Genomic DNA, 284,070 nt, shown 5'->3' on the forward strand with positions numbered 1-284,070 from the left:
AAGGTGGCCGCGACCGGATCGCGAAACCGAGAAAAAGTCGAGAAGCGTGTCGGCGCGACTCGAGCCGATCGAATCACGGCAGCTGCCTAAACGTTCGGCAAAGCTGCCGCGGGCAATTTAAAAGCCGCGCGAATTACAGGGTCCGACGGCGTTATTCGCAAAAAGAAGACCGAGAGGGAGGTCGAGGGAGCGAGAAGCGGATCGTTCTTCCAAAGTAATTGCAGATTTTGCCGGGCGATCGCGACACGGATCGTCATAAACCGAACGAAAGAATTCTAGCCGCACGGCGTTACGGAGAGCCAACGACCGACTTTCCGAAAATCAGAAACGAATCGCGTCGTATCGCTTTCCACGGGGCCGTTACCGCGATCGACGCGATAGTTAGAAAGCGGCGCGAGCTGCTCCGCGTTGAATAGTTAACGACGAGATGCTGTGCGCATTGACGGGGTGCGCGTTGGCGACGGAAAGAAGCAACGAGAAGGAAAAGGTCGACCGTTGACGGTCACGTGGCGAGATGCGGTGTTACCATAGCGACAAAAGCCCGTTGCCGGATAGGTTGGAGGGGCGCGAAGGGTGACCGAGGGATAAAAGCTTACGGATGAGAGATAAATGTAATGTAACGTAATGTAATGTAATGTAATGTAACGAGGGAGGAGGCGTAGCTGGGATCTTGGCAAGTGGCGTTCCATTGTGCCGCGCGCGCGACTAACCGACTCGGCCCAAACAATTTGTCGGCGCGTGCGAGACGAGAGAGACCCCCCGTGTCATCCCGCCTAGGCGAACGATCTCTTTCACGGGGTTGTTTGCGGACCCTGTGGGCGTGTACGTGTCATCGTACATGCGCGTCTCGCTCTTTTATCTCTCCTCGTTCGCTGCGCCGCGTACGAAGGGGAGTCGTTGCCTCCGGCGACGATCCACCGATCGCCCGACTCACCGCTCTTTAACCCCTTCGCCGCTTTCAGGCAATCTCCTCTTCCACCTTTGTCCCCTTTCGCCGAGATTCGCACGCGTTCGCTCGATCTACTCGACGATTTAGCCGATCCGATTCGACCCGAGTCGTTTCTCGTCGACCGATCGCGCGTTGCCACAGATACAGAGATTAGCGCCGACACTCGCGCGACGAATCCACTCGCGTTCGCCTCTCGATCGACGAACCTATCCGACGAAGGAAGAGCGGTGGATGCGGTGTCGCTTGAGACACGTTAAACGAGCAGAGTTCTGCTTCCCGTTTAGGCGGCGCGTAAATACAAAAAATGCGTTTGTACGTAAACAGAAAGTTTAGTGTCGGTCCCCACGGACAGACGTAACATTCGACGCGTTGAAATTTCGCCTGAGAGCGCGCAGGCTCGCGCGTTAATCGACGGATAACGGATGAAAACCGTAGACGATTGGACGCCAGACTCGTCGATGTTCGAGATTCGGCTGTTTAAAAAGCAAAAAAGGGAAGGCAGGGAGAGGGTGAGTGCGAGAGAAAGAGAAAACGCGACGCGAATAAAAACGGGAAGAAAAGCAGGAAGAAAGAAAAAAGAAAAGCACGAGAGAAGTGGGGGGAACGAGTCGCGAAACAAAACGATTGCAACGCAATTAGCTTGATTGGAGGCAGCGAGAGACTTCGACACGGCACCATATCGAAACGTTAATTAGTACGTAACGATCTTGCGTGTGGACAGTGACGCAAGGTGTTCCCCGATTCAGCAGGATTACAGGGGGTGCTGCGGCCTGTGGATGACTATGCAACACGGTCGTTATATGGCAATCCGCTGCCGCGCGACCATGACTCCGCTGTTTGCCCGGCCCGAGGCTCTCCGTTTCGCTCCGCGCGCCGTTCTCGTCGCTTCGCTCTCCGCCAAACAGTTCCGTGCGTGTAATACGAGATGTTTATGCGTCGTGAATGATTCCAGGCGATACTCAATGGGAGGACGTTGAGCGTTGTACCGCGCGCAGCCAGCAGCCCGTTCCAGACTATACTTAGCCGTTCGCGCTGCGTCGTGTCGCGGAAAATCGGACCGGTTCGCGATGGAATTGTGCGGTCGGTAAGGGAACGTGGAAAGCGGAAGCCGTGGGAAGGCAAGAGGGACGTGACGAGATCGGGCGGAAGGCGGGAGAGGGCGAATGGAAGTAACACGCCTGTGACGACGGTTCGATGCCGGGTCCCTGGAAAATGAGAAAAAGTATATGTTACGCGTGTTCGTATAGAAGCGTATACGAGTAGGTAGGCGTAGACGGAGGAGGACGAAGAGCGATATAGAGAAACGGCGATGAACCGACAGATGGCTCCCACGCCGAACGAACCGGCACCTTGATTTGTGGTTGAGCATTTTTCAAGCCATTTGGCTCGACCGCCTATAATTTCCGTCGGTGGCTGCGCGCCCGGCCCTCGCGTGTTTTCCTGCCTTCTGTTTATTTTCTTAACGGCCGAAATAATAAGCCCGGCCGAGCCTTACTCGGCCGGCAAGTAACGACCTCCCTCTTTGCGTATTACGCGTACGTTTTTACGCCAGACTGTTGGACGGCCATGGAAATCGACCGCCAACGCGATCCGCGAAATCGACGCTCCAAAACACTGCCTTCGTCCGTTACCGTTCCTCCGCCCCTTCCTTTTTCTTCTTCTCACCCCCTTCCTCCTCCTCTACTTCTTTCGCCCTTTTCGTACGCGAATCGCTCGGCCGAGCTCCGAGTCGCGCACGACATACGCGTTCTCGTTTTCGTTGGCGTTTGCCTTTTGACAGGAAATCGTCGATCTCGAAGAGCTTGGCAAAAGAGGGATCGCGCGGACAGCTGTGCCGTACGAGCTTCTCCTTTTCCTCTGGCCTTTGTCCGCTCGTGACCAAACCATCTCCACTCTACGAAATTGCTGCGAGCCCGAGGGTCGCGGCGAACAGAACTGCGATTCTTTCTTTCGGTCGCGTGCCATTCTGCAATCCGCGCGTATTCCTGATCTCATGCCGCATCCAGAGCCGACAAAGATGACGCGTTTAGGATTCTCTTACGAAAGAGAGAAAGAGAGAAAGAGAGAGAGCGTGTGTATTGTGTGTACGCGCGAGAGACAGAGAAAGGAGGGTTGGTTAATCGGCTCGATCTAGGTATTTTTCGAAGGGTGGCAATTTCAGGCGAGTAGAGTCAAGTGTCGGGTGTTCGTCGACACCCTCCATTCGCCGTCCTCGTGTCGACTTTGGCCCGACACGTGTCACGAGGTCGGATTAGAAACGCATCCAGTGGAAATCAGCGGCAGGTCGACGAATTTCGATCGATCGCCGTACAGCTCTTGTTGCGAATTAAACGCGGATGGACGTTGCGTCGAAGATAACACCTGCTCGGAAGAAGGAAAAGAAAGACGCGCGCCTATTCTCCCCGGCAAATCAATCTCCGATCTGCTCGCGTAAAAAGAACGCGTAGCGCTGCGATTCACGATGAAGGTTTTGCAACGGACGCGTCCATCCGTGTTGCCGTCGTTTCGGTCGGATTGCGTTGCTAAATAATGCATCGCGATCAGCGGTGAGCAGCGAGCTTTTTGCGGAGGTCGTGCAAAGGGATGGGATACCGGTCTCCAGATCGTAAACATCGATACATAGTAGCCCGCCGGTGATTCAATTTGCGGAAGGGACACGAAACCGCAGAGTCACGTACTTCGTATCGGATTAAGGTCCGAGGTAGCTGCCCAGCGCGGCGTCGCTCGGCTACCGTGTGCACGGGCACCGTTTTCCCGATAGCCGGTCTCGAAATCGCGGGGTCGTCGATCTACCGAGAGATTCGTCGAGAGATTCGTCGAGAGATTCGTCGAAAGGGAGAGTCGGATAAAGAAGGGCGACTCGGAGGAAAACCTTGCGGTTGGGACTGGTGGCGAGACTCGATCGCGGACCGACGACGTCGCTGCCAATAAAAACGGTGTCATCTGGAATGAGACGCGACGCACGTGCCGGTGACGGCCGTGCGGCTCGTGTACCCGAGTCACCAGAAATACTCGAAACACCCGCAACGCGATCGGACGTCCGTCCCGATGTTTATTAGCCCCGTTTGGATCGAACAGGGATGGCGCTGCCGCAACAGTGACACCAGCGAGCCCCGCGAACAGCAAAGCGCAGATTGGACGAAATCGGTAACGAGAGTGCCAGGCCGATTCGAGAAACGAGGTTCCTCCCTCGTCGTTGCGGTCGCCTTCGATCACGATTGCGAGAACGATATATCTTGATTTCACGACCCTTCGCATGGGTATCGAGTTGCACGAAAATCGGGAAAGTCGGTCGGATTGGAAGAGCATGCGGCGTGGTAATCCAAATCCATGGGAACCCGGGCGGAACACCGCGCCCTTTGCGCATTGGTCGTACGCGCCCTCTCGCCCACCCCGTCGAACCTCGCTAATCATTCGAAATTGCCACGCATCTGTAACGCGTTTCGCTCGTTAACGCGACGTAGCACAGCCAGACCTTTCCTACTAGATTGGAAAATCCGCTTTCGTGGGAACGTTTTTCACGACCACGGACGAAAAGCAAAGTATACGCAACGTGTCGCTGGTCGGAGAGTAAGACGAGTCACAGCGGTTCCCCTTGTACTCGTTTCCGTCGTTCTCGAGGAGGCGATTCAGCACGGTCTTGGTGCGATTCGAGCCTCGTTTCACGGTTCGAACAGGAAACGCGGGTGCATGGCACGAGGAAGTTCGCGCTCCGACTAGCCGACGTTTCTACTGTCTCGAGTTGGTTTTGGTGGTGGACCGAGAAAAGGGACAACCCCGAACCGGTCATCGCTTTATCCAAAAAGGCAGAGGCCACACACAGCCACGAACACGCCTCGACGCAACGGGGAAGGAGAGTCAGAGAAGCGGAGGGAGAGAAAGGAAGCTATTTAACAGCCCTTAGCGGTGATTTACTGGCAACGCCGGAACGCGGGACGAAGGCTGTGTAGCGAGTAGCAAGGCCCGTCGAATTTCTGCGACACGAAACGCGCAAGGAAAGAGATCCCCGCATATTTAAGTTCGTAGCGACACGAGATACCGAGGAGCCCACCCGTGTCCTCCGGACCACCCCCGGTTACGCGAATCTCTCTCGTTGGTTTTCCATCGCCCGTATCTTCCCAGTAGTTTCGTTAAAACGACCGTGTCGCGAAGCTACGGACGGGGTGCTCGCGAGCGCGTTGAATTCGTGTGGTGTATGAGGCTCGAAGGTGGCGATACCCGGACTACGATGGGGTTCTGCGACTACCTCGACTCTTGCCTCGTCTCGAGCCGCCGTCCGGGCGGGTCTCGGCTATCGCGTCGGAAGAGGATCTTGCCGACAAAGCCGAAGATTTCCCGGCTAATTACTAGGAGACTAATTGAATGCCGTTCCTCGCGCGCTCTCTCCACCAGCTCCTTTTCTCCTTCTTCTCGGTCCGGTTGGGTCTCGCCTCGCCTCGCCGCGCCCCTTTAGTTACTCCCTGGCCGTCCGTTCGGCTACTCTCTTCGTTCCTCCCGTTCTCCACCTTCTCGCCACTGTTTCCATCTCGTTCATCCAAGAGCGGTAAGTACTACAGTCGCGCGTTTCTCCTTTCGTTTCTGTTGTGCGAACGCGTTCTCCGCCGGCGGAGAGGCCCGATCGCGACGTCTCTTTCTCTGGTTCGCACCGCTCGGTTTCGTGTTGCTTCTCTTTCGCCTGGTCCCCTTCTTTCTTCGCTCTCCTGCTCTCATTCATATTCATGCGTCGGTAATAGTCTGCCGCTTGGCCGCTGGCGGACATTACTACACTTCTTGCGCGCGTTCTCGCCACCGCGAGCCGCGGCCACCGCCACCGCCAACCACCTCCTTCTCTTCTCGCTTTCTCTCCTTGTCCCACGCTCGGACCCTACACACCTTTGCGTTTTCCGCTTTCGCGTTTTCAGAGGTTGCTATTCGAAAATTCATTTATTCATATACGAGAGAAGAACGTCCCATTACAGATCAGAGTTACGATACTTTAGAAATTTTGTTCGACCTACAGCAGCGCGGTCGAGTATAGTACGATACAAACATGGAATTTGCAAAAATTATATAAAGGCAGCGAAATCAGCTTAACGGTTATAGTCAACGACGCGTGGAATGGAAGTTTTCAAGGATTTGATAGGTCCGGAAATGAGACCACGGAGTTTACGTATTTCAGTGCCGCGTATGCGCCACGTTCCGTCGAACAGATCGGGGTAAAGCAAGTTAGTTCCGAAGTAACTTCGAGAAAAGGTGGAGAGGAGCGGAAAGACGTAGAAGAAACGTCGAGTCGTAGTATCGATTTGATATATACGAGCGGTTAATTTTTCTGCAAATAAGTTCAAACAAAAGAATAAGATCGACGATGCGTCTTCGTCCTAGAAAACATAGACGAAGAGAGTTTCGAACAAGCTCGTAGCTACCATCGTTTTTTAATGTAGGACTTGCCATGTCAAACGATACGAATCTAAAAATGTCGTTATGTTGCACCGTCTCAGCAAAATACTGACCACGCAGCTCTACTAGTCAGGCACACTAACCCAGAAACAGTAGTCAAATTACCACAAGAACATATCACAAAAATAGAAAAGTGGCTGCAATATAAACAAATAAAAGTAAACTCCAATAAATGCAATCATATTACATTCACACTGCGAAAACAGATACCGCCAAACATCCTACTGAACGACATATAACACAAACAAGGCGAGTCAAATACCTAGGACTCCACTTAGATACACAACTCACATGGGAACGGCATACTAAATCAATAATAGACAAAATACAGACAACAAGGAGACAAATGCATTGGCTAACAAATCGAAAATCCAAACTGAGCATAGAAAATAAATTAAAAATATACAAAACGATCATAAAACCAATCTGGACGTACGGAATACTACTATGGGGGACAGCAGCAATGAGCCATATAAGTAAAACGGAGACAATACAAGCTAGAATTCTTAGAACGATAGTAGAGGCCCCATGGTACGTTAGAAACGAGGACACACGGAGGCACCTGGGAATATCAACGGTCATGGAAGAAATTAAAAGATATGCAGAAAAATACAAAGTAAGAATGGCAACACACCCAAACCGGCTGGCTGCGGAAACGATCAACACCTTAAACATGGAAAGAAGACTGAAAAGGAAACACTCAGCAGACCTCACAAAGGATATAACCTAGCAAACGCGAGGATGGTACCCCGCTGAGGGTAGTCACCCACATGATAGTCAAACAGTTAAAAAATTCTTCCAAATGTCCAAATTGGACAAATTGAGAATGCAAGGAATTAAATAAAAAAGAAAAAAAAATTTTGCACCGTCTCAAATTATTCTACGTATTTAAAATTCATGGATAATTCAACGAATCCGTTGTTGTGGTCAACGCGCGACAAATATTTGGGTGCAACTGGAAAACAACGAAAGATGGCGGTCTCCAATTCGATGTGCGAATCTCGCAGATCGACGGGGAACACGCCCTGGACGAACGTTTTCACAGCTCGAAAGATGGACATTGTCCTTGGCAGAAAAGAGGCAGAGTCCCGTCGATGCCGTTAACGTGGCGTGAAGTTATCCATGAAAAGACTATTTTCGGGATGTAAACTCTTAAATAGAGATCCTCCTTACCGGGCGACAACAACGAGACGCGCCCCGTGACAGGGTTGTCCCGACCATTTACGTCGAGTTAACGGTTCGTTACTGAATAGAAGACCTATGCTTTATCCAACGTTGAAAAGATGTTTGGCCTCGGCTCGGAGAAATCATGGGTACCCGCAGGGACGTGCCCGTTTCATCGAAATTTAGGCACCGTCACGTTTCACCGAGTTCAGAACGCTGATGCGTCGTGTCTCCGAAGCGCTCGTCTCCAGCTACGAATCTCTTTTCACGTTCCCGTGATCGATAGCACCGTTCCGAAGGGTCGAGCTTTCGTTCGACGAAGAATCCTACGAAATCGTAGGATGCGGTGGGACGCGAATTACACGAGCGAACGCACTCGAGAACGCTAATCGGACGATTTAGGTTAAAGTTGATGGAGTTCGGGGGGACGAAACGAGTCGAACGAACTTGGGATCGTCGCGAGGAACACCCAGGGGGTCGATGGGGCGCCCAGGATGCGTGTCGAATCGAGGGGCGGTTTTTGTCACGTTGACCGCAGTCAAGAGTCAACATTCGGCACAGCAGGCGCGTTGTCCCAACAATCCCCCAACGATCCCCGAGGATCTCGACAATGCGCAGCTTCCTTCGTCCGACTCCGCGTCGCCTCTCGCGCTACGGGACACGAGTACACGTAAACGAACAGCTTGGCAGAAACGATCCGGCGTCGATCGTCCTTTTAGCTTGACTTTTAGCTCGACTTTTAGCGGAACGACGAGGTCGTTGAAAGAGGAGCGGCTAGCAATTTCCGTGGCACGATATCTTCCGACGTGTTTCTCAGCGCGCGACGGAAGAGCAGTCACGCGAGGTGCGCGGGAGATCGCTCGATGGAAAGATATCGATCGGCGTCCATCGATCTAAATTGTCCATCTAAATCACGGGTGGCGATCTCACAGATCCGACGAAAGACGCACAGCGTCGTGGTAAAACGCCTACGATACGACCGAGATTATTCTCGAAACCCCAGCGAAAGAAGATCGTCTTACCGGGTTGGACTTCCGCAAGGATTACCGGCGTAGGTGGCCTCCCTTTTCCATGTGAGTTTCCTTATCGATTCGATTCCGAGAGGCTAATATCGCCGAGCAAACGAACCAACGAACGGGGCTCGTGCGTTGTATCCCGTGAATCGTCGGATTAACTTCCCATTTCATTTCGACGAATCGGACAAAAATTGTAGCGGCGAAACCCGTTGCTCAGACTTGGCCTTCACGAGTCGCGAATCGTGCAATTTCGACTCTTCCCAAAGAAACGAAGAAAATAGAGGAAAAGAGATGGAAAGATGGGGAAAAGGGAAAGGTGAATACGAGAAAGGTTAATAAGGAGGAGTCGGTGACGAAGCATCGTCGAGGTCGTAGGTCGTAACAGGTAGAAAAGATATCCGTGGCTCGATTCATCTTGGTGGGGATGGATTAGGTCAGAGCGACTGTAAATAAGGGCCGAAGCGGATAAAAAGGAGAATTTATGGTGAAAATGTTTGTAGGCATTCCCATGCTAGGTAAACCATCTCTCGTAGGCGAGGGTGGGCCATTGACGGTTTCGTTGAAAGTTTCTTCCATAAATCCCGCTCGTATTGTCGGACTTTCAAGAGGAAACCCGCAATGCCATTGTGACACGCCTTACGGACTGCTGTAAATAATAACCGCCCCCTCGCCCTGCTTCTCGATCTCGAGATCGTGTTCCCCGCGACGTCTTCCCTCCCAAAACCAGCTCCGGCTCGCTTCTTTTTTCCTTCGTCTACCCCGTGACGACTCGTGCTGCCTCCGCTCTCGCCTCTCCTTCCTTCTCTCTTTTTACGCTTTTGCGCGAGTCCACCGAATCGCGAGTGTTTTTCTTCCAGTTGACCGATCGCGCGTGTTTCCTTTCGGATCGAATTTCGGGCGAAATAGGACTCGCTGAAAAACAACTTGTAGAGCGATAAGTAGAAAGAAGCCGGTACACGTTTTTTTTTTCAAAGTCGTGATCGCGAGTCGTGTTAATCGGTCGTGCGAACAACTGACTTCCCTTTGTTCTTCGCGACTCGCAGATGCTTAACCAGTTGGAGAAAAAAAAAAAAGAGAAAAAAGGTGAAAAGATCGCGTGTACTCGTGTACGGCTATGGGCGTCGAAACTCGAGCGGCGATTCACGAAAACGGTGATACACGTCTCGCGGTAAATTTACTGGGCGAAGTCGAAGCAAATTCGATCGACGATGATCGTTGCACGGCATCGGACAACCGTGAATTTGTAATCGATCGCGAATCGTGATCGCTTTTATAGCGCAACGCGACGCGCGTCGTATCCATCCCGATGATTCCGAGTAGAACGAACTCGGTGGTATCGTAGCTCGTAAACTTTACGGTAATATGGAAGCAATAAAATCTTATCGAAACATGGTGAAATCTCTTAACGCCCACGCTGTAATCGAACGTTTCCACCATTCTATCGATAGTCGCGACTGCTTACAATTTTTCCCCCCGTCGCCTCGTCATCGGCCAACGTCTCGATCGAAGATTTGTCGAGGAAGAGGAAACGCGTTACGACGTGCTCTCTCTTTTGTCTGTTCGATGAATGACCGTTGAAATGGGATCGAGAACGAGATCGAGAACGAGATCGAGTACGGAAACGCCGAAACGAGGGGACGATCGTAACTCGCGAGGAAGCAATAGGAGGCGCGTGAGAGAGGCAACGCGATAGGTTTGCGTCGACGAAGGAAGGCGCGTACGCTGGCGAAACCAAGAAAAAAGTAAGGAATCGGTAGCCACCCACGGAGACTCGCCGGTTTTCCCTTTCCTCTTCCTCCCGTGGTGTTTGCTACCGTCCCGTTGGCGTAGCCGTTTGCTCGGTCTCGTAATTTTCTCGATCGAGTCGTGGGTCGATTCGGAGAAAGCTCGGTTCGACCATCGCGCGTACCGTCGTAGTTTTCAGAAATCGTCGAGATATTAATGGGCGCGAGAAGAGGGACAGAGGCAGGGGGACAGTATGCTCATACGCGAGCTCGTTGGAAAGAGCGTCGGACTCGATCCGGACGGTCCCGCGCGTCGCTACTTACTGATATTTATTGCGGCCAGAAATGTGTACGGGCTGCCATAAATCTCCGCATTCACACGGAGTTCCTAATTTACATATTCTCCAGCGAGTCCCTCTCTTTCTCTCTCTCTTACCCTCTTTCTCCGTTTTCTCTCGTTCCCTGCTACGTTACCGCGCGCAACGGCCGCCCCTTTCTTTTTCTTCCGCTCCTTCTTTTGCGACGCGTCGTTTCGCGTCTACTCGTCGTGCCTCGGAATTTTCTTCTCTTGCTCGCTGGCGTAGGACGAGTAAAGCGGTGCACCGAGGTTGCGTGGTGAAAACGCGAAGCTGTAGACGAGATGGCCCCTTTCGTCGCGTTAATCGTCGATCGTTGATGGACGAAGGAAGAAGGCCAGTGCTCCCTAATGGTACGTTAACCTTTACCATCGCTCGTTCGATCTCGATCTGACTCGCGCGACCAACTCGCTTATCTCGCATTCCGAACGCTTCCACGCGAGTAATCGACTCTCCGTCTCTGTGCATCGCGTTTTCGTGGACGCGCGCGCGAGCGCAGTTCGCTGGCGTAAATTAAAGATTCGAACGGATCCGAGGCAGAATTACGAATGACGGACATCTGTCACTGAATTTCATTAAAATCCTTTCCACGTCCCGTGACATCCTCGGGGCTAGTCCTCGGCCCGGTTGAATGGTTGGATGGCTGCTTGCCTGCTGCCTGGATTCGTGCACCCGTGACTCATTCATTATTCATTCGCCCAATTCATCACGGCGACATCGTGGTACGGGCCATGGCGCGCCAGCAACGGGCCAATTTCGGTTTACGCTCGAGAGTAGAAGAGCATCGAGACGCGGCCTCGTGAAAATGGAACAACGCCGGGCCGAGAATTTTGCGACGTTCGATGTCCGAGGCGGAACGAGGCGTGGGAAATCGATTCTATTCGGCGAGATCGAATCCTGTACGCGTCATAACGCGCATCGATGCGTTCGAAGGATACGAAAGGAGAAAGCCAAACTCGGTTCACGAGAGACCGCGATAGTGGGGGTGGTTATGAGGACGGCGGCGGCAATAGCGGTGGCAGCATACTCGGAGGTGGTATTGGTGGTGGTGGTGGTGGTGGTGATGGTGGTGGTGGTGGTGGTGGTGATGGTGGTGGTGGTGATGGCAGTGGCGGGTGGAGCGTCTTCCCCGAGAGCCTCGTAAAATGGAAATCAATTACATCTACGCTTAACTACTTAAACTGGTTTCGCCACGGTCCTAAAGGCCGTTTATTCGTTGCGTGGGGATGAGCAACGCGTATGGTCGGTACACGCAGAGAACCGTCTGGAGTTCGTGTGGTTGAAGAAGCAAGGTCCGCGAAACAGGGTTCCTTCGTTTAGGAGCGACGAGGATCGGGATAAACGGCCACGTAGAGAGCAGCCGGTGAACACCGCTAGAGGCTTCATCTCCCCGCCCCCATCTCATCCTTCTCTTCCTTCTTTTCCTCCACCTCCCGTTCCACTCGTGCTCCGCCACCCCGTGCTCTCCATCTTCTGCCGCGCTTCTTCTTTTCGCTCTTCTCTTCTCTCCTTCGCCCCTTCCTCCCTTCTTCCCTTCTTCTCTTCGTCGGTTTGCGGCCAGCCGCAGATCATTCGTATCAACATAATTACAAGCTTGGGAGCCGCCTCTCTGTTTCTCTCACCTCGCTCCACCCATCACGACGCAACACACGATCGCTTTCGCGCCCCGGTGAAACCTTTCTTTTCTTCTTTCGCTCCTTATCTTCCTGCTCGAACGCGTTGATTCCAGCGCCGCTCCGATACACGATACACTTCGTGTCCTCCGATGATTTCGCGCGATACGCCGCTGCACACTCACCGGATGTTCCTTCGATTACGCGGAACAGCGAGATCTGCTTTCCCACGAGCCACGCTCCTTTCAGCAGTCCGCTCCGTTCTTTCCCTCCGTACGCGTTTCCTCGCGATCTCGCGTTTAATCACCGATGATACTTAAAGATGCTTGAGACACGGCCGGTAGTCGAGTCGAGTAACAAGCGTAGCCGAATCTCGACACCGTTCGCTTTGCAGGATCACTGCGAATGAAAAACAAGGACGATAACCGTGTTTTTCGACGAATCGTCCACAGCGAAAAAATTTGGCTGTACCTACTACTCCACTAAACTACCGGCCGCTACTCTCAGCCAGCCTTCACGTTTCGAAAGGAAACGTACCTTGAGGCGATATATGTATAGAGTGCGCGTAAATTATAGCGATGATACACAGCGACGGCGACGCATCGGAAGGTTATTTGCGATCCGGTGAGTGGCGATTCTCGTGTCGGTGGTAGGACGCGGCAGGCAAGGGATACGCGATACGCGAGACGAGACGTGCTTCTGGGTTCGGGCGAGGGGTCGTGGGCCGTGAGTCGTGAGTCGCGAGGTGTTAGTCATGGAACGAATCGGCCTTAAAGTGGCTGCATCTAAAAATAATTGCTCGTTGACAGGCCGTGAAATGAATTTATTTAATTTCAGATAGGTATAACGGAATTACACGGCAGTTGGAGGTGCGATGAAGCCTGGCTGGCGTGACGAGCCACTCGATGAGCAGGCCACGACGTGCCTCGGGAAACGGTCGGCCTGCGCGCCGCGCCGTCCAGCATTCGCTTCGTGACGAATTTCCTCCGACCTGTTCGACACCGACGATCCGTTTTTACCAACGAAAATCCGTTCGTTCTTTCGGTCTCGCGGTGTATCGGCGGTCGCGTCGTTCCGAAGGAAACAGACGAGACGTGGCTCGTCTCTGGTAACGGAAAAATGAAAGAAACTGTGTTAATGAAAATTCGTTTATTTCTATCCGTGCTACATCGTGAATACGTCGTTTTACGCTACTCGCTACCACAAAAGATTTTATGTACAAAGATCACCGTCTCGAGGAAACACGCGTTAATACTATCGTGGTATATATTACAACTATAGCCGAGTCTTTGTCCATTCTCCATTCTCGCTTTTCTTCCTTTCGCGTATATTTCGACTCGGCTTATTTTATGTACAAATCGATCGAAATTGAGGAAGGAAGGAAGGGGGAATTTTTCTGGCGCACAGTCAACGCGAACCCTCCAGCTTCCCGAATTTAAAGACGGACAGTCTACCGGTTATATTACGCGTACACAGAGAGCAAACAAGTACAGGTCGTTTCTCTAAAGCTAACTTAAATAACACTGGACGAAGCGATGACGATCTCGGGATGCTTCCTCCTCGCACGTCGAGAGAACGAGAAACCGAACTGCGTGACGCCTGGCGTTCTGTACAAATCGACGAAACCCGCACATGCGATCATCCGCGCGAGAACGTCTACGCGAACGCTTCTGGGCGTCGCAACAGAGCAGCGGTTTCCTCGATCAACGCGCAAAACCTTGGCTCGAGGATTTCTTCTTTGGCTGCACCGCGTTTACCACACCTTCCATCGGCTGTCCAAATCGTTTTGACGCGACCAACAGAACGAGTAGGCTGGCAGAACGCGTCGATATCGTTAAGGAAAAGCGTCCGAGGTGGATCGCTAATTGGGGGTGGATGGACGGGTCCTTAATGGCGGTGGGGTGCTTGCGGGTGGAGGATACGGGGTGTACCTGAGGGAGGCGGCGGTCGCGCTGGGAGGAGAAGATCTTCGCGATATCATGGCGACGGGAGGTGGTGGTTGCCAGGGCCAGGGCAGGGCCGCGGGGTAGGGAAAAGACGCGGTAGTCGCCGCGGTCGGATACGGAGACGTCGTTCCGGTCGCCGGCCTAGTTCCAGGGTGCGTTTGGCCGACGGTTCCGTAGAGGAGCGCCGTCGACGGAGCGATCCACGGGGGCAAAGCGTGAGCCGAGCTCTCATGCTGCGACTGCTGTTGCTGTTGTTGTTGTTGATGCTGCTGCTGCTGCTGCTGCGACTGTTGATGGTGTTGTTGCTGATGTTGCTGAGCACCGAGGGCGGCGGCTGCCGCTGCCGCAGCTGCGGCTGCTGCCGCCGCGGCCGGAGACGACATCGCGAGGTGCTCGTACAATCTGACCGGCGCCACACCGCACCTCACCAGCTGTTGCTCCATCAGCTCCATCGGATCTCTGAAAACAGCCGAAAACCAACACGTGGAAGGGATTAGCCGAGAAAAATAAATTTTTCCAAAGACGAACAAATTCGTATTTAAGTCGAAATCGATCCTGTCTCGAGCTATTCGCGATCGTAAAATTACTCCGATGCTGGGAGATCTGAACAGATTTTCATCGCGACGAGTCGATAATAAGATGTATCTTAATGCGATCAAGCGTCGTGCAATGCATATCTGTCGTGAAAAAACCATACTTTCGTTTCCTTGCTTGCCAGAGGATTGGCCCATGTCGTCGATCGATAGCGCGCGTGACTCGCAGGTTACCTTACACAGAAACATATTACATGCGGCGTTAATAACGCCAACAAAACGCTTGCTTTCGTTCTCAGTCGTCTTCCGTAGGGGCTTTGGAAATTCTTTTATACGGGTGTCGTACGGATCCCGTTTCGATCTAAGTACCTATAATATGGTGATTGAGCGAACGCGATATACGTTCCATCGATTTGTAGTCACCTTGTCTACTTTCGTGTCCTACGCATATGCTAGATCACAATCACGATCTTGTTCTTCGTAGCTCGAGAATGTTAACGCTGAGAAATAGGAGAAAAATCATTGTATTTCTTTTCCTTTCAATGTTTTGAATAACGCTATTGATGATCCTCCTCCAACTACAGAGGTTAACCCTAACGCGTGACCTCGTTTCCTACGTAATCCTTTGACTTCTCGTGTTGACTTCTTCAGAAGCGATCCGAGCTTTTCCGACCCGATTGCCATGCAACGTGATGTCGCCGATAACGTTCACTTTTCTTCCGCTCTTGTCGACATTTCCAAGAAATTTGTTTTGGCCGTTGGTTTATGACACGCGCCTCTCTCTCTCTCTCTCTCTTTCTCGTTGTCGCGTTATCCTTAGCTTCGGCTCCGATTCAAGCATCGTTAAAAGTCATTTTCGAGGTATAACGAACGAATATTGGCTCAACTATATGGCAGTCTATCCTTCTAAATAAATGCCGTGCCTTGCCGCTGAGAAGACAAAAGTCTCGCGATCGCGGCAAGGAGACGCGAAGAGCGTGCGACTGGAAAACGAGGACGAGAAAGAACGAGACGGAGCGAGACGCGCTCACGTGATTAACCGATCGACGTTATCGGCATTAAGTGGCATTTAGAGGGGAATGAATCGATGAGATTTCACGCGGATAAAGAGAGAAACGACGAACGAGATAAGCGGATGGAAGAGGAAGGTCGGCGTCCGTGGATAATTAAGACGACGCGACAGTTTCTCATTGACGTTCGCGGAGTTGGAGCCACGGCGGGGTAACGTGATGGATGATTTCGTGCATTAGACGCCAGCTTAATTAGGGTTAATTACGGCCGATTGTACGTTGGAAACGATCGGTCGCCGGTATTGGCAGGACGCTAACGAGCGAATTATTGGCTGGCCGCGGATCAAAATGTCTGGCATCTTCTTCGTGACGTTCGCGTGATATTCGCGATAATTAATGGTCAGTATCATTGCGAAGTCGTGCGCGCACGTTGCATAGTCATTTCCTACTTTCGTGATTACACGCGGGAGTGGTACGTAAACATCGTGCGATTATCGTTGGGACTATCTCGACGTGATTAAGACCTCATTGTGACCGCCGTGGACGACAACGACGCGCTTGGCTCCGATCGGCCGATAGCCGGCTTTTTCGTTTCACGTTCCCTCCGAGTAGAAAGAGATTTCCCATGCTGAAAATCCAAAGGCCAACTTTTCGAAATAGAAGGCTCTCTGTTGCTCGGCGGCCACCCGACGCGTCCGACCCACCCGCGTTGATCTGAAAGAAAACGATCTCGCTGGCGATGGACTGGGCCACGCGGGTTCGGTAGGCTCGGGCAACCGTCGAGTGGCCAAAAGAAAACCCGACACCGGGGCGGCAGTTCGTCGGATAATTTCACCGCGGCCTCCTCGACGATGATACCTCCTATCGATCATCCGGTGGTTCCTCGAAAGCCCGACAAACCTCGGACCGTCTGGAGATTGTCTTTCACGCTCTCTCGTCCGGCGCCCCGTCATTCGCTCTGAATCGCCTGCGAGCCACACGATTCTTTCCCTCCCCTCTATCCGATCGAGTGTCGTTAATCCCGCGCAAGCTGCCTCGATCTCTCGTTGACGAGTCCAATCTGCTCCGTCGTTCATCCAGCGACTCTCGTAGACCGCTTTAAATCGCCGGTTGGACCGTCACGCGACAGCTCCATCACGACCGGCGATCGAACCGAGTCGAGAGACAACGCGAGTCCAAACGAGAGAGACCGGAAGAGAGAGAGAGAGGAGAAAAAGAACGCGTCGTGCGTGTGTGTGTATAAATTGTAAGAAAGGGCGGGGAAAAGGGCGAAACGAAATAACGAAGCGAAGGAGATGCGAAGGGTGAAAGAGGGACGACGACTCCGGCGAGCGGTTGGTTCGCGAGTCTCGGTTACCAGCCGACTGTAGCCTTCTTAACGCGTAACGCGACACCGAAGGACGCGGCGTTCGTAGGATCAGCTGGAAACTGTGGTCCGTAGCGAATTGTCGACCACCGCGGCGAAACGCCATCGGACGAACGATGCCAACGAAATGGGATTTTCGAACGGGAGAAATCTCGAGCATTTAGCCGCCACCGCGCCACGCAAGCGTAAACGCGCGTTCTACCGAGACGCACGGTGCGGAGACGAACGAAGAGAGGGAAGCACGCAGGAAGGAAGAAAGAAGGAAGAGCGAAGGGATGGACGAAACGAGTCCCGGCTGAAAAAGGCGAAGGATTAGGGAGAAGGGGGCCCGGGGCTAATCGCCGTCCGCTCGAACGTGCGGGACCACACACCGCCGCGCCGCGTCCACGGCCATTCCTCTTCTCGTTCCTTTGAAATATCGCTGTCAAACGGCCGAACTCTATTAGTCGTCACGTACGATCGAATCCGAAGCTCGCCGATTCCACTCGCACGCGGTATACGAGGAACGCGACTAGCGAGCGTTCGCCGGGGCGAAGTCTGCGCCGCGAAGGCGAGCGGCACGCCGGAGCAGAACGTCGCGTTGCAGCGACAGACGTAGACACGGGCGCGCGCGCGTGCGCACTACCAGCGTTGCACCTGTGTACGCAAAGCGGAAATGACGCAGCAGAGAATCTCTATACGCATTAACCCTGGTTGCAATTCACGACGCGCTGTAGCCTCCCGGCCTTGAATTATATCCTTAATGTTTTCATAAAGCTTCCTTATGTACAGACAATAAAAGCCCTAATTACGGTTGTTGGCCAGGACGGGAGAGCGGCCCGAGGCGGTCGCCTATTACTATTCGTGCTATGCCGGCCCTCCTGTAATTGTTACACCGAGCAATAAATATTCCTCGTCGATCTGACGAGTCTGCGTTTTCCCCGTAATGGCGCGGTTACGCTCGAAACGTTCTAATTAGAGGCCACCGCTGTTACCCATTAAAGTGTCCACGACTACCGCGGCTACGCCCTTCGAACATGGCCGATCTATAAACAACGATCCGATACCCGGATCGGTTTTACCCAACGGATCGAGAACGTCGCTCGAAACGTAGCCGAGCGTGGTCGATCGTTTCCCGTGCATCGAGCTTTCCTCGGTGATTTCCTTCGCTCTCCGCTATCCGTCGACCGAGCGAATCGTCGCGACGCGACCAAAGGCCTACGAAGCTCGTATGCGTACGCAGAGTAAGAGAAAGTACGTGATCGTTTCTCGCGCGATTCCAAGGGCAACCTCTCTCGCGAGGATAAGGTCGAAACGACGCTCGGCCGATCGAAGCGTTTCCGGTTGACGCGAGCGTGCTTTCGATACCGCGTGAAACGCTTCGGCGTTTTAACGGAGCTCGCGATATTAGCGGAGCGCGCGCGGAGGGGATTCCATCGAACGGGGAGCCTGTTATTCTCCGCCTACCCCGAGGCTGACACAGGGCATTAGGTAAGTGGTAGATAATAATAGGTTACACCCCACTGATGGTCGAAGATAGTTCATCGAGCAACGCGGCTTCGTTCTCTCTCACTCTCACTCTCCCTCTCTCTCTCTCTCTCTCTCTCTCTCTCTCTCTCTCTCACTGTTTTTCTCTACTCGCCTCGGTTACTATCGCACGCATCCCATGAACGAAAATGACGTGGATGAGAGAAGCTCAGTGCTCGATCTCTCGGATCTCGGTCCTTCTCGATTCTCGCGAAACGTCGGGACGCGAAATCCGTGGTGGATCGATCGCGGCACGCACGAGAATACGCAGGATATAAACGGGAAGAAAGACGGCGAATGGAATGCGTGAAAGGACGAAGCGTGCGCGGAGAGTGGTCGGAAAAGCGAGAGAAAAAGCAGAGGAACGGGAAGAGGAGGGAAGCCAGAGACGAACGGAGATGGGGAGAAAAAGAAGAAGGGTAAATGAGAAACGAGCGTGCGATCGCACTGAAATACGGGTAAGAAGATTCGAAAAGAAGTCGGGGCGAAACGGGTAGAGCGCGCGAGGAAGAGAAGAAAGAAAGGGAGAAATAGGCAGAGAAAGAGCGAGTGTAACAGTGAAGAAATTAATAGCCATAAAATATGAATAGAAATTAGCAGGTTCGGGGTGGCGTGACGCGTTTGCTCGCTCATTTCCTTTCGGCGCGTTGAAAAACAACAAAACAACGCAAAATACGGTCGAGCCTGTAATTTACCCGGCTGCCGCCGAGCGGTCCGACGCGCGATCGAGCCGGTTCTGTGTGAGTCACAGGTACGAGCCTTAACGGCGATCGTGTGCGTGCCCGACGATCGTACGTGGAAGCCGCGTACGGCGAGTAGCTCGCCAGTGTGAGTGATCTCTCGGCCGCTTTCGAGCGAGCGAAGATCGCGCGTACCGCTGCGAGGCCGACACTCTTTCGACTCCTCTCTCGGAGCTCGCAAGCCGGCCGCCCATCATCGTCGTCGCACGGTAGGTATGGAAGGTAATGATCCGGTAATGACCCTGACGCGTTGGATAGCCAGCCGATATACGCGTCGGCTCAGCTAGTACGTACCGCTCCACTCCACGTTTCTTCGTCTTTCTCGATCACCGATCTCTCCTCTCCTGTTCTCATTTCCATTTCTCACACCGCCTCTTGCTCCCGTTACACCCACACCGCTGCCACCATCGGCATCATCGAAACCTCCCCCCCAAAAATCCCGACGATGCACGCCAAGACCTTTGTTTTCGCGTTTTAAACGGCGGTTATTAGCTCCGCGGCGTTCTTCGGCCACCGAACGAAGCTTCCCCGGTCCTTTCTTGTTCCGTCTGCGTCGCTCTCGCGCCGTACGTTCGTCTTTCCGTCTTCGTCCGTCCCCATCTGGCAGTTTGGTAATGCGGCCGGCTAATGGGCCAGAGCGATGGAGGACTTTGGGTATCGGTTAGAGCTGTCCAAGTTGCCGAGGGTTGATGCTGCTAGTTCTGCCGGTGGACGCGAAACGGAGGAACGAGGCAGGGTGATGTTCCTCTCGCTCGAGGACGTCCGGGAGGCAGAGAGAGAAAAAGAGAGAAAGAGAGGGACGAGCGCGCGCGAAACAGAGAAAAGGAGAGTGGAGAGTTTGCCAGAGGAAAAAGAGGAAGAAGAAGGCCAGAGCGGCAGCGGTAATGACAGGCCGTCCGCTCTCGAAGCTAATATAGATGAATGCCCTGCCCTCCTTGCCCTCCGGAACCAGCAGAGTGAAGAACGTGGAATCGCTCTCTTTCCCTTCTCTCCTCCTTCGTTGGCATCCTCGCCGACATCGTCCACCGACCCTCCTCCTCCTCCTCCTCCTCCTCCTCCTCCTCCTTTTCGCTTCTTTTCGACTTTCGGCTTTCGGCTTTCCGCTTTCGGCAAACGACGAGGAATCAACGGTTCGCCGATTTCGCCCCTTTCGTCGAGGATCCGGCGCCGAAAGCCGAGGCAACGCGAGGAAACGAACAAAGGACCGTTCTTTCGCCGAGATTCGTTTCTTCCGTGCATCGAGCGAATCTCGCTCGTTCCTCGTTTCGCTTTTCCACGCGACGTTTCCCCGAATCTCGTCGAGACGTACGGGTTGCCGCGGTACGGCGCGTTCCCCCGGTCAGCGAATCGGTGTCTCGCGTTTATCCGTTCGAACGTTTTTCACGAACGTCTCGATGCCCCGACGTTCGAGCAATTTCGAGTTTCACGCGGCAGCTGGCCGTAAATTTGGACCTGCGAGGCAAGGTCAGTCGGAGCGAGACGAGACGAGACGAGAAGAGACGAAAGGCGGCAGCGCGGTGAAGCCGAGGACAAGGCGAGACTCGGCACGGCACAGCCACGTTTTTATAAATGGTTCTTAAATTTTCACAGTTACCGTAATATCTTTATAAGAACGATTTCGGAGGTTTTTGCGGCCACGTATGCGAACGCGGCCACGATGATGGTGGTGGTGGCGGCGGCGGCGGTGGCGGCGGCAGCGACGACGGAGAAAGAGGATCGGGGTTTTGCGGCAGGAGGGAAGCAGGAAAGAGGAAGAACGAATTGGAAAAGGGAGAAGAGCGAGGGATGAGAGCGAGGGTGAGAGAAAGAGACGAAGGAGAGAGTACGAAGGTGAGAGCGAGGGTGAGGACGAGGCCGAGGGTGTGAGAAGGAGAGAGGGGCGAAAGGGCCGAAGGGGCATCTATCTATCAGCGGCGGCGTGAAGTGGGCGGGAGCATGCGCCGTATTGCCCCGTACGGCCGCTCTCTCATTAACTCTGGACGCCGCCAGAGCCGCATCCGTGCAGCCGAACACGACTGCCGCGAACCGCCGAGCCACGCCGCGCCGAGACCAGCGTTTTTCTCTTTCGTATCGCACGAATTCTTTCTTGTCGAGCGCTCGTGCGCGATTCCAAATCACGCGAATGTCGTCAACCGTTTGCCGATTTTATCGCGCTTGCTCGGTCGCCGCCGTTGGCGACGTCGACGGCGACGGTGATGACATTTCTCGCGACGTTCGCGACGGAAGGACGTTTTCTCGGAAAATTGGCAATTTCGATCGCGTCCGAGATGCTATCGCGATTGCGTTAGGAAAGGTAAAGTCTAAACGGTGGTGAGCCGAACGATGGAATGACGGGGCAAGATTTTTCGTGATCTCGGTTAGGCAGGTGCTGATTTGAGGAGGGTCGCGTTAGAGCAGACTGTGATTTTCAAACGATCGTCCTCTCCAAACTGCCGTGTCATTAAAGCGTGGTCGATCGACGAGTCCGTCGCTCTTTCTCCCACGGAGAATTCGTTCGTGGCATTGGCGATAAGTCGGCGAGTTTCGAGAAAGACACCACGGGACACGGTCGTCCAACAGGTTCGACGTTTCGCTGATCCCGTCTCTTCGGTTTGACGTTTACGAAAAATTTCCAAACGCTCGAAACACGCCCTTCCATTCTCGGAAGCGCATCGAAGATCGCGTCGAACGCATTAGCGGAGAGAAGGACTTTCCGGTTGAGCCTCGACACGCCTCCGATTTGCACGTGATTACCGGCGAGCTGCGCCGCGCCCGACCGTACGCTGGTCCCGAGAGAACGAGAATTCCTGTCAGGCATACGGCTCTCTCGTGACTCGTCGCTCCAAACTCCCTGCTTTGTCCGCGTTTTCGATTCTCGTCCGCGGCCCGTCCACCTCATCTTGCCACCTCGTCCTCGAGATCCGAAAGGTCGCGACGCTGACGATTCGATCGCGTCCCTCTGCAAATCTGCACGGCGATAATAACGGTAACGACTCTTCTAATTAGATCGGCGCGTTCTCCCCGACCCTAAAATCTTTTAATCGTTGCTCCATTACGAGCGAACAAATTATTTAATCGCATCGTTTGCACGAACCTCGAAGCAGGTGTTTGGCAGACGGTGGCCGCGACGCGTTGCCGATGCGATCTCTCGCGATACGATGCGATGCGAACCAAGGCGAGGAAAAAATGAATATGTAAGTACGGCTAAGTGAGTGCGTTCAGGGCTCGATATCGTTTTTGCGAGGCGAAAGCACGAGCGTTGGGAAGGAGCGTGCTGCCGGAGACAAGACGACTTTATTGAGTAGTCGTTATCGATTCTCCGGTACACACTGACGCGCGTCTGCACCTAACACGTTTGCTCGCACACGCCAGTGCGTCGTACACACGGTATACACACGGTAGGCCATTTGCATAAAACCTTCGCGAGTGCGATCGGGATATCGGTAGAGCCGGAGTTTAACGATTCGGTGGGCGTAGTTTCAGGCAAGTAGTCGCGTCGTTCGTACTCGTTAATCGAACGTAAACGATCCGAATAATCGTTTTAATCGCGGAGAGAAGTTTTCCAGTCGCGTAACGGCGCGACGCGTCCATTCCCAAGTCGGAAAGTTCTCCTGGAATATCCTGGAATTTCGGAGCTGTGGGGGGAATCGTCGAAAGGGATATCGAGAGTGTGCGTGTACACGAAGAAAGAGAGGAAACACCGGAGCGGGGATGGCGGGGCGAAGGAAGGGAGCGACAGAACAGCGAGGAAATTGCAATTAATCGAGATCGTTTGTTTGCCAACGAACGTAATGTCCGATAACGACGTAGCGTCCATCTGTCAAGATTAATGGTAACGCCGGTTATTGGAACGTTACTTTGTCGCTGTTAACGATAATCCTTTGACGCGGCGCATGGCCGGTGAAAAAGTTCTTTTCTGTCACGCATGTATCCGCCCCGGCCGTAAACGCGGAGAGGAGAGAAGGCGAGCGAGTGCGAGTGCGAGTGCGAGTGCGAGTGCGAGTGCAGGTGCGTCGTCGTTCATGTAGATAGATGATCACGGATAACTGGAAATCGAGCGTCCGTGAGCACGCTTATTCTGGATCAAACGCGCCTCTCCTTCGACATTTAGCGTTGTATAAATTTCCACTTTTAACGAGATCTAAAAGATCGCGCGATAATTCGGCCGGCACGATGATTAAGGTGCCGACGTTATAATGGCGCGTAATGATCGCTTCGCTCGCACGGCACGGCACCGTACCGCACGGCCGCGGCTCGAAATATGCGCGAAACGAATCGATCCACCATGCTGGATTGGCAAACGTAAGTACGACACGTTCGGTGCGTGTGTTCTACCTACCGATCGAAATCCGTCAGTCTCGACGAGTCTCGGAAACCTTTGGCGAACGGATTGCTGTCGATCTTCAGCTTGGTTATCTGCAACATTATCGGTTCACGCTGGGTAATTACCGACTCTCATTTGGAATCGCGCGTTCGTAACCGCGAAGAAACTGGACTAATTTCGTGATAAAAAGGTAGGCCGCGTTCGCCGTGGCGCTTTACGGCTGTCGGAGAGCAGCGACGCGTGTTACGAAATTAGTCGAGTTTCTGATCGAATCGTGGAACGTCTCGCGTATAAGCTCGTATACGTAACTAGTATCCACGTATACTCACCAACTGATTCTGGTAGGCAGTCACCGCGGTGAAAATCGCTTCGGGGAATATGAACGTTTTGTGCTCCTCCTTCTGAAGATCGGTTATACGAAGATTATTGTCGTCCGTTTGTCGACAGCGTACCAAATGTATCCTCGGTTGATATCTGTGCATCGAATTCAAAACGATCTGAAAATAGAAGAGGAAAAGAGCTGAGAGCAGCGAGGATACGCGCGATGATTTATAAAGTCTTAATTAACGTCTCGGAAATAACTGGAAGCGTCGTATAAATCCTGTTTGCGTTTCGAACGTTAATAGGCGACGACGGCCGGTAAGTTTTATAAACGGCCACGCGTTTGCCCGTCATCTTTCTCGCCACTTTATCACTTATCACTTATCTAATAACCGATAGCAGGGCGGAAATTATATCGCGAGAATCCCGCGCTACGTCCACAGAACGCCGTTTCATTTTCTAATCGACCTCGCGATACCTACGACTTTCGCAACAGGTACCGATTCGAGGTAATTCCAACGAATCTAAATCAACCGAGACCGCGATTAGATCGCTAGGAGTCGCGTTCGCGCGCTCGTCCCTTCCAACCAGAGCCCCGCCACCAAATTTCCATCGTGCGTCGAAGCAAGCGTTAACGTTAACGGTACACCGGTCGATCCGCCGCGCACCTTGTAATTTCAACTTTTAGCGACGCGTCTATCATTTCCGTGCGAGCAACTTTAACATTAACCCGGCAACACCGAGTTACAGCCGATGGAACCGGAGAACTTGCGTATCGATTTCCTGTCTCGAACAATGTGCCACGATGAAACAAGTTCCTCGCGTAGATATCGCGCAAACCCGCGCCTGCGGAATGCTCTACTCCAGATACATCAACGTTGCTCGACATAATCGCGACGTTCGCGCAAAACGCTCGCTCGAATTTTCCACGTACGTCTACGACTTCTTTCGACCTACGTGGACGCTTACGCGCATTCCGCTTTCCCTCGATCTCGTCTAATCGATAGTCTCGTGGCCGGTGGACTCGAATCGCGCGGTTCGTTTCACGCTCGCGCTCTTCGCCCCCTTTGCTTTTCTCCTATGTCCCCGTTTCGCTTCGAGCTGCCCCGGCAAAAGCACGCGCTTAAATCGTGTCCCTGTTTCTCGTTAACAATAAGAGCGTGGAACGTTATGGTATCGTAGAACGCACGGGGATGCGATATTAAACAGGATTTTTATTAGCGACCAGATTATCGTTGAAAATATATCTGGGATATCTGCGGCTGGCATCGCGCGTTGACGCGCCACCAGACACTCCCCGACCCGACGCGGCGCGGCACGACGCGAAGCGCAGCGGCTACGCCAGACACCGGCAGCGCGAAAAACCAAATTCCTCGTTTAGGCGACAGGCTGTCCTCGAAGCGCGTTGTCGCGTCGTTCGGTGCGACGATCGAGCGAACGTCTTAATTTTTGGTAGACAGTGGAGGGTTGCGTTTGCACGGAACGCGACGAGAAAATCCTTTTTACGCTCCGACGATACGTTAACGTCGCGTTAACTCTTCCGCTTTACGATTACGAGTATTTCCTGGCCGACGGAATAGCAAGTTTAGTCGCGCGATATCGTCGTTACCAGAGATTCTTAAGGATGCGCGACGTACCCTTACGTTCACGTTACTCCGATAAATGGAAATTGTCGCGGTAAATAGCAGTCGGTACACACCGATTATACGCTAATCGCGTATACTCGAGAAACCGAATCCAATCCACTCTCATCGTCGGACGCACGCAATTTGCATCTAGCGATTTATCAAACAACGCGGCATCCATGTAATGTACGTTGATAGCGGTATTACATGTGCGATTTATAGTCGTTTTTCTCCTTGCGCGGGCTCGCTCGACCACGATACCCGTCGACGACCGATAGCTGTCGGTTGAGAAGGAACGATCGACGCTCGCTGGCTCGCGGCCGCGGTCGGTTCCGATGGAAATGTCCTCGGAACATTTCGTTACTTAATCCGGCAGCCGGGACGGCTCGTTTCTCGCTCGTAATTTATTTTTATAACGCAACGGTATACCATGAAATTAATATCCCCGTGTTGGCCACGAACCGTTTCCTTCTCTTTCGCAACGCTGCTTTACCTGACTATTTATTTTCAGCCACGTTGCATCGATATGTTTCCGCTTTACCGAATTATCGGCGCTCGTATTGTCAAATTGCAACGCGTTTACAAAACATTCTGCCTAAGGCGAACGTCTGTTCGCTCGAATTTCAACGTGAATCCGGCCTGTTGCGACATCGATAAAGGAAACAATACGAACGCGATTCGTGTAAGCGTGTATATATTTGCAAAGGCAGAGAGAGGTCGTTGTTAATATCCCGGCGCGGCGTTGTGATTTACGATTATGCAATAGCTTATAAATTTTTCATTCGTCGCGTCGTCGCACGATGGTGCAAGGACGAATGTTAAACGAGCAACGTTATATTCTCGATATCGCACCGCGCGACGTCCTCCCGTCTCCTTCGGGTGCAAGATTGTGTTCTCTCGATGAAGCAGAGAAAAAGGAAAAGGTCTCGAATTTAATTCGAGTCCGGATAACGAGTACGGCGGCGCGGCGCGGCCCCGTGGACCGAACCGTAGGTTTCCAAGCGGGCAACTTTATGCCCGTACGATTATAGGTGTCTGGGATCCCGGGGTGCCCCTATCCGTTTTCTCTGCACCGTTGGATAGTGGGACACCCCACTGCAACCTGTCAGAACTCCAATTTGCTCTACTCTGTTCGCTCGACTGTTCGTGTGGATGCCACCGAACGTACACCGATTTCTTCGTAACAGTGTGTGCTCGCGCGACCGACGCACCGCGTCTATTTTATGCCGATTTCTAATTCCCTGGTTTTCGACGATCCTTTCGAAACGCGTCGTTCCTCTCCTTCCCTTCCGTTTCCCTTCTTCTCCTCCGATTTTTCTTCGCGCGATTTTCTTCTCTCTGAAAGAGTTTCCGACCGGACGAATTACGCGTACGCACGCGTACGGCAACGAGACGCGAATAAAATAATTCGACGTATCGACCCTTTCTGTCTTTCCTTCGTCAGCCCTCTCAGCTTGCTGGATTTCTACTTAGAGGCACGAAATTTAATACCTGACGTCAGCCTAAAGGACATTGCGCGCATGATCGTGAGAATGGTCGGTTTGCAAGGACCGTGTACGGCACGTCTTGCAACGTACTTTGCCTATTTTTATCCGAGCCCGATAACGCGACTTGCCGATCCAGACATCGGAAGATTAGTCTAATTTTATTAGAGAGATGAAAACGATTTACTCGGTTACAAAGTAGCAACGTCGATGATAATGAGCTTTACGGTTTCATCGAATATACTCGTATTAGTCGCGCCTTGCTATTATATCTGCCGTTTAGTCAATTACATCATAAATTCCAATTGGATATTCGCTATCTCCTCATTCGATGTATCATAAATCATTTTTAATCTCAACATTACGGCTGACTAAAGCTTCCTGGTATCCGCGGCGCTAAAAGCGCGCCGTGTTAAGAAATTATTAATATCTTTTGATGCCGATGCTCGTCCCGTTCTCGTGATCGTTGTAGCGACGCGAAATATTTCTCCCGATGGTATTAACGTCGATCACACGGTAGAAACGGAACGGAACCGTGTCGCTTTCGGTTCGTTACGTATTTAGAAGGGAAATGTCAAAAGCGCGCATGACGACGATGACAAGACGCAAGAATTCGACGGTCAGATTTTTGCTGCCGTTTTTTGTCCCAGTCACGGATCCCCGATCGGAGAAAAAAGAAACAAGAGAAAAAATAAAAACCGAGAAAAAGAGAAGGAGAGAAGCAAAGTCGAAACTCGATCTCTTTGCGCGTTCTGTTCGACTTTGCCATGCCGGTCGTCCCAAAAATCGTCGCAGTTGCCGAGCGTAGGAGCGCACGGTGTACCGTTTCCACGGTAATTTAGATTTAAACTGGAGAAAAATATCGGTGGTTCGGTAGACCGGAGAGCCAGGCATCGGGGAATAGTAGCGGGAGAGGCGCGCGGCAACGTATCTCCCTACAGGTATCGTACAAGACGACTCGTCGTCGCAGGTGGATGCTTGCTTTTGGACCACCGTGTAGTAGCCAACACGCAGGCGGGGGTCTTATAATATCGCGTCATACGAAACGATGAAATAGTGGCCGTAGCGAAGGAATGTTCCCTACCACTTGAGTCGTCGAGTTGAGAGTTGACTGGCGTTGCGTGGCTCTCCCAGCTCTCCCGGCTCTCCTGGCTCGACTCCGCTCACCACGACTGCTTTTAACCGGTGTGTCTGTTCCTCGACACTCGCCTGCCTAGCCTTTTTTCCTTCTCTTTCTTTCTTTCTTTCTTTCTTTCTTTCTTTCCTCCTTCCTTTCCTTCCTTCTTTTAGCCCGCTTCTTTCCTTCGCACTTGCTCTCCACCATGCTTTACATGTATATTCACCTACGTACGCCTATCCTTTATGCGCCAAGGTTTCTCGCGTACACGCGCGTCTCCGCTGAAAAATGCATTTCTGGAGATGCACGTGTCGCTACAATGCGGCACAGCGGTAGTACGACGCTGCATGTACGAGTACGTAACGCAGCGCGTAACGCGTGTTCGAAGAACGACGACACCCCGTCGAATTCGTGCTTGCAATCTCTCTCTCTCTCTTTCTCTCTGAAAGAATTCGCGGTGCAGAACGTGTAATGGATGAAACGACCGCCAGGTAAATACGCAGGTATAGCGAGAACGTCGCAAAACGGAATCGTTCATTGCCGTAAAACGTCGGTGTTAACGAACGTCTAATTAGTGTAGATGGATGCAGACGTGTGTTCGTCCGGTGCGCAACCACACTGATCGTTCCAGGCTGTCGAGAAGGAAACGTAGTCGTGCTGCTTTCAGGGATACTGACTGTACGCCAACTTGGAAATGTCGATGCGCGATATCGCGGACAGATAAGGATCGGAACGGAACATTTCGGTACGAACCGGAACGTAACACGGATCAGCGAAGGTATACGCGCGCACGAAAGCGAAAGAAAGTGTCGGGAAGCGAGCGCGCGAGGTTGTCGAGGTGGAGGAGGCGCGCGCGAGAGACGGGAACAGGCTGGCGGAGAGAGATTCAAAAGGTGCTCAACAGGCCAGGCGTGGGCTACTCGTGATCATCATGACAAAAGCTCCGGGCAAACATCCATTCAATTTATTAGCTTATAGGCATGCCGTCGTGCCTACTATACACACCACCTACGACAGACACTACCACCAACCGCCTATAATGCTCGTAACATTATGGCCAGTCCGCGAGTGGACGGTTCGCGCGACCCTCGTTTGCCTCTCGCCTCTCCCCGGATCTACGCTCTTTTCCCGCGTTACTCTCTTTTCGCCATACAGTTATACTTTTTACGATGTTAACCTCCTATGCTTACGATATTTCTGCGAGTCCGAAAGAAACGCACTCGGCTCTGCTACCACCTAGCCGCCGACGCCTGTCCGAATCGCTGTTTTTATCGACTCGCGAAATTTCCAGCGTCTCGTCTCTTCCACCCGTTTGCAATTGGCGCCCGGTACACGTTGGATTCCCGGTACACAGCGAAAAGGAAACAGATTTGTGGAGCACGGCGATCGATCTACGCGAGTATGACAAGAACGACGAAGACGACGACGACGACGACGACGACGACGACGGAATATTACGTTTCACGTGCTGGCAGCTTCGACGCCCACGATTAACGAGCAGTGTTGACGATAACGCCACGCCTACGTGCCCGGTAACGTCGCGTATCCGTTTTACGAGGCCATTTTCGGTGCGCGCGAACGTCCGAAATCTCGTCAACGACGTTTTCGATGCCTCGAAGCAGAGCGAAACTGCGCGATTCTACCGGTGAAAAATGACACTGTAATCCGTGAGCATTGTCGACGTCGTTGGCACTGGTCGTTCGTTAAATCTTCCGTCTTATTCTCGAGCAACGTACGCACACGTCCCGTGATCCGATCACCGGTTCACCACGTTCGAAGAAACCCGCGAATGTGTGAATTTAGCGATAAATAACGCGAATGTCTGGCTAGTTTGGATCGCCGCTCGATCTCGCTGAATCTGGTCGACCGAAGCAAACGTCGTGGCCGCCCCGTTCCCGGTCCGGTCCGACTCGCGAACCCGACGAACTTCGTTCGAATTTCACAGTCGTAAAAATGCGAAGCGCGCTCGTCAAAACACAGAGGTAGATTGTTCTCCCGAGATCGATATTTGAGCCACGTGCATACCAGCTTTACGAGGGTGCACGAACCAGCGATCACGCGGTTGCTCGCGAACTTTCTTACCTGGCCGTGCTTGTCCATGTCGTTGTTCGTCAGCTTGACCTTTTCGAACGAGACCACCTGCTTTCGTAGCTGATCCCCGGTAAACGGTGAGTCCGGGTGAACGTAGAGCCGCGCCGGCGCCGGTGGATCCGCTTTCCCCGCGACCAACCAACAGCTACGATGGTACGCGTATCGGTATCGTTTGTTGTCCACTGGTACGATGTCCATCAACACCGCGTACCTGCCTTCCGATTTTAATCCGCTGAACGATACGCGACAGGTCGGGAACATTCGTCTGAAAAATAAAAGAAAAACGAACGAACGTTTTTTTTTTTTGCTTATCTCGATGATCGACGTTCGAAAAGAGAACCGTGCGCACGCCTAATCGCAACCATGTACATAGTTACAGGCACTGCGCTGAAGTTGCCGATCGTTCTCTTGTTCTTGCGATCTCGTTCGATAGAAAATTCGACGTTTAACCTCGACTAAATGGAAAACCACTGCTGAACCGCGGATAATAACTCACCGTTCGCGAAAAGGATACCAAAAAGAAAAAAAAAAGCAAGAAAAAAATGTATATGATCGACGAACCGTATCGAAGCGTTTGCGCAACGAGAACCGCGCGTTCGTGAAGTTGTGAAAACACGCAGAGGAAAGAGCGACGACGCGTCCGGAGGTTCCTGGCACGACCGATTCTCGTTGGAAGCGTGTGGTGAGTTCTCGAGTTAGAAAGCAACGTAGAGGCGCGTCTAACTAGTCGGTTTGATTGAAAGGAGCGCCCGCAGGCCTTTCAAGCTTCGTTACGAGCGAGTCACCCTTGAACCTCGTTATATGCAGTCAACTTTTCAACACCTCCAGCGTCGAGGCGCACGCGTCGGACAGATGCGCGTGTTCGTTGACGTAGCTTCGATCGGCGGCCAAGTGCACCGACGTTTCTAAACCGTTCGTTACGCTTCTCGAGGAACAACCGCGCGGTCGCATTTGGATTTTTACCGGATTCGTGGTCCTCGCACGAGCAAAGGATGAATTCGTCCCGACGTGCCGATCAATTCACCGAGTGTCCGGGACCGTGCAATCCACAGAACAGAGTATGTCGAAGAACCTGCGTTGAAAACGTCATGTCGATTTTAGAGGAACTTCCGCCGTGCATTCGATCCAGGCTCCGCCAAGAAGATTTGTTTTCGATCTTCGCCAACGATCAAGAGTTGGAAGCAGCGCCGGTCGCTGACGATCAGCTGATGAAATCGATACAGAACGTTTGCTCGAAAACGGCGCGAAAATGGAAAGAGGATTCGTCACCGACGATCGCCGCTCGTGGTAGATCGGACGATGGAAGAACGATGCTAGACCAGAGCACAGACGATACGTCGTGCCTTCCGCGAACCAAGCAAGAGGAAACGACACAGACGCAGGAGGAGAAGCAGATCCAAACTACGGAAGAAATTATCTGCGAAGTAACGTCGAGATACAGGTCGATCTCTGCGGGAACCGACAGCCTTCGGCAACGCATCCAAGACGCGTCGATTCTAGTTCGAGGTATCGCCAGGCGTGGAATACGCGTATTTCCATCGGCGAGTTCGTGCTCCTGCCGTTTGATCAACACTACGATCTACGTCGTGTTGCTGCTTTCGTTGGCGATATTCGCGAGACACAGCACGACTTATCAAATCTTTTTGTCCAGTCAAATTTGCGGAATCCTCGCTATTCTAAGCTGGAGATTCTCCGGAACCGTCCCGTTGTAATATCCTTTCCCGTTTTTTGCTCGTCGACCGAAGCGTCCTCCTTTCACACGGAACCGCTGAAAGACGCAACAGCAACAACGAACAGCGTTTTCAAAGTCGATCGGCGATTTAACAAGGACCGCGTCGAAAGCCACGAGAATGCGACAAATCGTACGCGTTCGTTGAAAGACGGTGGATCGGACGGAGCCTGGAGACCGCAAACGCCGCAATTGCCTCAAAGTCGCCAACCGCAAAGATCGATTCACCGATGAACGAGCTTTCTCGATGCCTCTTCCACTACGATGTATTCTTCGCAACGATCACGATAACGATGCGGGACGGTCGCGCGAGATCCTACTCTTTCGTCCGGTTCATCTCAAAAGTGGATCTCGTTAGACATCTCTTCAACGGTTACCGGTGGACTTTCAGGCTCGGAGATTCGGAGCACGCGACTCGCTACCGAAGAATCGACCACTTGACCAGGAAAACGAACGACGACGCGATCACCGTTTTGCCGCCTTCGATCGTTCGCAGCCACCCCCTTCCCGTACAAATTTCTCGTTTCAAAGCAGCGATCCCGATGTAATATATCACGGAGAAAAAAGTAACCACCCTGGAGGGTAGTTTGTGCCGCACTCGGTGGTGGAATAGAAATACATGGAAACGGCTATTAAGTATCGATAGTAAGTCAATGCAGCGTTCCCCTGATCCTTCGTCGCGTCCCTATTTCTCGTTTCTCGTCTAAGCCCTGTATATCTGGCGCGTGAACACGATTGCCCTTATCTTTATAGAGAATCACGAGGCACGGGTCGTTGATTTGTTACGTTCCGAAACGGTCGCCTCGCGTGCGGATTTCCTAAATTACGAACAGTCGGCCGTTCGTAAAGTAGCGCGTCGTTGATGTTTTTATTTAATTTTACGCGCCATTCTTCGTCGAATAGGTTTAGCGAGCGAATTAAAGGAAAATTATAGAGAAACGAAGCGCGACGCGATTAAACGAAACGATTCGTACGATCAGAAGGAAAAAAGATGGTTTGTCTGTTTCTCTTGCTCTCTACCCTCTGGCCACTATACCCTCTTGGAAATAGCTGTCTCTCATTGCATCGCGTATTTCCCTGTCAAATTAGGCAGAAACAAACAAGCCCTCCATGGGCCGTGGCTAACGAGGCCATAATCGCAGGAACACCTCGACCCCAAAGCACCCCAACAGCCTCGAAATACGCGTTACGCGTGTATACGTGCAGACGTACGCATACGTACATCTGGCTGGTTGGTTGGTTGGTTGGTCTGCCCTAGTCCGTAGCGGGAGTAGCGTCGTATACGCGTTTCAGGGGTGGAGAGAGTGGTCGGAGAAGCCATCAGCCCCGAGGACAGAACCACCGGCTGAAGGGCTGCTACAAATGGATTACGGAAGCACTGGATATTATAGCGATCCGAAAGGCCATCCGAGTTACTTAAATGTTTGCCGAGCTAACGACTTTGCAACACCGCCAGGTGTTGTCCCTGTTATAATTATGTCCCGGCTCTTTCCGCGTCGCACCTAGCTGCTCGACGATCCCGAGCAGCGAGTCGATCGTTCGATAATTAGCTCGTTCTTGACCTTTTTCCCATACCGTGTGCCTTATGTACGTTATATTCCTACAGGCTGCGATTTACATATATCTATATATATCTATATATATGGATAGATATATAGATAGATAGATAGATAGATAGGAAATAGATAGACAGATATATCGAGGCGTGGAATTGGACGTTTCTTGCCGCTTCTCTTCGCAGCCACGTATCGGCTGGAATTTTGGTTGCAACCGAGGGAACAAGAGAGAGCAACAGGGATAAATAGACGCGTTTACCAGCTCCTTTCCGTTCCCATTGCCTCTCTCTTTCTCACACTCTGCCCCATCCTTGTCCTCTTTCTCGCGTTTTCTCTATCGTCTTTTCATTCCTTCGGTTGTTCCGTGTGTCGTGTTTCGCGATCCGTGCACGTTCTCGCGTAACGTGCACGTTTACCCTACCGGTCGAGGCACGTGTGAGTGTATAATGTAGGTTGCTGGCACCTTGATGAAGGGTTCGCGTGACGAGTACCCTCTATCCGCCGGTATCCTGTCTCGCTCTCCGCTGACCTGCTCGTCCACACCTCCTATTCTGCGCGTTGCTTCGCAGTCCACGCTTACCTACTTAAACTTTGAAAAATATACACCCGTCGCGACTGTGAACAACCGTTCGATTTTCGCTACCTCTGCCGTGACTTTACGAACCGTTGCGAAAAGAGGCAGCTCGCGTACGCAAAACTCACCGAACCCGTTTCCCTACCGAACGCGGGCTCCGATCGTTTTATTTTCGACGATTGACATCGTCGGTAAAGAGGCGACGGTGTGTGTGCACGGTTCGTAGCAAAATAAAGAGAGCGAGATAAGGGTCTGTTATCGGGTCAGGTGAAACGAGGATCGGCGAAAACTCGTTGATTATAGGGTACGAGAGAAAAAGATCGGCCGCTGTGGAAGGTGCGAGGCCTTCGTTCGCCGGACTCGACTCGAGCCGAGCCGAGCCGAGCCGTGCGAGCGCCCTGCGATATTTCTGCTTTCTTCTTCTGGTTCGGCGGCCGGTAACGACTTTGCACGCACGAAATTGGCTTTGTTCGCGATATTGAAATCGAGGCCGTCGCGTTGTCTAGAGAAGAACGACGACAAGGCGAAGAAAAAGAATCGAAGGGAAAGGCGAAAGAAAAGGAGGGAGAGAAAGAGGAGAAGAGGGAGAAGGAGAGAAGGAAGGAGAAAGGAAACGCTGGCGGGTGCCAACGTGGGAAAAAAGAGACCCCGTGAGCCGTGCTAGTCCTCGAGGAAGAATCAGAGGAGTATATGGTGCTGGCACCCCGTAGAGCCAGACAATTCCACCTGATTGGTCCGAATTCGTATTGTCACTCGAGAGACTGACGTTTTCGTTCAGCTGGGATTTCGTGCCAAGTTTCTCGTGCTAACGACGCTATTCGTGCATCGCCGTGTTCTTGATATATCGATCGTGCCTAGAAAGAAAGTCAACGAGCCAACGACACGCCCTGCGATAATTTCCAAGCATTTCGAATTACCGATTGTTTCGACAAAAGTACGTCTCGAACGATTCCGCTCCTCAAAATCCAACAACTTTCCTATCGAGGATAGTAAACGGCCGGATCTGACGCGTTTCGTGGCGCAGCACGCGAATCGGACGCTCCGCCTGTCACGACTCTCATCGGGTAATAATTTATAATTACGTACAGCGGCGTACGTCCCGTTCCGGAAGCCGTTTGCGTCTCGTTCGATTTTCTTCTTCGCGCTAACCGACAAACCGGTCGCGTGTTTCCAACTGTATCGTCGACGATAACGCACGTACCGTATTTACTTGGTTTCGTTTCTCATCGACGAAACATTTCGAGATCGATGAGCACGACGCGACGGAGAGCGACACGCGCGCGTTAATTAGCGCTGTACGCGTAATTAACGCGACGCAGATTTGAAAAAATCGAACGCGTTTGAACGGTTTCGAGTTTTTACGGTGGCGCGGACGATGACGTGGAAAACGAGGCTGTGGCGCAGGGTGGTTTACAAGGGACAACGAGTTAGAGACGGGTCTCCCATGCGCGCAAACATCTCGTAATTTCGACGTGGTCACGCATCCTTAGAGCGCGCAGCTGCGGCCTCGACTTTATTAGCATACCTATAAAAATGAAAGCGAGCGAGCGAGCACCGCGTATGCACAGAGAAGCAGGAGAGAGGCACAAATTGCCACGATAAATTACACCGAAAACTCCCTTAAATATCTCGTAAAACGTCGGTCAATGAAATCCATTAGTTCGAGTACGTTCGTTCGGACGTTTTGTTTGGGCTGTCGCAATTTGCCGGTATCCGTCGGACAACAACGTCAGGAACGGTATACTACGGGGCTACGAACTAGAGAGACTGGCTTTTGTTCGAAACGCGCTACCAGTGTTTCTACCGCGATAATTAACGACCGTCGACCGGAGCCGTAACGGCGCGGCGTGACGTTGCCTAATTGCGGCCGAAAAAAATTTTATTTTCCCGTTATTAGCCGAACGCGTGCTTGGTTCGGCAATGGCTTCGAATTTGTTCGCACGTAGTAAATCGAAGCCGTAACGCGCGGTTAAGTGGAACGCGATTCCTTCGAATTTCCAAGATACGTAACGAAGATTGCCTAATGTTTTCTTCCTGGCGCCTCCTCTCTCTCTCTCTCTCTCTCTCTCTCATTCTCTCTTTTTCGCTGTCTCTCTCGCTGCCGCGAGTCGGCGACTCTCACGAAATGGAAGTTAATTTTCGAAGCGAGACGAATATCTGCCGATTCGTTGGCTATTCCCGATTCCCAACTATCTTCCGTTGCACCTGCACGCGTCACGCGACCTTCCTGCTCTCGGTCGCGCGAGCTAAACGATCGATACGTTTTGCTTACCTGCCCGTTTTCGTAATGATCATTTCCGTGCCGAGGTCGTTAAATTTGTCCCACAGTTCCTTCGTTTCGAGATGACACTCGACGTCCCGGAGCTCGTCGGAGTTGCAACTGGTTCGGAGTCGGTGTTTCCGTTCGTGCTCGTTGTAACCGTCCTGGCAATTTCTCGTCGAGGCTGTCGTCGTGCTCAAATCATCCGGCACGCCGTGAACCGGCCCGTCGTCGATGCTGCTGCACTCCTCCACGTCCACGTCCACCTCTTCATCCTCTTCTTGAGTCGATTTCTCCGTCCCTTCGCTCTCGCCTTCGCAGTTGTCTACCTCGTCGTCGGCGAGCAACGCTTCGTCCGTCACAACGGTCGCGGTTGCCACGATGTTCACCGGTGACGTTCTCGTCCCTGAAACATTCGTACTCGCGTTGGCTTCGGCTCAATTTTGCTTCGGTCGCGGCTTCCTAACGGCGAGACAAGGGGAAAGCGCAACGGCAAACCGGTAAAGTTGGACTTTGCCAACGTTAAATTAAATACGACGAGGCCGTGGAAATACGTGGGAACGGGCGAAACAGAAACATGGTTTCGGAGGCGCGACTCGTTAGCGCGATACGAAAACTCGCCATCTCGCGTACGTCGTCTCCCTCGAAACTGACAAATACAACAAGTCGAAAGTAAAAGGAAATAGTCGCGAAACGCTGTTTCTCGTCGCCATGCGATTATCATTGAGCGTGTCGATTTAAAACGAGCGAGATGAACCGAAACGATACGGGAAGCCGAGTATAGAGGTAATTAATCGAAGCGAGCGCGCATCTGCCGCGAAGGTGGCGCCTAATTAAACCGTCAGATTTCAAGAAAGCCAATCCACCGCGCCCAGTGTACACAATGTTAATTGCAGCCGTCACGATACCGATCTGTTAATTTGTACTATTCCGCGCGAACAATGCGTCTTCCGGCGTCGTATCTCAAATTGGATCCGCGAGTGATACCCGTGCGTTTACGCACACTTTGGCGCACACGTGTCGCGAGCGGGAAAAAATTGCTTCTCTCGAGAAAGTATTACCGAACACGCTTCGCAGGAGAAACCCTCCTCATCCTTCTCCTGCCTCTCCCCTCCGTCCCTTTCACTCCTTCTCTTTCTCTTTCTTTTCGCCAAAGAACCGACATCGAGCGAAATTCGACTCACGGAGAGAAACCGTTCGATTCCTGATCTTTCCAATCGAAACGCTGCGTCTCGAGAGCGAGAAAAGCGAAGAGAGGAATAAAAAAGGAACGCGTACTTCCGGGCAAGTAGCAAAGAAGCTACCATTAAAAAGCGGAAACGAGTGTCGGCAACGAAGTTCCCTTAACCGATCTCTGGCGAGCGATTCGACTTTCGAACGTCGCTTAACGTCACGACATCGTGCAACACACGCAACGCGGATACGCAACACGCGGTATTGTTCGACGCATCGATATTCGCAGCACGGAGAGACGTAAGAAGAGGCAGAGCAGCTGCTGCGAAATAGCGAAACGAAAGCGAAACTATTCGAGTTATGGCGGCAGGTAAAGCCAAAATGTAGCGGACGAGAGGATGTCGCGGAACTCGTACGTAACGTACGTACGTGTATAGCGGTGGATTAGCGAGGAGAAACGGTTCTGGCCCGTTAAGAACATCGGTCGAGAGTCGTCGATACGGAGTGGAAAAGTCTGCGATTTAAAAACTTAGTTACCGTTCTAGAAGCGTTTGGCATCGTCGTTGGAATCGTTTCCGATACTCCGGCCAAGCTGTACGGGCGAAGGTTTTCTCAAGCGCGCGTGCCCAAACCGGTTTTTCGTCAAATTTTCGACGACGTATTTGACAGATATAGCGCCAGGCCAATTACTTTCACCGTTTCTTTCCAACGTTCCGCTGTAAACGTTTTCGCGGCGATTCGACGATCGTTAGCGACGACGGAAGACGAATCGTAGACGCATCGGCGCGTATTGGAGATAAAACGCGACGAGACGCGAGAGGTACTCGTTACGAGGCATCGTACGATCAGAGAAGGCGAGGAAACAGCGCGGAAGCGGCAAAAAGGCGAATGGGCGTCGATCGGCGGAAATTTAACGACGCAAAGATAGAAAGGGGCATTTCGGAGAAACGGATAAACGCGTGGATGAGAGAAAGAAGAGGGCCACGAAGCGCGTTAAAAAGGAAGGTAAGTTAACAGCGCATCGCGTGCGTTTCTCGCTGGTTGCGTGCATCATCATCGCATCTGCGTGCATGTACGCACTCACGCAGGCCGTGGCACTTGTCGCGCACGCATATCCCCTGCTCCCCCTGCATTCTACCTTAACCCTATCCGTGGCAGAGTCGGCCGACCAACAATAACGCGATTCTAAAGGCTGGGCCGTGCGCGTGTTGCGATCGACTGGACGAGTGAAAAGAATACTCCGCGGGCCGAGGTCGTACAAACGATTCGCGCGTAACAGACGACAAAATTCCACGATTTCCTTATTGAGCCATCGAGCGGGACTGGTTTCGTGAAACGCGTGCGTCGCTTCGAAACAGCCAGTCGGCTCGACAACGGCGACCATCGGGGAAAGCCGGGTGTTAAAATTAACACCTCAACCGTGCGTGTTGCGTGCGCTCCGACCTCGACGTTCTTTCACGACATCACGCATTCGCGGTTTTCATCTCGAATTCCTGTTCTCTGCCTCTCGCCCTCTTTATCGCGCGTGCACACACACACGCGTTATCCCGCTTCTGTTTTCGACACGACAAAAGAACAGATTGCGGTGAATCGTCGATATCATTAACGCACCACCACCACCACCACCACCACCACCACCACCAACACCACCGCCACCACACCACCAACACCAGCATCGTTCGAGCAAGGAGAATTCTCGAAAGGTCCAGCAACGTGGTCGCGAGGAGCGCGGACCGCCACTCTAATGGCGAGGTACGCGATAAAACGGAGGCAATAACAACCTGCTATGTTCTGACCGTGTCGTGTGTGCATTAATTACGTTGTATAACCACACGCGACGCGTTACGACCATACGTCTTCGACGTTGATTTCCAGCGTGTACTCCTCTCGTCCGAACGAATCGGATATAAGATACTCGCGAGACGCGTTTGTTCGCCGCCCTGGCAATTTCAAGCGGCACACAGAGGCGGAGTGGACGCATCGTCGCGACCAGAAAACAACCGGAAGCAGAGGAAAGGGAAAAATAGAGCGCGACCAGAGGGGAGAGAGAAGAAAGCACGAGGAAGAAAAGGGACATCGGGGGCAAAGCAACAAAGAAAAGAAGAGAATCTCGGTTTTGAGTAGATGCCCGATGGGGATCGAAAAGAAGATCCGTGAGGGTGCAAGCCTTACCGGAAGCTTTCCGGACAACGGAAGGAGTTAAAACTCTGGCCGTAGCGTGCCAAGAGGTGGTCCCACGTTCCATGATCTTAAGGCAAGAAGAAATATGACCGAGCTACTGACGTCAGCTTCCTTTTGCCACGACCGACAGTCGACCACCCAGAATCCTGTCACCACCCAGCCGTTCGAAGGATGTTGTTCAAAAGGATCGACGGAACGAGCCGAATAACGATCGCGTTACACGAGTTGACGCGCTTCCTTCTAGATTCCTGGCTGGTACCTAAACCGACGAATACGGGAAAGAGAGAAAGAGAGAGAGAAGGAATGAGAGAGCGAGAGAGGAGGAGGCAGAGAGAAAGAGGGAGAGAGAGAAAGAGATGACACGGACAAGATAACTGGAACGTCGAATCGAACACGAACTTGGACAGAGATTCGAGCACCATTACCCGGCATTAACGTTTATCGTTGGGCGAATTTCATTATTAAGTCGTTGAAATATCCTTTGGATAGCGAACACGCTACATGGCCGCGAGCCTGAATCGATTTCACGTAGCCGTTTTACTACAGCACGCTTTTACATCGGCGTATTATTAATGCAAATTTTTTTTCTCCATTATCCGGTAGCATTGCAAGACGTAGAACGTATTCGCGAAACAATGATTACGGACGGCGGCGATAGAGGTCCTATGAATCTAATTGCAGTTCGTATTTAATGTTTTCCACCTCGCCCACTCTATGTGGCAAAACTTGTTCTTGGGAACGATTAAGAATCTCTAGATTGCTACGGGAGCTGTAATGGCGTCGTTAACGGTGCTAATGTGATTACCGGCTGAAAGCACCGGACGAGTTCACGGAGACAAAAACAGGAGCAATTTACGTTCCCTCGTAGAAAAATCGTTCGTCCGCGATGCTACTTTTTCGTTTGAAAATTAACGCGGATTCTTCGTCCAACCCGATAATTTTCTTTCCTCTTGGTCCACGCTGGCAAGCACCTCGCTTATCGCTTCCGAGTAAATATGTAATTGGTATCGCCTTTTTCTTAACGACGCGAAATTCGAAGAAAACGTAGGCGAATCGTACGCGCGAGGCTTTAACCAACCGGGGCAAAGATAGTCACGATCGTTAATTTACGTGCGAACAGGTAAAATTTACGCGGCGCGGCTCGTTGGCAACAATTAGTCGCTTATTTTCTGCTCGCCAGTGCTCTCATTTCGGACGCTAATTATCATCTGACCCGCCAAATGCGTTTTTCGATCCGACGCTCGACATTCTATTTTCACGCCTCTGATAGATCACGAAATCGTAATTGAACCGACCGAAGGTAGTCAACGCCTTGGCTAATGGACGTGGAGCGACGCTTAGCCAAACTAAACACGGCCAGTGACCAACAACGACAGTTTTATCGTTGGAACCAAGTGGACGCGACCGACTCAATTATCGTCGAGTTATCGTCGCCTGGCGTAAGTCGTAAGGTGTGAAACGTCGAGATTCCCGTCGAACGTTGTTCGTCTTTGCCCGATATCTCGTCGGTTCGCGGACTATACACGCGCGACCACGTTCTGGCAACGACCAGTCGAGGTTCGTCGGAACTCGACTCGCGCACCACCGTCGGATAGGAAACTGCTCGCTGCGGATCTCTGCCTGTAAGAGTCAGCTCGTTCGGATCTCGAGTTCCACGATTTCCAAGAATATCGGTCTGTGCAGAAGTCGCGACGACGACGGCCGACCGACAGGTTTTTCGAAATGTTTAACCATCCGCTGGTGCGCGTTTATAGAACTCGCGCTGATTCTTATCGAATACCATTACGCGCAAACTCGAAGAAAACACGTCCATTCGCGTGCTAACGAACGCGTAACGTTTGCTCGTCGCGCAACGATCGTAATCCTGCGGTTTTGCGGGCGGAAGCGAAAACGGAGCAGAAGGTTGTTGGAGGTGCGCAGAGGCGCGAGCCGCGCGTAGGGCGTTTCGGATAGAAGAGAGAAAATCGTGGAAAACTCACGGTGATCGAGGGCAGAACTGGCGACGAATGCTTTGCCAGTTGGACATTCCAAGCTGGTATTAGCGGTAGCGGCGGCGTTGCCAATGCCCTGCAGGTGGTAATGCCCGAAGGACGGACCCCTGGGCGCCATGATGGCCGCGATGCTGAAGTCCGTCGCTTTTCCCCTTTCCCCCTTTGTAGGCATCCCTTCTCGGTCGACGACACTTTGATTCCGATTTTTCCCTCGGCCTCTTCCTTCTCGCGTCCGGTGTTGCCTTTGTTTCTCGTTCAACGTCTCTCTTCCTCTCTCTCTCTCTCTCTCTCTCTCTCTCTCTCTCTCTCTCTCTTTCTCTCTTTCCGTCTCTCTTCTTCGCTCTTTCTCTCCGTCCACCCGAACGCAAACACTTTGCTCCGTTGCCGACAGGAAGCGCACGATACGCAGGACGATAATCACCAAGCCTCACTCGCGGATATAAACGTTGAAACTACTCGGACCCGTTATCGGTTTGCCGGTTGCCGTTGTACCAGCTGGACCCCGGTTACCATCGAATAACGCGACAACGACGATCAACGATAAGCCGAACACCGGCACGCGCTTCCCATCGACTTTCTCGACGCGAGAATCGGCGAGGATCGCGAGGAAAACGCGCAACGAGAGTGGAACGAATCGCGAGGACGCGGAACGTAGTCCGCGCGATCGGTCGGTCGGTGGCGTTGGCGAGAGGATGCTGCTGCTGCTGCTGCTCGAAAGGTAAACTTACGACGAAGATCGAGACAACGCAAAACGAACGCGTCTGCGCTGCTCGACTTCCCGGACTTCACTGGGCCACCGCTCCTCCTCCCACGCGCACCGCTCGCCCCACCAACTTCGCTCGCACGGCAACGACGCTCGAGCCTGGCCGCTCGCGAAGCCCCGATAACGACACCGAAGCCGACCCGGTGCGCCCGAGAGAGACAAGGAAAGAGAAGCCGCGCGTCCTACGGCTCCCCTATTGGGCGTTGCTTTTCGGGGCTTCCTCGAGCCGTCGAGGCGGTCGCCCGAACTCGAGGGATCGAGCGCCCGGTCACGTGACGCTGCCGAGTCGTGGAAACACGGGAAACTACGATACGTAGGAACGCGGGACAAGGGCGGTGCGCACCGGAGGCGCCTCGTTCCAGGCCACGCCTCCGTTAACCACCGACACGACCACCGCCGATACCTTCGACCATCGCCGTATCGTTACCACCTCCACCGCCCCACGCGCCGTCACCGTCGCACAGCCGCCGCCGCCGCCGCCGCCGTCGTCGACGACGACACCACCACCACCACCACCACCACCACCACCACCACCACCACCACCACCACCATCGCCATCACCTCCACCTCTCCACCATCGTTCTACCACCGATCGCGGAGGTATCTCGAAGCGGCGGCGTGGCAGCGGCACGGTGGTCGCGCAACGACGAAAGAGAGATCGATCGACCCCTCGTGCACCGGATGGCCGGCGTTTGTACGTATCTACGTATGTACCACTGCTGTACATACATTGGCGTAGCACCATTTCACGTCCAGCTTTCCCTCTATCTGTCTCGTTTCGCTGATCGTCCAAACGATTTACATACTGCCGTGTCGCGACTTACAAACAGCCGCAGTTTTCTCCACATCGGCAACGTTTTGCTCTTTTCGCTAGATTCCGAACGAGACGACAGCTTGGACCGTGCAATTAATCGGACGGAAGTACCAGACGAAAGTGGAGAGATGAAACGACGTCGCTTTGCCCTCGACCATCTGTACCGTGCGTATCGCGTTTTATGTTTTCGTCGCGACGCGCAACGCGCTACGCAACGAAAATTTGGAAAATCATCGAATCGCGTGGCGTTTACGCCATTGACGTTGGCCCAGGCGTCGCGATATACGCGTATCTACAGCGGCTGCTAATAGAGGCGTATTCCGCTGTTGGATCGACTTGCCAGGTACACAGTTGCGTCGAGATCGCTCGCAGTGAGAATTTGCTTAGTCGTTTAGCAGCTTCGAAGAAAGTTTCAGCCTCTCTACCTACCTGCATCTTTCGTCGCATCGCGATGTTCCGCCATCCTTGCACGTACAACGACCCATTGTACGTATCGCGTTCGACTCCAACGTGGTAGACTCTTCGAACGTTCGCGAATATCGTCGATCCAAGTGATTCCCAAAGTTCCGATCGTTCCATGGCCTTCGCGTTTCTCACGAACTGCGCCCCGAATCGAATCTCTCGCAAAAGACAAAAGAGCAAAGGGGAACAAAGGCACCGTTGAGTGGAAACGATGAAAAAGATGAAAACGAGCTGCGGGGAGGAGATAGGAGGAAGCGCGTGCAACGCTACTGCTAACAAAGGGACAGAAGCATCGTGGCGATAAAGACCGTTAGATGAATTCGGTAGACGTATCTCGATCGATCAAACGTCAGAGGATCCGGGCTGTCGGTGTCCGAGAAGCAGCAGCGTGAAGCGCACGATCGCGAAGACCGTGTTTTACCGCATTGGTTGGATCTTCGAGAGCACCGAGGGGAGATTTACGGCGTGTGTTTAGGCACTTAGCCGGTCTACCTAGTCCCCCCTTTATTATACTAATTTCTCGGGCATGTCAAAATACCTATCGTGTACCGGCCTCCTGAATTCTATTCGACACGCTGGGTGCCCCCGTAGTCGACCGCATAAAGGATCCCATCCCGTATAAAATATGAAGACCCGTCTCTCTCTCTCTTTCTCCTCCTCTCCTCTTCTCCTCGTCTCCTTCGTCCCGTCTCTTCTTCAGGTAGCTGAAAAGACACGGCATGCTCGAGGAGTCTTGGAACGAACCGCAGGAACGAGCTGTCCTGGACCCCCCGTTTGCTTTGGCATTCGAATGTTTTTAAGGCGGTTGCGGATGCTCCGAGGTGTCACCGTTTCCTTTCAAATTCGTCACCCGTGGTGAAACTCGCCGTTTAACAGGCTACGACTGTATCCACTTAACTGAGTTTCTCGTGTATACGCGTAACTTCCGACCAGGCCGAATTTTACCAAACCTCGAACGTAAACTACCTGCGCGATTACGATCGAACGACTACGTCTCAACTAGGACGGCGAGGATCCCGTGCTTTCTCGTTCGCCCTTCTTACCTTGGAGCTAGAAAAAAGTCGACGTCTCGGAGAGGCAAGAGGGTGCGAGAGGGAGACAGGCGGGCGAACTCGAGCGCACGGAAAAAGGAAAAACACGTACATAAATCAAGGTAGAGCGAGGAAAGGAAAATCGCGAAGGGAAAGGAAGGTAGGAAGGAAGGAACGAGACTGGACGTGGCAGATGGAGTGCGAAGACACGGGGTGGAATCGCGACCGAGAGCCGCACGGTACGACGCAACGGAGAAGTACACGAAAGTCATTCATCATCGGAAGAGAGGAGAGGCTGTGCGAGCTGCACGCCTGGCCGTTGGTAGTTGTGGTTACCGTTGGCGGAGGAAGGTAGAGACGGTAGAGGTGGCAGGCCACCCACGCTGTATACGCTCGAATTCGGTGGCACGTCTGACTCTCCGACGTACGGGCCGTCGTCGTTGCGAGGACGCGGCCCATGCAAATTGCAAATGTTGCGCGAAATTCTCTAACGCGATCGATGCGATAAACGAGTTCGACAAGGCGATACATCGTCTTGAGAAGCATCGTCGCGAGAGTGACGTTGGAAGCTACTCGAGCTAAACGGAGCTACGAGCGGATACAAGAGGGTTACCGATGGATGAAAGGAAAACCGACAAACACGGTCGTTGAAATCGCAGCAATTACGCACGCAACGGAACAGAGCAGAGCGTATCCAGCAATGTCGTGAACGAAGGATAAACTAGAATCTTTCATGGCACGAGCTTCTCGGCTTTCTCGAGTGGCTTCTGGAGAGGGTAAACACACGGTTTCTTTCCCTCGCCCCTTCGGGCGTTCCTAATAATAACAACGAAATTACTGTTCGTGGCTGCGATAACGAGGAGACGATGTCGAGGGAAGAGCAAAGAGGACCAGCTTGGTCGAAACGTTGAAAGCGGAAAGGAAGAAGAGACGTAGACGCGCCTCTCCAAAGGGACAGCGGATCGCACGGTTAGCCGAGAGAGGGAAAGAGAGCGATCTCGAGGGCTCGGTCGGCTGTCGAGTGCGTCGCGGCGCCAGCTTTTCCATGCCCCAAGTAGGGAATCGAATCTGCCGGCGTGGAAAACGTAAACCGCTCTGCGAGTGTGTATACGCAGCAGAGGCACTCTCTTCTCCGGTCGTCGGCCGCCTTTTCGAGCGCTTTCGCATCGGGACGAGCGAACCGTCGCGTCCAGACGACGACGAACGCGTACTTACTTACTCGTGCGAGCATCTGCCACGGTTGGGATAAAGCCGCGCGAGAGATACGATTCCGGGCGAACCGTAGCAACGAGCAACGATTATTCAAATTAAAGCAGATACGAATCGCCGAAAAGCCCGTAGGCGCGTATAGCGAGGACTTCTCGCTTAGCGCTCTTCGCAAGTTCCGATCGCGCGCACGCTAAGCGTACATAATGCGGCCACATGCCGCGCGCGACACATTCCTCCTCCGCGTTCCTTTTTTCCCGCTGCAACGCGCATCAACGAGATTACAATGCGTGGGCTCGAAAGTAGCGAGACGAGGGAAAAGGACAAAGACGAAGAACGACAGGAGGTGGGAAGAGATTCTGGTAAAGATCGGAGCGGATGGTCCCTGCGAAACAAAACGTGTATTCTAATAGCCTCACCTCTGGCTACAGATAAATAAATAAATACATAAATAGATAAATAGGTAAATAGATAGAAACGAGGAAGAGAAACAGGAAATAGAAAGAGAGAGATGCGTGGCGTTAGAACGCGTGTAAGTGACAAAGTGGAGAACTATATAGGTACGTCATGAATAACTCATGCGGCTGAGAAACATTCTCGTTCTCGTGGGTGTGTTCTCTGTTAGTAGCTGGCAGCGATAGCGATTCTCCGAGCGTTTTAACTCAGGCCGATTGGCAGCAGAGGTACAGCAGGGTCGAGCGATCGACGCGCGACCGCTATCTTTTTGAAATCGATTCTTTAAACGGCCAGCCGCTACCGTTAGGTATCGACGTCGATCCGTGACCGGGAATTATCCAATAACAAATCGCAGCCAATTATCGAACGGCTGCCGCGGTGGACAAATTTGCATGGCGAACGCTGCGAGCGACACACCGCGACAGTCTGTAACGAAATCGCCAGCCATCGTACCGTGCGAGTAATTTTGCCGATGGTAACGCGACCTCCAAATACCCGACAGCAAACATGAAAATTCCACTCGATCAGGAGGACGGCACGCGTAGCTATAGCTAGCGCAGCTATCATAGACTCGCACGGGATGGAAGATCGCTGGCCGTGGTCGTCGACGGCTCGACGACCTAGAGAAAACGGCCGTGTTACTGTGGTAATAACGCGACGAGCGCGGATGGTCGAGAAACCGGACGGAGTTAGCCGCGATAACGATCGCGAGAAAGCTATCGGCACGCGATCACGTCGACGCCCGACCACGTATCGCGCTGGAACCAGGCAAACGTATGAAAACCGCGGAAACGTATGCGCATCGCGATCGAAAGTAGGCGGGATCACGAGGCGAAGCTGAGATCTCGAGACTAGAGGGAGGAAACGCGAAGAGGAAACGCGATTACATCCGGTTCGAGCGTGTTTGTTTATCGCTCTTCCTGACATTTCGTGAATCGCGGTGGCTCCACCGAATCGATAAATCTTTTGCTCTTTCCGACGCGGAGAACGAGGCAGGCTAAACGGCGTATAATTTAACGATGTACTAAACTCTTTATTGTACACCCCACTCGAGGCAGCCGCGTCGTGCGTCGAAAACTGCAAACGTAAAACGTTCGTTTCGTTACTGCGAAATAGATCTATCCGATTTTAGACAAGTACGTATTTCGTTCTCGCGGCCACGTTCCGTGCACGGCGAATGAAATATCGAGCGCGATTACGCACGTCGCCGTCGCGATCGATACCCGTTGCTCGATGTTTTAATTTAGCCACAATTAAAGTATATTACGCGTCGACGCGTTGTTTCTTACGGCGTACGCGTATACGAGATCGTTTCGGCGTTGGTTTATCGTGCGCTACCAATTTGGGCGATCGTATTAGGCGCAAGCGTCGATGGTTTTACGCGATGGTTATACGAGTTCACGGTGGTTCGTCTACGCGACGACGCGGCTAACGAGGACGCGTAACACCGTGCACGTGTGCGAGAGTGCGTAAACGGAGCGATGCAGCAGCCGCGTCGATAGCGAAGCCACGTCGAAGCGTAACGCGGCGACGTGACGCGTGGTAGAAACCAGTTCTCCGACGCGCGGACGTTCGTCCACGAATTCCAACCTGGCGAGTATAATTCGTTAATTAGGATGTCAAAGGTGGTCGGTGAATCGCATCGGCTATTTGACGCAGCGAGGCGATAAACCGCGAATTACGAGACAAATCCGTCCTCGGGTTTCCAAAGCGGCTGAAAGTTAATATCGAGATGAGTATTAATTACGCGTGGTCAGGCGGACGAACATAATGAAGTCGGCATTTTATTGCCGCTACCGGTAGTAAGTTTGTTGGTAGAAAGAAGCCCGGACAAGCAGGAAACGTTGGCGTTGTAAATTTCGAGGACGCGTTCGTACGGGATTCCCGAAGATAAGAATCTCTGGTTCAGAGATACTGGCCCATTTTCACGGTATTCCGTGCCTTTACGAAAGGTCGTTTAACGAGAACCGATGGCTCGCGTTCCTTCAGCTCGACAGGGAGATCAGCGACGGATTATAAGGGGAATAAATTGTCCGCGGTGTCCAGGCGCGCGAGGAGCCACCGCCACCGCTGTTTCATCCTCTTTTGTCGAAGAAATCTCGTCTCGTCGAATCGACGATAAGGTTTTTCGAGTACAGCGCGTAGGAGCGCCGAGAAGAGCCGCTGGCTGGTTAAGAGACGGCGGTCGTCGAGCCGGAACCGAAGCGACAGGATGGAATTCCAGGAGGACCAGCTACGCGTTACAACGTGTTTCACACTTCGGGTTACTCGCCCACGCCCCCAAACAAATATATAATGCGACATTAGAATAACAAATACCGGTTGAAGCATCCACGCCTCGAGAGCCGCGGGGTGCCACGGCCTGTAGGTACGCACCTACATAAATACTAATACGTGCATAAATAAATATATCTGTAGAGCGATTCGCCTGGGAGGCCCCTGGGGAATCGTGGAAAATTCTGCGGATTTTTTGCTCGATAAACCACCGTCGCGGAACCAAACGTATTTTAGAAACGTGTGTTTACGGCACGCTCGCTAGCTCGCTCGCACGCACGCACGCACGCTTCCCTACCAAGGGTTTGAAACCGGCAATGGCGATCGCGTCGCGACAGCCGTTCCGTTTTCCCCGGCGGCGGGCCAAAATAAGAGCAGCGAGATGGGATTAATCGAGAGAAAAGCGTGCGCGTGCGAGCCACCGCTAAAGGATATTTCCTACCTAGCTACCGCTCCCGATAACGGTCGCTCGTAAAAATTCCGCCGTGAAAACTGGCACAAATTGCCCGGTTCCTCCTTATTTTTTCTTAGCCCTTCCGAATGGCGCGGCAGCGTCGGATTCCCCCAGTTTTTTTCATCCCTCTCGACGAGCGCCCCGCGGCTTGTACTTACACGATACCGAATGGCCGCTCGGGGACTCTAATCGAAATTAGTTTTTTAATTGGCCAGACTTATTCAGTCGTTGGGATCGACCGGACGAAGAAAGGGAGGGACGCGGCGATCGAATAGAAGGGTGGACGCGCGCGCCGCAATCAACGGACGATCGTTCCGGTCTCTGTTTCGCTCGTTTCCGCCGCGTGACCCACTTCCACCCCCGTTAACCAAAATCACCGTGATAAAAGGCGAGAGGAGCGCGTATCGTTGCGATCGGCACGAGCTATCGCGATCAAAGGTGGAAAATTGGCGAGAGAGGAGACGGCCGGAGAGTAGCGTCGCGTCGCGTCGCGTCGCGTCGTCGTGTCGTTGCGGGAATATTAATCGAGTTTGCGAATCACGCTCGAAATAAGCGGATGATGTCGCGCGAACGTTACCAAGTCGGAACGGATGGAAGGCGAGTCGCGTTCGTCTGCACCCGTTAACCGAATCAAGCTTCTCCGGTGGCTGAAGAAGGCGGCAGACACGACGGGGTGGTAAGGTGAATGGAAGCGGAAGAAACGAAGAAAGAGGGGGACGGACGTACGAGGGTGGGACGAGACAGCTAATGGCGAGAAAGGAAAAGGGTAGGAAGGGATAATGAGGAGGACGAAGAGAGTACCGGCATAATTCGCGCTCAAATATTGCCTCAAGAGGCTAGAGGAAGGAGAGAGAGACAGAGAGACAGAGAGAGAGAGAGCGAGTGGCTGTTTCTGGATAATTTCATAATTAACCGATGGTGGGAGGGAGGAAGAGGCGAGCAGGCAAAAAGCGAACGGCTCGGCGAATTACATTAAGCCGCGAAGGAAGCGGAGCTCGCAGATTCGATCAAACCGAAACTATTAAAGGGTACCCTTCGAAAATTATAAACGCGCTCGTTATCCGCGATCTACGCGGCGCGATGTATCCGCGCTGAACGCGCGCCGTTATCTCGAACGGGGCGGTCGAATTACTCCGCGATACGTTTTTTCGTCGTTTCCATTAGAAGACGCGGCAGAACGAGAAGCTGTTCCTCGCGCGCGTCCACGGGGTGGCAGGTAACTCATCTTGGCGAGAATGCCCGATGTCCGTGAGCAGGATCGGGCGATGGAACGCGACGTGTTCGCCGAAACGGGCCGATTCGACGTTGCGCGAGTTTCTTGCCGTTCTTCGGAGCGAGAGGTTACGCGAACGAGCGGGGAAATTTACTTTTCGAGTCTTCACCCTCCGCGAAGCGACTCGTAAATCTGTGTAAGGTCAGTGGAATGGGATTCGGGGAAAGGTCGGAGGTGAGGCGCGGAACGGGGCCACCCTCTTTCGAGATTGCTCTTCGAGTGGGACAGCTCGGTCGATAAAACAATTGCCGGGGGGATAATCGGCATTATTTACGCCGGATTCTCTGGTAGATAGGCGAGGGTAGCAGCTGGGGGCACGCGAGGGCAGGGTGAGAGGCAGCAAGGGGAGAAGAGAGCTGGTCTGCTGGAAGGACGGCGAGAGGGCTGTCGTATCACGAGCCGCAATACCCTTGGCGTAGCAGAACCACGATGCAGGAGGGTAGTTGGAAGAGAGAGGTCCGAAGAAGATTCCCCGGCAGTTATAAGCCTAGGGTGATCTCGTGCAGCGGCTTCGTCGGCTTACGGCTTATCCTACCGATCCGCCCTCGCCGTTAAACTGCTCTCAATTAGATACGTCACTGGATTTCGATGTCAACTGGCTGTATAAAGCCGCGATCTCTCCCGAGGGAGAGCCATTCTCCTCCTGTCGCCTGCCTTTGCTCGCAAAATGCAACGCGTTTCCTTTTTTCCCGATCGGAAAAGCCCGCTTCTATCACGGGCTGTCGTATACACGTTGTTCACGGCCAAAACCGATCTCCAACAAGCTAACGAGCATCTTTAGCGTCCCTGTGTGCTGTTCTTCTATAGCGTCGTATCTGGCCAGCGTGCGTGCGTGCGAAGAAGAAGAAGAAGAAGAAGAAGAAGGAAACGCGCGCGTCGTAAATCACCGATAATTTCCAAATTCGTGACGAACAAATAGCATTCAGGGACAAAGATTCGGGGCAAGAGGCAAAGAGGATACAAGGTGCAGCGGAACCACGGAGAAAGGAAATTGCCTACTTTCTAAATAGATGTCGTCCATTTAGCGGAAATTATGTGGCGAGCGCAGTCTTCTAATATTTTTGCGGAATCGAGCTACATAATTTGAACGACAAGCGATTACGAGAGGCACGCGAACCGCTTCACCGAACCGATAGACGTCGCCGTTTCGCGGCTCGCTCGCATCCTGAAACCTTTTCGACGAATCCGAACGACGTTGCGGTTCGACCGTTGTCCACCTACCGATCTTGCCGCCGCTATTGTATCGGAAAGTGGCGGAATCCAAGATCGATGTCCAACGTCGGCCAAATGTTCCCTAGAACCTGTCATTTCGCGTCACGAGCATAACCGCCGACGTAATAGTCGCCGATCAAAGATGGCCGACACAATGGCCGCGAATTCCCGCGGGCACGGTCTGTTCTTTTCGAACGCCAACCTAAACGGTCGTCGTTCTTCCCACTAAACGTTGACACGCGATTCCTCGCCGATGCAACGCGGTACGGCGCGTCAGTCACACGGCGCATTAAATACCATTTGCCTGCCCCCGATTCCAGTCCATCCTTTGTCCTCTACTTTTTGTCCGGATAAATATACCCTTTGAACTCGCTCAATTTCGTAAACCGGTTCGTACCCCTGTTCTCCTTTCAGCGCGTGACTTTCAAACGATTCTCGTCACTTACGAAACCGCTAACTAGTATCATCTACCTCGGCACGATAAATCGCCGCCCTTTCCAACCGACTCTTCCAACCTATCTATTCTCTGCTCATTCGGCCAGACTTTTTCATCGTTTCGCGACCAACCGTACATTTCCATTTCCAGCAAGTTGCACGTTGATCTCGTAGAAACGCGGGAATGTAAACGCGCACGGCGAAACGGCGGTACGGGGCGTCAGTCAGTTAGTCAGTCAGTCAGTCAGTCAACGAGCGAGTCGTTTTTGTTAGACAGGGTGCATGCGTAATAAGGTAGTCGCGCTGTATCTCTCCCTTTTTTCCAGTCCCTTCCTGCTTCGCCTCGTCTTCGCAATCCCTCCTACGATCCCTCGATACCACCCTACCTCGAGCAGTATACGAAGGAAGGCGGTGTGGCCGATTTGGCCGCTCCTTTCTCTACCGCCTCGACGAAATCCTCGCGCAAATACGCTGCCAGCCGCTCGCAACTGTTCGGGCTTATACGTGGGTAAACAACCGTTCCGTCCTCCGATGCAAATTAGATTGGAATTCGATACGACACGATCCACGTTACAGGGGAAGAACTCGAGCACGCGCGCGGCTTTCGTTTCACCACAGTTTCCAACGAGAAAACTAATTTCTCGCGACTGATCGCGTTGGTCGAAGCGGAAATTTTCCGTTCGCGATCGAGTGGAATCGCGTCGACGAAACACGGCTTCTTCCTTGTTTCGTTGTACGACGACGTTTCGCCCGATGTCTGTCTATCGAACGAATTACCTTTCCTCTCGTCGTTACGCAGCTTTGTTCGCTGACAATGCCGAACCGCACCGGGGATGCTCGTGTAAATAGAAAAAGGTAAACGGTAAACTGTCAAGGGACGTGACGAGTAGTCGGAAACGCGATTGAAAAGATGCACGGCAACGCGTTTTAAAAGATGGACCGGTCGAAAGCCACGCCACACCGATCCAACCAATTTCCTCTCGTATCGCGTTTTAGTTTGCCGTTTCCACCACCAACTCATCCTTCGTCCTGTTCCTTTCAAAAAAAATACCTTCCGAGAATTAGCGCTGGTCTTTATTGCCTGCACGCGGGAATGAATTCGCGAGGAATAAAGGTCGAGAGACGTAAAAGGAAAGGTAGTAACCGTTTCGAGACTTTTACTGCACAGAATTTTCCTGATGACGGGAAACATTACGTACACGTGCACGCGCCTGGATGCATGCCACTTCCGAATGTTGCTTCGAATAGCGAAATTAAGTCCACCGTTGCGGTCGAGCTAGGAGTCGCCCCGCGGGCCACTTTCGACGATCGATTAGCGCGCGTCGAATCGCAAAACAGAGATTCCTCGTCTCGAATAATCGAAAGAGCCGCTATTCTTTCGTTTTCATGCGTACATGGTCGTCGGACGTTCTTTCGATTTTCCAGTTCGTTCTACGAACGATGCAACGCGCCGCTGGTTCGTAGATCAAACGTGGAACGTAACGAATCCGCGTACACGTTACGCGTTATCGCGGTCACTCGCATTTCGTGTGATCTCGATTATGATTGTTTACGATCGCTACTAAACCATCGATACGCAACGCGATCGTGAATGCCTAGCGCGTTCGATTTATTACGTTCGCCTTGCACGCTAAATACGACATTTTTACGTATTTCAACGTTTCCTCTGGCCGATCAAATTTTATCATCGTGCGAGTTTTTCGTTCCCCTGAGCCATCAATTTCGAGCTACGCGATACATCCCTTCGACGATTCGAGAGCGTGCTGCCATCTAGGAACGTGTCGTCAAAGCGAGACGTTCGTTCAAGAGGGATGATAAAAGGCGATCTCTTACCCTTCTAAAGCGAACGTAATCGAGCGAATAGCCATAATCTTAGGTATGTACGCGCGTGAAATAAAATGGTTGTCTCGCGACGACCAACGAAACCGATCGTGTTTCTTTCGCTAGAAAATCGGCGAACTATGGAAACGCAGAGGCGAAGAGAAGCTTCGGGAGGGTCTGGAACCGCCGGTTCTGCCATCCGACGATATTTCACGATATCTTCTGAGATTCTTGTAGGCCTGAGAGAAGACCCCCTATGGCCTGTTGGCTACACGAAAACATATACGTCACTGACGCGCATGGTTCGCGGCGATTCTGATGGATCCTGGGATTCGATGGGAACAAAAGAATGTTGGTTTAGCATGGAAGGCGTGTTTGTTATTCTGATGAGGTATAATGGGATGGATCTTGGGTGTTGATGCATGGCGCGTAGCAGGGTGCCAAGTCCAGAATCCCGTGGATCCAAATGGAGATCGGTACGGGCCCCGTAGGCTTCTTCGAGACCCCTGTAGACAGGGGCCGCAACACGTCCATCACGTGTCACGGTTATGTATTTAGACATATCTCACTACTATCTTCCATATCGTTCTTCCTCTCTTCTTCTCTTCCTCTCCCTTTCTCTCTTCCTCCCTCTTCACTTCGCTCGTCTCCCGCCGGCTTCCTTGCCACCCTCCGCCACCCCCTTCGCTCTCTTCCACTCCAACGTTTTCGTTTATCATTTTTCTTCCCCCCTTCTACGATCCTCGTATTCGTCTTCACTTGCTACCAGCTTATCGTTCCGTTCCTCTTCCTCTTTAGTCTCTTTTAATCGAAACGGGGACCCGTTATAAAAATACTAGCTCGTCTCCACGCGATTGCGATTCGCGAGTCGTAGCTACGTAGGCTGGAGAAATCACGCGCGCGGTATATCCACGCGTACTCTTCGCGTCCTTAGATAATGGTAAATTAATGTCTGTCATCGAACCCCACCCTGCTTTCCCACTTCGATCGATCGACGTACCGTCCAACGAACTTGGTCGATTGGTTTTACCGTCGAGTCGGCTAGCAGCCAGTTTCTTTCGCAGGGAAGTGGTCGAAGCTGGACTTGGTCCCGGGCGAGTTGGCTCGCTATCGGGTCCATTCATCGTCTATAATATTTCAACGTTAATTTCCTAGATGGTGATGCATGACTCGCGTCAGTGTCATGCGTGCGCTCGTGAACACTCGTCATCATCGCTATCGTTTCTCTTCCCCGTCCCGTTTCTTCTCCTTTTCTTCTCCTTCCTCCTCTTCCATATCTCCGTCTGTTATTCCGAATAATCACGCACACGACACAGCGACTCTCTCGATCGCCGCTCGTTAATATCGCCTGCCGCGTGTAGTCGGTAGTCCCGGCTATCCACGCTGCTCAGGTAGTTCTCTGTCGATTGAATTTTTTATTGGCCTAACGTAGAAGCCTGTTCCGAACCGGTATGCCATTCGTCCTGCCGCTTCTTCTCGTTTCTGACGTTTACTCTAAACGTTCTCGATGTAGACGCCACGGAAGGAAAAGGATCGTGCATAGTATCTGAACGAAAATGTTCGACTCGCGCCACCTCCGCATACGGCATATTCAAACTTTTATTTCGTACAAAACATTACGAACACTTGTTAAAAAGACGAAGCTCGCTGGAAGACTCGTGAATACAGACTACTTACGCCGTCGATTTCAGTTCGTCTGGCCGTTACTCGCCGTTTGTAACGGCTTTCGTCGATTTTACCATAAAATTGACGAAACCGTCAACGTCCTCGAGCTCTTTCGAGTAAAATTTCGCAGCGATCGTGGCACGGCCTTCGAATTTCGGTACCATAGAGAACGAACATTCCGCGTACGCGTCCACCTCTACCTGATCCGACAGTTTCAATTTCAGCTGCTCGTCCATTCCAGGCCCCTCGATCAAGAATCTACACTTCTTCAATGGGATGGGTAGCGGATTTTGAAATTTCGCTGTCGCGTTTAGCGTCTTGCCAACTTCCGGCTCGTTCTCCAACTACGGAAACCATTTTAATTTACTTCGTTGTCGATTACGCGATAAACGTAGATAGGATAGAACGTAAAGAGCACCTACGTACCGTGATTTTAATGTCGGGTTTCCTCACGCGAAAGTCGTCTTGCGCAAAGTACTCGAAATTGGTGTCCTTGATGGTCGCCAGGCAGGAAATATTGAATGCGCACTGATTCAATAGTCGAGGTCCGTATTCCTCCCAGGATACATCCATACGCACTTCCTCGAGGACTCCAGGTCTCACCAGTCGATCGATATTTAATCTCTTCACTGGGTCGCCGACCCGTCCGGTGTACAGAACCGTCTCTACTCTTAAAATCACCGAGACCTCATACTCGTTGTAATTGCTTCTATTTTTAATCAGCAACACGACACTGTAACAGGGCGCATCTCGTGAGTATACGAGAGAGAACATTCGAAACGGCGGACAAACGAAGCTAGGGAACAAACGAAGAAATACCTGAAAGGTTGTCCGATCACGATATCGTCGCGTAACTCGAAGTTAAACATGACTTCGTTGAACTCCTCGTTGAGGTAATAACGACTAAACAACGACTGACTTTGACGCAACGCCTTCAACATGGCAGCCCGTTCTTCTTCCGACTCTGTGAAACGAAAAGAAGGAACCGCGCGTTAAGACTTTAGCAAGAATCGAGGACTCGCTGCTCGCTCGCTCTTCGAAGGATCTCTTACTTTCTGGATACTTGTAGGTATGAGTGATATCTTCCCTCGCCCATCTACCGATCGCTTTCGTGCTAATAAATTGCCCGATGCTAGGTATCAAAAAAAAAGAAGGTAAAACAATTGGACGTTATTCTCTTTGCTGGGATAAACGACGAATCGATCGATCTTAAAGGAAGACTGAAACGCGTGAAATACTCACCCGTACACGTCCTTTCGAATCAGCTTTAAAGGTTGAGTCGGTCCGTTGTAACGCCAAAACACTTTATCCGCGTTGACCTCGGCAAACAGGAAGGCATTGTCGTAAGGTCGGAGAACCTCGCCTTTCTTCACAGCGGCGACGGAAGCCGGTCCGCAACGGTACGCGTCTTCGCTCAATTCTTGAGGAGTCGCATCGATCGCTTGCCAACCAGAATATTCCGGTGACAAATCCATTCGAGTCATCCATACCTCGTTCCACACGTGGAAATTCCTACGAAATGACCGGATCGCGGTGAAAAATGATGGAACCGCGTGTCCGTATACGATCGATACGCGCTGCAACTACCTGAGTATACTTAGACGTAATACTTGCCATATCGAATCGCTGTTCATCTCCTCCATAATTTTCCCCTCGGCATCGACGAAATAGTCGACGGTCAAGCTGCTCTGAGTGTCGTGCGCGCTCGCATAATTGGTTACCACGCGACAAGGTAGTCCCAGGGTACGGCAAACGGTGGCCAACACTCCTGAGAATACCCAGCATTGACCATACTTGACCGGTTTCTTCGTCTTATAGTATTGTTGCAGGATCTTTTGCGAACCCAACCATTTGGTCGGTGGTGTGCCACCTCCAAAATCATCGGACCAGTTACCCATTACCGCGCCATTGTCATCCGGCGAATTTACCTGTAACGCGGCGACATTCCTCGAGTTTTGCGATCGACAGCAAAAAGGGGTATCAGGCCGAAGTCGATTCGAGTACTCACAGCTGCCGACAGAATGCGAGATATAACGACAGGATCGTTTCTGCCGTGTATTCGAACTTTGCCAACTTGAATCATCAGATGCAGCGCGCAATCTAATATGTCTCGCTCGAATTGCGAATATTTCCAAACCGTTGGTCTCAGACGATTGTAGCTTCCGCGCCATATCAAACCATCCTCCGCCATCACGTACTCCTGCCGCTGATCTTCCTCCTCCATGTACACCGCGTCCTCTGGAAAATTTTCAAAAAATCATTGTCCCACGTATTCGCATGGTTGGCCTCTTTCATCGAAATCGAGTTTCCCTACCTGCGCACCAGGGATTGAAAATTAGATAAAACGGTTGTTTCACCGTGTAACTAACGGCTCCGTCTAAATTCTTGTTCTTGGTGTCGATGTCTATCCTCCACTTGCCTATTATCGCGTCGGGAGCTGCAACAATCTGAGAAAGTGGCATAAGATGAATCGCTCGTGTTACGACCGCGTAAAATGGAAAACGAATGAAAGATGATACGCCTTTGATCGCTTACCTTCAATCGAATAAAATTGTGTTGAATAGCGTCAATGGTGGCATGCCAGGAACCCTCGGACGGTTCTCCCGGATAAAGAACAGCCGTCGCAACGAGGGTCCCGTGGCCGTATAGCGGCCTCTCAACTCCGTCAACCGTGAAAATTATCGACATACCATCGATACTTGGCTCGTAATCTCTGGACAAAGTCAAGTGTAAGTAAAATTCTTGTCCCCGTCTAACGACCAGCCTAGATTTGTCGTCCTGTCTAGTCATCAAGTCGTATCTGGATGTTCTGTGATTGACTCCATTCTCCGCGATACACGGATCCACATCTGCGATCGTCAACACTGGAACTCCAAAATCTTCCCCTGCGAGCAGAATACGATTTTTTTACCAATTTAACTTGGTTTACGTGCGACGCGACGGTTTCAACGTGCGAAACGCGCTTTACATAACGATATTTCTGATTCTGCAAACATCCTGAAACACTTAAGTAAATTCGTACGTATGGCGAATTGCCAACGACGATAAAAATACGATCCAGTGGAATAATTAAAAATTGCCTGGTCTTTTACTATTTGCGAGATTTCGATAGGAGGAACACCGCGCGTCGAAAGGTTCGAGACAGAAACGAGATCACGAGGATGCGAGCACTCACAGTAAAATCTGAATGGAAAGGGATTGGAACGGCGATCATTGAAAGACCGGTAACGATCGTAAAATCTATAAAACATCCTTCGAGGACTCGGGAATGCAAACTCGTCCCTCGAAAACGAACGAAAAACTGAATCCATCGGCGGATTTCGCGCCGCGGTCCTTCGACTGCTCAGAGTTCTATGAAATCACTGAGAGTGAGTGATCGCTCCCCGTTCTGGAAATAAGGAAGAAATTGCAATGCTGTATACTGTACATGACTGCATGGATACGGAACGGCGAGACGAGGTGCTCCGCTTCGCGCGCCGCGCCGCCCTACACGTTGGGTGGGTTGCTATATTCTAGGAGATACGTCAAGGACTTTTCTGCATCGACGAACGCAACCATACATGGCGTCATCGATGAGTCTAGGTACCAGTCGGAGTCACCTACTCTTCATCCTATCGATTATTTCTCACAATTTACTCTGGTAATTACGAAACGAATTGTATATCTGATAATCTGTCGCGCCGTATTCCAAGAAAACGGATGTCGAAGATCGCCAACAACATCTTTATATGGTCGAACGTGATCAAGATGTACGTGGAAAGCGGCTAATCCGTACGTTCCTTGACAAGGCCAGTGAAAAACTACAGATCGTCGAAAGAGTCATTACGCCGGCGTTGACACGTTTACCAGTTTTGGCTGCAATAATTGTCTCGTTTCCATGTATCGTCCAATTACGACAATCTATCGGTACGTTCAATCAGTATCGACGTCTCGCGTGTTTTCGTCTTAAATCGGTTTGCAAAAGCCGCGACTATTTAAAATTCAAGCCTTGACAAAGAAACTTGTCGACGCAATTAATTCCCATATTGCGAAAAGAAGTGGAAACGCAACTTGCTCGCATTGGCCATCACCTATTTTCGTTGTTAGCGATTCGCTTGTCCTCGTACAATCGCGATTCCAAGCGAAAACGTTTCGCAGAGTAAATTGACAAATACCAATCTTTACGACCGGTTTTCCGTCACGCGGCTAACTTTTAAGAAGTTTCACTCGGAGAGTTTCGCAAGATAGAAAAAGGAAGGATGTGTACGGAAACAACGTATCTATCGACAAATATGTATCACAGATACATCGGGACGCTAGATAAGCACGTGTTAAAGTAATACGCGGAAACATCTTTTTCAAATCTTTCCGCCTCTTTTCATTTCTTTTTCATCCTTTGATTTTTTTTAAATTTTACTTTATTCGTACTCTTACAAATTTTTGGTACAGCCAGTCATTGCGTTAATTCACCTCTGTTTTCTCTACACGTTGTTCGTCTCTTCACACCTTTAGGTCTTTTCATTTTCGTCATGTACATTACTCTTCCTTATTGTTCGTTTATTTCATTTTCTTTGATCCTCTACGCTCTGTTTCCCTCCTTTCGCCAATTCTTCGCCCCTTTCTTATTATTTTTTTATTCTTTCATCGTTTCACAGATTTCTGCTTATTCCCTTGCAATTTGCACGTATACGTGGTTGTGTGTGTGTATGTGTGTGTCTGTACATAAGTCGGAGAATCGTAAGCTGCCTATACGTAATAACGGGGAATCGTTAGGCAAACACAGATGCAAGAACAAATTTATTTATCTACTAAAGTTTAATCTTCAAGATTACGTTGCCACTTACGATCGGTTAGTTTGGTAGTGAAAATTCCTCGGTTCAGTTACCTTTCTATTAACACCGTCGTACTTAATGTTATACCGGATCAATTAGAAATAAATATTGATCTATCGCATAATATATAATAACCCGACAGCCGGACAGCCGATCGCGTAAGAAATATCGTGTTAAACGATCAAATTACTCAAAGTATCTCTATATAGTGCAGCCGTCATACGATTACTTCAACCGGTTTCATACGAAATCGATGCTATTTTGGTGAGTTGGTAAGCGGCAAGAAATTATGGCATCTACATACCTAATGGTATTGTTTTCGATTAAAAATAACGCCACGAGGCAATCTGCTATGCACATGTATATATATATATATATAGTTAAGTAGACACAGATAAGTGTTCTAGAATGCAGATTATCCATAGCAACTGATGATGACGCGCGATGTCATGTATTTGATGCAACATAAGAATAGAATTTTCATTCTCTGAACGATTTATCTCTTTTCGTTCGTACGATACTGAGAATCCGAGGCTACCACGATCGGGAATATTCATAATTTCCATAAAAGTTGATTCGATTACTGTCAAACTAACTTTCAACGAAGATAGGACGAGCACATAGAACGCGTGGATTTGAGTTTCTATCGGTGCAAATATCGTAAAAAGCTATCAGCGCTAGAGGAAGCGAAGTTACACTTGTTAGAGAAGCGGCTGTAAATAATTAAGCAAAAGCCTGTGTGACGAGTTTTAGCACGTGCCATAGTAGCTACGGCGATAAATAGCGGGTATGCATGTTCCTGGTGCAACAGCAACTTCCTTTCGTTTCATGCGAACAACGATATCCGCATAAGATTAACATTCTTCTTGGTATATACTGTACATGGCATTATTGCAGTCTCAAACGCGAGGCGACAGGAAGACGCATATTTTGAAGAAACGGCGAACATCCAAGGTACGCTTATCGTATAACGAATTGCTCTGTTCGTTCGTTAATACTATGCGTTAATACTGGCTTTTATTTACTGCACGACGACATCGCGCGCAATTTTAATCCGAACTTAGCGATCGCGAGGTAATCGTGTAAGAACGATCGGCTGAAAAATATTACCAAAAGAAGAGATAACTTGTTTGATCGGTTTTAAAATCAATCGAAGTAACGTTGGCGCGAATAAATTCGCGTTAAAATAAAATCGTATTCGCGTTACATGACTTGCTATCTCACAATTAGAAATGCCAAGAAGATGAATCATAAATAGTTGAGTCTGCTTTCGATCTCGGAAAAAGCTCGGGTAATAATACAACTGTGCGTAATTGGGGCTGACGTCATGATTCAGAGGTCAGGGTGCCACTTACGTAATTTTACTTTCATTCATGGCAGTGGTCACACCTCGAGGCCGTTAAACACATGTCGTAATGTCGCATTCGTTTCTACCTTTTATCGATTCGCAAATATCCACAGTCTGGAGAGGAGGGACGTTTTATCCGTTTTACGTTGCACATTGGCGGATGAAGGAATTGCAATCGAAACGATAGTAGCTAAATAGTGACGACGAAAGTCTGCACGCGTAACAAGACTAACGAGACGTACATCGTCGAATAATTCGATTTGGGCCGACTGGCCGCGAAAGAAGCGAAAAGTGAGATTTCCCATCTGGCTGGCAAGACGAGTTTATTTTCTTTAGTGAAGTACTATCGACCAAATTTTCAAGCGCCGAGCGGAATTCACGTTGTTCGCGCGATTTCTGTTTGCTTGCTAATTTCCAACCGAACATATCTGTTGACTAAACTTTTGAAAAATATTTCTTCCAAGATTCTCTCGTAAATCTTCGCCTTGATCTTGAAACCATACCGAGCCGGCGAAACAGAAGCAACGCGAGTTGCGCCGTTACATCGAAAAAGTAGTAACAGGAAGTTTTCGAAATTACGCAGTTGCCTAAAAAACATGTAGCGGCTAATGACATCACCGCCGTAACGAACTCAAAGCAAACGTTTCGGTATAGCTCGGACGATTATGATAAGCGATGATCGAAACTATCGAAAGCACGTTTCGCACATATCGAAGATCGAAGAGCATCCTCGATACACAAGCTGGCCAGCACGTGCTTTCTTAAAATAGGTCTTAAGAATATGTATACAAAAAGAAAAGCGTCGCTCGTGCCAAGGACTAGAAACTTTGGAAATCCTTCGAGGATTGTTTTGAGCTGCGCTCGTTTCCGCCGTTATAGCTACGTTAGATATAATAATAGAAGCACGATAAATCATCGGTTCCTGTCTAGATCGCGTTAACACGTTGCTACTTGTTCGAGCATAGAATAAATCGATTCTCAGTAAATTCACTTAGAAAATAGAACGAGATTCTACGAAGAACGATATTCTTCTAGAAATGTCATTTTTTTCTCATACGTGCCAAATCACAGGATTCTGATATCGTTTATCTAATATATAGGAAAATATTGATTCTGTCTGTGAATTACACGCGTCAAGGTCATCAATCACGCAAGAAGGTTATCGCAGATTAACTCCTTCAAGTGTAAAGTAAAAGGTATATTGTCCATATATGTTTACAATGATTTACAAGTATTAAAATGTATTTGTCATCGCGCGTTAGATTACAGAAATTCTCGGAAACACGTAGTTTGAAACATCTATAGTTTGAAACGATCGTTCCAATTGGAAATCATTTAACTTGTAAACAGTGTTGCTCGGAACTTACCAGAACTAGATGCAGCAGGTGGCCGTGGAAGACATTCCGGTTTTGTGCATAATGGCTTAAGGGGACCGTCCGTAACAGTTTCGGGTCTAAAAATTGCTCTAAATCGTGAGAAACAAGAACAAAACTTGCCCATTTTTTTCAATCTTGTACGGCAATAAATACGATATATTTTATTTAATTATTGTCTTCTTTTTTCGTCTGCCTTTCAAATTTAAAAGTTCATAGTATTTCCCATACTTTTGATGACATTTACATGTCATTCCACTACGACACGCGATTTCGCTTCGATCGTTCTACAGTACACCTCACGTTGAATTATCTTTACGAAACATAATTACCGACAACAGGTCATCTGATACGATCGAACAGAATTTTGAATCTTGCGGTACCAATCACTTATTCAGAGGACTCTGTTTCAGCTATTGACTCACTGCCACGAAAAGATTAATCTTCCGTATGAAAATTAAGAAATTTAAAAGAATTTTAAATTATATTTTAATCATCGAGATATGTACGCGATACACAGAGAGTATGTTAGAACTCTGTAATGAAATGTCAATTTGTTAACATCGAAATAATTGTCAAATATCGGTATAAGTTTGAAAAAGATTCGGAATTAAACGAGGAGTTACTGTATGATATCACGTCACAATTTAAGCTCCAACGCGGACTGATATAGACGACGCGCTCTGTCGATCTGCTCGCGAGTAAATGAAGGACTGTCAGAGACTCAGTTGGCATCATAAATGATGCAGACGACATGATCTCTCCCCAGATTCCGATCAATTTTTAGATGGTCATGAATGCTAACGATCCCTTCGCATCTTTACCTAACCATCATAGGTACTATTTACCTCTTTCTTTCTTTTTCATTCGTTCTAAATTATACTTACCCTTTCTGTTAGTAATAACATAAACATTATCTTAAAGGTATTGTAACTCATTTTTATTTATTTCGCTTGAACCTCGATTCTCGTTACAGGAAGATGAAGTCACATAAGTAAACTTTCGTTCCTCGAATTTCCTGAATGTTACATCTATTTAAAGACTATTACTTTTAAAGAGAAATATTGTTATTAGCATATTTTCTTCTTTATTTCATAAGAACTTGTTATAACATATGTAAAAATATTTATTTGCGACTATTATGCAGCTCATGATTTATAAATAGATATAAAACTTTTTTTTTTACGTATCACTATATTTATTTGACACAAATTTTACAGAAGTTTCTATACATAATGTACCAAATATTAATTAGGAAGATCTAACATATTAATTCCATTCAAGTTCTGCTTCGGTAATGGAGCGCCTCTTTTGCTCTCTGTTGTCTTCTATTTTAATAATAGTTTGCAAAATATCATCCACAAGTACATATAAATATCTGTACATATAATTGCCAGATTCATCCTAATACATAAATGTTACATTTTTAATTAATCTTAAACTGAATGTCTACAAAATATAAAAACATTATATCTTACTTCTTGCACTTCTAAATTCACAGTTGCACGTCTCCTTATACCTTGAATATAAAATTTCATTCTCATATGACGTACTCCATCCTTTTCAAAGGTAATATGACTGAAATATTATATGTAGTTAATAATAATATTAACTATAAAGAGAAACAATAATAAGTACAAATATAACTATACCTTATGTGACTTCTACGTCCACGTCTGCTCTCTTCTCCATATGCTTTTATTGGTTCTCCTAGGGCATCTGTTACTTTAGGATGTTTGATGCAGCGATCTAATGCTTTACTGTATACGCTGTTTGGACTTTTATTGGAAAATAATTCATCAAAAATCATATAAAACATGAAAGCAGTAATTCCTATACCACAAATTATTACACCTAAATATCCAATAGATTTTGTATTTTCTTTAACTGTAATAAAAACAATATTCAGGGTGGTATTGGTTTTTATGCTTTATGTGTCCATATATACATAGGAAATTTACCTACATCCGCAAATACAACTTGGATTTTATTTTCATGTTCGACATGATCTGTTTTAGCAATTGATTTTTTTGTACAATATAATGCATTTTGTCGAAAATTAGAATTATTACTAAAATTAGAAAGAATGTATACATTTCTTAGACTACAGACTGCTACAAATCTTTTGTACGAAATGCAATTGATTACTCGTGTTGATGCCATCTCCTAAAATGATGATAAATACTCTTTGTACAAATGGAATAAAAATAAACAATAACTATTGTAAAATATTGAACTACGCTGTCCATACAGACTAATTCTATACAAAATTCTATCAATAGTAATAATGCAAAGTAACCGATAAAAGTGGTTAAAAAGTATTTAAATAAAATACAAAAATGATATTTATAGTCGTCACAATGATCAAATAACATTTAACATACATTGCATGTTGTAAAAATAATATTTCTGAAACTATCACAAACATTGTACCAATTGTCCTAGTAGATTTTGAAACCGTCTTTTAATAATTTATCATCTATTTTCTTTACCTATTTTACATACCTATGGATTAATAAGAAATATTGGATTTGTAAAAAATTAAAATAATTATGAGTAAATATCAATAATGGTATTTTAATGATAGGTTACTTTAAACAACACTTTTAGAATTTATGCTCATGTTTGATTATTTCATCACCTATATGAGAAATTGAGAAATGTAAACAATATTACAATAGCAAGGTTATAAACTCGAAAAGGCAAAACAACATAACCTATCTTATATATTAAGAGGAGTAAACAGTGAAGCTCTCTTTAAAGATCGTGTTGTAACAGAAGCTATAAAATTTCGTTAATAGAAAAGTAGATAAAATTAAAAGTCCTAATGAAGACTGCTCCACATCAAAGGCTAGTTATGGTTGGAGATCGCGACGGGTAAATATTCATTTATAAATATATGATATGTCCAAAATTTTGTATTATATTTTTTAGTGCATTCACCGATGGCTTATTTAAACTTATAATTAACCTTACTCTTAGGCTAAAAGAATTGCTACGTCGTCGATTAGTTGAATGTGGATGGAGAGATCAAGTAAAATTAATCTGCAAGGATTTAATAAAAGAACATGGTCACGATATTACTTATGATAAATTGCTTTCAATGGTTACAACTAAAGCAAGAACACTTGTTCCAGACTCTGTTAAAAAGGAACTCCTACAGAAAATAAAAAATCAACTGATTGCTCAAGAAGAAAAATTAAAAATGTAACAATAAGAAATTCATTACACTGTCATACGATAGCCATATTGCAATATCTGATAAATTTACGCTAGAAATAATTTACGTTTAGAAATAAATTATATTTATATATAAACTGATAGAAGTACCTTGGTTGTCTAACTATATAAATATAAACCTATTTTGCATTTAATTAAAGTTTACTATTTACGTAATTATATATAAAAAAAACGGTTGTTTTAATTTAAGAAAGTATAAGAAATAATAAATGTTGCTTGGAAACTGTCAACAGACATCAGTTGAAATAGATAGCTAGATCATTGATACAATGTTAAAAAAGTTAACCAAAAAATGCATCTCGACAAAGCAGCTTCTAGCGGACAATGGCCAAACTATACGCGGGAAGCAAAATTCGTAACGGCGCGGCGATTAATGAAGGGTAAATATCGAAAGATATAAAAATGTTTGAAAGGTGAATTACACATTGCAAATAAATTGTTCTTTCTTTGTATCGATTACAGATGATCCAGATACCATGAGCAGCTAGCAGCAATCAATAGTAACCAATAGCAACGATCTTACTAATTTTTTCTTCTTGACTTCTTGGTCATTCTTTATCGCATTTGGAAAGAATTTGAAAATTGTGGATGTTGGAAGGATTTTAAATAATTAAACACTCTGTTCATTTGCAAAATAAAATTGTTTTATTCAATTCAATCTGTAAATTTACAATAATCGTGCAGTTTTACAACGAGTTCGTAATTTTCTGTATAATAATTTATGTAGTTAAGTCATTTTACGGTGATTTGATTTCGTCGCAGGATTAATGGAGTTACAACACTCATACGAAAATAACGATCGAAAACTTAGACGTGCATGTGGTATGGCGCAGCGTTTTGGTGCTCATTTTCGAATTGCCACTAAGCAACTGCTTTTAATCAACTCCGTACGGCCCGGTACGAACTCGCATTTCCCCGCCCTTATATATGCTCGTTTCACCCTTCAAAAGCAAAGGAGCGTATAGTTCGGTTATTTGATCGCTAGAGGCGGTAATTCGTGGAGAGGACTTTTGGCTGAATTTCTTCCATGCTCATTGACAATCTCCCTGCTCATTTCTGCTATCGATATATACGTTTCCGAATTACCGTTAGATGGAGGTATAGAGACTTCTCACTAGATATGGTGAAGGTAGAACATTTTATTCAAAGTTCAGAAAACCGCATACGTGCATCTTTATGTCAATAGCTTTTAATTTGTAACCATAAAGTGATTATTTATTAAATTGTCTTTTAAAACATAAACAATGTTGATCAAAGTGAAGGTAAGAACATTGACCGGCGGAGATGGACCTACGACATTTATAACAAGTTCTGAAAATATATTCTAACCTTGTTTCAGACTCTTACCGGAAAGGAGGCAAGTAACCGCAAAATAATCTTATGTATTTTAAATACAATTCGGCGATTTAATATGTAACAAAGTTTATCTATATATATACTTAGAAAAAAGAACAGTTATAGCAGTAAAATCATCGTTCTAATAAAATCGTGTTGTCAGTTAAAACTAGAAAATTTGACACTTGATGTAATTAATAATAATGTATTATCACAAATTAGAGTTTGTTTCAAATAACGGATATATTCTTCCTCCATTGTTATTTACTATTACTTCCACATATTGTTAATATGTATGATTAATAGATAGATAGTATTTAAGTTTAAGAGCAATCACAGGTATCATTATTCTCATAGATTGAAATAGATATAGAACCTACAGATAAAGTAGAAAGGATCAAGGAGAGAGTGGAAGAAAAGGAAGGGATACCGCCTCAACAACAGCGATTGATATTTTCTGGAAAGCAAATGTAGGTATCATAATTGAATATAGAAATAATATACACAACTGTACAAGATAATTTGCTAAAGAGAAAATTATGTTTTAATGTTTCATTCGATATTGCTTTTAGTATGAAACTGCTTAAAGCATGGTGTAACACATAGCCCTACATTACAATAAGAGCAATAGTAACGAGATTCCTTCCGCATTCCCTTAGATGCGCAAACTTTACATCTTCTTGTAGCATTCATCTTCTTCGGTGTTGATGGAACATACTCTGGAAAGTGACTTTCTACAGTCCTTACTGAATCTGAGTCGTATAGTTGTCCTGGTTTTCTGGTTCCTGTTCCATCAATTATGATATTTTAACATCATTTCTTCTTATTTTCCCTTGTCAAATATATCTTATATTTACATTAAAATCAGAACTGTATTAATTAATACTCATAGCTGCGTGTATGTGTGTGTGTGTACGTTTTTCATTATTTAACGACTGTGAATGTATCGTGAATGTAAAAATTTTTGTTGTCTTTTAGGAATGACGAAAAAACGGCGCAAGATTATAAAGTTCAAGGTGGATCAGTACTGCATTTGGTACTCGCATTGAGAGGGGGTTTATAATTACGACATTCCTTGTTCTGGAATGTATGTGCGAGTGTGTGTGTGTGAATATTACAGATTGTATAAGATCAGCCACAAATATAATAGGATGCTTTCTAATGTTACATTCGCTGCGCTGTGTTTGCAAGGACTTGTAATCGTCTTTGTATCTCTCTTTGATTGAACGGTTACATTTAGAATTGAAATAAATATTAATAAAAGTAATTTAGTTATAGAAACCTAATACTTGCATAACCAATATCGTAATCATCTTTCAATTATATCTATTATGAAAAATATCCGCGTACAATATTTGTAGTATGAATCTAATTTTCCTAAGTTTGTGAAGTCCCCATTGAAGCGAGACCCGATCCGAATTTGAATAAATTTCGTTCGAAAATTCGAGCTCGTATCATATCGATATTAGTTTCTATGATATTTGCTGTTATGAGTTGCCAGACTCCACTTTGTTTTGAAAAATCGTTGGCAAATGTTGCAGTACGCGGTAGAACTCTGCGACTCCTCGTGTCTCGATGTAATATGCCGTAGAAGAGCGGGCTGCGTTGTAAATGTTACACCGCATTTATTACAGAACCACCCTGGCGAATGCAAACTCCATTCCGGTATCCTTGTGTGTGCCTCTATAAATTTATATCTTCCTATAACTAACGCTGCAATAACATTATATCGCAATAAATATTTCGAGACGAATTTTAATTCTTTCAGAAGTACTTCGCGATTGTCAAATAGTAACATAAATGATTTTAACGAACTTGTTTTCTATACGCGTAACGAATGATATTTCGAATCTCACAAGTCTACTTATTATTATATGAACTAGTATATAGAGTAAAATAATGGATATCGCAAGGATAACCTGAGATCCTTAACTAAGTATCAAATGTAAAAATTCTCAAAATTTGATCAAGAATTTTTAGTTGTGCGGCTGTCGGAGATATTTCCAAGAATCCCAGGAACATATATTTTTCGCGGTATACTGGTCGGTTTTTACCACAATGCATATTGTCTGTAAAACTGCAAAATATCCACTTTCCTACTATATTAAAAAAAAAAGAAAAAAAAAATAGAAAAAGAAAAGAAAAGGCAGCAAAAGGAAAGAGTATGTTCACACACCACAAGCAGAACAGAACCGTAATTAAGAATACATTTAAAAGAAGATAATTGTTATGTTCACATTTATATCTTTAATTCCTTGTAAATAAATACCATAAATCGAGTTGAATGTTATTAGAACGCATCAAATACATAATATGTATCTAGTACGTAAGAGAAATGCATCGAACCTACGTTTGTTCGCAAATTTTTGCCTCCATCGTAATTTCTATTTGATATATGCATATCACTTTCCTGAAAGATATCAACACTGGAACTTCCATTGTAAATTGATTTATTTACATTGCTGTAATAACATTTTAAAGCATACTGTTATGTCACTTTTAACTCACAAGCTCACAATTAATACATATACGTAACACGTTTTTAAATCGAAATGAAAAGCTTGCTACTACCGGCGCAATTATTACTTGACCATGTTATCTATAGATAGTTTGCATTTGTTCGTCTAGGTACGTGGTGCGTTCCGCGTTCGCGATATATGGTTAACCATGGGTTTATGAAATAAAGTTTCCACTTAAACATGATATCTATGTGTATCGTTCCTTTCGCGAAAGCTACCCATAACCTGTTAAATGAAATTCGTTACTGCAAACACATCGTTCTGATAAATGCATTTAGTTCTTTTTCGCGCGTGTGCTTTAAAATACGACAGCTGCTTAAATATCATTTAATCGATGTGACGATAAGACAATTGCTGGTTGTGAAACCAATTTAGTAAACTATCGTTAACACGTTAACTATCGTGCGATATACATCGTATAAATTCACGCTGTCACTCTAACATCTTACTTAATATCTAAAAGAAAAACGCATTGCAATCAAGTACATGTTTCATTTAATATTTAGTTAATGGCATAAATTCTGATCGATCGTTTACGAGATATCTCGAAAACTTCGACTTTACCTTGAAACTTGGTGCGATTCTCAACAGCGAACATCTATGTTTAAAACTACGCGTAACTCTACGATTAAGTGCTTCATCGTGCATAAACAATGTCTTTCATCGGACAAATCGATCTCTCTTTACGTATAATTTTGTATCGATAGTTGAAACGGAATGCCTGTATCTCGCGAATCAATCAATTCGAGGATAAAGTAAGAAGCACATCTTATAATTCCCATTCAGATACACGTAATCGAAATGACTGAGCATTTATGACGCTTTACGTTCATTATTTTTTAATTAAGATTTACTGTGTCGCATTACAAATCTAACGTACAATAGTTTCACTATATTCAAGCTTGAACATATCGTTCTAAAATATTATCGAGTAATTACCCTTTATTTAATTTTATTTATTTCTAAGAATTTCGTTAGATATGATCTACTCACGGCGATTAAGTAGAATTTCCGTAAGGCTTATAGCGTAGAATAATCAAATAACTTAAGTTAATTAGCATTATCGATAAAACTAATTTATAAAAAAGCGACACGCACGACACTTAAGCGGTAAAGTTTGGAACTTTTGAATGGTAACGCGACACTTCTCGACTTCATAAATCGCGAAAGAAAACAACGAATAAGAAAGAACGAGTTAAGAGACACAATCCGAACCGTATCAAACGATCGAAAATTACATTCTCGTCATATGGATTATCGGTGAACGAATCGTTTCGTTCAATTCTATACAGAGACAATGTTTACACGAAGCCACAGACGAAAAGAATAAAACTTTCAGTTCTCTTATATTCTCTTATACGCGTTCAACTGTGGTAAACATCTGGAAAGTTAATATGTAAAATGTAAAACTAGATAATTGTGTGTAAGGCACTGTCTATGCGATCCTTCAAAGTAGCTTAGTTCATCCTTATCGAAAAAGAAAACTCGAGCACGCGAATAACAGACGTGTAAACAGAGTCAGTGTAATATCAATATCGAGGTTGTTATTTAAAACGATTTTTACGACGAGTACCGCATGTTTCATCTGATTCGAGTACATTACGGGTAGAAAACGGTTGGCAGCTCACAAGTATAGCTTCTACTGAGTCGCAACATTTAGTTGTAGTAATACGCATCTAAAAGTCTCGAAGAACGCCATTACTTGCACGCTAATGCAACGCATTTGACTCGACCATCCTGTTACTCGCATCGAAATATCGTAATTCTTCTATTGATGATATGGATATCTTGTATTTCATACATTCTATCGCCTGTCGACTAATGTACACAACTTCAAGTTCGTCTGCACACTGTCGATAATCATCGCTTATCGAAGAAACCGTATTATCATCGATTTCGCAGTGTTTCACTGCGAACACAATTGTTATCGAGGGTTTTTAACGCTAACGTGTTAATAATCGGGCGCGTAACAGAGATCCGTATGGAACATTGTCGACTTAAAAGTTTGTATCGTGTAAGCGAAGATACGATAAGAGAAAGAAACGTATTAACAATGGCTTAAAGTACTGTACAGTATTGACTAGAATTTTTATAGAGCGGAGACACGTTAATAACGTTACACATTGCGATTAAATCTTTCGATTTCTTATCGCTTTACACTAAAAGCATAGCGATTAGAAACGAAAGTAATATAAAAGCATACGCGCCATGTGACTGTTCGCTTCTCTGAAAGTCGAAAACGCATATTACCAGTATAGCAAAGGGGTAAGTATTATGTATCAGCTTGCGGAAATCAGAGAATTAAGAAGTCCGTGGATATTTATTTCCCGAAGAAGAAAACGTGTACTCCTAGCTTTCTGCAGTAAAAAAAAAAAACCTCGTATCAGTCCAGCTTTTAGATACCGTAGCAGAGGTTTCGAAAGAATGAGATCGGGATTAGAGAATGATAAATACAAATTAATTAAGTCCCATGTTACTGTCCTCAAACTTTCTGTTTCACGCGAAAATTAACGGCAACGGTTAATATCATAAAACGTTACGCGAACGTTAAAATATTCCAAGAACTATGCAAGCAACGTAAGATTCTACAATTCTTGCCCCTGTCCGATTTTAATACTGTACATAGAGAGAACACGCTAACCAAATGGTTCACTTCAATGTGTACGAATGACAAAATACATGGCGAAACATCGGGTTATTTTAAAGGATGGTTCAGTAAAAGCGGGTTACTTCTCGGAGTAAAGAGAAAAGCGTTGACACATTGACGATGAACGGCGACTGACGGACAAAGGAAAGGAAAAATAGCGGCTGAAGCTAAAAACAAAAGAGAAGAAACAGAAAAGGGAGAAATTACCGAGGGAATTGATCGAAAGATGTTCCTACTTGACGCGAACAGACAAGAAGAAAAACATAGGGGGACCAGGGCGGAGCGAGAAGCAATATTTCTCGACGCGTTCGAAAAAATTTACGAGTCCAATTCGTTTTTCGAGCTGCGCTGCTTCTGGATCGTTTTTTGCCATTGCATGTTATGTTTCAGACGCATGTGACGTCGCAGGTCGGTTCTACGACTGAGAGTGGTGTGACATAGGATGCAGGTAGTCTGGTTGCGATGCACTTCAAGGTGCTGGGTCAGCGAAGCAAGGTGCTTGTAAACGCTTCCGCAGAGTCTGCACGAAAAACGCCCTGGACCCTGCATCACCACTTGACCAGTTGTATCGCCAACATGCTTCCGATTGCGTCCCACCCCCCCTGCAACACATTAACAGCCACGTGACCCGCCGATTCCTCATTGCTTTCTAGGCAATTACATTTCATAAACAAATTGAGGGGACAGTAACACGTAACACAGACTAGATCATTGTTCTACCTGTGCTGGATGTACCGCCTTTCCAATCGGAAATGATAAATCACCATATATCGAATCCTCCGTTGATTCGCGTTTGTTCTCAGAGCCGACTCGTACGTATCGGTCGTGGTCGCGTCATCGTCGCGTCGATACGACAACACGATACGCACAGTAAATACGAAAACCGATCGCTTTATCCGGTTTATGCGGCTCTGCGAGTTGCAATATCAACCAAGGATCCCTTTCGAATCATTACTTCGTTCTACAAATATTTTTCATTTCATTCTATCTAATAATAACTTACATCGATGCGACTCGATGTGATTCCGCGATCTTTATGTATCAACGTATTGCCACTAATATTATATGCAGTATATTAATAAAGTCGTATTGGTGTGTCAAAATTGAGAAACGAAAAAAAGGAAACGTAGTAACTGTGAGAAGCGTGAAAACGTTAAAGCACAATTTAACATGGTACAGTGACAACCGCCAAAAGTAATAATTCAATTATACCGTGTTCAAAACAGAATCATTAATCGATATTAATTAGATAGTTTTCCGTATTCATTTACGAATATCAGTACTTGATACCTACATAGACTACGTTTATAAATAGACATCGCTGAACATACGCAACGTATTCTGTCACCTTCAGCTCGTTAGTTAACACAATAGGTGATCTTGATAATGTTGACTCGTCGAGCGTTTTATGTTTTGCAGACATTGGTTCTATCGCAAAAATTTATTGTACAATAAAATAATGTTCGAATAATAAAAAAATGCGAAGCTTGTATCTATCGTTTGTGCAACACGCATTGTATAAAGTGTAACAACTCGTTATATACTTACTCATCTAGATCGATTCGTATTAAAGTAACAAGTTTAATAAGAACGTAACAACATCGAAATTTGAAACCTTCGATTATGTTTGAAAAAAGAACTCTGCAGCATTCACATTTTGAAACTTTATTCACACATATTTCTTTTTTTCTTTTTCTTTTTTTTTTCTTTTTTTTACTTACATTGTTAACTTGCATAAGCCAAACATAAGATCGTGTAATGATATATTATAATATTTGTATATATATTTTTTAATATATTTATATTTATATATTTGTATTTGTATATTTATATATTTTTATATATATATATATAGATACTTCTTATTTTTATAAATAACTAAAGAAAGAAATATCAATTTTTCTAAAGTAATAATTGGCAATCTTGTACTTATTTGTATTGTGGTTTCCGAGGAATGTGCACATTCGTTTCCTTTAAATTGAACGTAGACGTCTATCCATACACAAGTATAAGTAAACGCATGTACATTTCAATATATTTCCTGCTTCTTTTCTTTAATTTGTAAAGTAAATTAGTATAAATAAAACACGGAGGGGGGGGATAGAAGTAACTTAGAAAGGAATATATCTCATCAAACGTTGATTTGTTCCTCTAATAAAATATCGTAAATTTTGAAAAAAGACGACTCGAAATTACACAATAAAACGTATACGTGCAAATTGTGCGAAGTAAAATATAATAAGCACGAAATACATATATATTATATACTATATATATATATATTTCTATATATATATATATATATATATATATATATATATATATATATATATATGTATATATAGAACTATAAAACGCATGCGATCGCAAATTATAACTTAAGCATCATTAATTTGCATAAAGAAAATTTGCTTCTTCGCATAATAAAAGAACTAAACTGTTACTAAACTGTTGACCCACCCGTTGACTACCACTGTGATGTTCGCATTTCTGTTGATAGAGATAGTGTTTCTTCATAAATATCTTGGTATAGAAATTAAATAGAACAGAATCGTACAAGCATCGAAAATCAGCGGCGTAGTCAACGTTGTGATTAATTTACGACAATTGCGCTAAATTGTTCCCTTTTTAACATTTGTCAACTAGCTTCGATTTGTACTTAGTCACGTCACAATCAAGTTCCGCAAAATATAGATTTAACGCTATGCTCGATTTACAACGTGTTGAAGAACTTTGGCATACAGCGAACAGGAGATCATATCGCATGTTGTCTGTATATATAATCGAATAATAGCCTCTTTATAATCGTACAGAAGTAAACGACTCGAATCGAATTAACTCGCGTAACAGAAGCCAAGCTTCTTTCTATATTACGACTCTTTGGATTAAAATAAAACTCTAACATAGAAAAACGAAACCAAATTAAAACTAAAAAGAAAAAGAAACAAGCAAACAATAAGCATAATATAATAAAATTAACAAAAAATAACATAAAGTAAAGATAATTAACTCTTATATTCATATCGTCATAAATGTATAAACGAAAACAAAGTTCTATCTATTTTTCGTAGATAGGCGAATATGTGCACGTATATGAATTCGGCAAGCCTCTGTGCTTATAATTAAAATAGTACGACGTAATGAGTATGTTTAATATCATAAACGTATATATTATGGCGAAATTTTGGTCCGGGAGTAACATACGGATTCTCCCAGACAAATAAATGAGCAACATAATGCCAATTACTGTCAATGAAGAACAGCTTGGTCGCTAAACACAAATAAAGCTTTTGTTTGCTCCACTTGAAAAAGAAAGAGCAACGAAAATGGCACGTTTCTCTAGTACTCAATTGTACTTCCAATCAACGATCGAATACATTTTACACGTTGCAACATCATGAGTACGAATCGTTCCTTGCCTCGAGGAAGGTTTGCGATCATACGCGATGTTTCGCGAACAAGAAAACCATCAAGATCCATCGAGATGATTGAAAATAAAGATAGAAGCTTCTAACGGCCGATCCTGAAACTTTCGTCGAGGCGGAAAAACTTAACTGAAAAGACATCGAAGCTTCGAAAACGATCGCACGTTTTCGTTCAGTCTCATAATCGATCTATCGTTCAGGATTCTGCGAAATTTGCATATTCACGGCCGATCGTACAAAGAAAGATGCACATTCCTCCTTACACGCTATTAAGTACCGAACTCATTTGACTAGATAAAATAATTTGCCTTTTTCTTTCTGTTCTACTGCATGTCTTTGGTTATAAAAAACGTTAATACAGGGTTTCCTCGTCATTACGCACGCGATATCTTCTCTTTCTTCTTCTTCTTCTTCTTCATCTTCGTCGTTTTCTTTTCCTCCGTCTTCGCCTTCTACTCCTTCCCTCTCCACCTCCTCCTCCTCCTTTTTCATATGCATATATGGATGTACATAAATGGACGTACACACACGCATGTGTACAAATGACTAGGGTATAACGTAAAATGTAAGACAGGTGTCTTTAACATAGGCTTCCCGTCGACGACTAGAGTGACATCTCATGATATATACATTTCTAGCGAATTTCCGTGTTAAATTTGAAAAATAGGGCGCTCCTGATGTCCCGTTTCTCGATGAATCAAACAACACCGGAATGCTAATCTGCTATAGGTAAAAACGTAATAGCTTTTTGGTATGCTTAGCTTGTGGCTACGATACGTTACTTACTCGTTTAGCAGGAATAATTTTCACGCAAAAATATTCCGATCTTTCGATCGCGAATCATTTTTGAACGATTCGATCGACAAATCGGATCATATAAGCAAATATAAATAAATATACCTACGTGTTAGAATCTAAAGAGAAATTATAATCGAAAGCACATGTTCGTAGAAGAGTTGACGCGTGCTATATCGACTCGAATAGTTTATACGTGTACGAGTCAAGAAAAAACACGATAACGATAATAGGTGTGATATAGGTTCAAAGGAGAAGGGAACAGAAAGAGTGGAAGAATCGCGCGCGCGTTTATCCTCTTTTCCGTCGACGGGTGAGTGGATTCGGCAGGATATGTTCACACTAAGGAATAGGACTAGATGTGATTCTTTCGACGCTGCTTTCTCTAATGCGTATAGTAGTATAAGTAGCATTAGATTCGAGGCCAGCGGTGGGGCTTCCGACGTTTTGATGGGCAATCGCGGTGGAGGAGACGGAAATGGGCGTCGGCAGGGTGGTCGTAACATCGGTCGCCGCTGAAGCGCCGCTAACTGTGGAGACTATGGGAACACCGGGAACGGTGTTGGTGGACGCGGTTCCGGTTCCAGTTGGGGTTGCAGACCCAACAGCGGCTGCGGCTGCTGCGGCGGCGGCTGCTGCGGCGTTTGCGACTGCAGTTGCAGCGGCGGCGGCGGTCGTCCCGACGCCCAGCCAACCGTGCCGATTTTTTAAATGTCGCTTCATGTGCGTCGTGCGGCTCAGCACTTTATGACATACCGGACATTGAGTCGTTCCTTTGTGCATGTTCATGTGTTTGTACATCGAGTCCCGATTCCAAAATGTTTTACCGCAGAGTTTGCACGAATGCGACGGCTGTTCGATGACCACCGTACGAGAATCTAAATCAGATATAAACGTTCATGGTAGTACGTACGCCCACGTTGTGCGTGCAATCTGACACTCACGATTATTACGTCTATCGGTCTTTAATCTCGTGCTCTCTCATCTTTTTGCGTATCGTCGCTAAAGCGCGAACGATCTTCTACACAACCAATACTATTCTCATCGATAAGCATTAGAAAATATCGATCGCACGCGATTTTTCGCTGTTTTCTCTAATTCGTTCATTTCCTGTACCTTCCCTTCTTTCCTTCCTTTCTTCCTTGCTTCCTTCCTTCCTTTATTCTTTTTTTTCCACTTTCCTTCTCTCTTTCTCCCTCCCTACCTCCTCCTTTCTCACTCTCTCTCTCTCTCTCTCTCTCTTTTTCCTTTTTATCTTATTCAATTATAATTACTTTTCTGTTATCCTACTTGCAATTCACTCGATCTATGCATCAACGGCTCGAGGAGACGAACGATAAGAAAAGGCAGCACACACGATGAGTTGTACAAGGAAGAGCAACCACGAGGTGGTAAACACGCAACTTTAAACTTTTGGAGCAATCATGCTACTGTGAATTGTGAATACAACGTTTGAACGACAACCAAACAATGTATATACGTACAAAAAATGTTCAATATTCATGCAGAAGAATATCAGAAGTCCTATTTCAAGGTATATCGATCAGTTGCAGTTAGAAATGCAATTGAAAATCACAAAACAAGCATCTTGTAATTACGGTGATCACACATTTACCTTATATATGATACACAAGAAATTAGATCTTTCTGTGAATTTTCGTTAAACGCCTGCTGTGTGCAGTGAACCGACAATCATGTATTCCTTTTGATGAACATACGTCTATTTGTGATACTAGGTTCATGATAATATTGTGAATATCGGGCGATAATCACGAGTCGTCATTGGTTACATTTTCGTGGACGCGGTTAACGCAAGCGCTTGTCAACGGAAAGAAAGGAAAAGAAAAAAAATATGAAAGAACAAAAGAAAAAAAAACAAAAAACGATACATCTTATACGACACTTTTATTTTTCAGACCACGCATGTACGTACAAAACAAAAAGCGATAACGGTGTATGGTAATTCTTTGCGCCAAACACATTCTTCTATAATATTTACAAGCTACAATGCAATGACTTATCTTTACATAATAATTTGTTCAAAATTTATAACTATGATAAGAATTCCTTAGTAAGAAACAGAGAAATCTACCATCTTATATTCCGTATTTCCAAAGAGATGATTTGTATATTCGGAAAAGAATCGAACTCAGGAGCATGAAAGGCAACGTGCCGATTTTTTGTTTCCCTCTCTCTATCTCTAGTATCGATTAATTAAGGTATCTCTGGTATGTTTCGAACAAAGATAACAAGTATAAAAAATCAATCGGGCGTTCATGAAAAATTGTTCAACGATAAAGTAATAAAATTATAACCAGAGGATTTTCATAATTTGTATATAGATTACACAATTATTATGTACACGATATGTACAAATTCAGCGATCATGGCGTAAGCCATACTGTGCAGGATACGTATTACTGTTTACGGAGTAATGGGTATTCCATGCACATACGTGATAACACAGTTTTACGCTTGGTCGTTGCCAACTATCGTGATATGTGTAATAAATATGGAAGCGAATTGAAAGTAAGAGCCGAAAGAGAGGAAGTGAATGCAAATGATTGATATCGAAACAGTAGTGGATGGATTTCGGTATTTCCTCGCGTGGAATTCAAAGTACCAGATTAAACGTGAAATTCACAGCCTATGATAATATAAAACCAGCCTTACAATTCTTACAGTTTGTTATCCAACTGTTATAAATGTCATAAGTATTTCTAGTTGCGTGAAGTTTCGTGTTATTTAACATTAATACCATGAACATTTAACATGTGACAGCGCATCGTATACTTCCGAGCGAAAACAGCCTGACAGATCGGACAAATTGTGTCACCCCTATGTATACTACGATGATGCGCCAAAGAATCACCACGATTATAAGTACGACCGCAAACGTCGCATACCCAACGACCACTTCGATCATGAAGAGGCTTATGCCTACGTCTGATCCGCTCGTAGCCGAGGCTGGTCTGTTGCTGTTGTTGTGGTCGTTGCTCCTGTTGTTGCAACTGCTGCTGCTGAAGCTCGTGTCGATGCTCATGATGATTCCCAATGGGCGTTGTATCGTGCGTAGATTCTGCGCACACAATCCAAATTGTTCCCATACACACAGACAGCTTCGTACTTATGTGATAAAATTTCACTGTTTTGCATGTTTCGAATCTTGAAAACGGGATTTTAATGTTTTCTGCGGTTTCGTTCATTGCTTGCCCTTGCTCTGTATTATTTTTCTAATGTCAATCTATCATGGAAGTAACTTGGTTGAATTTTGACGCGCCGAATATCTTGAAAATAGCGATCGTGACTTTTGCCTCGCGAAAAGGAAGAAAAGAAATAGGAGCAAGGGAGTAAGATCGCGAAGGGGATACGTCGTAACGGACGGCTAAAAGACAGGCAAGCGAGTGTTCGCAGAGGATTTAGGGCACGTATCGCAAATAACCATCGTCTTCTCGAGCGTGACTCGCCTCACGAAAGTATATCTGCTGTATAGCCACTGTAAGTTGAAAAATTCCCACAAGCATGTTTAACAAAGCGTCTGTTGCTAAAGAGAAAAGAGAAGATTTTCTCGAGTACCGGAACAACAAGAAGCTTGAAAATGTTAACGTTTCTGTATCGATAGCTACGGTAATACGAATAACCGAATGTTAAACAATCGATTTCAACGTTGTCCTTTCGTTAATTAATTATCTTTATGATCTTTGAACGAGTGAAACAAAGGATGTAGTTTTTGGAAAGTTTTATTACAACTTTCTAACAGTGATTCAAATATGAAATATATCTTTCGAGACTGTTTTAGTAAATCGTATACAAACATCCTGTAATAACGTAAAACTTTCAGCTATAAATAGATACGATGTATTAAATTGTAAAAATTAAACGAATAGGTATAGCGCATCGCACCAACAACAGTCGCATTTCTCTCGTATTTCGAACAAGTAAATAATCGTTTACGAAATAAAACAAAGTATAGGAAACAAAAACTAAGATCGATCGAATCTTACTTTATAGCGACACGAGTAAAAAGTATTAATTAATTCTTTGAATCGCTTATTTTCTAAATACGTTTTCTCTCTGAGGAACTTTACGTTTTCTCGCGTCATCTGTCGTTGATGGCACTTTGTTCGAGTCTACTGACATCAGTCTATTTAACACGAATACAGAAAACGATTGACAATAAACCAATCGATTCTTGCCGAAATCTCTCGTGTCTGTTCAAAGGTTTAAATATATCAAGATTTAATGCGAACGATAAATAGAAGAGGTACGCATAAGAGTACGAAAAAAATATTCCGGAGATTAGAACAGCTTAGAATCGATATGATACTGTTGAGTCAGAAAAGAACCATATATATATATATGCATACATATATACATGTATATATATAAAAAAAATAATAAATCACATTAAAAACAATCGCGTTAGAAACGTTTTATTTGTTCCAGAGACACGCGATGGTCACCGATCAACAATACCACGACGATATCGATCGTTCAGCCGGTTCTTTCTATCCGAAAGTAAAATATAAAAACGATAAAAAATAAATGTCTCCTCACGAGGCAGTACTATGCGATCACTTTCGAAAGTTCAATTTAGCGTCGACACTGAACGTGCACTTGTGGATGCGCAGCAAATGAGCCTTCATGTCGTAACTTCGACTGAAGATGCGCTGACAAATCGGGCACCTGGTTTGCCCTGTATGCAAGTCCTTGTGCAGTGTCAACGACATCGGATGCTTGAAACCTTTCCAACAAATTCTACAGCGAAACAATAATTCTGTATCCGTGGACTGACCGTAGTCATCGTCCGAGACGAGGTCCGCGGTTGCAGGACCGGCGCTACCACCCCCGCCCCCTGCGGTATCTCCTGCTCGTTCTACAAATAAACACAAACACACAAGATCACCTCTATATTAACTAGAACACACTATGTGCCGTATGCAAACTTAGATATCGCGTTCTCGACAAGAGACACGATACCGTTCAGTACCTTTCACCTCTGCTTCTTACGCGGTCGTTACGCGGTTTAATTCTTACGAAAACACCGAAAAATCTTTCCTTTCCTATCGTCTCTGTAACCGCGAACGCGAACGCGAACACGAACACGAACACGAACACGAACACGAACACTGATATGGATGCGAATGCACAGATCATTTGAAATTTCAACGATCCACGAACTTTTTCTTAGTATTCGCGACGATATATTCAAGACGATGGATCGTTTACTTTCCTTCGCGATTTCGGGCACGGTCGTTCACACGATGTGCATTGAAAGCTTAAGCTGATTAGATTAAATCTAATTAGACCATATAGAGAGACAGAGAGCATATGACACCACCGAAAGGAGATACAAGCCCGACAAGGCCCCAGGCTATTGAAATACACCGAAACTACCAACCACACGATATACATATAATATACTTCTAATGTTGTAATAACTCCATTTATCAAGGAACGTGAAATTCATTTCATTTTCCTTTCCTTCCTCAATCTTCGTCTGCGCGTTTACTTAGCATTTCAAAGGATCGTTCGCGTGACGTGGGTTTTAAGGAGGATAAGCTGTCTTCAATTACAATATCGCTTCGATTCTTTTTATTAGAAAGTTCGCATGTGTTTCACAACTTTCTTCTAAAGTTGTTCATTCGAACCGAATCTTTTACAACGTTTCACGTTGCGCTTTTTATCGACCCAACGCCTTACATAACACGAGTATTTAAAGGAAATTAATTGGACGGCATTTTATACTTGCGAATTCGGACTCTTTGTGAACCGTATAAATCGACAAATTTGATTCTAAAAATCTATGCTAGCGGGAAGATTAAATAAACCATTTCTTCATACTATGAGCGATGTGTGCAACGATGAATGTCAGTCTATAAGTGCTCGTACTAGGAAGCACACTATATCGTTATTCGCCTTATGATTAAATCCATCAGATACATACAAATACAAAAAGCATTCATTCGACACTATTTAGCCATTAACAAACTTAATTATACGAGATCTTCGGAACGTTATGACAATGATAACGATAATGAACGTAGGATTTTTATAAAACGCCTTTTTCTTTCGTAGTTTGTACCAACGAAATGGTTACTCCTGACTCGATAATAGTAACCGCGTGACACAGATATTCCACGTATATGTAACTGTATGATTAAACAAGTTATTTTCACCAACTAGACGACTTATCGCGTAATGAGTAAGCTGCTTACTTTTCACATATCTATAAGTTGAATATAATTGGACCGTGATTATTGAAACGAAATCATTAAATATAATGACGTTCGACTTACAATGTGAATGTTTCGTGAAATGTACCAAGATACAAATAAAAATGATGGTAAAAATGACAGAACAATACATGCATAAAATATCACCACATATGCGTACCTCGTAAAAGGAAAAAAAGAAAAAAGAAAATAAAGGACGAAATTGACATTGGTACTCCGACGAAGGTGACCAAGTATTTGTATCTAAGTACCATCGACAAAGAGCCGTAGAGCATTATCATATAAATCGATAACGAATTTACTCGTCGCAGTCTTATGTAAATATAGAGTCAAAATTAAATTAAATAACGTTTCTTCTATTATGCTAGTGTGAGCATATGAAACAATCAAGCCATCGAGCGCGGTCAAGTTACTAAATATAAAATACAAACGGTTTGAAGGAATATCCATTGTTTGGATAATAACCGGTCAGTTAACTGATAATTTACGACTAACATGAATTATAAATAAGCACTAAATTGTTGTTACATTGTAAAAAATAGTTGGCAGGTGGACAATACTTGCAACGAAGCAAGATCGTGTTCGGAGTATGATAGGTTTCGAACGAGAACGTTCATTGTTACTTCTTTCACGAAGTAGCCTCTGTGTCGAAAGACCAGAAAATAAACGATTAAAGTATTCTCATTGTTGAATAGATTGAATCGTACACGCGCGCGCGCGTACATTATATTAAAATAACAAAAATGAAAACGCAACACTATCACCTAAACGTATTATGCATTTCCTAGCTGTTTCGGCGAGAAGGTTGCGTGCAGAACGACCACGCGTCCACATCGAGAACACGCGAAATGCGCTTCGCACCCAATAATTTTGCGGAATAAAACCGACAATCACAAGGCACGAAAGAGATTACAGGTTGAAAACTAACGTGGAGAGTAAACGTACGAAAGCAGGATAATAAAATTATTCGCGATCGCATCAAAAACAGAAGGAAAAAGAGTAAAAAAAAAAAATATCATACGTTTGCTAATAAATACACATGCGTACAACTTGGCCGAAATATAACATTTTCGGTATCGACCAAAGAGGAAAAAAGAAAAGAGAAAAGAAACCAACAAAGAATGTTGTTCCCGTTCTAATGCTCATTTTCTCCCTCTCCCTTTCCCTCTCACCCTCTCTCGCTTTCTCTCTCTCTCTCTCTCTCTCTCTCTTCCTCTCTCTCCCTCTTTCTCTCCTCTTTTTCTCTTCTTCTGTTTATTCCCTTGTTGTTTCTCACTATCGATTCACGTCGTTTTCCCTTGTCGTAGATGTAACATACAGAGAAAGTCGAAAAGCACAAGGGGTGTGTGATTAGTCGAGTAACGATATTAACTCAGGGTAGTCGGAGGGGGCGAGTTGGTGCTATGGGGGCGGGATGTGCGGGATGGCGCGCATTTTGTGAAAATCGACGAAACATGGCCAGCGGCACAAACAGGCATTGCAGGGCCAACATTTGAAGCGCGTCTGCCTGAGTTTTCCACGTGATGTGACCATTCCGCGCTGCTTGCAGTGTACACATACTTTTCCGTGACCGTTTGCTTTGCTGAGGCTATGCGGCTGACCAGATACGTACGTAATCCCTCCTGAAGAAAACACATTGGCCAAACACTTCGGTTAGTCAATTCTTAAGTATATGTGCACATGCAGGCAACCATTAGTAAACAAATTTCTTTAACGACCAATCCCAGCACCAACCAATCCCGTAGCCGTGAAAGCCAGTCTAGAGTATCAGCGATACCAATACCAATGATATATTTTTCGTACGTGTATGCGTGTATTTAGATGGAAATGTAACATTGCCAGGTGCTAGCCGAATCTGTCGATCACCGGTCTTTCCTTCTCGTTTTGTGTTTCTCTTCTCGAACTCCTCGATCGAATTTCTCTCATTGCTTCCCGCCTCGATAATAAAATCGTTACATTTTTAATTTTTTCTCCTTGCTACCACCCCTCCCTACTTCCCCTCCTCTTTTTCCCTGCGTTTGCAACGCAGTCTGGAAACTATCACGTATCATACGTGCGTTTGATACATTTTACATACGTATATAGTACGTATATCGCGAATGCTGCTCCTTCAACCATTCGAAAATCAAGTGCTTCGTCAATCATCTTTCTCTTTTTGTCTTTGATCATCAAAAAAGCCGTTCGTTCACATGTATTTCTTTTAATATATCTTTTATTTTATTTTGTCATTTTTAACTTCGTTACGTGCCTCTGCTGATCATCGTTCGGAAATCGTACTCCCTGTTCGGGCATGTGTACGTTTACTCTCTGCGCTCCAAGATTTCTTATTTGCATGAACGTAAAACGACAACGTCGTTAAAGATTTGAAAGTATCAAGTTGAAGCCTGCCTGGTCGTTTTTATATACAGAACAATATATTAAAATTCCGATAAACGATTGTGTTGCGCTTGGGTAATCGACTGTAAGTTTGAAGATCGATCGACCGACGCTTCATCGTCTTGATAAATAATTCTTCGATTCAGTATGTTATCGCCAATTTGCTGGAGAGCAATAAGGTCGGCACACGATTACAATTTAACATCGCTTCACGCTCAGTTATAAAAAAGTTTAGCGCGTACAGCGCGAGCAAAGGAGAGTAATCCACGCACACACACACAACACTCGTAATTCTAATATAGAGCATCAGTTCGATCGCCCTTCCGCGCATTAATAATAACATACAAACATCCTCCTGTATCGTCTATATCGTTATTTACATGATTATTTCACGCCTGAAATATTGTTACATGAATTGTATACACGATCCTATTCCTTTTTCGGTTTACAGTTTCCGAACGGAATTTTCAATACAAAAATTCTTCTAGAAACCCTGTTTCCGGGCCTGTTTCCGCACGCAAAGGTATAACTATCGGTAAACATTAAATTCGCGTTTGTTCGAATAATTCATGCTCCTGTTTTAACGATCAAACGATAAACACAAAGAAGCTTTGCTTACCTACCTGCCGAAATTGACTTTTGAACAGGTCAAATGTATTTCGGATCGGGTCGCGTTAAAAAATTCTTTGCGGAACAATTCGAATTATATCATGTCTGAAAATAATCGCGCTGTAACAATTGACTTTGACGTTTCTACATGAGAAATGAAAGTTTATTGACAAAATAATTGAACGTTCAGTGAAATAAACATAATGCTCCCATTCCTATCGTGTTTCAAAGGCTCATCGATTCGACCTGAATATCGGATACCCACGCACCCACATTGAGTTTTTGGAATTTACGGTACATTATATAAAAAGAAGAAATGAGTATATAACAAGATGTTCGGATACAGAAAAGGATCATTTACATGCCATTATCGCCAGCACCACCACCATTGCTACTTACTTCAAATTAGTTCTTTTACAAGGCTACGAAGTTTTATTGTAAAAAAAAAAAAAAAAGAAGGATGAATATACAAGCTTGCAAGTTAATCTTAAATAGCAATAGAATTAAATTTCACAAATCATACGAAAATCATAGATAAAGGTAAACGAAATAAGTATTTCATTTACAAATCTGAATTTCAATCGATGCGTCGAATTCATAGCATTGGAATATACACAGAACCGTGTAATAATCTTTTGTCTTTTTCTTTCTCTGAATTTTCATCCATACTTTTATATATCATATCTACGTGAACGATAGAGACAACGATGAAATTAATGAATTTAAGATTAACTTTGCATGCAAGTGAAATCAACATGTGAGATATGTATGTATTTGCACCACACACGTGCGTGCGTGTCCTGCGTACAGTTCTGCGGATTCAAAGAAATTACCTCATACCAGCGTTGAAAGATATTTTAGTGTATACACAGAAATATGCTTACAGTTAGTGCTCGGAAGGAACGCAGTAGTGGCTTTATACGAGTTATTAAGGGAATGTTGATGATTGTCGGCACACATACAGCACTTGGCAATGCTTACTAATATCTACAGTTCAACCTACACCCGAGTGCCTATGCCATACATTTACATCCAAAAACCATGCATATTTTATATTATAGTACAGTTAAATGATTAACGGAAATAAAGTAACATTTTTTCACAATAGAAAATGCATTTTTTTTTTTATGATTCCAAGATATTTGCATCGATATTTTACTACACGATCGTTTTAGTTAACCCGATCCTGATGTTTTTATTGAAATGATAAATTTACAAACAAAAAAGTTAAAAACTATTTTAAACGTAAGATCTAAAAAATCTGATATTCGATAAATTATAATATTTTTAATGCGAATAAACTTTTTCATAAAATTTTTAATTTCTTGCTTTTTTTCATAAAATCGAATTTATAACTGGAATTTTTTGTCTAAAACCTATTCATCTCGAATTGATAATTTGATAATTGATAAGTGGTTGCTACAACCACTATTAATGGCTTTAACTTTATCAGTGTTTTGTCAACAAATTTTTCATGTGTAACGATAATAGAAAACTGTATCTACATTCTATTAAACTTTTACACTTTACGTCATAAGAAGTTCACGCAACTTTCTTTCAAATTAAGTATATAATAAAATTAATCCCCTTTCTTCTATGTATATAGTCTGCATAATTCATCAAATTCCGAATAATTTAAAATAAATAGAAGTTATATGTAAAAATACGCATAAAAACCATTTTGTACCCATATTCAAATAATTCTATATAATATATTAATGATACATATATTGTAGGATAACCATAGTTTGGTGAAACGAAAATTATTTTTTTCGCGTTTATAAACATAAAATGCACTATCTATCGATAATTAAATATCATTTTAAAATTAATTAGGAATCATTAGCATCAGCAATATATGGGTACAAAACTTAAAGTTAGTTTGCAGTGCCATTTCTCTTAATTAAATCTTCGATATAAATATCAAATATCATCATATTTGATTCAAATTGTTGTACCTGTAAAATACTAGGAATTACAGATTCTATTTTGTTATGTACGTTTTATTGAAAATAACTTCTTAATACAGTTCTGGTAATTGTTAACATTTATTTTAAAAAATTAAAAGATATGGCACAACATTATATCGTGTGTCATAGTAAGGTAAAGTAAATACTGATTAGGGAAACACTTACCCTGCACTGCTTCTTGTGTTAATCTTTCTCCAGAAGTACTAGGTTTCGAAAGCAAGTGCCCTAGTTAACAAACAAGATTATGCAACATATCCCTCTATACTTTAAAGATAAAATAAAATAATAAAAATCTTACCAACATCAGTTGTTTGATGTTTGAGATCCAAGCTATCTGAAGTAGACTGATTGCTCGAATAAAATGTCTGAGTGATATCAGGTTTCTGATCATGATCAGGAGTATTAGATGATGTATCTTCTATACCAATCTTATTTAGCGAACTGTCTCCCAAACTTTGTTCTTCATAACTACAGCTACTTCCATCTTGTACTAAATATTCAGGCATTTCCAACTTTAAATTTGGCATTAGTGGTATTATTTCAACAGGATCCGAACCAGTCGTTGATTGATTTTCTGAAGTTTTATTTTCAGAATCTTTTGAAGATAAAGCATTACTTATAGTTTTATCCACATTTGTATTTGCATTTTCTCTACATTTTCGTCTTTTGCTTGGTGGAGCATCAGGTTGTAAGTCAACAGCATGATAAGGCATTGGAGATGAAGGTGACTTATTTCTCTTATCTGCTGCTGTTTTGCTAGAAGCATTTTGAAGTTGAATTTCAGGTTCATTAGGAATTTCTATGTCATCCTGAAATACAGTTTAATGTGATACAAATGTATTATTTTAATTTAAGCAGAAAATATCTAATCATATTTTTAAGAATTTTGAAAAACATACCTCTACTAAACTATCATTATCTTTTCCTGTACCATCGGTAAGGCCCTGAACAGCAAGCAGTTCAGCAGTTGTTAAAAAACTGGCTAATTGTTCCTGAACCACATTTACTTCACCCTGATACATAAAATCAACCAATGCAGCCAAATCATCAAATTTTACATTACGAAATATTATAACAGGATGCTGACATGGATTTTCCTAAAATAGAATAAGTATCATTTATAAAATATATGTTAACAGTAATAAATTATTAAATTCCTAATTTTACTTTACCTTAAATAAATCTCTAAAATATGTACTACATGCAGATAATAGCATTTTATGTGCTCTTATTCTTTTTCCTTCGCAGCTTAAAGTTACATCAACGAGATCCTCTTCTGTTCTCAGTGTATCAAAAGCACAAGTAATATGTTTTAAGTAATTATTCCACCTAAGAGAAAACTGTTGGCTCGAACCCATGCTGCTTTTCTAAAATAAGACAGCAGTATTGTCCAAATGTAAAAAAAAATATTGACAACTTTAACATAAGTGTATAATCACAAAAATTAGTATCTGCATAAAACTCATAGAATATAAATTACATTACATATTGTAATTTCCATATTTAATATTCTTAAACAATGGTTTACCGTATTTGCAATTAACGAGCTCCAAAAATAATGAGTCAGGTCAAAAATTTGTAGTCTTTAATATGTAACACAGTTAAATTGTCAGTATCGATCCTAAAATGACTACTGAAGTGATGAAATTATTTAAAAAGCGTGGAAGTAGCGTTGACTTGTTAGTCCTGATACGTTTTGCAAAAAATAAAAACTGTAAACAGTAAAGTGGAATAAAATTTCATGGCACTGTAGGAGGTTTCACGGGTTCCGCATGTAGATGAAAAGTGGCGTCGTTCAACTAAATGATTTCAACGTTATGTAATTGCATCGCGCCAGACGATCTTATGCACGTTAAACGATTTTTCACAGAATTCTGTCACTTTAGAAGTTACACTTTTCGATTAAATGACAGCTGGTAGCCATTTTCCTTCAGGAAAACGCGTAAGATGCGCGGAAAGAACTCAACTTCCTTCTGAAACCACGCGCGATGCGTGGGACGATTCGATGCATGTGTAGAACACCTTAAAGGCGTTGTCATTGGTGAATTTTCATTTGTACTGATATTCATGAATACGATTGATCACAATTTTTATATGTTCGAGTATACTTTGTATTTCATTATAAAAGTATTCAAAATTAATCAATATCTAGCAAAATTCTTTTAGGATGTTCCGATTATAAAGATGCAATTTTCTAGCTCAACCAAAATTTGAATACTGTTACTATTAGTTTTTCATACTTATTATATGTATCATTGAAAACAACAAAATATATACCTACGAATAAATAACTCAAAAATTACAAAACACAAATAACTATTAAAAATATGTAACTTTTATTCGTTAATATAATCATAAAAATTATCCGATTACAAAATAAAGTAAATTTAAAAATTCCGCCATTATTGAATTTTGCAATTATTCATCATATATGTCATAAAATGTTTTTTGAATACGATAGATTATAAATTTTTAGCCACATATATATACATATATATACATATATACGTAGCGGTATATATATATATATATATATATATATATATATACGGTTGAATCGTCTTTCCCTTATGTTATTATCTAGTATGATAAATTTCACGGTTTAATAAAATTGTTGCATTTTAAACTATTCTAGGTGTAATGTAAACCTCGTATTCTGCAATAGTATAATGTGTATCATGGATTTACCTCCAAATCAAGACAATTTGACACATATACTTAATAAATTATCAGAAGATGAGGTTTCATCATATTTTCTTTCCAAATTTGATTTTTTCATTTGGATTTTTAAAAATCAGGTGTATTTAAAGATTAATTACTTAATTACAGGTTAAGATAGAAAAAAGTTTAGAAAATATACTTTCAAAACAATGTCATGTAGAAGCAAAGCTCCAAAGTATAAGTAAGGTATTACCTAATATTGTTATAATACGGACAGAAGGAGAAAAGTTCTGTAATATGATTAGACGTACTAATGAACTAGCAGAAAATGTAAGTGCCAAAGTAAGACAATTGGATTTAGCAAGAGTAAGTTGAGCTGCAACATTGACTATACTACTGATAATAATTTCATTATTAAGTTGTTTATCATATAATGCATCAAGTTTAATTACTTGTTGTTATATTATAGAGCAGAGTATACGAATGTCAAAGACGTGTTAATGACATTCTTGATTTACAACTATGTAGTGAAGGAGTAGCTATGGCATTGTGTAATGAAGATTATGAACAAGGTGCAGCACATGTTTATCGTTATTTATCAATGGATCAACAATTATTAGAAAGAACAGCTGAAGACATTTTGATGGATCAGACTAGTGTCAGTTGTTCTCTAATTACATTACAACAAGCTGCATTACAACTCAGAACTGTGGTTACACATAAATTTGATGAAGCAGTAAAATTAGAAGATCTTGCATCTGTTGAAAGATTTTTCAAAATATTTCCTTTATTAGAGATGCATACCGAAGGCCTTAAAAAGTTTTGTAGTTATTTATGCACAAAGGTAATAAATTATATAATTTTTTAAGCACTATAAACTTTACATAATTGTGTATTTCTAACATTAGTTGCAAGAAACAGCTCAAAAAAATTTAAAAGCAGCTTTAGAAATAAAAAGTAATGATAAAAGGGCGTCGGTTATTTTTTCTGACACTATGACATTACTATTTGAAGGAATTGCTCGTATTGTAGAGATACACCAACCAATAATTGAAACATATTATGGTCCTGGAAGATTATTAACGACAATTTCTATTTTGCAAAAAGAATGTGACAGGTATATTACATGTATTTATATTTATAATGTATATAGGGAAATTGTATGTACGTTCAAAAATATAAAATTTATGTTTTAAATAGACAAGTCAAAAAGATTATTACAGAATTCATGAAACACCGATCTATATCTAAGAAAGTACAAATTGTAAATGATCATGTTCGTAAACCAAGTTCTGAAAGAGCAGATCCCAAAGAGTTTGATCTGTTATTGGGAGAAATTACTATAATGCATTCACGTGCAGAATTATACATAAGATTCTTAAAAAGAAGGGTTAAAGTAAGTTAAATGTGTTTAAATACTCTTACATACATGCTACATATGTGAATATTTTTAAATACTTCAAAGTTCTATAAAATTGTAATATTTTTATTCCAGAATGATGTAGAAATTAGTGTAACAAATGATGCACAATACAAAGATCTAATAAATGAATTCGAAAATATTATCAACAATTCTGATTTAGCACATGGTATGCAAGAACTTTTAGGTGCTTATCTTGCTTTAGAAAGATATTTCCTCGAAGAAAGTGTAAATAAAGCACTAGGAATGGATACCTTAGATCAAGATCAACAAACATCTAGTATGGTTGATGATGTTTTCTTTATAGTACAGAAATGTATTAGGTATTGGCAAAATTTTATAATTTATGTTTAATTCAAGTACGAACTTAAAATACAAAATTTTCATGTGTAGGCGTTCTATGTCAAGTTGGAGTATAGACGGTGTCTGTGCTGTAGTTAATATGGCTTGTGGAATATTAGAAGGGGAATTTGCAAATAGATTACGAAATCGATTGCGACAAGGTTATCCAGCAGGATACTTAGATTTGGCACAAGCTTACAGTGCCCTTCAAACAAGTATACAACATGGTCGTCTACAAACTTCAGATACGGAGCTCGCCCGTCTAATGTTTTTGGTAGTATTAAGTACAAAATTTACAATTGTTGCATATTTTATATGTTAATTTGCTTTACGTATTTCATTCATAGGCTTATCTAAATAACACCGACGTAAGTATCGAATATGTCGAAACGCTATGTAAAAGTCTTAGTACAGAAATAGATGCGACATTTCCCAATATGCAAAGTAAAGAAAGAGGTAAAATCGACAGTTGTTTATCCGGCTTAAAAGGTGTTATGTCGATTTTGCGAGCGGTTAATGATTATGGTCTAGAACAGTTACGAGTAAGCGCTGTCAAACCGAGAGTCACACCTTGGGTCGATGCATTCTTATCAGTGGATCATCATATAAACGAGGTAAACAAAATATATAATCATAAGAAATAATTAAAATGAGTTACATAAAAAACTTGTAACGATTCGTTAATATCCATAGGATGACTTATTAAGATATGAAACAGAAGAACCTTTCGTACAAACTTTAATTATGAATTTAGAAGGTTTACTTCAAAGTTTTAAAGGAAGTTTAACAGCATCTAATTATGATGCTTTAATTGGTCTTCTTACTGCTGAAGTAACAGCTCGTTTAGAAAAAGTTGTATTAAAGTCTACTTTTAATAGAGTATGTATATTTTATGATTTTATTTTAATTTTAATATTTATTTTCTAATAATCAATAATTTTTTAGGCGGGAGGTCTTATACTTGATAAAGAAGTACGGTCACTAGCAAGTTACTTAGCCGCTGTTACCTCATGGTCTGTACGTGATAAATTTGCACGATTAACGCAAATAGCTACCATATTAAGCGTTGAAAAAGTAGAAGAACTAGCAGATTATTGTGGTGCAGATGCAATAGCATGGAGATTAACACCCGCGGAAGTTCGACGTATTGCTTCTATGAGGATAGATTTTCGTCCCGAGGATATAAAAAGATTGAAACTTTAATTTTTGTTTAATTTTATTGGTATAATAAATATTAATAAACAGCATTATTAGTATTACTTAATTATTATTAATACATATAATACATCTTATTTTTATCAAATTATTTTACTATAAACTAATAATACTAATTACTAATAACTAGTAATACTACTAACAATGCTTAAATTTTATGATCAAAGTCAAGTTTTAGATATTTTTAAAACATATGGCAATCCTTAACAATTTATTAGGTATGTGCAATCTATGAGCATTTTTAAACTATTAGACTATTATTAGATTATTAGAGTTATAAAATTAGTACTTCAATACTTTACTTTCTTTATTAGTAAAGTTATTATCATGTAATCACACAGCTTTTGTTTTCATACAGAATAAATCTTACACTTCTTAATATTTAATATGTATGTTTTTCTATCACTTTCTTACTGATTGTTATCGTGGTCAGCAGTAACAAACTGGCGGTTTACATAGGTACCTTCGTTATTTGCTTGTTTAGTTGAATTGCAAAAAATTGGTATCGGTACCCTTTATAGTGACGTGATTCTATTGGTTTGTTACTCTGTTTATATGTACGTATTATACTGAATTCAATGTGAGTCGCATAAAGTATATTTATGTGTCTGGCGCCAATACATCTTACTGCATCTTCACAAAATCCTACATTTGTAACCTCCTTTGAACCCCACGAAGTCCCGCGTCGGTAGTTTCCTGTTGGTCCTACAAAGTCCCACGTTGGCAGTCTCCTGGTGGTCCTACAAAGTCCCACGTTGATAGCCTCTTCTGGATCGCACGAAGTCCCACGTTAATAGCCTCCTCTGGATCGCACGAAGTCCCACGTTGATAGCCTCCTCTGGATCGTACGAAGTCCCACGTTGATAGCCTCTTCTGGATCGCACGAAGTCCCACGTTGATAGCCTCTTCTGGATCGCACGAAGTCCCACGTTGATAGCCTCCTCTGGATCGTACGAAGTCCCACGTTGATAGCCTCTTCTGGATCGCACGAAGTCCCACGTTGATAGCCTCTTCTGGATCGCACGAAGTCCCACGTTGATAGCCTCCTCTGGATCGTACGAAGTCCCACGTTGATAGCCTCTTCTGGATCGCACGAAGTCCCACGTTGATAGCCTCCTCTGGATCGCACGAAGTCCCACGTTGATAGCCTCCTCTGGATCGTACGAAGTCCCACGTTGATAGCCTCTTCTGGATCGCACGAAGTCCCACGTTGATAGCCTCTTCTGGATCGCACGAAGTCCCACGTTGATAGCCTCTTCTGGATCGCACGAAGTCCCACGTTGATAGCCTCCTCTGGATCGTACGAAGTCCCACGTTGATAGCCTCTTCTGAATCGCACGAAGTCCCACGTTGATAGCCTCTTCTGGATCGCACGAAGTCCCACGTTGATAGCCTCCTCTGGATCGCACGAAGTCCCACGTTGATAGCCTCCTCTGGATCGTACGAAGTCCCACGTTGATAGCCTCTTCTGGATCGCACGAAGTCCCACGTTGATAGCCTCTTCTGGATCGCACGAAGTCCCACGTTGATAGCCTCTTCTGGATCGCACGAAGTCCCACGTTGATAGCCTCCTCTGGACAGCACGAAGTCCTACGTTGATAGCCTCCTATGAATAGCACGAATTCACACATTGGTAGCTCCCTCTTGATAGCAGAAAATACCGCGTTGGCATCCTCCTCTGGATAGTACGAAATCCTGCATTGGTAGCCTCTTTTGAATAGCATGAAATCTCACGTTGGTAGCTTTTTTAGATTGGTACTGCGTTGTTGGTTTCCTTTAAATTTTACGTTAACAGCTGGCCTTTTTCAAATCTTACGAAATCGAGATAACGGTTTTGAAATTTCATGAATATACATTATGATTCATTATCTTCCAGACATTGAGTTGTTATCCCAATTAAATCGTCCCAATTATTTGTTACAATCATTGATATTTGATCCTTGAATGAACACAATATTAAATATTTCCTTTTCTTCTGTGATGTTCCTCTAGTCTATATATAGTTATCTCTTATACTATCCAAGTAATAGATAATCTTTAAAAGTTGCATTCTAATACAGATCCTTTTCCATATGCCAAATTGATCTTGCTATTTATGAATGGTACTTCCCTTAAGAAAAATGCAACTTTTGTAAAATTTTGGCAATAAATGTTACAATATTCTGTTTGCCATGAAAGAAATCATGTCGAATTTTATACTCTTTTCTATAAAAATATTTACATTTTACTAATGATAAGTATATAGCAAGTATATTCTGAAAATGTATATCTGAAGCATATTATATAAATCTGAAATTAAAAAATGAATTACTGATTCAATTTTTTCTTTCTAATTGGAGAAATATATTGTTAAACAATTCTTACCTTATATCTGTTGTATATCTTCATATCCAAAATCTTCAATTGTTGTAATGCATAAATGATTGTAATTAAGTTATTAATTTCAAATCTGTTTCAAAGTCATTTCTTCGTTCATATTAAAATAATGTTATTCTTCTTCGTTAGAAAATATAGAAAGCTATTCATCCAATGGTGCATGGAGTTGCATACAACCAAGACATCAAATTAGACGAAATAGTGAAGATTACAACATACCATAGTTGTTGTTTTACTTCATGTTTCAATGTTTATACAAATGAACTTGTAATCAGATTCTTTTTATAAGATTTAGTATGATTAAAAAAAAAATGAAGCAGAATATAAGAACTCACATTCATATATAGTTTTAATAAACCAATTTCATTGGCACTGAGATTACTTTGAAATATAACAGTTTTAAATATTCCAATTGTCATACATGCATAAATTTTCACAATATACAGATTTGTTGAACGTTCAATTGAAAATAATACATACTGAATTATTTTTTCATTTATCTATCCATGAAAAAATGTTGATCGAAATGTTAATCAAGGTAAAATAGTAATTCATTTTGTCCTTCCATTTGGAAAATGCTTTTCTGGATCATTTAATATTACTTTCTGTAATATATTTATAATTTCCACAATTCAAAAACCACTTACTAATCATTTTTTACACATTCACGTGTAATTTGTCCTTCAATCTGAATACCCTTACTTTTATTATAAAGTTTATATTTACTACTATTATTCTATATATTTGGAATATTTTTGCATCAATGGATTGCATGTAAATGCAATTACTTACTTTTATTATAAAGTTTATATTTACTACTATTATTCTATATATTTGGAATATTTTTGCATCAATGGATTGCATGTAAATGCAATTGCGTGCGAATTTTATGTGCGTAATGAATCCGTAAAATAATTATATTAAATTTGCAATTTTAAATTTGAAAAACATTTGACTTCAATGATTATATTTTGATTTTTACCTGCCGGAAAACCGATGGAACAAAAATTTGTTACAACTATCATGTACTTATGTAATTAAAACATAAGACAAAACTTTTATGAATATAAAAATTGTCATAAAAATTTTAACGCAACGCATTTGAACATTTTATGACGCATTGTATTAATATCACATTATTTCTTTTTTTGTGAATATAATAAAAGCAATAATATTTAAACAATACATACATACATGTTTAGATGCCTTTCACAACAATATGGCTTTCCCATAGAGCAGGAGGCTTATTATAAAATTCATGTCATAAATGTAATTTTCTTCAACTTCCTAAAGCAAAAATTATAAGTGTCGACCCAGAAATACCCAATATATTGAAACACTTAAATAATACAAATTTCATATTTGGGTATTACATATTTCTAAGAATTTAACACTACCATGCTCATTACCATGCTTCAAATGACTTTATATTGAAATTATTTGTATGATATGCCCATTTCCTTATCACCCTTTATTTTTCTTTCTCCTTCTGCAGAAGAGTTAAGACCATTTGTATCCTTCCTATATTTATCCATTATATATCCTACATATTTTCACAAATAACAAAAAATAGCAAGGACAAATAGTTTCAATGTATACAGTCATCACAATGATATATGAATCACCTCTTGCAGATCTAAAATATTAAACGTGAAACGATGATCTTAATTTTGAATAGATTATAGATACACAATCTGCTCGTTTCTTCCTTTCTTAGCAATGATCTGTCCATTGTCAAACAAGTATTTCCTTCAGTAGCCGGATAAAATGCAAATTTATATTGTATTATGCTTATCATTGTACTGCAAATACTTTGAATTACTGAAATTGCAGAACCATTTCCTGTTATTGAATGCAAAACATATAGCACGAACACGTTTTCCATTATCAAAAAATGCCATACAAATGTCTCATCCATTGTATTAAAGTGATAAGAGATAGACACAGCACCAGGTCTGTAGCTCATAATACAACAAGTTGCACCAGTTTCTCAATTTTCCCCAATTATATTTGTTATAATGTTTACAATAATCATCCTTCATATAAAATTGTTACCTTTATCCAAAGCATACCACCTCTCTCCCTCTCTTTAAAAATATGACCTTTTTCATCTCAATCAATATCTGCCAAAAACGGATTTAGTAGAAAGTATACGACATCTATAACAAATCCAATTAGGAACTACCAGAGCATGTGTATTTTAAGCGGACCTTTAACCGTTGATTAAACGCGTTCTCTATCCAAGACTGGCTGAAACATAATTACTCACACCCCCAATAACCCATCTCTAAATCATTCTAATTAACGTACCATGTAAACACGAATCCAACGCGTTCCAGGAATAGAATCAACTGCCTGTAGTTGTTTAGCTGTACACGACGAGTACAATGATTTCGGGTACTCCTGCAGTACAAAACAGACACCCAAACGACAATATTTCAACACAAAAATATTTAAAACAATAGTTATAAAAGCATGATACTTAATACCGCACTTGACATCATGTATAAGTAAAAATAAATTTCTCCAAACAAATTTTAAGTTAAATCTTTAGCTTGTGTAATTATATCAAACTTGTTCAATTAACAATAAGCTATTTCCATCATGTTTTGACAACTGACTAATCGATGATGTATTTCCTTGGAATTGAAAAAGAAATGTGTATAATTTTGTTCTCCATCGACACACAAAATATTATCTACATGCTATACTTAGGGATTCAATTTTAAAACATTTGGCTTCATTTTCCATCAATGCTTTCCTACAATCAGTATGTAAAAGATTTTTCATAGTATCCATCAATCCGCAATTTGTATGAATATTATTGCACTTTCTCGCGTCACTTGAACTGTAATATAAACCAGTCTTTTATTTCCATTACTCTTCTGCATACCATTTGTCGGGAACAATACATTCTATTTGTTAATCTAATAACGTGAAGTTCTTCATTTGTTCTAACATCAATCAATGGATAAGTGAAGAGAATATTGAAATCTGTGAAAATAAGTATCTAGTAATATGACTTACGAACCGACATATTTATTGCAAAGTTTTTATTATTGCAAAGTCAAATTTCAAAGTAATTTCCTATCCATATTAAACATATTTCATATATGTGCATGTCTATTATTTTGATTAGTTGTGCTACTTGCAGTAATTTGCCATTCTGGATCATCTAGATTCAACAAAGATGCATTCAATTTACTCCATACCTCAAAAAGCTCTTATTATCTTAATTCAAATGGGAAGATAGAGAGCTGTGACAGTAATCAGCTTGCTCAACTTTGAACGAGGCATATTGATAAGCCAGAGTAACTCACATACAACTTGGCGGTACAAGCGTTGAAAAATCTTTTTTGGACCTGAGAAAACACATTTACACAGATAATGAACAAAAAGGATTAGAGCTCACCAAATAAAACTTGCTACAATTTGCTGTAGTTTGTCACAATAAGCCTATGTGTATCGCGCGTCAGACGATTTTGGAATTAGTTGATGCTTGGACGTTCAAGATACAGAAGCACAGAGTGATGAGACGTTTATGTACAACTTGATCAGGGTGCAACCCATCGTCAGCCAGAAAACTTCATGCACGATTTTCTAAAATCAAATAATGTCGCCGATGACGGCCAACAGCCTGGACACATGTGCGGATCTCTTGCCTACGACAGAATTTTGTTATGTGTAGTATGCTGGTCAAAAAAGGATTTGGTGAATTAGAAGATTGTAGAAAAACTGTAAACATTTTTAAAATTTTATTAATTTCTTTTTATTTCTTAAAGTCTACAAAACCGTTAATTAACATTAAACAAATATACAAAATCTTGACGTCCAGAATAATAGATCGAATATTTGAAATGGTACTACTAAATCTACAAGTTAAAATATACTATACAAATTTTCTTTAAACTATAAGATATACAAAATACATAAAGTCTTTTGTAAATTACCATATTTCTGAAAATAAAAAATATGGAGTCAAACATTCTTCGAACATATTTCGAACGCTCATTATTACGTATATTACTACAAAAAATTGTAAAGGGGAATACATTGGTCCCGATACAGTTTACAAACCAAACCAATGAAAGGCGTAGAGACTAGAGAACGGTCCACGATCGTGCGGTACGCTTCAGCATCGTTCCGAACACCATCTCCCTCCGAATGTCCCAATGCCATCTCAAACGGTGAGACTGCAAGTAAAAAATATCCAGATATACATCAGGATAGTAATGTGATTTCTATTCCTGCAGCACCGACGTAATACACGGTGCTCCATAATCGCTTGAGATTCCATATAGTTGTTGTTGAAATCTCTACATGTATTTGGTGGATAAAATGTTGCGAGGAGTCCTCTTGTCAAAGTAGTCATAGCGTCCAAGTCTTCCCGACCCGGTTGCTTGCATTTTTCCCGTTACTTCAGCGCTGTAACGGTACTTTTATTTCTGACAATTTAGACATGAAATCGTCTAAACTGCTCAATTCAGGACACAATGGCTCTTTCCAGGGATTTTTCTGTTGACACAATCCCGAATTTTCCATGTCTTCACCATTGCACAGTTCATAATTTGTATAATTTACCTTCTTCAAGACTTGTTTTTTGAGTTGCTGCAATTTTGAAGCTCTAAATGATTGCTGGATGCGTAATTCACTTTCAGCTTTGAAAAGAGCACACGTCAGCATTGCTTCAATCCGTAAATTGCGTCTGCGATTTCGGCGACACATTAATTTTTTGCAGCGAACTCTCCTAATCCAAGTCACTAATCGTTCAGTATCACTTGGCCTTTTGGCGTCAATTTCTCGAAGTTTCTTCTTTGTGCCCGCCATGATGATGGCTTCGTAGTTTTCTTAATTTGTAGAAATGCAATGTCCTCTTTGTCGTATCGACTGATACGATATTCACGTTTTCTTATAGCTTTCTCAACTATTTCACCTAATTATTGAATAAGTAATAAGTACACCAACCTGTATCTGGCTCGTGTTGTAGAACGAAATAGAAGAGAGTCACACACAACTAAACACAAAAGAATTGAAACTATCGAGCAAGATACGTGCTCCCCGCTTGCAGACGACTAAGGAAATGCCTACGTGTGCGAGTAATGGCCGCTTTATATACCCCGACGCTTACCTTTACGTAGTAGTCATACGCGCGACCAATAGAAAATAGTTCCTTATAAAATCTTATATTAATCTTACATTCTTAAAATTTTTAAAAAATACTTTAATTCACTTAATTTTTAAATATATGTGTGACAATTTTAATGCTAAATTTTATATATTTTGTACATTATATTAAAATTCTTCATTTATAGGAAATAATCAATAGCGTATGAAGATGTACTGCGGTTAATTTCTAACCAATCACGTGTCCCAGTTTGCAAGCGTCATTTCCGGTGCAGATATTCTCTAATGTTGCCAAATCTTTTCACATATTATTTGGCAAGTATATTAATGTTAATGCAAGAATCATTATTCCAATGATTTTAAGTTACATACATAATAAATAAAATAGGCTGTAGACTATGAAATTCGTATGAAATAAGCAGAGAATAATAACTAAATAAATGTATATATGGAACATAAATCTTGTAAAAATATTAATGTATTAAATTACATTCAAATCAAATATATGAACGAGATCTATTGACTTTTAATTATTTTTTTGAAACACTAATATGAAATAAAATTGCGACATTACAAATACAAAAAAAATAACGTTGATATAAAAATGTTTATAGAAATTGCTATACATAGCAACACTGTCAGGAATAACTTTTACGCTGTTCCACATTATACTCAATGAGTGTAATAAGATGCTTTCCATTTTACGTTTTATTTCACGATACAAAATTAAAAATTACTTTCGTTAAATCTAGAAGCTCTTAAAAATTGAAATTTTTCAGAATCTTTTACCATATTCCATAACATTAATGATTATCATATTTCATTTTTCTCTTAATTGATACAATTTATTTAATAAATATAAAATAAAGATATGTATTCTTTATGTTTTAATGAACCATTCTTGAATCGTGACTATTGAATGACGCATGAGAGATACATACACGCGTACGTATATAGCTAGGTATATAAGTATACACATGTATATATTTTAAGTTCACATTTAATTTTCTCAGAAATGGTTTAGTCAGTTGCAGTTACAACGTTAATTCTATTTTTATATCGTGATCAAAGATAGAGTATAATGAAATTGCAGCAAATTATTGAAAACAATAAATCTTCACATTTAAACTAATTTTTGTTGAAAGTTAATGAACAAACGATATTAATTCATTGTTATATATAGATATAAATTAATGAATTTCTATACTTTTAATAAATTTTGTATTTCGTAAAATTGATTCAAGTTTTAATGATAAATTACTTCTGTGACGTAATTAAATTAAGAATACATCTACGTGTAATTTCTCAACATTTTGGGTCCCATAAATTTAATATATATATATGGTTTAGTTAATGGCAGTTAATGTTCGGAACTTATCAATACATTAAAAACATGATTCATGATCGAACGTATTTATTGTCATATTTTATTATTAAATACAATAATCGATCAGATATAATTTATTTCTTCTATTCCACTAATGAAGGAGAAACAAAATATACAAGTTTTCGCATCTCATGCAAGATATACGTAAATATGATAAATTATAACAATAAAATAAAAATGTATGATTGTATATAATATGTATATACATACATATTTGTAATAAATATTTAATATTATTCTTTAATTGGGATAACTTTGACTATTCGACAATCAAGATATGGCACAATAAATTTGCGCAATTACTAAAATATACACACTTGTTTAATATAAATATTGTTCTTATTTATCATAAATTAATTTTTATTTTTATGAAAATGCGAAATGTTGAAAATGGAAAAGTGAAAAAAAATATTATAAAGAAATACAACTTTTTAAAATTATTTGTTTAAATTAATCAAATCATAATATATTTAAAGAAATGTTATATTATACATAGCAAATTTTTCCTAGAACAAAATCAATGTTAAAAAGTATAAAATTCGTTTTTCATAAATGAATTAACAGAATTTTGTATATTAAAATTTAATGCTCCCAAGTATATATAATATAATGATAATTTAAAGAGTGCCCATTGTTGAGATATAGAAACTTTCCACTTTTCCCATATATTTGTGCAGGTTTTCAGTTTCTCTCCATATACAGATTGTATGCAACATTTTGACATTTCCAACATTCCTGACATTCTTGATTCTGTGTTGAGAGAATATTCGATACAACGCATAAGGTCATTTGTTTTAAGGATCAATAACATTTGTCTATTCACTTTGTCTAGTACAGTGCTAATTTGTGGTAATAAATTTGGTATTTCTTTTTGAAATTCCTCTTTTTCCTGTATATCATATTTGGTTTTCTGAACACCAGTTATAATTGTATTCCAAGATCGTCCTGATACCATACAAGCTAATAACCCATACAAATCTGCAACACCTAAATTAGCACAATGTGTTTGCATTGCAGCTTTATTGCCATCAAATATTGCTAACCAAAGTTTAGAATATTCCCATCGAAATTCATTTGAGAGGTTTGCATACAATCCATGATCTAGAAGTACAATTTCTGCTTCATTATTTTTCTTTCTGACTAAAACATTACCAGGATGTGGGTCTGAATGTACAAAACCAACAATGAATATCATGTGGCTATAAAGTCGACCTAATTTACTGCTAACTTCATATGGATTTAAATTACTGGTTTGGATGTATTTTAAATCATTAATTTGTCCTCCTTCCAAAAATTCCATTGCTAGAACTCGTGGTGATGAAATTTCCCAATGTATTTTTGGTATTTTTAACCAATGATAATGTGAAAATATATTTTGAATTTTTTCTGCATTTTTTCCCTCTTGAGTGAAGTCCAACTCTCGAGGAATATTCTTCTTAGTTTCATCAACAAGCCAATCAAATTTAAAATCAGGGAAAACTAATGATGTTAATTTTACTAAGGCTGACATAGTTTTTATATCTACGTAGGAGTTTGTTTTAACTGATCGATGTTGAATTTTAACAGCAACAATATCACCATTTTTTAATATAGCTTTATGAACTTGTGCTAAACTAGCAGTGCCTAAAGGTTCAGGATCAATACTTTCAAATATTTCGTATGGATCTTTCTTGAAATCTTCTTTAATAACAGTAAGTATATCTTTAAAAGAGGACTGTGGTGCTGAACTATGTAACACCCTCATTGTATTAACATATTCTGATGGCAATAAATAATCTAGTGCGCCAATATGTTGACCTACTTTTATATAAACACCTTTGTTGGCACAGCAAAGTTCTAGGAGTTTCTGTGCTCCATATTTATGTACTTTTGATTTTAAGTCAAGATATTCCTGAGTATTTGGATCTAAATTACTACCATACAATTCGTTCCTATAATGCCTCCCAATTATAAAGACAGTAATTGCAGCACGTCCTAATCGTACAATACCTATAGCTCCTAAGTCATATTCATTTGCTCTTAAGGATGCTAGCGTTCCCAATCCAATTATTCCAAGAGCTGCACCTTTTAGCAATCTTTTTGATAAAAACATTATCAATTAAAAATTTGCCAAATACTTAAATTTTTCTGTTTAGTTTTATATATGATGAATCTGAAATGAGACAATGGTAAAAAGATTTGTCAATTTTATTACAATAATTATGTAAATATTTATAACCTTTACAAGAATGAAATTACATACTTTGCGGTAAGTTAAAATCCTTTTTTCCTCAATAAAACATCACTATGTAACGCGAAATCAAATATAAAAATTATGCAATCCACTTGTGTCTTTCTGACTTATAAATTGTTCCGAAATTTCGAAGATTGTATGGTAACCTAAACTATGTACATGTAAAAAGTGTAACAGAATTTGTGTATTAAAAAATTCTATTTAAGAATAGAATTTTTTAATTTTTTAATTTTTTAATTTTTTAATTTTTTAATTTTTTAATTTTTTCTTCAAAAGTATTTGGTTAATTTTGTATATTTGTCTAATTATTTGTTTTTTCTGAGACTGTAACATCATAACCTGTTTTCATTTTGAAGTTGTTAATCTATGCTCACATGGAATAATAATCAATTTGCATTGATCATCATTTCTCTTTAAGTATCGATGTTTTTACGTTTGCATATCGATGGAGTTACATTTTGATAAATTTTATAAATCATTAATCTTATATTTTTTGTACAATTTTCTGGAAAATTATGTTAAATATGGGGTATCCTAAGTAAAAGAATTTATTCATGTGATAACTGTAATCAACCACAAAAAATATTGAAAATGTTATATATTCATGTATATATATACATGTATATATATAATTAATATATATACATGTATATATATATACATATATATGTACATATGTATTTTCATTTTGTAATATACTACACAGGTTTCTAACATAAATGAAATATAAGATTATAATTCCATTAAACAAATTTTTTATTTATATATCACATATAATTACCATCAAAAGTTTGATTACAAAAATAATAATACTATGTTGCTATTAATAAATATTTACATTGGTTGTTAGTATCACTGATTCTTTATTTGTCCAGATGCATGTTCTATCAATGCTCTCTAAAACAGATAATGAAGTTTGATTTAATATAAAGTGTCATATTACACTTAATTTTGCTATTTTCAAATGTATTATGTTTCACCTTTATCACTGGGACAGCATTTGTCAATTGTAATCCCAAACTTCTAGCTAGTACAATAGGAGCTGCAGTTCCTTTGTATAATCGATGCAGTGCATCAATAGCAAGCATCATTGGAACATTGTATCGTTGTCTTAATGTTTCATATTTCTTTAAATACATTATGTTCCCTAAAGAAATTCCATTTATAACTGCTTCTGCAAGAAGTTGAACCAAGGCTGTTACATCTCCAAAACCTAAATTTACACCTTGACCAGCTAATGGATGGACTCTATGTGCTGCATCACTGAAATATTTTGTATCAAAATTATATATAATATATTAGATAATAATTATATGTATTAGAAGTATATATAATTATATATATTAAAATGTATTTTAAATATACATAGACTTTTTACTTGCCCTACTAAAACAGTTCCTGTTTGAGCATAAGATACAGAATGACCAAATTGCAAAGGAAAGGCTGCACGAGATCCTTTTGAAATATCTGATACCGATGGTTGTAATTGTCTCACTACTCCAGTTTGTAAAGATAAACTTTCAAGTAATTGTTGAAGTGCTCGCAAACCACTTTCAACTATACCATCTTTTGGATAAATTTTCCATAAAGCATTATTTACATTATCAACAAATTCTTCTTCTGAAACTTGCAAAAGTCTTTTTGCTTCATCTGTTGGTAATGACCATACAAGAGAACTAAGACAATTTGTTAACTATAAAACCCAGAAAGACAAGTTAGTGATGTTTTTTGATTGATTCTAACTACTTCATAAGAACAAAAAGTAATTACTGGAAGTAGTGCTATTGGTCCAGATGGTAAAAATCTTTGCCATGCAACAATATTTTCTGTGGACTGAAACAAAAATAAAATTAATACATAATTCAGAATATAATTAACTAGTACAGAAATTTTATAATAATATAAATTTTACCTCTGATAATTTAACAGTAGCAACTATACCCATTTGATTATAATCCCATTTCACATATTGTGTACCCATTGTTTGTCGTACTAATGAGTTTACACCATCTGCTCCAACCTGAAACATATATTATTGTGGTTTGATGTGAATGAAATATATTACAATAATAAAGAATAACTAAATTATAGTTTGTAATATTATATGGAGATAACACAAACATCATATCATAGGAAGGGGAAGTATATATAGAGAGGGAGCGAGAAACTGACAATATGTCTGGAAATAACTTCAGTTCTGTGCCGCATTTCAATAGGAATTCTAAATGTAATTTTAAAGTGTTTTATATTTAGTTTTCTAAAAAATTGCCTTCAATAAAATTATAATATTTTTGTACATTTTTATTTATTTATCACAAATTGTATATTTTTTATATGCATAATAGTTTTACGTTAAATTAAAAATAAGTCCTGAAAACAGCTTAAGAAATGAAAAAACTGTTTAACTTGATCTGTTGATTTATATGTAATAAATGCAAAGTACAATCTTGTCTTCAAAGGATGATGTTATCTATTATACACAGAAATATATTCTGAAAGTGAAGTTATATGAAAATAAAAATTTTATATTCTACTTATATTAACAGAAGAAATGTTGTAAAAGAAAGAATCTAATAATTTAGAACTTTATCTTGCTATACATATATGTTAAGAAGTAGTCAGAGCTAAATATATGCCAGTTCTGTTTTATAAACACCAAAGAACATGTGTGGTCCTGTTTCAAACCATACTGGCAACTGAAAATAGTTTTTAAGTGCTTGAAACTGAAGATATATAGCATAAATTTTGTATGTAGTAAAATTAGGAGCAAAAATATAATTAATGTTCTACTATTTACTAAGTGTCAACAGAAAAGTAAAAAGATATTTAAAACAAAATGTCAATTTTAAACAACAAACCATTACTAAATAAATTTTTGAACAATCATAATTTTCAAGAAGGATCAAATATCATGTCGTTATCTTCTACTGTTAATAATTATATAGTAAGTATGAATTGATAATATAAGTTTGGTTGCTATTTATTAAATGTCAATAATTCTAGGATGATTGTGAAGATATTTGGATGAACGACATGGAAGAAGATAGTATAAGTTCTGAGTACAGTTCTGAGCCTGTTATATGTCATATAAAAGAGAGACAAATAACAAATCAACAACCATGGAATACAGAGGAAATTATTTTAGCTCTATCTGATCTTCCAGCAGGAAAGCATGCACTTTCTGTTATTCCTACCTTGCATGGAGATATTTTGGATAAAGTTTTACATGAATTTTTAAACATTGATGATAGCAAATTATCAGTGAATATTCAAAAAACTGCTACATCTTCATTTTCAACTGGGTACATTAATTATTAGTCACAATAATAAAAATTATAATAAATATAATTCAATCTCTGTTTAATATAGATGTATACAAAATACGTTATTGAATATTGAAAATGAAGCAGCTTTAAACACAACTGCACTACAACTTTTCCTGAGATGGCCAAATACTTGTCTCCTAGTTTCTTGTTATTTAAGTCATGTAAATGTGGTCAAAGCTTTACTAAAAAGTAAAAATGCAATTATTTCAGCTAGAGATAGTGATGGCAGGTATGTAAAAGATAATAGGAAAGTCTAATTCCAAAATATGAATCCATTCATTTTATAGGACACCATTACATTTAGCTGCTTGTACAGCTTCGTTAACAATTTTGGAAGAATTACTGAAACATGGAGCAAATCCATGTGAATGGGATTTTGGTAAAAAATATACACCTTTGCATTATGCTGCTGCTACTGGAGACCTTGCTTGTGTTAAATGTTTAATAAAATCACAAGCAGATGTAAATGCTGGAATACATGGAAAAAGCCCTCTTTACTATGCTGTATTAAATAATGCAGCAGATTGTGTCAAAGCTTTATTAGAAGCAGGTGCCTCTCCTAACAACCCACAGGTTTTTACTCATGAATACTAAAATATTTCTAATTATTTAGATTTAATATTTAGATATGACAATTAAATAGGTTTACACAGAAACACCATTGCATGTAGCAGCTGGTTTGGGTTCTGTTATGTGCACAAAACTATTGTTAACTTATGGAGCAGATGTAAGATTTCGGTTTGGTTCTATGAAATCTACACCATTACATCTAGCAGCTGAAGAAGGTAGTGCTGAATGTACAAAGTTGCTATTAGATGCTGGGGCAGAATGCGAAGCAAAAAATGCAAGGGGACAAACACCAATGCACTTAGCAGTTTTGTCTCAATCTATGGAAACATTAGATGTGCTTCTGAATATTGGAGCAAAAGTTAACATCGAAGACAATGATGGCCGTACTCCATTACATGCTGCAGTTACAAAATCTGCTAGAGGAATCGAATTGGTGAAAATTTTATTACAGGTTCATTTACTCTTTAAGAATACTACATAAAATATATGTAACTATCCATAACTACATAATTTCTTTATCATAATAGGCTGGTGCTTTAGTCAACAAAGCAGACAAATTTGGTTATACACCTTTACATATTGCAGCGTTAAATGAAAATTCACCAACAGTAATAATGTTACTGTCAAAAGGAGCAGATCTCACTGCTAGAACAAAGGGTGGTATATCTGCGTTAAGTTTTATTGTGCGCAGAACTCCAGATGTATTACCACGATTTATCTCACGCTTGGATCAAGCAATTTCTTTACATGATCATGAGTTAGGTGATGTTGATTGTGAATTAAGATTAGATTTTAGACCATTAGTGTCAGGTGGCAGAGGAGAAACAAATTTGATGCTATGTTTGGTGGAATCTGGACAAAGACATATATTGAAACATCCTTTGTGTGAGAGTTTCCTTTATTTAAAATGGTTAAGAATTCGCAAATTTTTCTTATTAAGTTTGATATTCCATTCCATATTTGTTGCATTTTTTACGGCATATATTGTAGTTGAAAAATTCAGAGGAATAGTTTTTTGGCCAGTACTAATATTTACTATCACAATAGCTGGTAAAGAACTTTTTCAAATGGCTCATGGTATATGCAGTTATATTAAAAGATGGGAAAATTGGCTTCAATGGAGTGTTGTATTACTATCAAGTATTGTATTAAATATGCCAAAACATTGTCCTGGATGGCAATGTCATGGTTGGCAACATCATGTAGCTGCTGTGAGTATTTTATTAATTTGGATAGTATTAATGATGGTGGTTGGAAAATTTCCAATGTTTGGCCTTTATATCCAAATGTTTACTCAAGTATCAATTAACTTTTTTAAATTTCTTGGTGCCTACATATTTCTTATAATAGGGTTTTCTTTAGGTTTCAATGTATTACTTAAAAATGATTCATTTAAATATCCATTAATTGCTTTGTTGAAAAGTATTGTGATGATGTCTGGAGAATTAGAATTTGAAGATATATTCATTAGTACAGAAGCACCAATTGAATATTCTGGTACTGCGCACTTCATGTTTCTAAGTTTTGTCATTTTAGTAACAGTAATTTTGGCAAATTTAATGATGGGTCTTGCAGTGTCAGATATACAAGAATTAAGAAGATGTGCTGGATTGGATGGATTAGTACGCAGAGCAGAATTAGTAGCACACTTGGAACACATGTTATTTTCCAAACTTTTAGACCATGCACCAAATGCTATAATGAAAGCATGCAGACGGGGTGCGCTTCTGTTACATCCACCTCATTATTGTGCAATTTATATTCGTCCTAATGACCCCCGTGAGAAACGTTTACCACAAGAATTAATAAAAGCTATCTATCGCTTAGTAATTGAAAGAAAACATAGGAATGTGAAAACAAAAGGAACATCAATATATAATGCATATAATATAGGAATGGATACTTCTAGATTAAATCGACTTTATAGTAGTACTTCCACTGATAATAATCAACAATTGAATGAATTAGCTGCAGAACTAAAAAGATGTTCTTTCAATATTGCTACACGTTTGGATATGTTAACTAATAGAGTCGAAAGTATTGTAAGAGAGAGTAATAACTCACTATAATGTATAGTATTTAAACCATTTAAATTATGAGTATTATTTACTTACCAATAACTTAGCCTTATATCTTGTTCCATCTTCTAATTGTATTTCTGCATTTTCTTCTGGTATTTTAGGTAATTTAATATTTTCAACTTTAGAGTTATAAATTACGTTTACATTTTCTTTATTTATCAACTGTTTATTGACTGCATGTAATAATAGATCATTTTCAACTATATAAGCAATTTCTTCATTCAAGTAATCTTCATTAAATACTATCATAGCATCAGAGCATGCATCCCAAACCTACTACAAATTTCATATTTAATTGCAATATTTGGAACATTACTGTGAAACTGTTGTTTGTTACTATTATCAATGTTTCAATACCTGCATTTTTCGCACAGTACAATAACGTGTTGCTGCAATGTGTTGCCAAGCTCCTATGCTTGAAAGTAAGGTACGTGTTTGTTGATTTAAAGCAACCACACGATTGGAATATTCTTCTTGAAATTTATATTCGAATTGTTTACCACTTTCCAACAAAAGAATCTTCTTACATTCAAGTTTCCTATTATTTGCTATTGCAAGACGTAAAGAAACATTCATCAAGTATGTTATTTATCAAATCTTTGGTAAACACTAAAAATATTGTTATATATGATTATAAATAAGTAAAAAAGTTAACCTATTGCACATGCAAGTGTGGTTCCAACCATACCACCTCCAGTAATAATAATATCATAATTTTCATGGTTTTGGGCAGAGATAGAATAATTTCTCGTCACTAGCATTGATCCATTAGGAATAACATATTTATATCTTTTTAAAGCTGATGATAAAACATCAAAATATGTTACCGTTTTCATAAAAGTCGCCATTTTCCTTTTATTTATATACTCTAAATACATATAATTTATAACGCAGAATGAAATTACTTTAAAATAAATCACATCAAAAATATATTAAATACAAATCTTTTTCAATTTCACTTAATCCATAAAATTATTTTATTTATACAGTTATTTTAATAGAATTATTTGAATTCTTTAATTATTTAAATGTGTTATTTTAATCAGTATCTTGGTACATAGTTTTATCCAGATCATTTAATACTTGTCATATTAACAAATTTTGTAATGCTTTATTTTATTGAAATCTGCATATGAAAACGCTTCGTATCATTTTATGACAAATAATGGCATAACAAAACGTTTTAGTATTCATATATATTTTAGTAATAATAATCTATTATTTGATATTTAGTAATAGTAAATTTTAAATGATGATATTTTTTTCTGATATAGTATAATGTTTGAAATGTATATAAATGAATTCTTTGAAATTCGTATAAAATGAAACTCGTATAATTCAGAATGTGTGATTGAAATTTATATAATTGTAATTATTAATATATTCATACAGCAACTTCAATTATTTCTGTAAACAATAAATTACTTATTTTTTCTAATTTAAATGTTAATACGTTTAATTTTATTAATTTTTAACTAATTATTGTAAAAAGATCTTTATTAGTGTAACATTTTATTCACCATGGTGATGAATATAACGAGGTTATATTGATCTTTTCCAGGAGTTGTTGTGTGAACCGATTAGAACCTTATAAAGAACCAGACTCAAATTTCAGGAAATTTAACAAATGTATTATATAATAAATACAAATTAATAATATATACAATTAAATTACAATTTTTTATTTCTGATTTTTAAACCTATGTATAGTTAAATAAATAAATATCGTTAATATTCCATCATAAAATTCAAAGGTAAGTATTAAGGTTTATTTATGTGTGTGTGTGTGTGTGTGTGTGTTTGTAGAAATGATTTATAATAATTTATCTTAAATATATATAATAATTTGTCTTATAAGTTATATTGATTCATTCATTCAAATATTAAAATTAAAGTTAAATAATAAAATTAAATTTTTGAATACAACAAACTAGTATACACTTAAAATATGTTTTGTTCAACGTTAGAGAAAGAAATTGATAAATAAGCAATCGTATATCAAATAAAATTTATTAATTTTGACTTAAAACATAAATATAATAGTACAAATTTATTTGTTATAATAGGCAATGACAGAGCACAGAGGTATGTCTTTTTACAATTCTTGTATAAAAGTTCCAGTAGATCCTTACAGTGGGCAACCAATTCCTTCTTATGAACGCATTGGATCTAAAAAAGACAAAGAAGATAATAATCTTTATAATAAACATAAAATAAATCTTATGAAAGGTGATCAACTTATTAGTGAATCTGGAATATCAAGTCCTACAGAAATTATGGACAACTTTTTAGAATTTTTGGACAGTATACCAAACTATGATCAAGTTTATCATTTATCAAATGAGCAGTTTAAGCAAAAAGTTGATTACTTAAAAAGGAAACAAAAATTATTGTTGAAAAATTTACAAAATTCATTGATCGATCATGAAAATGCAAATGTGCCTAAATTTTCTGTACCTAAATATAATAAAAAATTAAGGATTAAAAGTAAGAATGAAATTAATGATTTAACATTAAATGGCAAAAAGTGTTACTTAGAAGAATCTCGAACTCCTAGTCCTTTACTTTTTCTTTCTAGTAAATTTAATGAACTCTCAGAAGATCAGGATCTTTTGACAAATAGGTATATATAATTATGTAGAAGCAAATTTCTTGTATTTTATTAAGGCTGTAATTATTGATATTTCCAAATGTAGTAGAAGATATGAAGAAAATGGAACAGTATGTAAGAAAAAGATATATTTGAATAATAAAAATTGGAGCACATGGAATAAATTAAGTAGCAATGATAATATTGAAAGTGATACAGACAGTATAGAAACAAGAAGTTTGCCTGCCAATATTGCAAAGGAATGGCACCCTACCGTACCTAAGCCATTTAGTTTTACTGTACGGTGAGGAACTATATTTTCTGTAACAGCAAATTAAACATTTATTCACATGAAGTTAATAATACGCTACTATATGCTTTAGAGAAGAAGCAGGAAAATATATGGCACATACTGGAATGGAGGAACAAAAATGCAAAAATTTAAAAAGTAATAAGAAAAGTCTGCGTAGAAAACGACGTGTGAGACCAATTCCGCTAACATCAAAAATTCCACTTTATGACAAATTATTGGCTGAAAAGGAAGAACGGTTTGTGTTTATTTATGTCTTTCATATATAATAATACTTTTCGTTTTTATCAATATACAGGATGGTCTACCTAACTTTATTACTTGCAATATCTCACTTGTTTTCTATAATATTTAGAAATGTTTCAAGTATATAAGAGAGACATAATTTGATATGATTAGTTTTTTCATAGGTGAACATAACGTATTAGTTTTTTCATAGGTGAGGACATGTGAAGGTCATCGATATTTTTTAAATAGAATCACATATTTTTTAATACATTAATTAATTCATTTGGACATTCGCTACAAAAAAGTATACATCTATGTATGTTGAAAAGTTCGTTTGTTTAATTTTGAAGATATTTTAATGTTTATTTTGTAAAAGCTGTTGTATGAGAAACAAGAAAAACAAATACAAAAGTACCACTTTACATTCTTCCTTGTCTTTCATTTCATTTAAAAAAAAAAGTTGATCTTCACATGATCTTTACACGCCTACGTAGAGAATAATTAATAACATTAGAATATGTCCCTCTTGAAGGCATTGAAATTTTATTTGAAATATTTTCCAATATAATTCATAGTATCGAATATATTTCGGCTTTAATTCTATGTATAGTAATAAATCTACAGTTATCACGAGCATTTATCTTTTAGGAGTCGTATAATCCGTGAAGAAAGTGCGTTAAATTTAATGTCCCAGGTACGTCCTTTTAGGCTCGAATGTGATCGTCGAGCTTGGCGATTTTTAGCAAGATCTAGCCCAGAAATTCGTAGCAAAAGTGTTAACATGAATACGAAGTTTAAGGCTAAACCAGTACCAAAGAATCTTTTCAGCACAGAAATATACGACCGTATGCTCGAAGACGAATATTACAGGTCAATACAGTATATACAGTTCTCGTCCTATATTCGATTAACTAAAAAGCAGCACAATTTTCAGGCAGTTACAAAAACAGTTAAGAGCAGCGCAATTAATGAAGTCATCGTCTTTACCGCCATCAATGGCTAGACGAGAACGCGTTAAATCTGCGTGCACACGTTTACAGAACACAGTTAAAAATTGCAACGAAGACGTTAAAGATAAGAATGTTTCGCAACTGTCAGATAATAATTTAACGCCACTAGAAACACATAAACCAACGATGCCTATTTTGCCAATACGAGGAAATAATTTAGCAGCAATTTTAAGATGTCAAGTATCACGGTATAACACATAATATAACAAATACATATGTGTCTTTGATTTATATTATAAGGGAAGAAAATGATTGCACTTGTATTTATATTATAGAGAAAAATTGGAACGTGAAATAAGGGAAAAAATGGAAGAAAGACGTCGAGAACAAACAGCAAAAATTAGACAATCTTTGATTGGACGTAATCCAGTATGGCGAGCTTTGAGATCTGCTGCGAGGTGCGATTTTTAAAAATAAATACTTATTTGCTTGTTTTCTTCAATGGGGTGTTGTGCGATAGTAAAGATTAGAAATTACTCTTTATATTGTTATGACTACATAAATTTCAATTGTAAGGCACGAGCACGAAAGAGATCTTAGTATTCGAACTTTACTCCGTCGCGATGAAGCGCGTGAACAAGAGGAACGTCATCGATTGCAGATGGAAATGATGCTGGATCGCGTAACACAAATACCAACACTTTTTGAACGTCATTCTCAGGTGCATAAAATTTATTTTTTTTTTTTTTTTGGGAGGAGAGAATTTAAGATAAACTACTGTCATTATTATTATTACCACTATTATTGCTAATAATAATAATAATTATAAATATCGAGGAAGTAATCACTTATGACAATATCCTTGTAGAGTTATCAGTCGTTGACACAAGGACAACAGAATGTTAGTTGTTCAAAAATGTTGCAACAAAAGAAAAAGAAAAAGCAATATAGACAAGCATTGAATACTGTAAATTCGTATATAAATTACGAAAACATTTCTAGATCGGATTCCGGATCGTCAACTAGTTCGTCGCATACTTTCTTATCAGCGAGTCAGTCTTTAAATTCATCTAATACGTCTATATCGCAATCATCTGAAAAGTCGATAACTAAATCTCAAGTTTCACTTTCGAAAAGAAAAGGAGATCGTAGTCAATTGAAAGTCTCTATAAATGAAACCGCAGAGCTGATCGAAGATAAAAATAAAAACGATAAATTATGTGATAATGAATGTTTAATCTCTATCGATGATCGGAATGAAAATGCGACACAGAGCAACAAATATAATACAGAGAGAAGGTTATCAGCTGTTCATTAAGCAATTTGACAACTATTAATTGGAATTAATCGTAATCAGATGGTGACTGAAAACCTTAAAGTGATTACATACATGTATAATATAAGAGGAACATGTACGGGAAACATATGTCTTTTTTCTTTATCTTTATATTTCTTCACGTATTTTACACTATATTTAAACAAAAAATAAAATCAGTAAAAATTTATTTCAATGTTATTAGGAAACAGATTGAAACGGTACGAACTATACGATACAAATAATTAGACTTATGTATAATCTTAATACAATATTTATAGCAGAAAAAGAATTTATAAATAAAGCGCTTTGAAATTACCAGATTAATTTTTATTCGATGTTTAAAAAATCAATTCTTAATTTTAAAAATATTAACAACAATTTCAATATTATGTGTGTATATTTTATGCCCTGATAGTATCTAAAATCCAATCTAGGTAATACACAATCTTTGTATAAACTCCAGGTGTTCCTGTCATACCACACATGCGAGGTCCAAAACTGACAACTCCATATTGAATGAATTTTAAATTATGGCTATAATTTCCTGGAGCCTGAAGTGGCCCACCGCTATCTCCCGAACAAGAATCCATACCGCTTTTACCGCCCGCGCACATTTGCTTGTACCAAATTCGCGCCTGTCTTTCATACATTTCTGCACATTTATCTGTGGCTATTAATTGTAACTGAACCTGCAGCAAGTCCGGACTGTGTGGTCCACGTTCAGTTGCGCCCCAACCCGTTACTATTACCTATCATAAAACGTAAGAATCATCAGTATCTACGATTAGAAAAAAGAAAAGTGACATGGAAAAATGCTCGTGTTTTACTATCGCATTTACTTTTTTTCTAGTCAAAGTTGCAGCTGATCCGATTGGCATACAAATAGGCCGCACATTTTGTGGTCTAAAATCGGCGTCCTGATCCAGTCGCAGTAAACCAATGTCATTTTGTAATTTCGCTCTTGAATATTGTGGGTGAAAGTGGGTACTTTCTATACCGATATCTTGATATCTTTCAGCGCAAACGATTTCGATACCATCTTCGTCTTTGTCACAGTCGCGCTCAGTATTCAAATTATGCTCTCCTAGTCGTACTCCGATTAATGTAAAATCTAAGATATTGATTCTGAATAAAATATTGAACCAAATGAATTCATCAGTAATACATTTTACGATCGACTTACCACTCGGTAGCATTGTAATACAATGAGCAGCGGTGAGTACATATCGTTTATTGATTAACGATCCTCCGCATTTGAATTCTGGGATTTGTTTCCCAGTATTGTAGGCGAGCAATACCATCCATGGAAAATCAAATATGCGTGTTTTGTTACCACCAAAAATCTTTTCTTGCGATATTGGGCCGCACAAATTATGATCCAGTAATGGTAAATTCGGATGATTCGTGACGTCTGGGGGATCGGGAGTAAACAACGGATTTTCTGTTGTGGTTGTGGTTGTCGTTGTGGTTGTGGATTCAGTTATTAACGAACGCTAAAATTGTAATATTTTGTCGTAACGCGTTTCATTTTATATCAGAAGAGCACAAATGTTGATCATAACGGTTGCATAAAATGTTTACCTGTTCGCAACACACTTTGGGATCTTTATTCTCAAATCCGCATTGTAAACTGATCAAATAATCATAAGTTTCCTGTGACAATGGTTTTTGTCGTTTAAGAATCTCTACAATTGGTTGACAACTGTGTATATTGATGCAAACACCAGTTTTATTCTGTGGCGTGGTACATATATCTCCTATAAAAAAAATCCATCGTTTACAGAAGTGGATTGCTCGGATTATCGAATTAGATTCAAAGTATATGTAGTGTTATTAATACTACGAAAGAAGAAACGTCGCGTGTCGTTAGTATTCAGAGTAACGTTTCATAAGTGTATCTCTCTCCAGTTGTTGTATACGGTACCGATCACAATCACAAATAAGATGCAAGTGAGATATTACGCGCGTGATATGTTAATAGAAGCTTGTTATACGTATATCAATCGAACAAAATTTTTACTTTTCAGCAGTAATGCCTATATAAATTATTTCTTTTTTCGCAATAACCACTTAATATATTAATTTTCGTTGAACAAAAATGTAAAAGAATAAGAGTAGTTTTGTATGGAGATAAATCTGTAACATGATTGTTAACATGCTTGAGAATAATTAGTAATCGTATGAGGATTATTGCTATATTGCGAGTAAGTATTTAGGAAATCCCACTCACGCGCACTGACTCCGCATAAAACCAAAATTCCGACTAAAAGTAAATGATTAATCATGTTGATTACGAAACTATCGTCAAAGCTATCGTCAAAGCTATCTTTTTCTTTTTCTTGAAACAAGTTTGAAGATTTGTATTTTTTTAACTCAGGTAATATTCGGTTACAAATTCTTTCTCGATTCCTTTACTTATTCCGCTTCTTCCGATTGAAAGCAAGAAACAACAATATTTAGAAAAATAATAAAGTCGTACTTAAGATCTTTCAAACCAGCAATGAAGCGGACAAACCAGTTTCAAAATCTGTTTACTTTTATTACTTTTGCAGAGAATGGACTCGCGCGAAGTGTCTTCAACGTACTAACTGCTGCCATCTGCTGAGTCCGAAGAGCCTTTCGATTGGAAAAAATATCTAGAGGGAAGGGGTTATAAGGAAAATGTTCTCGACTAATAGGAACGTTATATTGTATCGACAGATATCTATTAGCTTTATTGACCTATTGATAATTTCATAATGAAGTAAAGCATCGAAATAAAAATATATTTTCTTCTGCGTTATATATTTGCTGATGTTGAAATAAGTCACATATATATATATATTCATAAAATGTATTTCTGAGAGTAAGTTTCATCATTCTGACTTTGTGGGTTGGCTTATTAAGACAATTCAGGGATTTCCAATTCTAACATTGCACGCTTTACGTCATACAGAAGACGATAAGTTTCGCGGTAGACAAATCATGCCCTTGATAATTTCCGCATACTGTTTTAAAAATAACATGCACTTCGTTTATTAAGGAAAAATATAAAAATAATTGTACACGTATATCTTGCATGATGTTTGTATGACCTAGAGAATCGATAACCTCTGAAACCGATAGTTATTAGTTATATTATTGATGTAACGTAACCCTATCACTAGAGAACAAAAATAATTTTTTTTCATAAAATCAAGAACGTTATATCTTCTTTCATATTATTTAACAAATGATATATATTATATATCTTTTAATTCACCTTCCTTTCATCGTTGCGCGTATGCGTTTACAATTTTACACGTATAAAGATTAGATGGAGATTGGACGAATAATTTCAATATAGATATCAAGGTCTCATTTTGCTGAGTATCCAGGGTACAAAATCAATTACTCTGGTATAAACGCCAGGCCATCCAGGCATACCGCAAGGTGATGGTCCAAAGGAAACAACACCAACAGCTACCCATCTAGCGCTACCATTCTGATCTCGTTCTACAGCCATTAAAGATCCACCAGAATCTCCTCTACACGAATCTTTACCCTTTTGTCCACCGGCACAAATCTGCCCGTAACCCAACGCCACTCCTACGTTTCCATAAGTCATCTGGCATTGTACTTCGTCAACTATAGGCAACGTAAGTTTTAGCTTTATGTTCGACGATGAACCGTTCTCTGTCTTTCCCCAGCCGGCAACAGATAGCCTTTGTCCGAGAGAAGCATTTGGTGGCAGACAAATAGGTTTTATGTAATTGGTAAACGTAACATCACGGGACAATCTTAGCAGAGCGATATCATATTTCTGATCTCTTGATCGTGGCCGGTAATTCTCATGAGCAATTTGTTCTTCGATTTCAACCGACACGATTTCGTCCGCGCAAATTTGGCTGTTTTCATCGTCCTTAATGCAATCAGGATTGGTATCGGTATTGTATTCGCCTAAACGGACACTTCGCAGTCGCCATGTACTTGGTATATCTTTGCCTTTGACACAATGAGCTGCCGTTAGAACATAACGCTGACTTATAAGGACTCCACCACAAGCTGTATACATTCCATTTACTGAAAAATATAATTTTATTTTAATTATTTCCGTGTTTGCGTTAACTACTTTTAGAGCATCCTATCTGTTTTTAACTTCTTACATGTAAGGTATTCCAAGAGTGTCATCCATGGATATTCGTCGAGACCTGCGCGTTCTCCACCGACGATCCTTTGAGTTAAATCTTTGCCGCATTCAGTAGGAAGCAAAGGATTGTTAAAAATATCGTATTGTAGATTTTGATTGTTGGTATTTTGTTGCCAAGAATTCGAATTTATTCCGGTGTTATCATCAATACGAGATTCATTGCTCCGAGTTGCTGTATTGATATTTCCGTTTTGTATAGGGCAACATACTCGAGGGTTGTCAGGACTATCGAAACCGCACTGTAATTGTCTTAATATATCTATTATTTGTGGTGTAAGGGGTCGTGTTTGAAGAATATTCAGTATTTGTGGACATTGACGTAATCCGATGCATTGACCGGATACACCATAAAGTGACACACAATTCGATTGTCCTTGAAATTCTAAAAAAGAAAGTTGTCTTTAATATATGAGAAGAAATAATTATTAACAGTTTATGCTTGCAGTAGATCGATCATAAGAATATAAATTTGCCGTAAACTGATGTCTTTGTATTTTATTCGTTATATTCGTTGAAATTAAAATACAGTGATGCGTTCCGTAGCATTGTAATTTCATGCTATTCAAAGAAACACAACACATTGAACAATTATAAATAATCTGTAATGACTACTATTCTTTGACTATTGTTCAATTTTTCATTATTGATTTTTAAATCTAACATTATAAAAACCGTCTTTGAAGCATATAGAAGAAATAAAAGCTTATAATGTTTAATAAAAGTTTATAATGAAAAAAAACTAATTCCAATCAATTAAATGTATGACTAATGTGTTACAAAATTATTTAAAAAGACAATTAATAACTTACGAGCGACTGCAACAAGCATCATAGCTTGCAAAATGCCAAAAGCAAATAACTTAATCATTTTAACGCATAAAATGATAACAGTTGTTGAGAAAAACCAAAGTATTAGATTTCACGTATAGTTTCTGAATTATTGTGGCTTTGATATGTACTTCACGAGCGATTCAGAGAGTGACATCCATCACGTTCGAGTTGAGGATGCCGACTATATAGCAAATGGTTTGTCTACAACCATGGTCAACTGCTTCTCCCACTATTTTAATATCTATCGAATATAATTATTCTTCCTTCTTTTTATTCCTTTATAAAACAATAACTTTCTCAGGCTTCGAATGATTAAAAATGTCTTTTGCTATTTCAATTATCAGTTTAATTTAAATTTTCAAACACAAATTATTTATGCTTAATCGAAAAGACATAAATAAATCATGAAAAAATTAGTCAAGTATGGCTTTAGAGGGACAGAGAGAGAAGTAGAGAAGAACACGTTTGTGTTTAATTCCAAGCGGTTTATAAATTTGTATATTATGTACATTTATAGATATAAAATGGATATATTTTAGGATATATTTTTTTTAATTTATTTTATAAGTGCACTTATATGTGTGTGTATATACATATATTATGTACAATTGCCTTATAGACATTATTACAACAGTATATTTTTCCTTATGCAGTACTATAAATAGGAGCGAAAAGCAATACATATACCAAAGATCAAGCGTCTGAAATATATCTTTTATTTTTTATTCTTCTTTGATAGGAGAAATTTTGTATTGAACAGAAGAATATCGGCTCCGATGTTCTTTAGTTTCGTTTGTACACAAAATTTTGAATCTTATATAACGATGTAATTAAATATATAAAATTTTGGAACGAAAAAGATTGAAAATGGCTGTGAAACATAATATTTGTACATTATCATTGCCTACGTTAACGGATACAGTGTCCATTAAGAAAGAGAAAGTTCGGAAAAATGTGAGATTCATTTACAAAACATCTGGTTCCTTATCTTTTAAATATATTTTAAACAGCTAAATGGAATAAATCGATAATAATTACATATTTTCAGCATATTTCGAACAAAAAGTGTAGATCTTATTATTACGTTTGCCTGGGTGCTCTGATGCATACAATAGATAAGCAAATTAAAGACAAATATACTGAAAATAATTATCTATATTTAATTGGGTCAAGATACATAAGAGATCTTTATAAATGGCTACAACATTGCAAATACAATAAAGTACTTGTAAATGACTTTTTGAAGTCGCTTATTACATCAGTAGCTTTATTTGCAATAGGAGTAAAACTATCTAACGAATTAGTTGCATGGAGGATATTTTAACCTATAGTAAAGGAGTTTTAAAAAAACGTCAACAAAGTTACCCTATGTCTATACATTTTAAACATTAAGCTTATATTTGTACAATATAACATTTAAAATATGTGTATACAAATTAATTTTATTCCTATATTCTAGTCAATAAATAAGCCTTTCAGCAGCCAAATTGATCAACTCCACAATTTGTTAATTTCATTACCTAAATACATGATCTATTACCTATATAAGTACATGATAATTCAATTTACAAGAACAATTGTCTTACTTCCATAAGTTCACGTATTGGAAGAATATGACAGTACATGATGGTAAATTCTAATATCAATTTAAAGAGCAATATTTGTAATATCATGAATATTTTTTTGATATATACAGAGTTTATCAATGTAGCCTCTGAACAGGTCATATGATCTAACACTATAAGAATTACATTACTTTATCATATCGAACAAAAATATCAAATAATTTTAGCATACATGAGAAGTTCTGTATGAATAATTTAAATCGCTTATTAATAAATTACAGTACTAAAAATGTATTTTAATTTATAAGCTCTTCAGCTATATTTAGTTTTCTTGCTTATGTTACTATTTCTTATTTCTATTATCTTTTGCTTCAGAATCTTTATTACCTTCGTCATCTTCATCAGAACTATCTAATTCATCTGAATCAATATCAAGATCTAGCAAAATTTTCTTTTTATTTGGTTTTAGTTCTGTGTCACATTTTCTTTTTATTCCAGAAGTAGCAACTTTGAAACCTTCTTCAACTGCATCTCCAACTCTTTCTGTAAGAACCGATCTTTCGCGTTCGTAAGTTTGATCTTTAAATTCGTGTCTAGGTTCAGTGCAAAGTCTTTCTAATTTTTTCTTTTTACGTTCTGCTGCTTCTTCTTCTCGTTTTCCTTGTTTCTCGATCCAAGCTTTTAGTCTTTTTTCTTCGTTGATATCACGAAGTCTGCGTCCACTTAAATCTCTACAAGCTTCACGATTTGTAGTTTTTTCGATTTGCGCTCCAATTGCTCGTAGCATGGAACCAAATCCCCCTTTCCCGCCAAACAATCGCGGTATAATGGAAATATAACCATCATGGCAAGTAACATTTTCATCTACGAGTCTCCCATTGTATACGATGTAAAAGTTTTCCTGCAACAAGTTTTACTAATCATTATTAAAATTCTTTTTCGACGTTAAACAAATTATTTTAAGGTTAGAACAACTAATACTATACGTATACATACTGCTAATCCTTCGATTTGTTCATGTAGTTCATAAATCTTCAAAGGAGTATTGGTAGTAAGAATCTGTTTTATTCCAGAAGCGGTACTTAACTGAATATTTAACATATTTATTTTGTAATGCAACTTAAAATTGCTTATTATTCTACTGAAACACTTACAGTAACTTTGCGTCAACTGAGTAATTTTTTATGAAAAATAGCGTACGTCAGTACCTATCACCATGAATTAGTAAGTAGTAATATAGGTAATATAACTCATGTTCCAGGTATTTCAAACGTAGCGCCTCCTGGTATCAAAATAACGAAACATTTAACAAAATTGAAGCATTATATTATATGTGTATGTATTGGTTACATATTATAACAATCATTATTGTATGTACGTATTTAAATTACAAGTTCTTAAAAATCTACCAAACATTGGATAGAATTAATAGATATTTTTGTGGTGGATAAATATTATTAAAGCTTTATACAATGCATAGGAACATTATTGTTACATAACTTTCCCTGTTAGAAAATTCATAAAATTAAAAAATGAATTAAACAAACTAATTTTAATCTCCTTGTGAAATGGGCGAACCGCGATCGCGTTTGGAACCTTTGCCTTTTCCTTTTGATTTTGTTTCTCGTTTTCTACTTATTGAAGATGTAGATGTGGTAGATGTTGAATCCGCTGGACTCGAGTGACTTGATCCCTCACGATCCCAACGCGCTAATGCTTCTCTTAAATTTTGTCCATCTCCTTCTTCATAGGTGTCTACATCGACATGAAGATTATCTTGACTAGGTTGTATATTGTTTCCAGATTCTAAATTTGCTCTCATTTCTTTCCTTTGATCTTCTGTATGTTGTGGACACCGCATAGATCTTGTACATAACTTTTTTGTGTGCTCTGATATTACTCCACAGATTTGTGTTAATAAAATCCTTTTATCTTCCAAGGACATATTTTCGTAATTTGATGGAGAATTCTCATTACTGCTATGAATATGTTCGCTTACAGTTTCCCCATTCCTTTGATTACTTTTTTGTTGTTTTGTTCTTTTTATACCATTACGATCTTTCCTGCGTTTACGCTTATCATTATTTAAGCTCCAATCAACATCATCATCATCATCGCTTATAACACCACTGAAGTTACTGAGATCTTTCGAATTATTTGCTATGCGTCTTGATGCAATTCTTGAACTATTTCGTCCCATGCCCATACATTTCTCTAAATGAGTTGCAAAACGACAAGCTGCAACTCCTCTATCACAATTTGGGCAATTGCATTCTTGGGATTTCTTGACAGGATGTTGTCCAAAAACATCCAATCCTGGAGAATCTTTAAGACATTTTACAATTAGATAAATTATATAAAAACAATAATCATTGTAAAAATAGCTACTTTAACATAATTTAATATACTTAAAAGTATTTGTCAAATATAAACATTTTGGTAGTAAATAAACATAACCTGATTATTGAAGTCTAGTTATTGATATCCTTAATAATATTTCTTTACCATTTACTCACCTACAATAGCGTAAGATTCGTCATCAGGTATGCCTTCTTCTACATCAGAACTACCAGTTTTTGTAGTTCGATGTACATCAAAAACAAATCCCATTAAAACCTCATCCAGGAGATCATCATAAATTTCTTTAGTCGCACCTTCCACATTCTCGTTTTTACTCATAAATTCCAGAAATCGTCTGTTTAATTCTTGAATTCTCTCTTCAGTCACGGACATTTTAAGTGTCGAGTAATCATACAATACAATCTCGTTCTGTTTACAGTGCTATGGTGATAGCTCCGCTTCGTAACGTGTGTATGTATTTCTTAGTTTTCGTTTAAGATGCGCTAATCAAATTGAAACGCTTCAAGTTAAATATGATGGTTGGTTTATTGTTATCAATATGCGCATTTTTTTCAACGAAGAAATTATTTCTCGACAAGTAAACGGTTTATAAAAACTTACTGCAATACCTGAGTTGTGACTGGCATGCATATAAGCATATATATATATATATATATAGTATAGTAGACTATATATGCGAAACGAAAGCCTATGGAATTATTCCTTACCTGTATTATCTACGGATGGTACGATCAAAACTTCACTCTAGATTTTTGTTAAAAATGTACCTATGTAATTATAATTAGTGATATTAAGGTTGAGAAAACAATTTGTGGTAATGCTACGACTTATTTGTTACTTTTCTATTGTACTCAATATTATCGATTCTATCGATAATATTATTATCGATCACTATTTAATCGTAAACATGAATGATCCTCGAGGTAAAACAGTCTCTTGTTTCTTATTTCAAGAGCATTATATGTATATTTAGTTTCCTTTCTTATGGATAAGTATTTCTTTAAATTTAAATTTAGAGTCTGATTCTTATTCATTTATCCTAATAATAAAATTAATAATTTGTATATTTTCTGATTACTTTTTATTTAAGAATATTAGAGGATGATATAGGAAAAGATAAATATACGTATACGTATGTATATGATAATGTGTAATTCAATAGCTGTAATAATAGAGATAAGGTTCTATCCTTAGTCAATAGGAATAGTATTTTATTGCAAATTTATATGTTCAATAATTTGTTGTAATAATAGCATAATAATTAGGTATATGTATAAGTAAAAATGTAAAGTATAAGTAAAAAAATAATAGCATAATAATTAGGTATATGTATAAGTAAAAATGTTAAAAACTTTCATAGTAATATACATATGTATGTCAACTATTATTTAGGAGAATAAATGTATTTTTAATAGCTTGCGTTTGGTTATTGCGAGTTCCGATGACGCGAACAGATATCGTCCTATTTCTATAAGATATGCCGTACAGCCGTCTACTTGGCAGATTATAAAAATAACTATTTCCGCCATTACCATTTCTTTCTAAAACAGGTATACAGGTTTTCTTTTGTTTTTTTTTCTTCATTTCTTTAGTAAATATTCACAAAAAGGGAATCACCTCGGATTTCGATCATTTTAAATATATTGTCAAGGTCATCATCCTGAGTAGCGTCGTAAAGATCTTAGTTGGGAGTTTTACGAAAATTTATAATTTTCTGGACGTTATTTACGAACAACATTTAAGAGAGTATGAATAATCGAAATTTTGTTAAGTTAACTCGGATCTAATCCAAACTTATTTCTCATTAATTTTATTAGGTTTTGGTTCGATAAGATTAGATTTTTCTCGGGATGCAGTTGAAGGGGTATCCACGCTTTTACTTGTCAATACAGGTAGTATCAATAAGCAAAACGATTACTATCTACACCTTTTGTGTAAACTTTCTTTTGGCAATAAATTTTTAATAAACGACGATCTCCAGGCAAAATTTTCACGACACTATTCAGAGTGATGATTTTGTAACATATTAAAAAATGTTAGCTTGCCATTTCACTAAACCTTCCCAATGAAAGAACTAGCTATATTTTTAGAGAACTTCGTAGACGAGGGTATTTTCGCCTCTTTATTCAAAAGCGTAGATTCCACCCAAACAGGTTACAAACAGAGACAAGTTGCTCTTTGTAATAAAGGATTAGGATTTGATCCAACTGCAGAACTTAGCGCAAAACATTGGCTAATTGCCAATAATATCTGACATAATATAACGCATTGTTAAGTAAATAAACATAAAATTGAAAGTAATTTTTATGTAATTTATATTGTGAGTCGTTCAAAGACAGATAAAAGAAAGAAGTGCGTAGATTTACGCAGATAAATTCTATTTGTCTATTCGTTTGCTAATAAAGATTGGCATTCACTTTTCATTAAAGCGTATTATTTAATTTATTGACATTTAAATTTTTAGCAGGTTTAAATGTCAATAAATTAGAAATCTGGCAAAGGTAACACGAAAGGGGGGATAAGAGAGAGAGAAGAAAAGAAAGAATCATGGAAGAGAACATTAAAAGAGGGTTGTCAGCTGCAACCTTAACACAATTCTATTTTTTTCGATGCATTAGGCCGTGTGCCGAAAATGACGCAATCAAAGTGGTGACCGCGAGAGGAGGCGACGTACGTATACGTATACGTAAAATTCGCTCCCTCTCGTGCGTGCACCAAAGGAAAGAGAAAGATGGATCGAAGTGGGGTGGAACGATCATAGTAGAAGCTGAAGAAGAGTCTCGGCGAACGGATAGAATCGTACGTACCTTCATCGTGGCTGCAGTGGTGGATCTTTCACTCTGGTGCGCACGTTAACAGATTACGACAGATAGCAACCGTACGTGCAGCAATTCGTTTGTCGACAAGAGTTCAACGAAAGGTACACGTAGCACCGACGAACGAGCGAATTTTTAACCGAAAAGAAAAACGAACTGAAAGGAAAAATGGTGTACGAGAGCGACTTCTATACAACCCGACGACCCTACTCACGGCCTCTCGTTTCGTCCTACAGCATCACGGTCAGTATATATGGGATTGTTGAAAGAGCGGGATGAAGTATGTCTTAATAATGTTTTGCTGGATGGCACTAACGTCGAATAAGAGCGTCGAGTGTAACTCGGAAACACTTTAACCGAACCACCCTTGTTCGGACTTTTTTCGATCCGGAGTCAACGTTTTGTTTCTCGGAAAATTTCTGTCAAATTTTCGAAGATATTTGTATGCGCGACAGTTTCACGTTTGTCAACATATTATATTTGCAAAATCGATGAAATTGCGAAACATTGGCTCTTTAACGATCGAAAGATCGACACTCCTTGATTACCCGTTCGTTTGCGAAATCGATCAACGACAGGCACGATATCAACCACGATACAAATACGATCTAAACGAATCGTTATTGCTGTCGGCGGATCGAGTTCGATGCATTTCGAAGTCTCTACTTCCACACTGTATTCCGATCAATATTGTTATTCGTTGTTACCACTTTTGTCATTGTTATTACTGTTATTGTTTAACAGTTTTTTGAACCTCGAAACATGCACTCGGTGTCTCCCAGAAATCAAATAAATATTTAATACGTGTCAATTACACGATTATTGTTATTAGAACCTACACACTTGAATTAATATGCAAACTTGACAAGTATATCAGTTAAAAAGAGTTAAACGTATAACTGCACGGTAATAACTTCCAGTTTACGGAATTAATTTTACCTGCATCAAATAAGCTCTGACACGAGTTACCCGTCGACTTAAACGGACGGAAAAAAATTACTTGTTGAATGATTTGTTTTCAAGACACCCTGGTTGTGCCCGTTTTGAATCTGTTTTGTATGTATATGTTACGCCCTATAGTAACCAGGGTTTCACCGGCTATGTATCAATTGTACTTATTGTTTCATGTGCCTGTTTGTGTCAATTCTTCAAATATTAAATCAAGATGAGAGATATTTTCGATCCGAAATAGGATTTATCCACAGAGCAGACAAATAATAAAATTCGCAAAAGTCTTTGTAAACTTTTACTTGAGACTGACAATTATTACATTACAACGGTTATTTTTACTCTGAAATAAAAAAATTGAAAACTGATATAATCGAAGTGATCCGCGAGTAGGGAAATTAGAGAAAAGCCTATTCATAGCGGTGCAGCCATTTTCCGGGACTTCGTCGCGTTAAACTTAGATGCCGTACGACCCGGCAAATTTTGGATCCGTGAACACGAAAACGTATATGGGCTGACAAATCTATCATATGACAGAAACCAACTGAACAGAGTATATATAAAAATGCAAATGAACGAATTGTACAAATGTAACTGAGTTACAAGTTTGGGCAGAATCAGTAACAGAAGGAATCATTTATCGAGAAATATTAGTGAAATCTTGTTGTAACAACGTGTTATAGTCGTAGTGACTCCTTCGGCAGTTTAGATTATTGAGCTGTTCCATTGTTGATCATGCATCCATCAATGGTACCGTTAAAAGCTGACCTAAATACTTAACTCCTCGGTAATTCTAATTATGTTCGAGAGATCTTCACCGAGGCCTCTAACTCGAGCATCTCGAACGATTTCAATGACAAAGAGGTTGACGAAACAACACGCCAACGAGGAAACATCTTTCGATGGTTGAAGATGTTATTAAAACATTTTCCGTCTTTCTCCGTTTCAGTAGAGGGGATTTGTGAGCATCGGTGTTGCGTTACTCTGCCCTAATTTAGACTCCCGACGAACCAACGACGTTGACTCCCACCACAAAAGTTAAAATTCGTCACGGAAATTCATACATGATTTCTAGTGACCATACTTGCTTCCCAGATTTTATGTCGCAGCAGTTCATGTTTCTCATTGTTTCGTGACTATTGCTCAAACTGTCCGCAATTAGAATCGGTAATATAACTTGATATCTATTTTTATCCAACGTGGTTCCAGCCTAACGAAATGGACAGAGAAAAAGAGAATCCTCTTCTTCTTGCGTTGTACTTAGATCTTAAAATAACGATTCCTCCGCATGTAGGAAGAGGGGTAATTAGACAGACCGTGTCTTTTGTGACACTTTCGTGATGATTAACAGAGAGAGAGAATAAAAATCATTTTTATGGAAAGTTGCACAAGCGATCGCACGAAAATATTTAAAGTGAAAGAAAATCCTGCAGCACGAATGAATGTATTTGTAGAGATGATATAAGGAGGGGTTGTGCCGTAAAAAATCTCGATCGACATCAACGATTCGGAATGTGCGGAGGCGAATATGGGGGCGCGAGATGTTGCGTTCCTTGTATACCATTCACGATGCTTTGATCTATTTTTACACAAGGATAAGAAACATATACTGTGGCAGAAAATAATATCGCGTCAAGAATCATCGCGGGGAAGAGAAAGAAGATAATATTTATACTCTCTTTATACTCCAGAGTAACTGTCATGACACACGCACGATTTTTAGACGGAAATGTCATGACTTTTACTAGTATAATATCAACGATCGATACGCATAGCATAGCGATAATACGGAAGAATGGTGTGGAAGTGAAGATATCGAAAGGAACAAAGTTTTTGATCGACGCTCGACGACGAAAGGGAAAACGATGTCGAATAAGAAAAGGAAGCGATCGAATGGGGCAGAAGTTAAACGCATCTCGAACCTGATGAAATTTACAGAAGCAGGACTACTTTCCGTGGGAAAAAGTGCCGTTTGTTCCACGACCATCCCTGGTACCAGAACCATTCACCGTTTGGGGTCGCAAGAAACAAGATCCAAAGAAAGAATTTTATCAATACGTTACCCTGAAGGACAAGGAGGGTGTTGTGCGTGGTAAAAATCCCGCGAAAGAAGACCATACTCGACAGTTGGTGGATGGTGGCGCGGTGTCAAAGGTCAGCCTGGACGCCGCGACTGAACTGGCAACCAAGGGTCACGTTTTCGAGAAAGGAGTGCTTTCTAGACAACCAGCTACTAAAAGACACATCGTTCCTCCCGCTAGTGGTCGTACCAAGATACTGATGGCACTCCAAACGCCTTCTTGGTACCGATTTTAACAACACGAGCAACGAGATGCGAGTAAATGACGTTTGATTGGAAACAAATGATATCGTTTTGTAAAAAAATAATCTAAGAATTCGACACGACTGATAGATATTTTAATATCCTGCTTCGTAGAACTTGGAATTAATTCAGTGATGGAATATTAGGACGATTAATTTTGGTCGGTTTAGACATTTTTTTACTAGTCTTTACTCTTCTTTCTTTGAATTTTATCTTGACATTTCCATAGAGCGACATTCTCACGAAGATTAGAGTTTTATAATCGACGATATACTCGTAATAGCTCAAATCTTTCCCTTTTGTACAAATTTTGCACGAACCTGATACTTTCGTGTTATTTCTTTTTTAGTCTATACAGATATACATATACACAGACAAACATCTTGTTTTCCATAACCATGAACGACTATGGAAATTATGGATTGCTGCTTTATACATATACCACCGTTGCTTTACTTTTCGTTTTCTTGTTCGTTTACTTTGTATGCACATCGAACAAATAAAGTGTTTCGATTTCGAAAAGCGTGTTTACTGGATTCATTACTACTCAAGATATGTTTATCTAAACGCATTAAGTTGAAGACCTTGAGTCGAACAACACCCTGTTCTATAATATACAATAATAATCGTATCTCAGTGATATTGTTTGTAGAAAGAAGGAGGAAACCGATTAAGAATACATTTGTGCTATAGTACTATCGACGTCTGGGTCATGAACTTATTTCATATCGGTATTACAGATAGTTGGAAGATTAAACTTTCTATTAAGCTTAAATATCGATGCAGGTGAGCAAAGTTGAAAGGGAGTATGACCAAAAGTTTTAGGTCGAAAGCTAAAGTTGAAACGAGACACCGAGATGCACTCGTGCATATGAGCGAAGAATACGAACATAACGTAGACACTATTACATTACGTTATCCATGTGTTTCTTGGCAAAGGCTAATTTAGTTGCTCAACGTTGCACTCTAGAGTGTCCTGAATATCTCGGCAAGGAGACATTATTAATGCATACGTGTACCGCTCTACGTTTATAATTGGCCCGCACGTTGTGTGTCTACAGATAGATCGATATATGTATTATCATAAAATATCTTAGCGATCCCTTTACTTTTTTCTTCCGCATTTTAACATACGTAGTTGTATCGTAGATTCAAACAATATAACCCAAATCTTAACGTTCTCAATCTCCAAAAAGTCCACCCAACGCTTCGTCTGAATTCTTAAAAGTAACATTGGCAACGATCAACGATTAATGGATCGTGTCTCGTTTTAAGCGTTTTAATCGATATTTCAATGATAACGATCCAACTACACGAGGCAAGATGAATCGGACGAAGTACCGGTTGTATTTTTTATTCTATTAATACTATACCGTGATACGCGATACGTCCTTTTCTCCAGTACATGTTATTCCAAAACGGAGAACAGAGCCAGCCAAAATTCACTTTCAAACGGGTAACATACAGGAATGGCAGAACGATTACGCAAAACGTTTGATTCGAAATTCGATCAAAATTAAAAAATCAATTACTCGCAACGAATCAAACTGCAAATATTTAAGATACAATGGAACCCGCTCGCGAAGCTTATAATTTTTTAACTTGGGAAAGTTAATTCCATGATTGCTCCAAAAAAAGAAAAAAACAAATCGTAATGTTTGATCCATTTTTGCTGTTCGATCGCGTTGCCTCGCGACTCACGAGACACGCGATAAACACGGTATATAGAGAGAAAATTGCGATATGCGATCAAGATGTTTTAGTAAAAAAATGAAAAAGTTCTGTTCTCCGGAAATGCCTGTTCTCCACATTGTTGACCTTGTGTAACCCGAATCTGTAGACGCCTCGGCATTATGTGGTCCGTGACTATCCGGAAACCGGGGTGAGGGCTGCTCAAGAGCAGTACAGCTATGCCTACACCAACACCAGCTCATCGAGTTCCTCCTCCTCTACGGATCCGTACTCGTACAACCGCCGTCCGCAGAGGACTAGCTACACCGAAGAGAACGTCGTCAAGAGGGAGAGCGGACCGTACGGATCGTATTCGACCGAGAGGTCATCTAGGACATCGAGTGGTGGCGGTCCTGGAAGCTATCATTCCTCTTACGAGTCCCACACTTCCGGTCGTTTACCTGGCGGTACCACTTACCGCCATTTCTCCTACCGCGTGTAAATTCCCGACCGGATGGCCTTCGATATTTTCGTTTCACCGATTTTGATCAAAGAATGATTTAACATTGAATTTCAATTACATCCTCAACATCTAAGTTACATGGTGATTTTGGTGAAACGAAAGAACCGTCGACTTACGTTTTTAATTACTTACTCGAATCTATTCGAAGTTTCATCGAAGCGAATCAATTCGGACGAAGTATATAATTCGATAGGAAGACGGGGTTCAGGTTTTTTCTTTTATTTGCATTGTTTAAATACCGCCGCTATACGGTATTTATGGCAACACGTATTACTTATATTATATTACTGTGAAAACGAATTTTGTAGCTGTACTTAGATGTTTCGTAGACGCGATAATTATAGAACACCGTTAAATACATTGCATTAATAGTTAAACGACAAATTGAATATTGTAACGATGGTTATGTGAATCTTTGTTTCGATTTAAATAATAAATTCAAAAGTACCGCTTTACTTATTTCGTGCAACTGATTTGATTGACTTTGTTCGATGGATCCAACGTGTAGGATTTGTTTCGTAGTTATCGATTCATTCTACTTATCAATTGTACGTGTGGGAATGTTTTTTCTTTTGCTTTCGCATAGCAAATCAACAGTTTTATATCCGTGCAAGCATAGTTTCGTTTCTTCTAGCGTGTGCAATGATAGTGTGAATTAATGAAAGAGAACGCATTAGTATCTTTGCGATCAAAATAAAATTATAAAGATAACTCGTCAGTATATCAACTATATTCGAATATAATGCGAACGTTCACTTTTGTGTATCAAATTGCTAACTGTGACTAACACCTAAACCCATCTCAATAGACACACAACGCGACAATCGGCCAAATTACTTGTTACAAATGATCGAGAATTCATTACAACTGTCGTAGCATTACTTTTTTTCCGTCAAAGGTACACTTTTCCTTGCTTTTCCTTCTTCCCGTTACGTATCGCTTTCTATCGAGAGAATACATGATCGATTCGACCGATGATCGCTATTTGATAATACGCACGTGTGTAAACAAGGAAATAAAGGAATAAATAAAGAGAAACATAAAAGAGAGTGCCGAAAAGGATACTATACTGCAAACGTTACTAACTGGCTGTTGTTCTTCTTCTTTCTATTTATTCTGCTTCCTACGTGACTCCTCGTCCCCTGCCGCTGCTGGATTGCGCCCGATATCGTCGAAAATCGATTAAATGAAACACAAAACATTCATCTTTATAAATACAACCGAAACGGAACCGCAGGACCGGCCGATTACCTTACCCATCTCCACGATTCTTCAGGTAAGTAGCATGGAATTGACGCTAATGGACAAGAAACTAGCTCGCTTGCGAAAATGTTCACAGAAAGTGTTGAATTGCAAATGCGAAATGCGGCAAGTGCGATTTCTTCTTATTTCGTTAAACGACGCTTTTCTGCTTATTTCATCCGCACTATTAAACCATCATTCGATCGTTACGTCGATCGCTAGAATTTGACCGAACTGGCTCCTCTTCGATTAACAAAACTCATCATCTATCGCTATTCATTTTCGTAAATCAAGGAAAATATAGAAACGTGCACGCGTTCATCGATTCTTCTTACAATTGGCACGATCGCACACAGGTAAATGCTTTACTATCTCTAGTTATCATCGAAACAGCTGGAACATTGCTGCACGTCGCGATCACGGTAATCGTGATTATGTATCTAATCGATTGCCTATCGCGCTCTGCTGCTAATCGCTTGAACGAATTTATGGAAACGAATGAGGAACAGAAAAGAAAAAGGGAGAAAGGGAGAGAGAAAGAAGGCGAGAATGAGAAAGATCGTACGCTTAAATGGAGCTAATGCGAGCTTAAGAAGAGTACGCTTGTGAGAAGCTAATTGTCGCTGATGCCGCTGGGAACGTAACAATTAGTCGACGTATTAGTAAAGCAGAGTTCGTGCCTCTAGTTGAGAAGCATTCCTCGCATGCCATACGTGGCTCATAAACGGCTCGTGACTGTAATCCATCTGCCGTACCATACCGTGTACCATGGCGGCAGTCTGATACCGATAAGAGTTCATGCGCGCGTACGTCCCAGCGTCCTTGCAGCTGAGATCAACAGGATACGCAACCTGACAAGACCGTCGACCGAATCCTACACGGAAAAGTATCTTCAATCTAAGGATCACATCGTAAGTCTGCCACGTTTCTCGTGATATCTGTTCAGAGCAAAACAGCGTCATCATTCGTGGCCATTAGCATGAGCGTCATCCAGTCATCATCCATGTCATCGATCGTATTACACCGATCATTGTCGTCGTCGTGTCTCTTCACGATTTCAACTCGTCTTCGACACGCAACATCTGGCATCCCTGTTCGGCGGAATCGCGTCGTCTTTTTAATGGACATCTCGAGAAATGTAGAACTTTTACACTCCTATGATCGATACTTGACGAGTCGCACTTGACTCTGCGAGCATTGTTAATTCTTCGAACAGTCTGTACGAATTTCGTGTTTGGAGGACTACGCTCGGAGCATGCTTAACACCTGAAATTCATAGCCTCGTATCGTATCTTTGTCGCGTCTCTTCATTCCAGAATGTAGTATTTAATCCAATAGAGTCGGTCAACTGGATTAACCGAATAACGAACAAATCGTAGTAGATATATATATATATAATTCCTCTCGTAAGAGAGTGGTCCTTCGTTCGACGTATATTTTACGTGTCTCTCTTCGCAGTACTTCGACGACGAGGCGAGGGAAATACGTGCGAGAGTGGATTCTCTTCTTCGACGAGTTCACGTCTTCATTCCACGAGCCGTAGCAAGGTATTTAAGCAGCGATTCTTATGCGGTTAGAACGAAAATGAAAGCAATTCTAGAGCACGATTCTAAGCATATGTTAGACGATCGAATCGCGTAGAGATCGATACTCCGAAATATATCATTTGACGGCACGATAATACGAACCGTTTAATTTTTAGCGACTTCGCGGAAGAGATAATACCAGAACGTATGGGCAGCGGGGATTACGTCCGTCGACTAATCTCTGGGAAGCACAACGCGAAGAAAGACACGATAGAGCCGATTTCCTGGTATGATGTACCCGATCGAGGTAACTTCGGTAATCTGGCTTGCGTTAAATATGTCGCCGGCAAGCCACAATCGGTCAGGAAACCCTACTTCAAGGTTGCTGATTTACGTCCTTCTGACGTCAAAAACGATGTCAATTTTCTGAGTTACTACAGCAAGAACCGCGAGGCGGCGGCTAACGCCTGTGAGTAATTTCGATATACCGACGCGACGCCACGATTATGTATACATAATGCAACGACGATTACGAACACCATAATTGACAATCGGACACGGACGACACGTATAACGATTCGAGAAAAGAAAAACTCTCGAGTGCACTAGCTTCCCTTTGCGATCGACGTCTATATGAAACAGACGGTACAAATCAATCAATAATTTACTGAATTCGAACACGAAACATGTAGAAACAATAGGAATACGTAATAGTACGTTATAGCGGGAAAGTTTAATGCGCGAATGACACTAATTATCTCTCTCGAAATATAACGTGCAATTATAAATGCAAAGCGATTTCTTGCTATCCGATGTCGATAAAGAAGAAAAAGAATTAGAATGTCATTTGGCATTAATCTCCCTCGCACTCTGTTATCACATATATCTTAAAGAACATTTTGGAAAATAAAAGCGGCCATATGACGCCGTTGTGTGTACGTTTTTTTGGTTTTTTCTTTCCCGCTCGGTTTTCTACTTTTTCTTCACATTTTTGGATGGATTGCCATTGATCCGCTCTATCTGACAATTTTTGCTGTGCTGTGTTATTCTTATATTTTAGCATATTTTTCCTCGTTCGTTACGTAGTTTCCTCTTTATCTTTTTTTTTCCTCGTATTTTGTTCGTGGCTGTATATTTCTGTTATAGTATATATATATATGTATATTGTGTCTAATGAAACATGTATGTAGCGACGAAGGTGTGAGACAGAACATTGTTTTTTCCTCGTCTATGCTGCATCAAACGGTTCCGTACGTTTTTCTTTTCTTACTTTGTTCATCTTCATCATCACCGCGTACATTAACGGAATAAACGGCAATCACGACGATACGCGGCTTGAAACTGGAAACCGAAAAGAAAGCAAGATTTTGCACGAAGACAAACTTCAGTATCAGGCAGAATCGGATGACTGGGACACGTACACGCGGGTAAAAATGGCAGAGAAGAACCAGTTCGGCTTTTTTCAACGTTTCAGGCAAAGGATGGAGGGATCGAGTTCCAGAGCTATACGAAGATCCAACAAAAAACAAAAAGAAGGAGGAGGAAGTGAAAGAAAACGAGACACCCGCAGAGGAGTGACTACGCTCGCGTTAAATATCGTTTCACTTTTTAAATCTACGAAACTACCGCCTTTTAATTTGGGAACGCACGTTCCCGCTTCTATACAAAGATGACTCGCGCAACATGTTCTTTATTCTAAGATCGATCGCGTGTGAAAATCTTTACCGAAAGTATTTCTGCCCGAGGTAAAAACCCGAGACTGATAGTCGAGTATTTCATTAAAAGTTAGACACGTCTATGTTGACTTAATTCGATTTCTATGAATGATAGTAATTTCGTAATAGCAGTTACGAGTAATCGTTCTGTTCGAGCAAAATTTCATTTCTTTGATAAATTTCTACACACGATTCGAGTAATCTGTAATTATATTGGATGTTAATACGATGTTCATTATTTCGTTTCTCGTTGAATCTGTTCGACCTTGCCAGAAAATGTCCAAATAAATTAAGCATAATCGATGATTAAAACAGCACCGTGAATTGTTCCCCCTTGCACAAAAATCGGGAAATTAGAAGAAGTGGCTTAGCAGTGAATGCATTGCTTCGAGGTAAGATTCCTTACGTGCTTTACCTACATTTCTAATAATTAGGCCGGCTGACATTTTGTTTCTGAAGTGAAGTTGAGTGGTTTTCGGTTGTTGAAAAGAAACATTAATTTTAATAGTAACAGTAACGACACTGTAACGACAAGAGCGATATCACAGTATCGTACAATCTTGCATCAAAAGGGACGAAAGAGTCTCGCACGAGTTCGTTTCGTGCTAAGAGCGCTATCTAAATATAATCCTAATGAAAATGTAATTTGTAACACAAACGAACGTGAAATTCCCATCGGAGAAGCAAATGCTACTCAAGTTGAAACATGTTAAGTATAAACCGTGTGTTTTTATTCATTGACCATCGTATTACGATCATCGTTACCACGTATGTATGTATAATCGGAGACAAACGCAAAACCGAGATAAAACGAGGACAACAATCCGATTCATCGTTTCTGCAAATCGTATTACGTCGTAATATTTCGTCGTAAGAGGAAATATCATAAATCGCAGAAATAATTTCATCGCCGATATTCTCGAACTCAAAGTTTTTTAATATTCTAATTCATTGGTCGCACACCATCGTATGTGTAAATATTAATTTGCTTTATCTTTGTAAAGCATCCTATCCGTGTCGATAGGATATGGTGAATTAACAAATACGTTTTGTATCGTAACACACTTCCCAAATATTGCCCTGGCTAACGTTTTAATCGCAGCTTTACTCCGCGTTTTCACTCGTGTTTATTTCAGATACAGAAATATAGCCTCGCAGGAATCTTGATCGTTAACTGAATATTTACGTTTCGTATTATTCTATAGCGCCAGATGTGCCGATGACGGAAAGAGAATTACGGAAGGGTCAGTAATATTTCTCACTAACTTTCGTCGATAAATGCAACCTGTACATGTTATTTCGTTGTCCTTGTTCACGTAGTTTGACAAATTTTAGCGCGAGCGTTGCAACCTGATATGGATGAATCAACGCTGAGGAAAGGTACGATTCTTCTTGAAATTCCAAGTGTTCATGTTCCATAAAAACATGACATCGTGATCGTTCCATGTGTCTTGTAGAAATTAAAACAGATAAAGAAACGGAATCAAAGCCAGAAAAGAAACGTGGATTTAAGCGAGGAAAAGCGGAAACGAAGGGAACAGAGGACGAAGCGACCAAAGCTTCGACGTTACAATCTGTAAAGGAGCCAGAACCGGTAAACGAAACCCAATCTAAACCGGAAACTATAAAAGAGGCTGAATTTGCGTCAGAAATTGCAAAACAACCCGAACCCTTGCAAGAATCCGAACTCAGCAAACAACCTGAACCTGCAAAAGCACCTAAATCCGCGAAAAAAGTCAAACCTATGAAAGAGCCGGAGCCTGTGAAAGAAGCGAAACCTGCGAAGGAACCTGAACCTGCGAAGGATCCGGAACCTACGAAGGAACTGGAACCTGCCAAGGAACCGGAGCCTTTGAAGGAACCAGAGCCTGTGACGGAAACGGAGTCTGTGGAGGAGCCGGAACCTGTGAAGGAAGTGGAACTTGCGAAAGAAGTAGAACTTGCGGAGCAAGCAGAACCCGTGAAACAATCAGAACCGGAATTGGAAGCTATAAAAGAGCCCGTGAAAGAATCCGAATCCACGAAGGAAGTGGAATCTGTGAAGGAACCTGAGCCACTTGGAGAACCTGCGAAATCGTTAGAACCGGAATTAAACTCGGAAAATCTAGCGGAATCTATACACGCGGTTACGGAAGCCCCGCAAGAATCAGAATCAGAAGCAGTTCAAGGGCCGCAACCGATATCCGAGCTAGAAACCAATCAAGAATCTATACCGAAAGCAAGTTCAGAACCTCAAACTACAGAAGGTGTAAGTGAGTCGGACGAAACAGACGAAAAGAAGGCGACAAACAAAGTTGGTATGTTGATCCGAAAAAGAAGTTGCCTAAGAATTGATTAAAAAAATTGTAGGTAGACATACCGAGTCAGCTGGCGAGTATAAAATGTAACCAGATGATTATGATTATTATTATAGTGTACAATTATTCCCAAATCTATTTTATGTTGCATGATATTCGTTTTGTATCGTATATAATTCCTTTGTTCGGTCTTTGAAAACGTACCGTAATGTATTGTGCGCGAGACGTTGCACAAATAAAAGTTGGTCGATTTAAAATTAGAATTTTTAAGGAAGGAAAATTTTGATCGACCAGTTAATAAGAAGATTTTAATTTCAGTGAAACACGACAAGGAAGAGGCGGTTAAAAGAATAGAGGAATACCTTGTTAAAGCTGTTGAGGAGGCAAGGTGCGTAGTTTTTAGTAAAATTGGCACGTATTGGTAGTTACGATATTATGTAAGAAGCGTGACTGTTGGCGAAACGATTAACATCATAACATTGAACTCGGTCAGGTAACCTGGTAATCGATTTGCAATCGACATACTAGCCAAAATTTCAATCTCTGTCGAACTGAAATCGTAATTGAGCTAGCGGGACACGGGTATCTAATAATGAAGCTATAATCGAGCACTGAAAATATTTCATGCGATCCTTCGATGATTTGTTATAGGACTGAGGAAGAGAAGAAACAGGCTGCCGAGGAAGAAATAGCAAAACTCGAAGCGGATGAGGTGAAAGCATGGGAAGCATTGCAGGTAGCGCAGGAACGTTTGGCGCATCTTGACGAAATTGTCGAACAAGAGAAAGCCGAAGCTGAAAGAAAAGCCGAGGAGGCGAAAATCGAGGCTAATCGATTGGAAACCGAAAGAATACTTGAGGAAGAAAGGTATAATTTATGCATTAGAAGAATATATGTGTTTTTGAATTGTGAGTCACGTACGATGTAACTGATGCATAATTTCGTATATTAGGAAAATAACAGAAGCTAGAACAGCGGCTATGTTGAAGGAACAGGAGCGAATGATCATAGAGGAAGAACTCGAGAAGGCTCGTGACCAAGAGGAAACAGAGATAAAGTTGGCGAATGTTACGTTCGACGATCCAGACGAAGTGAAAGACATCGAACATTTTCACGACGATGTGATAACCAGCGATATCACTGATCAAGAAAGGGAAGAAAGGCTCTGTGATCCAGTTACAGATGACGATACGAGGGTAAATACCAATTTTCAATAACTAACAACGTCTCGACAGCTCATGAATAATAATTAACCCGCAACTACTCGCAGCTTCCTCGCAACTGCAACTAGTGACAACTCAGTCGTAACTACAACTACTGATTACTGATTAGTGATTACTGATTAGTGATTACTGACCACTCTCTCCACTAAGATGTTCTTTTTATACCAGAGTTTTTGATATTACTACAACGTACACGTGCTTTACAGCCGTTGATCCAAGATGGTCAAGTACATCTTTTTTAATTTCCCAATGTCCTAAAGGTCTACGGGATTATGGCCTATCGGAATTATCCCTCCCTCCCGGCCTGTCAGCATTTTTATTGCTTTCTGCCTGTTTCAACGGTTTTTCCTCGATACTACATATAATATTAATATTATATCTTATTTTTGCTATTCTCTACGAAGGTCGATGATGATGTGCAAGAAGAAGAACGTTTTGAGATGGCACAAGATCCTTTCGTCGAGGAACCAGAAGGAGCGGAAAGCAAACCTGTAACCAGCGGGAATGCCATCGAAGAATCGCCAAACATCGAAGAAGTAACGTCTGGTGGAGAAGAGAGTTTCGAATGGGCTGAAGAAGATGCTTAAAAACTTCTCAGAAATTACATCTCCTCCTTACAAACATTAGGTACATGCTATCATTGTCGCGTTCCGAGTATTACCATTGCATCTCATTAAATCGCGTATAAGAATAGGATGAACATTTGTCAATTTCGGGTATCGTCAAACGTCGTTCAATTTAAATCGTTTTAAGTCTTTTTTTCTCCTTTATCAGCTTCAAACTATCTGCATCTATTGTTAATGCGTACGTATGGTTTATTGCCGTCGAGACAGAACCACCGAATCGAGAATGAATGTCGATTTTTGTTGGTTTGTCTATAGCAACGACTTTATGATTAAATATCATATGAAAATGACCCTCTCAATGAACTTTACATTATTATATTTATTTAACATTACGTCCATCATCAAACGATTTTGTATTATATTCTTACACGTAAATCTAATTGTATAGATCACAAATACAGATATGCAAATAGAGCGGCAGAGATACGAGAAAGAAAAAGGAAAAGCAGAGGAACGAGGAAACGAAAAAGAAAAGGAAAAAGGAAATGATTATTTATTTTCCAGGCGAAGAAATTGCTTAGTGAATGTTCCAATTATATAGAGTATAGAGACTATTGTATAATATCGTCGTATTTATTTCCTGTAATTTATCTTCCTGTATACGCTTATTCTAACATTTCACTTAATCGATATCAGAGAATGCTTTCCTAGGTCTTACGTAACGTATAAATAATGTATACTACAATTGCGAATGAAAACGAGTATGTAAGAAATTATTAATTTCATATCGGTTATGCTGGAAATGGAAAGTCGACAGAATTTTATAATAACTATGCAAAATTAAATAATTAAATAATTATGCAAAATATTACCGCAATGTTTCGAATGGTAGTCTTTTTAGCGTGTTTTTTTTTTACGAAGAAAACGAAAAATATGTGGCGAACAACATATGTATATCTATCAATTGTCATGATGTTCCTACACTTTATTCACACAGTGCTTTTCGTATTTCTAGCACGCTCTGTGTATTCACATAATATTTATTTCGATTACACCTCTATAGCAATAAAAATTAACAAATGAGTATTTGACAAGGATATATTATTATCACCTTCACATTTCCCTTTATTCACATCTGTCCATTTCTAGGTACATCTATCATCTATAAGACTGTGGAAACTTCAAAACTGTCCTTTTTTGTAACTTCAAGTCCTACGTCGAATATGAACATTGGCAAAGTTATTTTTACGGTAAATCCTGATTGTGTAAAATAGAGGAAATGAAAGCACGGAAGAACGATACAGTCTCTAAATATTATGAAACGAGTACGAAAGCAAAGTATGCGAATTAGGATAATTCGTTAAACCGTTTTATATCTGTTTTATACTTGGAATAGAATAGGGAGGGACCAGTGGATGAATGTATAACAGAAATATATTTAAGTAAGTATAAGTACAATGTACGCTAGTACAAGTCCAAGTCCGCACCCTCGCAGCGTTACTTTATAATAAAGCTCCGAAGCCAGAACCTTTTCTTTTGTAACTCCAAGTCCTATACTAAATGCCAACGTTTATAGTACTAGTTTGCGCCTCCCTATCCTTATCTTTACCTAAACTTCATCTCCAATATTATTATTCATTTAATAGGTGTTAAAAAAATAAATGCCACAATTATAAGGTCGCTTTCATAGGAAGAACAATCGCGTATATCTCGACCTTCGTTAATATTATGATAGCGGATCATAATTTCTTCAGAATTAACGCTAGCCAGAGAGCGGAACGCAAGATACGATAACCGAACATTATCATATTTATATGCGACTTTAGAATCACGTCAAAACGTCAAACATCAAGGAAAAATGGTATTTAATTAAAAGAAAAAATATTCATAGCGTTCTAACTAAGATACAAATGATGAATGACGTTGAATTAAATGCCATACGATTAATTGTATCGATTGGTTGATTTTCAAAACGAAAAACCGTAAGCGACAAGGCAAAATCGTTTGTACAAGGCAGGAGGGTCGTAATCAGGAAACCGATGATCGTCCTAAACGTCCGTCGACGGTACGTTGGCCTACCGGTACTATCATAATTTTCAGAAATGAGCGCCGAGATTAGAGAGAATTGACGTCATCGTCGCGACAATAAAAAGAGGGATTCGCGTCCGTCCGTTCGCAAAGAACGATGTGTATACATATCACTGAATCGTCGTCGGCAATGAATCGTCGAGAAAGCGGGATGCAACGTAAGCACAAATATGCATGTATGGATATATATATATATATATACATATACATAAATTCGCAGTTACACATTGAAAACGTTGCGGTTGAACGCATTATTTTTCAATTAAGGGACGTCAATGGCAAACGTCAAGATCTTTTAATAAATTTTCTCGGAATATTGGATATCTTGATTTTCCCTTACTCGTTAAAATATTTAGGAATTTCGATCGTTTCACCACTAAATATGTACATCTTTGTTCTTCTTCCTCCATCACGCAAACGTCAATCGTAATAAACATTCAAGGGATATTTATGGAAGTCTTTATAAACAGCGCATTTACGTCGTCTCGCATGATAAATGATATATGCAGCACTAATATTTCTAAAGCGAGTTATATCCGTAAAACTGAAAGATTTTAAACAGCCATCTTCGTAGTATCACCCCGTTCTGTGTGTACGACATTGACAATGAATTGTGTGAGTAGTGCGGCGCGAACGTAAGCACAAACGGGACCTTAGAAAAGTCGATTCACCGATGGAACCGTGCTCTCTTGTGAAATATACGAGTACAATGGCTCCTTCTCTTCAACCATTCAACAATCTCCGAATTTCACGAAACGGAAAATCGGCAAAAAAAAAGAGAAGTAAAAGATGGAAAAAATGGTGAAAAAAGTAAAGAACAACACGTATCGATTATTGTATGGATGGTTCATCGCGATTATGAAACAATGCGAAAGATTAAAAGGCCTGTGGTTCTGGTAATGATATGTAACGCCATAGTTTAAATTGAAAAATAAATTGAACCAACCAATTGTTTTGACGTAAAATAACTACAACTATAACTCGTATAACTAGCGACGAGTGAGATCGTCATTGCTGTCGTCATGATGAATCGATGACAGAGGTACTGCTTTACGCCGACTCGATAATAGCACGATATATGTAAAACTCTACTCTATTCTAAGCGCGCGCGACGCTTCGTTTCCTAATAAATGAAATAAAAAAGACCGCGAGAGATCAACTGATAATGGGAAAGGGACGCAATATCGTGATAGTATTGTTTGTTGCTTTCACCTTTCGTACGAAACGAAAGGGGAAAATGTGGAATTCATAGCGCGAAGGAAACTTAGTTGCCCAATGTACAGGACTGACGTCAGTACAGAGTTGTTGGCGCCACTGTCCTATGACGTCATTAGGGGTGTACTTGGGGTGGCACGCGGGGGTGGTCGGGCTTCAGAGGCGTAGAATTCAGAAAACAGCGATAAGAATTTTCCCGATAATCCCGAATATCGAAATAGAATGCTTAGTTCATACTGATTAAAAAAATGTTATCCACATCCTAATGGTTATTCGTTAGTATTTTTCGCTCTCCTAGTCCAAACATATTTAACAAATAAAAGAGAAACATATCTGTATCATACCCGAATCCCATTGCGATTGTATTCTTATTTTGTATCTATCGAAATTTTATTTAGAACGAACGAGGGGCCGTTTAACTCGATCATCAATCGATAAAATAACATTCAGTTTAAACTCCGATGTCCTATTCTTTTTCCTTTTTGGCAGCGTGAACCAAGTTGGTCGATCGAATAAGAAACTACATACGTACGAGCAACTATCTACTTTTAACCATTTTATTTCGCAACGTCGTAAATCGATTGATCTTCGTGCCACGAATCAGAGTTATGAGATAGTTATTAGCAAACGCTTGAAAAGGTGTAAATTTATTGTTACGCCACTGGGTTAGGCTGTCAAACACGTGCCACATTCAACCCTCCAGGTCTCCGCCATTTTGGTGTTGAAGTTGGGTCTCTCATCCTCTCTCGTTCATGTAATCTCACTTCGTACTACTCCAACCTTCCTCTTACAAGTCTACGTTATTTTACCGATTCTTTAACGCGAAATCAGTGGCGTAAGCACCGAGTCACATAAAGGCAAATCGTAAAAGTGAAAGGTAAACAATAAACAAATGACATAAGCTATACTCTAACGTAATCAACAGCGATAAATTTTTTTATTTCATGTTTTATTGTGTCTTCCGAAAGGATATTTTTACGGGTACTCGTTCGATCAACGAGAGCCGCGTATTCGTAACTTCTCGTAAATCTGGCGAAACATAAGGAAAAAAAGAATCGGAGTGTTTTTAGCTTTTCTTTCGGAGTAGCTCGTTAAACGAAGTGGGCGATTTACGAAATTTACAATTTCTCTGAGAGCAAGGCCAAAACAACGAGTGCCATTGAATTCTCACACCAGCGCTTAAAATCGAAAGATTTAAAAGGCTCTCGCGTAAGAAAGCCTGAATCAAACTAGAGAAGACGTAAATTCGAGATAACTTTATCACTTTCTTCTATATCTTCTGCCCCCCTTACCTTATTACAACGAAGTAGTTCCAATTATTTGGTTACATCGAGTTATCGTCGATAAACTCGATTACGCTTAAAATCAGTTGAATATTAGGTAATGAATACTCTATACAATACTACATACGTTTACGTCAGTATGCAAGCCTCACGTGATTATTTAAACCTATTTATAGTACGTGATACGGTCAAATAGGAGTAAACTGGTAAAATTCCGCCAATCACGAGCAGGAACTTTCCATCAAATCGATGATAGCGTAGTTTTTTAAAAAGTCCATCTGTTTATTAGATACGCTAGGAGGATGAGAAAGGCTTTTAGGAATGTGAACGTGTCGTAGGTGAAAAATAAATGTTTTCTCGAACGCTGCGGGAACCGAGTGAAATTTCCTGCTTTAAAATACATACAGACACATAGTTCATAGAGTGTTGCGCGAAGCAAACGATACAATTGGGCAAATGAAAGTAGGTGACTGCGAACAATAAGCCACGATGAACCAAGAATAAGATTCTCTATTCACTGTGACGCATTGCAGTGAATCACAATTGAGACACGTCACTCATCGTTGAATTTACAAACTGTGAACCGACCTCGTGTTCCACCGTGTCAAACTCTTCCTCTCTAATACGATTTGATCTGTGAATTATACCGAAATCGATTTAGATCCGCTTGAAAATATCTTGATTCTCGTCTCGCAATCCTGCATGTACATAGAATCGATAATTTCTTTCTAGAAGCAAATCTACAAAGTAGTTCTCTGTTAAAGCTATTAAGAACAAAATATTTACAGAGGTGTTAAGACTTGTGAGAAAACATAATTTCTCCTACTTTGCATAATTTTCTCTACTTTGTTTACGTCATGTTATGTCAGTCTGCGTGAAGTTGAAACAAAACGCGATCTATGTTTGTAAACTTAAAACGATACGCATAAAACGTCTATCAGCTTTGGAATAGGAGAACTCGTACATAGACGGAAAATAAAATAAGGAGAAGAATCTATATGTTCAAATTATACGTTCGATGTGCAAGAGAAAGGGAGGACGAATCAGGGGTATATGCAATCGATAATATCCACGGACAAAAATACTCTTCAGCAGCTTATAGACTTTCAGCGTACGTCGCGGCATGACCGGACGTTCCAATCTGCCGGAAAAGATTTTCATATATAACTTATTCTTGTTGAAAAATATTTATGATGTAAGCTTAATCGTGATCTACGCATCGAAATATTTAGACGATCTTGAATCATTGGCGCCTCGATAAACGCTGTAAATACTTTCCTTGCATTCGTTTTCTCCGATGACCGAAATAAAAAGAAAACACAAGCATTCCACTTGCCTTACGGCTGAAGGTACATAACTATAACATAGTTGCGATTTTTGGTAAAACTTGCCCAGGAAGTATTTAATTCGAGAGAAAACGAATTTCAGTGATTAGAATAGACGAACGCATGGAATTCCGGATGAAAAAATTTGAATTTATCAACTTGAATCAGTATGCATGGAATCTCGACGCCCTCGCAATTTTTGCTAAGAGAAACAAACTGTTCGTTTTTTCTTCTTCTTTCCTACCGAAGAGGAACATTTAACCTCGATATCAAATGTCTGATGCGTTAACTCAGGTTCTGAATCCAAGGTCTGGTAGCCAAGGTCTTAATCCCCTTTCGTTTGTCTAATACGCCAGAGCTTTTTTATTGTAGAAATTCAAAATTTTCCTTCTAAATAAATCGATAGATGCGCGTCTCTACGATGTTTGCGATTGATCTTTACACAGAAACAAATGTGTTTTCTATAAAACAATTCGGCAAGGTACTAACACTAACCTTGACGGAAAATGACGTTGACATGCTTCAAAATAAAGTCTTTTCGTTATCAGATTATTCGGACTTTTCTTGCACGTAATTAAATCATAAAGCAAAAACGGAATATGTAAATATATTCCACGGTAGATATATATTCAACGATGGTCAAAATGATTATCTTGCTTTAATAGCAAAATATCTCTGAGAACAAAATTATCGAAGACTTGACGCATATGTCTCTTGCATCATTAACAATGACTTTCACAGCGATCAAAGATTACGATCTATGCAAAAACGGGACAGCTCGATAAGATACAGTATCAGTATTGACGCACATACTTATCTCAGAGACAGTTCATTTTCATCTTTATCGAAGACCTTACAATTTCTTCTCGTTTCGTTCCTGATTTGACACACACATACAGGTACGTTCGACGATTGCTATCGCTGACGCACTTGCGTTTAATAACTTCTCGCGATTTCACAGCGTGTTTTAAGTACAGTTTGGGTAGTCACCGCTTTATTTATTTTCTACCTCGTCACGTAATTAACTCTTTTATCGATTAATTCGCTATGCTTGGATCAATTTTTTGGGGGGCTCACGTTATTTCCATTAGAAAGTTAATACGTCTTTGATAACCTGTTGTGCGATACGTCACATACATTTCTTGTAGAAATCTCCACATTTCCAGGGCAATTCGCGTCTCTCATTGAAACTATAAGCTTTTCTCAAGCTAGTGGAAAATGTTGACTGATTAGCTAACTTTAACAAGCCAAAATAGGGGATCAATCGTCCAGCAAATGTCCTGAAAGAAACCTAGACAAAGAAATAGAAAAGGAGGGTGCGGGAGAAGAAAGCAAAGAACGGGGAGATAAGCGTGGAAGGACGCAGACAACGAGTAAGCTGTTTCGCTCTACGTAGCAATGGTTAACCACCGCGCTCTCTGCGCGGTATGGCATACCGCGACAAAATTAGCGACCAACCGAAATAATTTACCACTGGACTCCTCGAAGAGTTGTATGGTCTTCGTCTCGTGGTGACCCTGAAATCCGACATAGATCGCTCGCGTTCCTGGCGCATCCGCGCTCATTATCACCCAGATACTTCTCACGGGCATCCAATCAAAGATTCCCTTTCGTTCGGAATACATTGTACGTGATATTAATGGACGATCCATTTACAGCATCGACTAGCACGTAGCATCACGTGCATCGACTAACAACGGGACACCCGGATTATAACCGAGAACTAGCGATTTAAGAGTTTGTTATTCACTTCATAGAAACATCGACTATTGAACTTTTGTACGAGCAAAAATTGCTTTTATTAACAAATAGATGAATCAATTTCAAAGAGAACCCTAAAATGCTCGTGAAATATTCATTTCCTTATATAAATATATATATATCCTCTAGACGTCTGATTCAATGAGATTTCCGTGAATTCAGCTATCTTCCTGTTTTTTGGTTTTACGTGCAACATACAATTTTATTACGCAGAAGATATAAATCGAAATTCAGAGAGAAGTATGAACGTCATTACGAATGATTCATCTGTTAGTTAAATAAGCTGCCAATATCCGCTTCTAAGAAACATTGATTGGAATATAGTCAGTTACCTTTCTTTTGTCGCTAGTTTGTCACTTTAAAAAGATTTTTCTCGTTCGTACGGTTCCCTCAAGCGCAATCCGATTTTCTATCATAAATTGCTTTCTCCTTCGCTGGCTTTTGTTTCGACGGTCCATTAACGAATAGAATCGCGAAGAAAAACAATTACGGACAATTGTTAATTGCCTGTGCACGAATACTCGACGACGCTTTATGAAATCATTTAACAACAATAACGATCGATCGTTTAAAAATAGATGAACGGAGTTAAAAATGAGACGCGCGAGAATAGAAATACAGCCAATTTTAGAAGTGTATTACGTCGATTTCATAATTTTCATTGAGAAATTGCTACATTTTGGGACAAAACATCGTTTCACGGTTAGTAATTTTGTAAAAGTATCAACGGCGTGTATTCCATTGTCTTGATTCTCTTGGCATTCGATCAGTAATAAGCATATCTATGAACGAAATGGAAACGGAAGCTTCTTGAATGTATTGAAAAAAGGAGGAATATAAGAAGGAAAAGGCGGGGTAGCATGAAATAAAATTTGTCGATTGCATCCCCCTTCTCCGGTAAAGCGGTAACCTGCTGTTGAGGTTGTAGCGCGGCGATAGAGGCCAAGCAGATCAGTCTGCGCGAGTCTCTCGAGTAGTGAACGTTGTGCTTTCTGGCGTGTCGTGTCTTTGGATGCGTTCACTGCCCTATCCATTGAAACGTATTCTTTTGCTTAAGGATCTTTTGTTCTTTTCCCCTCATACTGTTCGTTATCAAGCATAGAAAATTTGCCAAACTCTTCCTTAACTTTTATTCAAAGGAGGAAGAAGAGACGTGAGAAGTTGCTCATACAGTAGGAACTTGTCGAACACAGATGGTCAGAGGTAAGTAATTACATTTATCCCTTCGTCTTGCATCAAAATTTCCTACTGTTGTTAGATGCCGCCTTCGTAAAATATAAAAAGTTCGTTGTCTAGTCATTTCGTCTCGCTAGAATTCGTCCGCATTCGTTTGAAATTTATTTGAAGAAACAAAAAGAGAGTGAAAAGAAATTGCTGACATTCGAAACTGACGCTCGTGCAGGCATGGTCCAGACATTTATGTATTAACTTGTGTATTTTGCGCGTACATTTGAGTCAAAGATTCCGGTATGCAATTAGAGCGAAGTGCTTTTAACAGACCGCCATGAAAATGTTCAGCTCGAGATCGACACAGGAATCTCGAGTAGAAACGTTACAACTGGTTCTAAACGGCATTGACGTTTATCCGGTGTAATAATACGAGAGGATACTTTCCTCTCTGTCGGCTCGTGACTTTCTTACCTTCTTCGTTTCTCTTACGTTTAGCTCGCAGAAGTGGTCACGGTTCGTGGATATTTCGTGTGCAGGTCGCATTGTCTAAGGTCGCGAAGCACTCCTCGCTCGAGCTCGATCCTCCTTCCCGTGTGGTTACGAAGGTCGATTCCCAGCTTCTACCAAATAAAGAAAATTCCTTCTGTATAGCTTGTAAAGCTGTGTGTTTAGCTGTTTCACGGCTATACGTATAACCGAACGTACAATTAGTAACACTTAGTAACGAAATATTACATATAGGTACTTTCTTTTCGCGCATCTTTTTTACTGTAATTAACATCCTTCACACACAATGTAGCATCGTTGGTCAAATGTGTTTCCAAGGTGATTGCTCGTTAAGATCTCGATGCTTGAATAGGAGGAGATATTTAGTTCACGCGGTGCTTAATTAATCATTTTATCAACGAAACAGACGTAAGCTTTGCTCTATGGGGCCAAGGTTTCGATCTCGTCGTATTCGCGTTCGTGATTCTATTTTAGACAGATCGGGATACCACCTTCCTTATACATCATCGATTATTCTGGCGAATTCGCGCTAGCCGTCGATAATCACAATTTCTCAGCAATTAGCTATCACAGATAATGCACCTTCTCTCTCTCGATTCACTTTCATTTTCTGACCTCATCGTCGAACTTTTAAACGCTGCTATTACTAGCAAGGGCGAAATGCATTCAGTAAAGTATAATTGAAATTCGCGTGGTTCGTAACGTAGGATATGACGTGTGAAGCGTACACGTGTAAATGCACCCGATTTGGTTCGCTTCCATCAGATAAATTTGTACACGTCGTTCACAGAAAATAGTCGGCTATTTATTGGCTTATTATGACGAATAATATTTTTTACCAGAGATTCAATTTCTTTTTGACCTAACAACTTCTTCGAACGAAAGCATATTTTATAGGATCTTTATCGTTTGCTCTATGATCGATGATAACGACCAATGCATCAATGGCATGCCAATCGATCTTCGTTAAATAAAACGATGCAATGCAATTTACGTAAGAAAATCACTGGAAATCATATTGTTGGCCTTATAAATGATAAACGTAGATGATAGCGTGTCAATGCTAATATTAGATAATATATTTTCGTCCAACGCGAAGACAATTGATTTCGTTTCGATCGAAAATTGGTTTTGCTCTTTTCGCGCAAACAGGAAACAAGAATTACAAACCACAAATAAAGTAACTATCATTGAATCGTTTATAGCTGTTTTAATCTGTTCTGGGAAAAATCTTTTTCCACGAGCGATCCAAGATAAGCATTGTCTTATGCTATATCGAGTCTGAATAGTCGTACTTTCCGATATGTATGTCCGTTGTCTTGAAATAAATGAAGCTTCTTTTACGCATCGTGCCCTTGCCAGAGAAGTATGCTACGATATAAAACGCAACGCGACTATATATTTCTTTGGACAATCGAGTCAACCATCTTGACTCAATTGCCAAAATGCTCAAAAATTATTTACTGATTTCGATATGTATTCTGTACGTACGAGAATCTCATTGTCTGGCAAAGCGAACGAAACGTTATCCGTGCTATGCTGTCTTAAAATTAAATAGTATTTAATAATATTCTTAGCTCGACATAAAGAATACAATGATCGCGTCAGAGCTGTGAGCCTAGTTATTTGTCACTCGATGAGAAAAATAGGATGATTTTTAAAAACCAATCAACGTCACTACATATTGCGTTATTCGTAAAATTATCCTATCATAAATCTTTGCTCGTTCACGTGTTTCTATATTCCTTCGGAATTAATGAATTTGCGTCACAGACATAGGACTCTGTTTCAGGGTCGTTGCCTGATATCGCAGTGACGATGGCATCAGGAAGAGAAATTTACGGTGCATTCAGGTAAGCGATAGTAAATCTTTACAAAATCAAAATCTTACAAAAATCAACTGATTTTGATCGACATTGTACGATAAAAAGCAAGAAACAAAAAAGAAATACGTATAAAGTATCGTGTGACGGAAATAGGAGAACGGTAGAGTCAATGTTAATCCTTGATCGCAGTGTACTTAAGAATATACTCAGTTATCTCGATCGAATCAAGCACACATCTCTAAATGCGTACTCGAAAGCCTGTAGTAATAAAAAATGATATGTGAATGAAAAACATGAATTTAGTTTAGTATACAAATAATACGTCGATTTTGGCTTCGTTGATCACCCTATAATCTAATAACAAACAAGTCTATTTATTTAAATACTTTTTCCAATTTCGAAATCTCATGATTTGTAGATTAACGATAATAATTCATATATTACGAAAATTGCCATGTTTCTATCGAGATCACTATATCGCAGCCGGCATTCAGCCAGCATAATAGATCATGACGCAAATGAGTAGACTCTCTTCCTTTCCCCTTTTCCCCTCAACAGAATGTTCTTCCGGTATAATTAAACCGACACTTTCGTTTCAATAATAAAAATTCTCGTACATATCGTTTCCTCCTTCGATATTACTGAAATATTTTTAGGGTTCTAATACAGTGTTTTACGTAAAATCAATTCGTTATCCATAGCCTAGACTACGTGCTTCAGTACCAATGACGTAACATTGACGCAAGCGACAATTGTTGCCACTAGAATGCTGCAGGGCAGAACGTCGATAGTTTAGACCAACTATAAAAATCACGTCCTCTCTGCCAGCAAATTGCGCTCTGAAAATTGAAATTCAAAATACAGAATGGACGTCTTGATTATCATTACTCATTACGATTACTTCGTTACTATTAATCATGGTGAATAGTAATATCTATGTATCCAACCACAATAATCTTTTCCGAAAATATCTCGTGCTTGAATCGAGCCTCGAATTCATGTTTTAATTGTTTTCCTTTTTTTACTTAAAATTAAGACGAAGACTGTGCATCTCCCGAATTAAAAATCATACCAATAGTCGATAAAAATATTAATCGTTAAGTTGTCGATAAAAGAGATATTGTAGATTTCAATGTTCTTTTTAATTTACAGTTTAATTGTGGATGACGTCGATTCTCATTCGATATCAAGCGAGAACTCGGATTTGGATGGTTTATCGAATGTAAACAGCTCTCAGAATTCATCGCCTCAAACTCCACTGGACAGTCCAGGCGGACCTCGAGAAAAAATTAAACAAATGCAAGTGGAAGCCGAAACTAGAAGAGGAGAATTCGCGAGGCTACTCGAAGAACATGCTCAAGTAGTGAGAAAGTTAAAAATGATGGAGGCCGAAGAGCAACTCTCAGCAACCGGAAACGTAGTGGGAGCTACGCACGCGTGATTCTATCATTATTGGTCGCGTAAAGCAGTTGTATGATTGGGACCACCGCGCCTTTGCGATGCGCGTCGATTCTTTAAGTGCAATGGCAAATTACAAAATTTTCCGAAAAATGTTGCGTGAGATTAAAAATACTTTTTTGCGATACTGATAATACCACGATTGAACAGAAAATACAGCAATGTTAAAATGTAAGAGAAAACTATTTTTTAAACAAGCATATTTCTATGGTATAAAGGTTATTAATTTCTACAAAATGAAATTTATGGGAATTATTTTTGAACAACCATTTGCAATGCGAAATGTTGCTTTGAATAAAAGCGATCAAAATTATACGAAAATTAGGAGCAAAATTCTTGATCAACAACTGCTTACCCTTAGAAAATTTGGTTAGAACTTTATAGCCATGAGGAAAATCTTGGCGCGATGGTTCAGTCCTTAAATGTGAAACGAAGTTATTGCGCCTCGCTTTAATTACATTCGAAGCGTCGCGACGTTTCCACGTTCGTTTTTACTTCGTAAAAAGGAAACTTCTACTTTGCAAACAGCAGATTTATAAAAGTAAAAACGATCAATCGAAACTTGGTTATATTGCTCATTACACTAGAAGAATTTGGCACAATGTTCAAAATTAATTAGTTCGAGAAGATTATCTCGATTTGCGTTTATCATGAAGTCTGAAAAACTTCTTCTATAAGACAATAATAAAGAACAATCGGTATACATTCTTGTAACTATGAGATGTATCCGATGTATGAACATACGCAGCAAAAATGGCTGGCCTAAAAGTGTAGTACAAACTTTCAGAAAACAAGGAACGAGGTATAGTACTAACCTGAATAGCGAGAATCTTCGGTTTTAGCACTGATTTTAATACGCGATCATTTATAGGATATTTTCATTTCCAAGAAAAATGTCGAAATCATAACTACGTAGTACGTCTTGATCAAGTACAAGCTTCTACATTTTATAGCATTGTATATTTGAGTGTTCCATATGTATAAGTAAATAATTTTATATACCATAAACATACATACATATGATAGCATAGGACTCTAAGCCTGCCGTAACACACGTAAACTTTCTGTAAATAGATTTCTTTTTTAATACGATACATCTCATCGTCTAAGGTGTTTATCCACAAGAAGCCTTACAATGCAGTTATACAGTAAAAAAAATCGTTATGAGAACCTTGTTTCGCGGTATCTTATAAAATACTAAAGGTTCGAGTTAAATACGGACCAACAAATCACGAGTATGATCTTTCTTGTTTTCACGTGCACACTGCATCAAGTTTTTATTGACATAAATTAGGTATAATTAGGCATTTATAGAAATATGCACATATACATATGTAAAAAAGTATATAAATAGAGATATTCGGCATATATGTTAATCTCGCTATTATTAAGAACTCCTTCAATATAATAAATCGAGCACGCAATGTAAAAAATATATAATCTCGCTCTTTTTCCCGATAATGTTATTTTCTAATTTTTAAAAATTAGTTTTCGAATCAAGAGTATATATTTGTTCAACTTGATAATGAAAAAATGGAACAATATTTCAAAGAATGCAAAATAAACAGACGATTACTGTTTCTGTTATCATATAATAGTCTGTAATAATAACGTTTGTAGTAAAATCTTAGAAAATAAACATTATGTATTGAAGATATTGCTAGCCTAATTGTAGAAACATCATACAAATATATACGTATTATAAGAACTGTAAAGTGTAATTAGAATTATAAGAATTGTATATTGAAAAAAAAATATACTTTATTGAATTGGAGATATACATTTTTTATCACAGAAATTATTTTTGATTTCTTGTTATACGATATCTCTTTTAATCGTAACAATATAAAATATAACTTCAATTCAAATTAATGTAAATTAATGCAAAAGCGTATGAGAACTTCTAAATATTAATACATAGTACACACCTTAGATGCAAGTAAAAATGTAACAGGTTATGATTGCTATTAAAAATTAGTGTATTCAATACATATTGTATATATAATGAAAGAACTATATATATAAAGAAAGAAGAAAGAGATATCAACAATAAAAACAAGTTGAATTCCATAAAATATAAATATGTTTCTTTCAATTATAGTCCCCGAATAAAAATGAGAAAGCTTTACTTTAAGCTTGTATTTTATATAGGTCACAACCCTATGTTTCAGGCAAACTACGTTGAGCTGCGAACAACATTATTGCATGACCGAATTTATCATTACGATCTCTTAAATATCTTATTAAATCAGCCTGCATTTCAAGCAATTCTTCCAAATTAGATCTCCTATGATAGCAACCTACTTCACTGCTACCTGCATATGTATCTTGAGTAAAAGAAGATGACCATTCTTCTCTAGCAACATCAGCTGGAGGACGTAATCGATTGAATCGCGAAACTTTTTCTGTAAGAAAAACAATGTTTATATTCTTACAACTTCCTATATATTATAAATTCTTCAATAATTTTTCGTATACTTACTAATGTAATGTATATAAACTGATATAATAATTGTAAGTTCTACTGTGGTCAACAACACTATGTAATTTAGGGGAGTGAACCATTCCGAAGCATGACAGTATTGTTCGTAATTAACTTTATGCGTGTGATGCAAAATCACAGCCAATAATAGATAACATGTTATCCATAATGACGCTATGAAAAGAGGTGTTCTTATCTGTTGATATGTAGATCGATAAAAATCAAGATACCCATAAATACGGAGTTTATGATGCTTTGCTTTTACAAAATGATCTGTCAACATAATTATCAGCCAGTATGCACAGTGAAGATACAAGTATATAAAATATGTATCACATTTATTTTTTTCTTCAGGCCACACAGATATAAATATAATCCCAATAATTTCTAGAGACACCTAAAATTTGAAATAAACACATAGTATTTGCATGATAAACAATTTCTTTTATATAATCCTCTAAATAATTTAAAGAAGTAGCCACTTACGCTAAATATAAGGGAAACAGACACGATTGGTATAGTATCCAATTTTTTAAAATATACTTCTTCAGAAGTTAATACGTGTAGATGAGGGTCTTCTTCATCCATGTTATAAGGCGAATCAAAAAATACAGCTCCCTAATAAATGTATATTTATAAGTAATTGCTTCATTCAATAAATTTTTAGTCAATATGTATGAGAATCACATTTTGAGGAAGTCTGTAATATTTATTATAATTATGATGTTAATATAATATAAATTATATAAGTCAAAACATGAATGGCAAAGGGTTATAAAGATAGAGGTTATGTTTATATTATATCAATACCAATAAAAACGAATACAAGACAATAATATAATGGGTGATATAATTTCTATTATACTCACACTACCTGACGTATTTAAATCTCTGTTAAGACTGACCATTCCACCATAAAAAGATGATACAAAACAAGAAAATTACATATACTTCTCATTACCAGGACTAAACCAACATCTTTGTTTACAACGTTAATCATATATAGCACGTTTTCCGGAAACATACTCGGAATTCCTTAAGCCGTAAAATGATACATGCCACAAATCATTTAGGTTCTACAACGTATCGTTCAATTTACGTACAACAAATCATAGTTGCAACATATAACGTAAAACGTAAGATCAAAATGCTTGCTGTAGTGCATATACATACGATATACGTGAAACTTGGCAAGAGTTATATGTGTGGATATAACAAACATCAAAAAATAAATTGACAAAAATTATGATTTATATTATTTAACACAGTAATAACCTTGTGCTTACAAAGTGTACTTATATTAATAAGCGTCTCTTTAATAAATATGTTAGTTTATTTTCAAATACAAAATTGGAAATAGAATAATAATAAGTAAAAAAATAATATACAAACGAAAAAATGTTAAACAAAGTTTGTAAAAATAAGGTGTGATAAAACAATCGCTAGTAACAAGTAATAAATACGGAATACTAAATTTCTATATGCATGCTAACATTCATCAGAAGATACTGAACAAATATACACAGGAAACGTCAAACTTTATTTTAAAAATACGGAGAATAAATCTTCATACATTTGTACTATCATTTCGTTAAACGTCATATGCATTTGTATTAAAGTAGATATTGTGCAAAACACTGTGTTAAACACAAGTGTCAATTTATTGATACCATTTTAGAGACACGATTTTATAGAATGAATAAAAATACAAATATAGCAATTTGTAGTAACGACTCAATTTTAAATCGATATTCAAGTTTCTCAAATAGAATTTATTCTATTTTCCCCCCTCCCTGCCCCAAAAAAGATGAACATACAATGGAAAACACAACCTATATGAAAGATTATACAAAATAATTGTAATTATAGTACAAATTCGTCAAAATTTGTTGTGAATTTCTTTACACAAAATTAACAAGTATGTTTGGACGACAAATATTTTTGGAACTTATGGATAATCAACGCAATCAAAGACGTAATGAATTTATTCGACGACTTTTTGCAAATCAAGGACATGGGATATCATTTAATGAATTAGTAAATATACCATCTTTAAGGAACGATGGACTCTTGTTTGATTTAAACTTTATTCTTCTCGAAGATAATGACCATGGCCAGCCGAATAATTTATGTTTCCGAACGTTAGTACAAACAAGAAATTGAATTTCTTAAGTGAAATGAATTGTCAAGAGGAAACATAAAATAACTTGTTAATTATGCTTTAGTAATACTGAGAATATACCTAATCGATATTTATTGGAATATATCAGACAAATGAAAGAAAGATATCTAATTATGGAAAGAGAATTAACAAGAATGAAAACATTAATCCCTATAATAACACGAAATACCAATGCCGTACATCAATCGGTATTTTCATCATCTACCATTTTACTAATTTTTTTAACTTAATATTCGTTCGTGTTTAATCTCATTCTTCTTTTAAAGTCGCAAACAGATGTAAATTGGAAACATCGTTCCCTTACAAAGTACGGACACTTTTTTGGAACTCTTCCAAGAAATCAGTACAAAAAGAATCAAGAACAAGTTAGCGTTTCATCACGAAGGAAACGTCACACTATGAAAAAAGATAAAGATTCGATTAATGAAACCTTTGATGATCCAGATTGGAAGAAATACAGAAAATCTTCACAGGTATTCGTCTAAAATTCAACAAGTTGAAACATGATTGTTCGCACTTGTATGTTCTTTCAGAATTTACAGAATGATATATATCCTATAAAAGAGCCTGATAGCGACTCATTTCAATCAAGAATACTAATTAACAACAATTCAACAGCAGTTTGTTCGATGCACAATATTGCTATGATACTTCCACAGGATTCAACTCGATTGATTGATTCGTCGAGATACAAAACAACAAATTCTAAAGTATGCGTATCAAGATATATAAAAAGTTTAATAATTTGAAATATTATGTTACTAATATATCTCTTTATAGGCAAATAGCGAGATTCATAAAGCTGTAGATAAATATGATTCTGATCATTCGAAAATCATTTTTGGTAAATCGAGGAAACATTTCGGTCCCCCTAAAACACGAAAGGTATTAAGATCGTATAACAGGCTCTTTATCGCGCTAAAGTTAATTAAATGTTACAAAATACATAATTTTATTTTATAAACCATTCGGAACTAATATAATTATCAACGATGTATAAAGGCGTCGATGGAAGTATGCCAAAGCTTGGACAAGAAACATGAGCCGGAAACGTCCTACTATACTGACTTCGATGTTAAACATGAAGATCATACGCAGACTAAACCTGCTGTATATACACCAGAATTTCGACCTATAATGGGATCAAAGTTTAACAGCGATATTTCCGATCAATCTACACTTCATTGTCAGCAACAAAATACCAAATGCGAGGAGAAGTGTATGTTCAAAAGAACTAAATTTTTCGAAAATACGGATGTTCATCGAAAAGATAATTTTGATATTCGTGTTCAAACACCTCAAGGCAATCGCAACTATTGGAACAATCATGCGAAGAAGTTATCGTATGAAGGAACACATTGTACAAACGATTCATCCAGACAATTTACGCGTATGATCCAGAGACAGAAAAAAGAAATACATAAGAAAACACCAACTCCACGTAGCAACGTTCATACCGCTTACACTCCTATGGTGCAATCTCCTACGTGGAATCCTTTGTTAGATCCCAATAGTTTTACCATTCAATTGTTGAGGTATGGGATAAACATTAAAATAAGAAATGAAATTTTTGGTTTCTTTTCATATTTTGGTTCCTTTTTGACAGACTTGCGGTATTACTTTATGCTCCGGCATTGATGCCGGCATTAAATTCGTTGATTGCCCGACAGAGTATTCAAACGACGATTCCAATACCTTGCTCCGAAGGTTCGAATGACTTGTTGACGCAAATTTTTACAATTTTGAGCAGTCAGCAATGTGTCCCAAATTTATCGTACGTAGCAAATCCTCGAATCAACGAAAACTCACGACAATTTCGAGAATCGAATTCACATAATTTGTCGTCGCGATCAAATTCGCTTCCTGAGGTATAATGATTCTCTATCCTGCGTAAATAATCATAGCTATAAACCGCGTTTAATCTAATTACAAAGATTAAAACGTTTTTAGAATCCTTCGAAGCAACTTGGAGATGATGCTTGTAGCGTGAAAACTTTTGAAAACAACCAGTTTGAAAAAAATTCAGTTGCTGTAAATACTTCTTTAGAAATATGTAACTGTAATAATATGAAACAATCATCTTCGCGTTGCAGTAAAAATACTTCACGCGATCAAATAGAAGAAAATGAAAGGTTGATGTATACATGGACAAACAAAAAGTCAAAATCGTCAGAAACAGTAGTATTAGAAAAATCAGTGCTACAATCCGAACAAAACAAGGAAGAAGTTTCGAAAAAGGAACAAGAAGATCCTGAATTCTCTGAAACTTTGTTAATGCAAGATGACATTACCGGTTGGGATGATGAAAGTTGGGATGATCCAAAATCTAAGTTTACAAATATTTGGAAATGTTGATCAAATACAAAGTCCATCGTACTACAATAAAAATATCTTTCGATACTACTGAAATACTGAACGAGCGTCTAATAAATTGCAAGCAAAAAATAATCTCGTGTACAATACGTACCGACTTAAGAACGCTTGCGCGTGGTTCGAACACGTGGCGAAGGAAGGTGCTTTTCTACGAACGCTTATTCAGAACTGCAGTCTTACGTGCTTTCGCTACCGAAGCGCGTCCTACGATACATTGCCTTCCTTTTCTCATTTCCACCTTAGTAGAAGGTGTAAGAGTAAAATATCAAATAATTCGTATATATTGAGAAATAAACACCGGCTACAGAGTCTACGTTCACGTACTTAAAATGAAACATTAAAAATTACTGAAAAATATAAAGTACTAACGGAAGATTTCCTAATACATTTTTGTTTGGTTGCACATGTGTTTGATTCGGTGAACTTTTTCCCCACAACTACTGTGAAATGTAAATTTATATTTCTACAAGATGGCAACGATACGCAAGAAGAATTGTAATAAAAATGGAGATAAAAAGAAAAATTAGGAAAATGGATATGAAACTGATAGAAATCCACTGGGAAGTATAAATTCTCAATCGCTGTTTAATACAATAATACAAATAAAATTCAAATTACGATGAGCAAGGAAGAAAACAGTGATGGGGCTCCTCAAGAAGGAGCTGGCGGTGGTGAAAGCTCGAGAAAGGAGACGGATATCTATGAAAATCGAAGGACCAAGAAAATAATACGATTAGTTACTGTGATGGCTTACATGTTCTCTGTAAGTTTCGTAGCCATTGTCTTAAGTGCGTATTATTTATTTCTTTGGGAACCACCTAATCCAAGGCTTATACGAAGACCAGTTCAATTATCTTCCGAACCCGAAGTACAATACTTACAAGGCGATAAAATGACTGTGCAAGATGACCCCAACAAACCCGCACAACACACTAATGCTACGAATGTTTTGTTTTTGGATCGTATTGTTGACATAGAAAAACCTGTCAATAATTACGATCATGTAAAAGAGCATCGTGAAAAATTAAACGAATCATTGTTTCTATTACCAAATTCTTTAATTGAATCTTGGAAAAATAGAATCAATAATCCGAACTCTTTTGTTCAAGATTCCTCTCTAGAAAATGGGACATCTAATTTTTTTAATTATACTTCATTCGAAAAAGGAAAGACGCTGAACTTAACAAGAAAATTAATTGGAAGAGGTACAAAAGATTCATCTAAAATTACGAATCGTATGTTCGGTAATAATGGTACATTCCAGATACTAGATTCTTCGACTATTTTTGGAAATGAGACGAATAATGATCATTTTACAAATACCAGAAACTATTCTGAATCACCTCAAAATATTTTTCCATTAAATCACAATTTTACGAAAAATACAGTTACCAATCGAAACGAAGATAAAAATAATGTTCTATCAAGCTTTAAATCGGAGGCTGAAACGTTTAATAAAAAAAGCGTGAAAGTTGAAACGCCCCAGTATCCTGAAATATATTTGTCCAATGGAAGATTTATAGACACTACAATGACAATTATGGCGATAAATGATAAAGAAAATTTTGATATTCAAAATAGCAGAGAAGATCGTGCGTATAATATCAACAATATAAAACAAGCAATTAATTTAAATAAACAAACAACTCTAGATTCTTCTCGTAATTTGGAACTTGAAAATCGTCTAGAATATCCTGAACAGTCCAACAAATTACCTGGAAAACTGGCAAACATTGCGTCGAAGTTCAAAGGTAAATAAATTTTCTATAATTTGATTTTTTTCCACTTGACTCACCTGTAAGCCACCTTATTAAATGTGCGACATTACACATATTTTGCTGTTCACTTAAGCGATGAACGTGATCATCATTTATTTTTTGTACAAATATATTTTTTACACGCGTGCGTAGTTAGGTACATACAATTATATTTCAGTAAAGGCAAAGCACAAAAATATTTCATATACATAACTCCAATGAAAAGTCATGATTAAAACCTTAGAAAGAAGATAGTCGGTGAATTGACCTACGATGATTATCTGTATTGTTCACGTAATGACCAGAACAGGGTCAGGTCGATCCATTATGGCTTCTTTAACGTTGCATCAGTACAAAAATCTTACTACACCTATGAACAAACTTGTTTAATCTTTATTTGATTTAACCAACTTTATTTTATTTCATCTTCTCAAATAACATGCTGAAGTATAATATTTAAATAAAGGTATACGCGAATCAAACTAAAGGAAAGATATATCCACTCCTTTTTTTCCCTTTTTTATTTCTTCTTAAGTATATGAAATATCCGTTGAATAATGATTACCTATCGTACTACTATCTTTATCCGAGATCGAAGAACAATGCTACTAAATGCTATTAAAATAAAGGCGCGCCTCTTATGTAAAACGAGAATGTCGTAAAAGTCACTTTACTCTCGAAACGAAAACCCTATCAGCTTTGACTAAAGTTTATGGGCTCTTGTATTAGCAGCTTCTATTCTTGACACTTGTAACTTTCGAATTATATCCATTGGAATGATTAGGTTTACGTAAATAGCATCCTGTATGGAACGACAATGTATCCTGTTTTGCGTGACCTGTACGTGCAAGTATTAACTTTGAAGCAATACATAAGCTCAGTCTTACGTAAAATGATTATGTAACATTTTTAATCATTTCTTTGTCACTTCTACAGAAGCACTTCAATTCGAAACCGATGTAGTACCTATACCTATGTCTTAACGAACATTCTTTTAATTCGGTATATTACTTATTTTATACAATATGGATGAAACAGACAGATTCTTATTGTTTCTGACGTTAAGCATTATTGCTTTTGAATTTTTTACTTAAAAAAAGGCTTAAAATAAATAAAATGAAAATGTTACTCTAGTCGTAAACAGAAACAATGATTCGATCAATATATAATATGTTAAGCACGTATATTTATCGAAAAACATACGAGATAGTTTTGGATGGATAAATTTTGGAAATACAATGAGACGGTGTCCATTATACGGTTTAAGGGCATTTTCCACGATGAATTCCGTAAAATCGAGCAGCCCTTGGAGTTTGCAGAACGAAGCACAATGAGTCAAGATTCTGAGACTTGCGCAGTGAAAACTCGTTGATACATATCATTGGACGAGTGTGTCTTACCAGCTGTATCTGTGAGAAACGTTGATCCAATAGTCAGGAGACAGAAATAGTTGTAGAATAATGAAAACGTCAATATAAACCCTCTACATATTGCATTCTCGAAAATTTATCTCCCTCTTGACAAATTATCGTGAAGTTTAAACACCTCCCTACCACTGTTCCCGATACTCGCAGTATTCGCTCGGGAACGCCCTATCAGTAAACCAAACTGTCTACTAAATTGGGGAATTCGAAAATCAACAAAAGTGGATTCGAATTCATATTGATAACGCGAGGATTACAAAAACATTGGTGGTAAATCGTAGAAAACATTCAGCCAAACATATGTACGTAACCTGTCGAACGCAAAAGCATTCTGCGTAACAGTCTTCAACATAAGATATATTTAAGCTACAAAGCTTACAGTAATAAACTTATAAAGTTTACTGAGCGTTCATAAATATTAATGATCAAGCAAGTTATAAATACGTAACATTCGATGAAAACAATGTTTTCTTTGATATTTCCCTCGAAACCTTACATCGAATTACTATGATTACAATTACGATTTTTGTACGATGACTTAATATTATAGAAACTAAAATGTTATAATGTTATATTGAAATTTTATATCAAAACTGAAACATAAGACTCATTTATAAACTTAATGATCTTACAATCGAAAATTGAATAAAACGAATTTCCTTGAAGCATCAGCACGTCGAGAATGCAGTTGCCGCGCAAAATGAGCGCTCAAAACGTAATGGCAAGCATTAGTCGTACATTGGGAAATCGCGAACATAAACCAGCAGGCAATGAAATTCGATTTGCAGGAGACGAAAGGAAAGACAAGCTCTACGAACCAAAACATAAACAAAAGTTGGTACGGGTATTGACGGTGGTTGCCTATGTTATATTTGTTAGCATGGCAGCTATCCTACTATCGTTGTATTATACCTTCTTGTGGGATCCGAAAGACGTCCTTACCAAGTCAAGTACAAAATCAGAATGTGGTAATACATAATTATCAAATTATATCACCGATCGCTCTATTATGAACGATAAAAACAGATTTCAAATCCTCCAATCGCTGCGATGTTATTTATTCGTTTTAAAAACTTTAAAAACCGATTTTTTGTTCGAATTATGAACTAGCCAATTATCGTGTAAATATATCGTGTAATTATACTCTTGTCATGACTTATCAATATGGAATTCGTTATCTTGAAATCGCTGATCGCTGTAAATGCTAATTTAGATGCGATAAAACTAAAATTACTTTTTCTTTTTTCAGATACGCAGACAGAAAAAATGACGACAAAATTAACGACCATGGCGAGTGAACGAAGTATGTCGGAAATCATAACCACTCCACGACAGAAGGATTTATTAACTATCTTGACAGAGATTGCTGAATCATCGACTGCTCCCTCGCTAACGACACTCGAGGATTTACAAACTAGTCCAAGTACAGAAACCAAAGAAATATCCACCAAAATACATTCTAACATTAATTAATATGTTAGAATATTAAAAGTAATTAAAAGAAGAATTAGATTTTACTGTCAAAACTTTTAGATTTGTTATAATGCTTATGTAACAATTATTTAGTTAATAACGACAAAAACGATTTAATAATCTTTACATCCAAATAATTATAAAATGCTGAACGAATACTTTCTAGATCAAATTATGTTTCTTTGCTGGAATAATCGTAATATTGCGGAATTATACTATTGGTACGTAAAAATAATTCTGTGAACAAAATCGTTTGGATGATTGTAATTAAGATTGTATTTATTTCAATGCATTTAAAAATTGTATAGTAATATAATAAAGAAATTAAACAAAACGATGAAGATAAAAATGTTTCCTGTTAATAATAATACAAACTACAAACGTTAATGATACATTTTTACATATTTAATAATATTAACAGTCACAATATCGATAACATCCGATACCGATGCTATTATATAAAAGAATTTGACGTACTTTTTATTTCCTATTCACCAGTCATAAGCATGTGGATGGATTTTTCTGATCCAAACATTTTATTTGCCCTTTCAGCTCCTATAATTGCAGAAAGCTGCATAATATCATATTTACAATATAAAATAGTAATTGTCATATTACTTCCAGAACCCGAACGTGGATTTTGATTAGCTTCCTGCATTAAGTTACACATTTCTACGTAAAACTGAGGAAAGATTGGTGGTGCGTAAAATATAATATGCCTTATACCTTTTACTCTTATTCTACGGAAAAAATGAAATCTTTCTGAATATAGGAGAAAATGTGCATCACTATGGAAGAACATATCTCTTGCTCTTGCCACTTTTGCATCTTTAGAATATTCACAAATTTGCACAAAACTATATTCTTCTTTTTTAAAATAATTCCGTAATTTCACAAAATCAAAGTAAGATGGTATAAAAATCAATGTATGATTCATTATTCTATCTTTATACTGAGGAAGTATCTTTGTTATAAAAAACTCCATTCTATATTCCAAGGCTTGAGAATGACTTGAAGCGTCAAATCTGTGAAACACTTGTGGAATTTGTACAGCTACTTGACAAATAGATCCAGGAGAAATAGGATTTATTATTTTTACTTTCCCTGCATAATTGTAACATTTCTTATTAAATATTCCATAAATTTCAGGCACATGAATGCTTGAAAATATTAACGTCTGTCTATAGTATTTAGTCCATCCATTCACACACCAACTTCTTACTCTAGAAAAATCTGTTCCATGAGAATCTTTTGGTTGTAAATGCAAATGATTTAATATATGTATCATATGATCCCAATTTTGCATTAAAAACAATTCTGCTTGATCAAGAATCAATAATTCTATTGATGCTAAGAAATCATAATCTCTATCTGCTTCACCTTCTGCACCTATTAATATTCTTAAACCTAGTAGAGATGAAATTATTATGTCAGAGGAGTAAAACTCTGAATATAATTTTAAAGTCTTTTTTGTAATAGCAATTCCTATTTTAAAAGTATCATCCGTATTTCCTTGAAATGTCAGTTCATAATCTTCAGGTTTTGGATTTTTTTTTGACATTGCTAATTCATTGCCACTAAAATCTTCCATAAATCTTGTCTTATTCATTACAGAACCACCTTTATCTTCTCCAATTAAAATAGATATTAATAATTCAACAATTTTTAGACAGGAATGCTTAAAAGGAACGATTATTAAAATTTTTGGTCTTACTAAACCTTGATCTCTATATTCATCTGGGATTTCTGTCATGTTTGCACATTTTGATTTTGTTATCTTTGCATTATGGTGCAATATCTTCGTTCGTGTTTTCAACACATGATTAATTATATGTAAGCAGTACACAAATCTTATTTGATCCGCATTAGAAAAAGTCCTTTCAGGATAGTATAAATCTTGATAATTATTTATTATTGAAAATAGCTCCCTTTGTAAAGGAGTCATAGATGATGGAGTTGTATTCACATTATCCTTTGTATTTGAATAATTTGCTTGGGTAAGATTGCCATGAATTTGAGACTTGACATATAATTTATCCCAATTTACATTATCAATTAATTGAGGAACAGTGCCACACTTAGCAAACTGTTTATATTCTAAAACAGAAATGTTAGGTTCTTTCATTGTGTCTTTAGCATCATCTAAAAATTTTGGTATTTGACATGTAAGATTGCCTAAAACAGGCCATATTATCTTTTGTGTTTCTACAGTTTGTGGAACAATAGAAACTGCTTCATAAAGTTTATCGCTTAAATCGTCATGAAGATGAATTGAGAATGGATCCTTCAAATAACCAGCATCTTCTTGAGTAGTTTCAGGATCTTCTTCATCAGCGTCTTTCATTTTTATTTCATCACTATCACTTGGTAAATCTGCCTCCTCATCCATATTGTTAGATTCCATTGTTAGCTTGTCTCTAATTTCATTACCCTCCTCAACGTCATCCTTATCACTAAAATCATCACTTTCTGAATTAGATTCAATAGCAGTAATTTGTAAACTAGTTGTGTTTACAAAAGAGGATAATAAGTTTTGCAATGGATTCTCTTGTTCATCGCCAGAATTGTCGCTTTCTATGTCTCGTTGTTGTAACTTTTCTTCTTCCAACATTTGCCTACGTTTCTCGATTTCCCTATTTTTAATGTCACGATCTTTGACATATGAAGCCTCTTTTAGGTTAAATTTACTCTTTTTGGGTTTCGGACGATCATCGGACCGGTGAAATTTCCTTTTCCCACCGCGAATTGATCTTTTACCACGTGCCATTATTATCAAATGTTATGTACATTAATTAACAATCCATAATAATAAAAAAAAAAGTTATGAAGTGAAATACACCCACGTGTCTTTGTCGATGATTTTCAGATGTACGAATATGTATTTATGTTTCGAGTTATGAATATGTATATTCATAATTACGTAAATTATATAACTAAATCAAAAAATAATATATATTAAAAAGAAAACAAGTACGTAAAATTTTAATTTATAATAAAATATACTGGTATTACAATTTTTAATTATACACGATCACGATTTACAATACACTTATTACAATATTGTAAGTATGTACTATAGGAGAAATATTAATATTCAAAATAAAATAGTATTTTGTCCTTTTTATGTATATCTAATGTGTATGTATGTGTTTCCCAATATTATTGTATATTATATTATTATAATTAGTTATAAATATTTTACAAATTACAAAGATATGTAATTCTACATATAATAATTATTATATGTAGCACATAATTATAACCGTTGTTTTTAAGCAAAATATTATCAAATAATAGTTGTATATGCATAAAATAATATACGTACCAGAATTTGAATTTATTTACAATTAACATTCGGAAAATCGGAAGAAATTTGAAGCAAATTCTCTGGATCTAGATCACGTGACTAATAATTTTAATAGATGAAATTATCATGCCTAATTGAATTTTGTAATCTTTATTTTTCTTATCTACAACTACACGAATCAGGAATCTAAAAAGTCGTCATTTGTCAAATTGTGAAAAATTAATGATGTATAAGATTTTTAAATTCATAATATTATAATATATTTAAATGAATATTAGCTTATCATATTAGAGAAATACTTATAGCATCTTTTTATTACTGGTTATCTGGGTCATGATTAATATCTGTAGTATAAAGTAGTCCGTGATAATTGAATATGTGTTCTTGATAAGCTAAACCGACAAAGAAACAGAGGAAGTGGAAAAAAGTGGGCAAAATTAATTAACCCTTCGCTCGGTTGTTTACAAAATATCCGGTCCCTGACAGGCTGTCAGAACTAACGAATTCAGGCAATGCTGCGCGCGCAGTAATAACACGGCGCTAACAGTGCCGTGTATTCTGTAATTTTATTTAATTTCTTCATTGCAACGTTGAATTACAAAAATTTAAAAATATTCATAATAATTATACATATTTTGATAGACCGTACAAGACATCCAATTGTATTAGGTATTACGTCATATTATTATTTTATAAATTATTCTGTATGATTCTATTGTTTTAATATCATTAAAAATATATTGAAAATATTACACACAAACACACAATATTATTAATATTTTCAATAGAATATGCGTAAATGTATTTTTTCTTTTCTTATCTGAAATCTTTATTTTAAGTATTTGAATGTTTACGACAATAAATATTTGAAATTTCTTTATTAAGCTGCTTATTTAATATATACGAATTCATTTTTACGTTACACATTGCTTATCACATGGAGGTAAAGGGAGTATCAGGGGTATGGTGGGGACGGAATTATCCTATACGAGGTTGAGAGTATGAGCTGCGGATCATAAATGCACGACGGGCAGTTTCGATATAGTACTTGGGGCGCCCTTAGCAAAGGTTACATGCAGAACCGGTAAGCTCTGATATTTGGAAGATTTTTAATACAAGGAGCTGCATAGTTGGTGTTTGACAGTTTTTACAAGCTGTCGAAGAAGAAATTATCGACAGACGTATAGAAAGGCAGAAACCAACACAGGTTTTTTCGTGTCTGATGAGCTCCTCCGTCGCACCGCTGGTGGTAAGATGGCTGTGCAGTTGGATGGAGGAGGGAAGGAGGACTTGAAAACACAGTTTGTCACGCGGGAAGGAACTTATAAACTAATGACTTTGTCGGAGTATTCAAGGCCAAATAGGGTCGGTTACACGAATGGTCAAGGAAGTGCATCCGTTAGGGTGTCTTTCGTAACTTTACCGGATCCAGCGGATCCTACGGGTACACAAGGACTTGGAGACCGAATGTGTTTCAATTTTGGCAAGGAGCTTTATGTTTATGTCTATCGAGGAGTTAAAAAGGTAATCTAAACTTCCCCCATAGTTATTATATTTGTTATTATATTTAGATCTAATTGAGCGTGGATTTATTGAAACCTAACCTCGAAAACGCATATCAAGACTCCATCTTTGCACTATCACCACACCTAACATAGAGAATCCTTTTACTTTGTATATTACTGCATGTAAACTTATATTTATTAAATTTATCTCTAATTAGGTGATTATTTTAACAACAGATACATCAGTCACTTTATTTAGAATGATAACTTGTTTATTTAACTTCATTTAAATTATAACATATATGTTATCTATATTTCTCTTCCTTCCTTCAGGTCTTACTAGCTAAACTTTTAACTTTTTATTAATACATACGATGTATACTAATTGACAAAATATTAGTTAATATATTTAACAATTCTATAAGCCATGTTTATAAATCTGATGCAAATATTTGATATATGCAGATACAAGAAATTAATATTTTTGAAATTTGATAAAATTTTATATCTTTTAAATAAATGTAACTGAGAAATATTAATGATTTTATATAGACAAATAAAATAAATAAAATTTATTAATTACAATATATTTTTACAATATCTTAATTTTAACATGTTATTAAAATTTACAATGAGTCAATGTTATATGAAAATATTTTAGGCTGTGGACTTAAATAAACCAGTGGACAAGAAGTTATATAAGGGAACTAATCCAACATGCCATAATTTTAATCAAACAACAGCAACTGCAGATAGTGCTCCGCTATTAGTTGGTTTTTCTACAGGTCAAATTCAACTGATAGATCCAATACAGAAAGAACTCAGCAAATTATATAATGAAGATGTAAGTAATTTGTTATGTTAAAAAATAGAAAATCATATAGATGTATGAATATACTTTGATATACATATTGAACTAAATTTTTTGAAGATGTAAGAAGATTGTAAAATATCTTTGGTACAATCCTAAAATTTTGGGAATACATTTATTGTGTATAGGTACAAATAGATTGTATAATATTTTATTATTAAAAAATTTGTATAAAGATTGTTACCACTTTATCCAATCTCTGTGACATGAATGTCTTATCTTGTTGTAACATGATATACAAAGATGTTAGTATGATAGTTTAATGATTCATAATACTCTTTGTTATAGTAACATATATTTAATACTATTCATATTATTAATAATGATTATTAGTAGTAATATGATATTACTACTAATCATATTATAATATTTAATTTTATAAGTCTTATTTAGATTTTATGATGGAAGTAAATAAATTTAATCAGTAATTATGTAATTTTTTTGTTAACTTATTAGATAGCTGCAATAGCCCATTTTTTAAGATTATACTTATTATTTGTTCAATAAATAAAAAGATATATATCTTTTAATGTTTCAGAGATTGATTGACAAAAGCAAAGTAACATGTATAAAATGGGTTCCTGGATCAAACAATCTCTTCTTGGTATCGCACAGTTCTGGGCAACTATATTTATATAATGAAGAACTTTTATGTGGAACCACAGCCCCTAACTATCAGTCTTTTAAATCAGGGGATGGTTATGCCATATATACTTGTAAAACAAAATCTACAAGAAACCCATTATATAGATGGGTAATAGGTGCAGAAGGATGTTGTATAAATGAATTTGCCTTTAGCCCATGTGGCTCAAACTTAGCAGTTGTTTCCCAAGATGGATTCTTGCGAGTATTTCAGTATAATACAATGGAGTTAGTGGGTTCAGCTAGAAGTTATTTTGGTGGATTTTTATGTGTATGTTGGTCTCCAGATGGAAGATATGTTGTTGTGGGCGGTGAAGATGATCTTGTGACAATTTGGAGCTTTCATGAAAAAAGAGTGGTGGCTCGAGGTCAAGGTCATCATAGCTGGGTAAGCGTAGTAGCTTTTGATCCTTATACTACATCTTATGAAGATCATGACCCAGACTTCAGTGGTTCAGATGATGAAACATTACCACATAATAATCATAATCATTATCATGAGAAGGCCAACCGTTTGTCTACAACATCGCAAGGAATTCATTCAAACAGAAACTCTTGTGGTTCAGAATTAAGAGTGTCGGGTGGTACATGCTACAGGTTAGGTAGTGTGTCGCAAGATACACAGTTGTGTTTGTGGGATATTACAGAAGATGTGTTGAGACAACCAATGTGTGCAAAACAAAGGCCATCTACAGCAGGTTCTAGTACTCTTCCTACATCAACAGTCAACAGTGGGAATGGTTCAACAACGAATCATCATTTGAACAATTCTAAACATAATAATCTGAATAATGTTAATTACAAAGAAAACGCGAGTGGTAATAATGAAAGTAGTAATAATAGCATGAGTACAAATACAGCAGTGTCAACTGTAAATTCCTTGACACAGAGGTTAGCAGGCCTTGGTTTTGGTGATCGTAAGGGTGATAATCATAAAAGGAACTTTAGCCTCACTATGAGAGGTAGTGGTGCATCTAATAGCACAATAATACAGAACAGTAGTGGTGATAAAGCTACTACTAATTTAAATACAAATAGTAATTTGAACAGTGTCAGTGGAAGTTTAGTAGGTGCAAATAAAAAGGTTAGTTCTGTGATGGACGATCCTATGAGGTTGATAGGGACTGCCTGGTGCCCTAGGTTTGATGAGTGCCCAGTGCTAGAACCACTAGTGTGCAAGAAGTTGGCACACGAGAGATTGACTGAATTAGTGTTTAGGGAAGATTGCTTCGTAACAGCATGTCAAGATGGATATGTCTACACATGGGCAAGGCCTGGTCACATGGTAGGTCCTCTCACCATCAGCAGCACTCTGCACAGGCCACATCATCATAGCAATCCTTACACCAACATTAATTCCCTGCGATCTAACGATCTATGATGTAACTCATCTTCAATCTTTGTTGCAATTTTGTGAAGTAGGATTTTTTAGTAATGAATTCTGATTTGTATATAGAGATAAAACTTAAAATCATTACTGTTATTGAACACAATAATACCTTGGACAATTTTTCTGTTATCATTGTTGAATTATATCAGGCAAAACATGTTCTTTTGGACACATAACTTTATTAAATGTGAAAAATATGAAAGGATGATTTTGTTATTTTTTATCTTTAGTATTGTAATAAACATTGTTCTTGTGGCATCATACATATACATGCAAAATTTTTATTTCAGAATGAATGTATTTCTTGTCTTATATTTACAAACTAAATACTAGTTCACATTTTATCCAAAGCAGTATACATTATATTAAAAGGTGCCATTGGAATACATTAAAGATTTAGTAATATTTTTTAGTCCGTATTGTATATCAATTACAGAAATACATGGATGGATGATACTATGAATGGAAAAATTTAATATATCGATCTATATTCTATTTTAACAAAATTTCTAGTCTTTCTTATTGCATGATATATGAAATATAAGATTTCACATTCTATCTTTATATTTTTCAATTTTTTTCAATTATAAAAAATATGAATTTCTAAGGAAATTTTTCAAAATTTATTCTGTAAAATTTTGATATTAATTGAATAACAGAAATCAAGAAAATCATAAATATAAATAATATAAGGTTCATTCATAGTGTAAACCAGCATTTATATTTGTGCCTAATGATCATCTGGTCAAAATATATTCAATATAAATATTAAAAGAATATATTAGTATGATTATAATTAGAATATATTTATATTTGATTTCCATCATTGAGAGTAATATTGTTTGCGCCCCCATAAGATTTTGTAACAGGGCAGGCCCCTTAAACCCTTCTTTCTTTCCTGTAAAGTGTTATGAGCTTAGCTTAGCAAATGATAGAAAAACAATGAATTATTTAGTTAAACTATTGTCCTGGATTATAATGATGTGACATTTAATCCTTTGTTGAAAACAATGAATTGCCTTGTTGTACAATAAAGCAAAACTTTGAATGAAATATTGCTGCTTGCTTCCTGCTTGAGTTTTATACAAAATGCAATGCAGAAGCTCCAGAAGAAAAATTGAATCAGATATGTTTATACAAATGTTTACAATTTATTTTAATTCCATTAGTTGTAATTTATTCTGAAATATGAAAATTTAAAATGTCAGATTCAGTTTCCTGGTGTTATGCATAAAGCATTTCTATCATCAAAATACCCTATGCTCCTTTATGTTATAGTGGTTTAACCAGTTAAAATTTTTGTGATAATTTTCATATAGTATGCATTGCTTCTTTTATAGTGACAGTCTTATAGTTTTATCGGAAGATGCTTGTGCTTGTTTCTTAAGCCGTTGGGACATTAATTTTTTACTTTGATTGGAAAGATTAATGTTCTGTACCATGCTTTGGCTGATGCAAGAGAATCATGGATGAGTCTTCCCAGAGTTTATCGCATGGTACGTATAATAATTTGTTTCCAACTTGTTTATTGCTTGATCGAACAAAGTAGTATACTATGTTTTTTATATGCTCGTGTGGTAGAATGTACCTTGCTAAGGCATTTTTAAATTGTCATTGATCATACTTCTACGCTATTATTGCACTGTTCTTTAATGCACTTATAGAGATTATATCTGTGTTCCAAATGCTTCCAACATTTGCAGAATTTTTGTAAAAAAAATCAAAATTATTTTTGATAATAAATTTTTATGCATTTTTCAATTACAGGCAGGAATAGGACAGGTTGGAAATGCTCTCCACGTGATCAGTCCCACGGAAGGTGGAGGCACCATAGTATAGCCAGAACCAGATATTAACACATCTTCAAAGCACGAAGAAAAATACGTCCCACTAATGCATACGTTGCAATCTTCAAAAATGCAGTTTCAACCATATATCCACTATTGCCACTTGTATTATGTATGGCCAAGTGAAAATTATTCCAGTATTCTTTGAAAAATGGGTGATTCCAAGAGCATCTAACAATTGATTGCTAAAAAATACATTTTTATTTGGTAAGTTATTTCTAGTGAATACCAATTGCCCTTCCTTCTTAATTTTTTCTTTTTTTAAACGTGAGAAGATATTAAAATTTCATAATGTTATACAAATTTTATAAAAGAACCCAGCGAAAGTAATAAGTAAATTGTGTGTACATGTATATATGTATACATATGTATGTTTGATCTTACATACTGTACTAAATCATTCCAATAAGGTCCGCTTAGGAAAATAAATTTGAATTGAATGGTGTTAATACTAAATGCTTATGTATATTGTCAAAGAATTTTATATTACCAACATTTACTTGTAATTATTTAGAAACATGATTTTAAATAGTTAGCTTCTTGTGGCTTAGATTAACAAGCAGTGCAACTATTGTAATCAGTCAGAGCAATATGTACATATAAAGTATTTTAATTTGTGTATTGTTACTAGGGATTAATTGTTTTTATCTTGTGTAATATTATGTACGAAAAAAGCGAATTAGATAGTATGTAAAACAGAATTTATGTTATTTCATTTTTTAAATTTAATTATACCAAATATTATTTTTTTATATCGTTAACTTTAAGAAATATTTACTGAAAAGATATGTTATAATGTTCCTCCTTTATGTTTCACTTCTTGTTAATGCAGTTCAGGAATATAGTCGGGTTATCGATAACTAAATTGCCTTAATAAGATTGTAAGCTAAATAAAGAAAATTTTTATTTGTTCTATAATGTGGTTACACGAATATGTTTCTAAGAAACTTGTTCGCTTTATTGAAAATCTATAATGAGTGCATCGTCGATGTACGATCAGTTGAAAACGAAGTGTAAAAGATGACTTTATATCTGAGAGCTACAAAGCATTGGTCGTAAATAATTAATTAAAAATCCGACTAAAAAAGTAACCTGTATATTGTTAGAATAGTTGTTTTAAATTTCTATTTGATTATAACTCTGCATGGAGTCTTTGAAACAACTTGTCGTAAGTATTGTATTTCTTAATTCTATTTACAAAGATTTTATGTATTATTACAACATAACAATGAATCATTTTTACAACGAATAAATAAATATTTTTATATAGTTCTCAGATACGAAAGTCTATCACAGTAAACAAATAATTATAAATGTATGAACAAATAGTTATTGAATATTCTAATGATAAACAGTATTTCATATTGCATATTCCACACGGCGATACTATTTATTACTTTATAAAAATAAATAATTACAGAAATATATATATATACATATATATACACACGTTAAAGTATTAACGTCAAAATGTAAAAACGATTTGTATTGTTGTAATTTTTAAACAGTTTGGGAACGATGACACATTTTTTCACCTATCATGGGCATTTCTTTCAAAATATTATTAATTTAGCGATGAGATGCAGACGAAGTACAGAATCGTAATTGTATAAAACGTATTTATTCATTATCATACAAAGTTAATAAGTAAACTATATGATTTAGATAATTGTGTGTGAACCAGTGTTTCTTGGACAATAATATCTGTCATGGCATGCATTCAAATAGTCATAAATATTTTATGATTGTTAAACATATTATAGACTTAATTTATATTTGAGTCATTGAGAATCACTGGTCTTGGCGATAGTATACCTTTTCTGAAATCTTTTTTTGTAAAATTATTAAAAGTATTTCCAAGGATATTTTCATGCATATTCATATTTTATGTTATAAGTAAATGAATTATTCTCGATATAAATGCGTATTATGTATATATTAATAAATTCTGTTTTTACGCAGATAAAAATAATGGACAGACAGAGGTAATTCTGTTTTGAAAGGTATGTTTTAATATCATGTGCAAAAGAAAACAATAACAACTATATTTTTATGTTAAATTAATAAACATAAAAGTATTATTGCAATAATAACAGCATCGCAGCTTTCGTGATAATTGTCGGTATTCCAGGCAAGAATCGACAAGTTTTTGTTGTATTACTTGAAATTTGAAAGTTACATAACGCTTGATACCGTCTACTTTTTGATAAACAATAAATATCTATGTAACATTGCTCTTTTTCATTTAAGCTCTTCGAGGTGTACTGTGATACATGCGTATGCTGACATTGACTAATTACCTAATTGTAAGTAACGAAAGTAAGAATTATGCTAATATCGTGTGTTAAGGCGAATGATTAATTTTCAAACTGTTGATCGAACATTTCTTCATATCGGTATGCGTTATTAAGCCGAAAACTAACGAAGGCTGGCCTGTTAAATATTAAACTATATTTGATTTACCGAATCGGAGATTTATAATGTTCCTACATTGTAAACTAAATAACGAGTCCATAATAAATAATATGTTTTATTTGATTAGTACTGACCAGAAATCGCAGTATCGAATTTATTAGTTAACTTATAAAATTATTTTATTCGACGACCATAAATATATTTCTTGAATTGCTCTATTTTAAAGTTTTATTTTTCATGTATTAGTTACTATTATTCAAAAATATTTTTCGTTTCATGAAGCGAATAAGATTCCTTTATATCGAAGAAATCTGTAGTTGCAATTTGCATAATATTATTATTAATATAATAATTGATACAACGATACAAAGAAATATTTTATTGCGAACTGGTTAACTAGTCTGGCTGATTACATCCGTACAGATGCACATAAAAATGTCCGATCTTTTCCTATTTGTTGACTTTTCTATGAAACATTTTTCAACGCAGTTTTACGATTAAATTTTACGATTAAATCGCATTAAATTTTTAATTCTTTTCGCATTTTACTTCATTTATTTATAAAAGTGTACATTCTTTGTAATTATAAATGAAAAAAATTTAATTGTTATTACCGTCGTGTACTTTTCTTTCTAACATATTTACCCGATACATATGAATATTATTATTTCCAAAACCGTAGCTAGTTAAGTTTTGTTTTTTTACACGATTCGTAAAAAGTTTACAGGCAATCAATTTTTTTTATGACGCCACCTGCTTAGCCGACTACGATTATGTTCGATTTGTTCTTTTCTGTTTTCATTTCTTTTTTTAACATTTGTATAACGTGTCTTTACTAGTGCAACAAAATTTTATTTTGTAACTGATTTTACAATATGAAAAATTTTATACATAATATATTCAGAAAACTTTCTGTAAATATAATAAATAGAAGAAATGAAAAAATTACAAATACTTCGAGTAGATAACGACGTGGTGCAAAAAATGGACTTACAAATAGGTAATAACATCATTGGCCGAAATGTTGACACTGGAGTAAGTATATTAATTACGCAAAGGAAAAATATAACAAAATAATCTTGAATTATTTCTGAATTGTCGATTATCTATTTTAAAATTGTAGATGTATTATGTACTTATATCATATATATGTACACATTCTTATGTATGTGTGATGAGTATGTTTCATTACGGGAAAGCTTTTTTTCATATATTCCGTCCACATTTAAAAACGTTTGCATCTTTTCAATCTAAAACTACTGTGAATTGTGAAAATTTAGTGTGCATAATTTGTATTTCAGTGTGATGATGATCGAATTATAAAATATGCCGCAATAATAAATTTAACATCTGACAATGAAATGACAATAACACCGGTAAGAAGGAATTCGTGATTATTTATAATGATGTAGATACATCGAATGCACCATTTATTAGTGTCCTATAGGAATTATTTTCTAGTATCAGGTTGCTCCATGTTATATGAAGTCTATCGAATCGTCGCGATGGCAACTTCTTAAATTGGGTGTTGCAGTACCGGTAAAACCTGGAGATGTTTGTACTCTGGTACCGGATAAATGTTGGTTTAAAATTATATCAGTACCTGATAAAATGGAAGATAATGAGGACTATACGTTGAAACGAAAAGTATTAAATTAATGTCTTAAATGATAGTGAAATTAATTTTCTAACATTTCTTAATAATCCCATTATAGGTTAATGAAGATTTAGATTCTAATAGTGTACGTGATAAAAGACTCTGTTCAGGAGAAGGGGATAATTCACGTTCTTCATGCAATGCATTGCATAAAATATTAAATAATGATCACAATGTAAATAAAGTAAATGTTGAAGAAAGTGTTACAAATGAAGATAATATAACATATAATAACAATGAAAATAAAGCACAAGATGCAAATTCTACATTAATATGTGATTATCACAACATAGATCAGTCATCTGCAATTGAGAGATCTGCTTATGAAGTTCAAAATATTAATAAAGAGAATAGTGAATCTTATGTAAATGAAAAGACTTTAAGCCTTAAAAAAAATTTAGATTTACCCTCTATAAGCGAAGACCATGAAAAAGTGGTGGTAGAAGATATACAATCCCCTGTTTCAAAAAATGTACATAGATCAAAAATATCTGCTAATGCAACAGGAAATGTTTTCAGAAGAGATAAATGCAAATATGGAGAGGAATGTTATAGGTAATTTTATATGTTTCTTTTTTTCTTATTATAGAGTTTCATGAAAAAATCCTTTGGCAGGAAAAATTCACAGCATAGAGATAAATATTGCCATCCTGAAGATTCTGATTATGATATACCTGATAATAGAGAAGAATGTCCTTATGGCACTCGATGCTATCGTAAAAACCCTCAGCATAAAATGAAGTTCAAACATATTGGTACAAATATTGCAAATAATAAGCGTAAGAAGCAGAATTCTAAACAAACACAGATACAAAAATCTTTGGATACTATAAGTGGAATGGAGGATTCATCCGTGGAGGAGTCTGCTGAGGAATCTGTTGATGAATCTGAGTATGAGCCTTCTAGCAATGATGAAAGTTCAGATGATGATGAAATGTACTCTGACAAAAATTGAAAGTGAGCTGAGAAATGATATAGCTGACCAAGATTATAGATATAAAATCTTTATATCTATATAAAAATATACGTTAATATAAGAAAAATGAGAGTATGGAAATGATATATTTTATAAATACTTTTACAATATTAAAGTCGATAACTAAGTAAAATGATACAAACATTATCACATTTATTATAAATGTATAAAAACAATATTGAATAAACTATTTAAAAATAATTATGGAATATTTATGGTTATCTTCAAAGTTATTATTTATGTTTTTCTTTGAAGTTTATAAGTTTTTTAATAGGCATAATTTTCATCACTGTCTGCATATTCTTCATTAATTAAATCCACAAGTATGTGTTTTGGTATTTCTGAACCTCTTACTTTAATCGTATAGCAAACATTTTCTATTTTGTGGAGGTTTTGTTCAAGTGTGCAAAGCTTTCTATTCATTAACCTATTTGAAGTATTTGTACAACCAAGAAAACATGTATACATATCTCTAACAAAATTGCGTGTTTGGTAACAACTAGTTCTGTCTCCTGCTGCCAAGTTATTGATGCACAGACGCATTAGTTCTCCAGTCAGATCTGCAATGCCCAAGATATATTCATACGGATTGACTAAAACCTGTATGGTTTTAACATTACTAATCTCAGGATTATTATAAGTAAGTGTTTTTTCTATTTCTAACCAACTTTTCATATTATCACATTTTAGATACTGATAAAATGTAACAGCTTCTACATATTCTTCCAAACCGTTACGATAAGCTTTAAGATAAAGATATGGATCTTGATCTTCTAATTCATGCGCAATAGATTTAAAAAGGGTTCTTGCAACTTTTTGCAATCTCATATCAGCTTCACGTAGCACACTTTCCTCTTTGCTTTTTTTATCTATGGTGTGCAAAAGAAAAATTATTCTTTTACTTTCTATAGTAATATCTCTGCCAAATTTTACAATTCTTTCAAAACGATCATGTTTGTCATCTAATTTAGTTGCATATGCTCGAAACTGTTGTAAAATTTCACTGCTTTGTTCTGTAATATCCATGATCTCTTTTCTCTTATCATCAACGTTAATCTTCTTAGTACAGCAATGTCCACGATTTTCTCTTCTTTGTCCAATCATAAAATAAGAAAATTAAAATTTTAATATTCTTTGCTAAAATTGTCGGTATGTTTGGTTTAATGAAGTACATTCTGATTTAAAATTGCATCACACGGATTTAGTAAATATTATAAACAAAAGTGATTTATAAGAAACTGATAATATGAATGATACAAAGTAGTTTTTAAAATATTTTATAATTTCATTAATATACCTTCGATTTGTGATATAATTTTTTTACTGATACAATGTTATTATGTTAGATTATAAATACAATTACAAATGAATAGAATTGTCCTCTATTTATATATGTAATAACAATAGCATTGATTAAGTACAAGATAGATCTGACATTCAGTGCTTTTTCGTGTTCCACGTTTTGGGAGTCACCTAACCTTAGTCGATGAGTTATCTAACAAGAGATGTTCAACTGTCCCGCAATATTCAATGGTGGGTGTAATTAATGTATTTGTTGCCTAAGGAAAGAAAGAAGAAGTTTGGGAAAATATATAATAAAAGATTATATATGTATATATGTATGTACAAAATGTGTACAGATTGCAATATGCAATAGGCTTTGGACCGGCAGATTGCACAGTTCTTAGGTTAATATCATTTTTCAAATAGCAGTATTCGGAAATGTAAAATATTTCTATCGCTTTTTATATAGTAATATTTTAGAATATTAATGTTTGTGAAACGCGATCCCAATTACGTCATAAATTAATACTATTTATCGATAAGATATATTTATGTATACTACTACAAATCTTGTATTTTACTATAATATAATATATAATTTATCAGAAAGAATTGAATAACTTACGTACAAAGATAAAATTCTTTCATGAATTATAGATTTTTGTATTAAAATAAATGTCGAGAAAATGCAGTATTAGGGTACTAATAGAACATAATACGTACCTGAGTAATTTGCGCTCTGGTGACAGAAATAGGAATTAAACTTTGAAATCATACCATTTCGCGCGTTGTCATATTGAAAGGAGGAAGTAACTGAAGAGTCTTCGTTAGAAATGTGGAAAATTTAATACATATCGACATGTCATTACTTCAAAATGGTAAGAATCCTACTTTGAATCGTTTTATATGCACAGATATTAACATATTGCGGACACATCACGTTCGTGAAAATTCTCGTGGTTATTCTAATACTTGAGGCCGGTTACGAAAATTTTTGTATTTTTATCGTTATGATTTACAGAGAAACAATTAACTATACTCTTAATACAGCTAGTAATAAAACGATTAGTCTACAATATGCTAACACAATTAATAGCGATTTATCATATTTCCATATAAATAAATGGATATTGAAATAAATTTCAAGAAAATCCGGCTAATAACGGGTTACTAATAGAACGTGATACGTTCCTGAACCAAGCGCACTCTTGTGGTCAATTTTGAAATAAAAATTTAAAATTACACCATTTCGCGCGGCGTCATCTTGAAAAAGAAAGCAACTGTCGAGAGCTCGTCATAAATGTGAAAAATTTAATATACAACACCAAGTCATTGCTTCAAAATGGTGAGAATCTTAATTTGGTTCATTTTGTATTCATAATCTAATACAATTTATAGTAATTTGTCGTTTTTTTATATGAATGTGAATAGACGGTTGCTAGTTTCCGATCAAAGTCACTGTATACATACACCGAGAAGCACAAATCACGTATTGTTAGAGTGAAATTGTTTTTCTTTTCACTCTTCTTAATTTTATTCGTTCTCTTCTTTTCTCTTTCCTATCTTTTTGCTCTCTTTTCCCTTTTTGTCATACATTCAACTATGATCATGAACGAAATGTAGTTCGATAATCATTCGATTTTACGGCAATAATAATTTCGTTTTCTTTTATTTTAATTTTGTTCGTCTAAATTACATATATTAGCTCCTGTGTGTTTCCATTCTCTGCGTTGTGTTTCAGTCTAACGTATTGAAAACATATCCTTTCCAAAAATTTGACGACTCTTGTTCGTGCACTCTCGATTTGTTGTCAAGTCTCCCCACTCTCCGCCAACCGAACTTTGGCGCGGGGTCATTCCATCGACGAAAATCGGAGCGATTAGGTGTGTGTATTACTCCGTGACAGGTGTTCCTTTCCTACTACGTAGTACATATTTACACGCGTAGTTATTATTTCACCATCCAAACTCACGCCACTGTTAACTTCGTTTAATTAATGTACGTTTTTATTTAATAATTTATTATAATTTAATGAAGATTTTACAATGTACATTTAGGATATACAATTTCTGTAGTAATTAAACTTTATTCAAATTTTAATTCATTTTGTTATTAAAATTTCAAATTTGGCTAGAGTTTGGAGTTGTTTTATTTTTCTTTGTATCAAACTTTCTAACAATCGATAATGTGTTTTTAAGAACAAATTATATTTTATATATTTTGTTCCAGATTCTTCACAACTTTAATTTTTTCCTCTTCTCTGGGAAGGATGTATAGCGGTGCTTCAGCTTAAAATATGTAAGAATCATTGCACATTATATTTCGATTAATTTTATCTGTTTTGTATATTGGCTATTTTCGCTTATTATTAATTATTATTAATTAAAAAATAAAATCTGATTGAAAAACAGGTTTAAACTGTCCATTCTTGAATTGAATATTATCAGCAAAATTTTTTATATAATAGAGGTCAATATTTTATTATTTCAAACTATTAAAATAATTAACGCTATTATTGAGAAGAATATTTTGTGTTTTGTTACAGATTTCCTGCAGTCTGAGGTTCTTCTACGGGATTCGAGGATTCTTCTTTGATAATAGGCTTCGCGGTAACTTGCTTGGGCCACAACATCCATAATAACATTCTTCGCGTTTAATCGTGAGTTACATGCATTTTTGTTCCTCCGGTCACTCAATCATGCCGTAGGACGAAAGGTTCGAATCGACACGGGTGACTGGTTGTAATTTACGTAGAATTTTTTGCGAGTACAGTGACCGCGGATATTTGTTATATCCATGAGTAGTAACATTTGCTCTATGTATTATTTATTAGTTCAGGATAGGTCTTCTTGCACATCGCGTTTTTTTATATCAATTGCATGATACTGACAAATTTTATATTAATAATATCGACAATGGAACTAACTAATACAAACGATATATTAACAATTAATTTGAATTTTGTGATTGAAGATATGCTCACTATAATTACTTTTAAAGTTGAAATGTATATTTACTGAGAATTGAAGTGACTTAATTAAATATTTCGTAGTAATGAAGTCGGATACCCTCCGACTTCGTTGCATTCAACATTGCAATTATTGCATATCTAATGATAATGATAATAATAAGTTTCTTTTATTTCACCTTCTGTTTTCTGATGACATTATTTCAAAGGATTTAATTGTTTGCCCTTCATTTTTGAATTTGGGTATTGATTTAATATATACATATAGAGATATTAAAGCTCAATCCTGCCGTAAAAAAATGTATTGAATTTTATGTGCAAGAAGAAATTTCGCGACAGGCAAATTTTGGAATCAAAGCAACAAGTTTTGAACATTGCTTTCATATTTTCGAATATGTGCTTTGACGAAGGGATTGCCTGAGGGTGTTTGCATTAATTAATTTAATTTTGAGTCACTTATTAAATAAATTTCTTACTCAGTATCAGTTTGTTTCTTTTGTAATGTAACTTCAGTAATTCATAGTGTCAATTATTTTAATGAATCATATTGCATTGATCTTATTTATGCTATTTTCTATAAATAAATTCAATATTAGTATTTCGGTAAATTATTAAATTAATAATCTAGACTATATAGTGATAATAATAGAGATAAAGTACGAAAATGCAAAATAAAGAAAGATTAGCCCGTTAAATACAGATTAGATACACTAATACGTTTTTTAGTTAGGATTTTCAGGTTTTACCCCTTCCGTGTTCATTGCCAGGACCTCACTCACGTGCCCAGGTGCTACTTGGGTGAGAGAAAGGCAATGGGTACGATGATCATTGATTTTATAATAATTTGTAAGCGACTGACGATGCGTTAGTGTATCGTGCACGACGTACTTTCCACATAGTGTGTGTGGTTAGGCTGTGGAATTGCGTCGTTATAAAACATATATTCACACAAATATCATTTCACTTACAACCTGTAAAAACAAAGATTCGTTATTAAATACGGCGAATCACAGGTGTTAGTATTATTAATTTTCTTGTTGAATTATAATATATGGTACCAAATTTCGTACCATGTATAATTTCTTTGAGAAATAGATACATTCTTTGAATTATGAATATTTTTAATTAAAACTGAGATTTACTTTTATTGCGTTGTACGCAATGGTCGCTAGCCTTCGTCAGTCGATTTCAGGAAAATGGTACGTAATATTAGAGTGTGCATGTTGTGTGCCAAACTCGGGTGTCGGAGGCGTCCCGGGACGTTCTCTCTAGTGTAGGTCCTTGCGCCCGAGTGTTACGTGTGAGAATCGTGGAGTGAGCGTGTTGGTGTGCCTGTTTTGCCATTTTTAAATATAGGGCTAGGTAGGTCAGGTAGCATACTTTCCGGCGTGCCTGTTGAGTATAAGTAGGTAGGGCCGGGCAGGTTGGCACAGTCTCTGGTCGGGTAGGCGCGTTTTCGCGTGTCCAACCTGTTTCAGGAAATTTCATTCGAAAAATCGACGGTGAAGCTGGCACGAATGGAACATGCCATCGTCTCTGACTTCGCCCATCGATTTTTTGAATTTCGCGGTCGTGATCGCGATTGGGTTTCGACACGAACGTTAATATTGCTCGAGCGTGCACATGCGAACGGACAGCGATCTCTATATGATCGTTGTTTATCCATGTGTATTTGGATCAGCTTTCGCGATTTATGTTTTTATTTCACCTCTGTACGTTATTTTTTGGTTTACGATTTAGAAAGTCTCGAGCTTAGATGTAAGTTTCAGCGGGCATCGCGCTCGAAGAAAGAAGAGGCTATGAGCCGAAGAGGCCCGGCAAACTGCCACGCAAGAGGGCAACTACTAATGGCTTCCCATCTTCTGGATCATCCAGAGAATGGAAAGTCATTCTCGTTACTACTTTGTCACTGTACTCGCTTTTAGTATTTGTAGTAGTATTAGTTGTGATTTGTTTATTTGCTGACGTGCACGTCGGCCCATTGTCATGTTGGGCTAATCGCGGTCTGTGAATTAGAGTTGCGAAAAAATGATAATCGCGTATATTTTAGTGTTGCGAATTATGACATCGCGATTGCCTTTAGCAATCTTTATTATGAATTGTCAGAATTTCTTAGAGTAATACATAGTAAAGTCTTTTTTGGTTCCTTTAAAGTTTCTTCCTTCGTTTAAAGATATATAAATGTTAATGTTTCATTACTATTTAACATAAATATTTAGTTTTTATTTGATATATAATTATTTATTTTATTTTTGTTTTAAGAATTAATCTTGCGGTCTTTCATCGCGATTCTTTTAATTAGTTTTCTAGTTAGAGTTGCGTTGATCAATGATCGCGTCTTTAAAATAGTGTTGCGCCTATATTATGCCCAATCTTCTTCCACCGAACCGTGGAAGCACGTTTCTATTCCTGGATCATCTGACGCAGCTTCATCACTAGCCATATATATGGTTACATTGGACCGCTATTACTTTATTAGTGTTGCGAACATATTGATCTGAGTGCATAGATTAATAATTATTAGTGTAGTGAATTTTCTATCTTTTCTTTTTGTTTTTTTTCCTATCGATATTAAAGATTAATTAATATTAACAAAATGATAATGTAGTCATCGCGATTTGCTTTGAGAATTTTCTATTTTATGGCTACATATATGTATTAAATTATAGTTGCTAAATAGGATGAATATTCTATTCACGGGTTGTCCGATTACACTGAGTGCATATTTTCATCATTTACTAGTGTAAAATTAAAATTGCCACAGCACTCACGTTCTACAAATTTTGTTATAATTTCTAATTCTCACTATTCACTATAGCATTACATATAACGAATAAAGGTACAATTCTCGGTAAAATGGCAAATATAGTGCTGTACATTTTGTCCTTCTGTTGGATTATTCGAACAGAGATAAGCATCAAATCGGGCGTATCGCGAAGCATAAAAATTACGCGAAAGATATTAGTAAGATAAAATTAAAAATTATGATGAAATTTCAACAATTTAAAATTACCTTTTTTTTTCTTTTTACTTTAATCAGTACCAACTTCTGGCAAATATCAACCAGGAGAGATTTATTATGATTGCAATTGTATTTTGTATAATTTGTATTAATTATTTATTTTTTTTACAGAAATATAAAGGCAAATTGTTTTTAAAACGTTAAGGTAATCGAAAGCGTGGAATTTTCTAGCGAAAGCTTGCTTTTGTTGGTTTTTGTATCTAAAGGTATAATACGTATATCCACTCTCGGATTTCGCATGGAAGAATAGGCTATTGAGATTCTCGTTCGAAAATCTTTACTTACGAGGGTGTTGGAAAGAACGTTACAAGAAATTATATGCTCGATCGAAGAGATTTCTACCGTAAGTAATCTGCTTGACTAGGTCAGTTCGATATATTTAGCCGTGATAAAAGACACCAAGATTGCGACGTGAAACAGAGAAAACAGATAGAAGAAGATTCTCATTAGGTATCTGAGTTTCTCGCGTCTTGAAACAAAGATTATCTGGAAACGAGGCCACGATAAATCGCGTCCTTTCCTTGACCTAAATTTCAACAGCAACCGAGCAGAGTTTATGCGATCACCTTTTGGTCTGTTTCGAAGATATACGTTCTCGAGCTTTGTTCTCGACTACTATACGAGATAGCGCCATTCCCTTTTTGCAGAGTGCATTTAACGTCCATGGGTGCATTAAATCTCTTGCGGAAATAGTCCAGCGCTCGATCCGAGTCCAATGACTTCTTCCTTTTAGTTTGCGAGTATTTTACGTAAAAATCTACCTATGGAAGACGTAGTTTGGGTCAGCTGTAAGAACAAATTGATAGAAACACTGTTTTCTCGTTCATTCTTCTTATCGCGTTCAAAGTTTCTCATTTTCGTATCTACGAATTCTTATTTGACATATTTAGTCATTAAGAACGTTTACCTGAGATCGAGGACCGTTGAAAGTATCGTAATGCAATCGCGTAACACGAAATCGATGTGTTTTATTTATATACAATATTTACAAAGGCATACTGTTATCGAGTAGCTAATAAATATCTTCGTACGCTTAAACGTGTACAATGTTGCATAAGCATGGCTTTAGTCTTTTTGATTTTCATGTGTTGCGACAGAACGTAGCCTATTCGGAGTGTGTCAAGTGTCAAGTCCGTGACTATGCTCTTTTCCTTGTAATTACAACACTGTTTCCTTTGTTCGCCGATCTTTAGATGCAGCTTTCTTGGATCACGGCGCTTCTGATTGCCGTTTCCGAATATCGATGTGGCCTCTGAAGACTATAAAATGTCTGCAAACAGAGTTATTCCTTTTTTTAACGGAATGTTTTTCACGGCAACGTTCGATAGATTTATAGAACGAGCCTTTCTAATCGAAAGACACGATTATTCGCGTTATTACGCTTCATCCTTTAAAAAACGACGAAGCAGAAATGAAGTTACTTACGTTCGGCGATGCTCGAGGATAATCTGAGTCTTCTATAACATCGTGGGATATTTCTCGGCCTTCTAGCTGTCGTGGCCTCCGCGGTAAGGAACCGTAATGTAGAAGCTTCCTATCTGGAAAAATTTCATCGTAGCATTCTATACACTATGGTGTAATTTGGTTTATCGAAAGTCTGTCATCGATATAATTGGACGTGGCTTCTTTTTTTCTTTTGACAAGCCCTTTTTAAACTCGAAAAGCGGTGTATTCCGTACAGCGATCATTTACGAGAGACAAATTGACGAGATCGAAGGGAAAGACGTTTCATAAGATAACCACGTCGTATCCATTGTTTGTGCGGATTTTTCGTACAGCAGTATTCACGAAAACAAATATTCGATTTCTGAATCGATGCATCTACGTCGAATAGGTCGACGTAACGTACGCATTTTCCACGAGCAATTTTCTTGAAAGTATCGTTAACCATGGTCGTCGTTTAGGACGAGACTCGATATATTTGCGATTCTTCGCTTAAACGGAGCACTTTCATCAGTCTGAGTAGAAATTTACCAGATGAGATGGTGGGTTATTTTTCGCCGATCTCATCGAATGTGAATAAAGATAGAATATGTTTTTCCGTTCGAATTCACCTGTAGATTTCGCGCGATAGAGAAACTAATCTTGTGTGTGTGTGTGTGACAGAATGTTCAAGCGTATTCTAAATTTCAACTTATGCGAAACAGAAACGTATACAGAGCGTATAACGTAACTCACCTGTGAAATGATTGGTCAAGGCTGTAGTTGGTATGAGATCAGGATTCCCATCTTCCTCTTCGCCTTTGGTAGCAAAAGTCGCGATACTTGGTTGTTGGGGTGGTTTTGGCTTTGCCGGAGTGGCCGCGTGTTTCCTCCAAAGCGCCATTAATACTCCGGTCACGATTAGACCCAAACCGGTTGCGGTACCTCCTAGGCCAATCAGGATCGGTGACATATCCACGGAAGATGTCGATTCGCCTATAAACCAAATCATCCTCAATCCTACAACGTATCTACGTGGCTAAATTACTTTTATCTTTTCTCTCGTTCTCTTTCTCAAATTTCATACGTACATTTTTATATTCATTATGCACAGTTGGATGAAAATTTCATCAACGACGTAAGTACGTATTTATTAATTTTGGAATAATCCTATATTGCGTTTCTTTCGTGAAAGCTGAATTAATTCTTAATTACTTATATCGATCGATTCTTAATTACACTATTTGCAATGATAAATGATCATTGGAAATACATTACTGGAAATAAATTGTAAGTCAATATAAAATTTAAAGAGTAATTTTATTTGGTGGGTGTACATCGAAACTATGTACGTGTATGCAATTGTGTAATTAATTAAATGTTCGTTTCGACGAATTAATGGATGTAAATAAAAGAATTGGCGAATATTTTATTTACGGTCTTTACTCGTGATATGGCACTTTTGAACGAGCTAACGGAATAGTGGAGCGGAAACAACGAATGTATTACCAAACGATACGCGAAAATGGCAAAATAGAACTGTGTCCAATTTTCATTTGACTACTATTCTGAATTTTATTTTTCTTTCCTTCGTTTTCGCCCTCTTTCTCATATATATGTATGCACGTATGTCTTTCCTTTTTCTACGAAGACTGTGTTACATCCATTGAATATTAAGATTGATTAAATTTGAAAACGTCTCGATCGTAACTAATGGAAAGTTTTTGTTTGGTAAACAAGCGAACTTTGTACACGTTAATTAACAAATGGAAAGGGATAGTAAATGGACACATCGTGATTGGTGGGATGCGTGGCAATAGTGAGAGAGACCTGTTCATCTCTGAACGAGAGATAAGTTTTGGCGAGTCGTATCCTTTGAAGCACCCGTGGCTTATAAAACAGATACCGATAGCTGTGTTCCTATCTCTTTGTACATATAACCTGTTCAATTCGCGTTAGAGGTACTTACGCACCGGTGAACTTGGCCACTCCTTTTAGAGCTTCTCCTTCCATGATCACTGGATCACTGGAGCCCTTCATATTGACCGCGTAAAGAGCGACCGTCGTTGGCTTGCGAAGTTCCAACTCCCAGTAAGGATTTGGCGATTCCAGTCGTTGCTTGTCCACAATCGCGACAAATTTTTGCGGCAAACCACCGTCGTATCCTTCCACGCAAGATATTCTGATCCGTGAACCGGTCTGATTGTACGCCGTGCAGTTTTGCAACGGGTACGGTCTGCCTGCGGGCGAGACATCATTTCCGATCATACGACGTACAATTTATAGATAAAGGATACTATACGTATCGAGACGAACGATCGCGCGTAACTTAACGTTTCGAATGAAATCACGAGTATTTACGATGAATACGATTATAGCAACAACATGAGTTACCGCGAGGACGTATAAATATACAGCAGGATATATAAATGTCTTTTATTTGAAAAGAACGAGCACGTGTGTTGACAGAGGATTGTTTACTGCATACAGCAAAATTTTGCACGGCCCGGTGCGGTGCGGTACGGCAATGGAAAGGGAAAAACAGTGGCATAGTCGCGTTGCGGTTCGCGCAACTTCATTTTATTTCGCAACGAGAATAGGAACGCGATGCTTCATCGTTTCACGACCAATGAAATTATGTCGCACGATCGTCATTATCGGCGATGGTGTTGCATTAACGAGATCACTTGTATGCAAATAGGAGTTTGAAAAAGCTTGCGCAGGCGTCGGACAGTTCGGTCGTTGTAGTTCATTTTTTATTTCTCCGTATAACGCGCAACGAAAATAATCCTTTGCAGCAGCGTAAATTAGAGGAGCCACGATAAAGCAGATTTCCTGCGTTTTTAAAACCCTTACCTTTTTTGAGCGTATTTTTATTTTTACGCGTTTTCATTTTCATTTTCTAGTTTTGTACGCACCCTGTAAATTATTTAAGAGCATATTTCTAACGCGCGTCATGCTTTGTTTGGTCGAGAGCGAGTATTCGCAAATTGTTTCGATAATTTACCTCGAAAATCGTTAGCTTTCGTGTAACGTTATATTATATGTATCTAATATACATAATGTAGGTACAATGTATTGTACATTTACGCGTACTCGTATCAGAATCATAATTGTTGCCGTTTGCTTCCGTTTCTCGGCAAACGTAACAACTTAGTCAGGGGAAGAAAATGCTCGACGCTCGAACGCGACTAGGTTGGCGTTTCCACTTACCGCCTTGCATTATCGTTACAATTAACGATTTAATTACTCTCGGCCGGCGAGGTGGACCCAGCGAGTCGTGCTGTTTCACACGGGGCGTATACTGGTCGCCGTATGATAAAAGATTACCCGATAATTACTAACGTAAGAAATACGTTGCTCCTCCACCGAAAATAAATTATGCGTCCAATTATCGCAAGCAGTGCACGTTAAAGTTGAGTTAAAATTGAATCGTCGGGGAACTATTGACCGAGTTTAGCAGACCTCTCTATCGATCTTTCTACAGGTGCGATACGGACTAAATTAATTTCGTGAACTCGGCTAAGTTCGGCAGTAATTTTACCTGCTTTTCCATCGTTCCGATCGGTTTTCGATCAGTATGTTTTTTATCGACTGTAATTCGAATGTCAGTGCATTGCGCACTCGTCGTAAACGAGTATATTCTAGCGGAGACTGCGTATAAAATTTCCAGCAAAACGTTATCTACGACAGGATCGGCGTATACGCGTGGACGCGATGTGACAAATGGTAAACGAGTTCTGACGAACCTGCTGCGATCACTTGGTAGATGCATGGTTGTTTCGAGGGACCCACGATGTTGCTAGCCCAACAACCCAATGTTCCGTAATCCATATCGGATGATGGGGTATAATTGAGTCTACTCAAGGTGCCTTCGTTGGAATACTTTGTGGACGGAATGTCGCTGAGATCACCGCTACTGTTAAACGTCCAGTGGAAGGAAACGGAGGTTGGGCTTGCGTCAACCTCGCAAACTAAGCTGATGGTTTCGTGCTTTAAGGCACCGTGGACCTCTTCGGGAACGTTGAGGGGTGGTGGCGTTGCGTTCTGATACCTCAAACCAGCCGAGTTTAAAACGTGTTTGCACACAGGAGCGACTGCAATAAAAACAACAACTATGAATAATATGCTCGATGTATCTTAGGTGTTTTACACCGTTCACGTTTTACACCGTTCACTTACACTTGCGGCGATATATTGCCCGTTAATAAAAACGAAGGATCACTGCGAGACTGGCGTAAAATATTTATTTCGCGCTGCGTTTATCTCGAAGGGAATAGAGTGCGTGCATTAACATAAAGGAAAATAAAAGCTGACTTATCCGGGCAACTAGCAAAGAAATGTGTATACCAGCCGAGTTTTATCGCCAAACTCTCGCCAGATAAAATATCTTTTTCTGGCTCATGATTGGGCAATGTAACAGCGGCAAAATATACTTACACATAACCTCGAGGTTCACTACGTTAGAACTAGCACGACCCTCGACATTGACGGCCATGCAGGTGTACCTTCCAGCGGATTCTCGAGTTATACTCTGAAGTACCAGAGAGTGGTCCGAGAGTACTATGCCGGCGGTGACGTTGTAATGGAGCTCTTCTTCCTGAATAAACAAAGGGAGAATATCCTGCGTCAAAGAATCGCTACGTCGGTTGAGATTTCGTTCGATTTAGTCGGCATCCGTTACTTTCGTCTTTAACGACGAGATTTTTCGAAAATGTTTCAGAGAGATTGAAATGACGAGAAAGGATAGGAGGAGCAGATAGTCGACGAATAGACGGTTCACGGTTTGTTGCGTATGTCATACATAGTTAAGTCTTCTCAGCCACGGTTACCGGGAAAAGTTAGCGACGTGGTCGGTGGAGCTTCGAAAAGTTAGTACAGTGTTTGGTACATTCTCCGGTTCCTATCCAACCATAAAGCCTGTCATACGCGCGAAAGATTCAAAATTTACCTCGTAGCAAAAACACACTCGAAACTCGCTCGAACTTTGCTTACCAAATCTCTCGCGAATGTGGGAGTTTTTCAAATAGGAACGAAATTCTATACGATACGTACGCTGGCTAAATCTCCGCTCCGCGTGTACTTTCCCACCACAGTCGAGCAATTTCTTCTCGCTCTGTTTACAGATTGCGTACGAAAGATGAAGGTTCACAAGGATCAAAGTAACGGAGAAAGTTTAACACGTTGAACTTTGTTCTTGCGCGTTTTGAATTTCTTCGCCGTGACCGAAGAAAACGTTGCTAACGAGACAACGTAGTTCTGTTTGCAAATTGTCGCTTGCTTCGTGGACTTGGTCAAAGGGAATTTACGATTTATACTACTCGGGTACTATTTTCCGTCTTCATTCTCCTTTCGTACCTGCTCGTTATTTTACGTACGTTGAAACAGGCGCGCGCGCCTCTCTCTCTGTCTAACCTCTTGTCGTTACACTCATCTCTAACCACTGGTTTACGAATACACTCTACCACGCGTCTACGAATCATACGCTCTTGTATACACCCACTAGCGGGCAGATTTTCGCACCTCTTCGTCCTGTACTCTTCTTCGAATCTTCGTTTATGCAAACGTACTTATACACACACGTACACATGCACACATATATGCACATGGCCACGCGCGATATTATAATTTCCCCTTAACTTTCTAGCAAAGGCTTTGCACACAGATTGCGGCCCAAGGCGTGTCACGCAAAATGGAGGCCGTAGATGGGTGGAAATTTCGGAAACTCGATTATTCCTGTTGCCTCGGGAACTTTATATGTATATGTTGTATATACCCACGGATGTCTCATGGCAAGTAGACTATTTGAATATTTCGACGAAGCATCGCTAAAACCATAACTCGTTCGACTCGATTGATTTTTCCCCTTCCTAAGGAAAAAACTTTCTGAATTCCTGTATCCGATAAATCGTATTTCTCGTTATTACCCATTGCTAAATTCCATCAAAGGCATTCCAGCAGAGAAAGGGAGAAGGGAGATAGAGTGAGTGAGAGAGAGGGAGAAGGGAGATAGAGTGAGAGAGAGAGAGAGAGAGAGAGAGAGAGAGAGAGAGAGAGAGAGAGAGAGAGAGAGAGAGAGAGAGACGAAGCGTAGTAAACTCTGGTTGTAAATTTGACAGGTTTCCATGCAAATCACCTTGGAATTAATACATACTCTATCCGAGTAGCGTCGAAACTAATTCGGCGTGTACGCTTGTTCCTGTTATCGGTTTTAACTAATTGTAAGTTCCGAATTGCAACTCGTCATTAATCGTGTTTAGTTCACGCGAATAAAAAGGCAACTAGATCGACAACTTTGGATGTATTCAAACAGCGTGGAAACGTATTCGCGTAGAATTGGGGTAACCCGGGACTTTATCTTCGTATTAGCATACTTTCAAGATTTGATTGGAAGAACAAATAAAGATGCGAGACGATGTTGGCAGAGATAGAAGACCAAGACGGTGTGACGTTGTCAGAAATGTAATATGACGAGCGACGTACCCGTTTCATTCGGTTTCGTAGGAATATGCGGAAACTTGCACGTGCCAATTGTACGCCTCGCTTTCGACGCAAGAACTTGCGGAAGAACAACTCGAAACTATCTTGAATTGGAAAGCAATATGCCTTTACACGTAACAGTTATCACAAGCGTTTGTGCATCGAAACGGAGTATGCGCCGTCGAACGCACAACGTTTTATGCTACCTCGCGCTTTATATACGTTCAATATTTGTAACGTTTCCCTTTTATCCCTTGTCGAAACATCGTAAAAACAATATAGTAAAGCTGCTTTACGAGCAAAGAAGTATCGTGCTGGTTTGCAAGGTACATATTCGAAACAATTCCTTTCTTCACGGTATGCCTTCATTTTACCTCGAATTCCTGTATTTTCATATAACGTAACGTGACTGCATTAGATGTTAAATATTCGCATTCATGTCAGAACAATAATACGTATTCGTGGCAAGCAAGGAATACATTTGCTTCCTTGCATTACAAACGGATGCCAGAAAAGCGGTAGACAAGAGCGATAACTCCTATTCTCGTGGAATATCTCGGCACGTGCGTCTTCCGGCCAACTTACCTACCGTATTCTTATCTGTCAGATTATGCATAAAGCATAAGCAAGCTTTCTTCATCCTTTGATTCCTTTCTCGGTGATACCTTTACTAATCTTAAAGAATTTTGCGACGTATGCATACAGATGCACTGAGTATTTCTTCGGAAACGGAACACGGTACAACGGTAATCCGTCGATCCAGATCTAGTCAAGCTAGAATAATTGCGACGTACTAATATTTAAAACAGCCATCGGATTTTACAGCATCTCGTGTGATACACCTTTACGTATATAGATTCGTATATCGCGATGAAGGGTTCGCGATCGATTTCGATGCTATGGGAATTTTTCAAATCCATTCAAGAGAATTCGGGTTTAAGAAACATAGAAATGATTTTAAAAAATCGCGTATATCGCGCCCTTGTTATTTAGATCCAGTGAGGATACGCAGTATACCGATCGACTTTATGAAGTTACATATTTGTACACATACTACACGCATGCATATATACATGAAACACGATCAAATATTGTTGAGTTTGACACCTGTGAAACTCGCGTATACTGTGAACGTGGTAAATAAAAAAAAACATGGTTAACGATATTTTCAAAATGTGGCTTTAGGAAAGTCTAGAAACGTCGCTATCGTTCGTTTCACGACGCGATAGTACTGCGACCGACCGATGAAAAGTCATCGCGGAACAAGCACGGTAACGTGCGGTGACATTGTGCGCGTAATGACATTTAACGCGTAGCATTGCGATAATACGAGCATCACACCGCAATGTAGCATAGGTAAATCGGTGGAAGGTTTGCCTTGGTATAACACGTCCGACGGATTTAGTTTCAGCCGCGCATCACAGCTCGGTCTGATCTGCCGTTGAACATATCACTGACAATGAGAAGCACGCACATCCGATCAACATCCGAACTAGTCAGGTTTCGCGTCTCTCTTCTTTCTCAATTTCCTCTTGAAAAGATGAGCGTAAATCGATTGCAGATCGCGAGCGTTGTTCGCAGAAGCGCGGTGTATTTATGTAGATGGCTGATTCACACCTTTACGTTGGAAACTCGAGGCGTCGTTAATTCCAACGAGGGCTTATAACCGTGCTTGTATTTTCGACGTCAGATAAAAGCTTTTGTCGCGTCCATCGAATATTTTGATGAAAAGTCTGAAATTTTGATAACACTTGCGGCAATGCTAGATACGTGTCGTTCATTCGATGGGAAATTTTCATCGCACGGACGTTTTTACGCGAACATTTTTACGGATTGGTAAACCGGTTCTGCCCGGTGATTCGTGGGCAATTTATTGGTTTGGTTTTCGGACTGTGCGAGGGTGGAGGGTTACCGAATGGACGGGAAGTGACAACGGCAGCTCGTAAATTTACAATAATTTCGACAGAGTGCACACGAATGCACATACGGAGCCCGAACGCTTCGAGACGTTTGAAATTATCATTGCCATTCGCGAGTATTCTTCTCCGACGAAAACTCTTTTCCGAGACTTTTAAACTCTGTTACTTATTCACCGAATTTTTCTCTTACTTTCTTCTTCGACCCAGCATTGAATCATATTCCTTGGAAAGACGTCCTATTATTAAAACTTTTTCCCTCTGTTATCCGACTTCACGAACTTTCGATTATCCGAGTTCATTCGATCGTAATTCTTGCTATTAGTGTTCGAGAATATTAAGGGAGAACCGCACGCGTAACGTTAAATTAGGAAGTCGTATTACTTCGAGTATCGTCATGTTTCGAAATTACACGCGAGTAAAACGAATATTTGGTATATTTTTAAGAAATTTCTGTTTTCGTACTGATCACGGATTCTCTCAACTTACTTCTTCAAATAAAAAATTGTTCTTTAGACGAGCGGAACAGGATCGCGATATCGCACGCGTCAGAGAGTTTCTTTTCCTCTCTTTCCTCTTTCTTTTGCTTTAACAGAGAAACGGCAGAAAAAACGACTCGAGAAATATCGTGCAGTCGACTTTGACAAGGATTAGCGTGACTGGTTGATCCGACACAGTTAGTTTTCCTATTTAGTTTAATTCCGCGTGGTTCTCGACGTTCGACGCAAACAGGCTCGCGCGAGATCACCGGAACTGGCGTCGCAAGCTCGAAATGCCGTCGTCGGAAGGGAGGGGTTTAGTACGATGCTTCCAGGATTCGCCGACCTCTTGGGAAAGCTCCGACCCGGCAGAGAAAATGATGGAAAGCATAATCCCCCTTAAGAGGCTTAACTCGACGATCCTCGAGTGACCGGAGATAACGCTCGAGCTTTCCAGGTGCGAGTCACGAGTTTTTCAGGATATTTTTCGCGAGTCAAGACGAAAAGGAACGGCCAGGCCGCATAAGCGCCGTCGCGTCGCTTTCTTGCGGCCATGTTTCCTCTCGACGCGTTACTTACACACGCTTTAACACGTAACGTTGCGTCGCGTCGCTACGAATTTACGCGTCACTCCGTATGCAAACTAGGACCAACAACGTATCCGACATTTCTATTCGAACTGTAGGTCGGGTCATTCTTTTGCCTTCCGTTATACCACGATCCTCTCGATTTTACAAACTTTATTGCGCGACAAAATTATTGCGTTGTTTTACGTTCTCGCATACATATCGCCTTTTTACGACAACACCATAGAAAGCAAATGCGAAGAGTACTTTCTGTCGATCGGTTTAATTTCACTTCCGTGTCGATTCATCGAATAGCTTTTTTACAATATTTCTCGACTCTTTGTTTTTATTTTTGGCACGGCAGCGCAGCTCGAAGTGTACGTTCTCGAGCGAACAATCAAAGTCTTGGCGGACCGTCGTCAAGTTCACGAGTTTCTTAGCTTTTTCGGTTTCCTCTCTGGAGAATATCGCGGATGTAATAACGCAAGAACGAGAAACAACGATTGTTTGGACGTACCTCGTGAAACCATGTCAATCTGTAAGCTCTAGGATTCGCCCTAACGTTGCACTCGAAGTAAACGTCGTCGCCTTCCTTGATGTTCTTTGGATTCAACGAGGAGCCCATCTTCAGAGCGACGACAGGGGCAACTAAAAAACAGGAACGTGAACGTTAGAGTGAAACGAAAATTGGAACGGTTATCTTTTTTCGAGATCATCGCAAAGAAAGAAGAGAGCGATTGATCGCAACCGCAACCATGGTAACTGAAAATCTACGTTTGTCGCGCATCTGTCGCTATGGTATTTATAAATCAAGAGTTCATCGAAGCCACAGTGCAATAATATTCGGGCATTAGCGGGGCTCGTTTAATGAAATTTGCATTTTCGTTCACGCGAAATACGTCCAAGTGAACATCGAGTCGCGCCGGAGCGGAATCGAAACTCGAAACTACCGCGTAGTTAATAACGTCACACTCGAATTACGGGAAACGTTTTATCGCGCGTAGTTCCCAGCTCGATGAAAACCGTTATTGAACTTTGCGTGACTCACGATTCCCCGCATGCATCGATACTGCGCTTAATCGGTTCTACCATGTTGATGGGCGCATATCGAGGGTACGACAGTAACGAACGTAGCAAATATCAAAGAAGATCATTTTCATCTTCTTCCTTCGGCGATGATTTATCGAAAATTCATGTACGCGCATCTTGTGAATATTTTATTCTTTCTTTAGAAATACTAACGGTTCAACGAGAACGTTTAATATCGATTGGAAGAAACTACGGGACTAGAAGCAACGAGCCGACGACGTCTTATATCTTTCACGTGATCAGTAATTCGGTCATGTAATAAATCGTAGATCGGCGCGCTTGTAGGAAGCTGTTTCGCATGCATTTACCTTACGCATACACGCGGCGAGACACAATATGTACTTCAGTGTCGCAGCTCCAGCAGCACGATTTCAGATTCACAGAATACGTGCAGATGCATATAACTCTGACATCCTCTACGAACGACGTGTGCACAACCACGCATTTAAAGTTTACGCTAATCTTGGTTCCGCGAATCTTGTTCCGTGTCTCTACAGTCCCGGAGAGAATCGGTCGTGTACCCATTAAACAAATGCACCTATTTGGTTGCGGTTACTCCGAACGAGCCGTCACTCAACTATAGCTCGAATCATAATGATCACAGGGGTAGAGTTAATAGTTCGAATTATTCTTATAATCGCGTACAATTTTTTTATCTGCTACGAATGTACGTACGTATATGTAGGTATAGTTGGATAACATAAAAAACACAGCCAGGTGTACGTAACGCGTTGCTTGTTACGCAAATTCAACCCGCGTGGTTCTATCGTAAACGAACTACGAGGCCAGTCTCGGGTTAATTTTCATTAAGCACACGTATCTTACGGAAATTCATTGAGCAGGGTTCGTTTACGTGAGCGCAAAAAAGTCAACTCTACGACAGTGACCGTCCTTTGATGACACGCGCAATTAAAGAACAAACGAAGGGAATCCGAAATTGTTATCTCCCTTCTCAATTACTTGCTTGGAGTGAACGAGCGTTGTCGAAAAGTTACCTGATGTCGTTGCGACTGTATATTTTCAAGTATAACGAAGCCTTGGGATTTTACAGAGAATCAAATAACAAAAGTTACATTTTTATTGCGATATCATTGATTTTATACGAGACAGATGTAACGTGGTGGTTGGTTATTCCGGGTGACACGATAAGCCGCGATTATGCGTATTTTTGCGGATAAAAATATTTCGTCATATTTTTGTCGACAGACTATGAAAACTGACGGCGTAAAATTGAAATCCGTTATTCCCGCTTGTCATTCTCTTTTCAAAATTAATACTCGTATTTATTTGTTTGATCCTACGTAATGACAGGATCGATCTATTCTCGGAGGTTTAATTTTAATCCAAGCTACGATTGTAAAGGGATTATAACGCGCAATCGAAAGAATACAGAGATGTGGTTTTCGTACGAGTTGCTGCATGCGCGGCTTTAGATGCGTCCACCAACGACATCTTCGGTAGTTTCGACGCCAAGAGTTTGCCACGTTTTACGCTTCTCTCGTTTTTATTGGCTAGATATTGAAGATGCGAGGCAGAGAGAACGAGAGAAGAGAAGAGAGAGAGAGAGAGAGAGAGAGAGAGAGAGAGAGAGGGAAAGTAAAGACAATGGTTTATTGCAAACGGCTGTCACAGAGGCAAGCTTGGCACTCGAAATGTAGTCATTATTCGTCTTAACACCCTGCAGAGTTTGCGAAGGTTCCTCTTGGCCGGATTCGATTCATCAAAGCCGGTGCCAGACGAAACGTTCTGATAAAGAGTATGTGCAAGGAACTGAAGGGAAATAGGATTTCGCAGCGAGAGAAGTAAAGTCGAAGAAGGGAAGAAGAGACATAAGAAACGCGGAGAGTAGTAATCGCGTTTCAAAGAAGTGAAATAGATCGCTCATATCGTAGACAAATCGATGTATCGGACGAAATGCAGACAAAGTTGCTGGTCGCCGCGTGTGTTTGATCCAAAGTTTCGATCGTGCCAATGATATATACCGTGGTTACATGCATGTATTCGTGGCTGACACAGTTTTGCTCTTTTAGCCTCCCGAATAAACAACGGGCCGAATGTCATCGAGAGAGACTCGAAGAAGCGTCCTGGACGAATTCTCGGAGGGAGAAGTTTAGCAACAGTTGATGCGACGAGTTATTCTGTAAAGTTTCGTGGGTATTGTAATTGTTGCGATTGCGAATATTATACGTACATACGCATTTACATTTCCTCTATTTCCTTTGCTAAATGTCGAGAGTCGTGAGTAACGTTTCGCATGTTACACTCGCCTTACCTATAACGAAACGAGAGATGAGAAGAAGCAACCGCTCGAATGAAAAAAGAAAACAAAAATGCGAGATAGGACGCGGACAGACAGGCACGGATTGGTCCCGAACTATCGGCCTGTACGAGAGGTCACTTCGCGATATGAATTCTGCAGCGTTCGCCGATGGATGGACTTGATACCGTCGACCGGAATTCTCTTGGTTGCTCGGTTGTCTCATCACGCGATGAATCTGATTGATATTGGCGCCTTAGTGTGCTTTGTGAAATTTTCGAAAAGTCTGCTCGATGGAACACGCGTTATCCGATCGGGAATGGGTACGTGGCCATGAAAGCTAGACCGAGACTACGTGTCCTGCAGATCCAACGGATCCTCTCGTGATCCTCGGAAAACGTGTGGAAACCAGCCGCCGACGAAATTGCTGATATTCCACCGATAACAACGAGTGTAATTTTGTATGGTACGGTTCTTTCGTTTTCGTTCGATGAAAAAAAAAAAAAATAAATAAATTGTAATATCGCGTCGAAGCCTAGATGGTTACGGATCGATTAGAACGAGGCACGGTATTGAATTCCTTTGCGTCGAGATGATCTTAAGAAAACGGAAAATGTTTCAATGGTTCGAATCGGATCGAATCGATTCGCAAAGAAAGAAAAATTCTGTCTTTCCTTAAGACTCTATCCCGTAGGGGAAGATTACGTGTCGGCCGAGTGTCGACGAGTGGAAGGATCGCAGGTCATCGGCAGAAAGTATCAAGTTGAATCGGGCTGCCAAACGAGGAGATTTCACCGGTGAATCTTCTTGAAATATGTATTTGTTCGCATCTGTTCTACTTGACTTCCTGCATTAATTAAACAACATTCGATTAAAATCCACCTGGCGGAACGGTGAATAGAGAGTAACGTACACGAGCAAAATGCAACGCGTTAAAGAAGATACTCGCGTGCAATGTAAGCATGGGTTTTAAAGCCGTGCTTTAACGGCTCCAGTGCTTTTGGAACGCGTCATTACGGTACGGTACATAAAAACCAACGTAATCCATGTAGTTGTCTTGGTTAATTGGGTCGTCTTCTGACCGTCTCAGCCGTAAATTTCTAACTCGAGACTCGTGGAAAATTGCACCATAGTTTATGCACCGATTTTAAAAAGATGTTGTTTCATCAAAGTATTAACGCGGAGTTTTGGATTATAAATGAAGTTGCGTATATGCACATAGACGCGAAGCATCGGTCATTACGCTCGTTACTTTTTCTATCTGTGGCGGCACTCGATAACAAATACCTTCACTCGACACTAACTAAGCAACGGACACGGTAGCGCGGTGGTTAGCGCCTTATGTTACGAACGTTCGGAACTCGGGTTCGATTCCCGGTGCCCGTAGTCCGATTTTTCTTCTACGCATCAAAAATGGAAGAAAAACAGCAGTACCCCATCAGCGACATCTACATCCAGCAGCTACAATAATTATCACGAACAACACATATACCACTTCAAGTTGGGGGCCCCGACGTGATGGTGGTGGGTGATGCCCATGAACTTTGCAGTGGCCACATCACTCCTGGCTTGGTCATCATCTCGTATTCTGTGTCATCTGCTTGCGCGTCGATCGGAAGTGAGGTGTCGTGAGGTATGGGCATCACCACCCCCACGTCGAGGTCATTAATTTGAGGTGGTTATGTGTTGCCCATGATAATTGTTGTAACTGTTGGATGTAGATGTCGTTGATGGGGTACTGCTGTTTTTCTTCCATTTTTGACGCGTAGAAGAAAAATCGGATTACGGGCGCCGGGATTTGAAGCCGGATCCCGAACGTTCGTAACCTAAGGCGCTAACCACCGCGCTACCGTTGTCCGTTATTAGTTAGCGTCGAGTGACGGTATTTGTTGTCGAGTGCCGCCACATATCTAGAATGATGCCCGGTTCCCTGTTGACGCTTCGTGGATCCGTTACGGCCGAGCCATCAGTCATCTCATCGGTCATGGCACGCACAGAACCTCCTATGAAACTTTTGAAACTTTGCAATACGTACGGAATTAGTCTAGGCACGTCTATTAGTTACGCAAGCACCGTGCGACATCTGTCGAATTAGTAGCGTTTTTAGAATTCTCGAATTAAGTGGAATTCTTTAACGAAATTCGATTCAACTACACGTACCGACGTGACGTAGAGATTGTCTCCACCTTGAACAGTCATTGGGAGAAATGAAAGCAGCGTGAATCGCGCTCTTTCATTTGAGAAGATTGTAAAATGAAAATATTGCTGTTCTCGGCAACGATACTATGAATTTTAATTAAATTTCGAATCTCGGTTGCACTAGGAACGCAGGCCGTTAATGTCCGCCGATATCGTGAAATTGACAGAGTCGGAATTTAGAGTTTGGTCGATCGGGGTGAACGGCGAAGCTTAACGATTCAGGGAACGCGAAATTTCCTCGGCGGTATTTTGCAGGTATCGAATCGTCAGATAGCGGGACGATCCGAAACGAAGCCATTTAGCTGTGCGAATAATGGGATTCGATAATGGCTTTTCAACGTACGGAGACAATGCCACGATTTATCGTTCCTAGTCGGCATTCTCGTCCTCGACGACGTCAACGTGGGGTTTCAACATTTCTTCTTTTACGGTACAGTTACCGGCTGAAATGATTACGTTTCAACCGTGAACTCAACACTTTTTAAATTTGCAATTGGCATGTTCGAAAATTCGAAACTTGTAAATTCAAGAATTCTGAATTTCAGAGATTCAAATATGCAGCTGCAGAGGGAAAGATTGTATTTTTAGTTTCGTTCAGATTGTAACGAAGCTTGCTCCTAGACGAAGCTAATTAACGTTCCTTGTTATAGAAGTAACAAGTTACGATAGAAGCAAGCTGGAACGAATGATCGGGTAACTTTCGAACAAGAGATGAAGAAGCGAGTAAATCGTGTAAGCAAATACGTTAACGAACGACGATCAGGTAATATTTTTCCAAGTTATATTTCGAAGGCCGAAGACGTATTGGATTTGGATTATACACATAATACCCGGGAGAATATAGTTAATTTTCCTGTTTGCCTTTGGTGGATCGTTATGATTGGATATAAGAGTAAATTCTAACCGGTGGATCGCAATGATCTTGTTAAATCCGTTTTCTTTTTGTTCATCGAAAGTTGAGCACTTCCTGTAAGTTCTTGTCCGGCAGGTTGGATTATCTGGACGAGTTACGTTGGTTTGGGTTACTGCTTTGGCCCTCGGTACTATCGGTCGTAAATCACTAGATTCGTAGGTATTCGTAAATTGGCCACTCGACCGCAATATCGATACTACGAAGTCGAAGCACGAGCAAGCTCGGACCGCAAAATTGCCAAACCAGGTAGCAGATTTGCAACGAGCCGCATTGGTGCAGATAACGATTCGACAGATATCGTTTACGAACTATGCATTAATTAATTAATTAATCACGATGGAAAAGCAGTACCAATGTAAACGTATTTCTAAGATCCTCGGACAACTTACTAGCAACGTAGCTGTCGTTAAATTCTAATTTCTGTCTACACCATTATCGATATTTCTGCACAATTTACGCGCTCGATTTATCGCCTTTCTCCTTAATCAGTTGCTAAATAAAGCGGATTTTAGAAACGATTATTTACGCGCGGGATTATCTAGTCAGCAGATAATGGGGAATTTACCAAGTTGTAAGAGCATGAAGAATGTAGAAAACTTGTAGTTTTTATAGCATACGTTTTGCGGTAGCCTCTAACTCTTGCTCTCGCTACTAGACAGCAGAGATTCTTGAGCTAAAATAAACTTACCACTTTGGATGGTACTTACGAGCGATACGAGCAGAGACATCAAGAAGTCATCTTGAGATCGTAGTATCAAGCCTAAAAGCTACCTAGTCGTTCTTATTGCTTGTAAAACGCTACATCGGATGCCTCGTGAAAGTCCCGTAAAGTTACTTCCCGACAAGAGAACTTCCGGTACTGTAGCACCTGTCAAATTTCTCTCCTATTCAAGTGCGGCCAGTCAGGCGTGTTTTATACTTGTCGCGAGATATACTGACATTTGCAGTTTATTAAATTTCCGTGTTGTTATTTCGATCTCTCGATTGTTCTCGATGAGTTTTCATCTGTTCTTTGGTCTTTTCCTTGAAACCGCTCAATTGTTGGGAAAGCTGCTTTACGCATATGCCTTCGGTCTTTTCCCATTTCGTTGGATGCAAAGAATCCTTGAACGGAATGGAGCGCAGAAACCAGCGTGAAGAGTACCTTGAAAACATGTTGAGTAAATAATTCGATCAACGTCAAAGCAGGGACGGTTGTTTCGCTTTGCGGCTGGCAACAGGATCGTCATTCGATGATGGAAGTGAATGGCGGAACGTGATAAAGCGTGTAGACAAAGAAGGGATGAGGTGGACGACCGAGGATATGGGAAGCTCGTATCGATCGATTTTACGCATTTCCGTAAAAGCATTCGTAATGACGTTGCTGACTGTGTGTGAACAAAAGTGGCGTACAGTTATAGCGTCATGGTGCAACAACTATAATCAAAACCAAGAGACCACCAAGCCAAGTTCGTGGCAGGGATATTCAGAGCTAACGTTCCATTGTATTGTAGTCGTAATCGACAGAGTATCGGGATATTTACCATGGTGTACGTTGGTGGCTTTACAATTCTCAATCGGAAGATTTATTAGGACGAATGAATCGGAAGACAATGAAAAATGGTCAGAGGGAACTTCCATACAGTGACGTTTTATTGTTTATTTATGAAAAATATTGGGCTACGATGAAATCGTAAATCGAATTCTCGGATTTGTACTTTGAAAGACCAGTTCAAACGTACGAGACACATTCACGTATAAGATGATTGAATTTGTCACATGCGATCTCCATAATAGATCTATCGCAATTTTTTGTAGCGTTTCCTTTACCTTCCATCGATCGTAAAATAGACTTTTGTCTCTCTGGATATTCGTTGAACTGGCTGTATCGAATAATCCATCGTTCACCGAATTTATCGACCGATTTCGTCTGTCGGAATTGTCAGACTTTCCGGTAGTTCTTCGAGGTTTCATTCTCTCCATGTTTTTTTATTACCAATCCTCGCAAGTTCGGTGCAGAACGTCACGCTGAAAACGATCTCCGAAGTTGCCATACATTCACTTCTAACCATTGAATAAGATCGTTATCCTCTCGTAAACTTTCAACGACGAATTTCCAAGTATGTAAATCGGCTACACGACCAATAACGAATAGAACTTTAAAGATCTTGCTCGAGGTACACATATCGTAAGGGACAGAGAAAGAAGGACAGAGAGAGGGGGACAGAAATAGAAAGTAAGAACCGGAGAGTAGTTGATTCGGGCGTTAGCAGAAGATCGAAATTCAGTCCACAAATAAACTATTCGTAAATATTCATAAGAGTTTTCCCGGAATTCGTTATAGTTTCTCGAGAGAGAATGCAGTCTCCCTCAAGTAATTAAGGCAATTAACATGCGAGCTGGGAAAGAAGCCACGGAGAAGTTGTGAGATATAGCATTTCGGTCTCCAGTGTTGCACTTAATAATATGCTCCTCAATTTTTGCGAAATTTTTTAAAAGTTTTATATACCATTGCGCGAATACGATTTCATAGAGTATTCGTTTCAAGCTTTTGAGAATCGAATTTTATCAAAAATGCAACGAAATACAGATATGTAATAAACGTACAATGAAAATAAATGCCTGCAGGATGAAATTGCATGCAATTTAGATATACGTATAATAATATGTGAAACGCCTTTTTATATTTTTGTGTAATCTTAGAAATTTCGCTTTTGAGTACATACGAGAGAGAGGTATCGTAAAGTTTCCGTATCTTTCGATTTTTATTCAGAGTTTCGATATTTTTCAAGCAACAGGAGGATCGTCGTTGCTCATAATCCTATATTTTTGCCAATATATTTGGCATGTAATTTTTTTGCACGTTTTTCTGCTGTAACCGTTTATCTTTTCCTAAAGCGAGCTGATCTCGTTCATCATTTTTTATCGCAAATTAAAAATGTAGCCGCTTCGTACACGCGTCATCGCTTTTAACGATATCGAGGCTATTGATTTACGGGGGTACGAACTACGCGTAACAAGCATCTACACTAAAACATTTACATTCTAGTAGTAGTCACGACAATCGAATATTACGTATTAGATCGCTAATAATCGTCGTTCCTGTGCGCAAGTCGCATCAAATCATGCGCTGTACATTAATTATGCTGACAGTGCTTTTAACGAGCCGTATTTCTACGCGTTGTCATCACTAGAATGTCTTGTCCCTTCCACTTTCGTATCTCAAAGGGGAAATACTCTTTCGTGGACCAACACGCGTATCAGCCACGTTATGTTTGTGCACAGTTATTCGAGTCAGAGATTGTTTATTCGTGGATAATACTAAGCACCAGTTATACGATAGATAGTTTAACGCGTTTTAGAATAAAATTTCAAAATCAGTGGAATCAGCTCCAGAATCGTCCTTCTTTTTTCCAAGATAGGATGGAGAAATAGGGAGCAATATTCTATTTTCTCGGATTGAAACAATTATTCCGTATCCATTTAAATCTCGTCGGTGGATCCATCCTTCGTCGGGACGCGTCGATTGAACGAGCTGTTGCAAATCTACTGTTTTCACCTCCGTTCGTCGTATTTGTCGTATATCTAGATAACACATACGCCGAATACCTTCGAGTTTAATTCTATTTAACGCGTTGAAAGAAGAGCAAGAAACAATGGGTTCGCACCGTTCGATCCTAGAAAAATAAACAGGATGATAAGTAAAGAACTTTATGGACGAAATCGTCGGAATTCCCGGAGAGAGATCTTAGTTTTCTAAGTGAAATACATAACAGTAGGTATATCTTAACTGCACGAAGCAGCTCGTTGCCAGCTTTGGATCCGAAACACAATAACTCCTGTCCAGATCGTTGGGTTAATCCCTTACAGAAAATGGAAAGAGTCTGGTGAAAGAGGGAGTACTTAGAAAAGAACGGCTACCCGAGAAGGGGGTAAGTACCGATGGAAGGAGCAAGGAATGTCGAAGGAATTTGTCGTGGCTGACAACCACCGCCCAGCTTGGCTGTCGTAATATATTTCAAGAGACGCGCGTCAGCTATACCCCTGAAGCTCCTTGCGAGTTCGGAAACCCTCTATAGTCAGCGGCATGGCTGCTCCCTCCGACTAGCAGCTCCGTTTCCTCATTCATCACTGCTACTTGCCTGCTCTGTGGACGTCCGCGTATGTACATCGATGCAAGGGACACGCGCGCATACTCGTATTCGCATGCATATGTATGGAAATGCTGAGATGCGCTCGAGTACACTCTGCAACATGCGTTGTTTACCTCCCGACGTTTAGTAACGCATATTGACCGCACATCCACGCGACAGACGGTTCCAAGATTACTCCGTGATTAGCAGATATCTCTCCAAGGTGAATACACCGTTCTTCCATGATCGAAAGCAAAGTAGCCCGAATATTTAATCGACGAAATCACTCGTCAACCAGTTAAAATATAAACAGCTCGTTGAGAGGATGTAGCATGGATTTACTAGGTTTGTGGCTTATAAGTTGAGTTTGAGTATGCCTATTACTGAGCACGATTACATCCAATTATGTCCTTGCTACTACGGATCTTTTGAAACAAGGAAAATCGTGGCGGATTTGCCGTTTCTGTTTAAGATTATTTATAGCGTTATTCATTGCCCTCAACTGCTTGAATCGTTGAATCTTTATCCTCGCAATCCCAAGTCGTTTAGCTTCAAACGGTCTTACATCGCTATTTATTCTCGCTGGTTAATTCTGAATTTGCGAATCCCATATGTAATACTGCGAACTCGTATTGCACTTGTTAAGATTTCTTTGGTCTTGGCATCTGTAGTTTCAGCAATTCAATTCAAACAATTTGGTAAAGGATACTACGACTCGTTTATAGTATATCTACTTGCTTTATAGATAAGTATAAAACGATAGAAACATCGCAAATGCGGCAGGTTTTGTTCAGAGAAACGGAGAATTGTACGTTTTAGCTTAAGAATCTAGGCGCATGGTTTTCGCATAATTTCGCCTTTAAAAGACACTTTAGCTTGAGTTTTTAGTAATAATCGTACTTGAAACGAAATGGCTTGGTGTGCAGAGTCGAGTTAAATATTTATCAGAAATGCTTTAAATTGCCTTTGGAATTCAACACACTGTCGCATCATGAGAGACACCGAAGATTGTATTCCTTTTCGTTCCTTCATTTCCACACGATGATTATCGCCTTGCTAGTTTCTTCACGTAAATCAACGAGTAATGTAATGTATAATATTTAGCAGTCGTAGCAGTCAGCAGATTGCAAATTAAAGTATCGAATAGCGGCGCCGATCGACACCATAATACGCAAGAATCGCAGTAATTTTCTATCTCGTTCGATATTCGCTTTTTCGCGTGTCTGTCGATTCACTCGTCAAGCATCTCGTTTAGCATCACTCGCCCAATTTTATAACCGCGTTATATCGTTGTTGCTAACCGTCGCGCGCAATTTAGCAGTCGCGATAGCTGAAGTAGTGGCAGCCGGCATTTCGACACGCAAGTTACCAGGAGAGAACGATAAAGATCGGATGGAATCTCTGTCTTCCTAAGAGAAAATGCCACCTTTGTTTGGCGCGCCACCGTTTCTCCTTGAGCTCTTACTTTCTATCTCTTTCGGTTTTTCCCGATTCCGAGCTGAAATTTATTAAATTAAAGGAATCTACAGGAGTTTCCCTTTTCCAGTGGATGTCTTGTTTTACGATTTTCAAATTCATCGTCGAAATCGCTCGACGATTCGCACGTACACACTTCTTGGGCTGGGTAAATGTCAAAGAAATTTTATCGCTCATTCTCGAGCGACGACAGATCTTTCATTTCGTTTTTTTTTCTTTCTCATCTCGGCGAAATGTTCGAACGAAGAAAGCCCAGTAGTTGAAAAAAACGTTGGATTTGTTGTCGATTCTCGGATTGGAATTGGAAGGTTGGACGTTTGTGTTGGATTCGGCGTAGCATGCCGGTACGAGTCACGTTTGCTTACGACTTGCCCGATTGGACGCTCTCTATTCGAATCGTCGCGTTGCGTCGTTTCGTTCGGCTAAATGGCCGACCTCGGTATTTACGCGCCCGATTCCGTCCGAATTTGCACATCTTTTACAATAAACTTTAGTCGTTCGTTCCGCGAACCGTAATTCTGTTTGGCTGAATCGCGGAATTAGAGAATCCGATCGATCGTGAATCGTTGCCTAACGCTTTGTTCATTTCGAGATAATCGAACCGTAATTCGTTTGGATGATTATTAAAGCGGTCATCGAAAATACTTTTTCATACAGAAATTGACCGGTTAAAGCGGGGTCAGTGAATTCTCTTTCCTACGTACCAGTCGATTAAATGAGGTTTCGTTCGATCGCGTTTAATTCAATTTATTTGCGTCAATCTAGAGCAAATGATAGGTTAGCTGATAAGCACAATGCAAATGGCATTTCATTTCAGAACAGATTAATAATCGGTATCGTATCAATTTTTCTTATACGTTTTAGATTAAAATTGGACCGGAACGCGTTATATGTTTAAAAGTATAAAAAATGCGTTTAATACTTAAATACTATATCTATGTATTCTTTCGAAACTTTTCTCCCAAACGTTGGAAAATCAAAGGACCCGACTATGACCTAATACTCGAACAACACGCTAATGAAACGATAAAAGAAATGATCACGTAGCCGAAGTTTGATTTGGTTTCGCGTTTAACCACGGGCCTCGCTACATCGACGTCTGGTCGATCGCGATGTAGCGAAAAGTCGTACGTCGAAGCTTGCCTCTAAAATTCGTTGATCGAATGTTTCTCGTTTGAGGTTTTCATTTCGAATATATTATTGCTCGTCCTCTTGTCGTTTGTCCGCTTATTGATTTCTTGTCGGCCGGTATTTGTTCGACGTGGCGTTGACAAGAAGGAATGAAAAACCGCCCAGGGGAAAGAAAAATCGGAGCGAGATCGTGATAAACGTGATTGATGAGCGACCGTAGCGATCGGTTCGAATTTCAGGGCAATATTTTCGCGAGACCGCGGTCGCGTCATCGTAACCGTACCATTGGATTATCAAGCTAGTTGAATTTGCATTCCTCGATTAGAGGAATATAACGGTAGCTTGGGCGGATTTCCATCTGGTCGTGTTCTTGCCACGGTAGTTTATCAGCTGAATTAGACATCGACAATCGCTGCTTCTCGTCAACCGGTCGCATCGGATTTTTCATTCGCACGGTCGAAATCTCGCGTGTTGTCGAGATTGCTTCTCGTGTTCTCTTGTGTTTGTTTTCGGCTTTCAAATTCATCGGTATCAACTATTCTCGTTTTAATGGAATGGTTTGTGACAGCGACAGTTCTTTTTCACGGATTTCGAGCTAGACGAGCATTAAATTTTTACGGTTTCGCGCGACACCCGAAATATATCCGACCGGCTCGGCCAGAAATTACTTTTCAAGCGGGACGACACTTTCGGATAGCCTTTGGCCGCTTGACAATCGGCGGGGATTCGGGGATCCTGGACACGCAGCTGGAAATTGCTTCGGTCGAGGAACCTGAATATAACGCGCACATAACGTTGACTTTTAAACCAGTTGTGCGAGATTATGTTTATCATGGAATTAAAAATTCACTAGGTACGAGGCAGTTTTCATTTTAAGCGCAAGAGCTGCTAATGTCAGACGTTGTATTTGCCTCTTACGATAGCGTAAAAATCGTGGAAATTGAGGTGCTGCGGTCGACTTATTTAAGCGAACGCCTGCATAGAACTTTTTTCCTGAACGAACGTTAATAGTCGCGAGGAAGAAAATTAAGTATGCGACACACTATGTTTCGTGAAAAGATATACTCTTTCTACATACACCCAAAACCCGGCAAACATGCGAGGTATCGCGATACATTTGTACTCTCCATTCTCGAGATTCCACTGCCAGAGATGGTATTCATTGTTGGGAAATTTCTATCGGAGGCCGAGTCGATAGAAAAATATGCAAAGCAGATATTTGGATATCAGCCGATGCTTCCCACAACTAAAAAGAATCGAAAGATCGGATTGCGACTGGACGTGATCCCATCTCGAACTTTTTGCTTATTCATCGATCACTTTATCAACTACTCCGCGTTCAGATCGTGTACGAATTTTTTCTGTTTAATATTCGAAATGGTTGCCGACCGGGAATAATGTATCGCAAAGAGTAAAAGACGTCTTTTGACGAAACACGTTATATCCATTGCGCTAATTGCTGCATTTTTGCATAAATTGTACCTTTTCGTCGTTTGATAGATATTTAATTTTCTATGACATACGATGGACAGCAGTGAACGAACCTTTATTATGCAACTTCCATTTCGTTATCGTTCACAAATATCGCTGTTCGGATGAAATATCTTTTAGTAATGTATTTTATGTACTTTACTATTTCCGTATAATCTGTATCGGCAGATTTATCGTGGAGAATATTCGCAAGTTGCTAAACCTGAATAACGAAAGGTGATAACGATCTCGAGAAATGGACGAAGAACGGGATAAATGAAGAAAAGATCTGAAGCATCGAACACGACGTGGTACGTAGGAATCGGATAATTGTAAAATGGAATTAAAAATTCTCGGTGAAGCGAAAGGCGCTAAAAAAATACAATCGATAAGTACATTTTACCATCTTCGTTTCAACGTACTTTCCGTTTCGTTTGTTTCATAATTTTACAGATGCTTGTATTTCGCTCGTTGATTGCAATCGATCGTAAGAAAAGAAAAAATCTTCTGTAACGCGCATGAAATACAACGCAGAGATAGAGATAAAGAATGCCGGGTTGGAAAATTCATTTCCCATTTCCTGAGTTTTTATCTGTGATCAATAATAAAGGTCGTCTATGAAGATTAATATTTAAAGTAGAATTAAACTCACGTTAATTATCGCTTGTAAATCGTCTTCGTATGATGGTCGGTATATTTAAGCCGAGCTTAATTCGAAACAATGATGATACATTGGCTGCCGTGTCGAATAATTATTAACGATGACGATGATAACAACGGGAACGTTGTGCTTCGTAAATTTCGTTATGCAATGTAGATAGTTTTTTGTTTCTCTTGTCTCGAAACATTCGTAATTACGAACGTTTGGCTGTACGTTTGGACACGTTAATAATTAACATTTTCTGATGTTTCAGATTTCACATCGAAATGTAAAGCCACGGTTAATCGACTAGTAGCTTTTGTACAAACGCGTTGCGTGTAAAAAATGGGAGAAAGAAAGAAAGAGAGAGAGAGGATGCATTAAATGATTAAAGGACCTCCAAACGCAGGAAATGAACCGGTTCGACGGGACGACGAAAACTGGTCGAGAAAATCTTGTTTCTCATTTCCGCTGTATCCGTGAGATGTGCACGATATCGCGAAAGATGATAAACTCGGTTGGATCAGTCAGATCATGGAACGACTTTCCCGAAAGGTAGCTAGGTGTTTGATTCTCGCAAGACAAGAACGTCGTGTTGTGATAGTCAGATAGAAAGTGGCCGGCGATTTTACAATTTCCATACTAAGATGACGTTGAAGAAATATCTTTATATATTTTCAACGCAATGATCTTTCATCCTTGCACGAAGCTTTTTGATAAGTTTGTTAGATACGCGGCTGTAACACGAGCTTAAGTTTTTCCATAAACTACCGCCGAAGAAGAAAGCACATATTCGATTCGCTTTGATGAAACTCTCCTCGACGACATACGCATACATATTCGGTGGCTGTTGTGTCGTGTCCCCATAACTGTTTGCTGTTTGACGTATACCAATGTCCAGTTAGCAAATTCCTTCGACAGGACGGTTTATTATTGCGTCGCCAACAAGGGGAAACTCTAACGAACAGGATAACGGCAACTGGAATAAACGCTAACACAGACGCGTATTTCATTCTTGATTCCCGCGATATATATACATAGTCGCGTACGCGAGTTATGGAAGGAACACTCACAGAATCATTCTCTCTCTCTTTCTCTCTCTTTGTTTGAACAACACGCAGCTCCGGTATTGGCGGCAAACCGAAAGTTGTCGACCGTCAAAGTCTGCGTAGCCAATCAAAGTTGTAGGACGTCGCGTCGTTAAGCACACTCCGACGAACTTATCGCGTTATATAACGGAATAACAAACTATGTGCTTTCTCTGCCGTAGATATATATCGAGCTTTCAACGAAATGTTGCCTTCCATAGGCAGACGTTTGATTTCGTTATCGTATGCTATCGTATTTCAGTCAGAGAGGAAGTTCTATCGAGAAACTCGTTTCCTTTTTCCCGAAATATTTAAGTTTGCTTCGGGCAGACTAATTTTACTTTCGACCCTCTCTTTTGTCAAAGTTCACCGATATAATAAAGTTAACGAAAGCGAAGTGGCAGACGCAACATAGCGAACAATGTTCTATTACGATAATAGATTTAGTGTACATTTAGTGCAAAGCGATAAGGTTGCTGACTAGCGATGGCCTGCTGCGCCTAGGCACTTTAAACTTTACAATATTAATTTTGAATCGGCATTCGTTCGTGTAGCGACGTACTTCTATTTTTGCGAAGCCCCCTTGCGACTACAATGCACATTCTTCGAGCACGAGTGAACAGAATATATGCGAAAGACAAGTTTCTCTGTTTGATGTATTTTAACAATATCGTACAGAGAGGGCAAAGCAGCGAGTAGAACGCAATAAACAAAGACAAGGAATGTCCTTTCGGAGTACGCATTCAAACGTCCGTTTCTTGTTTCGGTTTGTCACGCAGTTATGCCGTAGATATTAATTAGATGCAACATGGCTTATATCTCGTCTCTGTGCTACGTTGGTTCTGTCACTCTAGACGGGTCGCGCTGTTGACCCGAGTTCACAATTTCCGAGAGACGCGTTTCAAAACTTTGTCTATTTTGCGCCAGTAGGAGCGACATAATTGGTGAGTAGCGTTGCATCTACAGCGTGTTTACTACAGGAAACGAAAATTATTATTAGTTTGCGAGGTTCCATACGACGTTGTTTAGTCGAACTCGTTACTGGTTCGAGTCGTTTTCTAAATCGTCAACTTGCCAATTATAACTATTTATAACGAGTTTTATTGTTTTTACAACAACCAATGCAGCTAGCGGGTGTTTAATGAAACATCTGAAAAAAGGAAGAAAAATAGTGTACGAAAATGGTAAAACGCAAGAGACTCTCGTAAAGGATAGAACGATATGCAGAGATAGCCGAGTATCTATACGTAAGCATGTAACCGTGAGATTGTAATTAGTTTTGGCAAGTAAAATCAATGGCGAACGTTTATCGCGCGCAATAATTTCGGGTACAATGGACTAACAGAGACCGCTGCTATCGCCTCGTAATTGAGCAGCGGGAAGTCATTTTCCTTTCTTGCTTATTTTTTCGTCTGATTGCGACGAGATCCTGTTGCGATAGAGTCTCTTTTTACAGATGGAAACGATCGATCGAGGGAACGTTGTATTCGACTGCCGTGAAATTGCGTAAACTTATACAAACGGAATAATCGGTTTGGAAGCTAAAAACAACAAAAACTAAAAGCAACTGGAATTAAAAACAATTCCTACGCCTTCGAGAACGTATCGGATAAATTAATCGGACAATGTTAGCCCAGCAATTTTCTACACCATATTCCTCAAATTTCCCTGGAAGTTGCGAATTTCCGAAGAGCCTGGTGATCTACGAACGACAGAGAAGTAGCGGACTGACCGCGTTGCCGAAACGCGTATCAGTAGACAAACAGTGGATATTGACGTAGATATCCGTTTTATGCGCAAGCCTTTACATTTCTCGTCGCGTGTACGCATATGCGTTTTGTATATATGTACTTTGCATAGTAGCATGCACAAGGTTTACCGTGGTACGGAGGCGCGATCGCGTTGGAGATTCGATTGCTCGCGTGCATGAGAGTGCGCGTGTACCCGCGCTTCCGTACGGACACAAATATGCGATACAGCATCGTCCGGTAATGGAAGGCAGGAAATAGCTTTCCGGCAAATGAACACGCGCTATGCCTCGCATTCCACTCGGGACGACGGTTTTCGCGTGACCGAACAGATCGTTAACCACGTGACACAAACGATGCCATTGACCCATTCTCCTTTACCTCCTCTCGCCAATTACGATTTTCTCTTAACGTTCCTCGGATTTATACCAGTTTATGGACAGAGTTGATTCTTCGGTCGCGAATTTTCCAACTAATTCACCGTGACTTTATATCTCTTGCTTTCGATTATTATCGAAAACGCTGGATTTCTGCATCATTGTGCTCCGGCCTGACTGATCGAAACGGCACTAAAGGTTGGTTTAATCGCAGCCTAAATCGATCGATGTCTTTTTTCGCATCGCTCGCACGCTTTTCGAGAATAACCCGTAACGAGATTTTCCAATCGTTACGATGTCACCAGCGAAATCCACCGGTAGGGTGGAGATGCGAGCTATGTCTGATGAAGCACGTATCGTTACCACTGACAGCTCGAGGTTGACGTTGATAGATACGTCTCTGTATCGTTAGCTACGGTAAACTGTACAGTTATGGGCCACTTTATAACAATAATGGCCAGCCATTTTCTCGACGAAATGCTCGATTTTACAAGGAACATCTCCCGTTCCCGTTCCTGCGCGCGGATTATGCAAAAATATGGAAACGATTTACGCGACGATTCTTTTTGTTTCGGCGCGGTGGCTTGCCGCGCCGCTAACGATATTTACATATGCATGCGCGAATTCTTATTCGTATTTACCAAGGCCAATAGCCTCCGTTTATTTCCCGCGAACATGAAATTTTATTCAGGTGTTTACGCGGTTTGAAAGAACTAACCAGCATCGATAGGATCGTTGACTATGCTCTCGTAAATAAGTCGAAAGCTGTTTACAAAGTTACGTCGATTATTACCGGTAGACGCCGACGTGGTTGAACCGTAACAAATATAGCGGCCAGCTTTCTGAAATTTTCCTAGAATTGTTATCAACATTCCGGACGTTTTCTGCCATTAACTTTTTCGATATAACGCGCGCACGTCTTTGCTAAATGGAAAGCATTCGAACCTTAATCTACCGCTAGTTTGTAACGTTATTACAGGATTATTCCGATCGTGACCATCATTCCATATTCTCCGAATTGATTCTTCGCCGTGAGGAATTCCACTGGGAAGTCGCTATTGGAATTGGCGTATCGATTCCACCGAGGCTCGACCAAAGGTTTATTAGCAGAGTTGAACGTAAGAATTTAACGTAATTTCGCGTTCTTTGATGGTGAAATAATTTCGTTGTACCATCGTGGGATACATTTTTTATCCGACAATCGAGAAATTATCGTGTTTCATTCGATCGTTTGTTCGTCGCTGTTGTCGCTGATAAATAACCAATACATTTGAAAATCGGACGATGCAAAATGGAAATGAAGGCGAAAGCCTGACGACGTGAAGTGTGTTCGTAACGAAATTGTCGTGTAGGTTTCGCAAAGATATCGCGTAACCACACGCCATATGATTCGTCCTATTAATGCCAAATTCCCACATATATGTATGTATATCCTGGAAACAAGGATAATAGCGGATGCATCGAGTGGCCGATCAGACACGTAGTCGTAAATAAACGGATAACGATAGCTCGTATCTGGCTTACGTTATGCAGGTAAACGTTGGCAGGACAGATTGGCTGGCATGTAATTTCGTAGTAAGGCTCTCTCTCTATACCAATGCCGTTCTCGCGATTGCGTGTATGCCAGTACGTCAGGGAAATCTATCGGAATCGAATTAACTGAGAATCATACCATTAGAAGATCCTTGCTACGAGTCCAATTATTCCATTAGGAGACAAATCAAGGAGAACCGATATTGTGCCTTTGTTAGCTCGCAACGGAATATACTCGCGTGTAGCGAACATGGATTAATGCATATTTTGGTTTATTCGTTTGCAAACTTTCCTCGAGATAAATTTGTTCAATTTATACGGTGTATAACGTAAACATATCGCGACAAATATTTTGCTTGTTTTGATGTAATTAACATCTTAGCAAAAGTACTTGAGGCGAAACAATAACGGGGGTACGTTTCCGCGAGAAACGATTGTTAGACGAGAAGTCACCTATCTTACGGACCCCTCTAAGCCGGAGACATTTAACTTTCTTGGTTCTAGCCAGACCTCTCACCGTACGGGTATCAATTTCTTCAAAATTCCGATCGTATACCATGAGCCCTCTTTTGTCCTGGTTAAAAATTCGAATACCGAGCTTTTCAAATTTATTGAAATAATTGAATCGTAAACGATCAAAGGTATGCTTTGTTATTTGTTATTTGTGTGCCTGGAATCTTTACGTTTCGTAATTTCAACGGTAGCGGAAAATACCAAGAGAATCGCCGGTCTACTTACAGTGTACTTTTAGCTTCCATCGTTCTTCGATGCCGGCGTCTTGTAACTTTGGATTCGTTGCCCTGCACACGAGAAATTTTCCTTCGTCTTCGATCGACGGTGTCCATTGTAACACGCTGACGCTTGTTCCATCTTCCTGAAACTGATCGGAATTCCGATATAGACGTATTTTATAGATAACTAGTCGAACGAACGATCAACTTCCTGCAACGTACGTAACGTAACGTAGAAGTCGGGAAGGCGAATAAAACTTTTCTATGCGAACGTCGCGATAGAATTTGCCAAGCCAAGTCTCGAATCACCGCGATATTGGCTATACTCTGAGAAATCCGTCCTAATAATTACAATGCGGTCTCTGACGATGGAAATTTTAGAATTGCGCTGAATTTCAGAATTAAATCTCCATGACAACCGTATTCGTTCGATGGAATATTGTCTTTTTGTTCTTTTCCTCCCTTTTGTAGGATGTCCTTGCTCGATCTTGCATCATTTCCTTTCTAGTGTCAGTAGCCACATCGATTCCTATGGTTTTGTTTGCCGCTCGGAAATCGAGAGAGAAAAGAACGGAAGAACCGTGACGCTACGTGAGACGAGCGGCATCGAAAAACTCGAAAATCTGGAAAATCTCAAATTCAAATGTTGCATCGGTGGCAAGACGAGAAGTGTATCGACCAAAACGAACAGGGGCCACGTCGAACAAAAACGAGCAACGTGAATTCGCGATTGTACAAAAAAAAAAAAAAAAAAAGAAAAAATTCGATATATTTTTTAACACAAGCTAAAATGTTTACCCGTCGGATTTATAGCGAGTAATATCGGCGAAATTTTGGAATGGCCATTCGCTTGTAAGTTTCGAGGGTAGAACCGCTAGCGTGTGCGTCCTTTACACTTTTATCTGCCTAGTTAATGAGTAATCCACCTAGTTGCAATATATTTTTTAACTCTTTTCCTTTTTCCTTCTCCTTGCTTCGAAAAGTCGATAGATTCGTGATAACGAAAACGGTACTCGAACAACTCCGAGGAGAAGAAAAATAGATAAAGAAGGAAGAGTAAAGGGTAGTTCCGCTATAATTTTCGTTGACAATTTCCGCAGGCGATGAGGGAATAGAAACACGGGAGAAATTTTCGCGAACTGGTGTACGCTTGCACGATAAAACTCTATGCTTAATAACTAGTCCTGGATAAAATCCAGGAAACTAATAATACGCGACAAATTTAAGCTTAAAGCGTAGATCCACGGGGAAAAGTCAGTTGTGTCGTTGTATTACTCGAAAATCGGTCCTCGGAGATGCATCTAGTCGCGTTCCCTGCCTTCCGGGGATTTGTGAATGTGCAGCTACTATAGCGGGAAAGAGGGCGAAAAAATCTGCGATTCGTTATCGGATCGTTCAATCCGTCTACGATCTTCGTCCTTTCTTTGTATGCCATGAAAATTAGTCTGCTAATGGTACTGGATTGACGGGTTTCCGAAAAAAAGGTGATAAAATATCATGGCAAGTATAAAACGGTCACGGTCGACTCGAGTTGGATCGTACGACCTAGTAACGCTTCTTCTATGCACCCTTGCATTCGTTTCGCCGCAAAAACGACGCGACGCCAGGTAGATTGCTGTTTTTCCTTCTCCTTTTCCGAGCACAGCTTCCTTGCTCCTTTGTGGCTTCATTTTCCCCGACCGTTCCCGTTTTTTCGCGATACAGTCGTGCGTTAACGGAGTATATCTGTTCTTTCAACATTTAATTCAATTTACGTTCCTACAGCGGCATGAACATTTCAGTAATTTTTTAGCGCGATATTCTCTCGTACATTGTCTTGCTTTTCTATCGTTCGACGTTTGCCTGATTGAGATATTTGAAAAGTCAACAACGTATCTTGGAGAGGGACGCTGAAATCTCGTTAGGAGTTGGCGTTGAATCGGGAGTATTAATTAGGTTTGCGCGGCTTTCCAATGACAAATGGTAACGAGAGTTACAAGGTGACGATTCGCGAATTGCATCGCGTACTGGCGTAAAGTTAGGCGAGGCGAGGCATGGCGAGAGGAGGAGAGGAGAGGCGAGGTAACGTGACGCGACACCGGCTATTATCGTCGCAGCTTAGCTATTATTCTTGTTGTCACCATCTCGAACGGAACGTACGACGTGTAACGATCTTCCTCGTTTCGACTAATGGATTCTACGAATCAGGTGGTGTCACTCCGGTCACCGCGCACTTGGTTGCTAACGTTCTCGGCAAGTTCGCTCTCTCGACAGGTACAAAGTGGTGCGGCAATTAAACGCGATACGTATCTGCTTTCGTCGAGATTTCCTTCGCTACCTTCTGGATAGTTGGGCGTTCGACGTACAACTCGTCGTAAATCGGTTCCGATTCGAATAGTCGTGACGTAGTTCGAGTAAGCAAAAGCGCCAAAGCTCTTTGAGAAGAGAAGGAGACGGTCGGGAAACGTCATCGTCATTCATAATCGCTGGAAATTCTGCTCGTTAACGCTTTGATCCGCTGCTATGTTTTCGAAGCACTCTTTCTGCTCGCGTTACGAGCTTTCGAGTCGCGGACGTTTCAATGGCGGAAATACAGCAGCCTACACAAAGATATCGTTCCGTTTTCGCCGACGCAGCACTACGACCAACGGTTTCGCTTCAGCCTGCCAAAACGCCCTCGTAAGTCGTCGACAGTTATCCCCCGTCGTTTGGAGGATCGTTAAACCTTGCGTCTACATTCTCCTACTACACTCTTAATGATTTTGCTATGGATCTTTGAACCGAATCGAAGTTCTTGATACGTATTATTAATTATCTTTGGCGACACGCCCTAATAACGGGTCACGTACGACTATTGAATTGTCCACGGCTTCGACATGTTCGTTTCCAGGTTACATTTGTTCGAACATCATTATACGTGTGGATTCAGTGACGGTCACTGATGGCTTTGCTATCAATCCAGATGTTCCTAGATGGATCGATAGCAATTACATGGATGCACCCGGTAAATTATTATCAAACCGTCTGTCATATCCATGAAACTATTAATCTAGGCGTACTGATAACATTGACGTGACGATAAATCATCGGAGTCTTGTATTTTCTATGAATATGGCTACTCTGACGTTCGATATTAATTTCTGCGTTCAGTGTCGAACAAAATGCGAAACAATACGTGAATCACCTTGTTCCCTTGTGCCGCGATATTTTGTGTCGTCTCCTCTTTTTTCCAGTTTTTCGCGGATAATTTTCCTTTTCTTTGTTTGATTTTTAAAATTCCCTTTACGACTTTGTTTCCGCGACGGTGCTTTACGTTCCTACGTCGCTCTCGTTAAACGTTTCCACTTCGAACGTTATACTTTTTACAAATATCCTTATCTTCTTGACGAACTTGACGAAGTCGAACTTTACATATTCCGTGTGCGAGCTGACCCGTCAACGTTTTTCGTCGATCGATTCGTACACAGTTCACGGTTATGTCGTTGCTGCTTTTGTCGCTACGAGTTACGGATGCGAACGAGCAATTGCCGAAAAAGGTATTTGTTCATCGGGATAGAGCGCTCGTTCTCTTCGACGCCTGAACAAATTAGACGAACAAGATCTAGAAGAAAAATGACGTTCGGACATTGATGAAAAACCTATCAAACGAAAAAATCAGAATTTTTGTCGTTCCATCGACTTTTATTGCACGACAACCGCGTTAGCTATTGATTTTTTAGAAGCCTGGCGAAACTATGTTGTAACTGTCTTCGAGATACAGCTGCGGGGTATAGTTTTGTTGCAAAGTTTCCCAAAAATGGTCGAACAAAAGTGATCGGACGTGGTTCCTAAGTAGCTAGTTTCTCTAATCTCTTTCACACACGGATAATTTTTCCTTAGACGAATCTTTAGATTTCTCTTTGTTTCGTTCCATAATATTTCGTTTCCTTTATATTTCGACAAGCACGAGTTCGCTTATACAGGGATTATCCCCTGCGCGATCTTTCAAAGGAAGGTAAGTCGATGGAACTTTTAATATCGCGATAGTCAAGAACAATCGACGTGATTTTCTACCATTACCGTAATTCGTTCACACCACGGACCGCTATGCCGAGTAAAAAACGCAAAAGTCCGTTTTCATCGATCATCTCGATGCAGATACAGTGAAACGATTAAAAATATAACGCGCTCCATGTGATATCTGATTGGAATTTAGATAAATCGCAGCGACGCGAAGCACGGTCAATCACGGGAAAAGCATGGTAGCGTTATCGAGCGCACAAAATTATTAACAATACTGTAGTTACATAAAATGAATTAATTGCAGTAATCTCTACACCCGTGTGTTCTCTACCAGCCAGCCGATCATATTGATTACGATTGTTCGCATAGTTATATTACACGTTTAAAGAACAAACAAATATCTAAAAAATTCTAGACGATATTGCTTAAAGAAAATATTTGATCTTTAACTGCCGCACCGCGATAAACATTTACTTTTTTCGTGATAAACAACAAACGAGTTTTCGTATATTGTTACGCGCTTTGTCGTTTTCACGTATACCCATGGACCACCGGTTATGGTTGAGCGAAAGATCTCGTTCAATAAAAATAAGCACCGAACTGACCGAAGCATTTATTTCGAAGCGAGTATAACCACGTTAATTAGAATAATACGTATCTCAATTTATTTTATACTATAATTTACGAGATCATCTCGCGTTTATGGCAAGCGAAAAATAAATCGTAGCTAGCTTTTGCTTTTTTTTACGTTTTCCATTCTTTACGTTTTTCCTCTTTTACCGGCCACAAACTATCTTTATGCGGAGCTTTATCGGCTGTACGAGCTCTTTGCATTTTCGCTGTAATTTTTATATTTTCAATCGCATGGTTGCACGTCGAAGACAAAGACGACTGTTTCGAAGCGATCGAATTGCGAAAAGTTGAAATCATGCTAATTTATTGGGAACAAAGAGATTAATTCGTAGAAAAATATAAAACGTACAGAGAGTGGGCGGCCGTGTCGTTGGCATGCCACACGGGCTACCATTTCACCGTAGCTGCCGCATTGTGACTCCCGTATTTTGTTCTCCTTTTCCTCTTCCCATTCCTCTTTGTGTCGGTGTTTTCCTATTCGGCGAATAGCACGCGTACGCGAGCGTCTGCCTTTTCAGAGCGACGGCCAACGAATCAATGATCCATCCTAAAACCAAGACCCGAAGAAACATTCGTTTCCCTTAAACATCAATTACGTCCCGTCCAACTGTTTGCCACTTTCCGGGAACAAGTACGCCTCTGACTAGGATTACGCGAGCTCACAGAGTTTAGTTTCCCTTACCCGATGGCGCGGGGTTCGCAACTTGTCGATTGGATCTAACTTGCGATCGGAAAAGTTGCAGGGAAAAATGCCGCCGTTCTCCGAGTAACTTAGCGGATATTTTCTTAATGAAAATCGATCGTGTTCAGGCGTATCCATGGCCCATCTTCGATGATATCTAACTATCGTCACGAATCTCCGGTGTAATATATGGTGAAACTACTGGGATCGATTACCTCGTTGAAAACCAGCGTCGAGCGTTCTGTTCGTTATTCGCCAACCCAAGAAATTTCCAACGTTTCGCAACGATGTTTCGTGGCTAATTTCACGCGAAATTTTGCCCAAGCGATGTTTCATCGCGGAACGAGGTATAATTGATTTTTGGTAACTAAAGTTTGACCGTCGTTTTGTCGCTCCATTTTATAGTCGTATAGGCTATAGTTTCAAGTTATTAAATTGCCGAGCGAGCCAGCGCCAGATACAGGATTGTTTGACGTTTCAATCTCTTCGATTAACTGTGCTGTCTGCGGGACCAAGTAATATCGTTAGATACACTTTTTATCGGAAATCCACTTAGTCAACCCATCATGTGACCTGGGGATTAATTCTATCGAGACAACGAGTCGTCTAATCTCAGCGGAAGTGCCGGCCATGAGTCGAGTAAGCTTTCCAAAGGATTTCTCGTTACGCGTTTGATCCTTCAGGCTCAACTTCCGCAACGATCTACCCTTGTTTGAACTTTTCTAACCTTCTCCTCCTTTGTTCCTCTATTTAGACGAGAAAAACCAGAAATACAAGTTTCACCAAACCCAGACCCTTCGAGATCGAAATCTGCCTTCCTCCTCCATCTTGTCATCTTGTTGTCATCGTGGATCACACGAACGATAAGTGGAGGATGATTATTCTAGCGGAAGATTGATAGAAAAACACGTTTGTTTGATAATGGTCGTTAAACGACTATCGGGTTGGCGTCGTTTCAACTGTTGCTCGATGACATTCAATGCCGATATGGTCGTCGACTATCGTAATGACCTCGGCTAAAAGGGGTGAAGCAACGTTAAACGAGCCAACGCGTTAGTCTATGAATTACCAATTAAATACCATTGCTCGAGCCATATCTTTCGCTTTCTTTCTCCCTCGCGGTAGCGTGGTTTTCTCAACGTTGTTATAAATGGCGCTTGTATTTATCGCGTTGCAGTCAGAGCGCAGAAATAATAAATTGGGTCGTCGATAGAAACTGCAAGATCGACGGAGGGTTGACGATAGCAAAGTGTCGGAGAAAGTAGAAACAAGATATACGGAGGCAATGTAAGGGAAATGAAAGTAAAGGCAGGAGGAACGTGGGATACGATAGAAGCGATTTTATTTTTAGAGACCTTTTTACGCCTTGTCTCATCTAAAGTTTATTCTGCTTCTTAGTATCGTTAGTACGGAATATCGTTATCGAGATGTCGTTATTTTTATTTCTTTCAAGTTCGAGAGAACGATTTCGCAAGCAAGTTGACAAGGTGTGCATCGATCGATGGAAACGTTTCGTCTCCCAGAGGGAATATCAAAAATCGTTCCATTTCGTTCCGCGCCATTACCATAGCTTGCCACGATTTTCTCCTGTTCCGTTTATTTCGCCATTCGCAACGTTTTGTTTTATTTCGAGCGCATAATGTTATAATTGTATCTGAAAGATTATAATCTGTCTTCTACTCACGTTTTTAATGGTCCTCTTGAGTTGTTTAGAAGCCTTCCACCAGGTTAAAACAGCCGGTGGTTTCGATCCCGTGCTCTGACATCTTGTTTCGTATTTCTTCCCCGCTGATAGGATTTTGTCTTTGCCCATAATTTCCACTTTCAATGGTTTCACTGAAATTATCGGCACACACAGAAAGTATCAAAAGATATTCTTAACGAACAAAAGTCGAAAATTTTACAAGATACACGTGGCAAAATTTCTTTGATAATTCTGGAACGTGATAGTCGTCGTCGTGATTTCATTCTATCTTTAAAAACAGAGTGGAAACAGTAAGAAGTTGTAGAAGTACAGTACGTGAAGTGAAACGGGACAACGAAACGTACAAGAGCGCGTCGAGTAAGCGTAAAGAAAATGTTATTTGCGAAACTTTTCGACTCGGTTATCGGGACAGCATTCTACGAAAGATTTCGAAGAGGCCAATTTTCAGGGACGCGAGCGCGCGCCTAAGCGCTTTCAGTTTCGTACACGTCCCGTTATCCCTCGATTGAATCGAGAAATAAAACGGTTTCAAAAGAACAAAAAAAAAGTAACGCATTTGAGACTAGATAGGATATGGCGTTTTAACGTTTTAACGTAATTAATAACGATTACATTACAAATTTCTGCTTGATTGCGAAGCTCGGTTTCACCGGTGGGCTGAAGGAGAAATAAAACGTTGCAGGCGTCAGAGAGTTTCATCGTAGATCGAGTTGACAGATGCCTTTCACAGCGAGGTCTTGGCTTGTTATTAATTAGATGACGAGATTGCGACCGCGCGCGGCTGGCAAACGGGAAAATAACCGAGCATTAATTAAACGTTCTGCTCGGTCCGCACGCTCGAAAACCGTGCGCTGACGCAAACCAGGAACGGCGTGGCGTGGTGCGGCGTGGCACGGCATAGCGCAGCATAGCTATTCCTCGTTACCGGCCTGTAATTATCTGCCATTGTTCGCGGCCGTTAAAGCGTTCGTTACTTGGTGTCTACGCGTTCTCGTCGTCTGCAAGTTCGCGGTCGGTAAGCTGAATCTTTTAACCGAGTCGATTAACGATCGTGGAATCTTCGTTTCCGACTTTCAAAACTTTCTCCCTTCAGCTCGTTACCGAGCTCTACGGTTCGTTTTGCCGTTAGAAAGATTTTGATCGCTTTGCAACTTCTTCGACTTTACAGCCCGCGGAGATAAATACAGTAGAAGGCGACCGCGCATCGCGGCACCGCCAAAGATTTTCCAACTTTCCACTGATTTCTGCAAGACCTGAGAGAAACTTCCTCGAGACGTAAATTTACCGTACGACCAGACTCTACGCTCCGGACCGGTTGAATAATCATCGTTATTTCTTCTCTCTTCTAGCACATTCTTCCGTTGTTTTTCTTTTTCGTTCCTTTCCTTTTTTACATTTATCCAGTTCTAGCGCTTACTTTAAACCGGACCTTTTCTCCGTATCGTACAGTTTCTAATTGAACGCATCGACCGCTTAAACACGAATGAACGCTTCGTTCGCTGAACGAACGTTTACCTACTCGCGTTGATCAAGTGCTACGTAGAAAATCTAGATCTCCGGTAGTTGACGTTTAAGCGATTATTTGCTAGTTTGCGGGTCGTAAAATTTATTTCTACGTATTTTCCGCGCACGAGACAATTTTGGCGGACGAAATTTTCGTTTAGCGGTGCAGTAAACAAAAAAAAGCGGAGAAAAAGGAAGGGGAAACGACACGTTATGCAGAGAACCGGACCGTCACTCTAGCTAGTTGAAAACTGTGTCAGAGTCAGGCTACGCGACCAACAACTTTTTTGTTCGCCTCTGTCCACAATTTTGATGCACTTACTGATCCTGACAGTATGTTTCGAAACACCAGCTTTGTTCGCTGTCCGAACAAAAAGTTTTCCCATCTCGTGCTCGTCTCGCCGGAAATTAAACCAAGACTTTTGTCGATTGCTCGCTTTTTTTTCCTTTCGTCTATCACGACTCTAAACATGTCAAGATACCACAGATATATCGTATTATGTTTCACCGTTGAGGAACTCCTCTTCAACGATCAAAGGAAACTGTCGCGTAAACGGAGGATAAGCGTTAATAGATCGCGGAAAAGACGAATCGAAAAGTATTATTCCTTATGACGACGCGACGTTTCGCTATTGCCGTTTCAAGGCAAGTTTTTGGAAATGAACAGGGCAGAAACAAAGATCGATGAGAAGTGTCGGGAATAGGTTGTAAAAAGAGTGGAGCATGGAGTAGGACTCTGTGCAATGGCGTACAGAGGTAAGAAAGGAACGTCTGTGTAAATAGAACTCGTAGGAGCGAACGAAAACAAAAACAGACGGAAATTAGTGTGGGTAAAACTGCGGAGTGTTTAATTTGTAAATCAAAATTCATGTCGTCGGGTGGAAGGGCAGCCGAGAACGGCTCCTCTGAATTTGACTCGCTGCTTTTTAATACCCACACCTCAACTACGAGATAATCTTTACATTTTTCTTGCCGCCTCTCTCGACATTACCTCTTGGCTACCGTGTTTCCGGTAATTCTCGCTTTAAATTCATTCAAAACTCTTTGTACAGCGACAGGACGAGAGAAATACGAAATCGGGCTACAGACAAGGATGTGGAATTTCGCCAGCCGCCCGCGACAGTTTATTTCGACGTCTTGCCAGCGTATTTATGCGTTTAATATGTTTCACGGTTCGCGGGCTTATTACTGACGAGGGAATAATGCGTCTCACGCTGGGGAAAAAGCCAGAGTCGGGCTAAGGAGGAACCTTGCAGAGGTTGAAAAAAAGAAGGGCATGGGGAACGAAAAAGGAGAAAAAGGAATTGGAGAGAAGTTTAAATGGCTCGTTTGTCGATTAAGTCGGTTAGCTGTGGAACGAGCGAACATTAAAGAACGGTCCGTATGCGCCGATTCTGCGAATTGTCGACTTAAGTGAAATTTTAGCCAGATCGGCCACGATTTTAAGTGATATTATTGTCATAATTTGGCAAAACCGCAACTCGTATCGTTTTCACCAAAGCTACCGCTAACCTCTTCTCGCTCTTCGCTTAAACGAGTCGCTGGGTCTGTTTAATAAGCTTTTCCAGCAGACCACGCCCAAATACGATACGATCGCATTTGCGACTTCACGAAACTCAACCTTTCTGTCGAAATTAACCAAACTTTCCTTGGTTTCGCGCGACTGTTCCAACGTAATATCAATGGTAGGGGTCAGGTTTTAGTTTCGTTCCTATCGATGCAAACTTTGTTATTCTCACCGTCTCGTCGAATCGGTAGCGGAACCGAAATTGGATCGTGTTATACTTTTGACTCATCGGGGAAATACACGTTTCGCAATGATAATCGTACGAAAACAGGAAGTTATTAACTTGCCGCGAGCTCGGTAAGGTATTAGGAGCTAAAAGTTGATTAAGTTCGTTCGTCTTTGCGAGCGTTTGCAACGCTCCTGTTCTTAGTTGTCTCTCGATCCAAAGGTACATCTGCGAGGATTCGCGGTTGCAAGATTCACTACTTCGTGGGTCTACGCGCGTCTCGAGTTTCGTTCTTTTAGTAAAATTTTCCTCGCGTTCCTGTCACGCGGTACGAACAATCGAACGATCTCTATCCGCGCGGCTTTTACACGACGGTCCTTCATCTTCTTCTATTTTGTTTTATGCATCGCCGAACAAACGTTCGATGAGCGCCCGAAGACGACAGAGCAGGAAAAGTTGAATCGTACGTCTGATTATTATCGATGGTCGATTATTACCACGAACCGAGTGATCGATTAGCAGCTCGATTCTTGCTTCACTCTTATCGCTTTCGTTGATATTCCTTTCTATGAAAGACTAACGAGCAAACGAAGAGAGGTTCGGTAGTTTTCTTACTAATTAACGGGAACTCGATGACGGTGGATTGGTCGGTGGACTTTTGTCAAATGTGAGTTCTTTGTTGTCATTGGACGTAGAAGTAGAAACGTGAGATTTCCCGACTGGTTAACGAAGTCGAGCAATTTTCTTGAGCGGCGTTCCCCAATTCCACGCGCTAATGAAAATGAACCACAGAGAGAAAATCTTTGGCAATGTCGCGGTCACGTAGCGTTCGTGTCATCTTCGCGTCACTCGTTACTTGTTAAATTGGTAAACTATCACAGTGCTTGCGGATTTATGTATATATCAGATATACGTATATCCTATATACATATGTATGTATATCGGAAAAGGACGTCGAACTTGCGAGAGTATACCTCCAGATGTGACCGTCACCCTCGAATCTTACATGACGATATTCCGATAATTCCGAAATATGCAGATGTATTCGATGCAAATGATAAAGACTCGGCCGAGCCAGGTGCATTTTTGGTCGGAGAGAGACGCATGCCGGCTAGCTCTTCGGCTCGTTAGAATTTCAACTGTATCGATCAAGAATCCTCCAATTATCCGATGTACGCTTCATCGGTCGTGCCTCCAATTAGTCTGAGATTAATGGAAGCAGAAAGACTTCATTTTTATCCCAGCTGCCCTTCTCTCGAAAGAATAATAAAACCGTTGTTCGATTCATATCGAAGGCAGCTAATTTCCGAGTATGTATCTGTTTCTTCTACGGTTTTATATAGCATGCATATAGCACGTATGTATATATATCAGCGAATCTTGAATCAGCGAATCTTGGCTCAAAGAATGCAATCTTGAAATAATTTATCTCGTTTCTTTGATTTTATTTCTCGCTAATAGCGCAACTTCCTAACGATGTTATTAGTATCGAATCTTAACGCGACGTTTGCTCGAATATCCGTACTTGTAGAATAGTTCGTGAGATATATATTTGCGTGAAGTTTCTACGTAAGTTTACGCGTTTCTTATCACTGATGAAAACACGTGAACGCGAGGCGTTCGACCAAGGCGAGGCGAAGGTACGATCGATTCGTGCCCACGTCTGTCGTCAAGTCGTCTCTTCAACTCGTTAGACTTTCGAGTAGTTGAACGGAGTGCTTGTCGATCATTCGCCGCGTGCTTCATCTAACTCAGTCCAATCAACGAATAATCGAGCATCCCAGTTACCAACTCCGTACGAACGATTCAGCTGGGTCGTTAGGCATCGTGGAAGAAAAATGCAAGGTAATCTTGGTCCGATTAACCATTCCACTTTGTTATTGCTTACGCTTTAGTCGACAAGCGGTTTGATGTTTGCTATCCCGTGTACGAGCCAAGTATCGAAAAGTCGATCTAGTATCGTGTTTCTTTGCAAATTGCTGACTGCTTTAACGGATAACTCGGGTGAATGGCGATTGTTGGCGTGTTACATGGCGCCGACGAGAATGGGCACGTGCTAGAATTGTAAACGAGCGTGCAAGCAATTAAAGTTTTGAAAGTTTTGAGTAATTGGTTAGTGTGCTTTGCAAGTGTTCGAGTTTGCCAGGGTTAGATGTTAGAGTTGAAGAGAGTCGTGGCCAAGTCGATTACTCGTTGAGTCCGTAAGTGAACGTTAAAGCGTAGTCCGTAAGTGTGACTGGGGATGAAGATATTGAAGGGTGTAGGATAATGGAAAGTTTAGCGAGTGGAGTTTAAAGAGTTGCGTTAGTGTTGTATTAAAGAGGCGATCAGTGTTAATATCCAGTCTCGCTCAGCTCGATTCTTCGAGTAATAGGATAATAGATACGTATTCCTCGTGGGAAAACCGATTTAAGGGATCTATACGTAAAACAACGTAGAGGAAAATGGAAAGCGAAAGGCGACGAAAGATTTCTCTGTTTCGTCGAATTTCCCATTTTTAACGATATTTATGACGCCATGGTCTAAAGATGGTTTTCATTTAGCGCGTATTTCCCTAGCGCGTATTTCCCAAGCGAGTCTTTTACACCATCATCGCTCAGAATTACTCGATTCGGTTTCTTCTTGTATCCGACGAGCGGTAAGACCGTCCGCGGCGCGCAATTTAATTTAAAGTTGTTTGTCCGATGGAAAAGTTTCTCGCGGGATGAATCTCGAGCGTACCGACGAGTCGGCCAGCAACCCGGTGCTTATGAAATTATTAATATTAATTTCCTGCATCGACTGACATCTGCAATCGCGGTTCTGTTCGCCGAACCAACCGGAGAGTTTTTAATCGGATCACGAACTACCGGAGCTCTTAATACGCGCAGAGAATACGAAAAGAGTCAGCGTGGACGTTCCGCGTCGAGTCGCGTCGAAACTTGCCCTTCTTTTCGCGCGAGAAACCCTTTTGGATACCAGGCCAATTGCGAATTTTAAAGAAAACGTTGATCGGCCCCTGATGAAAGTTGGGTTCGAAACCGCTGGCGGTTTAGAGCGCGCGAATATCAAGGAGAACGAATCGAAGTCGATATCGTAAAACGATTCGTAGCGACTTTAATATCGGTCGTCAAAGAAGCGTCGGGATATATCGTCGCTTGTGTTTCTCTTCTTTTTCGATGATTATCAATCGGTCGCTTTGCTGGGATTAATTCGCTTTCGTCTGATTTTTTCTATTCACTATTTCATCGACATTTTCGCCCGATAAACAGAAAGCAATAAGTCGTTCCTTTCGACCATTCAAATCGCTAACGGGTCAGCTGCGTCGAAAGGAGGCAATTATTACGATGTATTTATTCGATGACGTTTTTCTGTTTCATCCAAGATGCGAATACGCGTTTCTTCTCGATTATCGTCGAAGCGCGCAGCAATGGTTGGCGTGTGTTGGGTAAACGGTTCCTCTTGTAATGTATACATACATATGTGTACGCATTTCATAAAATTTAATTGGACATGGTTACAGGTATACCGATTCGTACTGGCGCACGTTGCGGTTTGCCAGGCGATTTCAGAAGTAACGTTATTAATGACATCAGAGTCCTGATTGCCTTTCAAACGTGATTTCCAGTGTTGCGCGGCCGTTGGTTGTCGAACATACTACACATACCTCTCTTTCCGTTATAATCGTTTGAAAAATGTTTCAATTTCAGCTCGTCGAATCTAACTGCTGCCATTGATATCGCCGTTTTCGAAGTTCGTTCATTTCGGTCAGATTTTATGGGAAAAAATCCGTCGTAGAGAAGTTGGACGCGCGATGGTTAAACGTTCAACCGTTTCTCGATTCGGATAAAAAAATACACGCACAAACACTCGATATCCGTTCCTCTCGTCCGAAGAACTTTGTTCGCTTTTATGCTATGTGCGATCGCGCGCGTGGAACTTGCAAAAAAGTAAAAGAGGAAATAAAAGATAAAAAGAAAGAAAAATAGAGCGAGAGAGAATACTTGGACGTGTACGCGTCGGGTGAATGGGCACGACGAAACCTCTGTGCCGACGGGACAAACACTCGAGTTTCGAACCAAGCGATTTCCTGCATCACGGGTAATTAGCGCCGTTAATTATTAATCATTTCATTAACATAACTGGGTTGGCTTTCGCGGCTAACGAAGGGGCAAATTACCTACTGTTCTTTTAGGCAGATAAAACGACGTTATTGAAATCTTCTGTCTTTTGTAGACGACTTAATTGTCTTAATTGCGATCCCCTGGTATTTCGTTCGTACCATCGATTTTTTGAATAATGTTTTTAGCTATCGGCGGTATTCTAAACGTGCGTACTCGATCTTTCGAAAACGGGAAGAAGGGATAGGAGGAATCGCGATAAAGAATTAACGAGAATGGGGGAAATCGAGTCATTCCACTTACTGTGAAGTTCGATGATAACGGCAGTAGTGGGTGGCGGTGCTAAATGAGTATTGCTTGCTTTGCAGAACAGTTTGGCGTGGTAGTGACTTCTCGTGAGACCCTTCAGCGTCACATTGCTTATGGTTACGACGTTGGTTTCGCCTCCTGGCCCTTGGGTCTCCCGAATCTCCGACGGCGCATCGATTGTCTGCGACTCCAGAAACCACGTGACTCGGGGTCTTGGTTTACCTAAATCGAGCAGACAAGTCATCTTAGAACGTACACAAATCACGTGACTTATGCATTTGCATGCCGCTTTAGTCATCAGCGAACGTGACAACCGAATGAAAATGCAAACAAAATTACATTCATGGAAATCTTATAGGAAATCTCAGGTATCGCAAGCTATTTCGAGAATTATTAGAATCACAATGTGTCGAGTTCCTCCGTACAGAATTTATAATTCTTATTCCCCTGAAGGACGTATATACGATATCGATAACGTATCGTTACTTTACACGTTAGTCGTATAAAGTTTTCCCGTTGTTTCTTATATCTAGTTGGTATTCCGGTGTCTTTGCGTCCCAGTCTTATCGCTGAAATTTCATTTATGTCGTCGTTACGCTTTTTCCCTATTGCCGGAATTCTTGATTCTTCGGAAGGTTAAGTTTCCTAGTTGTTAGAATTCCCTCTGCAACTTCTTTTACCTCTGGTAGAATTCTTTTCTCGAATGTAAGAATTTTTCCCAGTCGCAATTTCATCAGGGTAGGTTGTACTTTAAAAAGGTATCGCCGAAGGAAAGCCCGTCGACTGAGCCTCAATGATACGGCATTTTCTAGCCTTGATCCGGGATGATCACACACGAAAGTAGTTGAAACCGGAAGCAAACTCTGAGAAACGTTTACCGTAGCGAAATAGTCGATAGAAATGATTTTCGAGAAAGTGACTATTAGTAACCACTGACCGAGCAGGGTAAATGGACCGTTGGATACTCGACCAAGAGCTGGTTGTTGGTAGCGTAAGAAAGCTTCGGACACGCTCCGTCACTCGTGGGAGAATCTAACGGCGTCGATGCTTGATCTATCGCTGTTTGATGTTTTACTTGGCAATCCCGCAATATCGTTGATCCATATCTGACGGAGTGTTCTCTATCGCTTACTCGTAACAAGCAGGTTGATCGTTGGTTAGGACAATTCGAGTAACTCGTCTAATCCGAGTAGACGACGTATCGAAACTGTGTCCATGTTTACGAATGTGTATCAGAGACTCCGAGCTAGTCGTCAATCACGTCGCTCGACGGGTCTTACTCGGCCACAACATTAGCGATCTCGATAGTCTCGATGTACCGGTTATATGGTCACCTAATTCTCCGAGTTAATTATCCGTGCAAATTTGTCTCCTTGAATCGCGAGTATAGAAGGATCCCGATGCGATAGAGTCGGCGTATTTTATCACGTAAACGATGGTGTACTTCCTGTATTTCTTTGATTAGATCGAAAATATGTATACCTACTGTATACACGTAGTAAAGACGAACGCGATCGCGAACCTACAAGTATCTCTGGATAGATCGGTTCGTTTCGAAGGTGAATTACGCGGCCGGAGAGCTAACAGTGACAGAAATCGTGGCTTGTATAGTTGAAGGAGGAAACCGGTGGAGGGAGAAATCGAGGGTGAGTGTCACACGCTCTCGACTTTCCGGTAGGCGAGATGGGGAATTATTTCATTGCTTCTACGAGAACGGAACTAGAAAAGGTGGAAGTAAGGGGCCGGGGATTTCTGGGGATAGGAGGAGAAGGATGTTTATTGCTCTCCAGGTTTCCACCTGGTATCATGGATGGTACACAGGTATATATCACGAGATTCGCGAGCTGAGTACGACTTGCTCGTAATAATGCTACGCGACAGCGAAGGAAGTACAATAGAAGGCGAATTTTAGTGGCTTTCGACCGCATTCGCTACATTTGTAGCCCCGACAAGTCCCGATCGTTTCGTTTACTCTGTACGAATTTCGTTAGATATACATTGATACTTGATTTTTCTGTAATTTTGATTCTCGACAGAGGCAAAGTTGGAAATTTCAGAAAAGCCTGGCGCGACTGTTTGCTCGTGGACGCAGCTTGAAACTGGAACGTTTCACGAACAATAGAGCGCATGGTGTTACGCTGAGAGGTTCCTAATAACGCAGCTAAGTTTAGCTGCCACTTAAACGATGCCATTTATACGATTCAAGTTTCAAGATTCGTCAACGAGGCAGCCTTTCCGCGGTAATTAGTCTTGTTACGAATAGCGATCGATCCCCGCCCCTTTAAGCTGGGTTTTTGACTTTTCGATAACGTTTTTGCCTGAATAAGTGTCCTTAAGCGAGTCTGTCCCATTCACACCGGCGGAATTTGCTGGAAATCAATTACCGCCGCGATTCGTCGGGAAATTTCATAGTTTGTACTGATTTTATTTTCCTTCCCGTCTTTGCAGTGGAACGCTAGGAACTTTAAAAACGCCGGGAAAGTAAAGATCGAGCAAACAATGAAAGAGAAAAACTGCAGGATTCGCTAGTGTTGGTCCGCGAGGTTAAAGCAAGGAATACCGTTAGCCGCGAGTCACGTTAAAACAAACACTTTACTCTGACCTGCTGTAGAATTACTTTCGTGCGGACGTTTTAACAATGCCGAAGCAACGCGCAGCAGTCGAGGAAGGTGATGCGTGGCAAAGGCTGAAGATAGTATATACGTGTGGTATCTACACATTGTGCGACAACAATGAGTGCCACAATGGACATCTCGCCAAGGTGTGTTAAACATCTCGATCGCGCATCGTCACGATCCTGTTTTTCATATTTCGCGTGTATTGTAAATTGCCGAAGCAAAAACTCGCTCCAAACGAGATAAAGTAAATCAAAATTCTTATTTGTAAGAGATTATCGGGGTTTCTTTTTGTTTCATGGATGATAGAAGAGTTTCGGTTTGCATATAGAGAATCGTGTCTAGTTTGTCTCAGTTTTTGAATACTCGTCTCTTTGCAACAGCGCTTCACCACCGCCCTCGATGTCCGACCTTAATTGGAAGAAAAGAACGTTTGGTCGCGCAGTGACCTCCCATTTTCTGTTGTTTTATCAAAGACGGTAAAGGCGGTAAGTCTGAGAAAGAATCTACGGAACTTAGGTCTCGAGTTGATAAAATTCCGAAATTCCGATCTTCTTTACTTCATGAATCCTCTTTTAACCAACGACCATGACGTACATCGGAGAAAACACACTCGTAGAAATAGAGCCGCTGGAATTTTTGGAACCTCAACGGTCGACGACGCGACGCGATGCGACGGCTCGCTGGTTTTTTATGGATGCACCTTTGTTCGCGAAGCACTTATAAAAAATATTTCAACTATTCTACAAAAGTTTTTCGTAAATATTTCTCTCGACACGGTGAATGCTCGTTTTTGCCTCGTTTTCACGATTCGTGGAATCACAGGGTGGAAGAAAAGTCGTAAGCTTTAAAGGATGGTCGGTCGGTCGGTCGGTCGACATTTCGTTCAAGTTCATCCGACTGGTTTTAAGCTCGCAGCCAAATAATAATCGCTACTTTGGCAGCAATACCTTGCCATCGCGAACCCAAATCTGCCGTTGAAAACGATCCCGACGATTATTCACGTCTTATGCCAAGTTAAACTCTTACCTTGAATTTTGAACACACTGCAAGTACTTTATCATATATCTATGACTGTTCACCTTTTGTACGCATGGTTTTTGTACAGTTGGTCTTGACATGGATTATACTTTGCGCTAAATCGCTTTGCGGACTCGAGCCGTTATTATCTTTAGCGATAAACAACTCGCGCATTGGTTTGCTCGATCGTAATCCATCAAGCAGACGTAAGTTTCGAACTTCTTTGTACGGAATTGGCAATTTCCAAAGGAGAGTCGGAACAGCGGCAGTGGTTGCGAACTGCAGTGACTCAGGGACGATCGTGAAGTAAGGAGAAAATATAAATTTGTCGTAAGTCGCTGCATAGACCGGTGTTTGACAGTTCTCGTTGGTTACTCGTATCTCGTTCGGATACCATGAAGTTTGGCCGACAATGCGAACCTTCCGGAAGTCGTGGGTCACCTGTCCGTGCACATGGAAAGAGAAAACTCTCAGAGTAAGTTGGAAATTCGTTTTCTCCTTGGAGTGACAAATCGCTCGTCCGAAGGACTGCAGGGTGAACGGCTGGCTGGCCCGACGACTGGTTGGCTGTGAGCTGTAAGTCGTGTAATCTTCCTCAAGGACCAGAGGAAAGAGCACGGGAAGAGAGAACGAAAAAATTCGTTGTTGAATTAAGGAAAAAGTTCCGGCAGAGGCAGTTTCTCGTTAATCTTTCAGATTCCATTGCTCGATGTAATATCGAATGTATAATGAAATTAAAACATTTTGGTTTCACGAACGATGGAATATTTCTGAACTTTTATGTGCAGAACAATGTCGATAGCGAGTCTCTCGGAAATTTACCTCGATTAAATAATGTTTAATAATACGTTTGCGATTGGCATATCGCCGCTCGAGGGCTTTTTTCAATTTTCATCTTGCGTCATTATCGTCGGAAATCGTTCGGTAGAAAAACAGTCTCGAATTCGAATAATTTCGTAACGGTTAGTCTCTGGATCGTTCACGTTCGGAAGCGTTGCGCGAACCAAGAGACGATAATGTAAACGGATTTCTTTTTCGCTAACGATCGATGCATCATCGAATGAGTTAAGAAGGGTTTGCAAACTCGAGACACGAGGCTGTACCGCGAAAGAGAGTACCGCGTCGAAGATTAAAATTGGCGTCGATCCAGAGAATTTGTCGCGCAACGTGACACCTATCAGGCGACGAATCTTGGAAAAATCGCGCTGGACTCTTCTTTTTCCTTTCTTCTTCTTTTCCTTCCTCCTTGGACTTTTCGCCTATTTCACTTCGTATTTTCTTCGAATAAGCGAATGCTGGCTGTAAATGGAATTGGCTTCGCTCCAGTGAATACTCGCGGTTCAAGGAAATAGGATTTTTCGTCCGGCGCGCAAGATTCGAAAGACGTTTGCGCATTCGTCACCCTTCGTGCTGCGTTTTACGCGCGATTACATATACGTGCAGATTTCCCTTCTCATGGTAGACGTCGCTCGCGTCATGTCGCGGTTTCGTCTTAACGCGACTTACATACCTCGGAACGTATCCCATTGATATTCCGCTGTCGTATTTTATCTCCGTTGCTATTTTTTCGAGAAACAGGCCCTGGGAGACTATTCGTTTGACTGACGTATCGATGAACGCGAAACGAGACGGCACGTTGTACCATTTCTCTATTAAATTTTGCCAAGGAACGAGTCCTCTCGAAGAAGAAACCCAGTTTTAGCGCTGTCGTCGAGCAATTTGATCGAGTATGACGGATGCTCGGTTACTGTCCGCCAGGTTTTTATAAACGATGCGCAGCCACTTATAATAATTCATCCCTCTAATCGGCTGGAAGCAATTTCTGGCAGCGATCCATTATTCCCGGTATTAGAAAGGAGGCGGACTTTAGTCAACGGAGTTCCGGCCAATTAATCCACAGGGGCGGAACATGGCGACAGATTATTTTCTCGCGAAATAAATGACAGCTCCGACACGAGAGTGCAAACAGAGGGATACACCGTTTTGCAAGATTGTTTCGGAAGCCGTTCGGTCGTTAATCTCGCACACGAAAAATTTACACTCGACGCTTACCTCCGTGAACCTCGCAGACAAGGAACAGGTCAGCTCCTTCGGGATAGGCCTCGAGAAGTTTGCTCATGTCTCTTCTCTTCGCGTCGTAGATTATCGGCTTCGCTGGCGGCACTGTGAACAGAAAGGGAGACCAGGTGAGCGGCGACGCGTTCCCTTTTCTCAACCTAGACCGATAGAATCGAATTGGAAGATAATTTGGGTGAATCGAAGGGTCCAGGGGTCGGAAAAAGGCGACTGATAATAAGGGTAAAACGAAAATGGAACAACGTGCGATCGCGTCACAGTGGAACGAGACAAGGAAAATCACTTCTACCTGACTCTCGAAGCGAGGACCTTTTTCTCTCTCGCTTCCTTTTATCTCTAGGATTCTTCCGTCGATCGACTTGGTCCTCGATACAGCCCAAGTAAACGCAAACAGGCCGAGTTTCATCCTGACGGCGTATTTCGCTCGATACTTGATGGAAATTGCCTCTGGCTATCGCCGCGACCATGTCAACTCGAAGCGTACATCCACGCTTTCCGCCGTCCTTCTGTTGTAAACAGGCACCGAACAACCGAGTCTTTGTCCTTTTTTCAACGGAACGAGACGAAGAGGAAGCGAGATTCGCGACGTCAGGAGTAGAGAGATTCGCTATTGTAAAACGCTGGAAAAGACTTCTGCGAATATAAACTCGATAAATCATCGCTGGGAGTCGACGTCACGTGTAGCCACAGCGAACGTCGCGTTCTGATTGTCACGTACGTGTCACTTTACATCGTAGATTTATAACAGGCGAGAGAACGCTGGTCGTGGGTTCCTCGATCTAGTGAAATTAAAAAATGAAGGTGCAAACGAAAGTTCGTTCGTTTTACCTGTTTGCTACGGCGTTTGTCCGCTGCATAGTGTCACTTTTAGTGAGATAATTGCTTCCCTTTATGCAGGCCGTAATTGTGAAACTATCTCACTCTTTCCGCAATGAAAATAATCGAGGCGTTTTGGAAGAACTCTTCTAACATCCTCCGAACGACGAACAAATGCTCTTCTTTGCACTTTCATCTTTTAATTGTAGTGGGCAGCGCACGGGTATATATTTGTCTCTTCACGGTGCCAAGTAGATCGTTTCCCAGACAGGTATGGATGCTTGGAACGTTTTTCGCTACGTCGTTGTTTCCAAATTGTACCCGTCCGTCTATTTTTTCCCATCGACGATCGAGGAACGCCTTCCTAATCGTCCAGATTGAACTACAATCGCAAAACTGCGTCGCTGAATTTGCGAAGCGATTACCAACGAGTTTTCCTTTTTGCATCTTCTCTTTCGGAACGATTACCATTTCGGCGCGGATGCGAGCCAGTCACGGTACAAAAGTTCTAGAGCGAAGAAAGAAGCGAACGAGTCGCCGATCTCTTAAAGGTGCTCCAAAGACGTACGTCGTAATCTCGACCGAGATTACATTCGGGCTGCCCAAGACGGCGGCTTAGCGGCACTAATACCGGCATTCATAGCGCGACCCTTTATAGCGCGTTTACTCGCCGCTTTGACATCTTCTAGCTGGTCTTGCCGTTCCTTAAAGCGTAGTGTTCCTTCCACTGGCCATTGTTCTTCCGCCAACCGTTTCGTTCTCCCAGGAAAACAGCATTCTGCCCTTATTGTTTCGAATCGAATGTTGAATTTTCCGAGGGAATATCTGGCTCTTCGAACAAACTCCAGTTGTCAAATCCTATAATATCTCTCGTGGGTCTCCACATTTTCTATTTTTTGATATCGGTGTATTCGCACTTCTTAACTGACAAGTGGCTTGTAAGGTGAACGTAGACGAGGTAGATAGTTTCCTCTATGTACGTGATATTTTCGCAAAATAGTCGTTACGTGTTTTGCAGATTGGTTAGCAACCATAATTTACCGTGAAACAACTCGTAATTGTACATCGTATTCCGCGGGATCGTAATTTCTTGTCCTTGGATGCAAATTTTTCTCTATCCACGAAATCTTATAAGAATGTTGCTCACGGCTCTCTCGTAACATTGCAACATAGTCGGTTCTCTTGAGAAGGCTTTCCGCTGTTTGCAAAGCAGCGCGTAAATAAGCAAAACTCCGGAGAGCTCGATTTACACTGTTTCGTGCGTTGCTGGTTTTGCAGAGGCGGAAGGTTAGACGCGGTTCGCGCGGTCGCGATATAAGATGCTCGCTTGCTCTTGACTGAATCCTTTCGCCAATCCTTGCCTTAGCCACCACGCTAGCGGTAGCTGGGTCAAGAAGGAAAGGTGAAAGGCGAAAGGTAAAAGGTAAAACGAGGGGGAAATAACGCATGCGAAGCTCGGTCATAGCTTGCGTTCGCGCAAGCAACCTGGAAAACTTTTACCCAAATTCTAGTCGACTGGAACCGGAAGACGCGAGTCACGAGACGCCGATGATTCGTCCGAATCTCATCGTATCGGGGGAGTACCATAAAACGGGGAACGGCTCTCGGTTTTACGTCCGTGTATATCGCGGCACAGACCCTCTGGCGAATTTCGATCGTAAACTTTTATATCACGGTGTCGGGGGAATTACGTTGAAACCGCGCATCGTGGCCTCCAAGAGATAAGAAAAACGACGAATTACGCTGCTAATCCCACGACTAAATACCCAAAGGATCGCCGATGTTCTCCCGATTCTCGTACATTTTTCCTTGGGCAATCTGCGAACAGTATAAAAAAGTCTTAAAACTCGCGACTGGCTCGACCCAGCGATTCCATGCTCGCCACTGTCGTTTCACTTTGAATCGTATACGGTGATTCGATGTTCCGCGATTGGACACGCGACGCTCGAGAAGAAGCGAGAATTTCAAAGTGCAGTTTCAATCTCGTCACGTTCGATGCGTTCGTCGATTTTGGTATCGCTAACACCTCGTCTCGTTCCTATATTCGTCCAGGGTGGTTTGTCTCTTTTGGTCGGAGAGTGCATCGAAACGATGCGCGCCATCGTCGTATAGTCGAAGCGTCGCATCGCGTCGCGTCGCGTCGAGCTGTCGTTCCACACCATCCGACTACCATTTGTTTACCCATGCGTGTTTGTCCATCTCTGTGTGAATATTCAGTCGTATGTATGTATATGGCTATACTGCTATACGTTTTCAACGGAGGCTGCGTGCAAACCGTTATGTGTAGCTACATCGATATAGATATAGGTAAAGGTATAACCGACAGAGAGCAGCTATCACCTTCCTTGCCACGATCCGGATGCACCATTTGCAGGATATTCTCCGACGCTATCGGGCCGCGACGTGCTCGGCCACGTACTTCCTCTTTTCCCCTTCGTGGACAGGTACGTGCCTATAGATTTAAATTTGCCATTTGTTCTCGCATCGAAGTTACGTTTCTTTGACTTTTTATATATATCTGAATTACAGCGACTTTTTTCTACCTCTTTTTCATTCGGGTATTTTGCTGTCTAAAAAGTTTTGACCTTCTTTCTTCGTTCGATTTTCCTTCGATCGTACGATGTTCGGAAATATCAAATTCTTTCCGTTTCACGGACAATTATCTATCGCGATTAGTTACGATACGGCAAACAAAAGGGAGAATCGATGGTCGTAAATGCTCGGAAATTACTGATTCGCAGTTTATAAACGGTACACACCTTGATCAGTCGTGGAAAATTCGAATCACCGATAAATAATGTGGTCGCAAGTTAGCGTATTAGCGTATTAACGGTATTATCCTGGAAAAGTTATTGACAATGTGACGTAATGCTCGCGATATTTTAAGAATTACGAATATTACCGTGCCACTGTCATATATCAAGAACGATATTTCTATCGATTGCGTTACCATCGCCTGGTAACCATCTCTTTTTTTTTTTGGCTTCGCCGTGTATTGATCAAATGTTGTGAGAGTCAGCGATATATAACACCGTGATTCGATACCTGTTATGGTAATCGAGACAAATTTTTTTGTCCCTACAAATATTTTGCAATGTTTCGAGTCGAACGGTTCGGCAATTTTTATTTAATTTCGCGTCGGTTGCGCGTCACAAGCACGCAGCGCTCTGAATAAATCTGGCCATGGAACTTTTGAACTCGCGATAAAACGCGGTGCTGAGATTTAAATAGCCTCTCCGTTAATAAGAGTCGTAAAAATAGCAATCATCAGTTTCGAATATATTTATACGTGTTATGGCTTTTGTTTATTATCTATTATCCATTATCGGAGGGTGGACAGATGGTCGTTTTCAAGGTTGATGAATTCAATTTGACGCTCGATTTTGGCCACACGTTTCTTGTCCGCGGCACTTTAAACAAATGCCAATCCGTCGGGAATACAATTTGGTTACGTTAAGCAAATCGTCGGCGGCCAAGCGAGGGTAGATTGCCAGATAACACGGAAGCTCGAAGAATATTTTACATTTGACCGAAAGCGTGCTAAGCTTACGAACATGGAAAGTATTTGAACGACTCGAATCTATTGAATTTCTCGCGGCGGCGTTCTCTTTGTACGCTATCCTCGGGACTCGGTAGCGCAAGTGTTTAGCAGCGGTAGCAGGTAGGCAGACGTGTGTTAGGTCGAGCCATAGAGGTTGGTCGAGGAACACACCACCGTACCATACGGCGGCCACGTAACGATTACCGTTAAAAATTTAGGAAAATTCCCCTGTCGTAGGTGGAAGCAATATTGTTTTTATGCGAGCATGCCGCAGTCATGGTGCCCGTTATATGCTATATACGCTCGTATATGCGCCGCACGTATCACTTTGTGTATTCTTCGAAACGTTCCTGTTCGCCGAAATTCTACTTTCCGTTGGATTTTTCAGCAATAACTTGCGACGAGTCTACACGCGCGACCCAAACGTGCGACAACAAACGTCCATCGTCGACGAGTAATCGTATTCGTCGTTCACTTTACATTCGCCACGCAAGGATTCTTATATTCTGCAGGGAGGATCGCAGTCGCTTTAGCGACCTACAAACAGGGTATTCAGGTTTCAGCTGGGAATTTGAAAAAACGCAACCACAGCTCGAAAATTGTTGCCATTCTTTCTCACGTTCGTCGATTCATAAATTTTTGACATTTGTAACCGGAGTCTCGGCTGACGGCGAAGTGACGATTCAGGTCTATATTTTAATTAAAGAGGTCTGTGAAGCTTATTTACAAGCGCGCCGAGAGTTCAGAGATCGAGAGCGATTCGCGTACACGTTGGACGAAAAAACGTTGCACCGACTGTCTGGCGACGGATTACGTTTCCAGAGTTTCCTCTGCAGTCGTACTTTGTTAAGTTGGCCGTCGTACATTCGTTACGGAGGAGTGTGCGTCACAAAAGTCCGTTTCTCGACGCCGATGTCGCACCGATGAAATAATTTATACGAAGCAAGAGAAACGACCTTCCGCTTTCTGTGCGAGAATTAATAATTTTGCCGGTAAGGCAGCCAGTCCGACAAAGAACCCGTACAATTTCGCTGGACAAATTATTTAACGCTACTGCATCACGCCTTTGTGTCCGTACATACATACGTCTTTTTGTTCTGGAATTTCCACTTTCTTCCATCCAGATACGTTACGTTTACGTGTCGTCAATGTTCCCTGTTTTCCTGTTGAAGCAATGAGACAATCGCCGGTTGAGGAATTTAGCAGTGGACAAAAAGGACGAGTATCGTATCAGGTTGTCCCAAAAATTTCTTTCGTTTTATAAGGAAATAATAAATGCACAACGTTTCTTCTTTTATATTATTTTTGTTCCATTAGAACAAAATGGATCGTACGTAATTCGTATAAAATATTATACAACAAGAAGCGTTGTTCATCTATTATTTCCTTATAAAACGAAAGAAACTTTTGGGACCAGCTAATACATGGGGCGTGTCGTTAAAAAATGATAGCGAGAAAAAAATCCAATGCGAGGACACTGACAATCTTGTTTGTCTTGCTTCTGCCGACCGACAACTTCCGCGAAAGTAATTAACTCGTCGGAAATGAACATGAATCGACTCTGTCTAATGTCCGTGGAACGGCGGATATATACACTGCTTCCGTTGCGTTCTCTTCTAAAAAGCAGCTTCACTTTGGAACGTTCATTTTTGTCAGGCGACGGTATATATAAATAAAAGTCGTGGGATAAAAATTCCTGCATGAGTCTTTCTCTGCCGGCTCGGAATGGAAACACCATGGGCGTTTTATGGTTTGCACCTTCTACGGAAATTGGATGTTTTACGAACGCCGCGGACTCGAGATGAACGTGACCGAGGAAGACGAATCGAAAAATACCGTGCGAGAGTTCATCGCTTTTCTCGCTGCTCTCTATCCTCTTCTCCCTGCTCTCGATACTTCTTCTCGTTTCTCATACCTCTTGTTTTCCTTCCGCCTTTCGTCGTCCATTTTTCTTGTCGCAACGTCAAACGTTTACGTTTGACAAGCAATCCTCGAGCTCGTATCCAGAACGAAAGAGACCGACGACGGTCCGTAACGTTTCACCGTGGAAGTCCGGAAGCCCGTGATCGTTTGCTTTTCTTGTCGTAGGTAATGGCTACCCTTGTCCTAGCAGCCAGGTACGGTCTCATCGAGATAATTTCCGGTCCCGAAGCACGATACGTTTCGCGCAACATGCAGCGTGTTCCCACGCCATTCGTTGTACGCGCGCGCCCTTCTTTGTTCACGTAAATTATTCCGACGTTTCCCAGGTCAGGAAGGAATCTTTGGTATCGCGCGTTTCTATCTTTATTCTTCTTATTTTTGCAAACGCGACACGCGCGTTCCGCAGCTTTAAATCGAAGGGAAGACGCACGGCTACCACGGATACATGGAGCGAGTGGTGGCCAAGCTCTTCGGAAAAGGGATAGCGTTCCGATCCGTTCTCTCAGGCTTTTCTCTTAGCGTTTTCGAAAGAGATCGGTAGAGATCTCGGAAGTTGGCGTAGCTGGTCCGTACAGAGCTGCTACGAAGCATTACTTTTCCTCGAACGTTCTTTCGGTTTCTTCTTTGTGGATTCTTTAGAGGGAATTTCTCAGCCAGCACGATCCGTAAGCAGCAGCATTCCGCGCAACTTCCTATCGTGCGATCAACCAAACGAGACAAAAAAGAAGAGAAACGAGGAGAGGGTGGCGAGAAGAGCGAGAAAAAATAGATGCCGGTGAACGGCGAACGGATTATCCGACCGCTTTGAATTCTCAATCCCGCGTGAAATGCTTCTTCCGCTTTCGAAGACGGCGAGCTTCGTCTACTTTTTCTCTTTCTTTCTTTCTTTCTTTCTTCCTTTCTTTCTTCCTCCCTTTCTTCTTCGCACAGCCGACAGAAGAGGCTCTCGACACAGATGCAAAAAACAAAAGCGATATCGAGCGTAGGAACGCCGCCGCTTTTCGTTCGCGGAGAATGCCTCTACGTTGCAACGTTTGCGGCTCGATTCGTGCAACGTCTGTAGATAATAGCCGCATATTGCACACCGATTTAGCGACCGGATTTATATCCATACGGAAACACGTCCATTCGAAACACCGAAAAATCCACTTTCTCTTCCTCTTTTCTGTGGTTGAAAGTAACGATGCCAAAGGGAAATTGGACGGAGAGCTTTCGTTAAATCGTCGGTTCGTTTTATGGATTATCCGCAGATTTATTTCATAGCAACGATTAACGCGAATATCAGTTTTATGGTTATCCTTGTGATCGATGTTGGTCGGTTCGTGCTTCTTTCCGCAAAAATGTCAACGATACAAGTTTACAAGACAATAAAGTCCGTTACAGCCGAAGTTGTAGGCGGCGTATCCGACTGACGCGACGTTAAAGCTAAACGATTCAGCGCGATATCGAGATACATCGGATAGACGGCGATTCGCGGTTTCGCAGTTAGTCGCTTCCATCGAATTTCTCGTTTCGTCTTGCGATATCGTCTTTCGACAAAGTCGCGTCAAATTATGTCGAAATTTGCTTCTGCTCCGATATATTCGATCTACGTCGATACGAGCGTGGCCAACGATCGGTTTGGAGTGGGAATAAGACACCTCGCAACGTCTCGAATTTACGATGGAAATTTTGCAAATAGGTCGAACGTTTGCCTGAGCTAGCGAAAACAACGCGGCCTTCCTTATCTGTAACGCGAATTCTCCACAGGTTTGGTCGGATCGAGAGACGGCTTTCGATTTCGCGGCGATTTAACCAAAACAGAATTTACTCGGCGTTGGAGAATCACGCTGTTTCTCGCACGACGATAAATTCTCTACCGCAAATAGGATCTACCACCAGAAACGTTGCTATGATCTATATACTCTCCGAATCTACGAAATGATTTTTAGAAGCTTGCGACAGCGATCTTTCAAAGAAGTGGAAAAGTAAAAGAGATAGTCGCGACTCGAAAAGTGAAACACGTTCGACACTGTAGTCCTGTAGCTAGCAATAAGCAGATTTTGAATCGTAATACGTGTACTTACATACGTATATCGACGCGGGTAACAGCTTGGAAAGCGAGGAAGAAGCCAACGTATTCGTTTGTCTCGTTAACGTCGACGTTACTGTTCCGGGTAGAGCGAAACTAACGCGCGCGTATAAAAGGAACGAGCCTCGCATAGAGTCGAGTTCGATGTACGAAAACAAATGGGAACGTCGAGACCGGAAGACCGTGGAAGGAAAAGAAAAACCAATGAGGTAGAGGGAAAATATTTGCGTAATCCCGGGGGAATGGTTCTAACGAACGGGGCAACGAATGGTCGAGCTCTGCAATTTGTTTAATTCGGTTGTTTGAATATCTCGGAGGCGATCCTCGTACTTTGGGGCTTTCGAACTCGGAGAGGACTCATCCGGACGATTATGCGCGTTAACGATGTATCCAATGCCCGATAAACATGGAGGGATTGTTTCATTTCGAACCTCCATGTATGGAACCTGAAAATTGACGAAGGGTTAACACGTTGAACGCCATGCTAGTTTTACAGAGATTGCCCGTGGTGTCACGGTGAATTATTTATTACCCGATACATATAATGTTGAAATATTATACCGCATTAATTTCGTCACACCATTGTTGTAACGATGGTAATAATGAAAAATTTATAACTACTAACGTTTGTTCAAATAATGTATTTGTACTAATCTTGACACACCGGTTATCGGTAGCGCCGTAGAAGCTACGGTTGACAAGTTGAGTGCCGGTCATCGGTGACCCGGTATTCACGTGACGTGGTATTCAACGTGTTGAGAGAATTTTCACGAAATATAGGAAACTAACGAGGAACGTATTACCGGAAGGACGCGCAAGCCAAAAAGGAACAGAAACAATGTCAAGGGGGAATTCCTGAGTCGGTAGCACGGAGGCATACGAGAAGCAATAGCGGGAACAGAGCCGGCGTTGAGTTACGAGGTCGTCGGACTCGTTTACGAGCTCGTAAAATTTGCCATTCTTCATCAGGAACGCGTGTGTTGCGCGAACATAATTCTCGTTGCCCTTTCGCAGAAATTGTTCGTGGATAAATTTTTGCGTTTCCCCACGGAAGTCATTTCACGCTCGTTCGTCCGATAAAGGAGACATTTTCGAGACGTTACGCGGAGTTAGGCGACGTCCAAGGCATCAACGATCGCTTCAGGTCCCGGGGCAACATTTTCCGAAAGTTGTACGCAAACTCCGAGTGGAGCGCGTGGTAAAAATTCGAGGCTGTTTACGCTGTCTATGTAGGCGTAGACGGTCGGCTTTTACGAAGTTGGTTATCGGAGAAGAAACTGGAAGAATCGGAGAATAAGGAAATCGAGCACAGAACTGGAGCAAGAACGTGGCGGTATTCGTTTGAAATGGAGAAAAATATGGCCTCGCGTGGGTCGTAGGGGAGTAGTCTCGCGAGGCGACAATACGCCGGTGAAATCGACTCGACGCGGGCCGGCGACGGCTACGAGGATGCTCTTTCAAAGGTATGGCGAAACACCAACTTTCCAGAAAACTTGGTAACCAAAAAGATTGACAAAGCGACGAATCTGGTAAAACTCTCGACAGAGAGTCGGCTAGTGCACCGGAACTGTTGCAGATCGTATTCAGATCGTAGGAAAATATCCTGGTATATCCCCCCGGGAGAAACGACCCGACGACACGTTTCTGAAATCGAGTTGTCGTTGCAATACCGGTGCAACTTCAAAGATGTTTGTTTCGTAACGTATTTCGATCTCGTGCACAACTAGCATATACTGTGTCGCAGTAGCGTACTTACACTCGCCTTACGTCGCGGCAGAGAACACGCGACTGCCTTTCTCCTATTACGGAAAAAGAACCAAACGGTTCAGCCGCTTTACGCCAGTCGATTTTGTGCTTTGAGCCGACGACGCTTGAAAAATGTCGAAAGACTTTTGTGATAGAATCTCTATCTAAAATTGAAAATAGGAGAGACGGCAACGTTTGAGAAAGATAACCATTCCAGTTTTTCGAGGAATAAGAAAAAATAACGACGAGAACGCGAAGCGCCCGGTATGATGGAAACCGTCAAGGCGTTCCCATATGACGAATGTTTGAGTCTCTATAGATCCAGATGAGGAGCAGAAGGAGCAGAAGTAGCAGAAGCCAGCTGTGCCAGTAGTATTAAGTAGATACGTAATATCGTTTCGGGATGCTGTTAAGAATTCTCCGGAGAATTTTTGCGAGATCCATATCCGTCGAAAGACCGACCATCGTTCGCGTCCAAGATACTTCTTTTTTATATTTCCATCATAAGACGGATTTTATCGTCACGACGTAATTTTAATATCGATCGATCACGGTGCTCTTCTCTTCTATTATCAAATCGAAGGAAACAACGACTCCGAAAAGTTTTTATTAGTCTTTGAAACTCGTCGCGTCGGTGAAGTGGACGCGATAAAACGATCACGACAATGGACAGCGCGGATGAGGAACGCGTTGAAATACGAGGCACGGCGTTATTATCGGTTACGATCCAGGAACTACGCACAAAACGACCCTTTCTTCTCTTATTCGTGCTTCGCTTCGTTCCTTTTTCCCCTCTTCTCTTTTCCCTTTTCCTTTCTCCTTTCTCCTTTCTTCTTTCCGGGTACTCATTTTCCCTCAACGTTGTTCTCCGCGTGCTCCTTCGTTTCTCTTAGCGAGCGTTTTCATTCTGCGATCGTAAACTACCGAGTACGACGTGTCTACCTTTTCGACGAGAAAGAACAGCTATAACGAGACGCTGAGCAATTACCATTCGTACGTACCTCGGGAACTCATAAGTACGTATTTTTCCCTGTCTTTCCGCGTTTACTTGTTCCGTTTCTCTCGTAATTTCTCGCGGAACCCTTTGCAACGTAGCCCTTTTCCGAGGCGAGCCGCGTACGTACCTTCCAATCCTGAACTCTTTCAAAGGAATCCCGTGCGCTTCAGAATCGCAAAAATTCCTTTTTCCTTATTGCCATTTTAGCATGCGTGTCTTGGATAAAAGAAAGCAGCTGGGCCGATGCTCGTGCTTTTCCCTAAATTGCTTTCACTCTTTTAATCGCGAACGTTTCGATCGTGAAACGGTCGTGGTTTCCTCGCGAAAGGAACGTGATTTTCGCGCTCGGTTTCTCCCTCAAATGTGTTCCGACGCGGTCGGTTCGTCAAACGGATACCAGAAGATCGTAAGGAGAGAAGGAGTAGAGTGCTATCAAGGACGACGAGCAGTCATATCCGCGCTCTCTCTTTCCGTGGTCTCGTTAGCTTCGTCTTTCTTATCCATCGAGTTTCTTATGAAAACTTGGCTCTCGTCTTTAGCCCAGTTGTGCCCTGATCCAGATTTCGAGAATCCTGTACGGCACTCTGCGCAAGTTCGTTCCGATGGGAGCACTTACGGAAAACGAAATATCGGAAAAGCAGAGTCGACCAAGGACAAGAAACTCTGCCGGCAGATTTGCGATAATGGACGCAAGTCCGAATTGCTAGCGTTGTATTAATTATTCCGTTGCCGTGCGAAAGTATCGGCTCGAGGGCTAAGTATGCTTCGCCCGTTTAACGAGGTCGCATTCTCTACGCGGTAAGTGCGTCGTTAATTAATTCGGTTGTGGAGCGGAAAAAGCGAACCGTCGCGCCGCGCCGACGAGTTTCAAGAGACTGTACATTGCTGCATGCGTTAACTAGCGCGTGCGCTCGCGCGCGCACCCGTTGCATCGTGAACCGTTGTTCTTTCCTTCCAGCCGTTCGGCGAGCTTTTCACAACTACCAATCAACTATTCGCTGCTCTTGTTTCGACGCCTCTCTGATCAACGAATAGAAAGAAAATTACGCTCTGCTCCGTTTTATCGCGAGGTCCCGGAGCATCGTGTCCGAAGTGGTGATCCGGACTCGTATGATGGATCGATAGCCGAAAAAATCACGGAAAATTGGCTTGAAATTCGATTTATGAAGTAGCACGCGTATGTTGATTACGTCTGATCTCGGCTTCACTGGCTCAAGGAGGGACGGGAGCGTCTTTGAGGAAGACGGAATGCGAGACGCGGGCACGTCAGAGGAGAGAATGCCGAGGTGCTCGAAACGGTATACGTTCGAGAGCCACCAACGGACAGAGGATATGGTAGAGGAGCAGGAATATCGGGAACGACGGTGAATTCTACGCGTGACTCGAATAATCCCCGGCGCTCTCTCGACGTTGGAGGACACAGTCTCAAAACTCCACGGGATCTCTTTCCGAGTTGTAATCAATGATTCCCGGGGAATCGACGATCCTTGCTTCGGATCCTTACTTTCAGCTTTCCGATTCCGGACGCAACGCTCGACTTCGCCAAACAGGATAGGTTTTCAATTTTTTTTCGTCTGTCTCGATACCGGACAATAGTTGGAAGACGACTCGCCTGATACGAGCTCGAAGCACCGGCTGAATTGGATATTATAAATTACGTCACCAAATTTACATCCTACCCACCGTTGCTATTCTCAGCGGGTAAGAAGACGGATGCTCGATAACGGGTATAGATGAAAACGATCCTTTGCACCGTTCTTTCGCGGAGGAATAATTCTTGTCTGTTTTACCGCAGCAAACGTCGAAGGTCGGCCGGCAATCGCGTGGAACGGAGAATAGGGGCAGGAATTCTTTTCAACTAGCGTGTTGCATAAGATAAGAAGAAGAGAACGGTCGTTCTCCGGCTGGAAAGGAATTGCCGCGAACGACGGTAAAGACGAATGAGCCTTTTGAGGTAGAAAAATATGGCAGCCGGACCATCTGCGGATCTTTCCATCGGTTTCCTCTCTGTCGTTCCACGGATCTGTCTTTACGTCAACGGACGTGAATCGAAAGGGCACGAGCTGGGCGCCGTGAAACTCCCGTATGATTCATGACGCGTCGTCCCATCGATCTACAATTTTTTACGCGCTATATCAAAGCTTTCCGTTACCGGAACGTTTCCACGTTCTCTCGTATCGCGTGTCTCATTGTCAGTGGCGATAGAACAAAAGCGCACCCCGTTCCATTTACTGACCAGCGTTCGGTTAACAGCAGAGAACTTTCGTTCTCCTTTTCTTCTTTTTTCCTCTCTCTCGTTATTTCATCCTATCCACCGCGACATCCGAAAAATTAAGCGACTAGAAAATAAAAAAAAGAAGAAAAAATGGACGAGAATCGCAGAAGGAAGTCGGTTTTCCTTCTCGTTGTCATCGAAACAGCATCGTGGCTCGTCGACGCTTCGTTCGCTGGACCAAACTCGAGAATCGATCCTGCAGTTTCCTTCGAAAACAGGATGCTTTAAAATTCCCGCAGACGTCGTCCTTCCGGCTAACGAGTACCATCGTGTTTTCGTAACTATCCTCCGGCCACTACCGAACTTTTACCGAAGAACGAACGAGAGAAAAAAAGAGCAAAAATTTCGGTATACGATAAAAGTAACACGAGAACAACGAACACACACTGAATTCTTGAATTATATTTTTTCGACCAACGCTCTTCCAATCGGTCGTAAGACGTATTTCGTTATCGCGCTCGACTCTGGAACTCCGCCATTAGAAATCCAACCGTCGCAGCAAACGATATATCCACCAACGACGTCCATTCTCGGTCTTCTCGTTGGCCAGAGAAATCGACCGTTCGACCGACCTTCCACCAAGTTCGATCGCACGGTACGTCGTTATTCCTTCCAGATTCTTTTTATCCGATTCGTGATGTCTTTGAAAGATAGGTGTCCGCGAAAGTAACTTTATGACGTCAGATTCCTCGTTTGCTCTCCCGTACTCGTTCGCTTCCCTGTATTTTTCCAGAAATTCTTGGGCAGAAGGGAGCCGGACCTTCGTCAGCGTACGTTTCGCTTCCGGTTCACTTTCGGGACATGCGTTTCCATTACCTACAGCGGAAACTATTCGCTGGATAAGGAAAAGTTACGCGAGCGATACATTATTCGTCGGACGATAAATTATTCGACAAGTACTTGGGGAAAAAATCTTCGATGCACGATATAATACGGTTCTCAACTTACGGGTACGATGTTGCTAAGCCGCGGTAAATTTCGCCAAGATCGAAATCCAACCGCTCTTTCTTCTCTCTCTTCGACTTTCTTTCTCCTTCTTCGTTCGCCTGGCGCCGCGCGCGCCTTTCAACGTATCTTCCGGGATATAAGATGAGATTTTACCGAGGGTGCACCGATTCAATTCTGACGTCGAGTTACATACTACAGAGTGGCGAGAAGAGATCTTTTCAATTTTCCAAAATAGACCGTATTCGGCGGAAAGCTTCGCGTAACAATTTTTTCCAAGGAATGTTGCTTTGCAGGCGTCGCGACAGTTATTCGAGCAAAAAGAGAAACAGTCTCGGGAAAAGAGGTAGTTTAAAGGAGAGATCGGAGAGCGAAGGAAACGGAAAATATCCAAGACAAAAGGCGTGGCTACCGGTCAGACCGTTTGACCCACGAACTACCGTAAGATGTCTCTTTGAATTTTCCTTCGAATTCGTTAACGGTGAAATACAAGTATGGCCGTTTCCGCGCTGAAATTTCAGATTTCCTTGCTCGTCGCGTTTCACGTTCGTATTTCACGCATAATTTCCTCCTTATCTTTCTCGCAAGCCTGTCCTTTAGGTTCGTATTTCTTCTCCGGCAAAAGGGGACCGGAATCCTCTTCGTCAAGGAAGACGCAACGTTCTCTTCGGTAGAATATTTAATTTTCGCGAAAAAAGTTGCGAGTCGGCGGCAACTCGGCCGAACGGCGGGACGTCGATGCTTCTATGGAGGGAAAGCTGGTAAATTCCGGGTTATAACCAAAGTGTTTGATGCTGGGCTTATTTCGTCGGGGCGAGTCCTTTCCTTTTCCTGTCTTTTGGGTCTCTAAGTAATTACAGATAAGAGGCTTAAGCGGAGATGCTCGCCGTCGGGTATCGACTCTGAAGTATTAGACGGCATTCGACCGAATAAAAGAGAAGGGGAAAAAGAGCAGGGGAAACCTCGTGTCTGGTAATGACACGATCTTGCAGCGACGATGGTCAGGTTGTCGTGTCGCGTCGCGCCACGCCGCGTTGTGAGAACCGTATCTCTTTCCAAAGAGACCTACGTTACTATCCTCTAAAGGCTTAACGTATCGGTCTTCGTTCAATGAGGCTAATAGGTAATCACCGATAAGAGGCTTTAACAACAAGAGGGATATTCAGCATTAAGCGTCTATTTCAGTGAATAACGCGTTTCCCAATGGTTCGTGATTCCAGCGATTTCGATGCGATGCGTCTAGAAACAGATTAGAGCACCTAATAGTCTAGCAGAGAAAGTAGACGACCGACGCGACGCGCTTTAACAGTGTAGGTTTGTCTCGATACGAGTCGTTGAGACGTGGTGTGAAACCGATTCGGTGGAGCGTCGGCAACGAATTTTTGTCAGCGAACGATGAAACTGAACGCACGAGTGGCCAGAGCGCAAGCTCGACGGCCGTTCAATAAGCGCATAACCATGCGGTTAAGTATCTGGTTCTCAACGATGCGAAAAGTTTTGAACGTAAACGAAGAGAGATAGAAGATCGTTAGCCCGGAAGTATTGGAAGCGTAGTGTAAGAGGAGATAACGAATAGAGTGGCATTTAACGTTGGCGGATGAATAGATAGAGCGGATGGAATAGATATCCAAGGCGATACGTGGTTAGAGATGGTTAAACCGATAGCAGACGACGAATAGTGGTGGGCCGAGCGGAAATCGGGATAAGACAAAATTAATTTATCCGTAATCGGCGATTAGATATCCTTGAAATGCAGAGCGCAGAGTGCAGAGTGTGGGTAGTTCCTTGTCAAAATCTAAACTAAATCCTAATCGGATTAACGTTCACCGACTCGACGCTTCAGCAGCTTCCTTTCCCAAGTTTCCAACACGGTTCAACCTCAGTTCCTTCGAGTGGCGATTCTCCTCCTCGGCGAAGTACTCGATTTGGATTCGCGATTTTCACTTACGAGACGTACGTATAAAAGGAACGTTACGAAATGAACAAACACGCTCGATATTAAGTCGGAAGTAGCATCTTTGCTGAGGGAACGACAACAAAGACGGACTATCGCGACCGATCGATTAAGGCGGGCGCTAAGATTAATTTCACGCCCCTCCTTAACTTCGCCTCTTACGTTCGCAAAAGCGTTTGGTACAGTCGGCTCTCTTAGACGATGCATGGCTAACTTTATAAATTCTGATACCCCGAGGTTGCTGCATCGCGTTTTGGTCAGATCGTGTTTAGAATACGCTACAGTTATTTGGTCGCCTCACAGAGCCAAACAGAGCCGCTATCGCGCAACTTCCGTGGGTTTGCTGCGCCGGTCGCGACTTTCTACCATTCTGTCGTGAATAAGCTCAACTTTAGATCTTTGGAAACTCGTAGAATCTTTTTGGATTTGTTGTTTCTTTTCGAGATTGTTGCCAGCGTTTCCATCCGTTGTCCACAGCATCTCGATCTAATCAACCTGTACACAACCATTAAGCCGTTAAAGCTCTCGCAACTTTTCCTGGTACAGAGATACACTCGGAACTTGTCCGTGTCTGACCCTGTTAACCGGATATGCGATGCTGCGAATTCTTTCAGCAATGATTTCGATTCATCGTCCAATTCTATCTGTTCTTTCAAAGTACAAATTTACAAGGTCTCGTAAATAGTTGTTGACCGAGCTTTTTCTTGTTCAGTTTCTACTTTCCGTATTTTCTTGCTCTTTTCGTGCGTATGACCTTTATGTATTATTTGCTTTCTGTTTGTACTCTAATGGGAATTCTTTGCTGTACAAAGAATAAATAAATAATAAAGTTAATGGAAAGGGAATGGGTAATATTCAGGGACTACGGAGGTCGGTCGGTGAATTGGAAAGGAAAAAGACGGCGAGCGGGCGCTGTTTATGCGTTATTTACGGAAATATATTCTCTGTCTTCGTATTCTTTTCGGCTTGGAAAGCAAGATTGGAAAGTCAGAAATTCGCTCGTTCGGAGCTTCCGTTTTGGCTGATTTGCGTTTACTCTATCGTCTATAGAGGACGTTTCTCGTAATTTCGAATTAACTCGGGGCACCGATCTTCTCCGATGTTCAGGTGCGTCGAGGCGTAAAACGAGCCACCACCGCGGCAGTCCAACACCGATGGCCTCTCGACTGCAAGATCTACCGTCTATTCGATTGCTTTCCTCCGAGGCAGACCGAGCGCTCTCTGAATCCTCGACCGGGATAAGCTCGAAACTTACTCGGGTATTAACCTTCGCTGCGAATTTCCGTCTTCTGGCAGGACAATTTCTATTTTTCCAAACTTCTTTTTGGACTAGCTGGTCGGAAACGTTACGATCGTCTCGAGAATAAATTCGGAATTCGCTCGCGTTCGTTTCGCTCAGAAGCAAAGACGGCTACTCGTTTGTACGAGAAGCATTTTCGCGTTACGCGAAACACCCTTGAAAGTTTCAAGATTCTCACGGACATCACTTTCTTCGTTTCTTCTCCCAAGTCTCGCGAAGATAGAAAGCGACGCGGTGCGGAATTAAACGCGTCTCGCCTTATGTCGCGTTTTGCTCGTATGAAAGAAACTTCTTGCGATATTTTCGACTGATGGTGTTTGAGGAAGTTCGCGAAGAACGGCAGACGGAACACGGTCTCGTTATCGCGACCACGATCACAAAGGTCAAAGCGGTGGGACAGGGCGAGCCTTCCTTTGTTCCCGTTCCACGTCTCGGTAGATTTTCAGGAACGTCTTAAAGTTTCCGTGGGTACTCCACCAAGCGGGATCGGCAGTCCGCGCTTTAACTCAGTTTAATAGCCGATCGATGAGTAAATTGGGTTAGAGGTTTCCTAAAAGGAGTTTGGGCTTCCGAGCCGCGTTCCCAGCACGAAACGCGCTCTCCTTGAGGAGAATGGGCCACGATACCGGTTCGATCCTGTTAAGAGACAAGAGAGACGTCCTTTGGGCCTGTCTTAGACTTCTGAGAAAGTATCAAGAAACCCGAGCGTAACAGAGAAACCGTAGTACGTAACATCGTGTCGAGTACATCGGTCGAACGCTGCGCCAATTGCACGTCTTTGTCCATTTTCCCACCTAATTGTCTAACGATTATTTCGCGCATTTCTTTAGCCACCGTCTTCATTCTTCGTACACGTCTCTCCATCTTTCTCCTTTTTACAATCAAGAGAGATCTTTTCCTTGATAAGAGCATCTGTCGTTTCTTACCCTTTCTCTTCGTTTCTCGAACGATGGAACGCGCAAATTGTACGCCAGCGTTAGATAGTAGGATCGTAAGATAGCAGGATAGGTAAATTTCGATTAAGAAGCGTTCGGTGGAAACGAGGAATATTCTTGAAAAAGTTTCACCGCTATCGATTCGCACGGTCACGCTGGAATCGAGACCGAGCGGAGTTCGCCAGAGGCTGATTAACCTTGATCGACAAATAAAATCTGGCTGTAACTACTCGAGTGACGAACGAACAAGCAATTGGACCGATCGGTTCGAGGGACCGACGAATCAGTGCGCGAACTAATCGACCGCAAATCACCGCACTCCGGACCGACAGTCGTGTGCAAATGCTCCCTTTCAATGCGCGACCGATTGTCGGAAGGATCGGTTGTTCCTCTCGATCGTGTTTCAAACTAACCGTCAATCGTCGTCGCGATTTCCTTGCGCTCTCGATTCACCACGATTCGCCCCGGTATCGCAGTTTCCAGGAATCGTGATAAGTTTCGAAGTAGTTTGGCGTGGAAGTGGCAAAGTTGGTCGAGAAAGAGAGGGCAGACCGGGTGATGCTTTTAAATTTTGATGCTTACGATACGCAATTTTAACGTGGCGTCTCTCTCGACTTGATTTTCCAGCGGTATCATCGCGTCGATCGAAACTTATTTAACGTGTCTACGCCTTGGGCTTCTCGCAGAGAGTCGACGTGAAGATTGCACGCTGTAGCATTGAATGGCTTACCGATGACGGTGAAGTTGACCTTGAGATTTCTGGTTGGCGAGTTGCGAAAATCCACCCTGCACCTGTAAACTGCCTGGTCGCTTTCCCGCAGATCTCGAATAGTCAGCTGAGCGGGCGGGCTTGCTCTGAAAGACGCCCTCTCTCCCCAAAAATGAGGGGCGCTCCACAGCTTTGCTTTGCCAAATTGTCGGTTTCTCGCGTCGTAGCTGAAAAAACACGGAATAAATTCGGTTATTTATATTAGGGGTGAAATCGGCTTGATACTCGCGTAATAAGAATCTAAATCATAGGAACAGGGCGAGAATGACGCGCCATAGTTCACGAATGACGTGTACGTAGCGCCGGTCTTATCTAGCTCGAACCAATTTTTCACTCAACTTTCGCAATTCGTCATAGTCGGGAGGTCCGAGTGCAGGAGGAGTTTGCTTACTCTCCAAGTCCCAAGCTTGAAACTCAATACAGGCCGACAGAAGTGCACTCGACCGAGAGAGTCAGATAACCTTTTAAGCACTTCGGTGATCGAGCTTTCCGAGACGGCATTAGGGAATATGTTGGAGAATCGGAGATTCAAATGGTCGACGCGACGGAGGCGTTCCTCCCGTGGATCAGCGACAGCGGCAGCAGCGACTTACAAACGAGACGTATCTCAGGCGTTTCTTTTTGCACTGCGGCACTGCGGTAGCGTGCTTTTAATACGCTTCGACCGTTACGATCGCGTGGCTCGTAGCGAAGCTATCACAACCGCGTTCGCGTAACGTTCTCTTCTCTGTAGATAAGCCGACCAGCTACGGACTGTCGGCGAAGTTTTCGCGTCGAGCCGTCGATTATCGGGTGCGGCCCGGCGACCGGCGAACGATGTTCGCGTAAGTCTAATCGAGCGCCAAAGTTTTAGCGAGTTTCAGTGATAAGACGTCGCATGGTCGATCAACGAGAGAACCGTTGATCGCGAGCACCGTTGACTCGTCCTAGGAAGTTTCGACAGTCGCGCGCTCTCATCTGGCGTACTTTGTCCGCGGCCATAAGACAAATTGGATTGGTTTTTAACGAGCACGATGACTGGAGAGAGTTTCCCGAGGGAGCCACCTCAGACTCATCGTGCCGCTTTGCCTCTCACGAACAGCGTCGCTCGTTTACTTTCCAACTCGGCTGATTTACCAGAAATTAAAGAGGCATCAAGATTCCGCAACTTGTGACAACCTATTAATTACCTGCTCGTTTCTTTGCGCGTACCTTTAATGTCGATGAAATCTGTTACAAGGATATCGCGCTATACAGAGCATGGAAATGTAGTCGCGACTGTGTCCCTTTCGTATTTCTTCGTTCTTTCTAGCTTTGAAACGCAAGGAAAAGAATGTAAGAACGATTCCGAAGAAAAGACAGGTGTATATGTGAGCGGAGTGAAACACGCGCGCAACAGAAAGGAGGAGAACACGATTAAAAAATAGAAGAGAGGAATTGCTTTTGTTCATCATACACAGAGAGCTTTAGGAAAGTTCGATGATAAATGGAACACGATCTAGTGGTTCTAATAGAATAACGATCGCTCTGTTGATCGATACGATAAGCTTGCTGAAGAGGTCGTTGCGTCGAGGGGAAAACGAGCATTTAAACGAGGAATAACTGGGGAACGATCGAAGAAAAGGACAAAGGAGGACTATATCGGATGAAAAAAGGCAAAGACGAGAATGAACGATGGTATACGCGGAAGAATTCTCCGGGCGGGTAGGAAGGGAGAAAAGCCGGAGATAGAAGAGAATGGTCTCTAAACAAATTAAAATAATTGCCACGACTCGTCGGAAGATCGTGCCGGACTCGCGAGTTAAAAGAACGTTTCCCATGAATACGTTAGTGTCGGTAAAACGAGTGCTCCACGGAGAAGGAGGGGAGGGCCAAAACCCGAAGGGGCACGGGAGCCAGCAGACAGGGCTACGAAGGAGACTTAACCACTCCCGGGACTCTTAAAAGGAGCTTAACTTCGCGCATAAAATTAAGGCATTGTAATTGCAGACGGCGCGGCGTCGCCACTGCGGCAGCACATTTCTTTCTCTTCGTTCAACCGTCCCTCTCGTTCCTGTCCTCGTACCCGTTTCCGCACCCGGTCCACTCTTCCTCTAGGCCGACACCTTTCTCCTTTTCTTCCGTTTCCGCTCGACCGGAAAATATAATTTGCCCGAGTTACTAACTTTCGTCCCCTGGAAGCAGATCGTTCGACCGACCGACAAGCGGAACAGTGATAAAATGATTTTTAATTGGGATTAGACGTAAGCCGGAATCGTTGTCCCACGACAGCCAAAGTTCCTCTCATGAATTTAAGCGAGCAGCTTTAACCGTGATTCGAGTGAATTTCGAATAACAGTCCGGATTAAGCACGATCACGAGTAATTTTCGCAAGCGCTACTCCGCAAATCCGTTCGACTCGTACTTTCACGGGCAACTTTGCCGGCTGGAAATTTAAAGGAACGCGTACCGCGTAAAAATGCTCGCTTTGTACGGAAAATACTACAGAAACTCGTGAGTATGTTATCGTCGTAATAAGGCGTTTCTGCTCACAAAAGGCGAACAGTAACTTTTGACGAAGTTAAACGAATCTCTTGATTAAAGCGCTTTTGGAAAGATTCTTAATTAACGGACCGGAACGTGTGAACTACAGTTGAGAACATTTCCACGGGAATGTAAAATCCCGATATGCATGGAAATCGAGGTTGCGCTACTCTCATTGACTGGTGTTCTTGATTCGCGCGCGACTGGTTACCGGTTCGATGTCGGTTTCCGTATCCGAAATCGTCGATTCTCGCTCGGTACAGCGCGACGATAGCGGTATCAGTCCGTATCGTTCCCAGCTGCCACTTTGCGTCGATGCCCGATTTCACTCACCTACGCTCTCTCTTCTACCCAGTCTTTATTCAAATATCACTGTGAAACCGCAGGCGGGCATTCTTCAAAATGGAATTCATGCCACGGCATAATAGGACAGAGATATCAATCCGATCGGTGAATATAATATCCGATTACACGATGGTCGACGACATTCACCATGGGAAACGTCTCTTCGTTCCTCTCGGGAACATTAAATGTCTCCCGGATGCGTGAACCCATATTCCACTCCGATATAGATATACATACATAAGCTATATACCTCTCGTAAAGTTCGATTGTCCAGATTCATCGTTTTTTCGTTTATCTTTGCATCAAGGAAGAAGGAGTACTTCGCCGTGTCGCGGAACATACTTGAGCGCGATAACCCTGTACACGAACCGATCGTAACGCGGCATCGAACGAAAACAACGGAATCGGATTTTTATCGAGGCGACAATGGCTGTACTAGATAATCGCGTACCGTATTTACGACGTCGAGAAATGCAAGTGTGACTGGCAGGATTATTGTATCAGAATTGATGACGGAGTGTGAGATGTATGACGAGCATTGTCCTGTTTCGCGGAAGCATCGAGAACGCGATGGACCGATCGCAGACAATTTAGGAAGGTTTCGAGGTTTCTTATTCATATACGCGGCGTGCTATCCAGTGGGAAGAAAAATGGTTGCGGTGATTCGGTCGATTTATATCTCCGCGGTGCGAGTGCGGTTCGAGCGGAGGAAGGGGGAAATGTCATATTTTGACAGGATTTCGCGGTTCGTTTCGCCGCTATCGCGCGTGCAAGGCGCGAAAATCAGCGTCGAACACGCTCGATTTCGTGACAAGTTGAAAGACGGAGAACGCCATGGAAAATGGGTAGTAGAGAGGAAGGGTAGAGAGAGGAGGAAGAACAGCCCTACAGAACCGATGAAAGGAACCGATGCATACGTATAGCGACGACGCAGTTTGAACGAGTAGAGCTAGAGCTGGGTGGATTAAGCAGGGGCTGCCTTCATGCATAAATGGATGACAAAAACAAAAGGAACATCCTGTGACGCGGTTGCGACATTTTTACATTTATCGCTCGGTTCCCCGTTTACGGATACGTGCCCATGTAGCCAAACGTGAGTTCACATACTGCGACGGATCCTTCGTGTTCGCGCGAATGCAAATAAAGCGTAAGCAGATAAAAGGCTTCGTTGTCCACACCACCGACGCGGTTTTTGTTCGGTTTTTCGCTTCTCTTCTTCCCCAACGGACTAGCTCGACGAATAGCAATTGGCGTTGATGGCTTGGCTACCTCGTACCTTGTTGTTTCCCTTGTTTCGCCTTACTTGGATCCCGCGATCGTATTTTCTCAAACCGAAACATCGATCGATCCTCGATCGCGCTCGATATCCAGTCGACACAGCTTCCAGCGTGTTTAATCACGTTTTAACCCCGTTACGATCCTTCCATTCTTATACTTCGATCTTGCTGTCGTTTTAACGAGCAAAAGGGATTTGTAAGGTTTTAAGATGTTTAACATAAAATTGAAACCAGAGACCATACGTGAGCCAAGAATCGTTATTATCATCGTCATCGTTGTCGTCGTCTTTATTATTATTATATACGGATCGAACCCAATAATAAGTATATAAAAGAATACAATAGTAAATATCTACGATAAGAAAAGTAGAAGAAAGAAATAGAAAGAAGAAAGATATTATTAGGGAATATATCACATAAGAGGATATCGTACAGCTTCATTTTAAGAGTGGATAAGCGTCCGGAGAAAATAGTCGATATTTCCAACGTATCGATTTGCTAATTTAGTAATTCTGCTTAACGGATCCCGGAAACCATATCGTGTTTAGGTGGTCGACGGCAACGACGTCCATCTCTTACCAATACATATGTGCGGTGCATACGGGTTTATTTATAGCGAAAGAGACGCGGAGTTGATTTTATCCTTAACAATTTTAAATAAAAGAAAAAGGTCTGCTATAATTCTGCGGTTCCCGAAAGTAGATGGACGAATGCTATTCGAAATTGGAAAATAGTGATTAGTTGGACGTAGATATGTATAAGTATATACGCGTATCTTTAGGAGCGTTCCCGTAATACCGTTACGATCGATAATCGACGAGAACATTTCAAGAAAGTAGCGGCAGCCGAAATGGTTGCGAGGTAGTCGCTGGAAAGCTCGACGACCGATTTTTGAGACGCAAGATATCGCGGTTCCGTTAAAATCTCGAAAAGGCGAGAAACCTCGAATGAATCTCTCGCTGCAAAGTAGCGTCAAATTAATGAGTTACCGAGAGACGAGTTTCTGCTCGGCGAAACATAAGGGGACAGAGCGTGAATGAGAGAGATAGAGGGGGAAATGAAGAGGTTGGATCGCAGAGCGGAGGCTAGGCAAAAGATGGAAAGGAAGTTCCATCATACGCTAATTAATTAACTGGTAGAATGAAACGGGTCGTAGGGCAAAAATCCATTTTGCTGAACAAACTTTTTCCCTTTGCGATCAGTGGCAAACACGTAATCATCGTGTTGCTTATCCATAATTACTCGTAAAACCGAGTAATTAACTTCACACGAAAAGTATTTTTACTTCTCGATTTTTCCTTCGATGGTCGGAATTGCAGAAAATCGATCGACGCGTATAGCTAATTCCTGTCAGCGTCTTGCGCGACGAATGAAAAGCAGCATAGTAGGAAGAACTAATTCGAATTTGATAAGACAGGCAAGCAGAGAGAGAGAGAGAGAGATAGGAAAAAAGAAAAATCGCAAATGACCGGTGGCAGAGAAAAGTGGAGGAATAGCACGACGGCGCATCCTCGAAAGTCAGCCCTTCCGAGTCATCGTAGGAAATTGGATCGTTATCGGACGTACACGGCACAGCAACGATGACGCGAGGGAAATGAAATTAAAAGAAGGCGTTACGTTAATTATGGAATTTTTGACAGTCCGTAACAATGCGCGAAGATACTCAGCAAGAAGAATGGTCACGTTTGAAGAGCACGTGATCATCCCGAGCTTAGCTCCGACGAAGAGCTGCGTATTGCAGGCGACTGGATGATAGGACGCGCACGGTTTCCTCGATATTCGCGATTTGCACCAGACTACCGTTTACTTTTTTCTTTTATCCTCGGCAATCGGCTCGTACGAGTTAAAGCGGTAGCGATGAAATTGTTGGATCGTGGAACAACGCGTTTGAAGCGGTGCCAGCTATTTATATCGCTCTCGTACGTATACATATACATGCAACATTACCGATAGTAAACCCGAGGTATGCACGCTTTGGATCGAGATGCGCATGGCCAGTCTGTGTGCGAGTTACAACCGCAAAAAGAAATTTCAAAAAAGGCGATACTCTCGTACGCAAAACGAAGCGCACTCACTCTTTTATCCATTGATTCGTTGTAGAATTGGAACGATCGTTTTTCAAGAGGCTGACGAGGCGACCGATTCGTGACCGCGATATATTTATCAGGAAAAGTCGAATTCGCGTTTATTAGATCGTAGTGAATTAGCGATTGTCAATGACCGCAGCAAGAGACGAGGTTTATCGGCACCGACATCAAACATAGTAGATATGTATGTACAACGATATCGGTTATCGAGACCAGGAAATCTAGATACGAACGCGTACGCAAGATAAAAGCGACACTGTGCGTGATATCGTGGCTACAAAATATAAACGAGGTCGTTGATCCGTGATCGGATCATTTCACCATTTATGTATCAATGGCCACGGCGGTGATCATCAGCGGCAATTTTGGTGCAGCGGTGATATCCTTTCGAGTTATCATTAAATCTCCATCGTTTTGGTCGCACTCGACGTTCGATTGTGGTTAGGCGGCGCGGATAACTCTGTAACTCGATCCTATTTGCTTCATACGCGGTTGCGTTCAGCCAAACGTCTTTGGTCGAACGCTCTGCGATCGATGCCTTCGTCGACGCCCCTTCAAACAGATATTAATCCCATTATATTCGAAAATTATTCTTCGTATCGTGATCCGGGACGAGGATGGTTTCCCGATAGAAGATAACGGATAATATCGCTACGTCGAATAGGCTACTACTGGTTTCGTCGGCCAGAGGCTAGACGCAGTAGTCGAGAAACGGTATGCGGTTAGGCCGCGGTGATTACTCGATCATTGTGTCCGACAGTGGTCATCGTACGAATATAGTCAGACGATCCGACGAAATGGCCAGCGATTTCACGGAACTCGAAATATTCTATCGACGAACCGATTACGATCGATATTCGATAGGTCGATGTAACGTCTGATGCGCGGAACGTCGAAAAATCGGGGAGCGATTTAAGGTATCGTTTGAATGGAGCTGTCTGTCCGTTAGTCGACGTTTCATAGACGAGAAACAGCTTCGTGAACTGTTCTTTCTTCGAAAGGGAAAAAGGGCGGCAGTGTTTGAGAGAAACGGGGAAAAATAGGAAGCATGGGACATTGGCGTTTTTAGTTAAACGCCAGTGAACGGCGTGATAAGTGTTAATCGCGAAGCGGACAGTCCGTAACAATAGGCCGTAATAACGGATGGTACGGTTTGCCGGCTCGTTCGTCGCATTCCACGTACGAGAAGTCCGCAGCAACGGTGTGTGTTGTGTAACACAGCATGGACAATGGTGTGATAATTCGAGCCGGTGAAACGTGCATCCGACCTGTCACGACACACGTAACGTCGTACACGTAAGTCGACCACAATGCCAGCACGAAAACAGGTCAATCGACTTCTCGATCGAGAACGTTTCAACGCGTTGCGTTGTGACGTCTCGTCTGGTTAAACGTCATCTCCTGGTTACGCGTCTGCCGAGTTTTTCTATTTCCGACGCGAAATTCCTAACGACGCGTTTATCCGTTCGTTTCGACATTACCGTTCTGTATAAACGATCGTTTTTCTCTACTAATCTTAGAACGGTATAACGCAAAAGTATGACGATCAAGCCGAAAAGACAGATGGAAGAAGCACGATACGTGATAGGGAGAGTGTTAGTTTGCTGGGAAATACGTAATCGGACGGTCGAGGTTGGAAGGGCGAAGAGGTTGCGGTTGAACCAAGCGCGCAACGATACTCGACGGAGCAGCACCTGACGTCAGCACGATCGGCCGGGTAGAGGCCGAAAACCGTTCGCAGGTGTGCGTTCGTATTCGCAAAGTTTGCCGCACAATCCGGCAATTCATCGTGAGAAGTAATTAAAGTTTGTATGTGAGTTTGATGATCCTTGCTCCGTTTCGCGTTGTCTCGTGTTTGTGCATGTACGAATACGATCGATTAAACGATCGCAGCGGTGTAGACGGCGATATTCATCGATTGTTAAGTCGAAGACTGCTTTCGCGACATCCATCGCTGAATCGTTACCTGGTTCTCGATCGAACGAGAATTCGGCTGTATTAGAATTAGAACTGTCAGGTTGCGATTACGGAAAACTGTTTAGAGACAACAGAAAGGATAGCGAAAAGTTTCGCATAGCTTAACGAAAGAAGAAGGTTCACGCGACGGTGATTGGTAGAAAGGAACGGGGGCGATCGGCGTGACGAAGGAGGTCGAGCGAGCACAGTAAGGAAGACAAATGGAAAGGAAAACGGGTAAGCCGGTGGGTAAGCGAACGTTGAACGAGAAACGTGAACGAGGATGAGAAGGTGAAGGATGGAAGGCAGTTTAATAGCGACGGCAGCGTAATATCACGTCGTGCGCGTTTAAGGGATCGCATCAGACCATGCGTTTGTGTCCGTGTCAACGATCCTACACGGTTAAACGGAAATGCCAAGTGGCGCACTCTGGTTAGTCGATGCGTCTGACGGCGAGTGTACGATTACACTGGTTATGACGTTTGATCTTCGGACGAGGGTTCCTCGAGTTTCTCGAGTTCCACTAGCGTTTCGTCGACGCGTCGCCACGTCGCCGCTCGCAGCCGACTCTTCTCGCACGCGCATCGCTCTTACACTCGCGCTCGACGTACACACGTTTCGAGTTTGATGATTCGCGCGGCTCGGTGTCCGTGTTTCGAACAGTGCTCCGACAATTAACTTTTTCTCTGATTATACCGGTATATTTTTGCACCGTAGAAGTCCACAGCTGGGAGAAAAGCATTACGTTTCTGAATGCGAAAGTAGCCTCTTTTTAATCCTGGCACGTGTTTAATAAGCACGGTATTATCCGTTATCAGCTGGGCAGGTGGTTGACGTTGCTGCTCGGAATAACTCGTTTCTTGCTGGACGTAAAAATTTTAAAAAGTTGTTGCTATAACGACCAAAGCTTTTCGCTTTATCGTTACTTCTGTCCAGCACGCAAAGACGCGCGTTCGGCTTGAACGCGATATATCTCGTCACGAAAATTATGAAAACGCCGGAATGACTTAATCTTGCGCAATCTAACGACCGCGAAAGAGCAGAGACTAACGACGTTTCGTAACGTTTCAATCTCCGCCTGTTTTCAAATGGCGTCGAGGTTGCCAGCTTGGAAATAATGCCGTAATAATTCGGATACTTTCTAATTAAGCTGTTCGTTTGAATTTGCATTTCATAAGCGACGTTCATTTACCTTACGAGGGTGGAACACATTAATTAGTGACAGGCCTTGATGCGAGTGTATATCGCGCAGACGGTGCTATTCGTAGCTCCGATGGTACTCGCGTATCCTGTATAACTCCATTTATGCATGTACACACAGCTGTACCAATGCATGGATAACAAGGAGATTGATCGACAGCCATCTTGAAACTCGTACTATCCGCTGGAGGAAGCAAGCCGTGCAACGTTATTGCCTCCTCGAGCCTCGGAAAGGAGCGTATATCATTGATCCTTCCTTTCTCGCGAAGTATCGCAAAGTCTGGGAACAAAACGATCGGAAATTCTATCTCTCTCAAAGTAATTAGCGACGCTCTATCGGAATGGAGCGTGCGTGTCTCGTAAATCGTCTCTATAGGAATTTCTTGCGACGTACTCATATCCTCGTAAACCGAATACGAATTCGTATGAATTTCATTTCGATTCCGTCTGTAGTGCATGGTATGGCATCCAAAACCGTGTCTCATCCTGCGCAAAATTTATTCCGCTCGTATTTCTTGAAATTTCCTGTTCATCGTTGCCACCCGCGACAGAAATTAAATATTAATATTGAATTTCGCTCTCTTGACTGTCGAATATCAGCGCCGGCTTCAGCTTCGGAGAAAGACATTTCGAAAGTTTTTATCACGCGTACGAGTAGCGGTACGAGTAGCAAGTATACGAACGGAGCGGTTGAACGGTTCGCAGGGAGAATAAAAAGCAGTTTCTACCGGCTTTATGTATTCTTCTCGCTGTGAAATAAGACTTTTTATGAGACGCGATAATGCCAAGCCGGAAAGCTAGTACGTATTACGTTGCTGGTCGTTCCGAAGGAACGTCGTTCGCGCCTCTGCTCAGAGTCGTCAGGGATTGTTTAGCGCTCGATCGCGCTACGTTTCAGTTGGAAATTACCGTTTCGCCGGTCACGCGACCGCAATTCCACCTAGAATTTCGTAATAGCACTAAACAAACAAAGAAACCCTTTTCTCCGGTTTTATCGAAACTCTGACTTCCGCACGCGGAATATCATCGAAACGGATTTCCACGAAAAAACCGTGTAGAAAAGAAAAAAAATACGCATTAAATTACGCAGAGATGGAAGCGTGGAAAATGCAGGCTCGAACGTGTGCGCGATCCTGGAAAGCGATGGCGCATCTTCCGGCACTCGTTACCAAAGAGGTATACCTGTTATCCTCGTTTTATGGGTCTCTCCATAAAGACGATATTTACGAGGACGGAATCGGTGGCCGATGGAACTAGCATATAAAGAATGGAAGACAAAGGTGATTCGTGGCTTAACGAAATCCCAGTTTCGTTTTGGTCTTGCGCGTGCCGGATCGCTGGGAAATCCCCGGCTAGACGACTTCGCGATCATGGAAATTGCCGCGAATCCGCGTTGTTTCGCGTAATCGGCAAAAATCTATCTTTCTATCAAAGCTTAAACCACGTCGAGAGAAGAACATTTTTCAACGGTGCCTTGAGGAATCTGAGAAACACGTTGTCTACCATCAGAATATGTATCGGATTCGAGATCCGAGCGAGAAACAATTTTCTACGGAGCATCGCGATTACGAAGTGGCATAGCAACGATAGTATTACTGAAAATATTGCAAACAGAGGGGTGCGGAGATTTGAACGATATCTCTCGTAAATAACAATGATGGCTTACCTGTAGAGAGGCTCGCCGCTGTCCTCTTTAAACCAGAGTACCATAGAGACGGCGTCGTTGGGCTCACGGGGTTGTATATTACAGGGCAAAGTTGCTTTCTGCCCTGCCACTCCCTGTATCGACTCCATGGGTACTGTAACACACAGTGACAACGCGTTGAAACCTTTTCGTCGCGCGTTCGAGTTTCGAACGACTTCAACGAACAATTATTAATTACGGCGCGAATACAAAAAGGACGCGATTATTTCAGAAAGAGATAGATGTGAATGAGAAAACACGGATGCGGTAGAGAACGTTAGCGGAGAGTGCATGGAGATGGCGAAAGGAGTAAGGGAAATGATTCGAAGTTGGGACCAGAACAGAAACGACTCGCGCGAACGAAAGTTTCAGTAATAATGCTTTTATGCGAGGAAACTCGTAATTAATTCTGGTTAGCTTTCTCTTCTTTTTTCTTTTTGTTCGCGAAACGAAACGTATCGACGTTTCGTTTAAAAACCTTTTATCGGGACCACCGGGAACGAGCCTCGAGCACCTTCGAAATTAAGAATTATGGCGAGCTTGGAGTTATGGATATTTTCCACGAAAAAGGAAAATTCTCCGTGATCCATTACTACGGAATGGAAAGTATCGACGGTTACGTTAATAGGGTGGAAATAATTTATCGGTTTCACGTATTCGGTCTTTACCATATTCGAGGCGGCTAACGTTATGTTTCTCGCGACTCATGAAATATACTTTAACACTCGGCTAGAAATTGCACGTGCACCTACGATTCATTAAATCTCTTTTGGCGTTAAACCGACGGCGAAAAATCGCGTGTGAAATAAATTATTTTTTAAATCGTGAAATATTTCGTACGCGAGCAGGCGAGATCGCAACGTTTGCTTCGTAAGCAAACCAAATCCGATACCGAAATGTTCGTTTCTTTGCGAGCGAAAACATTTTCAGCCTGTGTACATGTAAATAAGCCACCGAACTGACCCGAGAAAAAGAGATGAAACAAAAGGGGTATAAATGTCGGACTAGTGCGTTAATATATGGCGATACGATAGACGTACATGTAGATACAGTGTACGTAGATATACACAGGACACAGAACGTACAGCTATATACGTATTTCGATGGACGAAAAGTACGCGAGCAATAAATAAACGTTGGTCCCGGGTAAAGCAAATCGGTTGTCGGCGGATCGACGCAAAGTGGGTACTTAAGTACGGTTCACGACACTCACTGTTCCGTCCCTCGTCCGTACCGACGACGAGCACTTCCGGTAATAATGCAGATTTTTATCGAGCAACTTGGCCCCGGCGTCGTTGCCGTCAAGGTTCATGAATAATCCTTCCGTATTCGGTTTTTTGAACGGCTTTTTCAGATTTTCGAGCTTTTCGAGCTCTCCGAGCTTTCCGAGCTTTCCGAGCTTTTCGAGCTTTTCGGATTTTTCGAGCTTCCCGAGCCTCTCGAGAAGGTTTACCTTCGACTGAAACGCGTCAAGTTTTCATGCGTTCTTCCTCTCTAAGCTCGAAATTAGCCAGGCGCATTAATCGCTCAAATGCGAATCGTAAGTTAACGTCGGTGATTCGTCAATATCTGTTGGGTTGGCAAGTAAGTGATTGCGGATTTTGTCATTAGTTGGTAATGACGATCATCTAGTTGCCAACCCAATATGATCGGTCTCGTAAGTAAATCCTGCTTCGCAAGGAATCCTCGTTGCCGTGTTATTTATCGAAATGCATCATGCCGCTGCTATCCTTTCATCGGAAACACGTAACATTCGTGTATCTTCTTGATCGCATCGGAACGAACGCGATCATGGAACAAAAGATACGGACGAGATGGAGCCGAGTCGTTGAAATCTTCCGATGCGGTACGAATTCAACGGGAGTATTCTCTTGCGGTCGCGTAAAATGAGTTTCGCGAGAAAATGACGACATCACCGTGGAGTTTGTCGGTGAAATTCATTTAAGTCGATGTCGCCTTGGTACTCGTCGTCGTATCGCGCGACGGGAGGACGTTCCGACTCTCTATGCGTTTGGCGCGGAAACACGTATTGCATTTACGTCCGCATTACAACGACTTTCTGCTAGTAAGTACGTGCTTCCGCAAATCGTTACGCGGTAATGTCGAAATTCGTTTTACCCGCTTTAATCGGGAAAGAAATACCACGGCATTAGCTCTTCGGTCAATCAACTACGTTAGAGAAATGTACGCTCTGAAATTGTCGTCGAAATTGTTTCATAGATTGTTAACCGATCAAACGCTCGTACGATCGAGGGTCGATCGTTTCCGAGTAACGTCGACTATATCGCGAATGCCTTTATATGAATGACCTTCTAACCCTCGCTTATCGATGGAACGCGCGTCCATTGCGTGCATAGCGTACGTACATATGTATGTATTATATGTATATTTCGTTCGATTATATCTGTTAAACGGACTCATCAATTTAAAGTATGCAATAATGGGGAGGCTGATTAATTAGGAATTTCTGTCTGTTTGGTGTTCGTTGCTGGCCAGCATAACGAGAACTAATTAATGTAGATCGAAAACTATTAGGTGAAGCAATGTCGTATTGTGTACCGGGACTTTTGCCGACTCGGAATTTAATTTAAATTCTTTAGAAAACAATGATGTCGCGCGGCACTGTCAAGCGGTCATATAATAAAGCGAGTCTGCTTGTGACACTTCTGTTGATGAGTATAATTACTGCGACGCTAAACTCGGACCAGAATTTTGAGGCAACCTGCTCCCCCCTCCGTTCACTTCGTCCACCCTTTCCTCCCCTCGGTACCCAATCTGTCCCGTATTCAGTAAATTTTTGCTACGCGATTTCCTTCCTTTCAGTTTCACGGCAATTTAGCGTAGCTAGAGCCGTGTTTCGGTCAATTTGCGTTAGTCGGATTAGAAATCGTTTTATTTTCTATCCCATGAACGACCACGGAAAATATCGCTTCCTTCGAAAGTACGAGCCAGAACTATGGGTGAGACGAAGCGATATCGCGCGAATTTTGGCTTTTTTTGTCGGTAGAAGAGTGTCGTGAAGGTGCGAGCAGAGGAGGCGGCATGCGGCTGCGCGGCAATGTAATGCTTTTTGCGCGGGAGAATGACGACAGTCGATCCTTTCGGCCGGAAGTAATTTGGATGGCAAAGGAAAAGAAGGCTGAGATATAAACGAGAAATCGTTTCCAAGGCGAAATTCCGTATTTAGCAAATACCTTCTACTCAGCAGCGAGCTTGGCCAAAAAGAATAGGCCAAGCAGAATATCTTTCTGTTTCTTTATGTCCGGTCGCCGAGATGGAATACCGGGCCGGCGGAAAACGGGTCGTAAAGGTTTCGGTGCAGCTGGCTCGCCATACATTATGAGCCTTTATTCCGCAGGAAAGGAAAATGGAACGGCCGAGGGGAAGTGAAAGTTTTGAAAGATGGCTACAAGGAAAACCTAGCGCCGTAAACGATGAATCGGTTCAACAAACATTCGTATAAGGAGTATGTAGGACTATGGACGGCTAGCAGTGCCGAATACCGTTCGATAGTTCTAATGCACCGAGTCCTTCTTAATGAGAGATGCGGAAACTTTTCAAAGAAAAGTAGCAAAAGGTAATCGACCATGATTCGAATTGCGAAGAACGAAAGAACGAACCGAGTGGTACGAGTCAACGTTAGCGGAGAAGGAAATTAAAACATCGATACTCGACAAACACGGTGAACGCTCAAGAGCAGAAGATAAACTTTCCCTTTGAACAAACTCGGGTAAAAAAGAAAAATATTACTTTGCGAACAAAATATCTTGTATTGTATCGTGGAATTTCGAACAACGTTAGCTCGGTTACATAATAATTACCGCGGAAAATGAGTATTTGTTTGGATTCTTTCCGGAAAATCGACCTGCTTTACTAGCGAAAAAGCTTACGCAATTCTTTTGTACCATTTTAACCATGAGCAGGTATTATGCGCGGCGAATCTTCGCTCGAGCGTTGAAACATTTCGCCAGCTATAAAGTGTACCAGAACGCACAGCATATTTTCACGCTCGGATGGTAAATGGGACAGCCTGTTGCGATCCCGTTTAAACCAAATGTAAGTAGCGTTAAATAATAGTGAGAAACGTATCGCTGAAAATGATGAGATTTTCTTCTTTTCGTGCAGCATCTTCGGAAAAGGCAGTCGAAAGTAATGGCGAAGCGGGTATGGGTTTTTGATCGGTCGTAAAGTTAGGAGGTCCTTTGTCTTTTTTCTGTCGCATCTGGTTCTAAGCGTAGGTGTACGGTATCGAGATGGCAACGACCTTTCACGCGACTCGATGGTTCGTTTACCGAAAAATGCGGGTGCGTGATTTACGTGGCGCGCGTTGAACTAAACGGGAGCAGGTTGAAAATCCGAAATTTTCGATTCAGGAAAGAGAATAGTCTTGAAAGTATCGCTTTGATACTATAGAAACGTGTCAAACAGTAGGAGAATTACGAGGACAATGGCGGGTGGTGATCATTGTGGATAGTAGCGTGTTCTCGTGGAACGGAGAACGAAGCTGACGGCCGAGTAATTCGCAAACAATCGTATGCGGCTAACGTTACCACGTGCTCACCTTTTAACCGCGTTACGCGACTTCAATTTGCTACATACGCTGGAGGGACGTTGATTTTACACGGATCGAAATCTGCACAAAGTGCACCCGTAAAGCGTTGCGTGTACACAAACTCGCTGTTTACATTCAAGTTTACGACATGGGCCTGTAAACGCTACATGCTTGGAGTATACGCAGCTTAATTTTATAACGTTGTTTATAGTGGAAAGTGCTCGTATTCTTTTTTCGGGCACGGATCAATTTCGCTTTCGTTTTAATCGCTCGTGATTTACGAACGTGTACGTACACGTTTGACAAAGAATCGAGTAATTGTGATCGGACCGCGTCGATAAATCTATCGCTTTCCTGCTTAATCTTGATTTGTCCGCGAATAAAAAAAGAAAAAACTATGCTTGTACGTTGGCGCGACGACAGCCTCGATGAGAAATGTCTCACGAGCGAACGTCAAATCCATCGACAAACGAGATGTTGGCCGCTCGCCAGAGCTGCTTGCCGTTCGAATGTTCCCGCCCAGTTCGTTGTTTACTAACTGCCTGGTTTACAGGATAAAGAATAACGAAAGCCACTTACGGTTTCGCGATTTCCTGCGGCCCCAAACGCAATCCGCGACCTATGAAACTAAACGAGATATCCGGTCACGCGATTTCGCTCTTTGTCACCATCTTTGAGATTTGCTGCGATCTCCACGCAAACTTAGGTGCTATTAAAATGGAAGTTCGTCTTTGCTTTGTTATCGACTCGTCATCATCTCTCTTCGTTCCGTTTCATTTTTTCCCCCCAGCCGCCGTGTCGTCTCCCAGTCGACTCGTTCCACTTTTTTCTTTTAGTAACCGTGACTCGAGCAAAGAGGAAAAGGCGTGTACATTTCCGAGATTGGTTATAAAGAACAAACAGAAAGGAATCGATGTAATTGACGTAGGAACGAAGACTTTCCCAAGAAGCCCGCCGTCCCGTTTCCAACAGAGAAATTGTATTCGCGAAAATGGCAAAGATCACGGCACCGAGTGCATTATTCAGTTTGAAATCGAAAGCGCTCTATCTCTCCTTTCGTTCTTTCTTTCATCTTTCTTCCATTGACCTCCGCTCTTTTCTCTTTTCTCCGTTTCCGTATCCTCGGCTCCCTTTCTAGGTATCCGAACTGCATCGTTTTTGTTCTTCCTCGAGAGACGCGGTTCGTCTTAAAATCATATCGGAATGGAACTCTCGTGCCACGACTTTTTTCCCTCCAGAAACCTCTTACCGCGATTTACGGTGTCTGGCCTGTCTCGACCCGTTACCACTGCAACTCGACGACGATACTCCCTCGTCTTACCTTCAATTTATTCTTCTACGTTTCTAAGGCTACGAGATAACGTCCGTGGTTGCGATTTAACTTCTTTCCCGTCGGTGTTACGTTCTTGTTTATTACAGGATATAATAACGTACGGTATCGAACGATATCGGAATACCGTTAGAATAATTCATAGGATTACGATAGCACAGATCGTTGGTAAGGGTTATTGCGTACACAAATTATCCATGCGCCAGAAGCTCTGCTAAGCCAATGAAAATTTGGCCAACAGCGAGACCGATGCTCGGTTTTCAAATATCTTCATTTTTCCCCGATATATTCGGTCTGGATTCAGATTTCTGTCCTCGTTTCACTCGAAACGAACGTAAATCATGGAACGGTGATTAAACACAACGCGATTGTAATTATTCATCCGTACAGTATGATTAGTTGGTTCGAAAATGTAATTGACCGGGCGTATTCATGGCGTTAACGAAAAAGTATCGATGTAATAAGCAGAATTTCATTAACGCTGATGCACATAACGCTATAAACGTAGTAGCCGATTGTCAAAGCTTCTATCCGATCGTTTCGTGCTTGTTGTTTGTACTGGACGTTTCTCTTCGAACGAAAAATACACGACGTACGTATTCTTGGCAGGAGAAGAAAGCAATTGAGACCGAGCTATTGAAAAAGCCACTAATTCGAAGGTTTCACGGGAATCGTGGAACGAAAGGATACTGGTTCCGGTGGTAATCGAGGCGAGATATCCGTGGACGGAACTAGACGTTGTCGTTAGAGCAAAGGTCGTAACCGTTGTAGGCAGGGTGCATCGAACCCTTATCGGAAGTGGCATCCATCCGATGCATTTGCCGTATATGCTAGTAGCTAGACGATTTAGCCGCCGGGGTAAACATCGATGCTGTATTTAGCAGGATTCGTGGATCGACGAAGAGGACGTCGTAGGGGATCCGGTGGTCGGTGTGTCCGGTCAGTGTACCTGCAGGAACAGAGTAGAATGCGGATTTTGCGTTCAGAGGATGGAAAACCGTGCGTCTCGATGCGTACAGAGGAGTGACGCGGTGATCGTGGTTGGAAATCGGTTACCGTGCTAATTGACTGCGGATTATCGGACCCGACGTCGACATCCACGTCGTTAACCGGTATACCTTGAAGCGGACGACGCTGTTTCACCGTTCTCGATGCCCGATTCGATTCTCCGAGCGTCAGACTCGTCGTAATTGAGATCGATTATCGATGGACGATGTCGTTTTTAAAGGATCGAAGCAGAAGGAACGATGCGAGATAAAAGAGGAGGAGGGAAGAGAGAACGAGTGTTTTTACGAGTTTCCTAGAAATTCGCTAATACCAATGATATTTATTTGTACGATCGCGTTCGATAATCGCTTTCCGTTAAGAGACGTGAGCGCAACGAATTTCGGCATAGACGTCGGATAAACGTAATCGAAGCGTTGTGCGATCGTGAGACGTTTTAAGATCGGCGCGACGATACGAGTATCGTGTTGATTCTGGAGAACCGCGAAGAAATTGGTCGAATAAAAGAAGAAGCAAAGATAAATTTATAAAAATGTCTTGCGCTTCGTACTCCCGATTAATTAAAATTTCAACCGCCTCGAGGGAATTCATCGGTCAACCTACACCACTTTTCTCTTCTACCACTTTCAACTGGTCCACTTTGTAAGCGTCTTGTTTTATGGCTGATAAGCGCGCTTCTTTGCGAAAACGTTAACTACATAATATTATAACGCGGCTACCAGCTCCTACGTCTCGTCGAGGTTAAATTCCGCTTCCGATAGTTTTGCTTTAATTATTCTAAATTGGATAAATGCCCGCTTAAAATTCATTCAACGACCCATGTTCCTCGGTACGAGGGTTCGCAAAGCGTAAGTACGTTGCCGTAAAGTACGTACTTTCAAACGTTATAGGAACAAACGGAGAACGCGAATGGATAGATTCGGTTGCGTGAACGAACGAATTGACGATACGTAGAAAGAAACGTAATTATCGTGAAACATAGGTTAATTGGAAATATTCGAAACGGACGTACGTTTGGATGAAAAGTTGCGTGGATATGACAAAAATAGGACGCGTTAATCCGCTATGTATGTTTGGAATAACAGCGTTTAAAACGAAATTAGCAATTAGAGCGTGTGACAGAACAAGAGTTCGAAAGGTGTTTGAATTTTGGACGATAACGCGAGCAAAACTGTTGGTATACGCGTTTCAGCGAATTCGCAGTTGATGCAAATGACTGGTATTCGACGTAGAATATAGAAAGTGAGAAGCGTAAGGAAAACGAAGTTTTCAATAGCGTAACAAGTTTTACTTTAAGTCGGGTCGGTTTTGCCTTTCGGTAGAAATACGGCAGTGTTCTCGTTATCATGGCGCGTTTATGGAAATTTCGCGCAACGTCTATGCCAAGATAATCTACGTTAACGAAAGAAATTACGATACCTCGTTTCGCCAAAAATATCGAATAAAAGCTTCGAGTTTTATCAATACGCAAAGTCAGCAACGCTTTGACTGGACCACGCTAACGAACACCATACGCACGGAGTATAAGAAACGTAAGGCTAACACGATTTGGAAAATTCGAGATACAGGATACGAAAACTGATGGCAGAAAACCAATCTCCTGGAATATTTGGTTCGCTCACGAGTGCAACTTGATTAATTACTAACTAGTTTACTTCCTTTGATCAACTGCGTCGTCATTACTCTCGAATTCGCATTTTGGTTACGCGTAACTTGCGCGCCGTAACTTACGAACCACGTTTCCAATTGGTTCTATGGTAAAGTTGGTCGACGTTATCAAGAAAATATAAAACGAAACGAAATGAAACAAAATCTCCTCCGCGATGAATCGACCAGTTTTCGAAAGAAAAAGAACCAGCACGTCTGTTGCGCTACGAATGGTAAAATTATAATTTCGATATCGTATCGAGCGACCGACAGCTATGCACATATTTACTCTACTTACGCATGTTCGCGTAATATTAGTGGCTGATGATTACAATAATTATTTAATAACGGCTTTTCATTGACCAAAGGATTTTGTGATATCAACCGCAGATGTGCGGTACCTATACAAAACGTAACCATACAGCTGCGCGTAATTTCCTGTTTCAAATCGTAAAGATACGCTGCGTGATTATCGTTCTTCGGACAGAGTAAGTACAATGGAAATTAAAGTTCAAATTTTTCCTCCAAATGGTAAAAACAATTACTTTTTAAAACACACGCGCAATATATATAACCGAAATTTCGTTCGTGGGCTTTTGATTATAGTTAGATTTCCGTTGCAGTTTTAAAAATTGGTCGTTACGTTTAAACGCAATTGTTCTGAAAATAAGGGGAAAATATTAGCCAGAGAAAGAACGCGGCTACAGCGTCGAGGTTAAATCCGAAATTCTAATAGCGTACAAGTTTTAATATCATCCTTCCTTTGGAGCCTTTAATGAAACATTATTAAACTCAGCAATGTATGTCCCTTAGAGGTAACAATACAAGGAAAATCGATACAGCGAAATGTGTGGCGCATACATGTTTTCGTTTGATTACGATCGAAAGATCTTGCATCGCCGGCATTGCTCTAACATTCAATCGCACACGTGTTACGCTTGCATTAATACAAGAAGAAGGAAAAAGAAAGAGGAAAAGAATAAGAGAAACGAACTTTTGAACGTCTTTCATCGAGGCTGTCGCAGAAACGAAAGGCACGCGAACAATTTGCAGAAACGGAAATTGATCTCTTTCATACGAAACGATCTTGCTGAATTCATCTAGCTACGGTGCAACACATTTTCTGGGAAACCGGGTCAGTGGTGTTCATCGATTCTGGCTTAAGTGCTTGATTTTAGTTATAAGAGGATACGACAATATTGTTCGACATACGGATAGGTTGTGATACAACGTTCGTACGCGTGAAAAATTCAGTATAATTTTTGTACAAATCTTTTGTCGGTTCGGTAAGAAAGAAAGAAGGAAAGAGAGAAAGGGGCGAGGGGAGAAGAGGAGGAAGAGCGAATTGTTCGAGCGAAACAGGATCGGAAAGTCGTTCTCATCGGTCCGATACTCTGGATAGAGCGCGTGTAAATTTCATCGGGGATTACATGTACCGTGAGAATGCGGAATCCTCTTAATACACCCCTGTGAGTAGTACGTAATTAGGTAATTATTATTTCACGTTCATTTCGAGGTTCGTGTCGCAGAGAAGCTTAGCATGCTGTAGCGAAATATCGGCTCTTGGGACAGTTCTCCCTTATCGACTTGCTGCCTTTAACATGGCCAACAGGATAATTAACGAGGGCAAATTAAAATTTCGCGAGTAACAAATTTCGTTCGATTAAGTGGGTTACGGGCGGCTGTTTCGAATATGATGTTAATATCCGGTTCGCGAACGAAAGTAGTACCTCCCGTTCAATTTAGGTTTTCCTCCGGCAACGCGTTAAGTTCGAAGAACTTGCACCGAACGCGGATGTAAAAGAAACTCGAAGGGATGACAGCTGGTTTTGGAGGGGGTAAAGCTTCGACGGGTGTAGTACGCGCGTTCGTTTCACTTGGACGCTTCTTGTTCGTTCGCGATGGTTAACAAGCTTAGTTTAAACACTCGTTAGAGCGGCTTGATCGTTGTTTCGTGTAACCAGCTGAGTCTCGCGATACGCTGCCGCCGCGCTAGCAAGAAGAGGCGCTCGCGGCTGAAAGCAGCTTATATCCGAAATGAGTACGTAGTTCGCCGAACACACTCCATAATGGTTTAAAATCTCGCCAACTGATATATCGTTCGTTTCTTCTAAAACCCTAGACTCGCAAATTCGAATCTGCAACCTCTTCTGCCGCGACGTCAAAATTTGCTAAATTAACGCACATCTTTGCAAGGATACTTGAGAGACGTGTCCGAAGATATACATAAAAGTATGCGTTCCATACGAGATCAGTTTCCATTAGTTGGAAAATGGGCATTAGAAAATCGGACGGAGATTCGTTGCTGAACGTCCTAGCGAGAAGGTATCGATTGCCCGGAGCGGTGGAAAATTACCGGCATTAATCTCGGAACCTTTAATTAGGAAGGACCGTGACAAACGTAGGAAATTTTTATCTAAACTCTCTCTATTTGGGCGTCCCTTTGGGAAGGTAATTTTTCCGCGATATTTCGCTTCTTTTTTTTCCCCCTCGCACCGAACTCTTCTCGACGAACGAGCACCCTCCACCCTTTGAAAGGATACTTAAAGGTATATTTACCGTAGATTTTTCTACCATCTCCCGTCTAAGCGTTCCAGGGACAAAGTGTAAGACCTTTAAATGCGTCGGTCCGCGTTACTTTGCCCGTTGCTCTTTTTATCTGTTTAAAAAGGTTAAGAGAAACAATGTTTTACGCGAGGAAACGAGCTTTTATCCTCTGCTGGTAGATTACATGGAAAATTTCGATCGCTGCTACGATATATTTATCCTGGAATCGATTTTTAACCGCGCACTCATGCCTCGAATTTACGCGTTACTCTCGTTTGTTTGCGAAGACTGAAATCCAATAACCATGGAAGCAGATTGCGTTCCAATATACCCGAGTCTACTAAAAAGTCTCTCAGATCCTAGAATTCTTTGTTGAGTCCACTAAAGAAAATACTTTAGTAAACTCGTAAACTCGTTAGCGTAGCCGATACCGACGCGGAAATTTTAGAAATCAAAGGTCGCTGTTGAGGAACCGACACGTTCGGCACGGTGCCCCGCTCGCACTCCTTTCAAAAGGGTAGCCGACAAGCTACAACGTTCCGAATCGTTTGTTGTACACGTTGCGCCGATATTTGCCACTAAACAAAATTCAAACCTTGGAGAAACCGAGCCTTTCTTGCGAATTACTGTTTGAAAAGTAAGATGTCCGAGCAGAAAGAAGAAGAAACATGGGGAAATTTAATCGGTTCTCCGATGAAGCGATAAAATTTCCCGACGCTTGGACCGACGAGAAAACGTTCTTTCCAATTCGTTAATATCCGGAGTGCTTCGTTTAATTGGCTCAAAGTTCGTTTTATAAAATCTACCAACACACTCTGGGTCTTTGTTAATCAACGAGGCTACGGATAACCGAGAACTTCATCTCGACCAACCTTTCAGAATATTCTAATTATCAGAGGCATCTTCCTATCTATGTAGATTCCTCGGCAACAGGGGCATTGTTTAAATAGCGTGCGCTAATGTATCGAATCGATGCTCGCTGTTTTCCGAGGTAGGAGTTAGACAGGCAAAGCCATTGTCCAACCAACGGAAATCCAAATTTCGGAAACTAATCCCGGACAGACGCGAATGTCCGTGGGTTTCGGTTTTCAACGAGATTAACAGGGAGCAAGTTCATGGAAACCGGCACGTAGATCGTGTAGGGTGTAGAGCAAACTGTGTAGTTTCGTTGGCCTCGGTTCAACGACAGAGTTAACTCGATCCTTAACTCTTAACCCTAATATTTAACCATCTAGGGGAACGCGTTTTGGTCGAAACCTCTTTTCGAGACGCGGTTACTATCACGGAGCAACTAGCGGCTAGAGGGGACGGGCGAGTAGTCGAGTATTTCGTCGACTGGAGAAGGCAATACGCCCACGCTCGTGTCGGAGGTAAAGGGCGATCGTGTTTGGGAGGTGGCACGAAAGCGAATCGAAGTCGTCCCGACGCGACGTGACGGTACGTTCCGCGATCGACGAACTGTATCCTCTCAACGAGAAGAGTGGAATCACAGTTTTACCCGGCACATGTGCATCGTCCTGTTCTGGTAACACGTGCCTCGTTGCAGCTCACGTTCCGCACGTGCGTCCGGGTCAAAGAAACGTAGATCCGTCGGGACTTTAGTCCCCAGGTAACGATGGTAAACCAGGCCGTGGGATCCTTCTGATTTCCATATCGTAATTAATTTCTCATTTAGCCGGTGCACCGCATTAATTATATGTCCCACAGCGACGCTCCGACCATACATATCTAATTAGTTTGGTTTCATCCAGGACTTATAAAGTGCACGCTCTATAGACCCTGACTAATCTGTTAAATCCCCGTTGCAAACTCTCACAATTCAGCGGCCCTCTTACCACGTGCTTTCTCCTTGCTCCTCTCACGATCGCGGAACCTTAACGTTTGCCTTACAAGGATCGACGAGAGTCTCTGTGAATCTAAACCTAATCCTTCCAATTTTCGTCGCCTACGATATACTCGATCGTTCTCGGGAAAACACATTTTGCTGGCCGAGCGAAGCCAACGATTTCACACGCGTATCGGAAAAAGTTGCGGATATGACGAGTTTCGGTGGATTCAGTCTCGAGATACGTATCCATTACACGTTAATTTTGATACCTTGCCGGCTGTACGGAAATGCGCAAATAAATTAGAGAAAAAGTTTCACGCTGTAATTTGTGCGAGTAGTTTCTCTGTTTCCCGGTAACGTACCCTCTGTTCGTTTGCCACGATGCAGTGGCACGATGAGCAGAAGAGAACATCGTCCAGCCGAAGCA

The 284,070-nt window shown here is 40.9% G+C and overlaps 27 protein-coding genes and 2 long non-coding RNA genes across 78 annotated transcripts in view; 12 read left to right on the plus strand and 17 right to left on the minus strand.

Annotated features, from left to right (window-relative positions):
* Nucleotides 1–13,392: 13,392 nt before the first annotated feature.
* Nucleotides 13,393–54,171, minus strand: LOC126921912 (T-box transcription factor TBX20-like). 3 transcript variants are annotated; one of them, XM_050733953.1, is made up of 6 exons: nt 43,771–54,171; nt 36,432–36,825; nt 30,292–30,565; nt 23,992–24,159; nt 23,678–23,754; nt 13,393–14,663 (listed from the first exon to the last, which is right to left on the minus strand). In XM_050733953.1, exons 1-6 carry the CDS (start codon nt 43,802–43,804, stop codon nt 14,120–14,122), a joined length of 1,491 nt encoding a protein of 496 aa, XP_050589910.1. In that variant the 5' UTR covers nt 43,805–54,171; the 3' UTR covers nt 13,393–14,119. The 3 variants fall into 3 exon arrangements, with proteins under 3 accessions (XP_050589910.1, XP_050589908.1, XP_050589909.1); XM_050733951.1 differs by lacking the exon at nt 43,771–54,171 and adding an exon at nt 41,753–43,006; XM_050733952.1 differs by lacking the exon at nt 43,771–54,171 and adding an exon at nt 39,765–41,746.
* Nucleotides 54,172–55,540: 1,369 nt separating this feature from the next.
* LOC126921903 (annulin) lies at nt 55,541–63,905 on the minus strand. 3 transcript variants are annotated; one of them, XM_050733931.1, is made up of 10 exons: nt 63,157–63,905; nt 58,166–58,515; nt 57,945–58,077; nt 57,639–57,868; nt 57,245–57,558; nt 56,873–57,142; nt 56,683–56,762; nt 56,450–56,594; nt 56,057–56,363; nt 55,541–55,974 (listed from the first exon to the last, which is right to left on the minus strand). In XM_050733931.1, exons 1-10 carry the CDS (start codon nt 63,287–63,289, stop codon nt 55,669–55,671), a joined length of 2,268 nt encoding a protein of 755 aa, XP_050589888.1. In that variant the 5' UTR covers nt 63,290–63,905; the 3' UTR covers nt 55,541–55,668. The 3 variants fall into 3 exon arrangements, with proteins under 3 accessions (XP_050589888.1, XP_050589889.1, XP_050589887.1); XM_050733932.1 differs by lacking the exon at nt 63,157–63,905 and adding an exon at nt 59,058–59,082; XM_050733930.1 differs by lacking the exon at nt 63,157–63,905 and adding an exon at nt 58,806–59,029.
* LOC126921943 (uncharacterized) lies at nt 61,403–63,334 on the plus strand. Its single transcript, XR_007712597.1, has 2 exons — nt 61,403–62,985; nt 63,052–63,334. It is a non-coding gene; the product is annotated as an uncharacterized LOC126921943 (long non-coding RNA).
* A 431-nt stretch (nt 63,906–64,336) lies between the features above and the next one.
* Nucleotides 64,337–66,633, minus strand: LOC126921932 (mitochondrial import inner membrane translocase subunit Tim21). 7 transcript variants are annotated; one of them, XM_050734015.1, is made up of 6 exons: nt 66,493–66,620; nt 65,547–65,667; nt 65,124–65,328; nt 64,815–65,049; nt 64,641–64,740; nt 64,337–64,566 (listed from the first exon to the last, which is right to left on the minus strand). In XM_050734015.1, exons 3-6 carry the CDS (start codon nt 65,323–65,325, stop codon nt 64,432–64,434), a joined length of 672 nt encoding a protein of 223 aa, XP_050589972.1. In that variant the 5' UTR covers nt 65,326–65,328; nt 65,547–65,667; nt 66,493–66,620; the 3' UTR covers nt 64,337–64,431. The 7 variants fall into 7 exon arrangements, with proteins under 7 accessions (XP_050589972.1, XP_050589971.1, XP_050589969.1 ...); XM_050734014.1 differs by lacking the exon at nt 66,493–66,620 and adding an exon at nt 66,139–66,272; XM_050734012.1 differs by lacking the exon at nt 65,547–65,667 and having other exon boundaries at nt 66,493–66,633.
* Nucleotides 65,891–67,060, plus strand: LOC126921941 (transcription and mRNA export factor ENY2). Its single transcript, XM_050734027.1, has 3 exons — nt 65,891–66,039; nt 66,145–66,782; nt 66,865–67,060. Exons 1-2 carry the CDS (start codon nt 65,990–65,992, stop codon nt 66,371–66,373), a joined length of 279 nt encoding a protein of 92 aa, XP_050589984.1. The 5' UTR covers nt 65,891–65,989; the 3' UTR covers nt 66,374–66,782; nt 66,865–67,060.
* Nucleotides 67,061–67,206: 146 nt separating this feature from the next.
* Nucleotides 67,207–70,440, plus strand: LOC126921942 (NEDD8). The gene is made up of 4 exons (XM_050734028.1): nt 67,207–67,664; nt 67,742–67,759; nt 68,095–68,207; nt 68,716–70,440. Exons 1-4 carry the CDS (start codon nt 67,647–67,649, stop codon nt 68,798–68,800), a joined length of 234 nt encoding a protein of 77 aa, XP_050589985.1. The 5' UTR covers nt 67,207–67,646; the 3' UTR covers nt 68,801–70,440.
* Nucleotides 68,259–90,369, minus strand: LOC126921914 (broad-complex core protein isoforms 1/2/3/4/5-like). 7 transcript variants are annotated; one of them, XM_050733959.1, is made up of 6 exons: nt 89,843–90,365; nt 89,487–89,681; nt 89,214–89,411; nt 88,613–89,123; nt 88,480–88,539; nt 68,259–68,522 (listed from the first exon to the last, which is right to left on the minus strand). In XM_050733959.1, exons 2-6 carry the CDS (start codon nt 89,670–89,672, stop codon nt 68,290–68,292), a joined length of 1,188 nt encoding a protein of 395 aa, XP_050589916.1. In that variant the 5' UTR covers nt 89,673–89,681; nt 89,843–90,365; the 3' UTR covers nt 68,259–68,289. The 7 variants fall into 7 exon arrangements, with proteins under 7 accessions (XP_050589916.1, XP_050589915.1, XP_050589919.1 ...); XM_050733958.1 differs by lacking the exon at nt 68,259–68,522 and adding an exon at nt 70,171–73,505 and having other exon boundaries at nt 89,843–90,366; XM_050733962.1 differs by lacking the exon at nt 68,259–68,522 and adding an exon at nt 70,171–72,613 and having other exon boundaries at nt 89,843–90,361.
* A 534-nt stretch (nt 90,370–90,903) lies between these two features.
* Nucleotides 90,904–93,984, plus strand: LOC126921905 (conserved oligomeric Golgi complex subunit 4). Its single transcript, XM_050733934.1, has 10 exons — nt 90,904–91,055; nt 91,144–91,341; nt 91,445–91,819; nt 91,884–92,092; nt 92,176–92,371; nt 92,471–92,718; nt 92,789–93,011; nt 93,085–93,351; nt 93,431–93,616; nt 93,683–93,984. The coding sequence occupies exons 1-10, from the start codon at nt 90,984–90,986 to the stop codon at nt 93,938–93,940; spliced, it is 2,232 nt and encodes a 743-aa protein (XP_050589891.1). The 5' UTR covers nt 90,904–90,983; the 3' UTR covers nt 93,941–93,984.
* A 257-nt stretch (nt 93,985–94,241) lies between these two features.
* Nucleotides 94,242–95,676, minus strand: LOC126921920 (uncharacterized). 10 transcript variants are annotated; one of them, XM_050733977.1, is made up of 4 exons: nt 95,451–95,676; nt 95,171–95,380; nt 94,751–95,100; nt 94,242–94,715 (listed from the first exon to the last, which is right to left on the minus strand). In XM_050733977.1, exons 1-4 carry the CDS (start codon nt 95,674–95,676, stop codon nt 94,404–94,406), a joined length of 1,098 nt encoding a protein of 365 aa, XP_050589934.1. In that variant the 3' UTR covers nt 94,242–94,403. The 10 variants fall into 10 exon arrangements, with proteins under 10 accessions (XP_050589934.1, XP_050589936.1, XP_050589933.1 ...); XM_050733979.1 differs by having other exon boundaries at nt 95,311–95,380; nt 95,416–95,676; XM_050733976.1 differs by having other exon boundaries at nt 94,821–95,100; nt 95,136–95,380; nt 95,416–95,676.
* A 4,815-nt stretch (nt 95,677–100,491) lies between these two features.
* LOC126921938 (uncharacterized) lies at nt 100,492–101,287 on the minus strand. Of its 2 annotated transcripts, XM_050734023.1 has the most exons (2): nt 100,910–101,287; nt 100,492–100,843 (listed from the first exon to the last, which is right to left on the minus strand). In XM_050734023.1, exons 1-2 carry the CDS (start codon nt 101,153–101,155, stop codon nt 100,748–100,750), a joined length of 342 nt encoding a protein of 113 aa, XP_050589980.1. In that variant the 5' UTR covers nt 101,156–101,287; the 3' UTR covers nt 100,492–100,747. The 2 variants fall into 2 exon arrangements, with proteins under 2 accessions (XP_050589980.1, XP_050589979.1); XM_050734022.1 differs by having other exon boundaries at nt 100,492–101,287.
* Nucleotides 101,288–102,849: 1,562 nt separating this feature from the next.
* LOC126921913 (aarF domain-containing kinase 1) lies at nt 102,850–105,293 on the minus strand. The gene is made up of 2 exons (XM_050733954.1): nt 105,082–105,293; nt 102,850–104,991 (listed from the first exon to the last, which is right to left on the minus strand). The coding sequence occupies exon 2, from the start codon at nt 104,929–104,931 to the stop codon at nt 103,363–103,365; it is 1,569 nt and encodes a 522-aa protein (XP_050589911.1). The 5' UTR covers nt 104,932–104,991; nt 105,082–105,293; the 3' UTR covers nt 102,850–103,362.
* A 631-nt stretch (nt 105,294–105,924) lies between these two features.
* LOC126922322 (ubiquinone biosynthesis monooxygenase COQ6, mitochondrial) lies at nt 105,925–107,280 on the minus strand. The gene is made up of 6 exons (XM_050734803.1): nt 107,245–107,280; nt 106,985–107,092; nt 106,843–106,905; nt 106,455–106,765; nt 106,053–106,335; nt 105,925–105,969 (listed from the first exon to the last, which is right to left on the minus strand). The coding sequence occupies exons 1-6, from the start codon at nt 107,278–107,280 to the stop codon at nt 105,925–105,927; spliced, it is 846 nt and encodes a 281-aa protein (XP_050590760.1).
* Nucleotides 107,281–107,614: 334 nt separating this feature from the next.
* Nucleotides 107,615–116,760, plus strand: LOC126922323 (uncharacterized). Its single transcript, XM_050734804.1, has 15 exons — nt 107,615–108,016; nt 108,076–108,374; nt 108,442–108,627; nt 108,686–108,971; nt 109,042–109,419; nt 109,496–111,022; nt 111,301–111,471; nt 113,116–113,672; nt 113,746–113,943; nt 114,023–114,187; nt 114,826–115,047; nt 115,112–115,375; nt 115,463–115,585; nt 115,704–115,848; nt 115,996–116,760. Exons 1-15 carry the CDS (start codon nt 107,909–107,911, stop codon nt 116,443–116,445), a joined length of 5,079 nt encoding a protein of 1,692 aa, XP_050590761.1. The 5' UTR covers nt 107,615–107,908; the 3' UTR covers nt 116,446–116,760.
* LOC126921936 (ubiquinone biosynthesis monooxygenase COQ6, mitochondrial-like) lies at nt 111,184–112,228 on the minus strand. Its single transcript, XM_050734021.1, has 3 exons — nt 111,705–112,228; nt 111,407–111,597; nt 111,184–111,325 (listed from the first exon to the last, which is right to left on the minus strand). The coding sequence occupies exons 1-3, from the start codon at nt 111,925–111,927 to the stop codon at nt 111,323–111,325; spliced, it is 417 nt and encodes a 138-aa protein (XP_050589978.1). The 5' UTR covers nt 111,928–112,228; the 3' UTR covers nt 111,184–111,322.
* Nucleotides 116,758–121,662, minus strand: LOC126922324 (uncharacterized). The gene is made up of 8 exons (XM_050734805.1): nt 121,423–121,662; nt 120,570–120,995; nt 119,779–120,486; nt 118,676–118,858; nt 118,027–118,202; nt 117,629–117,938; nt 117,285–117,556; nt 116,758–117,194 (listed from the first exon to the last, which is right to left on the minus strand). Exons 1-8 carry the CDS (start codon nt 121,478–121,480, stop codon nt 116,847–116,849), a joined length of 2,481 nt encoding a protein of 826 aa, XP_050590762.1. The 5' UTR covers nt 121,481–121,662; the 3' UTR covers nt 116,758–116,846.
* A 225-nt stretch (nt 121,663–121,887) lies between these two features.
* On the plus strand, nt 121,888–122,930 carry LOC126921939 (uncharacterized). Its single transcript, XM_050734024.1, has 2 exons — nt 121,888–122,397; nt 122,492–122,930. The coding sequence occupies exons 1-2, from the start codon at nt 122,311–122,313 to the stop codon at nt 122,765–122,767; spliced, it is 363 nt and encodes a 120-aa protein (XP_050589981.1). The 5' UTR covers nt 121,888–122,310; the 3' UTR covers nt 122,768–122,930.
* On the minus strand, nt 122,919–124,109 carry LOC126922325 (replication stress response regulator SDE2). Its single transcript, XM_050734806.1, has 4 exons — nt 124,005–124,109; nt 123,396–123,909; nt 123,030–123,181; nt 122,919–122,963 (listed from the first exon to the last, which is right to left on the minus strand). Exons 1-4 carry the CDS (start codon nt 124,107–124,109, stop codon nt 122,919–122,921), a joined length of 816 nt encoding a protein of 271 aa, XP_050590763.1.
* On the minus strand, nt 123,880–125,994 carry LOC126921923 (ataxin-7-like protein 3). The gene is made up of 3 exons (XM_050733991.1): nt 125,525–125,994; nt 124,005–125,333; nt 123,880–123,924 (listed from the first exon to the last, which is right to left on the minus strand). The coding sequence occupies exons 1-2, from the start codon at nt 125,739–125,741 to the stop codon at nt 124,561–124,563; spliced, it is 990 nt and encodes a 329-aa protein (XP_050589948.1). The 5' UTR covers nt 125,742–125,994; the 3' UTR covers nt 123,880–123,924; nt 124,005–124,560.
* Nucleotides 125,995–128,100: 2,106 nt separating this feature from the next.
* LOC126921900 (proteoglycan 4-like) lies at nt 128,101–143,305 on the plus strand. Of its 4 annotated transcripts, XM_050733917.1 has the most exons (12): nt 128,103–128,428; nt 134,888–134,926; nt 135,579–135,803; nt 136,351–136,439; nt 136,595–136,887; nt 139,339–139,377; nt 139,469–139,513; nt 139,591–140,430; nt 140,749–140,818; nt 141,082–141,297; nt 141,383–141,626; nt 142,058–143,305. In XM_050733917.1, the coding sequence occupies exons 1-12, from the start codon at nt 128,354–128,356 to the stop codon at nt 142,238–142,240; spliced, it is 2,358 nt and encodes a 785-aa protein (XP_050589874.1). In that variant the 5' UTR covers nt 128,103–128,353; the 3' UTR covers nt 142,241–143,305. The 4 variants fall into 4 exon arrangements, with proteins under 4 accessions (XP_050589875.1, XP_050589876.1, XP_050589878.1 ...); XM_050733918.1 differs by lacking the exon at nt 134,888–134,926 and having other exon boundaries at nt 128,101–128,428; XM_050733919.1 differs by lacking the exon at nt 135,579–135,803 and having other exon boundaries at nt 128,102–128,428.
* A 7,518-nt stretch (nt 143,306–150,823) lies between these two features.
* On the plus strand, nt 150,824–156,626 carry LOC126921940 (uncharacterized). 2 transcript variants are annotated; one of them, XM_050734026.1, is made up of 3 exons: nt 150,824–151,094; nt 153,348–153,421; nt 154,547–156,626. In XM_050734026.1, exons 2-3 carry the CDS (start codon nt 153,387–153,389, stop codon nt 154,833–154,835), a joined length of 324 nt encoding a protein of 107 aa, XP_050589983.1. In that variant the 5' UTR covers nt 150,824–151,094; nt 153,348–153,386; the 3' UTR covers nt 154,836–156,626. The 2 variants fall into 2 exon arrangements, with proteins under 2 accessions (XP_050589983.1, XP_050589982.1); XM_050734025.1 differs by having other exon boundaries at nt 153,361–153,421.
* On the minus strand, nt 150,951–152,357 carry LOC126921945 (uncharacterized). The gene is made up of 2 exons (XR_007712600.1): nt 151,767–152,357; nt 150,951–151,681 (listed from the first exon to the last, which is right to left on the minus strand). It is a non-coding gene; the product is annotated as an uncharacterized LOC126921945 (long non-coding RNA).
* LOC126921928 (transmembrane protein 192) lies at nt 156,589–158,463 on the minus strand. 4 transcript variants are annotated; one of them, XM_050734002.1, is made up of 4 exons: nt 158,209–158,463; nt 157,821–157,952; nt 157,335–157,731; nt 156,589–157,257 (listed from the first exon to the last, which is right to left on the minus strand). In XM_050734002.1, exons 2-4 carry the CDS (start codon nt 157,920–157,922, stop codon nt 157,013–157,015), a joined length of 744 nt encoding a protein of 247 aa, XP_050589959.1. In that variant the 5' UTR covers nt 157,923–157,952; nt 158,209–158,463; the 3' UTR covers nt 156,589–157,012. The 4 variants fall into 4 exon arrangements, with proteins under 4 accessions (XP_050589959.1, XP_050589961.1, XP_050589958.1 ...); XM_050734004.1 differs by having other exon boundaries at nt 157,821–158,034; XM_050734001.1 differs by having other exon boundaries at nt 158,204–158,463.
* An 84-nt stretch (nt 158,464–158,547) lies between these two features.
* Nucleotides 158,548–161,898, plus strand: LOC126921909 (uncharacterized). The gene is made up of 7 exons (XM_050733943.1): nt 158,548–159,704; nt 159,783–159,989; nt 160,050–160,226; nt 160,297–160,401; nt 160,519–161,051; nt 161,123–161,384; nt 161,467–161,898. Exons 1-7 carry the CDS (start codon nt 159,609–159,611, stop codon nt 161,869–161,871), a joined length of 1,785 nt encoding a protein of 594 aa, XP_050589900.1. The 5' UTR covers nt 158,548–159,608; the 3' UTR covers nt 161,872–161,898.
* Nucleotides 161,899–162,074: 176 nt separating this feature from the next.
* Nucleotides 162,075–166,877, plus strand: LOC126921918 (uncharacterized). Of its 3 annotated transcripts, XR_007712595.1 has the most exons (3): nt 165,003–165,785; nt 165,859–166,038; nt 166,320–166,565. XR_007712595.1 is itself a non-coding variant. In XM_050733970.1 (2 exons), the coding sequence occupies exons 1-2, from the start codon at nt 162,509–162,511 to the stop codon at nt 166,541–166,543; spliced, it is 1,356 nt and encodes a 451-aa protein (XP_050589927.1). In that variant the 5' UTR covers nt 162,075–162,508; the 3' UTR covers nt 166,544–166,877. The 3 variants fall into 3 exon arrangements, 1 of the variants encoding a protein (XP_050589927.1); XM_050733970.1 differs by lacking the exons at nt 165,003–165,785; nt 165,859–166,038 and adding an exon at nt 162,075–163,640 and having other exon boundaries at nt 166,320–166,877; XR_007712596.1 differs by having other exon boundaries at nt 164,981–165,908.
* LOC126921902 (U3 small nucleolar RNA-associated protein 25 homolog) lies at nt 166,796–169,563 on the minus strand. Its single transcript, XM_050733928.1, has one exon. The coding sequence runs from the start codon at nt 169,308–169,310 to the stop codon at nt 167,031–167,033; it is 2,280 nt and encodes a 759-aa protein (XP_050589885.1). The 5' UTR covers nt 169,311–169,563; the 3' UTR covers nt 166,796–167,030.
* A 1,245-nt stretch (nt 169,564–170,808) lies between these two features.
* On the plus strand, nt 170,809–179,134 carry LOC126921906 (WD repeat-containing protein 20). Of its 5 annotated transcripts, none has more exons than XM_050733936.1 (6): nt 170,809–170,934; nt 170,995–171,374; nt 172,017–172,199; nt 172,765–174,153; nt 175,683–175,754; nt 176,026–176,316. In XM_050733936.1, the coding sequence occupies exons 2-6, from the start codon at nt 171,105–171,107 to the stop codon at nt 176,095–176,097; spliced, it is 1,986 nt and encodes a 661-aa protein (XP_050589893.1). In that variant the 5' UTR covers nt 170,809–170,934; nt 170,995–171,104; the 3' UTR covers nt 176,098–176,316. The 5 variants fall into 5 exon arrangements, 4 of the variants coding, with proteins under 4 accessions (XP_050589893.1, XP_050589892.1, XP_050589894.1 ...); XR_007712593.1 differs by adding an exon at nt 178,068–179,134 and having other exon boundaries at nt 170,849–171,374; nt 176,026–176,312; XM_050733935.1 differs by having other exon boundaries at nt 170,849–171,374.
* LOC126921921 (aprataxin and PNK-like factor) lies at nt 178,278–181,354 on the plus strand. Of its 6 annotated transcripts, none has more exons than XM_050733985.1 (5): nt 178,278–178,411; nt 179,822–179,896; nt 179,982–180,167; nt 180,236–180,732; nt 180,793–181,354. In XM_050733985.1, the coding sequence occupies exons 1-5, from the start codon at nt 178,379–178,381 to the stop codon at nt 181,130–181,132; spliced, it is 1,131 nt and encodes a 376-aa protein (XP_050589942.1). In that variant the 5' UTR covers nt 178,278–178,378; the 3' UTR covers nt 181,133–181,354. The 6 variants fall into 6 exon arrangements, with proteins under 6 accessions (XP_050589942.1, XP_050589943.1, XP_050589944.1 ...); XM_050733986.1 differs by having other exon boundaries at nt 179,988–180,167; XM_050733982.1 differs by lacking the exon at nt 178,278–178,411 and adding an exon at nt 179,290–179,555.
* Nucleotides 181,221–182,611, minus strand: LOC126921927 (translin-associated protein X). Of its 3 annotated transcripts, none has more exons than XM_050733997.1 (2): nt 182,451–182,611; nt 181,221–182,243 (listed from the first exon to the last, which is right to left on the minus strand). In XM_050733997.1, exon 2 carries the CDS (start codon nt 182,177–182,179, stop codon nt 181,421–181,423), a length of 759 nt encoding a protein of 252 aa, XP_050589954.1. In that variant the 5' UTR covers nt 182,180–182,243; nt 182,451–182,611; the 3' UTR covers nt 181,221–181,420. The 3 variants fall into 3 exon arrangements, with proteins under 3 accessions (XP_050589954.1, XP_050589957.1, XP_050589953.1); XM_050734000.1 differs by having other exon boundaries at nt 181,221–182,240; nt 182,451–182,609; XM_050733996.1 differs by lacking the exon at nt 182,451–182,611 and having other exon boundaries at nt 181,221–182,428.
* A 6,764-nt stretch (nt 182,612–189,375) lies between these two features.
* Nucleotides 189,376–284,070, minus strand: part of LOC126921897 (nephrin-like) — a 99,254-nt gene continuing 4,559 nt past the window's right edge. For 2 of the 4 annotated variants that reach the window (XM_050733912.1, XM_050733914.1), the window contains 13 exons: nt 270,717–270,849; nt 259,645–259,850; nt 240,388–240,498; nt 234,695–234,922; nt 227,035–227,186; nt 220,062–220,203; nt 199,808–199,938; nt 194,290–194,449; nt 193,599–193,946; nt 191,823–192,089; nt 190,606–190,845; nt 189,853–189,965; nt 189,376–189,697 (listed from right to left, as the gene is read on the minus strand). In XM_050733912.1, the coding sequence (XP_050589869.1) occupies nt 189,617–189,697; nt 189,853–189,965; nt 190,606–190,845; nt 191,823–192,089; nt 193,599–193,946; nt 194,290–194,449; nt 199,808–199,938; nt 220,062–220,203; nt 227,035–227,186; nt 234,695–234,922; nt 240,388–240,498; nt 259,645–259,850; nt 270,717–270,849 (2,312 nt within the window). In that variant the 3' untranslated portion in view covers nt 189,376–189,616. Of the gene's footprint in view, nt 189,698–189,852; nt 189,966–190,605; nt 190,846–191,822; nt 192,090–193,598; nt 193,947–194,289; nt 194,450–199,807; nt 199,939–220,061; nt 220,204–227,034; nt 227,187–234,694; nt 234,923–240,387; nt 240,499–240,700; nt 242,230–259,644; nt 259,851–270,716; nt 270,850–284,070 lie in introns of those variants that run through there. The other 2 variants (XR_007712592.1, XM_050733913.1) reach the window with 2 other exon arrangements.

Source organism: Bombus affinis, chromosome 11 (genome assembly GCF_024516045.1).
Source record: "Bombus affinis isolate iyBomAffi1 chromosome 11, iyBomAffi1.2, whole genome shotgun sequence".
Lineage (NCBI taxonomy): Eukaryota > Metazoa > Arthropoda > Insecta > Hymenoptera > Apidae > Bombus > Bombus affinis.

Coding starts and splice junctions, on each gene's coding strand:
- LOC126921913 (XM_050733954.1), bottom strand. CDS start 104,931: ATGTTTTTATCAAAAAGATTGCTAAAAGGTGCAGCTCTTGGAATAATT.
- LOC126921920 (XM_050733972.1), bottom strand. CDS start 95,676: ATGCTATTCAAAAGAGGCTACCAATGCAGGATTTCGTACTATCCAGAG. Junction 95,381..95,415: donor CTTCGTGCGATCCAGAAGAG/GCTATCAACGTG, acceptor GATCCAGAGGAG/GCTATCAACGTGGGACTTCG. Junction 94,716..94,750: donor CTTCGTGCGATCCAGAGGAG/GCTATTAACGTG, acceptor GATCCAGAAGAG/GCTATCAACGTGGGACTTTG.
- LOC126921928 (XM_050734001.1), bottom strand. CDS start 158,242: ATGGTCAGTCTTAACAGAGATTTAAATACGTCAGGTAGT. Junction 157,953..158,203: donor ATTTAAATACGTCAGGTAGT/GTGAGTATAATA, acceptor TACATTTATTAG/GGAGCTGTATTTTTTGATTC. Junction 157,732..157,820: donor CTGTTTCCCTTATATTTAGC/GTAAGTGGCTAC, acceptor TTCAAATTTTAG/GTGTCTCTAGAAATTATTGG.
- LOC126921939 (XM_050734024.1), top strand. CDS start 122,311: ATGGCTGTGAAACATAATATTTGTACATTATCATTGCCTACGTTAACG. Junction 122,398..122,491: donor AAGAGAAAGTTCGGAAAAAT/GTGAGATTCATT, acceptor ACATATTTTCAG/CATATTTCGAACAAAAAGTG.
- LOC126921900 (XM_050733917.1), top strand. CDS start 128,354: ATGGTGTACGAGAGCGACTTCTATACAACCCGACGACCCTACTCACGG. Junction 136,888..139,338: donor CGAGGCGGCGGCTAACGCCT/GTGAGTAATTTC, acceptor ATTATTCTATAG/CGCCAGATGTGCCGATGACG. Junction 140,819..141,081: donor AAAGCTGTTGAGGAGGCAAG/GTGCGTAGTTTT, acceptor GATTTGTTATAG/GACTGAGGAAGAGAAGAAAC.
- LOC126921923 (XM_050733991.1), bottom strand. CDS start 125,741: ATGTCCGTGACTGAAGAGAGAATTCAAGAATTAAACAGACGATTTCTG. Junction 125,334..125,524: donor CGAATCTTACGCTATTGTAG/GTGAGTAAATGG, acceptor AATGTCTTAAAG/ATTCTCCAGGATTGGATGTT.
- LOC126921903 (XM_050733930.1), bottom strand. CDS start 58,941: ATGGATTCAGTTTTTCGTTCGTTTTCGAGGGACGAGTTTGCATTCCCG. Junction 58,516..58,805: donor CTTTCCATTCAGATTTTACT/GTGAGTGCTCGC, acceptor TTCTGCTCGCAG/GGGAAGATTTTGGAGTTCCA. Junction 55,975..56,056: donor AACCCGACATTAAAATCACG/GTACGTAGGTGC, acceptor TGGTTTCCGTAG/TTGGAGAACGAGCCGGAAGT.
- LOC126921918 (XM_050733970.1), top strand. CDS start 162,509: ATGAGCAAGGAAGAAAACAGTGATGGGGCTCCTCAAGAAGGAGCTGGC. Junction 163,641..166,319: donor CATTGCGTCGAAGTTCAAAG/GTAAATAAATTT, acceptor TTCTTTTTTCAG/ATACGCAGACAGAAAAAATG.
- LOC126921936 (XM_050734021.1), bottom strand. CDS start 111,927: ATGTATTTAGAGTATATAAATAAAAGGAAAATGGCGACTTTTATGAAA. Junction 111,598..111,704: donor CACACTTGCATGTGCAATAG/GTTAACTTTTTT, acceptor GTCTTGCAATAG/CAAATAATAGGAAACTTGAA.
- LOC126921902 (XM_050733928.1), bottom strand. CDS start 169,310: ATGGCACGTGGTAAAAGATCAATTCGCGGTGGGAAAAGGAAATTTCAC.
- LOC126922322 (XM_050734803.1), bottom strand. CDS start 107,280: ATGCGGCACAGAACTGAAGTTATTTCCAGACATATT. Junction 106,766..106,842: donor GACCAATAGCACTACTTCCA/GTAATTACTTTT, acceptor TGGGTTTTATAG/TTAACAAATTGTCTTAGTTC. Junction 106,336..106,454: donor ACAGGAACTGTTTTAGTAGG/GCAAGTAAAAAG, acceptor AAAATATTTCAG/TGATGCAGCACATAGAGTCC.
- LOC126922325 (XM_050734806.1), bottom strand. CDS start 124,109: ATGTTAAATATTCAGTTAAGTACCGCTTCTGGAATAAAACAGATTCTT. Junction 123,910..124,004: donor AACAAATCGAAGGATTAGCA/GTATGTATACGT, acceptor AACTTGTTGCAG/GAAAACTTTTACATCGTATA. Junction 122,964..123,029: donor CAATACGTGAACTTATGGAA/GTAAGACAATTG, acceptor TCATGTATTTAG/GTAATGAAATTAACAAATTG.
- LOC126921912 (XM_050733951.1), bottom strand. CDS start 41,936: ATGCCTACAAAGGGGGAAAGGGGAAAAGCGACGGACTTCAGCATCGCG. Junction 30,566..36,431: donor ATCATTACGAAAACGGGCAG/GTAAGCAAAACG, acceptor TTTATTTTTCAG/ACGAATGTTCCCGACCTGTC. Junction 23,755..23,991: donor CTGCCTACCAGAATCAGTTG/GTGAGTATACGT, acceptor ATAATGTTGCAG/ATAACCAAGCTGAAGATCGA.
- LOC126921906 (XM_050733936.1), top strand. CDS start 171,105: ATGGCTGTGCAGTTGGATGGAGGAGGGAAGGAGGACTTGAAAACACAG. Junction 172,200..172,764: donor GCAAATTATATAATGAAGAT/GTAAGTAATTTG, acceptor TTAATGTTTCAG/AGATTGATTGACAAAAGCAA. Junction 174,154..175,682: donor GGGCAAGGCCTGGTCACATG/GTAGGTCCTCTC, acceptor TTGATTGGAAAG/ATTAATGTTCTGTACCATGC.
- LOC126921927 (XM_050733996.1), bottom strand. CDS start 182,257: ATGATTGGACAAAGAAGAGAAAATCGTGGACATTGCTGTACTAAGAAG.
- LOC126921938 (XM_050734022.1), bottom strand. CDS start 101,155: ATGGCGGGCACAAAGAAGAAACTTCGAGAAATTGACGCCAAAAGGCCA.
- LOC126921940 (XM_050734025.1), top strand. Junction 153,422..154,546: donor GAAATTTACGGTGCATTCAG/GTAAGCGATAGT, acceptor TTTAATTTACAG/TTTAATTGTGGATGACGTCG.
- LOC126922324 (XM_050734805.1), bottom strand. CDS start 121,480: ATGATTAAGTTATTTGCTTTTGGCATTTTGCAAGCTATGATGCTTGTT. Junction 120,487..120,569: donor ACTCTTGGAATACCTTACAT/GTAAGAAGTTAA, acceptor TATATTTTTCAG/TAAATGGAATGTATACAGCT. Junction 117,195..117,284: donor CAACTTTGACTAGAAAAAAA/GTAAATGCGATA, acceptor GTTTTATGATAG/GTAATAGTAACGGGTTGGGG.
- LOC126921921 (XM_050733982.1), top strand. CDS start 179,457: ATGAAAAAATTACAAATACTTCGAGTAGATAACGACGTGGTGCAAAAA. Junction 179,897..179,981: donor ATGAAATGACAATAACACCG/GTAAGAAGGAAT, acceptor ATTATTTTCTAG/TATCAGGTTGCTCCATGTTA. Junction 180,168..180,235: donor ACTATACGTTGAAACGAAAA/GTATTAAATTAA, acceptor ATCCCATTATAG/GTTAATGAAGATTTAGATTC.
- LOC126921942 (XM_050734028.1), top strand. Junction 68,208..68,715: donor ATATTTTCTGGAAAGCAAAT/GTAGGTATCATA, acceptor GTTGTCTTTTAG/GAATGACGAAAAAACGGCGC.
- LOC126922323 (XM_050734804.1), top strand. CDS start 107,909: ATGTCAATTTTAAACAACAAACCATTACTAAATAAATTTTTGAACAAT. Junction 111,472..113,115: donor CCAAGCTCCTATGCTTGAAA/GTAAGGTACGTG, acceptor TTGTTATAATAG/GCAATGACAGAGCACAGAGG. Junction 115,376..115,462: donor TTAAGATGTCAAGTATCACG/GTATAACACATA, acceptor TTTATATTATAG/AGAAAAATTGGAACGTGAAA.
- LOC126921905 (XM_050733934.1), top strand. CDS start 90,984: ATGTGTATCATGGATTTACCTCCAAATCAAGACAATTTGACACATATA. Junction 93,352..93,430: donor TGGATCATCATATAAACGAG/GTAAACAAAATA, acceptor TAATATCCATAG/GATGACTTATTAAGATATGA. Junction 93,617..93,682: donor TAAAGTCTACTTTTAATAGA/GTATGTATATTT, acceptor ATAATTTTTTAG/GCGGGAGGTCTTATACTTGA.
- LOC126921941 (XM_050734027.1), top strand. CDS start 65,990: ATGAAGACTGCTCCACATCAAAGGCTAGTTATGGTTGGAGATCGCGAC. Junction 66,040..66,144: donor ATGGTTGGAGATCGCGACGG/GTAAATATTCAT, acceptor CCTTACTCTTAG/GCTAAAAGAATTGCTACGTC.
- LOC126921914 (XM_050733955.1), bottom strand. CDS start 89,672: ATGGGTTCGAGCCAACAGTTTTCTCTTAGGTGGAATAATTACTTAAAA. Junction 89,412..89,486: donor ATTTTAGAGATTTATTTAAG/GTAAAGTAAAAT, acceptor ATTCTATTTTAG/GAAAATCCATGTCAGCATCC. Junction 89,124..89,213: donor ATAATGATAGTTTAGTAGAG/GTATGTTTTTCA, acceptor ACTGTATTTCAG/GATGACATAGAAATTCCTAA.
- LOC126921909 (XM_050733943.1), top strand. CDS start 159,609: ATGAAAGAAAGATATCTAATTATGGAAAGAGAATTAACAAGAATGAAA. Junction 159,990..160,049: donor AATACAGAAAATCTTCACAG/GTATTCGTCTAA, acceptor ATGTTCTTTCAG/AATTTACAGAATGATATATA. Junction 160,227..160,296: donor ACAAAACAACAAATTCTAAA/GTATGCGTATCA, acceptor ATCTCTTTATAG/GCAAATAGCGAGATTCATAA.
- LOC126921932 (XM_050734012.1), bottom strand. CDS start 65,325: ATGGCATCAACACGAGTAATCAATTGCATTTCGTACAAAAGATTTGTA. Junction 65,050..65,123: donor AGTTGTATTTGCGGATGTAG/GTAAATTTCCTA, acceptor TTTTTATTACAG/TTAAAGAAAATACAAAATCT. Junction 64,741..64,814: donor GGACGTAGAAGTCACATAAG/GTATAGTTATAT, acceptor ATAATATTTCAG/TCATATTACCTTTGAAAAGG.